Raw genomic sequence first — 288,358 nt, forward strand, 5'->3', positions numbered from 1 at the left:
GGAATTGTTTCTACTACAGTCTAGATATGAACTGAATCTAAAAAGCAAGGAGAAAACTAGAGGACTTCAGGCAACGCCACTTACCTCATCTTGGGAGGTAGAATGTTTTGCCAAGTTTAAAGAAAAGATACTTGAAGTTCAGAGATATAGCCCAAGATTATCTAATGAGCAAGCAGCAGAACTAGAATGGAATTTGTTTTTCTTGCCTATTTTAAAGGAGGTGCTTGAAGTTCAGAGATACTAAATAGTCATCCCCCACCCCCAACCCCAAGGTTATCTAATGAGCAAGGGGCCCATTAGATTCAAGTCAGGATCTTTGTTGACTCCCTAGGAGGCATTAGCCACTCTTCAACATTACCTCCCATGATTATTGGAGGCCTCAAATGAGACTGTAATATAATATATGGAATATATGTAGTAATCACTATTGCCTAATTATCTGTCGTGCCTAGCTGATTCCTCAGGTGTAAAGTGGCCTTTGGTTTGTGGCTTTTGTCCAAGGTCATCTTCAAGTGGAAGAGCTAGTATGGGAGCCCTCCAGAGAAGTCCAACTCCTGCTCAAGCGGGTTGTATTGTACAGAAGTGGCCACTTCCACTATGCTTCCAGAAGAGCAAAGCTGCTCTGCTACAGACAAAATAGATTCCCTCATGTCTTGTTTCTAAATTTTTTTTGGTGGGGGGTCCAGTCATGGGGCCTGAACTCTGGGCCTGGGCGCTGTCCCCCAGCTCTTCAGCTCAAGGCCATCGCTCTACCACTTGAGCCACAGCACCACTTCCGGCTTTTTTCTTTTTGCTTATGTGGTGCTGAGGAATCGAACCCAGGGCCTCAGGCATGCAAGGCAAGCGCTCTACCACTGAGCCACCTTCCCAGCCCTTGTTTCTAATTTTTTAAAAACCATCTTTCTGTTTTGGTTAAAGCATAATAAGTTAGCTCTCTGCCCACTGTGAGCATTGACCTTTGATGCCAATTTCTGAGCTACTCACATATTCTAGTCACTGGCATCTCCTATCAACAGCCATGTAGCTGGCATCTCTCCTTGTACACTGGGGTGACATCAATATTTCATGGGGAGCAATAAGCAAGAACCCTATTTGCTCTGGAAAAGAATAAAACTAGAAAAGCATTCAACAAAATGGTCTAGATACTTGGGGGAAATGTGATAAAGCCCAGAGATTGGGGAGAGAGAGAGAGAGAGAGAGAGAGAGAGAGAGAGAGAGAGAGAGAGAGAGAGAGAGAGAGAGAGAGAGAGAGAGAGAGAGAGAGATCTTCCCCAGAGGTATTTAGAGAAAAAGGATTTATTGCACAACAAGTTTTTATTTATTCTTTTCAGTAAGCTTTTTTATTTGCACTATTATTCATTTGGAATCGAGATGAGTATTCAGAGGTGACAGCTTGCCAATTTTTTCATGAACATTTTGGATTTGAACATCTTAATCTGAAATCACTGCAGTAATTACATGGGGTAATGGATGTAGGCAGGTAGCAGGGTATTGAAGACATTCATATCAAGAGTACCTTTGCTAAATGGGGAGCTCTGACAGTTCAAGGATGCTTGAATATTTGCCTGCTGATAACAGGAACAAAGCTATATGAGTGTCTGTATATTACTCACACTGAGATTTTTGCACCTTTTAGAAAATAATCATATCTGTACGAGCCAAGGTAGTATTGTCTTCATGACATCTCTTGAAAACTTCTTTTGAGAGTCACTGAAGCAATAAAAAAGGAGGCATATCTAATCAGTCAATCAATATTTATTATCTACTCTGCCTTAATATACTTTCTAATCCATTTTCCTGCTTTATTCTGTTTGTATCAGTAGCACTTGCTACTGCTACTACTATAATTTTTGGACTATTTATTTGGTTATAATCTGTTCACACTATTAGGGTTTCCATTTCATAAGCTAGGCATCTTGGTTTCTCAGGGGGATTTATTTATTTATTATCTTGGGTTTTGTTAACTACGGCATCTCTATCAGGAAGAATAACATTGGTAAAATAGTAGGGGCACAATAATTATTAGATGAACGAATGCATGAATGAGGGAACATTAAAGGCTAAGGCAGGTTGAAGACAAGCAAGTCATTTTTCCTGATCTCCATTTTAATCTAGCTGGAAAGCAAACTGCATGAAACAAACCAAAGTCATACGTATGGGTCTTCTTCGAGGTGTATTTTGTACAGGGGCCGACGAGGCAGCTGCTGTACAGAAAGGAAAGAAAGCTGTTGTGCTCTCCCTTGAAATTAACTGGTAATGAGATGCTCATTTTCCTTGCACCATTTTCCAAAAGCTTGCTTTGCACACACTCAGCTTTCTGTATTGCAGGGCCCAGGGGAAGGGGGCAGGGGAGGAGATCGGCAGGGGGGAGGTGTGTTGGTACTGGGGCTTGACCTCGAACTCAGGATGACTTAGCTTTTTTACTCAAGGCTAGTGCTTTAGCACTTAAAACCTCCGCTTTGTGATGGTTAACTAACCAGCTTTTGGCTCATACCAATTGGACCTAAGAGTCTCATGGACTTTTAATAAATATGCAGGCTGTCTTTGAATCATGATGCTCAGATCTTAGCCTCTTGAGGATTATAAGCTTGAACCACCAGCTCTCAGCTCTGCCTTCTGTATTTTTTGACCCTATTCTGGTATCATGGGTGAAGACTGACCTTTTCCAACCTTCCGGTGGTACCAGTTGGTTTGCCTCCTCTCCTTCTCCATTAATTACATCCAGAGACTGGCTTGATACCAGTGCATCCTTAGAATAAATTTCCTCAGTCTTGCAAATTATATTGTCAGACACAAAATAAATCCTATGACTACTAATAGAAATTTACTAGGAAAAAAGTTTCCATTGTCAAATTGATTTGGGAGACAGATTTAAAGATACCCCCATTGGTTGTTTACAAGCCTTCAGTACTACTGGTATATATTTAAATATCTGGAAATGACCATAGTACATAGTGAAATTTCTTCCCACTTTATTTGACTGTGGAACTTTTCTCATCTAAAATATACATTATCTCTTGCTGTCATTGGAGGTATAGTTTAAGAAATACTAGTCTATAACTTTTTCATAAAGACATGTTACAGATTATTAGCCTGAGCAAGGCTTTGGAATTTTTGACTATCTGGTCACTACAAATTGAGTAGGAACCACCATGACTGAATTCAAGTTGCTAGGACTCTAACAATCCACAAGAAGGAAAAGAAAGTTTTCACAGGAAAGTTGGAATGGATGGAGCTATGCTTCAAATTGTAGAAATTTGATGTAGAGTAAATGAAGACATTTCAAATGTGGGCAAAAGTTAAAGATAGAGAGGCACATAATTATGAGTATTTTTATTTTTAAATTTAGATTACTCTGGTTCTAAAAGTTCATTTGGACTTTGATTAATGCGTTCTAATATCCAATCCTATTAATTCAGTACGTAGGCTTTGTGAGAAAGCTTAGAAAGACAGGATTCAATGTAAAAGGATTGTACTATGGAAAATGCCTGTGTGGCAGAAAATATGAACCAGAGAGACTCATTAGACCAGCATGTAAGCCCGACCCCATAAGATGAAGACAAGGAAAGGAAATGGAGTAGAAGCATCCTAAGCTGCTATTAAGCTTAAGGAAGGAAAACACTATATAGGACTTCTTGCTGCCAGAATTGGCCATCAGAGAGTCTTGCAGTACACAGGGCTAGCTTTAGCACAACCATAATGCAAATGTGATCATAGATTTTGATTTATTGGCCTCTTTGCCATTTAAGATTCCTGTAGTTGAGGTTTAGCAAGGCACATTCTCATCACCACAACACTGTAGAAAATGATCTTTAAATTTTTTTTAAAAAGTAGTGGGCATCAGTGGCTCATGCCTGTCATCCTAGCTACTCAGGAGGCTGAGATCTGAAGATCACAGTTCAAAGCCAGCTCAGGCAGGAAGGTCTAGGAGCTCTTATTTCCAATTAACTACCAAAAAGCCAGAAATGACACTGTAGCTCACAGTATTAGAGCACTAGCCTTGAGCACAAAGGCTTAGGGCCTGAGTTCAAGCCCCAGAACCAACACAAACACACACACACACAAAGTTGAACTAAGCTGCATGTAAAAAATAAACTGCATAAAAGCTCAAAGCCAAATTCTCCATCTGAAATCACTGATAAAGGCAGAGAAACACTTGATGCACATGGCAAGAAGCCTAGGTGGATAACAAAAAAGACTTGCTACTTCATATTTGTGTTTCTCAATAGAGAATATCATCATTTTCCTAGAGGTAGGTTCAGTTATTACGGAATGTCAAGTGTATAAAATTGATGTTGGACATGGGGTCTTCTGTCATTAAGAAAGAAAATACAAACTGCAAATAAAAAATTATCCAGGGGCTTTTCTTAGGGCCTTGAATGGACTTCAGAAAACAAGAGATCAGCTTCAGCTTCATTTACTTCATGACAAAACCAGTCCTACTCATCTGCAAAATATGGCTAAGAGACTTGGAGTACATGGCCTGAGCACACTCAAAAATAATTCACTGCTGATGGATTCATGAAAATGTAAAATGCCCCACAAGTGTTTAATTATCTGAACTGTGTGTGCTTTCCATGGTAGAGAAACAGCTGATGAGAGATGGAGAGAGAAAGCCACTGAGGTTAATGCACAGAGAGTGACCCTGGAGTGTTCTCTCCAGGGAAGCCGACTGAGTTGCTGACACGAATCCAGAAAGAAACGCTCTTCAAATTCAACTCCAGTCATAATCCTTGGAGAGGATCAGATGTGGCTTTCTGACTTTCTCTACCTCTTTAAAGACAAAGGACAAGGGAGCTAGGGAAAACCTAGAAAGCAATAAAGGAAGTTAATCTGACAAAAAATGTCTATGAAGAACTGTGATGAAACCCCTTTGTACAATTAATAAACACTAAAAATAGGATAGGAAAGTAAACGAGGCTCTGCTGTGAGCCCAATGCTAATGGGGGCTGGAGGAGAGCCAATGGAAAGAGTGAAGAGGGGTGAATATGGACAATGCATTTTATGTACACATGATTAAAAATAGACAAAGTATCTGTTGAAATTCTTTTAAGAAGAAAAGATTCAGGATGAGGGAGAGTGATGGAAGAGATGAGACTGATCAAGGTACTACATACATGGAAATGTCACAATGAAGTCCCCTCATAAAGCAAATATATACTAACAAAGAACATATATATATGAAAAGGCAACAGAAAAGAGAAAAAGACCCATAAGTGAATCACATGTTGGACCTACTAAACATTGCCTGAACCCTGTTTAGGAAAGTAGGTAGTAAGATGGAGAATTTTTACCAAGAACTGGAATCTATTTAGAAAACGAACAAATAAGAATTCTGTAACTAGTATTCAAAGTAGGCTTCACAGATGGTTAACATAGCCTTAAAGACTAGCTGACTGAAAGTTGCCCATAGTGACCATCCCAGCTAAACCACAGAGTCGCAAAAGAATGTAAAATAAGGAGAACATAGAACAAATTAATCATGGTGAAAAGATCTAACACATTTGTTAACAAGGTACCCAGAAGAAAGTGAGAGAATGGGAAGGAAGTAATACTTGGAGTGGAAACATGGTATCATTCTTGAAAAAAAAAATTGAGATATCAAGCCAGCACTCCAGGATTCTATAAATTATACAAGCCAACTACATATGCAAAAAACCACAGTTAGACACAACATAAGAAAACTATACATACTCAGGGCAAAGGAAGGTAATCATTAATTCTTTGCATGGAAATCCAAGAGATAAAAGGATGACATCTTTATAAAGTACATAGAAGGAACCCATTGCAACAATGAGAAGTACAAGTTGTCATGTCGAAAACGAACTTTACAACTTTGGGGGGGGGGAGGATTAGGTGAGGAGGCAGGGGGCGGGCTGGGAAGGGATGGGAAGGGGAAACAAAGGAGGAGGCTACAATGCTTGATAAGAAATGTATCTTGCCCACGTAATTGTAACCCCTCTGTACGGTATTTTCACAATTAAAAATAAATTAAAAAAATAAAGTACGTAGAAGGAATACATGTCATCCTAGAATCAATAACCCAGAAAGAATAGCCTTTAAAAATAAAAGTAAAATGACTTTTTCAAACAAGATCTGAGACCCTCATCCCTGCAGACTAACCATATAAAGGGGAGAAAGAGGAAAAGCAAGAGAGAAGCAAGGGGAATTTCTTCAGGAAGAAGAAAAGTGAGCCTAAAGGAATTGCAGAAATACAGCCTGGAATAAAATCCAGTGAAAGGAAAGCTGTGATTAATGTCAAATTAGTAAAGTTGGGGGGAAAAATTCACAGTAATAATGATGGTGGAGTTTAACAAGCATCCAGAATCAAATTGCAAGACAAAGATGAAAAAGACAGAACTGATTTCATGCATAAATGTGTTTCGTTGTTTCTTGGCCCTCTGTTCATCACCAGTGTCTGGCCCAATGGCATATATGCAGTTAGTGCTGTACAATTGTTGGTTGAAATCGCTCTTTAACAAAGAGAGAGAAACAAGAAAGCCAAGAAATGAGTGGAGTCACAGAGTCATGAGCAGTCCAGATGTCTTTTGCAGGCCAGTAATCCCAGGATTGATTCAGGAAAGTCTAGTTTTGTACTTGGTATGCTTGAGGATGGGTGACATTTTAAACTACTTTCCATTTAATAAGCGTGCATGAGAAGGAAATGTTCTTTCTCATTTGAAGAGCAAAAGCCCAGGGAAATTGCATGCTCACCCACCTGCACTCCACTCTTAGCCAAACCCTGTGCAAAGCACCTTTCTCCTCTCTTCCCTTAACATCTTTTACTGAGTGGCAAAGCACCAAGGAGCCCAGGTTAACCTGTGAGGCATGCTTGCAAGCCACGGTTATCTATATTGCTTTGAGTCCCTCCTTCTACTGTGAGGCTTTGTTCTGGAAGAAAGCAAGGGAGATGGAGGAGAACAGGGTATAGCAGCTTGATGCAGGAGTGTCTGCAGAACTGTCAGAGTTCATTTTCCAAGCAATTCTTCCAAAGGTTTTAAGATGACAAACTGCCTCTGCCTGGTGGATGATTTTGTTTTCAAAAGGAAAGCACAGGAGCCTGTAGGCAGTTGTTCAAGGGGAAGGGATAAGAGAATAGCTTGCTCTCTCTTCCTCTCTACCTTCTCTTTTCCTCTTCTCACAAAACCCAAAGAGCAGGCATGGAATATGTAATATGGGATTGTCAGATGTACAGTGCATTTGTAATGTGGACTATTTTAACAGCCCTTTTAATTTCGCAGACCTTTAACAATCAAGTTTAATTCAGATAATCAAGTCGGTTACAAACTCTACCTCAAAGTCAAGAAACCAGTGTGATTAGTAGAAGCAATATCTATCTTGTCGGCAAAGAGGCAGCTGTGTGCAGAAGGAAAAACTTGGGAATTACCATTGAATTATTTAATTTTACCCCTTCTGCTTTGAAAGGAAAAAAAACCCACTTTCTCTACCTGTAAAAGAGAAAGACAACAATATCCTACTTACTTTATGTGACTTCAGGAAAAGCTCAGGGAAAGCGCCTTTTCAATGGAAGATTCCTGAGGACAACCTGTTTTCATCATTTGCCTTAAGACGGATGCAAATATTTCGGGCTGTGACAACTGATGAATAATAAATGTAAGAGAAGCTAAGAACCAAGAGGATAAACTGAGGGACATTTCAACCTAACCCATTCGTTTTTCAGATGGGAAAACTGAGTAAAACCCAAAGAAATGAAGTTACTTTCCCAAAGTCATTAACTTAGAAAAAGAAAGAAAAAAGAATATCCCTCAAATCCATCCCAGATTCTTTGTTAGAGAACTGGTGAGGCATGATCAGGATTACCAGGCTCCAGTGGGGACCATTTCTTGTTCTTTGATGTCTTCAGACAGGCTTGAACTGGAGGAGGAGATTAGCAGGAGATCAAAGAAGAATGTTAATAGTTATAGGCAGCATCCATCTGATGTTTTCTTTCTCGCATGATATGAAGAATTTTGAAAGCCCTGGGAGATTTCTGCTAAGAATGAGGACAACTTATCTGTATACTGTTGTCGATACAATTACCTTTTGGTGAAAGCCCAGACATATGATCTCAGAATGAGAAGATCTCCTAGAAGCCACTTCAAGATCGTTTTTGAGGCTTCTGGAGTCTCCTTGCGGCTGCTTAAAAGCCAGAGAGGAAATCATGGCTCATCACTGAAATTGGCATCCTCTCAGGAGCACCAGGAAGATGGAAGAAAGGACATTTGATATGGAGACTCACATCTTTGGTGCAGGTGACAGGTGATTACATACATATTACCTGGGATCTCCACAAACCTGGATGTCCTCATGAGGTTTCTTCACTGAGTCTTAAATCCGTTTCTGATAAAGTAGAGTGGAGTTAGTCCAACCGGACAGACAGTTCAGGGGTCACCCAAGAAAGATAGGTCAACTATCCACTTGACCTAAGCCACTTAGAACCAGTTACTTGAGGCCTTGATCAGAGATTATTATTACAGTAATACTGCCTGTCCTAGACTCTGTCTGTGCTGTGAGGCTTTGGGGGTCTTTGAAGATGAAGTGGCCATTTGATCCTGAAGTTGCTCCTATCACCACCGCATGGCTTAGTGCTTTCCAGCTAGTCTTTCATTTCCCCCGCCCCTTCAAAGGTTAGAAATCAAAGAACCAGGCTCTCAGCAGAGCCTAGAAGACTGCCAGTTAACCCAGTCACATATTGGCATTGGGTCAATGTCATTATTTGGACTTGAATATTTCCCAGCTCACATTAATCCCTAATGTCACAAGGCTAAAACCTGCCCCTACCATCCAGAGACTAGATAGACTATCTCTACTTCACCAGAAGTAACTGTCACGGATTGAGACACAAGAAATAGCCTATGGCCGAGGGGCCAACTCACCAGGCCAGGGAGCTCTCCCTAAAGTATAGTATGATTGCTTTGTTCTGTGCCGGTCACTGCTTTAAACTGTGCTGTCATCTCTGATTCATCCCTCTATTTCACGCAGGGTAACTCAGAGAGGCCACTTGTTGGGAATAGCCTCGCTACACTTAATTGAGAAAATGCAGCCAGTCACTGCCAAGTCCAAGGGAGCTAAGGGATAGTCCACGGATGCACTGAAGTAGAACACTTAGCAACATGTCAAGTAGCTGTGGCTGTGGACAGCTAAGGAAGGACAGCAGTGAACTGGCTTAGCTGGGGCCTTCAGCCATTGGAACCAACTGAAGACAGAAAGGGTCGTTGCTCAGAGGCAGACTGCACACATTTTGGGTGTGAGAAGACTCACAGGAATTACTCATCACTTTTGTTTCCTTTGATATTATTATTATTATTATTATTTAGTTGTTCAAAGGGGTTCCAATTGCATAAGTCCAGTTTACTACCTTTTAAACATATCTTAAGGACTGAAGGACTGTTACTGTGCCAAGATGACAGGTTATTCAGAGAGAAGCAAAACATTTTAAGCTCTCTGCAAGTTGGATTCTTAACTAGGGACAATCAGATCATGTGAAACTTGAGGCTCATTTGGAGCAATAACTAACAAAGCATAGCCAGCATATCTGCGTATGTGTGTGTATATATATATATACATGTATATACATGCACGTATGTATACACATAAATGTGCCTACACACACACACACACACACACACACACACACAGCATATACATATAGAACCCCTGAGTCTGCTCAAAAGAATGCAAATCTTTGGCAGTTGAGTAAAAAAAAAAAAAAAACAATTACAACTGCCAAACACTTTTAGCTAGGTGTGGCTGTACATACCTGTAATCACAAGACTCAGGAGGTGGCAGAGGCAGGAAGATCGACTTCTTGAGGCCGTTCTAGGCTACTTAATAAGATCTTCTTTCAAAACAACGTAATTACAAAATTAAAAAAAAAACACTTCTTTAAAAAAACGACATGCCTTAACTCTGCCTATAGCTCATATGAATACTATTTGCTTGGGTGAGGGGGGAAAAAATCCAAAAGCTAGAGAATTGGCACTATTATCGTTTAATACTGTGAATTAGTGTAGATCACCTTCACTGACATAATTGGAATTTGGACTTCCCTTTTCTGGACTAAGGAAAGTTATCTGCATGGTTACTTCATCATCATCAGAGCAAACCTACCAGCAGCACACACAGATAACGGTGGCATATGTGCTGGCGATTTTTTTCTTTCTTCTTACCTTTATTTTTTTAACCTGCCAGTTCCAGGGCTTGAACTCAGGGCCTGTGCGTTGTCTTTGATGTTCTATGCTCAAGGCTAGCATTCTACCACTTGAACCACAGCTCCAATGCTGACTTCTTTTCTTTTCTTTTTGGTGGTTCAATGCAGACAAGAGTCTCAGGACATTCCTGCCTGGGCTGGCTTCGAACTGTGATCCTCGGCTCTCAGTCTCTTGGATAGCTAGGATTACAAGCGTGAGCCACCTAGAAGCCCAGCTTTTCTCACCTTTTTCGGGGACTTTAATGTCTCAGGTACCCAGGGGCCTACTTTCTGTCATTTTCTCTCTTGTCCTTATCCTCCCTCTCTCTCTTCTCTCAGACATCTTTAACTCAAAATACTCCTTAGACCGCTCTATGGAGATGAGCGACACAAACAGTTGGGGAAAGGGAGACACCTTTGTAGTAGAAATACATTGGGCCTGCCAAGATGACAGGTGAGGAAATGTAACTGTTCCACAGAAAATGCCGACTGATTTCAATTTTGAGAAACTGCGTGGTGAACAAGATGATGTACAAGGCAAAGCAGTTTAAATTCAGTGCCTGACACTTTTTTGAAGGTGTTACGTAGACATCAGAATCCACCAAACCCAAGTTTATTTGTTTGTTTTTACTGCAGGATACCTCTGGTTTTCTTCTATCACTGGGTAAAGCTCATATCATTGTCTAGGTTAGTATTGTAGTAGGAAGATGAAAGTAGCTTGAAAAGAAATAGAAATGCAAATCAAAACAACATTGAGATACCACCTCACCCCAGCTAGAATGGCTAAAATCAAGAACTCTAATAACAACAGATGCTGGAGGGGATGTGGACAGAAAGGAACCTTACTGCATTGTTGGTGGGAGTGTAAACTTGTTCAACCACTTTGGAAAGCAGTATAGAGGTTCCTCAAAAGACTCCACATAGATCTCCCCTATGACCCAGCAATCCCACTTTTGGGCATTTACCCAAATGATAACAATCAAGACCATACTAAAGCTACCAGCACGACTATGTTTATTGCAACATTATTTACTATAGCTAAGATATGGAACCAACCCAGATGCCCCTCAGTAGATGAATGGATCAAGAAAATGAGGTATATATACACAATGGAATTCTATGCCTCCATCAGAAAGAATGACATTGCCTCATTTGTTAGGAAATGGAAAGGCTTGGAAAAAATTATATTAAGTGAAGTAAGCCAGGCCCAAAGAAACATAGGTCCTATCGTTTCCCTTATTTGCAATATCTAGTATATGTCTGAGTCAAGCAGAAAAGGTCAGATAAGGTGATGTTAGGAAAATGAACCCTAAGATATATATTCAAATGTTTTTTTCTTTCATGCGATTGTTTCTAACATATTTATAAGATTATTTCTTTGTTGCTTTGTATGTCCCTCCCCCACAGTATAACCCTTGCTTTCACTGTATTTGATGTCAGTATAATTTGTGGAGGGGAAGGGGAAAAACAAATAGTTTAAATAGGGATACAGGTGGACCCATTGCAATAATGAGATGTACAAGTCGTTATGTTGAAAATGAACTTTACAACTTTGGTGCAGGGGGGGGTGGGGGCGGGGGAGGATGGGAAGGGATGGGAAGGGGAAACAAAGGAGGAGGCTACAATGCTTGATAAGAAATGTACTCATTATCTTGCCCATGCAATTGTAACCCCTCTGTACAGTATTTTCACAATAAAATAAATAAATAAATAATTTTTTTAAAAAGAAAGAAATAGAAATGACCCAACATCTATGTATACTCATTTGCTAAAAGATTGTTAGCTAAAAATGAGAGGTAGAGCCCCTTTTGGCTTAATAAGTCACCAGTGCAAGGTAATTGACTTACATCTCTGCTACTTTCCTTTCTTTTTTTTAAAAAATACATTTTTATTGTAAAAATACTGTACAGAGGGGTTACAGCTACATGAGCAAGTTAATGAGTACATTTCCTATCAAGTATTGTTTTATCCTCCTTTGTTTTTCCCCTACCATCCCTTCCCTCCCACCTCCACAACTACACTCCCCTTCCACCCTCCCCACCTAAATTGTAAAGTTCGTTTTTCAACATAGTGTCTTGTGCATCTCATTGTTACAATGGGTCAACCTGTATCCCTATTTAAGCATTTTGTTTTTTCCCTTCCCCTCCCCAAATTAGAGAAGATTACAAGATGCAGAGCACCGACATCAAATACAGTGAAAACAGGAGTTATACTGTGGGGGGAGGAACATACAAAGAAACAAAAAAAAATCACATGGTACATTATAAATACATTAAAAACAATAGCAAGAAAGAAAAAAAACACTTGTGTCCCTATCTTTTGGTTCATTTCACTTAACATCATCTTATCTGGTTATATGTGCATAGCCTTTGGCCTTTTCTGCTTGTCCCAAACACATATTAGTTACTGAAAATAAGAGAAACCATGGGACCTATGTTTCTTTGGGCCTGGCTTACTTCACTTAATATATTTTTTTCCAAGTCTTTCCACTTCCTAACAAATGGGCAATGACATTCTTTCTGATGGAGGCATAGAATTCCATTGTGTATATATACCATATTTTCTTGATCCATTCATCTACTAAAGGCATCTGGGTTGGTTCTATATCTTAGCTATGGTAAATAATGCTGCAATAAACATAGTTGTGCTGGTAACTTCATATGGTCTTGTTTGTGATCACTTGGGCAAGTGCCCAAAAGTGGGATTGCTGGGTCATAGGGGTGCACTATGTGCAGTCTTTTGAGGAACCTCCATACTGTTTTCCAAAGTGGTTGAACAAGTTTACACTCCCACCAACAATGCAGTAGGTTCCCTTCTGGCAACATGCCCTCCAACAGCTGTTGTTGTTAGAGTTCTTGACTATAGCCATTTGAACTGGGGTGAGGTGGAATTTCAATGTTTTTTTGATTTATACTTCTTTTATTGCTAGAGAGGTTGAGCGTTTCTTCTTGTGTCTATTGGGCATTCTTATTTCCTCTTCAAAGAAGTTTCTCTTTAAGTCTTTAGCCCACATATTTATCGGGCAGTTGTTTCTTTGAGGATTTGTTGTTGGGGGACTTAAATTTTTGAGGTCCAAGTATATTTTATCCTTTCTTGAAATAGTATTTTCAGTGGGCTTGACATGTAACTCAGTGGTTGGATATTTGCCTAGCACATGAGGAGCTCTGGGTTCAATCTCCAGCTCCAAAAAGGGGAATCAGTAAAAGAATACTAGAATTAGGACAAGATTTGTACTTTTACCTGGTCCAAACTGTGTAGACAAGGAAACTGCAACACACTTTTAAGTCAATTCTCAAAAGTTAACAGAGCTGACAGCACCAGGACAATAAAACACCCACTTCTTATCTCCAGCTCCCTCACCTTTTTTCTTTCTGTTTGTGGGAGCTGAATTCTGGGCCTGGGTACAGTCCCTCAGCTCTTCAGCTCAAGGCTAGTGCCCTACCACTTGAACCACAGTGCCATTTATGATTTTTTTCTGCTTAAGGAATCAAACCCAGGGCCTCATCATGCATGTGAGGCAAGCACTCTACCACTGAGCCAACTTCCCAGCCTCCAGCCCATTTTTGATCTGCTCAACAAAGCCTCTCATCCTGCATCTCTCTTCCTACGCTCTCTTCTCTCATTAGTATTCCCATAAGAAAAGAATATGGGCCAAATTGATGGTCTAGGAAGTAGCCACCCACACTGCATCAGAGCTCAGGTAAGAAGAAGGTGTCATCTCATGCTTCTGGATGCCTGTCAGGGAACAGCTGCTCCACAGTGTCAACAACCGAGAGGAAAGAGAGAGTCTTGCTGAGGATGGCAGAACATTTTTCAGTCCAATGCATTCTCAGAGAAAACAACCAGGGTATTGTGTTTCTTTGTCGCTGCTTAGAATGGAGCTTTCAAAGCATTTAAGTGGAACAATTCAAGGAACCAAGTGCCCTTTTACTTAGCAAAACCAAATGCAAAAACAAGCAGGAAGAGGCCAGTGGAAATTAACATGGCAAGATGTTGCTGGGACACACCTTAAAATTCTAACCCACAGCTCTGTGCTGGCCTTACTGAATAATGAAATACTGGGTGTATACCATTAGAGAATGGTCTTTGAATTACTTTTTTTTCCTTCAGTGTGATGATCAAGGTTAAAAGCAGTCTGTAGACATAATTATGACTAGGATCTAGTCACTTAACCTCTCTGACTTTGGTTTTGGCTTGTTTTTCTTCTTCTTCCAATTTATGAAATGGCAGAATTGAATTAAATGCCCTTTGACACCCCCTTCGAGCTTGGAAATTTCATATCTATAAACACAAAGCCACCTGCCTCACACTAGGACTAAGCTCATAATTTTGGCTCATTAGCAATCTGTCTAGTCATCCCAGAAAAAAAAAGAAGAGAATAGTTTTTATCTGAAGAATAAGAACTAGGAAAGCCCAGGTTTTTAGTCCAAACTCCTTTCCTAAGAAAAAATTTTTACTTTGATAAATTTGTAGTTACAAATCCCCTTGCTCCTAACTGAATGATATTTGATTTTTGGCTTAATGATATTTGATTTTTAAGTAAAATTAAAATTACCCTAAAAAAAATTAAGTTACCCTAGAACAAGTTCCCACACTAGAGCTCTTTTGAAAAAAATTGTGGAGACAGTACTAGGATTTGCACTGAGGGCTTTGTGTTTGCTAAGCAGGCATCATACTCCACCAGCCCCCAAAACTATTTTATTATTTGTTTGTAATTTGATTTTCTTGTAAAGATGCTGTACAGAGGGGTTACAGTTACATCAGTAAAGTAATGAGTACATTTCTTGTTGAGCATTGTTACCCCTTCCTTTGTTTTTCTACTACTATTCCTTTGCTCCTCCACCTCAACCCACCCCCTCCACCCCCTGCCAAAGATGTAAAGTTCATTTCCAACATAGTGTCTTGTGAGTACCATTGTTGCAATGGGTCATCCTGTGTCCTAGTTTCAGTATTTTATTTTTTTTAAGTACTTGTACAAAGGAGTTACCATTCAACAAGTCTACTTATAAGTACAGTGCATCTTGGCCAATGCCACCACTTTCATCATTTTTCCCTGCCCCTTCCAAATCTACTGTGCATCTCCATTTTATTAATTTTTTAGGATATGCATTAAATGTTTTCACTGTATTCTCCCTTCCTTTCTTGATTGTACATGAGTTAATACAAATTGAACTCTACATATCCCAGTTTCTAAGATGTCTAGAGGAGATGTGATATGAAATTGTGTCTTGAAATGTTGACATCTGTTCAGGAAGATGGAGGATAGTAATTGACGTTTTTATTGGGGAACTTTCTTTTATAAATACAATAGCCAGAGGTGATGGATGATGTTTATACTTAATCAAATCTGGGACAGTTTTATACAGAAAAGATGTTTGTCAGCTGGTTCATTTGTATTTTATTTTTGATTGGCACAAAATTGTACATAACTTATAGGTTTGCAATATGATCTTTCTATATGTATATTGTGTAAGGACAAATAAGATGATTATCCTTAATTAGAGGCACAAAGGGGTTTCAAGTCAACATGTATATGAGTTTCATGCATCTTGAGCAATGTCAACTCTTCCATCATTCTACCCCTGATCTCCCAACCACATCCATCCCCTCAAGTTACCTGGATCCATATTCACACTGTATTTGCCTACTCTTTTTGAACTATATTACCGACACCTACCGTCACTCTACTTGGCAACAGGACACTAGAAATGATTCCTACTGTCTAACTGTGGCATTGTTCCCATCTTTTCTACCATACCACCCTTCCCAGTCTCTGGAAAACAACAACAACATATCATTCTACAGTCACTTTCTATGAAATCAACATTTTGGGGTTCCACCTAGGACTTAGATTTCATGCTCTTGATTTCTCTGTGCCTGGCTGACTTAACATGCCAGCACAACTCTTCTGGGACACCGTACTCTGCTCAAAATTCATTCTTTTATAAATATTTGAAGTATTTTTTTATGTTTCTGTTAGACCTAGATGGTGATAAAGACCTTAATAAACTAGAGCTTTTTCAAGGGGTTTTTAGGTGGTTTCCAGAGAAGGCTAGTGAGCTCAAAAGCCTGCCTCAATGAACCTGTCTACATTTATCTTAATCTCTGAGGCACTTGATTCCCAACACATAAAATAAAGGTAATAGTACTTCCTTAAAGGAGTGGAAAGCATTAAATGAGCTAATATGTTGTGTAAAATGCTTTCAAAAGTACCTGGTGGGTGCTAAATGTCACATAAATAGTATCTACGATTATTTGTCTGGGGACCCCCAGGCTTAAATGATTCCCGTATTCAAATGATGGATTTGAGCAGCCACATCCATCTAAAGGATTGCATAGCTTGTGAAGTTTCAGAAAGCACGTGCTGATTGACAGGGATGCTGTGAAAAGAAATAATTTTCCAAGGGGGCCAGCAGTGGTTACCATGGTTTCCAACTGACAGAAGCTCCAAGGTCAATTCCGAAAAACATTTCGCCGCCCAATAAAGAACAGCGAGATTCCTTCAGCTTTCTAATCACTTTTCCCCCCACAACAGGGAAGACTGTTGTTATAACACTGAGCTCTGGTTTCCAGCAGAAGAGAACAATAAAACACAAACATCTGAATCGAGTAGAAAGCAGAGAACAGTGGTCATCTAGCTGACCACGGACCACGAAGGCCAACTACAGCTGATTTCCCAGGAGAAGAAGAGAAAGATGTTCTCACTCGAGTGAAGGGATTTTAATCATCACGAGAGGGAGGAAACGCTTTCAACAGAAGATTCCGTTCTGTCTAGCTAAGGATCACGGAGGACAGCTTTGCACTGTCTGAAATGATCGGAGCGATTTCATGTTAACTTCCTGAAATGTATAACTCTCAAGGCACTGGAGGAAATCACAGAGCAAAATGCTTTGGGAGAGCCCACAGTACACGCCACCTCCCGACTTAACTCAGGGCTTCCTGCCTCTGGGCCTGCGTGTGTTTTATTCACCAATCAATGCTCCAGCCTTTGGAATTAAACTCCTCTGACAACCCACCAGCAATATCAATAAAAGATTTTTCTCCTCCCCAGTGGCTCAAGTTGTTTCCGAAAAGCCTTTTCCACCAGGGAGAGGATTATTCTCGGAGAAGCTTGTTCTCAGAGAACCCAGCCTCCCCACAGGTGTGCAGCATGCTGGCGCAGCTGCATTTCATGCAAGGTCCGAAAGTGAGTGTCTTTATTGTAGTCAAGCTGTGCAGGCATTTTCTAGAAGATCTGAAAGAGCCAAGGACAACTGCCTCACTTCTAGGCTGTGAATCTGTCTACTTAAAAGTTCATAGATCAGAAACTTAACCCCCACGTTAATAGGTTAATAGTTCTTGGAGGTGCGGCCAGCGAGAGATAATTAAAAGATCCAATGAAGTCGTGAGGGTGGTGCCCCTAAGAGGGCATTAGCAGCATCAGTAGAAACAAGGAGACCCAAACTGGCACACTTGCTCTATCTTGCCAATGTGATACATACTGCCACATCAAGAGGCCCTCACTGGATGCCAAGCGGTGTGTATGCCATGGATACTTGAGATTTATCAGCCTTCAAACCATGAAGCAGATACATTTCTTCCTCTTCCTCTTTCTCCTCCTCCTCTTCTTCTTCCTCTTCTCCCTCCTCCTCCTCCTCTCCCCCCCCACCCCCGCCTCCTTCTCCTGCTCCTCCTGTTCCTCCTCCTCCTGCTCCTCCTCTTCTTCTTCTTCTTCTCCTCCCCCTCCCCCTCCTCCTCCCCCTCCCCCTCCCCCTCCTCCTCCTCCTCCCCCTCCCCCTCCCCCTCCTCCCCCCCTCCTCCTCCTCCTCCTCCTCCTCCTCCTCCTCCTCCTCCTCCTCCTCCTCCTCCTCCTCCTCCTCCTCCTCCTCCTCCTCCATCTCCATTTTATTTTTTCCAGTCCTGGGGCTTGCACTTAGGGCCTGGGGCCAGTCCCTGAGCCTCTTTGTGCTCAAGACTAGCCTGCTACCACTTGAGCCACAGCACCACTCCCAGCTTTTTCTGAGTAATTTATTGGAGATAAGAGTCTCATGGAGACTTTCCTGCCAGGGCTGGCTTTGAACCTCGATGCTCAGATCTCAGCCTCCTGAGAAGCTAGGATTATAGGCGTGAGCCACTGGCTCCTGGCTCTAAATTTCTACTGGTTAGAAGTTACCCAGTTGTGTCACAGCTACTGAAAGTAGACTAAGACATTAACTGAGTGAAATACCCGCTCCCCCCTCCAGAGAAGGACAATACCTACAAATTAGTAGCAAATCAGAAAATGGAGCTCCAGATTGGCCGGCATTCAAAGGCTATGTTTTCAAATGGCAACCTAGAAAAATCAAACTAATGAGATTTTTCTATATATTCATCAGAAAACTATGTCTTTAGTAAAGCAAGCTCATAATCATCTATTTACAAGGCTATATTCAAAACTAAAGGGCAAATGGGCTGGGAAGGTGGCTCAGTGGTAGAATGTTTGCCTTGAATGCATGAGGCCCTGGGTTTGATTCCTTAGCACCACATAAGCAGAAAAAGCCAGAAGTGGTGCTGTGGCTCCAGTGGTAGAGTGCTAGCCTTGAGCTGAAGAGATGAGGAACAGCATCTAAGCTGAGTTCAGGCCCCATGACCAACAACAAAAAAACTAAAAGGAAAAAGAGGTTGTGGGTTATGATTTGATTTGAATTTGTTGGGTCTGGGGCCAGGGGGCGGGGTATGAGAGCTTGAACTCGGGGCTCGTGTTCACTCAGCTTTCTTGAGCCATGCATCTAGCCTGGCTTTTTGGTGGTTAGTTGGACACAAAGTCAGACTTTTCTACAAGGCTGGCTTTGAATCTTGATGCTTTGAATCTCAGCCTCCTGAGTAGCTAGGATTCCACAGGTATGAGCCAGTGGCATTTGGTTTTGGGAAATTTTTTATGTCAAAAAAATTATTTCCAACTGTTGCTATTAAAATCTGGAATCTGGCTAGGTGCTAGGAGCTCATACTGAACATGCTAGCTACTCAGGAGGTGACTTAGCTATTTAAGAGGCTGAGATCTGAGGATCATGTTCTGAAGCCAGCCTTAGTAGGAAAGTCTCTGAGACTTTTAATCTCCAATTGACCACCAAAATAAGCTAGAAGTGGAGCTGTTGTTTAAATAATAGAACCCTAGCCTTGAGCAACAAATGCTCAGGGAACAGCTGTTTGTTACTATGTCTCTGTGGTTTAATTGAAGCCTGGTAATTATGATTTGTCCAGTATTGCCTTTCTTGCTCAAGATTAGTTTGGTACCACCCTCATGATTTTTAAGGACTTTCACTATTTCTGTGCAGAATACCCTTGAGGTTTTGACAAGGACCACATCAAATCTATAAATTACTTTCAGTAGCAAAGTCATTTTTATGATATAAATTTTATGATATATATGATTTTCTGATACAGATTTTACCAATGGTCCTTCTTTCTTCTCCTGTCTTTTTCAATTCCCTTCTTCAAGATTTTATAGCTTTCACTATAGAGGTATTTTTTTGCCTTCTTGATTATATGTATTACAAGGTAAAAGCCCAAAGAAAATGCTGTACTTCTTCATTGTTTATAGTGTCAATGAACAAACCAAGCGTCTCAACCTGCAAGATACAGGAAGAAATCTCACTACTGAGTCCTCTTTATAGAAGGCAATTGTAAGAGCTGTTCATTTCTATTTTCTGATATCACTCAGTCCCTGTCTTTGCTTTCTTATGATGAGCAAGGAATAGAAAGGCTGCCATATTGAATTATGGGAATTCCTCTACCATCTGGAATTCTAAAATGCTCTGTTTTCTAACACTCTATTCTTTCACATTGTAGCAAAAATAATGAAATGTGTCAAAAACCCTAAAAAATACCTTCTGAATCCTCAAGAGAGTTTTAAAATATGTCAGGGTGGCTGTGGTGTTGAGAATATTAGTGTGTTTTAGTTGATCATCCAAGGATTGTGTGTGAAACACATCTCCACTAACCACAATAATCCTTAAAAAGGATTTACTGGGCCCAGCTAGGCTTCAGAACCAAGAATTGTTCAGATGAGGTTTCATTCAGCATTTCTAGTTCCAGATTTAAAAACAAGATGCTTTTTTTGGGGGGGAGGGTTCAAAAAAGTGGGAGAAGGATTCTGTAAGACCCCATCCATATGTGGTATTCTCAAATTGAAGTCTATATTGTTAAAGTTCCAGAAAACTACCTTACCCAAATATTCTCTTCTCCTCCTCCTCCTCCTTCTCCTCCTTTTCTTTCTTCTTCTTCTCCTCCTTTATTACCCAGCACAATGGCAAAATGCTTCTTGCAAGGTATGACCATGTGGGAAAGGTAGAGAGCAGACAAAATGAATGTGTTTCAGATCAGTTTCTGCAGAGTAAAAGAGAAAGCTTTGCCCATTTCTGTCACTGTCTTCTACAAAATACATTGGAAGGCTGGTGGGGAATGTGCCAGTAGCATCTTTGTAGACAAATGGGAATCTTTGCTGAGACAAGACAGAATGAACATGCTGGTTGCCTATATCTGTATTTGTCAACTGGAAGTCATGCTAAGATGCTCAACATTAGAAATAATTTCAGGGACATCTTAGGAAGTTTAAATGCATTTATTTAGCATGAAATAAACACATTTTGTATGCTTGGCACTAGGCTAAGTGCTATGAAGGAATTGAGGAAGTATAGCACAGAGTCTCTGCCTAACAGCATTTAATTAAATCACATACTTGGTTGAGCGTGATGAAAGACTTGAAGGAAAGATAATGCCTGGATCTTGCTTTCCAACAGCTCATGGCTCTGGGGAAAACAAAAGGTATGCTCTTAAAATGTGATCTGAGGCAGGAAGTGGAAATGCCAGGATGGTTGGCAAAGAGTCTAAGCAATCATTCAATGGAGGAAAAGAACACAAGTAAGCTACAACCCGATCCACTGATGACAGGGAACTTGGCTTGTACCTGTGGTGTCTTCACTCATCAATCATTTTAGTCGATGAAGAAGTGTGTCTCTTATAAATCCACAAGGTTAGAAACTCAGGCAGACAATCATGCTAGGGACAGCAGGGCCCTAAGATAGGCTAAAGCACTTGTAGAAAATAAAACATAACCTAAAACCCAGGAAAGTGTGTGGAACATAGAAATGATACGATAAGCCAACGTTTCCACTCTCAGGCCTTCAATTATTAATTGTATCTTTCAGATATATGGCCATGCCTACACACAACCATATATGCCAGTGTTCATGGAGGTGCTTCTCAATTGCCAAAACATAGAAACAAGCCAAATATCCACAAACTAATGTGTGGATAAACATACTATTATGTCAACAGGATGGAATATTATCTGACATTAAAAAAATTATCTACTGGGGTGTAGTTCATGATACAGCACAAGCCTATGATGCACAGGGTTCTATTTGGGTTATTAACTCGGCCTGCAAGGAAACAAAACATCTGCATGCTATAACACAAATGAGCCCTGAGAACATTATGTTGAGTGATGAAGGCAATACATAAATCATGACAACTGTCTTTATTTGTATAATCATATACATCTGCAGAGGAAAAAAAGCAGATTAGTAGTTTTCAAGAGCTATAGAGAACAAGGAATGGGGGCAACTATTTACTAGACATAGACAAGGTTTTTTATTTAGTGGAGAAGGGAGCAGATGACAAATACATTCTAAAATTAAGTAGTTGGTGCACATCTAGAGAGAAAAAAGTCATCGAATTATATGCTTCTAAGAGGTGATGTTTACCCTATATTAATTGTATCCTAATAAAACTATTAAAGAAAAGAAGAGTCTGGGAAGAATAACTCGCCCAAAGACATTAAGAGTGCTAACTGCTCAGGGTGAGATTATAAAATAGACATCTCTATTTCTTTTCAATTGAAAAGAAATATGGTATGAAAGAAATTATTAAAAATATATAATAGAAATATAAAATATAAAGGGATTAAAAGAACTATAATATAAAAGAAACTATATTTCTTTATTAGGAAGAAATTTCATTTCTTTTTAATAGAAAAGATGAAAACAATGGAGGCTTATAGTTCATAGAAACGAGACTCCATTTAGAGAGTTGCTTCTCTTACGGTGTTAGGAAGAATTTAAAAATCATAGAAAGTGCACCTTAGGTAAGAGGTAAAGGGAAGTCACATATCATTTTATAGCAGTAACTAAAGGCATGGCAGCATTATTCCCACATTTAAATTCAGGGCCATTCCACTTAGTAGGGAGGTCCTTTCCCACTTGAACCATGCTTTAGTGCTTTTTGAGGTAACTTCTCATAATTTTTGCTCAAGGATAGCTATACAATGATCCTCATACTTCTGCCTTTTGTATAACTAGGATATATAGTGTACCACATACCCAGCTTGTTAGTTAAGATGGGTCTCACTACCTTTTAACCTATGCTGGCCAAACTGCAGTTCAAACTGCAATCCTCCTGATATCTATCTCCAAAGTCACTATGATTACAAGCATAAACCACTGAGCCCTGCCCTTGTACATGTCTTTCAAAAGCTCTATCATGGTGATCTAATACTTTGAAAAAGCATATTTAGAAATCATTTCAAACATACAGAAAAGGTATAAAGGGAGTATAAAGAGCACCCACGTATTATTCTTCAACTACAAAATTCCTTTCGCTTTATCATTTGTGCTTCTTGGCTGTCCCTCCCCTTTCTCTCCCCCTCCCCCACCTTTCTTTCTCTCTTTTTACATGTATCTCCAATATATACCTTTTTTTTTTTGTCGGTCCTGGGTCTTGAACTCTGGGCCTGGGCCCTGTCCCTCAGCTCTTCAGCTCAAGGCGAGCACTCTACCACTTGAGCCACAGCGCCACTTCCTATACCAAACTCTATACATTTTAAAAATACAAAATGCAATATACTTGAGAAGAAGTTGCAAGCCTCGTGCCCTTTACCTTCTGTGTTAAAGTGTACATTTCCGAAGAATACAGATATTATCTTACAGCCTACGCTGTTCAAACGAATGATGTTCAATACATTGTATCCTTCCATATATTTTACTGCTCATCTCCCAAGTTTGTCAAGTGGCATGATGTGTTTCTTTTCACTCTATAACGGATTACACTTCTCAGTTGAAAATAAGGCTCATAGTTTTCGTTTCTGTGGACTGGGTGCCTGGTATGGCCTACCCAGGCCATTTGACTCAGGGTGTCCCACTAGGCTGTAGTCAAGGGCTTAGGGGCTGTGTTCTCATCTGAAAGGTCAGCTCGAGAAGACTGCTTTCATTCTCACCTAAAAGGCTATTATCAGGACGTGGTGTATGGCTGGCTGTCGGCCCATGGCCTTCCTTGGTGCTTTACCAAGTGGTCCACCTCCTTTGAGCAGCTTGTACATAGCATCTGGAATACTTTAAATGAAGTAATAAAGCAAACCTCCTAAATGGAGACCTCACTCATCTTCTGTAGCCTAATCTTTGATGTGGCATTCCATTACTTCTCTCCTGTTCTGTGTTTTAAAAGTAAGTCAAGGAAGTGACGTTGTGGCTCAAGTAGTAGAGCACTAGTCTTGAGCATAAAGAGGTTCAGGGACAGTGCCCAGGCCCTGAGCTCAAGACCCATGACTGACAAAATGCATTGTACTCATAAACTGCCTTCTTAAATGGCAAGTCCTTTGGACAACTACTTAAAGATAAGAAAGACAGAAAGGAAAGAAAAAGAAAGGAAGAAAGGAAGAAACAAAGAAAGGAGAGACACAGAGAGAGAGAAAGAGACAGAAAGAGAGGGAGGAAGGAAGGAAGAAAAAGAATCATATGAACAGTGGAAAAAAAGTGAGTCAACAAATCCAGACCACATCTAAAGATCATCACACAGGTGACAAATATCAGGAAGCAGAATTATTAGGGTCCAACTTAGAATTTGTCACACCCAATAATGTTTTCCAGTATAAAATCTAATCCAGAATCATATGCTGCACTTAGTTAACATACTTTTTCTTTTTTCTTTATGATGGATATGATCTAAGGCAATCCCCTTGTTAACATAAAATGTTCCACATTTGGGTTTAGTGTGATGTCTCATTATTAGATTCAGGCTACACATCCTGGGCAGGCATTACATGAGCAGTGTTGTGTCTTTCTCAGATATCATATTTAAAGGCACATGATGCTTACCTGTCCCCTCACTGATAATGTTAGTTTTGACATGTGGCCATGCTGTTGTCTGATTTCTCCACTTAAGTTCATGTGAACAGCCTATGCCTTGTTCCAAATGTCCTCTGGAATTACTCTCCTTCGACATCTGCCAATGGATACTAGATGTTTGTATTGGTGAGCTCAGGCTACCAGGAAAAATATCATAAATCAGGTATCTTCACAAAGCTACCTAGAGATTCCAAGTGCAAGATCTCTGTGCTGACGGGCAGAGTTGGTTCTCTCGAGGCTCCAGTTTGCAGGTGGTTGCTTTCTGGGTGTGTTCTTATAGGGCCTTGTCTCTGTGTCCATTCCTGCTGTCCCTTCCTCTTCTGTGAGCTCCAGTGTTATCGAATTAGATGCTCATCTTGAGATAACATTTAACCTTAATTACCTCCTTACACCACTAATGGACGGTGTGACTGTGGGTCAAAACGCGTTGTGTCCACCTACATGGACAAGTTTAATTAAAAATCTTTCGTACAACTATTTGAAAAATTCTGGAGTTGAAGAATACAGCAACTGAATTAAAAACTTCACAAAAGCAAACAAAAAGAATCATGCACACACACACACACACACACACACACACACACACACACACACACACACACACACACACACACACACACACACACAACCTGTCTCCAAGTATAGTTGCATTGGGGGTTTATAGATTCGAGATGAATCTGGTAGTGAGTAGGGGAGATACAATGCAGTCTGTGATGGCATTCTGCTATAGAAAGAGCCATCCAGTCAGGCACTGGTAACTCACATTTGTAATCCTAACTGCTCAGGAGGCTGAGATCTGAAGCTTGCAGTTCACAGCCAGCCCAGCACAGAAAAGTCCATGAGACTCTTATTTCCAATTAGCCACTCAGAAACTGGAAGTGGTGCTGTGGCTCAAAGCAGTAGAGCAGTAGCCTTGAACAAAAGAAGCTCAGGGACAGTGCCCAGGCCCAAGTTCAAGCCCCAGACTGACAGAAAAATAAATTTAAAAGCCCTCCTTTCCCACAAACCTAGTGTTTCCTGTCAGTATCTGGGATGGGTCCTCATCTTTTCCTACAATGACATTTAGCTTGCTATTCTTATGTTGGCATTCAGGCTGTATGAGACTTGGACAACAGAAGACTCACCAGGATGATTCCTCTGTTCTGAGCATGAGCTTTGTGACTTTTTAAGTACTTCCCAGTATCATGATGCTCCAAGCTCTCTGTCACAGCATTTGGGAGCTACTAAGTGCCACCTGAGCCACACAATTGTGCACTTTCACTTGTATGGTTTTGTTTTGGGGATTTCATCTTAATGTTTAACAAGTCCTGGTTTCATCTTGTACCTTTCCTGCCTTATCTTAAAAATCCCTTCTCTGAGGACCTATGCTTGCATTTAGCTAGAAAACTGTACCAGAAGAAAGACCTGAGTTATATGTCTACTAATATATATATATATATATATATATATGCACATACTCATATGTGTATGTATTTGTGTCTCTATATCCTGTTTCACAAATTCAACCAGCCATGGATCTCAAATATTCAGAAAAGACTGAGTCTCTACTGAGCACTGTAGATTTTTTCCATAAACAATATAGTGTCATAGTTAATTAGTTACCTAGTATTTACATTCTATTAGATATCATAAATGTAGAAGTTCTTTGAAGGATGTACATCAAAACATTGCACTATTGTGCACAGTGATGCATGGATTCTGGCTTGGGGTTGGGATGCTGACAGATGCTTGGGTTTTGTGTACTATGCGGAGAGTAGGGGGCGGGGAGTATACTTGTCATCATCGGAATACTTGAGGTAAGTAGCTGAGGAGGAGAACAGATTTCTTTTGACTCATACTTTCACAAGTTCCAATTTGTGATCACTTGGCCCTTTGCTTTGAGTCTGTTATGGCACAATATATCAGGTAAAAATTAATGATGGCAGAGCTCACTTTAAAAGGTCAGGGAAAGAAGAGAGGGAGGGAGGGAGAGAGGAGGAGTAAGGGCCCCCAAGAGTCCACTTTAAGGGCTAACTTTTTCCACTAGGTCTCACCCACTAAAGACAACCCCAAACTGCAGTAGCTACGCCGGCTGGTGATGAAGCCTTCAATATAGGTGTTTAAGATCAAAATGATAGCAGCATGCTTGTGTGTATTCACAGGTGCATACTGGTGCATACATATAGACATAGTTCTGCTGCAATCCATCCTTTCTCCACCCACCTTTTTCCTTCTCCATATTAATCACTCTCCTTCCCACAATGAGAACTCCAATGTCGTAATTATGTGCTCAGTACTACAAAATACCCCCAAACAGTTTCAGGATCGTTTTTGCCCACATTGTTACAAAAGCAAACATATTTTAAAAGAGTTTAGTATTTGTTTAGTTTTCCCCGATCCCCATGCTACCTAGATTCACAGAATTCAGTCTCATGTTTGGTTATAAATGCCCTAGATTTACTCCTCAATGCACACTTCTTTTCAGTGTGATTATTCATGTGGAATACAATTAGGTTAATATTTTCAGCTTGGTTTTAGGTAGTCTCTCTCTCTTCTCTCGCTCTCTCCCATATTTATTTCTTTATTTTTATTTCACTCTATTTATTTTTGCTGGTAACAGGATATTTGAACTCGGGGCTTTGCACTTGTTCAGCTTTTGAAGCTTTGCTTGCTCAACTTTGCTTGCTAGGCTGGTGCCTATCCCTTGAACCATGGCTCCAGCCCAACTTATTGCTGACCATTTTAGAGATGGAATCTCTTGAACCTTTCCACCCAGGCTGGCCTCCAAACCTTGATCCTCTGGATCTTAACCTCCTGAATAGCTAGGATTACAGACATGAGCCATTGGTGTCTGACTTAATTTTTTTAAATATATTGAACATACATTAAGCTTCCCAAAGCACAAATCATATGCAAAACTACACAAAAGAATTATCACTCCCTCGTATTTCCCTTCTGCCCTGCTTCCTATTGCTTTCAAATTTAATAGTTTATTTTCTATATATCTTTGCTACTGCTATGCAGATATATGTATCTTTCCCATTTTTCCTTTTCTCCATAAATGTTAACGTATCATATATTCCCTTTGTCTAGAAAGAACAATTGCATCTCTGTAATTCTCTCTTCTCAGGAGCATAATATCCGAGGATCTTGGTTCAAAGCTAGCCTAGGTAGGAAAATCCATGAGATTCTTATCTCCAATTAACCACCTAAAAAGCCCAAAGCAGAACTGTGTCTCAAGTTGTGGAGCACCAGCCTTGGGTATAAAAGCTCAGAGACAATTCCTTCCAGTTTTGGAGGCCAGCAGTAACCATGAGTGACTTTCCACAGTAAGCCATGGATCAGTTGGCCCATCCATGAGAAGCTGGGCTCGTAAAGCCCCATCTACAGCCTAACCAAAAGCTGTTTCGGGCATCACTTTCTCCTCTGTGCCTTGTCTACTCCATGGTTTGTGTCTTCAGTCAGACCCTTGTCCACAAAGGCCTCCAGTGCCCTTGCAGACCTTTGCCCAGCACTGACCTATGACCTCATATATATTAGTGGAAGTGTTCAGTCTTCCTCCCCAGGAGCAAGCTGTACTATGTCACGGTACCCTAATGTTTCCCTACCCTCTATCTGCCATACTACCTGAAATTCATTACCCTGGCCCCTTTTACTTCTCTCTCTCTCTCTCTCTCTCTCTCTCTCTCTCTCTCTCTCTCTCTCTCTCTCTCTCTCTCTCTCTCTCTCTTTTTTCCTTCCTCTCACCCTCCCTCCTTGTAAAGCTTAAAGACTGAAATTTTTCCCTAACGCTGAGGGGGAGGGGTTCCAAAGGAAAAGAGTTTTTTAAATAGCTGGCCGCTGGGTAATTCACCATTAAGCGTTAGAGCACCATTCTCACTGGGGATGGCTCTCCAGCGATTGCCACCTGGTCTCCAGCATCCCTGCCAACACCTTTCCTCGGCCCCTGGAGAAGCTGCTCTGTCAGTTGACCCGATAACCATAAAGACACCATGTGAGTGGTTTGGCTAGGAAGTCCAGCAGTAAGGAGAACAACTTCTTGGGTTTTGTCTTCAGCTGACTGCCTTACACTTCAAAACTCCAACATCATCATCGCTGGGCAGCGGTGGCTCATTCCTATCATCCTAGCTTCTCAGGAGGCTGTGATTTGAGGGTTGTGGTTCAAAGCCATTGCACGCAGGGAAGTTAGTGAGACTCTTCAGTTAACCACCAGGAAACTAGAAGTGGAGCTGTGGCTCTAAGTGGTAAAGCCTTGAACAAGAAAGAACTCAGGGACAGGCCCCAGGCCCTGAGTTCAAGCCCCAAGCCCAACAACCAAAAAAAAAACCCCTCCAACGACATCTAACAATTAGCCTTCCCCAAACTACTCGTTTTTTTCCCTAGGAGTTTCTTCCCAAACCAAAACTACTCCCCCCCCCCCCAAGGGACAGCTTTAGTTGGCATTCTGAAGACATCAGGCGACAAATCAGATAACAGCCATAGGAGAGAAAAGGAAAAGAGTCAGGCCATGGGGCAGAGGAGGGGTTTAACACAGCAACGCTTGCACAAAGGGTAGATGAGGGTGAAACAACATGAGTAATGGTTAGCACGGAGTGGGGGAAAAAAAGAAAGACTACAAAAAAGTTCCTTCCATTCTTCCTCTTTGCATCTGGAGGTACATTTCCATTTCAGAGCAAACCTAGCTACCAATGAGGGTAGCTGGGAGCAAGTCCCGACTTAGGCAGCTGATGAAAGACCCTCTCCAGGCCTTTGAGGCAGGATGCATAACTGAGCACTTTTTTTTTGAACCCCTGCATCTGTGGGGTGTATGCAGTTTGGGAGCCCCAGCAGAGATGACTCCACAGCCAGGGACAGAAGGAAATTCTGGCACACTCCCCAAGCTCTGGAATGGACTACTGGAGCAATTATCAGAGAAAACCTGGAGTGGATCACAAGCAACAACAGCAACAAAAACAAAACCATACAGCAGTGCCTTTCTGTAAATCCAGCAGTAGGCTCAGGCTCCAAGAAGTCCATCATCTGAACACAGGACACCCACCCTGCCCGGCCAGCCTCCAGGCTCGTCAGTGCTGGGAACCTGGGAGGGGCCGAACATGCTGTTCAGAATAAGTTAGGAGGCAGAATATTCTTCCTGCTTGGTAGTGTGAAATCACTTATTTACGGCTTCCATTCAGGCCCCTCCGTTCGCAGATAATCCCCCTTTCTAAGCGGTGGAACTCATGAATGTTGATCTTGCAAATCAAGCGGACACTGGCGCCTTTTGTCCACCAGGGCATACATCAAGACCAGCCTGCTCCACAGCACGTTTTCCTACTTCATCCGCATGCCTGTCCCACATTCTAGCAAGGCAAACCCCGCCCCACAGCGACCTGGGGGCTTCTGCAACAATCCAGGGGCTTGTCTGCCAAGTGCTAGGGCCAACTTGGATAGTTGTGCACAGAGCCGCCAAGAGTAACCCTCAAGACAAATGGGCCGACAGGAGGAGGTCACCCGTTGGAGGGCCCCCAGGAGCTCTAAACACTTATGGGTTGGGGCAGGCTTGGGGAGGGGGTGCCTAAGGTTTAAGTCCTTAAACACATATGCCAAGCGAATCCTTGGACAAAACCCCAGCTCTGAGAAAGGAAGCGATGGAACAATTGCATTTACATGACCAGAGAGGACAGAGCCAGCCAGAATGCACGGATCTGAAATAATGAGATCAGATGGGGGACCTGGGATGCCAGCTCCATCCCAGAAGCCATCAATCAATAAAGCAGGCTTTGCTGAAAGCCAAGCAGATCGTTGGTTTAAAGAGTGAGCGCAGTGGTAACTCTGGGCCGTGGTGGGATAAGATGCTTATTTATTAATGCTAATTAGCTAATGTTTATTAACTGATCCAGTCTCCAGAGGGATAGCTACACACTGCAGACCAAATATGGACTTGAGTGTTTGGGGATGTGGCTGCTGGAGGAAATAAAAATATCAATCATAGACATCCTGACTCTAAAGACTCTGTACCTCATACATTAAGATAGGTGTATGCTTAATTTAAAATGTACTATAATCTCTATAGCCAGGGGAAAGCACTGTGAGCCTCACAAATGGACCATTTAATACCTGAATGCTAACTACTTTTAGGTAAAGAGCCATTATAGGTCAAGGTTGGACTATAGGACGGATATTCATACATGTACACACACATACACACACACACACACACACACACACACACACACACACACACACACACTGGCACCATGCTTAGTGCCAGTAGGAGAGCTTGGATTCAGGGCCTTGCCATTGTCCTTAGCTTTTTCACTAAGCCTGTCATTCTGCCACTTGAGCCACAGCTCCATTTCCTGTGTTTCGGTGGTTACTTGGAGATAAGAATCTCACAGACCTTTCTGTCCAGGTTGACTTCAAATGAAGATCCTCATGTCTCAGCCTCCTGGGTAGCTTGGATTTACAGGCACGAAGCACCAGCACCTGGTACACTAGTTTATAATCTTAAAGCTGTCCTGACTGCTGGGTGCAGGATATGTAAAGAAGCAGCCCTGTAAATAACAGATTAGTCTTCTGTTCCATTTCTCAGCAAACAGGAACACTGATTCTTGGCAGGTCTATATCAGTTTTCAGAACCATACAGGATATTGAAGTCTGGTTTTGTGGTTGAAAACAAGAGGCTTTCAGAGTGACCATTTTTGTGGATAGACATTTCTCAGAGAGAAGGGATATTCTAAGTTAGGGTGCCTTAGGAAGAATCTTATCCCTATGCCATTATTGACTCCAATCCTGAAGTCTATAGTTAATATCAGATATAGTCAATATAGAATGCAACAATGAGCTGCTTCCCTTTTGTGGGATAGTCTTCAAGAACAATTCAGTGGTCATCGAAGAGGTGATTCAACCTTGCTTTCACTTAGGATTCTTACGTATAACTTCTTGAATCTTGACATTTTTTATTTATTGGTTTTGTCAGTGTCCAAAGAGTAGATTGCTTCCATCTGGAGAGTCTCCATCCCTTTCCACTCCCTGCTCTAACCTTTGGAAAATTTACTCTCCCTGACATCACCAGGCTCTAGTTGATCAACACGTGTGATCAATGGGACCAGGTCAATTTTATTTCTCTTCCAGGACCTGGGCTCATCCGAAGGGAAATGAAGAATATAAAATATGATCATACCCTGATGAGTGGGTGTGATACTTTGAAGTCAGATTCCATGATTATCGCCAGCATTGCAAATTTTGCCAAGGATTTGAGTGTGTGTGTGTGTGCTTCCATATGGATTTTAGGATTTCTTTTTCTGTGAAGAATGTCATTGGAGCTTTGATAAGATTTTATATATGCATTTGTATATTGCTTTTAGTAGTATGATCACTCTAAAAACACTTATTAATATGGTCCATGAGTATGAGAGGCCTTTCTATCTTCTAGTGTCTTCTATAATTTCTTTCTTCAGTGTTGTATAGTTTTCATCGGACAGGTCTTTAAAATCTTTGATAAAGTTTATGGCTATATATGGCATGGAGGTTAATATGAATGGGATTTCTTTCTTGACTTCTTTCTCTGAGAGGTCTTTAGTATATTAAAAAATCTACTGGTTTGGGGCTGGGAAGGTGGCTCAGTGGTAGAGTGCTTGCCTTGCTTGCATAAGGCCCTGGGTTCCATTCCTTAACACCACATAAGCAGAAAAAGCTGGAAGTGTCACTGTGACTCAAGTGGTAGAGCACTAGCCTTGAGCTGAAGAGCTGAGTGACAGTGCCCAGGCCCAGAGTTCAGGCCCCAGGACAAAAAAAAAAAAAATCAACTGGTTTTGAATGGTGTTTTTACACCTTGTTACTTTCTGTAAAAAAAATCAACTTTTCTCAAATCTAAGGGTCTTCTAGTGGAGTCTTTTGGGTCTTTTAAGTATAGAATAATGTCATCTGAAAAGAAGAATAATTTGATACTCTTTCTTCTTATTTATGTTCTTTTTATTTTGTCTTATTGCTTTGAGCCTTTATTATGAGATGTCATATATGTGTGTATCCATGTATGTATGTATTTATGTATACATATACATGACATTTCTTTTTTTTTCTTCACTTCTTAGTAACTCCTCCATCCCACCTCCTCCTGCTGATCAGAAAAGAACCACTTCGGAGCTGGAAAGGTGGCTCAGTGGTAGAGTGCTTGCCTTGCATGCTTGAGGCCCTGGGTTCGATTCCTCAGCACCACATAAGCAAAAAGAAAAAAGCCAGAAGTGGCGCTGTGGCTCAAGTGGTAGAGCACTAGCCTTGAGCTGAAGAGCTGAGGGACAGCGCCCAGGCCCAGAGTTCAGGCCCCACGACTGGACCCAAAAAAAAAAAAAAAGAAAAGAAAAGAACCACTTCAAGACACATCACAGTTAAAATAAGGAGGGAATAGTTAAAGATGCAAGAAGTATCAAGTCACCTACAAGGGCAATCCCATAAGAAAAACAGCAGACTTATCAACAGAAACATTGAAATCAAAGAGGGCATGGAACAATATATTTTAGGCGCTGAAAACAAACTGCAAACCTAGATTACTCAGTAAAGCTATCATTGGTATTTGGCCGGGCAGAGGGGCAGGGGAGGAAATGGGAAGGGATAAGAAGGGGAAACAAAGGAGGAGGCAACAATGCTTGCTAAGAAATGTACTCATTACCTTGCCCATGTAATTATAACCCCTTTGTACGGTATTTTCACAATAAAAAATTAAAAAATAATAAAAATAAATAAATAAAAACTTTCGATGATGGACAAAACTGAAAAGGAATCCTACACAGAGAAGAGGAAAATAATTATGACCATGAAAATTGGGGGAGAAAAGAAATGTAACCAATCCTACTCTTAACATACAGAGCACAAAGGCAAATGTGATACTCATTTTGCCTTCAAAGAGATCCCACCGACAACTATCCTGCCAGCAAATACTATTGGTTGTTTTCCCTATTTCCAGATGATTGCACCCCAGAAAGGTTATCAAACCATTCAAATGGGAATCAAGTGAGAAATATTTAAGTACCTGGTTATTATTAGAACAGTGTGGGTAGGGATTGGCACTGTCTTTCTGATTTTGAATGACCCTCTCATCTTCATTTCTATTACATAAGCACAGATCTTCTTCATTATCTCAGTATAGTCATAACTGATATGCTTATCTGCTGACCACGTTTGATCACCCTTATTAGACAGTAGACCTTTTGAGGACAGGCACCTGGGAGAACGCAAAAGAAGCTTTCAAGATATGAGATTCTTTTAATCCAAATTACACACACTGAATAGTGAAAAGAGGAATTTAGAGACACTGAACAGTGAGGTGGAAAATTAGCAGAACCGGTGCCTTATTAATGCCATTGTTATTCATTAATAACAGCATCACTTTAAGCTCCCCTTTGGGGGAGGTGTGGGGAATGACCAGTTCCCAATTTCCATTTTACCTCAAATCCTTCCATAATCCAGTGAAGTGAGGCTAATACTTTTCTAGCATCCCAGTATTTCTTTGCTCTCCCACCCTTGCCACTTTGAAGAAAGTCTCAAAAGCACCATGGCAGCAGCTTTTAGAACTCTCACTTAGTTTGTAACACACATAAATGAAATGTGAGTGTTCTGAGCTGAATTTGCTGTCAGACCACATTGGACCTGAGAGAACTGAAGATTTCCCTGGTGCTTGAGACAATCTGCCACACTGATCCAGTTACCAATAGCCCCTACTGCTGAGGAGAGGAAAGTCAATCAATGTCCCAACTGCATTCCACATTCAGAGGCTTTAGAACACCTCTGGGAGCCTGATAAAGGAAAGCCAGATCCAGAGAAGAGTTGGCTTAGAGAGTGAATTACTGAAGAGCCAAATGAGTCACCTCAGCCTGGGGGTGAATGACGTTTTCTGTAGGAAGCTCCCTTGGCAGGAATTTCCTTGTGGCATGCCAATTGTCTTAAGACACTTTCCTCTCCTTGAAGTGAAAAATCAGCTTCTTAGTGAGCTGCCCACCTTTAAAACTGCGAGCAATGCATTTCTACAAACCTACGGGGCAGGTTCCCCAATCTCCATGCCATGTGTGGTGAAGCTTTCAAACCCTTCGCTAATGGGGAGATGACAGAGCTCTGCAAGTTAGAGATGGAATAGGGAGGTGGGAGAGTCTCAGCTTTGATAGCAGTAAAGCCAGTGTGTCTACTTTTTTTTTTTTAACGGTGAGCATTTCAAAACATGAGCAGACTATTTTCTGCTTACAGCCTTCCTAAAAAGCTCAGTTCCTTTTAATTGGATAAAATAGGCAGACCAAACTATTATGCAACAAGAAGCTGGAGTAGCGGGGAGAGTTATCACAGCCCTAAATGTTCTTGGGAGAATTCAATGAGCTACACAGAATCCCAGGGAAATGTGGAGGCGTAGCAGTCTCACTGAGCTCAATGACTTCAAATTAGAGTATCCCGCCCAAGTGTCCTCTACATTTCATCTTTCAGAAATTCCCAATTGCTGTAAGCCCTATTCTGAAAAGGGCAGCCACTTCTTCTCTTGGTTTAATCATCAGAAGCACATTTCTGTAATGTAGATCCATCTGGTATGATCTTTACCACACTTAAGGTGGCTATTCACCTAGAACACTCTAATAACATTTAGGAGCTAATAATATCCTAGGAAGGTTGCAAGTATCTATGGCAGTTATCAGCAATGATAACGTCCCAGGCTTAGAAGGCATAGTTATCCCCTCCCTACTTTTATAGAGTTACCTGCTCTCCTTAACTTCCTTCTGCCTTTTCAAAATTCGTCTTTCACCCTTTCCTTCCATTGAGAATGGAGGCATTCACTCACCATTTTCCCAGCATCTACTCTACCAACAACTCCCTCCATCCCCCACCCCCACCATCTTCAATCAGACAGAGCAGAGACTACAATACCAGCATTTCATCTCATCATATCTATACCTTCTAGTTAAAAATTGGCTTTCTAAATCCTTGCCAAAATATAATCTTTGTCTTCAGTCCTCATATATCGGGACATCATATGACAATTTCCCAGGTAATCATGATGATGGGCAGCAACTTCAGGATTTCACTGTGTCAACCTATGTGTGGGCAGACCAGAGTCTTTGGGGATAGCGCTTAGCTTCAGAGCTATTTCTCCTATTTTGAAATGTGAGGAAATGCTAATAAGAGTTCTTCATAATAAAGATTCCATAGTCTGATATATATGGGGATCACTGAAAAACCAAATGTCCACTTTGGAAATTCTCGTTGAAAATCACCATCTTACAAAGTCCAAGAAATGTCAACAATAAAGAAAACCTACTCTTTTACCTACAACTTTCCAACTTTCAAATTCATTTGATCCCAGAACACCTTTTAACTCATATACCCGAGGAAACACAACTATGTGAGCAGAATAAAAACACTCCTAATGAAGTGGGGATGGATATAAGCATATTTTGCTAAGCAAAGTTCAGCTGTAGAGGGCAAAGAAACATTCTCATATTGAACTCAACATGACATAGCATGTGTTGAGTTTATGTGTATCAAGCACTGTGCTGAATTTTGATTGAAACATCACTGCCTTTATGCTCATCTTTACCACAAGACCATGAAGTAGGTCTTACTCACATCCGATTTTATAAGCAATTTTTAGAGAGACTAAGTAAACCTGAAGAAGTCACACAGTCTTAAAGAAGGAGAAGAATAGATACTGGAGGCAAGGTCAACCAGTCACCACTCCGTGTCCTTAACCTGTGTCCTGATTAGTTGAAAACCTTCATGTCCAAAGGGCTACTTCAGTAGACTTATATAAGGAATGGCATGGAACTAGAAGCAGAAGTGTCTCCAGCCAGCTGTGGAATTCAGAAAACAGAGACTTTTATTGCTCCAACCCTATCCAGCTGAATTATTATGACTTATTTAGGGTGAATAATATTGAAGTGTTGGCTGTAACGACTCCAGTGAAGGCGGATTTGAGAATTCAGAGCTGCGATTCGTATGTTCTGTCGAGAGCTTATGTTGTCCACGCCACAGAAACAGATTCTCTAGCTTGAGCTTCAGAATGAAGACTTTTAATTGCTCCAAACATTCCTGTGTGCCAAGGAAGTGAGCCATCATCCAGCTCAGTGTGGTCCTCAGATCTCAGCTTTAGCATCATCTGGGTACTTGACAGAAAGCCAGATCCTTAGGCCCCATTCCAGAACTACTGAATCGGATCTCTGGGTGTAAGGTCCAAGAAGCTATTATAACAAGGCCTTCAGAAAATACTTGGATACTCTAAAATTTCAGATTTGATGATGTGATGAGCCTTAGCCTCTAATTTTATAAATGAGGAGATTGTGACCTCAAGAGTCAAGTAGATTTACTCATGGTCCTAAAGGGAGTAATGAAAGCACCAGACAGGGTGGACAGTCATCCATCCGACCCATCTAATACTCACTGCTTTTTCTTTGGGTAACAGAAGTCAGCTGTTACAGCAAAACTGTAAAGCTGAAGGGCATCTCCCAGAGGCCAAGCGTTGCACCAGCTATGGGGTTGGTGCTGTTTCCACAGTGATCCTCACATGACAGACTGTCTCCTCACCAGGGAGACAAAGCCATTGACTTTACTCCCTCCACTGCCTGGTCTTCCTGCTTCTTAAACATCTTAGCAGGTCCCTGTTAGATCCTCTCTCTCTCTGCTTACCTCTCATGACCATCTCCTAGCTAGACACAAAAAAGACTTCCTAGCTGAGTGACTGTTTTTTCAAGTCTCCAGAGAATCTTAGTCTCATACAACCTTGCTACAGCACTCTGAGATAAGACAAAATATCTTTCTTTCAAATGCTAACTTCCCACCTAGGAGCAGTCCCTGCCATAACAAATCACTGTACTGGATTTAAGGTTTATCAGGTCTTTGTGTCTAGGATTCTTCTCCTCTTCTCTCCAGGGGTGTCAGGGCTGGATCTGAAAAATGTTTTCTCCCTTTCTCCATCACCTTTCTGTTTCTCTGTATTTTTCCTGCCCCTTCTTTCTCTAACCCCCAGTTCTTTTCCTCTTTTATTTCCTTTGTTAACCTGACTGTTCTCATTCATAAATCCAGAGGATGTTTCTATTTTGCATCTTATCCTATTCTTATTTTTAGTTATAGTACTTATCCTAGAAGGAATGGGTGACGTTTCATTGCTTTTGTTTGTTTTATGCTGGTTCTGGGCCTTCAACTCAGGGGCTGGGCTCTGTCCCTGAACTTTTGTGCTGAAGGCTAATGCTCGATCACTTGAGCCACATCTCCATTTCTAGCTTTTTGGAGATAATTGGAGATAGAAGTCTAATAGACTTTCCTGCCCAGGTTGGATTTGAACCCATAATCTTCAGATCTCAACCTCCTGAGTAGCTAGGATTACAGACAGGAGCCACTGGCACCTGGCCTTCATTGTGTTTTTTTTTTTTTAATTTGCATTCCAATTAGCAATGCTGTGCATTTTTAATATATCTGGCTATTTATATGTCATCTTTGACAAATGTCTTCCCAGTTTCTTTATCCATTTTTTTAAAAAAAATCAGGTTAAGTTCTTTTTTAAAAAATATTGAATTGAGGCCGGGCGCTGGTGGCTCACGCCTGTAATCCTAGCTACTCAGGAGGCTGGGATCTGAGGATCTCCGTTCAAAGCCAGCCCCGGCAGGAAAGACCGTGAGACTCCTATCTCCAATAAACCACCAGAAAACCAGAAGTGGTGCTGTAGCTCAAGTGGTAGAGCACTCACCTTGAGCTGAAGAGCTGAGGGACAGCACTCAGGCCCAGAGTTCAAGCCCCACGACCGACAAAAAAAAAAAAAAATTGAATTGAGTTTAGTATACATTTTGCTTAACTCATTATTGACTGTATGGCTCACATATATTTTATTAACTTCCCTAGGCCGTCTCTGCTTTGTTAATTATTTCCTTTGCTGTATAGAAGATTTTCAGTTTGAAGCAATCCCCTTGGTCTCACTTTTGAAAGCACATGATAATATATATGATAGAGAAGAATTCAGAGGGGAAAATACAGCTAACATTGAGACAGATAACATTCACCCTGCTTAGGGAAGAGAATGTAGGTCTATGAGGGGTCATATACCTGCTGTTGAATTTTTTTTTACTTGTTTCTGGGAAGTGGAAGATTTAATTTAACCTATATGAAAGACATCAGAAGGAATAATTGCAACAATGTAAACTCTCTGAGCTTTTAGTATTTCTTTCATTGTATTATGGAAAAGCTGGGTCATGTTCTATTTATGAGCAATCCATTTGGGTCCAGTTTATATATTTGCAAGTGAGAGAGTCTTCCCAGAAAATTCAAGTTGAAACACTGGGAAAGGAAAAACTGAAATATCATTACAACCTACAAGAGATCAATGTATGGCTAGATCTTCTAAACAATGACTTACTGCAAGGTATTCTCTACCTAAGTAGAGAATTGTATTATGTCATGGTAGCTTAGGAATTTGTGAGTCTTCATGCCAACCTTCTAACATAAATTAACTAAGAATTTCTCTCGTGTTCTTAATATGACTTCTGAATTCTTCTCCTATTTTTATGTCTGTTTGCCTTTCTCAATTCCAATTAGAACTTCCAGTTCTTAATGGTTCTCAGTCTTTACAACATTGGCTTATTTAAAACTTTACCTTATTTGGAATTCTCTAATCTCCTTCTCTTATAGCCTTTCAGCTTTGATTTCTGCTCCTTTCCAAATTTTTCAATTCATTAATGACAGTAATTGTCTATCTGTTTTCTGTATGGGCAGGACTTTTGCAATCCAGGTGACTACACAGGTAATAGACCAACTGCACAGCCAAGCAAATTCCTTCAGGTAGTCCATGGAAGAGGAAGAGGGATGGCTTCGTATAGAACAGAAGACGCTTTCTAGGTCTCTGCAGAGGTATGAATATAGAACAGATTGCAGAGCAAGCTCCTGTCGTGGACCAGGGGGCCATACCTATAAAAATGGAGAGTTTGTCCTTTAGGCAAGGACCTTCCATGATGTCAGATATATACCAAGTGCTGGGAACAAACCAATAATAATTCAGTTTTGTGCTGATTGAGTGGAGTCATAATTTATATGGTTTAACAGGCAGAGAATAATGATGACAATGAGAAACTAGAGGTGGTAAATCTTCTGAACGTTTGATAGTAAAGGGAAAATTAGTAGCACACGGTGATGGTGATGTTGGTGGAAGGCTTAGTGCTTCTCTATGTGTTTGAGAATAAGAATATCTGAGCATATTCATTGATCACAGAGTCATACTGAGGATGAGAGGAAACTGAGTGTCTTTCAAATGCTTTTCCTTATGCGTTGCACTCACGTGTTCACACATGCTCTGTTGGTTTATCCCCAGACTCATTTGGCATGTACTAAGTTCAGTGCTAGGCCTCTGAAAACAAAATATAAACGATTAAAACAAGAACAAGAAACCTCCCATCTGTTCTTTACTTTCCCTACTTCCCTGGCTTTTTCTCCTCTAACTTACTTTTGGATGAGCAGCTCATGCTCACCCTGATCTTGCCAACCTTATTGCTTCTTTTGTTCTAAGAAGGAAGGGTCAGAGGAAGTGCTTTTGCCGTTTGTTTCCTGCCTTGGGCACCGTCTTCAGGAGCCTGGTGATTTGGCGCCCCCCAGGGGTACCCAGCTAACCCCATCCTGCTCAAAGAAAGATCCAGGGAACTGAACAGCAGCACGAGGTTCAGCAGTAAAGGACAGCTAAATCTCACGGTGTGTTCTGGACTTTACTCCTAAGAAGTTATCAGGGTTTGGGAGTGTAAGAGGAGGCACAGAAATGGAGAGACAAAGGGTGAACAAAAGCAGGAGTGGTACTCACTGGACACTACTTTGAGAATGAACTATACAACTTGTGGGTGGGGATGGAAGGGAAAAATGGGGAGACAATGAAGGAAGGGGTGACATTGTCCAAAAGGAAATGTACTCTTTACCTGACTTATATAACTGCAACCCCTCTGTACACCACCCTCATAAAAACAATGTTTTTTAAAAGAAGCTATCAGGGGAAGGCGGGGAAAGGTGTGGTTCTTTTCCAAGTTCTCCATTATGTAGCTGGCTACCTGAGTTTTAGAGTCCAAAGGTATAAGTTGAAGCATAAGTCTGCTCTGCCCTACTTCTGTGGTATTGGGTAAATGACTGAAGTTTCTTCATCTGTGAAATGGGGCTAATCATGTATCATTTGAACACTTCTATGAAAGTGAAATCAGACAATGATTTAGAGATTAGCTTCAAAATGGACCAGAGAAGCTCAGATTGACTCTTTTTCAGGCTCCAGTCGGAGGGGGGGTGGCGGGGGGCAGGGGAGGGGGACAGATCTTTGGCATTTGGGAAAGTAATGAAAGCAAAGACCAAGATATTCCCATTTCTAAAACGTCATTCTTCATGTTGAGAAATGGAATGGTCTCCAAAACACTGGAATGGCTCAGAAGATTTGGGGGTCTTGAGGTGCCAAGTAGCCTAGTTACAAAGTGAGATCTCTTATAGTTAGATGATTCAGAAAGTATGCAGATGGTTTGACAGACAACCAGTTCTTCAGACAGCATAGTGATTACGTCCCATGCATCTTACTTTGCACGATTCAGTCATATATGGATATGAAGCCCTTGATTTCATTTTCTCCTCGTTTGTAATGATCAACCAGGAGTCAGTAGCTCATTGCCTTGGTAAGAAAGCACAGGCACGATAATTGGTTTAGTCCTGAAAATCCAATCACCATTTTCTAAAGAAGAGGTTTTGAAAACTCCCAAACTTGCTGGCATTTTTTTTTTTTTACAGAGATGTATTTGCAGTATGTTTCATTGAAGCACAGGGCTTTAGCAAGACTGACCTGTGTAATGAAGAAACCACATAGAGCTTCCAAAGTGTTAAGCCTTCCCTTGGGAGACGTAATCAGTGTCGGAACTTGGGCCATCTGTAGAAAGACAAGCTGTCTGATCTCAAGCAGTGGTGCCTTCCATCATTAAAGAAAAATCAGAATGTTAAGAGCATAAAGGGACCTAGAGCTTTTGTCAGTTCAGCCCTTCATTGGTAGGTATGCATACCCAAGCATATGTTTACAGGAAAGTAAGTTTCCCTAGGTTCATTGGGAAACATTTATGATTTGAACCCATGTCTTTTGACTCCTAAGGACAGAACCTTTTGACTAAGTAAGTTGATAAAGACATACCCACCTGAATGTATACATCTACGAATATCCACAAAGAGAAAGCAGGAACATTGATCATATCCTATTTTACTAGCCTAAGACAGATATTTTAGGCAGTGGGGAAGAGCTCTCTGAGGTCTGGGAGGAAGGAGAAAGCCAGTGGCTTTAGCATATCTCTTCTGATAAGCTTAAGACAAACTTCTAATTAATCACATTCAACAGCCCAAAAAAAGCATGTGTGTGGTATTCACTCCTGTAGCCCCAGTGCATGGCAGAATCACTCATTTATTCATGACATTAATGGAGTATTCATAGAGCACATGCCAGTCTTGTGCTAAATGCTAAGAGTAAAAACGAGGAGCAGGTATTGTGATTGGCTTGGTCCTTGTGGAGATTATACTTAGTGGAGATTATACTTAGTGGCAGAGATAGAAATTTAAAGCAGACAATCATACAATCAAATGTGAAATTAAAATGATGAGAAAAGAATATACATGAATACACAGATGATGCTTAGATGTGCACATGTATTGAAAAACAGAAATGTTGCCTTAATCCTCCAACAAGGAGCAAATTCATTGACAGCCTGTGACGCATGCTCAGTGTTCTGCATAGCCGAAGGACTGAGATTAGGTTGGTTTGTTTTGTGTATTTGTAATTTGCATTTCCATGCAAATTTTAGAATCCGCTTGTCAATTTCTAAAGGCAAGCAGCCTTCTGTGCTTGCTATTTGGACTTGTTGAAACTATACATCCATTTAGGGATTTGTAGCTTCATTGTTGTTTTATTTTCATAGGGTTTATTTGAGCAGAGAAAATAAATAGTTCACAAATCAGTCAGCTCCCAGGATTAGAGCAGATCGTGAAAACTCACAAGACCTGAAATCTTGACAATATTAAGATTTGCAATTCATAAACACAATACATTACTTCTTTTAGTTAGATATGCTCTGGTCTTTCTCAGCTATATAAAGCATATGAGCCTTGTATATATTTTGTTAGATTTATCTCTGAGTATTTCTCTTTGCTTTTATCATACTGATATTTTGCTTTCCATTTCCAATTATTCATTAATAGGATATAAACATATAATTCATTTTTAATGCCAAAAAATGATTCCTCATGATTCATGATAGGAATGGCCTAGAGCTGACTTTCAGTATGTGTTCACTGTGTATTGCTGAAACCGGTAAACTTCCCTGCATGCGGTGCTGCAGTTCCCATAGGATGCTTTGGGTCTGAAAATGTAGCTCCTGGATGTGTATTTACCAGATAATAACTTCATCCAAAATACTTCCACTGGGACAGGGCTTTCATTCTGGGCTATAGAGCTTCAGTCAGAGAATGAGCCTATAATATATGGGAATGCAAAGCTGCTGAATGAGATCACACTTCAGAGTTTTATTTATCTTCAGTGTGACACCCTTAGCTTACACTTTTATGTCAAAGTATGGGCAAAAGCCTGACGTGATAAAGGTCTTGGCATAAGAAAGGGAAGCTGGTGAGGAATTTTCTGAGATCCCACTGGAAAGGGAGCATCCTAAAGAGCTGATCTGAAGGGAAGAAAGTGAGTGGGGACAGTACTCACAATAGTCTATAGGAATGTGGGAAGGGACCAAGAGGATGGTTAAAGTGAGTGGTCAAGGCTAATGTAGATGCCTTTAAATTACCTAGTATTTGGGGATACTTCTTCCTTTTCAGTGCTCAGAGAGCCTGTGTCTAATACTTCATCTCACTTGACTTCTGAAAGTTCAGGCTTTTCCCTGGTTCCTTATCCAAAGTATTTCTGGAGCTTTCTTATCATGCATACCAGTGCCACACACCATGACTCTTGCCTCTGAGCCAATGGCGCCTTTTAGGACTGATGCTGCAAGTTCACCATTGTAAGTTTACCAGCTTGCCACCCTCATTTTGGTATGTGTGAATTGTTCTTCCTCTCTGAACTTTAGCAAGCCTCAGTTTCTTGAACATATGCAATGACCTTTCCCAAGCCTCAGCACTAGACCATTCATTAATAGTGAATTGTGCTTAATAGCCACCACAGGCTCTGAAATAAGTAGAGGAGTCACATGTGGGAAGGAAAACTTCCAATTATACACAGGACATTATAGATCCAGGGTTTTCACCATAGGATTTTCTAGTAGAAAGAGCCCTGAGCACACCACCATGTTGCAGAGATGAACTCGTGTTCCAACAAGTCTTTCACTATACTTCTTCCAACTAGAGTAAAGGAAGTAGACTTAAATGTAAAGGAAGGATATTTGTAGTCTCCAGTCCAGTGTGAAAAGAACTTTGAAGTTGCAACATGATCCCAAGTACAACTAAAAAAGCTGAACAGACCAAACTAATCAACCACTTTTCTTAGAGCTGTCATCGATGTCCTCAAGTTAGGAAAACTTGAATGTAATTCACCAACTACAAATTTCCTAGGGCAAAGAAAATATCCAATTCTAGTCTACCATAGACATTTTACTTCACCTAAGAGGCGAAGGGAGGCCAGGAGGCCCTGGTGAAGATTGCAGTGAGTAGAGGCACAGGCTCCTTAGAAGAATTAGACCTCTCATAGGACCCTACAATGCTGCAAAAATAGGCCCTTCCCCCCTAGCCTACCACCATGCCACTAATGGCCTTTGACCACAGTTCATTTTATCTAGCACATCACACCCAAGCATCAGGAAAATATTACAAAGCATGATAAAAGGAAAAAAATAAAACACAGCTTTCAGAGACAGCAAAAAGCATCAAAAATAGATTTCAGATATGGCAGGGATATCAAATTGTCAGACTTAAAATTTAAAACAATTCTGACTAATATGTGAAGGGGGGGGTCTCAGGGATCAACAGCATGTATAGACAGAATGGACAATGTAAGCAGAGATATGGAAACTGTAATCATTAACACTATGGTATCAATCAATTTATTCTCTTTATAAAGTAGCCTTGAATATATCATTATACAAAACACGCTAAGACACCAATTAAATTATCCTTCCAAAATAATGCAGAAACTCTTTCTCAAATGAACACAAGTTGAGAGAATTTGTTGCCAGAAAGCCTGCCATACCAAAAAAAATTTTTTTTAGAAGGTCTTCAGAGAGAAGAAAAATCATGAAGGCCAAAAATTCAGATGTACATTTAAAAAATAACAAATATTGGAGAAGGAATAACTGAGAGTAAAATACAAATGTTTATTTTTCTTATTAATCAATTTGATGTACAACACAGTTGAGAATTATAAGACCAATGCATTCTGTTTATGCTGTGTGATATATCTGTATGGCCATTTGTATGTTCATATGCAACTGGAGTGAATGGCAGCAATTAGGATTATTTTATTATCTGAGACATACCACCATGGAACAGCAGAATATTATTTAAATGTGACATTGAACTATATGTAAATGTATATTACATCCCTTAGGACTTCACTTAAAAAAATATTTGAGGGACTGGGAAGGTGGCTCAGTGGTAGAGCACTTGCCTTACATGCATGAGGCCCTGGGTTTGATTCCTCAGTACTACATAAACAGAAAAAGCCAGAAGTGGCGCTGTGGCTCAAGTGGTAGAGCACTAGCCTTGAGCTGGACAGCTGAGGGACAGTGCTCAGGCCCAGAGTTCAAGACCCATGACCGACAAAAAAAAAAAAAAAAAAGTAAAAAGAAGAATTCATGAAATATTCAGCAAAAAAATTACAATAACTCTAAATGTTTGACTAAAATAGAAAGGCAGAAAAAGAATAGAAAAGGAACACAGGGAAAATAAGAAAAGCCATTAATAGAAAACAGTAACAAATATGATAGATATGATAGATAATAATCCAATGAAAATCATTAGTAACAATATTCTACATAAACCAATGGAAAGACAGCAATTGTTGGAACCGAGATTAAAAAACTACAAGAAAATATGAAGAGGTATTTAGATTAAATACATTGGGATTGATATGGTATGCTAAACATAGTTGAAATGTTTATATTAATTTCAGACAAAGCATACTTCAGAGCAGAAAATTTATCAGGAATAAAGATTAATTTTATATAATGATAAAAATGTATTTTCCAGGAAAAGATGATAATGCTCATTGTTCATGCATCTATAGACCAGCAAGGAGAAATAGACAAACCCACTAGTATAGTTGGGCAGTTCAACACCCCTCTGTCAGAAAGGGACAGGTCTGGCAGGCAGAAAATCAGTAAGGACATAGTTGAATTCAACAACATCATCAATCAACTGGATAAAATTGGCACCTATTGACTACTTCATCTGACAACAGAATACACAATCTGTTCAAGCTAACCTGGAACAGTCACCAAGATAGACTATATTCAGGGTTATAAAATGCATGACCCTCGATTTAAAACAAATGTAAAAAATAATAACCCCTCAGACTGCAATGTAATTACACAAGAAATCAGTAGCATAAAGACAGCAGGAAATTTCATAATATTTGAAGATGAAATGACACATTTGTCAAAAAAATAAATCTCAAGATAAATTTTAAGTTATTTGTAACTAAAGGAAAATGAAAATATAATTTAACAAATTAGTGTGATGCAAATAAAGCAAAGTCTGGGAAGAGGGAATTGATAACATTGAATGAGTTTGTTGGGAAAGAAGAGAGAAATGAGATCAGTACTCAAACTCTCCCACTAGGCAATGGGGAAAAGAATAGCATATTACAATTTTAAAATGTAGAAGAACTTGTGGAAATTCTTTTGTGAAAGAAGAGAGATAGAGAACATAATAGAGGGGTGAGACTGACTGGAATATAATAGAAACATATAGAAATGTTACAGCAGGAATCAATGAAATTGACTATAGAAAATTAAGAGAACATACAAAGGCAACAACAACAAAAAATCACATAGTACATTTAACAAAGACAGACCTCTTGTGTCCATATCTTGGGGTTCATTTCACTTGGCATCATCTTATATGGACATATGGACATAGCTTTTGAGCTTTTCAGCTCATCTGATAAGATTATCCTGTATGTATACTAATTATTACAAATAAGGGAGACTATGGGACCTAAGTTTCTTTGTGACTGGCTTACTTCACTTAATATGATAGAGAGTCAACAAAACCAAAAGCTGATTGTTTAAAAAAAATTAATGGAATCAATGAGCCTCTAACCAAGCTAAAAAGTCAATAGAAAAAAAATCTTCAAAGATAACACCTGGTTATCTGAAAAGGTTAACAAAATCAATATGACTCAGCTGTGATGGTTCATCTTAACCTTAATTGTCCTCTTTGTTAAGGATGCCTAGGAAATTAGTAAAGGGGGTGTCTGTTTGGAGGGATTATGAACTAAGGGGCAAAAACTCATGTGGGATTTGGGTAGCACCACCACCTGGGCTGGGGCCTGAATGGAGAGAATGGGCTAGGAGGGGGAGCCGGGTAGTTCAAGCATTCTCTCTTTATGGTTCTGGCTATCACCATGTTATCACTACCCTGGCTCTACCACACACAAAGCTAAGTAACTCTGAGAACATAGCACAGGCAAATATCTACACGACCTCCAGGCATGAAATAACATTTTTTTAGGCACAATTTATGAAAGAAATAAATTGGTTAGGTGGACCTTGTTAAAAGATAAAACATTTTTTTCAAAAAATCAAAAACTTTTGCTCTGCAAAAGACATGGTCAAGAGACATATCATCAAAGAAGATACGTAGATGGAAAATAAAATGCCTTCTGGAAAAAAAAAAAACGAAGTCCATTGCTGGTGAGGGTGTAAAGAAACAGAAAACTCATATTCATTGCTGCTGTCAGTGTAAAATGGCACAATTACCTCTGAAGACTATTTTTTTCAAAAGTAATTATTCTTTTATCATACAATCTAGCCATCTTACTTTTTGGTATTTTCCCTGAGGAACTAGAAACCTATCCACATAAAGACTTTGGCTAAGGGCTGGGAATGTAGCCTAGTGGTAGAGTGCTTGCTTAGCATGCATGAAGCCCTGGGTTCGATTCCTTAGTACCACATAAACAGAAAGCCAGAAGTGGCACTGTGGCTCACAGTAGTAGAGTGCTAGCCTTGAGCAAATGAAGCTCAGGGACAGTGCCCAGGCCCTGAGTTCAAGTCCTAGGACTGGCAGAAGAAAAAGAAAGGAAGAAAGGAAGAAAGGAAGAAAGAAAGGAAGAAAGGAAGAAAGGAAGAAAGAAAGAAAGAAAGAAAAAAAGAAAGAAAGAAAGAAAAGAAAGAAAGAAAAGAAAGAAAGAAAAAGAAGATTTGTGCCTGGATATTTATGGCATATATATACATAATATATTATATATAATATCTTTGCTAACACTTTCAAGGAACTAAATTGTAGTGCCATAGGTAAATAGTTAAATAATCTATGGTACAACAAGACAATGGAATATTATTAGCCAGTAAAATGAAATAAACTGTCCAATGAATATGCATCAGGTTTCTTCCAATGAAAATGCATAGAAGAAATATAATGCATATTACTAAGTGAAAAAGCTCATCTAAAAAGGCAACATACACACGAGTCCAACTACATGACTTTTGGAAAATTCAAAAACATAGAGAGAATAGAAGGATTAATAATTTGTCCGGTGTCAGAGAGAGGGAAGGATAAATAGGCAATGCAAAATTGTATGTTACTACAATGGTACAACAGTGGATACGTGTTAATATGTGTGTATGTGTGTATATGTATTTCAAAATTCCTAGAAGGTACAACATGAATAAGCTAGTGCAAATTAGGGATTCGAAGAGATAATTATATGTTAATGTAGGTTCATAATTTGCAACAAATGCACCTGTCTGATGAGTGCTGATGATGGAGAAGGCTATACATACATAGACTTAGCAGGCTCAGGGGATAGCTCTATGCTTTCTCTCAGTTTTCTAGCCAACCTAAAAGTTCCCTCAAAAATTGCCCATTAAAAAAAAAAAAAAAAAAAGAACATAGCTGGGTGCCCGTGGCTCACACCTGTAATCCGAGCTACTCAGGAGGCTGAGATCTGAGGACTGCAGTTCAAAGCCCGGACAGGGAAGTCCATGAGACTCTTATTTCCAGTTAACCACCAGAAAACTGGAAGTGGTGCTGTGGCTCAAGTGGTAGAGCTCTCTCCTTCAGCTGGAGCTCAGGGACAGCGCCCAGGCCCAGAGTTCAAGCCCCAGGACCGACAAAAACCAAAACCAAAAACCACACACAAAAGGAAGCCTATGTCAGAGCTTAAGCACTCTCCATAGACATGTTTTTCCCATTGTGAAGCATACAGCAAAGTTATTTCTTGCTACTGTCAAACTGTTATGATCATCTTTTTTTTCTATATTAGATTGAAAGAACCAAAACATAATGTGCCTATTTTTCTATTCCTACTTCAAAACTGCCACATGCACCCAGGGGTGAGCCCTGGGAGTTGTTGTCTTCTGGTAAAAGAGACCATCTGCTTAAAAAATTTTAATTTGTCAAAAAATAATAGTGCTGGAACAACTGGAGAACTTTTCACCCACTGGTAGACTTCAAACTGTTCAACAAACAAACACGACAACCAGGTTTTTTTTTTTTTTTATTGGTGTTCTGGTTTAGCTAGAGAATTCTATTCCCCAGTTTTTAACCAATAATCGGAAACTTTGAAGGGAGCAAATGGAACCTAAACTATAGGAAGCCTCTTTAAGAATCTTCACCCAAGAAAGAAAGGCTTTGTTTTAGAATCATGTTACAGAACGAGGCGAGTACAAAAAAAAGGCTCTCTGTCAGCTCAGTAACTTCATAGTCAATGTTAAACTTTTAATTACTAGGTCTTTCCATATCTTGATCATTGCTTAAGATGTCTGACTTCAAGAACAGAGACAAAGGATGAATTAGATAAGCCATCACTTGGCATAATATAACTGGAAGGCGTCAGGTGCTGCAGGTGGCTTATGTTTCTAATCCTACCTACTCAGGTTGCTGAGGTCTGAGGATCGTGGTTTGAAGCCAGCCTGGGAAAGAAAGTCTTTGAGACTCCTAATGCTAATTAATCACCAAAAAGCCAGAAGGGGAGCCATGGCTCAAGTGGTAAGAGTTCTAGACTTGAACAAAAAAGGTAAGGAACAATACCTAGGCCCTGAGTTCACACACACACACACACACACACACACACACACACACACACACACACACACACCAGTGTTAAGTAGCAACATGCATTCCAGTAATACTGCTGCAAGCGTATAAATTATCCATGCTTGAGCTCTGGCCTTTTTAGTCAGTTCCATTTTTCAGTATAGGAAAATAAACCTTTTTCTCATCAACTTTGATCCCCTGTGCTATTTTTTATTGTAAACACTGAGAGACTGACTATCATGTGTCTAGTCATCTCTGACTGGGGTTGCTTTGTCATTAATTCTTCCTTTGGGAGATGGATGATGGCCTGTGTAGCTCTCCTAATTCATGATACACTACTGTCACTAGCCTATAAATAATTAATGAAAAGGGATTTTTTAGTGAAGGAAACTGTCAGGCCCATTAGATTTAAGTCCTAGTTTCTCTCCCTTCCTGTAACTTTTTATTGAGATTTTTACAATGTAGAATCAACTTTTGGTGAGGCAATAAAATGGCACTAATTCAGACAGTGAGGGCTGAAGAGGAGAGAGGAGAGAACAGAAGAATGAACAACAACAACAAAAAACATCTTTTTGAAGTGAATATGTTAAAAATTAAAATTAAATAAAACGATCACTGTGCCAGGTGCCGGTGGTTCATGCCTGTAATCCTATAATACTCAGAAGCCATCCTGGGGAAAGGAAAATCCATGTGACTCTTATCTCTAACTCACCTTTACAAATAGCTGGAAGTGGAGCTGTGGCTCACGTGGTAGAGTGCTAGCCTTAAGCACAAAAGCTCAGAGACAGTGCCCTGAGTTCAAGCCTCAGGACCAGCACACAGGAAAACAAAACACTGTGATTGGAACTCTGTTACCAAGGGCTTTTTCAGTAGAACTGTGCTAGTATAAGACACTGGCTGTTTACAAACAGGGATTCACTGTAGCATAAGTAAAGGGACGTAGTGGGCCTAGCCGGTGTTTCCAATGGCCTGCCCCATCTGCTCAGCATCTATCCATCCTTCTATGCATAGGGCGTTTTAGTGAAAGTCTACTAAGGCCTATCTCTGATATAGGATCTGTGAAGTCACTATGGACAAAGTAGAAGTGTTATGGCTGTCGATCCCTGCAGAGGAGCTTTGGTGCAGCAACTACGGCCATGTTCTCTTCAGTTTCCTTCCCACCCCCAATGAGATTACATGCCAGTGGGCCGGAATCATGAAGCTTCTCAATCACACACATCGCAGTGACTTGCTTTCCTTCCTTGTTTCCATTTCCCACACACCTGCCACTATTTCTTAGTTCCGCCTCTCAAATAAATTATTTCCATTTGATCCTTCTTTCAGGTCTTTTCCATTTACCCTATCATGCTATAAGCAAAGAAAAGATCTGATGACTAGTAATCAGGTATAACCAGGTACATAAAGACATTAACCTATCTATAATAACATGGCACTCTATGTTAGTTGTTAGTGAAAGGTAGATCTTATAAGGTTTTGAATAACAAATATTTCAATCTTTTCTCAATAACCTTTAAAAATGTGCTAGCATATGACTTTAAGTCCTCCCTAACACATCAGAGCAAATAACCTAAGTTCTTCAGTCTTCTACCTGAGCATCTCCAGGATCATTGTCTCTGCTAATCATCTGGTGATCTGAGAATAATTCCCTGAGTTCATGGGCAGTTCAAGTCATATACATGATGTATTATTTTTAGATTATGTGTCTGAGTTCTTTGTATTCTCAAACAAATCCCATAGGAAATTAAACTAGGGAGTCAGAAACTTCTGAATCTTTTCAGTGTCTGTATCATCTCTCTTGGCTTCAACTCTCAGTGAAAATAGAACCAATTTATTTCTTCCTCATACTTTAGATTCTCTGCTCAAACACATACTTTAGATTGTCTGCTCAAACACAAAGGTGGTTACCATTGATCCAATCCAATAACAACTAAGTTTGGCTTTTTCAAGTCTTCAAATCCCCAAGGAAAGGAGAATTTTACTGTTTCAACTGAGTTTGTGTATTGGTCTAACTGCTATGGACAGAGATGTCCTTCAGGCTCATTCCTCCAGTTGGAGGCTTGAGTTAAAGGGCTGGTGAAAATGAAACTGAAGATATTTAAAATAGGAATCTTTTAATATTCATTAACCAGAATACCTGTCATTATGAGTAAAAGATACTTCTAAAGTGCTGGAGGTTATTTGAATATTACTTTCTTAAATAGAACAATCACCTTCCCTTTCAATTTCTTTATTGGTAAATTTGTGCTGAACTGGAACAAAAATAATAATAGTAATAGTTTTACTTCTTTGATCACAGTGGTATTAAGTAATAATTTTCTAATGTTTCTGTTTCTACAAACCACCATATTTGCCATTTGTCTTCATACCTTACATGCTGTTAAAATAAACACTCTAAACCACACATTCAGTGGAGTTGAGTCATGAGTCACAAGTCACAATGAGGTTGGTCTTATCATTAAATAAAAAGTAGATTAAAAAGTTAGATGCAATGGGCTTAATGCCTGTCACCCTGGCTATCTGGGAATCTGAGACTGGGAAGAACATGGTCCAGGCCAGCCTGAGTAGAAACGCCCATCACCGTCCATTTCAGTGGAGAGATGCTGAACGTGGTGGCTCACACCTCTCATTCCAGCAATGACCAGAACTCTAAAATATGTAGATTTCCATTCAAGCATCCACCAATCAGGAAGCAAGACACTGTTTCAAAAATAGCCACTTAAAAATGAGGCCAGAGGTGTGGCTCAGCAGTAGAATGCTTGTCTAACAAGCTGGAATTGCTAAGTTAAACTCTAATACCACTAAGTAAACATGGACCATCTTTTTGCATGTTGTCAAGAAACATATTGTTAAACCTTATAATAAAAACAGAAGCCAAGATCTTCAGAGAGTTCCAACCAGCAGTGTGAGCAGTGAGCACCGAGAGGCCACACATGAGATCAAAGTAAAGAAATCATCTGATTGGCTACTGCTATATGGATGCCTTATCTGGCTATGTGTGGAGGCCTTTGCTTTATTTGGGCCTGGTGTGTTGCGTTGGTTTCCTGTGACTGGCTGCAGCTCTTGTTTGTGATTGGCTGAAATCAGGCTATTCACTGTTGAGTTTTGCTTTGTTTATTTAGTAAGTTAGGTTGCAGTTTGTTCCAGCGAAATTCAAAGTACAGAGACAGCCTCAGGCCAATGGCCAACCTATTTAATAATGTGTTGGCATGCCTCATGCAATGCTCTGTTCTTATGAAAACTAAATAAACTATTGTGGGATAAATTAATGACAATATGTAGGATAACATGGGTTTCATTAAATTGCAGCTTCTCTTGAAGCTCCATCGTAGAAATTAAAAATTAAAAACATATGGGGCAAAACTAGAGATGCTGGCAGCTACAGGCCAATTACTTTATTGTATTGTTAAGGATTTATAATTGCTCTAGAATATTCTTTCCCAGGGATAAGTTTTGTCTCTAAGGTTGATAATAAATTAGCTTAGATGTTTTTGTTTCTGTTGAGGCTAGCCTGATTAATATCTTAGATGTAGAGTCTATGCACTTACCAGGGAATAACATGTGCGTGTTAGAAAGCGGCTTTCCTGAGGGATGGAAAACAAGGCTGAGCCCTGGCACCACACTGTCTGCTTGGATCTTGGCGGCCACTCACTGACTGCGCTTGACTATGTTGTGAATGCTTCCATGCCTAATATCCTCGTGTGTAAAATAAGGATTGCAGTGCTCTGCCCTGGAGAGGTACTTTGAGGATTATTTCAGGAACAGCACTTGGCCTTGTGTTTAGTACAACTCCAATAAAGTAAGTCCCAATAAAGTTAGAAAGAATGATTAGTTTAAAAGTAAGCCAGGATCACACCTAGAATCCTAGCTACTCAAGAGGCTGAGGCCTGAGGATCGGGATTTGAAGCCAGCGATGGCAGGAAAGTCCTGGAGACTCTTATCGCCAAAAAGCTACTCAGAAAAAGCTGGAAGTGGCACTGTGGATCAAGTAGTAGAGCATTGGCTTTGAGCAAAAGAAGCTCAGGGAAGCTTCCAGCCCCACTCAAGATGGTGAGAGAGAGAGAGAGAAAGAGAGAGAGAGAGAGAGAGAGAGAGAGAGAGAGAGAGAGAGAGAGAGAGAGAGAGAGAGAGAGAGAGAGAGAGAAAGGTGAAATGCCTAAAATTGTATCCCTATTTATAAATGTAGACTATCTTTTCTATGTATTTGCATGCTGACAAACATAATTCTAGAACCCTCTAGCAAAAGTGGTATATATGTATCAGTAAGGCTTATCATTAGATAGATTGAAATGGGGATGTAAAAGCAGAAAATTAGCATGCATTGAGTGTCATCACAAAGACAGAACTCCATGTACATTATCCCTTGACTTACATAGCTCATTAGGGGTCCAGATTTGTGCAGGTCCAATCCCACCATGCCACTCTTCGTCCCAAGTAAAATCCTCATCCATCTTTATCCAATGAACTGTGTTAGAAGGGATGACAATGGGTTTGAATCTGCTTTCAGAAAATGTAAAGCTGTGTGATCTCTGTGACCTCTCTCTCCTCTCCTCTCTCTCTCTCTCTCTCTCTCTCTCTCTCTCCCCCCCCCCCTCTCTCTCTCTCTCTCTCTCTCTCTCTCTCTCTCTCTCTCTCTCTCTCTCTCTCTCTCTCTCTCTCTTCTGTTTTCTACTTTAGTCTTTTATTTCTATTTAGGCAACTTCACCCAAGACCAGCCTCAAGCTACATAAATGACTCAGTATTCTGGTCCTGTTTCTTCATATCAGTGGGTCTTGCTTGTTGCTAGGACTCTACATTCTTAGGTAGCACTTGCTAAAGCTGCCAAACCCATTCCTATGCAGCAAAGCTAGCATCAGAGCTTAGGTGAGCAGGATTAGAGCGCTCCCAGTATTCCCTAAGCAGTACACTTCCTCTTGCCTTTGACTTGCTTTCATTCCACAGATCAGAAAAAAAGAGTGACTTTACTTTTTTTTTTGTCAGTTGTGGGACTTGAACTCAGGACCTGGCACTATCCCTAAGCTCTTTTTTTTTTTTTTTTTTGATGGCTGTGGGGCTTGAACTCTGGGCCTGGCACTATCCCTGAGCTCTTTTTTTTTTTGATGGCTGTGGGGCTTGAACTCTGGGCCTGGGCACTGTCCCTCAGCTCTTCAGCTCAAGGTGAATGCTCTACCACTTGAACCACAGCACCACTTCCGGTTTTCTGGTGGTTTTTTGGAGTTAAGAGTCTCATGGACTTTCCTGCCCAGGCAGGACCATGATCAAATCTCAGTCTCCTGAGTATCCCTGAGCTCTTTTGCTCAAAGCTAGTACTCTACCACTTTGAGCCACAGCTCCATGTAAAATAATATTTTATGAAATGAACTTCAAGAAAAGGAAAAGAGACATTTTTAAAGTTGCCATTGTTGCTCTTTTTGCTTTCTTTTCCTTTAGCCTTGTTTATTAGTTTGTCTGTATTTAAGGGGGTAAGGAGGGGCACAGAGAAAGAGGAACAAGGATGAACAAACACAGCAGTGAAACTCAATGTGGAAAATGCACTGTACACCTTGTACACACTGTACTCCTCTGTATATCAACTCTACAAGTACAACAAATTTAAAAATAAGAGTGTGTTTACTATAGCATCCCACTGTTTGGGAAGCTTTCTTTTGTTCTCAAATTTTAGTAAAGCATCTGACTTAAAATAATAACAGATTAATTGGGGTTTTCTCATGTCTGCTGGCTTACTTCTTGGACAGTTGAGTCCAGAGAGTAATTCCATCTTTATCCATGAAAACCACTGAATTTTGCCCACTATAATAGACATGGAAAGCAAAATATCACAGATAAATGACAAGGAAAAGGGAGGGTTCCAATGATTTTTTAAAAAAATTATTTTGTACATAGTTTACAAGCAAATACCATCACTAACAATGTGTAGATATCAAGTAAACAAGGATGTAGGAAAATTTTAGTCATTTTTGATATAAAACATTTTTCTTGAACTGAATAAAATATCATTTCTGAGAATCTAATAAATGAGATACAATTTATCAAAATGTCCTTCTTTCCCTCACCCTTACCTCTTAAGGACTAATAAAATATCACTGATTGAAAGACATGTGCACTGCTCATTTTCAATACATCTAGGAACCTTGTCATGCAATCTTCTTTTTTGAGTTATCCGACTCTTTTCAAGAGTTATTATTTCTGAAGCTATTATTTCACTTTGGAATAGATTTACTATTCTCCTCTAGACACATAATCTCTAATCATTTCCCTCAGAATAAGTTGACAATTCATTTGTCTCCTAAGCAATAAGACACGATTACATAATGAATGCCAATGCCTAAATTTATTGGAAAGCATGGAGCAAAACTAATCGTATTTAACCACAAAAGTCTAGTCAATGCAAAAAATTAGAACATAGACATTCATTTGAATGATGATACTAGAAATGACTTTTAAGACCATTTATTATCAGCTCAGCTTACAGATAAGAAAACTCAGGTCCCAAAAGACGAATAAATTTTGAAGGTAACAAACTAGCTCGTGGCAAAGCTGATTCTAAAATCCTGTTTCCAATGGAATAGAATAGAAGATCTAGAAATAAAACCACATGCTTACAGTCAGCTGATATTTGACAAAGGAGCCAAAGACATACAGTGGAAGAAACACAGCCTCTTTAACTAATGCAGAAAACTGGGCAGCAACCTGCAGAAAACTAAAAGTGGACCCCAGTCTATCACCATGTACCAACATCAACCCAAAATGGATTGAAGACCTTAACATCAAACCTGAATCTTTGAAACTACTGCAGTACAGAGTAGGAGAGATACTTGAACTTATAGGCACAGGCAGGAACTTCCTGAACAGAGTCCCAGGGTCACAACAAATTGGAGAGAGACTCGACAAATGGGACTACCTTAAAATAAAAAGTTTCTGCACAGCTAAAGGTGTAGCAGCCAAGCTAGAAAGACAACCAACTAACTGGGAAAAAATATTTACCAGCAATATATCAGACAAGGGGTTAATATCCAGTCTATACAGGGAACGCAAGAAACTAATCCCTCCCAAACCTAACAAACCAATTACTAAATGGGCAAGGGAACTAAAGAGAGACTTCTCAGAAGGTGATACGACAAAGTTAACAAGGCTGAAGAAACAAAGGACTTCCACTCATCTGGTCAAATCACTACTAAATAACCCCATGCTGCTAATCATATATATGGTATATAAGTGCACACCGAAGGGAAACCAGGAGGACAACACAGAACTAGAGGGAATCAGGGAAAAACATACAACTGTGGGACTCATCAGCTGCACTGGACATTGAGCAAAATGAACTAAGCAACTCAATGGCAGTGATGGGGGGGAGGGAACAAGTGGGAAAGAGGGAACAGCTGACACTATGCAAAACAAAAGAAATGTACATATCACCCAGTGTGGAAGAAATAACTATTGTCAAAGCTCATAGAACTCATAAATGTTATAGACCACAATAGACAATTTGCCCCATGAAAGTTAGAATGTGTTTGTGCCTTTAACTAAGCATCACTGTCCCACAATACTGTGAAATTTGGGAAATTATGTAATCACTTAATCACAATAAAGAATTTGAAAATAAAATAAAATCCTGTTTCTCAGAATCTTCAAACAATTTTCTTTAATTAATTTACTTTCCTGTATAATTCATGTTTTTTTTTAAACTGGAAAGATAATTTTTAACATGCTTTTAATTTTATGTCTTGAAGGGCATGCTTATTTAAAATTTTCCAAGACCAAGTCACATGCTATTTACACTGTACAAGACTTCTTGCTTGGCTCTGATGGCTCATACCTGAAATCCTAGATACTCAGGAGGCGAGATATAAGGGTAAGGGTTCAAAACCAGCCCAGGCAGGAAAGTCCATGAGACTCTTATCTCCCATTAACTACCAGAAAACTGGAAGTAGCGCTGTGGCACAAGTAGTAGAGTGCTCACCTTGAGCTGAAGAGCTCAGAGACATTGTCCAGGCCCAGAGTTCAAACCCCACGACTGACAAAAAGAAAAAAAAAACACACTTCTAGATGCTCTCCAAGCTGGAAGAGCTTTTTTTTAGTTGAATTTCCATATGATGTCTTTCCCTATTACAGAACATTGACTCTTCTCACCTTGTAGTATACTCACTTGCGTCCAATCTCTTATCTTCTTTCCTAGCCAATAATCTTCTAAGTACCCAGCGCACTGGCTGTGTCCATGTTAATTACTATGTACTCTCAATCTTGCTTCTCCCTTTTGTCCTGCTATATACTTTTAAACTTTTAGCACCAATTTCCAACTATCTCTAAAATAGCATGAATTGTTATTCTAAAGGGAAAAAACTCTATTTGTTTTAAACCAGCGAAAGGATAATATAATACATATAACATACAGGACCCTGTAACATGAAAACATAATAGCAATGGTTTCTGGCTTACAATAAATTGCAGCATGGAATCCGGGTGCTGTTGGCTCACATCTGTAATACTAGACTCAGGAGGCTGAGTCTGAGGATCACAGTTTGAAGCCAACCCACGTAGCAAAGTCCATGAGACTCTGATCTTCAGTTAATCACCAGAAAACTGGAAGTGGTGCAGTGGTTCCAAGTGGTAGAGCACTAGCCTTGAGCAAAAGAGCCCAAGGACAGGGCCCAAGCTCTGAGTTCAAATCCCATAACTGACAATCATGTAACAATAAAGTGCATGTTAACCCACAAGCTAGTGAGATATTTTAAATAATTCAGAATAATTAAGAATTTAAAAAAATTATGTGGCAGTTTTAAGGGAAATGTAATTAAAATTTGCAACTTGCTCTGTTATTCTTGCTGCTGCTTATGGAATCAGGAATAAAAGCAAGATTCCATTGCAGACATCTCGGAGAAAGTCAAAGATTGAGCAGTATTGTTTAAAGGCTTCTTCTACTTGTTCATTGACTCCACAAATATTAATTGATGACTTGCCATGTTCCCAGGGAGCAATGCATTGAATTGTCATAGTTTTCAATTAATTTTGGGGGGGGATCCGGTCGTGGGGCCTGAACTCTGGGCCTGGGCGCTGTCCCTCAGCTCTTCAGCTCAAGGCTAGCGCTCTACCACTTGAGCCACAGCACCACTTCCGACCTTTTTCTTTTTTGCTTATGTGGTGCTGAGGAATCGAACCCAGGGCCTCAGGCATGCAAGGCAAGCGCTCTACCACTGAGCCACCTTCCCAGCCCTGAATTGTCATAGTTTTGATTGAGGAAACACACAGAGAAGCATCTAGATCAGTCAGAACAGCAGGCTCTCAGAGACTTCAGCGTCTCAAATGAAAAGCAGAGTTAGCCAGGCTAAGATGGTGGTGGTGATAAGAATGTTACAGATAAGAGAACCACACAATATAGAGACCCAGAGGCCAGAGAGAGTTTAGATGTATTTAGGTACAAAGAGGAACCCAGAAGGTCTAGGGTTTCAGATGCCTCGGTATTGCGAATACATAAATAAAGGGCATTGTCAGGAGCTGGGAAGGTGGCTCAGTGGTAGAGCACTTGCCTTGCATGCATGAGGCCCCAGGTTTGATTCTTCAGCACCACATAAGCAGTATAAGCCAGAAGTGGCGCTGTGGCTCAAGTGGTAGGGCGCTAGCCTTGAGCTGAAGAGCGAGGGGCAGTGCCCAGGTCCAGAGATCAGGCCCCACGACTGACAAAATAAATAAATAAATACATAAATAACTAAAGTGCATTGAGCACCTGTGATTTCAGTTATGCTGTCTATTGCCAGGCAAGAATTCGCTCATATATTTATTATACTTATAGATGTCACCAGAGTGTTTGAATCTGGATTATTTTTTTTTGGGGGGGGGTCTGGTCGTGGGGCCTGAATTCTGGGCCTGGGTGCTATCCCTCAGCTCTTCAGCTCAAGGCTAGTGCTCTACCACTTGAGCCACAGCGCCACTTTCCGGCTTTTTTCTTTTTGCTTCTGTGGTGCTGAGGAATCGAACCCAGGGCCTCAGGCATGCAAGGCAAGCGCTCTACCACTGAGCCACCTTCCCAGCCCTGAATCTGGATTTTTATTGAGAAGTATATGTTTGTTTGTTTGTTTTAAATGATGGTTCTGAGGCTTAAACTCAGGGCCTGGGTGCTGTCTCTGAGCTTTTCTGCTCAAGGTTAGTACTCTACCACTTGGGCCACAGCTCTATTTCTGGCTTTTTTTTGAGGGGGGAGGGAGGTGGGAGGAGAGTTAGTTGGGGTAAGAGTAGAGCTTCATGGACTTTCCTGCCTGGGCTGGCTTTGAGCCGTGATCCTCAGATCTCTCAGCCTCCTGAGTAGCTGGGATTACAGGTGTGAGCCATCAGTGCCTGGCAAGTCCACTTATTTTTAATCATTAATAGCTACTACAAAACAACTTTTAAAAATACTGTAATGTCTATAACAATGGTTTGCCAGCTGGATCAAACCAAGAGCTACCAGTTCATAATCACTGAGAGCAATAGTTTTCATGGTGTGGCCCAGAGACTGACATCGGCATGTTGGCCAAATGTGCAAGAAATACCCAGGCCTCATCCCAGACCTAATGAATCAGAAGCTCAGGAATTGAAGCCCAGATTCTGATTTAACAAGTCCTTCAGGTAATTCCAATAAAGCTGATCCAACTGAAGTTTGCACAATGGCAGACCTTTTCCATGAATCTGATATCTGATCATCTCCTGATCATTCATTCACCATCTGGTGAAGGCTTTCTCGTGAATGAACCAAATTTGACTTGTCTTTTGGCTCCCTTGATTTTCTTATCTTAAATCCTATCTTGTATCCCCAACCAAATTTTCAAGTTGCTCTTCTATAAATCCGGATACTGTGTTCTGACTACAGGGCTCCACAACATTTGTCTAGCACTCTACTGATATCCTTCATTTGATTAGCAGACGCTAAAGAACCAGACTATCCCATCAATATGAAGATAAGTTATGATAATGCAATGGAATGTGGGCAATGATTAGAAAGAGCAAGGTGATTAGGCACTGGTGAGTCACCCCGGTCATTCTAGCTACTCAGGAGGCTGAGATCTGAGAATTGAAGTTCAAAGCCAACCTGGGCAGGAAATACCATGGCATTCTTATCTCCACTAACCAGCAAAAACCAAATGTAGAGGTATGGCTCAAGTGGTAGAGCAAAAATGCTAAGAGCATAAGGCTCTTAGTTCAACTTCTAATATTGGCACAAAAAGAAGAAAGGAAGGAAAGAGGAAGGAAGGAAGGAAAGAAGGAAGAAAAAAGGTCCTCTGTATGTGAAAGCCTTGTAAAGCCTGCAAAAGATTTTCACACCAATTGAATGATGAGCCACCTCTGCAGGAGGCTTCAGCTGGGTTCTGGACATATCAGATGGACCTTTGAGAAACATCTTTGGAGGAGGAAAGATCAAGGTAGTGGGCTGTATAGGAGAGAAGTCCTCATGACTCATGAAATAGGTTGAAAACTGGGAACAGAGTTAGAAGCAGTAGAAACTGGTATTTGTTTCTTTGGGCTGCTTGTCATAAACTTGGATTTCTAACTCATGTTTCTAGCAAATTTTGTAAGGTCATACTGGCTGATTCAAACACCCACTAATGAGATGTGCTGAGCATTCATTGTGCCTTATGGATATAATGTAGTCCCTTCCCAGTACCATTACAGGACAATGATGGTACAGCTTGCATTACCACATTCTTTGGGAAGAGTTTTCTGGGAATGTGCATGCGTGTGTGTGGTGTGTGTGTGTTTTATCTTATATATCTTATAGTTATGTATTATATATCTATATATTTATAACATATAAGTATATATAATATATATCTATAATATAATACATGCATATTATATATATTTATATGATACTTCTGCTTGGTTCTATATAGCTTTATGTAATCTAAGCAATTTTAGAGTTCTAGGTTTCCAAAGCACTACCCTCAAAAATGCTATCTAAGTATGAATTCTCTAGAATTATTTATTTATTTATTTTAACAACGAAGCAACTTTATTGAGAAGGTTCCTTTACTGACAGTCAGGGCTGCAGCACAGGCTCGGAAGCTGATACTGTGACCGAATTCTCTAAAATTTAAATGGGAATCAGGACATACTTGATTTGGGGAATCACTTACTCCAAATATTGCATATACTAAGCCAACTAAGAAGAGAAATAGTGGCTTTTGTTTTATACTTCAGCAAACTTTATCTAGGGAGAGGCTTCCATATCAACATTATGGGCCTGCTTCTCCAAGAGCTAATAGTCTGAGAAAATTTGTTTAGAAGGCCCAGAGTGACAAAAAGAAGCCACGCTGAGGAACTGTGAAAGAATTCCATTTCAAGGCCTTGCTGTTCCCAAACTCTGCCTTTCTCAAACACCCAGAGCAGAATCAACTACAACATAAAATCCCTTGTCAGTGTCAGGCAAATAAAAGTGTTTAAGTTTCTAAAGGAGCTCTTTCTTTGCACAACTGTTTCATGGATCATAAGCAAAGGGGAAGGAATTTATAATCTCTTTTTTAAAAAATTAAAAAAATAGGGCTTAAGCCAAGTGCGGCAGTTCACACCTGTAATCTTATCACTCTGGAGGCTATATTGGTAGGACTGTAAGTTTGAAGCCACCTGGACTGCATAGTAAGAATCTGTTTCAAGCCGGGGGCTGGTGGCTTACACTTGTAATCCTAACTACTCAGGAGGCTGAGATCTGAGGATCACAGTTCAAAGCCAGCCCAGGCAGGAAAGTTCCTGAGACTCTTATCTCTAATCAACCACTAAAAATTCGGAAATGGAGCTGTGGCTCAAAGTGATAGAGTGCTAGCCTTGAGTATAAAAGCACCCAGGTCCTGAATTCAAGTTCCATGACCACCACCAACAACAACCAAAAGTAAAGAATCTGTTTCAAAACCAAAACCAAAACACAGAACATATTAGGGGCTTTAAGGAGTTTAGGTAAGGACATTTTCCAGGGCCTCTTTAAAAAAAGAGAACAACAGAAGTATTATGAAAATAAATATCCAGGAGTTTGAAGTAACCAGAAGTGAATATAACTGATAGAAAAAATAAATAATAAGGGGAAACAAAGGAGGAGGTAGCAATGCTTGATAAGAAATGCACTCATTACCTTGCCCATGCAATTGTAACCCCTCTGTACGGTATTTGCACAATAAATAAAAAAGAAAAAAATAAATAACTTTAGCTGTTTTATCTTAAACCCATTGTAATTGGAATGACTGTGTTTTTAGCAATGACTTAAAGGTAAACTTGACTTATTGTTTTAAGAAATAATTATGAAAGCTGTCAGAGTGGATTTAAATTATTTGTAAAAAACACAGTGGAGAGAAAAAAATTCCATGATATCAGCCCCAATGTTTTAGAAGTAAATGTTGTACTACATCATGACACATATGCTACTGTGTGATAATACAGCCATTTCAACCAAGAAGTTAATGGGCCATTAGGCCATTTTGCATGCCTACCAGCAATACCTTGTGTACTGTTGCCATTCTAGTGGGAATGTACTAGAACCCCTGGTAGCTTTACTTGGCTTTTCTCTAATGATGGGGAGGTTCTGAGCATCTCTGTATGTGCTTATTGGCTATTCAAATACCTTCTTTTGTGAAGTCTCTATTCCAATCTTTTGCTTGTCAGCTGGTTTGTCTTTTGTTGAATTCTAAGACACTTGTTTTGGGTTATTTCGTACATGTCCATCTTCAAATGTTTTTCATAGTCTAAGTTTTCTTCATCAGTTTTATTCCTGTGCCTTACAAAGAGCAAAGATTTTGCATTTTAAAGTCAATTTTATTAGTATGTTTCTTGATTTTTGTGTCTTAAGAAATGTTTTTCTAATCCAGTACCACAAAGATACTGTATTTCCTCCTACAATGTTATAGTTTACCCATTAAATTTATGATAAATTTTGATTTATAGTAACTTCATTTTATGTATAGTGTGAGGAAATGATTGAAGTTTATTTTTTCCATACAAAGATCCACTTGCTTATATTGTGGGAGTGTTTATGTGTTGAATGTGATAATACCAAACAGAGCTCTACTTTTCAAATGGACAAACTTTATTGTGTGTAAACTATATTTAAACAAATCCTGGAAAAAGCCACATAAACAAGAATAATGGAAATCAAAATTTAAAGAATGGGTTTTTTTTCTAGGAAAAACTTTTTTTGTAAATTTGTAATGCTACTCTTTATCTCCAATACTCCACCCCCCCCCCTGAAATCTGTTCAGTCTGATCTTAATGCTAGGATATTAAATGATTATCTTTTAAATATGAATCTGTGTCTTCATATTGAAAATGTGTTTCTCATAGACAGCTGAGTTGGGTCTTGTTTTGGTCACTTTGGAAGTCATTTTAATTTGGTATATTTAGAATCTTGCCATTTAAAGTGATTATTGAAAGAGTTGGATCAATACTTTTTTTGGTTCATTGGCCCTGTTTCTTCTAATCTTTTTCTGCCTCCTTCAGTTTTAACTGAGTATTTTTTGTGTGATTCTACATTTTTATAATTTTAGTGTATCAGATCACTTTTCTTTTCTATTATTTTTTTTTAATGTTGATGGAGATCAAACCCTAGGAACTCGTGTTGGCGCTGTGTGTTGGCACTGCTGTTAATGAGTTGTTTGGATTCCTTTATGTGGCCTAAAATCCTTTTTTTCAGATGCAGAGTTTGCAAATAGAACTCCCTCCTTCTGAAGTAAGCTCCTCGATGTTGATTTTTTCTCTTTGTTTTGCAAATGCTTTAAATTGGTAACATAAAATCATATGTATCTAGTTTTGCTTCTGCTTTTGAAATCTGCTCTGAAAAATATTTTTGGGGGGGGGGGTCTAAATCTAGATCTTGAAGCTTTTTAACCTATGTTTTCTTCTGGTAGTTTCCTAGCTTCAGGTCTTACATTTAAGATTTAGTCCACCTTGATGATTGTGTATTTGAGAGGGAGGCAGTTTCGCCTATGTATTCATCAGCTTTCCCAACACAGTTTCTGGAAGAGGTCTCTATTGTGTCCTGGTTAGGTCCCTGTCTATTAATGAGCCTGTGCCCTTGGCTGGGAGTTTGATAAGTACTTCTCACTTTTGTGTGTGCACACCCCTTTCTCCACTCCAGAAAAGCCAAGACGGCTAAGAAGGCATGCATTTGGGCATTTCTCTTAGAAGCTGGATAAGCTCTGAGAGAAAAAGACAAGTTTCTCTTGAGGCCATGTCAAGAATGGAATACTTTTGGAGAATGTTAAATGGTGACTTTTTCCTACAATAGATGAATGGATCAAAAAAAAAAAGTGGTACCTGTACAAAATGGAATTTTACACAGGCATTAGAAAGACTACTATGTCATTTGCAGGAAAATTGATGGACGGAGAACAAATCATGTTAAGTGAGGTAAGCCAACCTCTCCTATGAAGAAGTTAGATCTAAAATACACTGGGACACGATACATTATACAAGTCTCGAGGCTTTTATACCCAATGAGCACAGGAGGACACTCTTAGGAGAGAAACAAAGAAAGGCGCAATGCCTCAGTGGTTCTGATCATATATTTATCAAAAATAAACTTCAGGAGGGCTGGGAAGGTGGCTCAGTGGTAGAGTGCTTGCCTTGCATGCGTGAGGCCCTGGGTTCAATTCCTCAGCACCACATAAGCAAAAAGAAAAAAGCCAGAAGTGGCGCTGTGGCTCAAGTGGTAGAGTGCTAGCCTTGAGCTGAAGAGCTGAGGGACAGCGCCCAGGCCCAGAGTTCAGGCCCCACGACCGGACCCCCCCAAAAAAAAATAAATAAAAAATAAACTTCAGGAAATGGCAACAAGAGGTATTTTTCTTTGATGCGGTTTTTGTTTTCTTTTTGCCTGTTTGCTTCTCTGTCTTTGGTAAAGGTAAGGGGAGGCACAGAAATGGAGGGACAAAAGGTAAACAAATGCAGCCATGGTCCTCAAGTCACTCTTGAAAATAAACTGTACAATGTGTGGGTGGGGAAGGAGGGAAAAACTGGGCGGGAGGGAAGGGGAGATACCTTCCAAAAAGAAATGTACTCTTTATCTGACTTACATAACTGTAACTAACCGCTCTGTCTCTTTATATCACCTTTAAATAACAATAAGAAAACCAAACCAAAACAAAAATCAAAGACACCTGAAAAAAATGCTGACTTTTCATCTTGACCTTTTGGAAGCTCAAAATGACATGTTTCAGATGTTGGCTGTGAGAGGCAGATAGAGCTTCTGCAGGTAAAGATCCGTGAGCTCTTCAGCTCAAGGCGAGCACTCTACCACTTGAGCCACAGCGCCACTTCTGGCTTTTTCTGCTTATGTGGTGCTGAGGAATGGAACCCAGGGCCTCATGCCGCCTTCCCAGCCCTTGTGCTGAAAATTTTAAATTAAAAACATGTCCACACTGAACTTGGCACAATTCCTAAATTTCAGGTTAGAATTTTTGTGTTTTTTTAAAAATCTGAGTTCTGCTTATGGAGACCTTTTAGTTCCTGGGCTGTCCCCTCCATTCATATAGGCCGTGGGTTTGTCCCACGAACCAAGTTCTGTGATGAATCTAAGAAAAGCTGTTGACTTTCCATTTGCTCTGGGACTTGTCATGTGAGCAGAAAAGAGTCCTTCCACGTTCCTTCTGATGCATTGAAACCTAGATGTTTCAGTGGTAATATGAGTAATTTCCTGTCCCTCCCTGTCTTTACTGTGTTAGTTGGCTTTGCATTGCTGTAGTGAAGTACGCGACAGGCTACTTGGGAGGAAAGAAAGGTGTACTCATAGTTCTAGAGGTTCAAAGCTTAAGGTCTGTGAGTCACATAGGTTTGCTCTCTGAAGAAGACAGCAGATAACAGGAGCTAATATTCTTGCCTCTTGGAAGCAAGTGATCGAGAGAGATAGACAGAGACAGAGAGAAAGAGAGAACGGGCCAGAGTCCCACAATCCTTTGTGGGCACAGCCCCAGTGACCTGAGGACTTCTCATAAGACCCCAACTACAGTCTTCCTCCCAATAGCACTAGCATGGGGCCCAGCCCCTTCCAGTGAGACCCTTAGTAGGGACTGACATTACACAGTCCACAGCACTTCCATTTCTTCCTGTAATGTACATCAATTTAGGTTATATGGAAAAGCAAAAAGCATTCTTTACAACAGAGGAAAGTAAGAGCAAGTTCAGTCTATCCCTTGTTTTAGAAAAGAAAAAGGAAACCCAATGTATTATTAAGTGAAAAAAGGCAAGTTGCAGACAACAGTATAGTAAAGGAATAAAAGATCTAACATCCTTAAGGTAGAACTAAAAATTAAAATATTGTACCACTCACAACTGTCTACATTAAAATGACCCAAGTTTCCATTGTCTTCATGAGCACAAGTTTAATATTCCAGGAAGCTCCTGGATACAAACAAAAACTATTGTTCATTACAAGGACTTCCTGAGAGAAACATCAGCTTTTTGCCCTAAGAATTCTTTGAAACCTCCTTCCCAAATTGCTAGGTGATGACCTAGCAATTTCCACCAGTCCTTAAGTACATGGTGACAAAGAATGAATCCTAATCAAGTCCAAATATTGAAACACTTTATTAATCTATTTTTTTGTATGTGTCAGTGCTAGGGCTTGAACTCAGGGCTTTAGCTTTCTCACTCAAGGCTGGTGCTCTACTACTTGAGCCGCACTTCTGTTTCTATCATCTCTGTGTATTAGTTGGAGATAAGAGTCTTGGGTTTGTCTGCCTAAACTGGCTGTGAACTGAGATCCTCCTCAGATCTCAGCCTTTTGAGTAGCCAAGATTACAGGCATAAGCAGCCAGCTCCAGGCAAAATAAACATTTTAGAAGAAACTTTAATCTGACCTTGAACTTGTCCCTTGGAGAAACTTCATCGAAGCGGTTATGTCCTTTAGCAGAGAAAATAATCAAGTCAGCTGTTTCTTAACATTTCTAAATTTTTAAACATTTATAAATACTTTTTCCCCTAACATAATGGAAACTTCTTAACAACATAAAATATCAACTACAAAGAGTAGAGTGACAAGACAACTCACTCTTCACATTTTGTGGAGGAAATTAAAACTCAAGTCTATAGCAAAGTCCAGAAAACTCCACATATTTGATTTTTAGGTCAGGGCCATGAGTTTCTATCTGTAAAAAAAAACAACAAAAAAGTTACCTTAAAAGTTAAATAAGCAGCTTTAGAAAAGAAAGGAGGTCTTCAGAAAGTTTCACATCCCTGCTACAATGTACCATCAAATGTTTTGGATCACATAGATAACGGTGGCCCCATAAGATTATACTGTCAAATTGTAGCCCTCTGTCCATGTGAAGTCACCTGACTTGTTTCTCAGTGTCCTTACTGAGACACAGGGACACAGTACCTTATCTGCTTCAGTCTTCTGGCTCTGCAATAATACCTTTAAAATTCAACAGGATCATCTTTACAACATCCCATTGCAAGGGCTGGCTCTGTGAGAGTCTCTCTACTTCAGACCGCACAGCTCAGGCTTGGAGCCCAGGCTTTAACTCCGACAGAACCAGCCATGTGTGCCAAGCCAGGTGCAGAGAGGAGACTGAAATTGCCCATGGGGCTGACTTAAGCTAAGGCTGGACGGGCAGGAGAGCCAGCTGAGAGCTACGCTCTCATAAGGGTATGTTTGCTGTTGGCTCCAGAATCTCCTCATGGGAAATGCTTCGGAATGCATCTCACCTGAGTGTGGGACTTGGCTTGAAGCTATATGGAAATTCCCTCTCATCCAAAGAGGAGATCTAAGACATCCCTCTCCCTGCCCCCCGATGCTAATGACAATACTGAATTCCAATTAAATTATGTTTTCTCCATCTACATGAATACCTATGGCAAAACATAATATGCAGGAATAATAAGAGATTAAGAGTAAGTAGTAGGGGTTGGGAAAGTGGTTCTGTGGTAGAGTGCTTGCCTTGCATTCATGAGGCCCTGGGTTCGATCCCTTCATACCACATAAGCAGAAAATGCTGGAAGTGGTGCTGTGGTTCAAGTGGTAGAGCGCTAGCCTTGAGCTGTAGAGCTGAGGGACAGCACACAGGCCCAGAGTTCAGGCGCCACGACCGCCCCCCACCCCAAAAAAATAGTAATGAAATAGAACAATCATAACAATATACTTGCTATAATTTGGATATTGAATGTCCCTTTAATCATGTTAAAGGGACTACTCAGTTACTAAACTGAGCCTAGTGGAAATAGGTAGAATCTCAGCTACTCAAGAGGAGACAGAATGATTGAGAATTTGAGGATATCTTGGCAAAGTTAATGAGATTAGATAGGTAGGTAGGTAGCTAGACAGAGGACAGACAGACAGACAGGGAGGGCCAGTGGATGGTGGTATGAGCCACTAGAGTGTGCAATAAAATATAAGAATCATGATTGACATTGGCCTGGCAAAAAGCAAGACTTCATCTCAAAAATAGCCCGGATAAAAATGGCTATATTTGTGGTTCAAGTTGTAGAGCACTTGCCTAGCAAGAATGAAGCCCTGCATTCAGAACTCAGAACTGAGGACGCAGCTCAAGCTCTGGAGTGATAACTACGAGGCCTGTGGTTTAATACTCAGTACTGCAATCAATGAATCCATTAAACGATCATTCACATAAAGGCTTGTTCCACCAGGCAGTTCTCTTGGGAAGTGACATTACTAAGAGGTAGTTGAACTTTTAGGATGCAGAGCCTATTACTGGGAGATGGAGATGATTGTGGGTACGCCTCTGAAGAGACCTGTGAGAACTCACTTCCTTATTCTTCCTTTGTGGTCATGAACTGGGCAGTTTTGTTGTGCACTAATTTCCACTATATGTTGCCTCTCCCAAAGCAATTCAGCGAACCAACAACAGAGCTCAAGTAGACCTATTCTCATGGCTATTCATTGTCTTACTTAAAGCTAAGTAAGCACCACAATGCTATGAAAGCAATCTGGTAACAAAGGTAGATACTGAGTGGGTAGCACATACCCCATGGATACCTTAGACAAACAGGTAATTCATGTGCTGGGTAGGAGAGTGTGGGATGAGTCATTTCCTCTAGCCAGGGAGGACATTAGTAAAGACAGCAGCAAGCAGACTAGAAGACATCTTCACAGTGCAGAAATCTTGAACCAAGAAAGCAACAGTTTTGATGGCTTTAGAATAGCAATGCTGCTGAAGCCAAGAGACAGCAAAGAACATATAAAATATAGGAAATATAGAAATGGAGACAGGGAATGAAACTGCTTTCTTTGAAGTTAACAATAAGTCATCTCAGTAAGATAACATGATTTATTCCTTATGAAAGTCTCTTAACAGCAATAGCTGTTAGCAATATTAAATATAAACAATATAGCAATATAAACAAAACCTAGGAGGGAAACCCAATACTTAGTAATGCTCAGACTAATCAGAAGTTCAGATATGAGAGTCTCAGTGTTTAGGAAGACAAAGAAGTTGCTTCAGAGGATTGTGTGTGCTATATTTGAATACAACATTGGCAATTACAATTCTTATATTCTCAAAGAGCTCTGACTTAGACAACTGAAAAAAGTTTTTACTTATCTATTATCCATAAATGTTTCTTGCACCATCATTTCCTTAGAAAAAGGTAGTCCAATCTTGGAGCTGGGCACCAGTGGCTCATGGCTGTAATGCTACCTGATACTCAATAGACTAAGATTTGAGTATGTGATTTGAAGCCAGTCCAGGCAAAAAAGACTGAGATTCTTGTCTCTAATTCATCACCAAAAAACAGGAAATGGAGCTATGGCTCAAGTGGTAGAGTGAACACAAAAACTCAGGGACAATACCCTGAGCCTTAAGTTTGAACCCCAAGACTAGTACACACACACACGCAGATGATAATACTGGAAACTTGACAATCAAATATGAAGTATTGTTTCTAATAAGATCATCCTTAGATACCTGACAAATTTAAGCGATTGGGAAAATGATGGTGGCTTGAATATTAGAGAGCAGGAAGCAACTGTTCATTCCTTTGGGCATGATAATATGACTGTGATTACTGCAACTTATTTTTATGATGTTTTATTAAAAAGTAGGCAGGGAGGGTAAGTATTAATGATTGTCAATTCTGAGTCAAAGGGTATATGGATACTCATTGAACCAGTCTTTCAATGGGATACTTTTGAAATGCCTTCATAAATTTTCTGAATGTAAGTCACAAGATGAGACTGAGGAGGGACTTTGTATGGTTTGGTCCATAGAAGCATCTCCTCAACGATTTCATAGGCAGGAGCCAGGGAAGTAATGTGCTTTCCTATTCCTTAAAAACATATCTATATCACTTCAGCAGATTCTCTCTCTCCCTCTTCTTCTCCCGATCTCTCTCTCTCCCTTCCCCCCTCCTCTCTCTCTCCCTTATTATGTGTTCTATAGCCAGAACCTGTCCAGCCCAATGTAGCACACTGCCACCTCTGTCCCAAGCATTTCAGTGCCCTAAGACTTAAAAACAAGAGGCAACATTTGTTGAGCTAAATTATGTGTTTATTAGGAAAGCACCAACACCACATTCTTCAAAATTACTGGAATTTTATTTGCCTCAGGCTTATGACTCACAACCAAAGACATTGTGCAAAGAAAGCAAAGATTAAGTACACTTTAGGGAGGAGACAATACACCTTGGGAACTCGGGAGGTCAAGTGGACAAAGGGAGCCGTTCAATACACTCTAAAGATTGCAATCGTCAATCGCGTTTTTAACAAAAACTTTAAAACCAAGAGCAAAAGGAAAAAAAAAATTAAGCAATGTTTACAGTAGACATAAATCCTATACAATTCAAAAAGCATTTGTTCTTCAGATCATAGAGCATAAAGTGGAAAAATGTATATATGCAGGTGAAATCTAACTACTGTACATTTATCACCTATTAAAGTTGCTTATATGTATCACAGTGTAAAAAAAAAAAGTACTGAACAAATAAAAAATCTTGAAAAAATCTTGCCTGATGAAAAATAAAATAACCAGTGGCTTTTAATGGCTTCTCCTGGTTATTGGTACTACAAAAGACACACACAAAAAAAATCTTCTCATCAGAACAGGTGATAAAATCAGGCACAGTCAAACAGTTACCAAATTAGACCCACCCATAGAAATATACTTTCCACCCACATATTTTTTTTTTCCATCAAAAGCTTTTGTTGGCTTGAATCTTTGAATCTTTGAGTCCCATTTGGTCACAATATGTTACAAGTATTTGTGTGTGTATTTTTTTTTTTACACCATGATATCATATGTTTGTCTGGCACTATCCTAAAGCTAGTTTATAGATGAGGATGAGGACGTAGAAACAACCCAGTCCACCAAGGACAAGTGAACTCACTGGGAAGAAATGAGGGAAGAGGAAAGGATTCAGTTCTATGGTGGAAAAAAAGGTCCGGGTGATCACTCATCGTCAGTCCCACTTGCTTCTGACTGTTCCTAAAAGAAAAAAAAAAAAAAAAAAAAGGTAAGAGGCAATGATATTTCACAAAGAGCTCATGGTCCAAATCTCATTCTGGACAAAGACAGGAAGATGCTTCAAAGTCCTGGGCAAGCTAGAAGCTAAGTTGGACAGGTCCATATTGAAAAGCCCAAAGCCATACCCACTCTATCAGCTGTGCCGATTGTTCGCTGCTTCTGAAATTTATGGCTACAAATGTCTCCTTTTAGATCTCTTTTAGAAAATTCATGGGAGAAGCACAATGAGCATGCATTTGATGCCTAGCTTATTAGTAACATCATCTAAGGAAACATACAGGAGTTGAAGAAGATGTGAAAATATCCTAATTCTAGAAATTCACAATCAGGGCAGAGTGGCAGTGTGTTGAAGAAAAATCCAACTACTAGCTTATACACTAAAATGGAAAATCACCTTTCCAGGAAGAAAAAAATATGGAAGGGTCATCATATGCAAGCCTTTCTGCAAAGTGAATGGAAGGGAGGGTCTTCTAAATAGGCAGACGCAGCCACTAGGACTGAGGTATAACACCAAGGTCTGAATTTGGCCCCATTGTTTACCTGCTTCTGGACATGGAGTGAAGCATTCACAACCTAAGTACTGACTTGGGTAATATCTTTAGTGACATCTGTCTCTCATGATGCTAGGCACTGGATGTGCACTGTGTAGGAAGAAACCTAAGCTTCACACATCACTAGGTTCTGCCTGAATTTTCCAAATATTAACAAGAACGCCTCTAGATACTTAATTTGTATGGTACCTTAAGTAGCAACTTGATCCCTGACCTCTGACATCACAATAGATTTTTCTCATGGTTCTGTCTAATCTGTTATATGGTAAGCACTGTGCTGGGATGAATATAAAATATTAACAGGCCATGAAGAAAAATAACATTTGCAGGTAAGTGAAAAGAAAGATTTGAAAAGATCTGAAAAGGGATAAGTGGGAAGGGAAATCGATTTCACAATTTTTCATTTAAAAATACTATTTTAAAAAGTAATATACAAGGCCAAGTAGCAGTGGCTCACACTTGTAATTCAAGCCATTCAGATTAGAGGACCAAAGTTTGAAGCTAGCTTAGGCAAAGTCTATAGGACTCTATCTTCATGAGAGGGCTGACACTCATCAAGATGTATTGTATTCACATTGACACTGACACTCCTTTGTACAACTACTTAAGAATAACTTTTTAAGAAAGGAAAAAAAAGGACAACCCCCCATTTGCAAAATGTCGGACTGGAGGCATGGCTCAAGTGGTAGAGCTTCAACCAGGGGAAAGAGTGGGAAGTCTTTAGTTCAAACCATACTGCTGGCACAAAAGGGGGAAAAAGCAATATAAAAAACCCAGATGTTGGGGCTGGGAAGGCGGCTCAGTGGTAGAGCGCTTGCCTTGCATGCCTGAGGCCCTGGGTTCGATTCCTCAGCACCACATAAGCCAAAAGAAAAAAGCCGGAAGTGGCGCTGTGGCTCAAGTGGTAGAGCGCTAGCCTTGAGCTGAAGAGCTGAGGGACAGTGCCCAGGCCCAGAGTTCAGGCCCCACGATTGACAAAAACAAAAAACAAAACACCCAGACGACGCTTTGTTCTACCTCATGTAGCTGTTTATGTTGAAATCTCCCCAGACTGTCTCATTTTCAGTGTTGGGAGAAGGGGCACAGAGCGGGGGGGGGGGGGGGGGGGACAGGACCCCTCTGCCTCTGGGACATCGGAGGGGGCAGGGGTGTACTTACGTTTTCATCCTGCTCTTCGTCACTGTCGAAGTCGCTCACCACAGGTTTGGCTTTCCCTCGGTTTGGCCTTTTCTTGCCTTTTCCTTTGTCCCGACCTTTCTCGTCTTTTTTATTAAGCTTGATCTTCACCTTAACGGATTTTGCTACAAAAGGAAATCAGAAACACCCACGAGTGAGGATTCACAGAGAAGTCTTTTTACAGATAATGATCCCGCCCGGAGTGCCCGGAACACCCCAGCCTGCACTTTGCCCTGGTCCTGTGTCCGTCTGGAAGATCACTCGAGTCCTATGAAGCAGACCTGATGCGGGGGTAGGGTAGGAGCTGGAGACGGATTCTTTTTCTGGCTAAACAGGGACTATGAGGTACATAGGCATTTATTCAAGATATTTTACATTACATGTAAATCAGTGTGCATAGTGAAAAAGCCAATAATTTTACTGCGTCAGTAACTGACTTAAAAAGAAAACTGAAATACTAATTTTTCAAAAGTCGGGGAAGGCACACAGTTGAAAGGCGTATCTTGTTTTTAACTTTCATTTTGTGCTTTTGAAAACAACTTCTCCTTCATTTCTCTCCCTGATTCTCTTTCTGGTGATTCTTTGCAGGAAATTAAAATAATAATGAAAAAAAACATAGTCCATGTATACAAATACCTCCAGTTTTGTATGTGTATAGTATAAAAAGTTCAAGACCATGTTACAGACACATATTTGAATTTTGTAAATACACATACACCACCATACACATACATTTCACACCTCTCTCTTTTTTTTTCTTTTATGCATCAGCTCATATCAGATTTGCCTACTTTTACTTCTTATCAACACTTGTAACTCCTCCATCTATGGTTACCATGCACATTATTTTGCCAGGCCACCAGTGAAAGGTGCTGAAGTGTTTTTTGTGGGGACAAGCAAAGTTCCCATAATGCCCTGTGTTAACCTATCCTGGCAGTGTTTGGGGTTGGGGAGGGGCAGGTAGAAGCACCCATGGGGTAAGCTTCTGACAGTTTTCTGCCAACTTAGCCTTTAGGAGGACTACATTCCTTTGGACCCTCATAGGGCAATCTAGAGATAGAAATGAAGACACTCAAAGAGTTCAAAGGTCTATAGCACAAATACAGGTGTGTGTCGCATGGAACAAAGAAGATCTATGGCCTTGTTCTGGGACAGGCAGCCTTAGTACTTTGCGTTTGAGATGACTGAGAATGTGGATCACTCACTTACACCAGTTTTCCTAAGCATATTATGTTCAGTGGCTCTCAAGACACCTGCAGAGAGATACTATAATGGAGAGGGTCGTAACTCCAGAAGATTATCTCTAAGATAAGAAATTTTCAGACTTCCCACAGGGAAATATAAGCTCACACAGTGATGACAACCAGATTACTTTGAACTGAAGGTTTATCTGCCCTTCCCCCATCCTAAACGGGGCAATGGTTGGCTGATTCAAGGAAACAAAGCAGAATTCCTAGTCAAAGTTTCTATCCATCCTCCCAGATGTCTGCTGCTTTATGTGCGCTCAGATGCAGGCCTTCAGAGCTGAGAAATTCAGAATGAAAGACAGCAACTGCAGACAAAAAGGACTGCCTATTAATGAATGTATAAATGCTCTAAAATAACGGATCCTGTGAGCTTTTCCTATCAGCAGATTCTAGATGATTTCCAAAGTGAAATCCCTACAAAGGTGAGTGAGGGTAGAAAGCACAGGAAAATAAAGTCAGAAAGGAAATAGATTCTCTGGGCCACCATTTCAATGCACCTGCAGTGTGGGATAAGCAAGCAAAATCTATCACGCTTGTGTGCTAATAGAGCTGTATCTCTAAAAAGAAGACATCCCATAGGCTGTGGTGGACAGGCAAGCACCTAAGTCAACTATAAGGTAAGCCCCACAGTCAGCATCCACGATGCCACCATATGTAACTCTGAGATGTTCAAATTACCAAGCCTGCTAGGCAGAGTATTAGACTTCTCCTTCCTTGTGATGTCTACAATCTAGAACCTGTTACCATCTGACACAGACAAAGTGATCAAGATGCTAAAATCATCAGACCTTGAGGTGAGAGGTTTCTAGGTGAGTCTTTGTAATCGCTGACACATGAAGTGGGAGGCAACCCAGAGACTCCACCTGTCACTGCTGGGTTTAAAGATGGAGCTAAGGTCATTAGCCAAACAGTGCTGCTACAGCTGGCCCTCTGCTGACCACCAACAATCAAACGGGAGCCTAGTTCTTATCATAAGAAACTGAGGCTGCCACCAACCATGATGAACAAGGAAAGGGGATGAACAGGAAGCTCAGGTCTCGGTCACCTTGCTTTTAGTCCTGGGAGACCCAAGCTGAACTTGTGCCCTGCAGAACTGTGACAGATTTTTGTTGTATCAAGCTATTAAGTGTGGGTCATTTGTTGTAGCAGCAAGAGAAAATTAACTCATTGACTCAAGAGAGAATTGGGGAAAATTGTAACTTGATAAATGGGATAGGAAGAAGACAGCTATTTAAAAACAGATTTGGGATGCAGCTCTGAAATAATGAAACATATTCCTAGATAGATGGTGTAGACTTATTTGTCAAATGCTAAGATATCAGATCTCATGAATAATCATATGAAATTGAGAGAGGTTAAACTGAAAACAAACAAAAGGCAGTCAGTAAAAATAGTGTTGAAGGATAAGGAGAAAGGCGTGTAGGTTCTCTGCAGGTGAGCACGGAGCTCAGTTACGTGTGGCAATATGTACAGAACGTGCATTTAAAATGTTTTAAATCATCCATAGGTTGGAAACCTAAGACAGGATTTCTTTTTTATTAGTATACACTGGTTGTACAAGGGGGTTTTCATTGTTATATTTCCACACCTATACACAGATCAACCCCTTATCTCTATCCCTTATCCCCTTCTTCCCTTCTTCAAATGATTTCACTAAGTTTCTTTGTTCTGTTTTCATACATATGGCAGCATTGTTCAAAATGGAAACAAATGGTCTGAGTCAAAGAGGTCCATTAATACATTTGGTCCATTCATCAGTATCCGTTCATATATCTGATGTAGAAAAATTATGCTATATCATAGAAGGCAACTTTTCAAAACCATAAAGTATTGTATAATTTTATTACAATTTAATATCTTCCCAGTCATCTATGCTAAACAGGTCATTGATACTTTACGTGCGTGCGTGTGTGTGTGTGTGCACGCTCGCGCGCGCGCCAGTCCTGGGGATTAAACTCAGAACCTGGACGCTGTCCCTTAGCTTCTTTTGTTCAAAGCTAGTGCTCTACGACTTGAGTCACAGATCTATTTCATTTTTTTTTTCTTTTTGTAGTTTATTGGATATAAAAGTCTAATAGGTATCTGGCACCAGTGGCTCATGACTGGAATCCTAGCTACTCAAGAGACTGAGATCTGAGTATCATGGTTCAAAGCCAGACTGGGCAGGAAAGTCTGTGAGACCCTTACCTCCAATAAACTACTCAAAAAAGCTGGATGTGGTGCTGTGGTTCAAGTGGTAGAGCACTCACCTTGAAGAAAAGAAGCTCAGAGATAGCATCTAAGCTCAGAGTTCCAACCCCAAGGACTTGCAAAAAAAAAAAAAAAAAAAGTCTCACAGGCTTTCCTCTGGGGCTGGCTTCAAATCATGATTCTCAGATCTTGGCCTCCACAGTAGCTAAGATTACAGGTATGCATCACCAGCGCTAGGCTTGTAACATCCACTTTTACAAATAGATAAGGACTAATGGCATGTATTAAGTAGAAATTTGGGATGGTAATACAATTAGGTAAAAAGAAACTTTAGGCTTCCGACTTTCAAAGGGAGCCATCACCTTTGAAACATTAAGGTTCTTTCCTTGGGTGTAAAATTCAAGAGGATACCAAGTACTCTACAATGCACAATTTCAGAACCTCAGCTCATGCAAACAAACAGACAAGCAAATCAACATCCAATCCGTGATGAGGAAAATATCAGTATTTTAAACAGCAATAGCTCCATCCCTCCAGACATACACCACAGCACTATGGACCACTGAGTGGACCACACAGTTCCAGCTCAGACTGACAGTTATTTCCAAATGCACTGATTCTTAAGTTGTGACCTCAGTTGCGTCAATATCCTGCAGGAAGTTATTAGAAATTCGGATGTGCAGGCTCCGGCACAGGCTGCTGATTCAGAATCACTGGGTGGGGCCTACGATTTACACTCTGCAAGCTTTGTCTGTGGGAAACACTGTGCTAAGGGGTAGATGGATGTATTCACAGCATTACTGTACTAACACCCAAATGTAACATGCTCAGAGTCTGCAATATGCCTAGCCTAACGTTATGCACTGGTACATGTTATAAACCTGCTCAAGTGCAACTTTTAGGTCTCTGAATTTGAAGTTAAATATATGGCCTGAGGTTGCCCACAAGGTCAAAGCAGATTTAGGACTTGCATCTCGATCTGCCCAACTCCCAAGTCTTGTGGAAATGGAGCATCTGCAGGTGGGGGCAGGCCAGGAAGAACAGAGGCCTGATGCTGGACTCACCCTCTGACTCGGACTCCTCCTCCTCCTCTTCTTCCTCTTCCTCATTGCTTTCATCCTCACTCTCTTCCTCTTTGGCAATTTTCTGCCGAGCACTCTTAAATACCGACTGTAAGACGATGGAATCTTCATAGATCTAAACAATTAAAATGGCATCTATTAAAAACTGCCATCTGAGGTCATCACTGGCAGTAGGCTCTTCCCTATCATAACTTTCTTTTACGTTTTACGAGACTGTTAGCAGAAATGTCACTGTTAGCTCTTAATGTCCTCAGGAAAGTCAACAGCATGGCATTGAACCCAAAGACACTCTCAAGAGAGGCACATATTCTAAAGAGAGCATGTTGGAAAGCAGTTAAAATCATATCCAAGTGTGTGTGCTTGGAGGGTGAATGAGGATATCCTCATCTTGAACAACAACACAGCATTACAATATCTGTTGTTTGAATTATTCTGTTACATATTACAATAATACTATGGCAAAGAAATCTTTATAATGTTATTTCCTATTATTAAGTTGATCAGCCTGGAGCTGGCTGGTGGCACATGTCTGGTAATCCTAGCTATTCAAGAGGCTGAGATCTGAGGATCACAGTTCAAAGCCAAGCCAGGTAGAAAATTTCCTGTGAGCCTCTTATCTCCAATTATAACTACCAGAAAACTGGAAGTGGTGCTGTGGCTTAAAGTGGTAGAGCACTAGCCTAAGTAAAAAGCACTCCACCCCCGAGTTCAAGGCCCATGACCAACAACAACAAAAAATGCTTATCAGTGCCAGTCAGCATTCATCTACTCAATGTTGGTTTTTAATATATATATGCACAGAGGCTTGGCAGGTATTGAGAGGGACAGGACATAAAATTAAAAAGTAGTCTTCCCTAACCAAAAAAAACCACACACACACAAAATCCCAGGATGACTAGGTGATCCAGGAATCACAGTTCTAGGTATGTCTCCTAAATGATTAAAAGCTGGGTCTTGATGAGATATTTGTATATCCATATTCATAAGATTCATGACAAGCAAGTGCTAGAAGTAACCAAAATAACCTTTTAGAAAGATATGTGACTAGAAATAATGTAGTATATTCATATGATGAAGTATTATTTAATCCTCAAAAGGAAGATGATCTTCTCACATGTTATGACCAGGTAAACCCAAACACTGGATGATTCGATTTAAATGGAGCATCTAAACTAGTCAAATTTATAAAAACAGAGAGTGGTCAGCAGGGCTCAGGTAAGAAAGGAGAGTTGTTATGCACACAAAGTGTCAGTTCTGGGCAACAAGAAAGTGCTGGAGACTTGTGGCACACTATATGAATAAAACCAACACTACTAAATGGTAGCCTTAAAAGATGGTCAATTTTAACCACGGTGGTTAAAAAAAATTACAAAGGAAAAAATAGCCTCTATTCTTTAGGAACCTGTTCTTTTAATGTAAAGACCCTCATATTCAAAATGATGGGGCAACTCATGGTAAACTCTGAGTGAAAGGGGAAAATGATGGACCAGGGTGAGAGTACTATGGAATGGGACCACTGGGACAAAATGTGATAGAGACATGCTAATAGATTTATTTATCTTATTTGTTTGTTTGTTTATTTACTTAGTTAGTTGGTCATGGGGCTTAAACTCTGGGCCTAGGAGCTGGCCCTCAGCTCTCCAGCTCAAGGGAAGAACTCTACCACTTGACCCACAGCCCACTTCCGGTTTTCTGAGTGGTTTATTGGAGATAAGAGTCTCATGGACTTTCCTCCCTGGCTGGCTTGCGAGATGATCTGAGAGGTCAGCTTCCTGGCTATGGCGCTGTATTCTGCCACTCAGCTGTTACTGTCTCATGAAGGAATTAAGGATTCTCTAGGTCTGTCTGTACCAGTGACAGCTGCAGGGGGATCTATGGTGGTCCCAAAAGAAGAAACTAGAAACAGTGATGTGGGGAAGTAGCTGTTGATGGAATCGTCTAACTGCACCAGCAACTGTTTAGGCTGAGGATCGGCAGGAGATGATGCTCCAGACTATAGGAAGGTGTCAACTGGAGAAACACTGTATAGAGATGAAGTGACTCTGGAGAGCACATATGGAGCCTCAAAGCTTTAGAAGGTGACAAATGGCAAGATACAAAAGTAGGTGAGTTGGGCACCTGTGGCTTGGGCTTGTAATCGTAGCTACTCAGGAAGCTGAGATCTGAAAACCACAGTTCAAAGCCAGTCCAGACAGGAAAGTCTGTGAGACTCTTATCTCCAATTAATTACTAAAAAGCCCCAAATGGAGTTGTGGCTCAACTAGAAGAGTGCTATCCTTACGCAAAAAGCTTAGGGACAGAGCCCAGGTCCTGAGTTCAAGCCCCAGGACTGGTACAAAAAAAAAAAAAAGGTGGTTGATCAGGACAACCATGGACTAACCAGAGAGTAATCAATGCAGAGCCATTTTCCCTGCATTTCAGTTGTGTGACAGAAATGTGGAGAGGAAAATGGATGCATATAATAATAAGGTTGACATTAAAGAATTAGAAAATGTAAACGCTGAAACGAAGACACAGGATGACCCATCGAAACAATGATACCTACAAGACAGTATATTGGAAATGATCTTTACAACTTTGGGTGGGAGCAGGGGTGGGGGGATGGCATGGAGGGGAGGGGGGAAGGGAGGGAGTTGGGGGAGGGAAGGGAGTGGGAAAGGGAAGGGCTTACAATGCGGGATAAGAAATGTACTCATTGCCTTACTCATGTAACTGTAACCCCTCTGCATAAAATAAATTAGGAAGTGTATCTAGAAACTATATGAAACAATCAATCACTACAAGCTTCTCAGTAGACTCTTTGACTTCCTTTTTGTATTGGCTTTCATCCGACCTTTCTTTCAAGTTTCCAATACAGAAAACTTGCTTTTAAGGCCTTTTGTTTGGGGTTAAGATAAAACAAACATTAATTATTATAAACCTGGAAATGCAATGATTCTTTGGGGGGGCGGTTCATGTTGTTTGGGTTTGATGTGTTGGGTTTGATGAATGGAATGTAGGTTAAGTGTCTGCTCAGCAGAGGCCCTGGGGTAGTTTAACACTGTGCTGACTGGCAGGCCTGGGGCCTATCATTGCATTCTATTTTCTTCATTGGGTGTGAGAACGCATTAGGCCAGGAATGCAAATAGAAAAAAAAAAAGGTGAGAGTAATTGAGCTGTAATTAAAGTGGAAGTGTCCTTCCCCTTGTGGTTTTAATCAATTCAGTGTTACTTTTATACACTCCCACTTGCTAGCTAACTATGGAGAGCAGAATGTAACAAGAATTACAAAAGGTGGGTTTTGTTGTTGTTGTTGTTTTTTTAAAGCAATTAAAGGCAGTTTTTCCCCATCTTAGGCCATAGTACTTTCAATTCCTGATGGAAGGTTACAAATAGAAAAGTGAAGGTAAGTGTACGTAATTAAATAACAGTGTGCAAAGGCAGAAGTCGTTGGTGCTACAGCCTTTCAGCAGTACCTGGAAGGCCTTGATCCAACCTGCCCGGGGTTGGGAGTCTGTACATCTATAGCCCAAACATAATTCGAAAATGCCAAAGCCTCCACCCATAGCAAAGACTTGGCCAGCGGTTTCACCTTCCTTTGGCTTGGGTATGAGCAATGAGTCATAAAGTTTAAAAAAAAAATAAGATGTTTCACTTAAGAAGAACATGCTCAAGGTGAGGAACCTCCCCATCATCGTGACACCCACCTGAGAGCCCTCTAAGTTGAAAGTCTGTGCGTTGTGACAGAGAAGCATGACATCCTTCTCCAGGTCGCCCAGGCTCCGGTACTTATGATTACGAATTCTCTCCTGGTGGAAATGGTGGGCAAAATAGAAGACAGGAGAGGAAGAGGGAAATACAACAACTGTTACTTCTTAAGGAAGTCCACTTTCCCTTGTGTTGCCATATCATTGCTCGCCTGCCCTCCCGAGCCAGGGAGTGACATTATACAACCCCAGAGATGCCATTACCGTCCACCTTCTTGTTTATGCCTTGGGGATGGGGGGGGGGGTGCAAGCCCAGAGTGGGAAATAACTCTAATGGGAGGGGGAGGGTTGGGAAGGTCTCCAATAAAGTGCAATATGATATGTGCTCTCAGTGATCGAGTAACGTCCCCCCTACATTCCAAGTGACATATCCTGGCTAGGTCTGGTGAACAGACAGGACATTGTCACTGGCCGGCCCCAAACAACAGCTATCAATGTGTTCCCATGTCTCCTTTATATTACTTGAAGAAGGAAGTTAGTAAGTGAAATATCTACCTTGATTTTTTTGAAGTCCACTGGCTTCCTAATTAATTCATAGTACTCTGGTAACTCTTTCCTGGAAGGTAACTGAATGAAGACTTCACTGAGCTGTCGCCCCGAACTGCAGGATGGGTGAAAGAAACAGAAACAAACCGCATCAAGCATTTCCTCCGGGAAGGTTTTATGGCAGAAAAATTCAACAAAGCAAACTACCTGACATGCAAATAGACATGGGAGGGGAGGGGGCTTCTTAAATCCAGCAAGATAACCCCCACCCCCATGCACAACCACGCTGGAGATAAGTGCCCCTTTTGCTAACTTCAAATCCCATGGCAACACAGCCAAACCCCCCCCCCTTTCTGTTACCCCCATGGGAAGGGAGATGTGGCTTTCTCTTTCTGAGCCAGGCTCTCCCTTCCTTCTGCTAGAAATACTTAAAGTAACTCAACCACATACTCCACATTTAAATAAACAAGGTACTCAGACATTGATTTCCATGCTCCTTTGTCTTTAAATTCATTTTATATTTAGAAAGAAACTCAAAATAATGTTAGAAGATAGTCTGGCAACCCAAATGGAAAGCTTCTGCATGTACCTTAAGGGGTGACCATCTTTTCAGCTTTCTTTTTTTTCAAAGATTGCCCACACTTCGAGCCACATGTGTCTGCATTATCACTTGCCCCCAAAGACTCCCCCTTAATCGCATCTAACTGCACAGCTCTGTGTGCGGACCAGTTTGGGCAAAAAAGAACCACTGCCTTTGGAGCCCGTGGGTGGCTCATGTTTCTAGGATTAGAGCTGCTGCTCTCCTCCTGCAAGGATGGGTTTATTGAAAAGCAGGTTTTAATGGTTACAAATGCTTAGCATTTTGTAATTCAGAAAAAAAAAAAAAGCTGCAGAGCTATTCGAGCCTTTCACGTCACTTAATATTAGAAACAGACATGGCTAAAGGAACAAAGATAGATCATTTTTGGTTCCAGATCCTAATATCTGATTTGGCCCACCCAGATTGAGAACAGCTTGTGATATACGGGCTAGTCATTTTTCACAAAGATCTCCCTCCCCTTATGATGCCATGTCTACTTCCTTTGTGAAGCCAAACATCAAAAGATAACCATCCATCATGGGCATGTAAATTTCAGAAGGTGACTGCAGGAGTGTTCGATAATGTGCCAAGGCCATGGCGGAGCACAAATGACAATATGCTGTTTTAATCCACAAGTCCCAGTTGTATAATTAAAAAATAATCATAATGACAGTTATCATAAAAAAGGCATGCGCAGTAACTCAAACGGTTGCCTAGCAACCAGTGGGAGAAAAGCTGAAGTGCAAAGGGACCTGCATAAATTAACCGAAAATCCTCTGTCAAAGGATGGGCGAGTTTTTCTGCTATACTGACTGGGTCACTGTTTTTTTCTTTTTTTTTTTAATGCATATATGGGCTCATGAATACTAAAATCAGGAATAAACACAAGAGGTTCAAGACTGCAGAACACTAAGGAATTGCATTTTTCTATTATTGTGGCACGAACTAAGGTGTTCTCTTCCCCTCACCCTCCCTCAGCCCCACCCTATGCAGTTTAGAAGATATGTTTATGCCACTTAGTATGTGGCAAAATTTCTTTTATTTATTAGCACCTTCAACACAAAGCCACAATTACTAGTGCATATTTCTAGCTCACATCTATGCTGAGATTTATTCATTCGAACCTTTTGTTTTTTTCAAAAGGAGCATATGAAAGGTAACAAGAGGAATTTATAGACAGCAATATTTCTATTTCTATCAGAAAGGTAGATGGAATTAGCTTTAAAACACACACACACACACACACACACACACACACACACACACACACACACAAACCAAGCATCAATGCCAACATGAGACCTCGCTGTAATGGTGGACTTACCCCTGACCCTCAGTACCTTCACAGTGTCATTTTCTACATTGCCAACAGATGGTGTCATTTTTCTATTGACAGCTTAACAAACCCATCTTTGCACACCTGTGATGGACACTGGTGAAATAAGAAATAAGCAGCATGGATCAAGGGTATAATGAAACTCTGAAGGGCAAAGTTGGAAAGGCAATCTTGTTCTGCCCTTTCTGCCCTTATTTAGGCCCTAAAAATCCTAGGCCCTTTATAAGGAAACACATCTTAAGACTTATCTGCTCATAAAGAGGAGAGCTGAATGTTCTCAGACTGTGAGCCAATACTGTAAAAGGAGAAATAAACACATTATATTCTGCTTCAAAAATGAAGCCTTACTGGACTTAAGACTCCTATCCCATTTTCTATTTTCACTCTCCTAAGAACAGAAGGTTGATTTGGAAGCTAAGGAAGTTGTCTTCCGACCCTGTAGCTTCTATTATGCTTCAAACACCTGTCTGGCTCCCTTCAGTTTGTCTACCATCCACCTTCCCTATTGGACACGTGAGCCTCACATCTGTGTACACCTACGTACCTCAACCAACCCCTCTCCGCCCCCCAACCCCCCCCACTTTATCAGCCATCTTATGTAACCAGCTTTCACTGACCTTCTACTCACTCCATGGCTGTGAATTTCAAACACCTCATGACCCATCCACATATAAGGACCCATTCACCACAACAATGGGAGAAATTCTCCTAAACATTCATTACGCTTAACACCTCCTGTGGATGTTATCCTTTTCTTTCTCACAGGGTCAGATATTTTACAGGTAGTCAAACCCTCCCCAGCCCTGCAGGGCAATGGCTTTTCTGAGGATAGTTCAGTAGGGAACATCTGGATCCTTAATATTCCCTGCTTTCAGCTGAATTATGGAATACACGGTGGTACCTGGAACATACTGGATTATAGCCATAGCTTTTTTTTTTCTTTCCGCTCCAAAAAAAAAAAATTACAGGTTAAAACCAAACAAGACAAAAGTGAGGCAGCTTGAGAAAGCTTTGAATTCTTGGAATTTCTTTTCCAAACTTGAGCTGAGCAAAGCCTTTTTTAATATACCATTTCAACCTTTTTTTCTCCAATACCAGAAAAGGTTTTTTCTTTTTTTTTTTTCTAGTATAAAACAATGGGCTAATTGTAAAAGGGCTTATAGAAGGCGATTTGATTTTGTTGAACTCTTTAAACCACCCTAAGGTACTTTCCATTATGTAACTGAGTGCAATTCAAGGCCTAAATGTAAATTATTACCGGAAGTAGTTTCCTGGGACGAAAGTGAGACACCCCTCCCCCCACCTCCCAGGTCCCAAGATAGTCTGGATTTCAGAACTATTTGGCACAGTGATTCATCTGAGACTAAGAAGTACAAAAGCTATACCTAGGGGGCAGAGTATGTAACCTGCAAATTTAAAGGGTTGCACTGGGCCTAAGGTTTACTTGTGGCTGGTTAAGCACCTTTCCTGTCTACCAATGTGTTAACTGCAAAAGGGAATGAGGGTGATGTCATATATTTGGGAGAAGAGAAAGCCCAATATTCCATCTGTAAAATGGTGGTCTGTAAACCCTGCATGTGAAGCTACATACAGACCGAGGTTCATTTTGTTACTCTTCATCTGGAAACCATCTTTTCTCCATTACCTCTGCAAACCACAAGGCAATGTTTACATATCGACCCCATTCTGACTCTAAAATGGAGACCATATACAGTCCACATTTTATGTAACTATTAGCTTCACCACTGGTTATGTTTAAGGTCTAATTGCAAGCAAGAGAGAAAACTACCTCACTAAGAAACTTCTCCTTTAAAACCCTGGCTGTGAGTCTTTCCATGGTTTTTTTTTTCAAGCAGGACTAAACAAGAAGATCGACATTGGCTGAGGCTCTTTGTTCCTTGTTTTTGTTTTTTGTTTCTTTTCTTTCTTTTTTTGTGTGCAAGTACTGGGCCTTGAATTCTATCACTAAGCCCCAACTCCACTTCTGGATTTTTGGTATTTAAAGAGTCTCATGGATTTGCCTGCCTGGGCCTGATCCATAGATCTCAACCTCCCGAGCAGCTAGGATTACAGATGTGAGCCATCAGTGTCCATCTTTCCTCACTGTTGTGTTTCTCATCTGCCCAAGGTGATTGGTTGACAATTTCAAATAAATACTTCTGAGAAAGAGATCTTGAATGAAGCCGAAGGAAGTTTTGTTTACATTAACAAGCATAATGTCTATTACATTACATTAAATGAAGGTAAAAATGTGACTGCCTTAATTCCATAAGTAAATGACATCATGGTTTAGAATACCCATGTGGGGCAGGAAGGTTTTACAGGAAAAATAACTAGAGTCCTAAAGGAATCACGCCCAGGAAATCATTTGGGGAGACAATTTTGAAAACCCAGTCAACACTGCAGGGCAGTAGGTGAGAACATACTATTGCTTTTTAGGGTCAAGTTCCTATGAAGTCTTGTGCAAACTATAGAGAAAATCCATCCATACCCCAAATGCACCTTCATTATCCAGTCAGGTAAGGTGTCATGAACTGGGTGCTGGTGGCTGACAACTATAACCTTAGCTACCCAGGAGGCAGAGATCTGAGGATTATGGTTTGAAGGGACAGGAAAGTCTGAGATTCTCAAATCCAATTAACCATGACAACCCCCTAAAATAAAGGAGTAGCTCAAGTGGTAGAGTGCCAGCCCTGATGGGACTATACCTAGGTCCTGAGTTGAAGCCCCAGTACTGGGGGAGAGGAAGGAAAGGAGGGTGGGAGAAAGAGGGAAGAAAAAAGAAAGAAAAGAAAAAAAAGAAAGAAAAGAAAATAGAAGGAAGGAAGAAAGGAAGGAATCATGGGCTCTCTGTATTCACCATTGACATTTCTCATCTGGGACTCCTTAAATACTGATAATTCCTACAAAACTAGGATCTGGCCACCCAGGCTCTTGAGAAGAATATAACAGAAGTAACAGCAAGCCGGGGGCTGGGGGCTCACATCTGTAATCCTAGTGACTCAGGAGGCTGAGATCTGAGGATCATAATTTGAAGCCTAGGCAGAAAGGTCCATGAGACTTATCTCCAATTAATTACCAAAAAAAGAAAAAAAGAAAAAAAGTCAGAAGTGGAGCCATGGCTCAAGTGGTAGACTGATTGCCTTGAGCAAAAAACGCTCATGGCGGCACAAAAGTCCTGTGTTCAAGCCCCAGGACCTGCACCAAAAATTAATTAATTAAATAAAATTAAAGAAGTAGCGGCAAAACAGAGTAGGATGGGGTAGATGGTGAGAGAATTTGTAGCTGTTAAAATGGAAGATAAAGGCAGCTGCTTCAGTGTTAGGATATCAGGAGTTTGCTGAATTCAGAAAAAGAAAAAAAGAACACTAAGACTTTACAAACATCTTAAGTACAATCACTCTTTGATGCCCAACTTTAATTTCCATAATCTATCTGGGCTGAAACCCAGAGAAAGATGTATACATAAAGACGTTCATCACAGGGTTATTTAAATAAATAAGTCAAAGCAGTCAAAATGTTTACTGATTAGGGAAAGGTCACATAATGAAATGCTAGCATCACGAGCTGTGTGCTTTAAAAGAATGGAAAAAATGCTTGTTATGACATTAAAAAAAACAACAAAAATAACCACCCTCAGGATAAAAAACTGTTAGTGAAACTTCAAGGCTTTCTAAACAGGCTTTAAAAAGGATCAGAGGAGATATGCCAAAACACATGCATGAATAACAATGCACTCTCATTTAACAAAATGAAGATTTACAGTCAAATGTAATTTAGAACCACATATCCATAAAGTCAGTTTCAACACTTTTATTAGGTTACCTTTCTTTGAAGCAGACTATAAGTCAAAAATCGAATATTATTTTCCCTAAACAAATCTAGGCGTCATACAACTGACTTATTTATTGATATCTCCATGAACAAAATGTTTCACTAATTGGCACCTTTAACTGTTACAAATAAAGGCCAAAAAAAAAAACAAAACCAGAATAGGATAATTAAATTGTCAGTTAAGAAATGAGAATCCAGCCAGGCACCTGTGGTTCATGCCTGTAATCCTAGCTACTCAGGAGGGTGAGATCTGAAGATCATGGTTCAAAGCCAGCCCAGGTAAGAAAGTCCATGAAACTCTTATCTCCAACTAACCACCAGAAAACTGGAAGTGGCGCTGTGGCTCAAGTGGTAGAGTGCTAGCCTTGAGCTGAAGAGATAAGGGACAGTGCCCAGGCCCAGAGTTCAAGCCCCACGACTGACTCCCCCCACCTCCCCCACACAAGAGAATCCTATCTTAAGAAGTCATGGCCCAAAGTTACTAAGGGTTTCTTCAGAATGTCTTCATTGCATCTATTGCTGTCGGTGGTGGCTAGCTAAAGGATGTGAGATTCAGAAAGTTCTATGCGTTCATTTTTGACAAGCATTTTGAAGAGACATTTTTGAAGAAGATTTGCCACCTATCACTTGACTTTTAGAAAATATTGGCTTGGGGACATCTGCTTTCTTACCTCTTTTTTTTTTCCTCCTCATTTGACATTTCACAATAGCAGGTAGATGATGGAATTCTCGCCATCCCTGTCAAGCAGGATAGCTAAGCAAGGCAGCCAGCCACTTCCCTAGCCAGCCAATTGCCAGCTTTCAACACCCTGTCCTAAAGACCTGCTCATCACTCAGAGGTGCCTTCCTTTCCAAATATAAGAATTGACCTTCCCTTCCACAGAGTACTCTGATCTTTGATCTTGTGCCTCTGTCCCCACTTGATAATAAGCGAATGCTTCAAAGCTTTTGACTGAATTATGACTAGACTCAAATGCACAGGGCTTTCACAGGCAAACAAAGTCAAATGCCTCTCCATCTGTACCAGAGACCTAAATACTTGGTTCAACCAGTGGGCACCCGAGTGGTACTTTTCTTTTCCCTGCAATGGCCATTTTACCAAATTCCTATGAAGCATGACTCTAAAGGAACAAGACAGATTCTTTCCAGGGACATACACAGGGAGATAGACATATATATATATATATATATATATATATATATATATATATATATTAATATATATAAAATATAGCCAATACCTGCCATTTCTAAATCAATCATCAATCTGTTTCTGATCAAGATGTTGATGGTCTAGTCTTGAAAACAATTCATCAGCCCTGTAAGAAGATTCATTCTATCCAGTCTATCTCAGTTATTCCCAGTTGGGATTCCTACTGTCTCCCGAACTAGTGCTAGCCTGGAGTTTGAGAGACAGAAGCCCCTGGGAGCGAGGCTGCTGGGCCAGGCTAATGTTGGAAGCTAGAAGAGGCCTTCTGTGTCTCAGAAAACAGGCGGACCAAGTGTATTTGTGGGCTACCCACCTGCTGTATGTGGGTATAATTGGCTGAGCACCATAAGGAAATGTCAAGTCTGCCAGGAGTCACAGCAGCCTGCTCCAGGAAACAGTTTAAGTACTAGGACTTGTAATGAGGGCAAAATAAAGCACTGGAACTCACATTTCCAGGAGCACATCCTCTTGTCAATTGCATGCAGTTCCTGAGCTCTTAATTCAGCATTTCCCAGTATGTTCCATAGCCCACCAGCTTAGTGGATCATTAACAGTATTCCCTGAAAAGGGATCTTGCCACTTAAATGCTTTTGGGAAACCCAGGGAGACATTATCCCGGACAGGGGACTAAGCCCTGTTCTTCTGAGGCTGCTATTCCATCAGACAAACATTCAGCCCATGCTGGGTCCCGCTATCTGCCACGGAGAATGGATGAACGACAGCTCTTCACCTAGAGCCTCCAAGTGTATCTTCTGGTCACATTCCTGATTCGTGGCAGCTTCTCCATGATCTAATTAGAGCTCCTCAATGCAGGGCCACTTGGGCCTGACAGCCCATCATAGCAGACTCCTTCGTCCACTTAGGGAAATACAGAATGTCTGCTGCCAAGGATACTAAAAATACATTTTGTCTGAAAGACTTTGTTGGCTGATCTTGAAGGGGCGGTCAATAGTAACAACATAATCACAGCATCAGAGGGCTGTGATAGCCACATGGAGAACTTTGATTTCCTGTCATGGGACAGGTGCAGCTGGCTTACACTCACATGTGAGCACACGTGTATGTCTATACCATGCCCTCCACACATGCTTTGCTTTCACTTGCATTCCTGTAAATGAGACTGTCATTCAATCGCCACCCAGCATAGAGAACCAGGAGTTACCTTCTTCACATTCAGTGTACCCCAGGTCTTGTCATTCGCATTGTCTTGCTACTGTCACCTCCTTATTGGAAGATGCATCCTTCTCAACCTATCGGCATTGTCTAACCAATGCCTCCTTCGCTCCGTATCTCACAAGGCTGTCACCATGATGTTTCTCAGCACGGATGCAACCATGTGTCCCTGTAACCCTGTCTCCAGTCTCTCCTTCCCACATGAGAGCCAGTCTCGGCTTCATGGCTGTCTTTCCTCTTTCCTCAGTGGACACCACACACTGCTCCCTGCACCCCTTCCTCTGACTTCTTAACTGGAGACCAAGTCCTCGAGGACAGCCCTGGAACTCAAGTCTTCCCTGGAATGCTGCTGCCCCTCATTGTACCTGGACACTACTCACACTGAGAAAGCCTGCTCTTGCCCACTTCCAGGGCTGCTCTCCACTCACGGACAAAGCACCTTTGCTTCCCTCACCTCCATGGCCTACGTGGCAATTCCTACTTTACTGGTGTGCAGGGCTGAACCTTTCCTATTCCTCTTCCAGCCTGGTCACACATTGATTCACCCCAGGTCCTTGGGTTCCTCATCTATACAGCTGCTTCCAAATGTACTTTAAGGCGCTCCCATTTTATTCACAGAGAAAAATGTTCCGTGCTTCTGAAACCATAAAGGAAGGATTAAAAACAAAAAAATAAAACTGTTCTGAAGGAGGGGTTCATTTATCATGATACCATCTCTCATGACCATATGGTTGACTTGGGCTTGTGGAAAAAGGAAATGCGTGTGACAATAAAAGACCACACGGGCCTCCAAGAGTCCTGAGGAATCAAGCACGGAGCCCCTCGCTATGCCTCTGGAAGTGATAGTTTAAAAGTATGTTTAGTGAAATTGGATTTATCTAGGTCCTAACATAAGGTTCTATCTTCTACCCTCAGAAAGCCTAGGCATGACATTAGGGGCTTGCAATTGCCTTTCAAGTTATTAATCCGCTTTTCATGGTCACATGACTATTTGATAGAAGAGAGGAAAAGGGAAAGGAGGTGTGAGAGAAGGAAGCTCAGATCTGTCCTTGCTTGTAGGATGGGAGCTCAGCCTGCACTGTGCTATTTAGACCATCAGGCTCCCTTCTAGGTAATGGAGGCAATAAAAATGTCTACCCAAGTGGGCTGTCTCTTCCAACTGGTCAACCTTACAAAGTGTTCATTGTCTGAACCCCCAAATTCAAAGCCAGATGGAATTCTCTGCTATAATAGCAAAAACAGAGCACAGTTCATGTTTCTCATGATTTATGTGGCTAGTTTGTAGGATAAATCATTGTTTACTGAACAACACTAAGAAGTATCAAAAAAAACAAAAACCCCATGTGTTTAACTCTATACATAAAGAAGAGTGCTACAACCAGGAATTGATATTCATTCTGAAATACAGGCCATAGTCTGTTTTCTCTAGATTCTATCTTGATTTGAAGAAGAAAAAAAGGTCTAAAGGATATTATTGGCTCAGTTGACAAAACTAGAATGAGGACAATTAAGCGTGTGTCAATATTTTTAAGTCAGCTTGGTCAAAAGCAGAAACAAAATACTACTTTTGATATAATAATAGCAACTCCTAACTCTGGTGTATCATGCCCATCCTTCTCTCACCCAACCAACATGTACTGGTCGCCAAAAACCTCTGGGAGAAAAACAACCTGCCTTCCACCCAGCGGAAGCATAGGCACATACAGGTTAGGCAGATTGGTCTAGGGCATAAGGCCCGACATGACAGGTAGACTCAGACACCACACCCTGCAACCAACAGGAGTAGCCACAGCTTTTGCCCCTGTGCACCAGCAGCAATTCAGTTCCCGAGGGCAGAGCAGTGTGAACATGCATGCAGCTTCCAAACCCTGGTACTCTACATCAGGACCGTGGAGAGTTAAGAGGCCCCAGGAAAACACAACAGAAGCTGGGCTGAAAGAGATGGGAGTTAGCGCAAACCCATCTCTGAGGTGCTGCAGGTCAGGCAGGCTCCTGCTTCCTTTGTAAGACATGGATTTATCGTAAGGATCCTCCCCGCCCCTCCATTAAGACAGGGCTTCAAAAGCATGACAGGTGTTTATGAACAAGTGTTCCTATATCCCCCATACCTCAAGTAGAGGTAACTGGAGAAGGGACAGGAGAAATGTGCTTCTGAAAATCAAGTCTACAACTAACTTTCTTTCCTTTCTTTCTTTCTTTCTTTCTTTCTTTCTTTCTTTCTTTCTTTCTTTCTTTCTTTCTTTCTTTCTTTCTTTCTTTCGCCTCTCTTTCTGTCTGTTTGTCTGTTGTGGGGCTTAAACTCAGGGCCTGGGCGCTGTCCCTGAGCTTTCTTTCTCAAGGCTAGCACTCTATGGGCCACTATGGGCCACAGAACCACTTCTGCTTTTCTGGTGGTTAACTGGAGATAAGAGTCTCATGGACTTTCCTGCCTGGGCTGGCTTCAAACCGTGATCCTCAGATCTCGGCCTCCTGAGTAGCTGGGATTACAGGTGTGAGCCACCAACACCCAGCTTTTCTTTTCTCCTTTGTTGTTTTTTGTTTGTTTGTTTGTTTGTTGGGGGGGTACCAAGGGATACCTGTATTTAGAGTCACAGGAATACAAGACAGATCCTGACCTGTTTCCTTCTATTTCCAACTGAGAATTACTGGGCACCTTCTCCACGTTACACCTGTGGTAAAGTAGAAAGAACACTAGAGTCAGAAGACCTGGGTCTTTTTCCCGGCCCAGTTCTTCCTCCCGGGCTGGGTGACCTAGAGGAATTGTTTGCATTTCTCCAAGTTTCAGGCTCCTTATAGACCTGTCCTGGTGGGAAGATTACAAGAGAGAAATGTTTGGAACCTCATTCTGAAAGAAAAAAAAAAATACACACTTTTCTAGAACTGGGAGAAAACTGGATTTCCTAATGGTCCCAGAGCTTTCCCTTCTGGTTCCCCTGGTCCTATTTCCCTCCACACATGTCTAGTTCATGCTCCCCAAAGGAGTGGAGGATGGGCAGCACTGGCTGGGTTAGGTGTGATCTTCCAGAGTGTGAGTCTAGGCCCTCTAGCTACAAGAGGATGATACTTACCTCATATGGTTGCTGGGACCATGAACTAGGATAAAAGTGGCTTTGTTACAAGACCCAGCACATGGAAGGACCGAGCACATGGAAGGGCTCCATGCATCCTTCTCTGCTTCCTACAACTCTAATTAAAAAAAAAAAAAAGACCTCTGAATGAGATCTATTCAAATGCAAACTCAGAAAGAAGCTTATTTCCATGAATTGGAAATAAAAATGATGCCAGACACTGGGTGGTTTATGCCTAGAATCCTAGCTACTCAGTAGTTGAAGATCTGAGGATTGTAGTTCAAAGCCAGCCTGGGCAGGAAAGTCTGTGAAACTCTTATCTCCGATTAACCACAAAGAAAAGAAAAGAAAAGAAAAGAAAAGGAGAGAAGAGAAAAGAAAAGAAAAGAAAAGAAGAGAAAAGAAGAGAAAAAAAAAGAAAAGAAGCCAAATCTCTGACATTGAGCAAAAACACTCAGGGGCAGTGTGCCCAGGCCCTGAGTTCAAGCTCAAGCTCCAGGATCACAGGATCTCCAGGCTCTGGGGAAGACTCCTCAGGTGAACACATAAACTCTGTGACATAGGTATCCCTTTTAGGGGATACAGAACATAGCTGTTAGGTTGGACACATCTGAGAAGACCCTTTATCCAGGTCTTACTCTAGGCCAACATAGCAGCCCAGGGGACTCATGGCTCACCCTGGAGGTCTACAGAAGAGCTGCCCCCTCCCCCACTCTGCCTCAGAGCTGAAGGCATTTGGGGAGGGACCAGCATATAAACCAGGCAGTGGAAGTGTGAAAGTGCATGTGATACTCCACACATACAGAATGCGTTGGAATGTCCTGAAGTATGAGAAAGAGCAGGGAAGGATGTGTAGGAAAATAAAGCTGGGAAGTTTGCTGGGGTTCGAATGTGAAACACTATTTTGTTCTATGCCAAGAAGTCTGATGATCACTGGGCAGGCCCAGGAAGCTATTGAAAGTAACAAGATGGCAGGTTCAGATCCACACCTCAGAAGGAAGGCAGGATGGGGAACAGACTGGAATCAGGACACACGGATAGGCAGGAGGGTCCTTGGCCAGGCCAGGGGTGGCAAGGAGGGAGAAAGAGGGGTACCTTGGAAAGAAACTTGTGTGTGGAGGGAACTTTGTATCTCAGTGCATATCAGAAAGAAGGCAGAGGCTGGGAAGATGTATGCTGCTAAGATCTCAGGCTGGCCACAGCGCTGACCAAGAGGAAACAGAAGCCAAAGGGGACCAGGTCATCTCGGAACGTGTAACAGTGAAGGAAGACGACCCTGAGAAAGATAGATGTTCTCCTGTTACACTGAAAGTGATTCAGAGAAAGGCAGGTCTGTTTCTAGGATCTAAGATTAATAGGCTAAAAGTCAATGGCAATGCAAGGTTTTGAAGTAAAGGAGAGTCTAACACAATAATTTCGTATCCATCATCCTCTTAAACAATCGGTAAGTCAGGAATCTGGATGGCTGGTGGAGCCGGGGGGGGGGGGGGGGTGGGGGGGAATGAAAGTACAAACAACAACAAAAATATTAACCAGTGGATTTGCTTCTACCAATGTATATTACTATAAATCTGCTTTAAAAAGACAATATAATGGGCTGGGAAGGTGGCTCAGTGGTAGAGCGCTTGCCTTGCATGCTCGAGGCCTCAGCACCACATAAGCAAAACAAAAGAAAATTTAAGCCGGAAGTGGTGCTGTTGCTCAAGTGGTAGAGCGCTAGCCTTGAGCTGAAGAGCTGAGGGACAGCGCCCAGGCCCAGAGTTCAGGCCCCACAACCGGACCCAAAAAAAAAAAAAACAAACAAACAAACAAAAAAAAGACAATATAAACACTCATATAAATAATCCATTGGGTTGCAACTTCAAGAAGATTATCAAGATGGAAAAGTCACACAACAGGATATATCTCTATGTGTTTTAAGTAGAGCACTTTGGAGAGAAAATCTGGGAATAAGGCAATATATTTTTTTTTAACCTCAGCCTTATTTGGAATAAGGGAAATGCAGCCCTGCATAGTGGCTCATGCCTGTAATCCCAACTATCCTGGAGGCAGAGGTTAAGGAGGATTGAGGTCTGAGACCCTATCTAAAAACCAAAGTAAATGAAAAAGGACTGGGGGCATAGTTTCAAGGATACTGACCTAGAAAACCCAAGGCCCTGAATGTAATCCCCAATACTGGGAAAAGATAAAAATAATAAAAAAGAAGAAGAAATGTTACAGTGTGTACAGCAATGAATGAAACAACTATAATTAGAAGGATCAGGTGTATAGAATATCAACTCCTTTTAAAAATGCTACAATGAGCGGGGCACCAGTGGCTCAGGCCTGTAATCTCAGCTACTCAGGAGGCTGACATCTGAGGATAACAATCAGAAGCCAGCCCTGGCAGGAGAGTCCATGAAACTCTTACCTCCAACTAACCACCAAAATAAAAAGCCAGAAGTGAAGCTGGGGCTCATGTGATCGAGTGCTGGCCTTGAGCAAAATAGCTCAGGGACATTGTGCAAGTCCTGAGCTTAAGCCCCAGGACTGGCATCATTTTTTTTAAAAAAAGTGCTATAATGTAATAAAATGGTGCTCTCTTTGCTCAGAAAAATGTCATTAAGTGAACAATGCAAGTTTTTTTTCTTCCCTAAAAGTGACCATAAACACTGAATAATGCCACGGTATCACTATATAATGAGAACGCACAGGACCCACTTGCTCGGAATTCTTGGTTTAGTAACCTCAGTAAGAGGTTATCGTGACCTCATGATCAGATACAACCGAACAGTGCTATGGTTCTGGAACTAAGGAAACAAGAGTAAGAAACACGTCCAGGATGAATGATTTCCCACAAAGCAAGGAATGTTAAACCAAAAACTTAGAATAAGCTGAGATCTACCCCAGTCCTATCAACACTGCCAGAGTCTACTGAAATTACAGACAGAAAGGCAAATGCCTAACTTAGTTAAGTCTACAGGAGCCTGAAGAGTGACAAGGATTCAGGCGCCAAGAGGCTGCTGCCCCACTGTGTGCCGACACTGTGTCCACCAATCTGATGGGCATGATCTCCTTCATTGCTTCTATCTCCAATGTTGGACCCAATATCTACATCCTGTGCAGACTGCAGGGTTCTCACAGATGCAGCTTCAAATCCTGCATCTTTCACTAATCGACTGAGTAAGGGAGTGAGGATTTGACTGAGCCTCTGCTTGCTCCCAGATTCTTCGGGAATGAGAAGATGATTGGATTCGAAAAGCAAAGCATGATAAATATAGCTGATAAAATCAAGGGGCTCCAAATAAGTTCATGTGTCCAATGGAACTAATTATATCCCAGAAAGGTGTGTAGATCATTACGTCTAATAATATGTAGGAAATCATAGAAAATAGAAGTAGAAACAGAAGACTGGAGATAAGCAAATGTCCCAATTTCACAATGAGAAAGGAAACCTGAGATTGTTATATCCGATGCTGACCCTTGTAAAAACCTGAAAGGAATTACTCAGATGCCACGGGGCTATTTAGCAAAGATAAATAACATCATTAAGCACCAGCAGGAGGTCTCTTAGAAAAAGCCATGGTAGTCTAACCTCATTTCACTTTTTTTGGCAGGGTTTCTAGGTTGATAGATGGGAGAGGCTACAAACATAGCCTTTCTTGATAACCTTGAGAAAGGATGGATAGATGTGGGCGATGAGCTAGCCTGGCAATGTAGGTTCATTGTTACTTGATCAACTTTCAGGATTACTGGTTAATATATTTTTGATTTCCAGAAGCAAGCCAACAAGCCCTGTTCTTTAGAAGGTTCTCAGCCATAGCCTCTTTCAAATCTTATGATGACAAAACATTAGGATAACAAGTAGACATAACTTTTTAGAAATCCAATAGAAATTCAGTTACTTCAAAGGGACAATATTGAGGCCCAAAAGCAAAAGACACATCTACACAGGGATTAACTATAAAGTCAGTAGGTAAAGGTTAAACAAAAGGTAATACTAGTTTAATGCTAACCTTGGCAGCTCTCATTTGAGGAAAGACCTGGGGGCAAGGGGAATTCAACATGTCACGTCCCATTTAAGTTAGGTCTGTGTTAGGGGTGCTGGGAAAAATGAACTCACTCCCTGAGTGGTGTTAATCGAATTCTGGTGTGTCCAATAAGTGAGGTAAACACCTCCTTGTCTTCAGAGGCCCTCTGGAGTGCTGGGATGCATGTTCCAAAGGGATGCTAAGGGCATAAAGCATATCGTAACAGGTGGTAGCCCCAAGGTCTGAGTCTCAGACAGTAAAGTCAGGGGTTTCAAACTGAAATAAGGCTCTGAACTGGATATCCTTGCTAATAAATATTTCAAAAGATACAGCTTGTAATGAGACTGTATTCATTCTCTGTGGGTTCAAGATGAACAGACAAAAGTCAGAGGGCCAGATCCATTTACACCATCAAATGCAGCCTTTGAAAAGGTGCTAAGGCTAGTGTCCACATGGAGGCTAGATGGGTGTAGGGGGACAAATCTGTGCTGTGGGAAGTTGGACCAGGCAGAATCAAAAGTCATTTCCAACTTTAATACCTCTGTAAGGCACACTCTAGATTTGGGAGAGCTCCACTCAACATTACATGTTACCATCTTCTTCTACTCTTCCATTCAGGACCCATTTCAAAGAGTATAAATGTAAATTGAAATGAATCTTTTTTTCAAAGAGAATCTTAGGTTAAATATTATATGAATAGAGAATGTGATTTCATAAAAGCCTCTTAACAATCACTAGTCAGAACAAGGGCTTCCAATATAACTTGATAGAAAGTTTTTGGTTTTTTAATTTGGAGAAATAAAGCAATGGGAGCCAGTAGCAGAAGATCAGCATTATATCTGAGTGCAATCCATTTATGAATCACACAAAATGACTGGCTCATGGGAGTCACATATTTTAAAGTATCAAGGAGGTAACAATGCTCGATAGGAAATGTACTCATTACCTTACTCATGTAACTGTAACCCCTCTGTTCAGTATCTTTACAATAAAAAAAATATACTAAAAACAACAACAACAAATCAAACAACAACCAACACACACACACACACACACACACACACACACACACAGAGTCAGGTCCTAACAACTCACACCTATAATCCTAGTTACTCAGGAGGCTAAAATCTGGAGGATATCGTTTGAGGTCAGCCTAGATAGAAAAGTTTGCTAGACATGCAAATTTACCACATGCAAAAATACCACCAAAAAGCAGAGATGGAAGTGTGGCTCAAGTGGTAGAATGCCAGCCTAGTCAGTAAGTTCAGCCAGCTCATGGGCATGAATTCAAGCCCTGGTACCACAAAAAGGTGAGGGAGCCTGTCACTGAATACAAAGTATTGAGCAGACACTTAAATAATCTTGTCTTTAAAAAAAATTTCAAGACACATCTGTCTCAGAATCACATAAGAATCTTTAAAACAACTGTCTCATGAGAGCCAATTACTTCTTCTTTTATACCTGTTAAATATAGATGGCAATGCTTATTTAATACCCTGCTAGAGCTCAGAGCTCTATCACTGGACATAGTGAGATAGAAGAGGGAGGTTAGTACATTTGTTTGCCAGGTAGAGTGACTTAGTATATTAGTAACTGCCTAATGGTGCAACAATCTCAACATAGTGAGATGTACATTTCCCAGTAACATTTTTAAAAATGAACCAAAAATATGACACTGTATCTAATTAAAGGCTTTCCTAATTTGAATGCCTCCTACTTGAGAACCAAGTTTGGTAAGAAAAATACACAATATAAATAGAGTAAGTGCTTTCTTTTTTCTGGAGATCGCTAACATGAAATATACATGAAACATGCAAAGCTGGGATGTTTAGCACATGCTCTCTCCAAAGTACAGAGGTAACAGAATTAGTCTTAGGAGGGCACTTTTTAAGGAAAAGGTAAATAAACAAGGAAAAGGGAGAAAAAAACCCTACTCAATAACGCATGTTAGAATATTTTAATGTTCTTTACCTACAGTAAAACTAAAGATATCTGCAATATTCAGACCCAGGGAAAGTACTTTTCCTGCTTCTGGAAATAAAACCATGGAAACGGATATCAGCAAGGATGCTGACTTCATAGAGCTCAGCCGTCCCTTCACCCACCTGACTAACTCCAAGTAGTCTGAATGGCTGATAGTCCATTGTCAAAGAACCTAGGTTTCATGAACTCGCTCATGACTACAATTCTGGAAAGCGGGTGCAGTAATTATTCTCCATCTGTTGTGTGGATTGGGGAAACAGGTTCAGAGAAATTAAGTCGATTACCTCGCTTCCTTCCTGGTAGCTAAGGAACACCAGAGCTGGGCTTTGGATGTAGGCAGTTACATCGACACAAGAGCCTGTGCTACCATCCACTGACGCTAACCAGGAAGTCACAAACTGAAGGCTCTAGAGACAACAGGTAATGAGTGAGGGGTGAGAAGCACAATGACAAATGGCCACTCACACTACATCTTGAAGAATGATTAGGAATGACAGGGGTCCAACTGTCCATGACCTATCTGTGCGCCAAAGAAAGAGAGTGGTCCTTTTCATTCGCTGTGACCTTAAGAAAAGTTCAGCTGAGTGTAACCTAAATTTAGGTTTTCAAAAGGAGAAAAAGCGGTCGGGAGAGGTAGGAAATTCAACAAAATTAATGCATTTGCTTTTAAAAGTTTAGAAGTTTTCACAAACGCCCCCATTTCTTCCCCCACCAAATAACAATCTAAAATAAGTCAATCTTTTGGCAACCTGTTCTCCATCAGTTGTTGGCCTCTGCTATGTTACTAGAAAGGCCCAGCTTTGAGATCTCCATAGACTTTCTCCACCTTTCTCCATGTTATAATAGCCCCAGACTTCCTCAGCAAGCCATAAACAAAAGGCCTGTCAAAGACCAAGGCACATCTGGTCAGAAAAACAGATGTTGCACTCTCCTGAGACAGAGGCAAGAAAAAAAAAAAAAAAAAAGAAGTTATGTGCGGAGTGACAGGTTCTTTCCACGAGAGGCTGATAAAACAAGGTCCCATAATCCAAGCCTCCTACAGGAAATCTAACAGTGGAGTTTGGGACAAAGACATTTGAGAGAGGGAATTGGTGATTCTTGGTTTACACAAGGATGTTTCCTCTTGGTGGACTTGTGGTTAAGTTCTCCTTCCTGGATTGCCATCATCTTCTTTGTCACTCCACAGCTGATCCACACTCACAATAATGGGTTTTCCCTTGAAAATCCTTCAAGGGGATGTATTTTGTTTTAAAGGAAACTATTAAAAATAGTGAACATGGAACCCATGACATCTGTGTAGAGGGATTAGAAATTCTGACCTTTCCACAAACATCTCCCATCCCTTCACCATTTCTGAAGACTCCCTACAGAAGACAAAAAGGTTTTCTGATATTTTTTTTCTGCTACGATACCTTTCTATTGATTTCTTCCTTTATAGCATAAGACTTGTCCCAAAGACACAATGAAAAACTTGTGTTTAAACACATCTAGGTTCAGAAAGGAACACTAGTGAATATCAAAAATTGCTGGATATCATAACCTGGTAAGACACCCCCATTGCAACTTAGAGAATTGTCATATCTGGTTTTTCTATCTATTTCAGTGGATATAGATCCAATCTTCACGTGAAAACATTGTTATATGATGATCAAGTAAAAAACCAAATCAGTTAACTAAATTCCACTAGCCAAAATGTATCCTAACTAGTTTATCTATTGGATAAGGCTGACTGAAACTCAAGTGTCTTGGTTTTCAAATAATTATACATTATTTCAAATAGTTTGGACAGTGTCTAGCTGACTTTGCACAGCTTACCCAAATCATTCCATGAAAAAGAGGCGAATTTGCTTAGATACCATGCTGATTACATGTAGCAGTATTAGGGAGACAGCTTGAGGAAGAGCTCAGAAGTCCAAGTATTAGAAAAAAGAAAAGGACACTATTTTCAAAGAAGCATCTGTTTGGTTTTAAAACAGAACTCTTAATGTGAAATATTTACTTTAAATATATTAGGATTCTTCCTTCTCTAACAATTCAACTTCAAAATACAATTTCATTCTACCAACCCAACGTCTTTCATATCAATGATGGTATTTTAAAGGTTCTTAAGAATCTTTTTCAGATACATAGATAGATAGATAGATAGATAGATAGATAGATAGATAGATAGATAGATAGATAGATAGATAGTTAGATAGATTCTAAACCCCACTTTCAACTATATTAATAAATGGTGAACCATCAGACAAAACAAGCAGTACTGGCCATCAGATGTAGTACAAGGTAACTTGCCCTTGGAGGGAATGCAAATTAGAAAGAACCTTAGAACCCTAGTGTACAACTTGTAACTCTGGGTCTTTAGCTGATAGGCTCATGGACTTGGTGGAGGATGATGGATGTGAAGGACTGAAACACTCACCTGTCTTTGTAGTTTATCACAGTATCGATGATAGCATTCATCTGTTTTGTCAGTTTGGGCGGATTTGGTGAGAGTTTCTCAGCTGGAGGGCGGCCTCTTCTCTTCTTAGCTTTTTCCACATCTTCCTTCACAGGATCTTTGTCAACATTTCTTCGCCTTTTTCTTTTCTTAAGCCGTACTTCCTCTTCCATTTCTTCCAAATTGCCGTCTTCGATGGCCTATTAATTGGAGACAAAGAAGAACAATTCAAGACAGGGAAATAACCAAGACGAATTATACATATATAACAATAATCAGAATAAAATGAGACTAACAAAAAAGTAAAAATAAAAGTTAACAGTAATCAATGAAGAGGGAAGAAAAAACACAAAAGAAAACATCACCTTATCAAATAATGCATCTATAACCCAAGTCTACTCCATAAGCAAAACATGTTGAAGGCCCCAAACACTCATGGTACAGAAGAATGACAAATGTTAAAATATCTATACATTCAAGTACTTTAAGGCAACTGAATCTATATACAATTTTAGCTTATTTTAAGAAGAAGTCCTTTGATGTCTCATTACTATGAGAAAGAAACAGGTAAACAAAAACCTAAGGGTGGGTGGAGAAAAAAAAAACAAAAATCCTATAAACACATCCATACAATCAGACAAGCTTTGACCTTTCCTTCTTTAAGGTTTTAAATCAATTTTCCCATGATTCACAACATAAATCAAAATGTCCATCCAGATTGTTCTAACGTAGCAATTAGTAAACAAGCAAAGAGGAAGCACAAAGCCACACTCCTTGGTAAACACTTAAATCATCCGATAGAGAACACACACACTCACAAACAACAAACACTTTTTTCCAATTACCTGCAAACGCTTGCTTTAAACCAGAGCCAGCAGCACTAATGCAGAGAGATAATAAAATAGCTATAAAAAACAACCAGGTATAAAAGAAACCTGTTCACAAAAGGCTAAAAGATCCATGTGACAGACCCAGAAGTTTAAACTTTTTTTTTTTTGGTAAGTCTCTAAACTTATGAAGAAAAAAATAAAGGGAAAAGAAAAATGCAAAAAAATTTAATTAAAAAAGGATAAAAGAAAATTTGATCGTAGGCAAGAAATTTGCTGAAAAAAAAGTCTTTAAATTACATTTTAAGATTTCATCCTCACACAAAATAACTGATGTTGCTATTTGTTCCCCCTTCCTCTCAATACTGCCTCCAGTATGCAAATGCTAATCAATCCTTTCTCGTAGCTGAAAGAACTCTAATCATAAGGCAATTACCTTCATTTCTCCACAGCACCAAACATGGCTAATATTTATGATCATGTGAGTATAACAATCAATATAAAGAGTGATTACAGCTCAGACATAATTTCTTTCACTTATGTACAATGCTTCCTGAAAAAGAAAGGTTTTGTGAAGAAAACCTGCTCCAGCACACAAAACAACCTGGCATGATAAAAATGCCAGTGGGATTAAAAAGATGTTTCCTATCCATCCTCCAATGTGTAAATCCATAGAAGCAACATGCACACAGACAGAATCCTGAGGGACAGCCTGAGCCCAGGCCTTAATAATCAAAAGACAATTTCCATCACGATCCCACAGTGTTTAGATAACCACTATGAAAGAGGCGAGATCTGATGAGTTATGAGGAAAAAAAGGAAAGAAGGAGAAGGAAAAAAAAGCCCCGCATTATTTCATTAATATTCATTTGCCTAAAAGCAGGACACCCACTATACAGCTAAACACACTGAAGCTAAAAGCAAAGATTAAGAAAAGGAAATTGTCCCGTATCTCTTGGAGACTGAACATGCTAATAATAAATACAGCATGCAAGGCTGTCAACAGTTAATAGTACTGCTCTCCTCAAGCACCCAGTTGCACACAGAAATACGGAGAACACCGGCTTTTGATGTGTTACACACCTACACATGCCTGGGATGTCGTTCTACGGAATCTTCAAGACGGCAACGAAAAAGGATATTTACCTTACCACTATCAGCAGGCCGGCTATCGGAAATCACAGTTAGTGGGGATAAAATTAACAAGCCAGCAAAGCAGCGTGCTGCTAGTCTCTTCATCAGCTGATCAGGAAAAAAAAGAGAGCTGGGAAAGGCTATGTTTTCATATACAAGTAATTTTATTTTACTGAAAATTTAATACTGAAAGGATTGTGGATACTCAAATCTGCTGTTTCATTCTACCTACTACAAGGCCTGAAGCCTTCCTCCTTCAGTCTGTTTTAATATTGACAACTACTTATCATATTTTTCACCCTTTATTATTCTAGGCAGCAGAATTAAGAGATTTTTTTTTTTGCTCAGGTAGTTACTGATTCTCGCTTGCATTTTTAACAATTAAGCCAATAAGAAAACAAATTAATATTCAATTTTAATAATTTTTTAAAAATTAAGACAAGGTATGTTTTTCTATTTTAATGCCTCATTTTAGTTCTTTTTCTTTAAAAAAAAATTGCAGCATGGTTTTGGAGCACTCTCAAATGATTTTTAACAGAGAAGATCATTTTTTTAATTCGATGCATGAAACTAAAAGTAATATACATGGTATCATGTTTAAATATTTTAATAAAATTATGTTAATCGTCTCTTTAAAGAAAATCTCGACCAACTGTGATACTCCACTTTCAGTTTCATGCTGTAAAATTTTTCATTGTTCTTCTTTTCAGTGGGATACAGGAAGAGGGGCAAGTTGTAAAAAGAATTTCTACTGTCACCCCGCTTTATTCTGAAAAGAGGGGGGGGGAACAAAGCATAAGCTTGGGATGTTTGGACTTCTTAAGTCTCTAAATCTGTGAGTAGCTAAGAAGCAAAAGCAAATTAAATTGCAAACAGAACTAGGAAAACAATCTTTATTACAATTGCTCATACGTGCAGTTTCTTATTAAATTCAGGTTCTGGAATTACAAGGAAACACACAAAGTACTGACCATTCTTTCCCCTAAGTTAAGGTTTTTATGCAGGAATTCAGAGCTACAAAACCTCTTCCCTCCTCCCCAGGATCCCCAATAACACACCGTTCTGTAGGGCTTTAAGGAGCTGAGATTTCTAAGGGTCTTTCTCTAGTTGCAATCAATTACATATTTCCCAATGTTTTTCACTCCCCCCGCCCCCACTTAAAGGGTACAGTAAGATATCTCCTCCATGTAAGGAAAATTATTCATGGAGATCTTTTAAAAACTGGTTTTTATTTTTTTAATTATTTATTAAAACTATCTCAACTGACTCAACCTAGGGGTGGGGGTGGGGATCCAAAACAAAACCAAACCAAAACAATAACCAAAAAAAAAAAAAAAACTTGCTACACAATGCTAAAAGTACTCCCCTCCCCCCCCCAATATTCCCCTCCCAAACCTTTTTACCAACAACAATAATGAAATAAATCACAGAAGCAAACCCCCAGTTTCCGACTGGTGACGTGTTGCGCAAGAGTGCCAGCCCTAATTCAACATACAGACGGCTCCCATGCTCAACTGCCTCTAGATTTAATGAAGTGAATAGGAAGGAAGTCAGGGGAAAAAAAGTGTACAAATAAGAAATTAACGCTTTCCTTCCCTACCTAGTGAGATACAACTCTACAGCGAAGTTTGGTAAGGCACCTCTTTCCTTAAAGGCACACAGCACCCATTTGCCTCCGGACGGTAGGAAGAAAGCCCCATATGGTGATAAATCTCCAGCCAAGTTAAAAGAGTTAAGCATATTTCCGCCTGCGGGTTTTTTTTTTTCTTTTTCTTTTTCTTTCTTTCTTTTTTTTTTTTTTTTTCCTGAATGAAGCTAGAAATTACTCCTTTCTCCACTGGATGGCAACCTTTTCCCCTCCCTCTTTCTTCCTCTTTCTCTTTTCTTTCAATTTTGCTTAAAAGAAAACACACACACACACACACACACACACACACACACACACTCACACAAAACGTTTTCATGACACTGGGTGTGCAAGGAAAAAGGAACTGGGTTTTTCTTCATCTTAAGAGAGATAAGAGAGCCGTGTGCAGCTGCTGACGAGGAATGCAGAACGGCAGCCGTGCACCATGCGTGTCCAGCTGCTTTACAGGAAAACACTTTGTAGCTTGCAAAAGCACATGGCAGCCCCGGGAATCAGCCCACACGTGGCTCTGGCCGTGGCTCTCTGTCATCATGACACACGCCAGCAACATCTTTCACTGAATGACAGCAGGTCCAGAAAGCAGGCATTATGCTTGTTCCCAGCCCAGAGGAGGTAATGAGGCGCTGTTACACACGTGACTTTCCCCGGCTTCACACAGCAGAACGGGATCCATGATTAGGAATAAACAGGGACGGGCAAACAAAAAGCTACACACGACCCCCAGGCATTGTTTCCACCTCTGCATCTCCACACGTCTACCAGGCAGGGTGGCACAGCCCTTGCAGAGGAACAAACCATCTTACGGAAGATGGAAAGCAGCAATTCTAAAGACTTCTAGACAATGGCGATTTTCTTGCATGTGAAATAGGAAAAAAAAAAAAAAAGATCAGTATTCTGGTTTTTAGATACCATGCTGTTTGTCCTTACAGACGCGGGTTTCTTTCTCCCTCTAGGACACAGGGATGGGTTTTCCTTGTTTAAGAACTCTGTTTAGATTCCGTAAGAGGCCCCCTGGATGTCTCTCAGGGTGAAAGCCAGGTCACAAAGCCAAAAGCTAAGCGGTAAAGACAATTAAGACACGGTACATTATCCTAGCGTTTTCTGAGGACAATTGACATACTGCCACGCTAGATTGCAATATTCAGGAGAGGTTAATCTTCCCTTGGGTCTTGGGGAGATCCGAAAAACCAGTAACATGGTATTCCCACATTGGGAATACCAAGGCTAAAAATCAGAAAGTCAAAATTTAAAGAAAAGTCAGAGTCGAGCATGGGGGCACATTCCTGCAATCCCATCATTTGGTAGGCTCGGGGCCAGGAGGACTGAAAGTTCAAGTTCAAGGCCAACCTAGGCTACACTGCAAGCTCCAGGAAGCCTGGGCAATACAGGGAGGGATACCCTGTCAATAAATAAATAAATAAGTCATATATGAGGGAAAATCTTAGGGATACTAAACAATAACAAAATTGATCATGGAGCTCTTTTTTTTTTTTTTTTTTTACTCAACAGTGATCGTTTTGGTCATTTAGGGCAAGAAGAACTAGTTAGAACTCTTGGATGCAGAATTTCAGAATGAAGGCTTTGGACAGTACTACCTTTGGGGTTATTATTGGTTCTGAAAGCAACTTGTTAGAAAAGAGTTCATAAAGTCAAGTTCCTGTAAGTGAAATAAAGCCAGAAACGAAAGATTCGACTCACACCTAAAGATTCTACTCACAAGAGAAAAGGACAGTGGTTCCTGGGATAGGGGAGGAGTAAGAGGTAGGGTTTAACTAATTTGAGAGGGTAGAAAAGTCCTGGGGAGGGATGGTGGGGATGCACGCAGAATAATCTGCATGGATTTGTTATAGAAATGTACACATGAAACGATTAAACCAAAAACGATTGAAACAGTGATAGTTCGTGTAAATATTCTGTTACAATCAAATTCTCTCACTCATACAGGCCCATACATGCTCCTACCACTCAGTGCACAGCACGCAATACTGGGACATTTCAGAAGCTTTTAGCATTTCAACAGGTGGCACGCTCAGTCTTGCCCACTGAGAGAAACCTTTTCAAGAATCCCTTTTATTTATTTAGTGATATAAGAAACCACCAATGCACAGGGCTTAGCTACTCACAAATTTTTTAAGTTTGCTAAATGCCTCAAATGTTCAAGAGATGAATTCATCTCAAGACTGAGGGTTTTCGATCATACACCCTACACTGTAAGGCAAAACTCTGATCTCTAGTGTCAGATTCATTCACTAAACAGTCACTTACTTCTAAGAGTTTTGGGGTTTTTAGAAACAGGTTTTTTTTTTTAAATTAATTTACTTATTATAGAGGTGATGGAGAGAGGGATTACAGTTATATGAGTCGGGTATGGAGTTCATTTCCTTTCGTACAGTGTCTTCTGGTTGCCTTATTCTCTTCCAGTCCCTTTCTCCTTTTTCTACCCATGAGTTGTATGATTCGCTTTCATCCAGCGAGCTCTACTGCTGCACTTTTTCAACCTTTCCCCTCGAGTCTGAACCTTCTCTCCCAAAGATATACACGTGAATACACCATATGTAAGGTAAAGACAGAATCATCCAGAACTAAAAACTAAAAGAAAAAAAAATGTCTCTTTTCCCATATCATGGAGTTCACTTTAGTATGTATATTATTTTATATAAATATGAAGAGGCACTTAGGCATTGCACGATTGTTTTTCCCTCCTGAAAAGAGTACCCTTTTTTTGGTCTCACTGTGTGTAAGTATCTAGAATCCTGTATGATTGGTCATATGCCAGTGCATTTTAGATCTAGCTTCTGCACAGGAGAAAGACCATGTGCCATTTGTCTTTCTAAGCTTGGCTTACCTCACTTGATATGATTTGTTATAGTTCCATCCATTTCCCTGCAAATGGCATCATTTTATTCTTTCTAATGGCTATGTAAAATTTCATTGTGTGTAGGTATCACAGTTTTGGGTCTACTCATCTATTGTGGGACATTAGAGTTGTTTCCATACCTTGGTTACTGTGAGGAGTGCAGCAATGAACATGGATGTGCAGGTGTCTTTATCATATCCTGGCTCATGATGTCCAGGGTAGATGCCCAGGAGTGGTACGGCTGGGCCGTAGGGAAGGTCTATGTTTAGTTTTTTATTGAGCAACCTCCAGACTGCTGTCCAGAGTGGCTGTAGTAGTTTACATTCCCACCAACTGTACAGTAGGGTTCCTTTTTTTTCCCCTACATCCCCACCAACATTTGTTGCTGTGAAACAGGGTTTTGTTATGTAGTCTAGATAGCCTCAAACTCAAGATCCTCCTGCCTCAGCTTCCCATGTGTGTGTGCCCATTTACTTTTTATCTTCTGCATTGTCAGGCAACTTGGATGCCAACCACATCTCTAACTCTTTCCAAATTAAACTGAAACAAATTATGCTGGCTATAGAGGATAGATGGAAAATGAACTGAGTCTTAGATTAATGAATTTCTACATATGAATGTTGAGGTTTGGGGTTCAATAATCTCAGGTAACTTTTGCAACAACAAGAAATTAAGGCTCCCTTTCTACCCCTATGACATAAGAAAGGTACATAAAAACACTGCGGGGGAGGGGGGAGGTGGCTAAGAAGGGCAAATTGAACTACAGCTTCTCATTGTAATCAGGAGCTGCTCATGATTTGCTCTTCTCTTAAGCAGGGATCCTAAGAGAGGTGTGGGTCCCTGTTTATTTTTTAATTCTCAGTATATTGAAAAAAATGAAGAAATTCCAAGGGAAGGGGACAAACAGTACTCTAGTTTTAACATGCACAAAGAGTAATGTAATGCTTTTTAGATAGGTAGACGACAATGACTAAGATCATAACTTCAGCCTAGAGTAGTGGCATACACCCAATACCCAGAAGGTAGAACCAGGAGGATTTCAAGTTCAAGGCCAGCCTGGGCTATACCTAGGGAAGACCCTGTCTCCAAAACCAAACAAATAACAACGATAACAAATCAACAACAATAACAAATCATAACTTCATTTGTAGATCATGAAAGGTCTACCCGAGGCAAGTTCATAAATGTGAGACTTTGCTCAAATAAAGGATTCTCTTCAGTTAGTGGGCTGTCCCTGATTCCTCATCCTAGACCCAGGATTTCAGGATCCTAAGACAAATCCTCTAATCTTATGCAGCCAGTCGTTGTGGCTCAGAGCATCAAATCACTAGCAGGACAGTGAAAATAGGGCAAATGCAAGGAACAACCAGGAACAAGGGAGGACAATAGGTAGGTAAGGCCACAGAAGAAATGAAAAACACAATAAATAGTTTGATGCTATCTGGTACAGGAAAACACCAGCTTCATCTGAAGAATGACACACAGCATCACTGGTATCTCTGTCTACAGCATCATTAGAACCTCTACAACATTCCTGGTATCTCTATCTGCTCCTATAACTACCAGGTCATACCAGCAATAGCTAATCCAGTTTGCTCTGTGTTGCTAGGCACCCAGGGCTTCCTGCACACTGATTCATTTAATCCTCACAATAGCCTTAGGAGGTAGGTATTATTATTCTCTTTATTTCATAGATGAGGAAACTGAAGCCCAGAGTACTGAAGTAGCCTTTTGTTCTAGATCATACGGAAGTAGCAGACTAAATATTTGAATTCTGAAAAACTGGCTGCATAAGCCATACCCCAATCAAGCAGGCTATTCTATTTTATAGTATTCAACAGTAGCTGTGGTCTAATCATGGCTAAACCATCAGAAAAAAGACTGAGAGATACTTGCTGGTTTTCGGAGAATAATTCAATATAATACATCCCAAGAACACTTCCAGCAGAAATCACCTATGCAAACATTTGCAGTCTCTACTTCTCATAGAATTCTATGACCATAAAAAGGTTCATGCCGAGTACCAGTGGCTCATGCCTATAATCCTACCTACTCAAGAGGCTGAGATCTGAGGATCACAGTTTAAAGACTGCCCTTGTAGGAAAGTCTGTGATCCTTTTTTTTTTTTTTTTTTTTTGGTAGGTTGTGGGGCTTGAACTCTGGGCTTGGGAGTTGTCCCTGCGCTCTTCAGCTCAAGGCGAGAGCTCTACCACTTGAGCCACGGCGCCACTTCCAGTTTTCTAGTGGTTTATTGGAGATAAGAGTCTCACAGACTTTCCTGCCCGGGATGGCTTTGAACCGTGATTCTCAGATCTCAGCCTCCTGAGTAGCTAGGATTACAGGTGTGAGCCACCTGCACCCGGGTACTTTTTTTTTTTTTTTAAGTTAAAGAAATTTATTCTTTTAAAATACTCTCATGTACACTTTCAAGGCTCTTTTGAGGGGAACAAGATTTTCCTACAATCAATGTTATCTTAGAACAAAAATGACATATGTATGACAGTACATTTTGGAAGTAACTGGCAAAATAAAAATGTAAATGTCTATAGTGAGTTAAGACTGCAACATATTTGCAGATTAAATGGACCACATCAAGACTATGTAGTGCAAACCCAAAATTTCAGTTTTTGGCTTCTCCATTACTGTATTTCTTAATACTATGCATAAATCAATTGTGTCCATTTGCAAATCACAACTGGCCAAGGGGAAATTCCAACAGAAAAACCGATAAATTTGAATGCATAGTACAGTATGCATCCTGTGATACTATTATCTCCAATTAACTACTAAAAGAGCTGGAAGTAGAGCTGTGGCTAAAGTGCTAGCCTTGAGCTAGAAAGCTCAGGGACAGTGCCCAGGCTCCGAGTTCAAGCCTCACCATTGCCACTAAAAAGAAAAAAAGATCATAAAAGTTGATTCCATAACAAAGCCGCTTTATGTGGGAAAATTATGCCTGGTTCAGGACCTTGGATTTATGGGGTTTTTTTTGTCAAAAACCTTTAAAAAGTAATTTAATGTTATCAAGGTATACAGAAATTAAAAACATAACAAAACGACCATTAACTTACTATTAAACATTGAACACTAACTAGTTTTATTGCTTTGAAAAAATTTGATCAAGAATACTTTAAATTTGGGTGCTGGTGTATGCCTGTAAGTCTAGCCAGTCTGGGCAGAAAAGTTTCTTATCTCTAACCAGCCAAAAACCAATAGAGGTCTGGCTCAAGTGGTAGCCTTGAGCACAAAAGTAAGTAAGAACACTTGATTTGAGCTCATCCCTTGAACAATATCTACATATCTCATAGATAATTTGGTGATTCCCTTCTTACCAGATAACTTATAATAATGAGACTAATATCTTTTCTACGGTTTGACACAGTGTCATATTCAGAAGTTGCAATCAGCTTACATTTTTTATCCTTTGCTCTTTCAATGGTAGAAAATATCTCAGAGTTCCTTTTTATAGTGTGAAGAGGTTTGGAATTTTTTCGCTTTGCCAGTATCGCTTCCTCTGGGTCATCTTAACCTTTTCTTACCAGAGTCCCTGGCTCTAGATATTCAGTTTCTTTTTTATAGGTACTTTGCAACTCTATCTTTTTTCATATAAAAAGTTGCCAGGACTATCTTCCAAAAGGTCTGTCTCATCAGCATTAAATATTCAATGAGGGCCATAAACCTGACCACACTAATCCTTGGACTCTGGTGCTAATCTCACAGACATACCCTTCTTTGAGCTGGTGGCATCATCTGACATTTTAACATCAGTCAATTCATATCGACTTCTGAAATCAGCCCTGACTGGTAGAGCAAAGGTTTTCCCATGGTCTCTGTGTCATTATCATTTTTCTTAAACTTCAACACTGTGGCCTGCGTACCAGCTAAACTGGCTAGAATTTATGATCATTATGGTCGACAATCTACTAGAGTAAAAGTAAGATGCAATTTCAACCATAAGTGGCTTTCTGTTCCTAGTGCAATTTAAACTAAAATATGTTGAGATGATTTTTAGAGTCATTCGACTATTTCAATATGGCTTGTACTACAGCTCCACCATAGGCCCAGATCTTATGTTATCTGCACTAGCCTGTTGCCATTTTCAAATCTCCCAACTCATTTTACAACCTGCATTATCATTGCATGTTTCTTTACTCTGCTTTAAGCCCTTGGTGGTCAATTCTTTCCTTCCCTCTTTCCTTTTCTCTTTCCTTTCTTCTTTTCTTTCCCCTCTCTTCCCTTCCCTTCCCTTTCTTGGAGGGAGGAGGGTACCATTTGGGGGCTTGAACTTAGAGCCTGAGCTTGTTTGCTCATAGCTAGTGCTCTACTGCTTGAGCCACAGCTCAACTTCTGGCTTTTTGGTAGTCAATGAAAGATAAAGAGTCTCACAGACTTTCCTGCCCAGACTGGCTTCAACCTATGATCCTCAGATCTCAGCCTCCTGAGCAGCTAGGATTACAGGTGTGAGCCACCAGTGCCCAGAATTTCCCTCTTCAAATGGGCTATTTGTGTAAAATACCCAGTGGGATACAGGGCAGAGGAGAGGGGGCTAGCAAGTACATGCTGTCTGTGGCTGGATTAACAATTGCTCAAAGATAAAGTAAGTAACAGACTTAGCGGTCACTTGCCACAGTGTGCAGATGTTCTTTACAGGGATTTGTGGCCTGAAGAGCTAGCAGCAAAGCATGTATTTTTTTATGCAAGAGTTCACAGTCGCTACACCACAGTGTTACTGTCCAAAATTCCTATGCTGAGGTCCGAATTCCTGATAGTCCAACATCTGGCTATTCTCAGATACGGCCATTATTAAGCCTATGTGACTTAAGTCCTTCCAAGAAAAGAGGATTGACTGAGACACTGGGACATGCTCTGAGCATGGCCTACTCTGTGGCAGGAAGGCCTTGCCATTCTTAGAGAGAAGGGACAAAAATCCGCAAACTTCAATACAGCAAATGCCTTCTGAGCATGGCCGATGGGAAGAGCCTAACCCCTCATTCTGAGTATATAAATAAAATCTTCCACAGAGAGATCCAATTCATGGTGTGCGTATACATGTCAGTCCTGGGGCTTGAACCCAGGGAACTCAGGGCCTGGGCACCATATCCCTGAGCTTTTTTTTTTTTTTTTTCCCTCTCAAGGTTAGTCCTCTTACCACTTGAGCCATACCTCCACTTCTGGCTTTTGGGTGGTTAATTGGAGATAAAGAGCACCTCATGGACTTTCTTGCCCAGGCGAGCTTTGAACTGTGATCCTCAGATCTCAGCCTCCTGAGAAGCTTGGGTTACAGGTGTGAGCCATCACCACCTGGCCTCAATTCACTTTTACGACCTCAAAAAGCTCTCTGTGGTCTTCTTTCTCTTTGAATTTCTATTTCTACAAATGAAATTTCGACCAGTCTACCAATCATCCCAGGAAAATAACTTTATGCTTTTTCTTCCAACTAAGCAAAGATTCCCCACCCCCCACCCCTGCTGTCTTTCTGATTCCTCTAAGGACAGCCTCATTTCCCATAATTATCTAAGCTGGAAACCTTCAAAATCATCTGTTTTCCTTTTTATATCCCCAAGTATTATAGATCTCCCATAGTTTACTTCTAAAATCATTCACAAACAACGTTTTCCTTCTGGGCTCTGGATGCTGGCCTCCTTATGAGTTTGTTTTTGAGATTCTGCTTTTTCTCTCTTCCTCCTTTGCTTTTTCACAATTCATCCTAACAGTTCAAAGGATGGGCACATCATTCATTCTCCCATTTTAAAACATGTTCAAGGCTCTGAATAATTTCTGTAGAACAGAATGAAGCCCGGATTATCCAAGGTCTACTGCCACCAGAATTTTCCCTCCCCAGTTCAAAGGCTGTAAAAACTATGTGTCCAATATACAAGGTCACACTGTAAGGAGGAGACACACATTTCCCAGCCTCCCTGGGCTTCTCTCCGTCTGGATTCTCTTCCTGATCCTCACTTCCTGCCCAAACCATACTTATCATTTTAGTAAAGGCTAAAATATTTAATTTAATATCCTAACTGATTCCTCCTTCCTTTGTACTTTCATAATATAAAGACTTTTATTCAGTTGGTTTAATTCTGCTTTGTATAAGTCAGTTTGCTGGCTTGAAAATATATCCAAATCTCCTATTAGCTTGAAATCTCTTTTTTGGAAAAAAAAATTTAAAAGAATTATTTTAATCAAATTAGGTTCCAAAGGCACCAGTGGGACCCCAAAAGTCTTGCTGGAATAAAATCAAGTCTTCATTGTTTACTCCTCTGCTTTCTCGAAATGACAAGGCTTTAACCAAGGAAGCACATTCTAAATACCTGGCTTAAGTGATTACTATTTGAAGGAAGGCTACACAATCATACAGTGAATTAAGGTAAGTCAGGTAAGATGAAGACCTCTGTTTTTAGTTTATCTTGCTGAAGCTTACCCCTTTAAAACCACCTTTTCTTTAACTGGTGACCACACCATTTTCTGTCTTTCTTTAGCTTTGAGAGTTAAATGGCTTAAAAAGACATTCAGCCTTGGAAGCAAAAAGCCACCTGGGAGCTGAGAAGCAATGAAGATCTAACCTCAGTTCAAAGGCAGAGAAGTATTTGCAACTCCATTGAGCCAGTTAAGGAGGAGGGCAGGCAAGGGTCCAGCTTTCCGCGACAAAAAGCCAAACCAGGGTGGAGAAACGGACCTGCAGTGGGAAAAGGCTCACAGAGTCCTGCTGCTCACAAGACGGAAACCCACAAAGGAGCCCCTCTCTAGGAAGGGCGGGTGACCAGCTATCCAGCCTCCCTCTCAGGGTTGTCTTGAAGCTCTGTAGTATAAGACTGCAGGTCATCAAAACTCTGTTTCTGATTTGACTCAAGCTCCTGCACCTTTTCAAGAAGCAAACAAACTTCACAAGCCAGGAGGACCCAGACTCAGTGGGCAAAAGGGTCCATCAGCCCACGGGGATGGCGATTACTGTCTCCTGCCCAACTTCAAAGCACCGCAGCTGTGCACAGGTGTGCATTATCAGAATATGAAAGGCAGCTGACTGGGCATTCAATGTAAGGACAAATCCCTAGCTATATTCCATGACTCTGAGGTTCTGTGAAAGGGGGATAGAACCTGTATTTCAAGACTAGTGGGATTAAAAGGTAGTATATGTATAATATTTAGCCTTGTTCTGTCTGATATAGGGAAGGGAGGAAGACTGACAGGAATTGAGAGATGGAGCTTGAATTGGCTCAAGGAGAGCCCGTTGGGCTGGGGGTATAGATTGCCTGGCATGTGTAAGGCTCTGCATTTAGATCTCCAGCCTTAGACAGTCAACATTTCCATGAATATGAATTTTGCTTAAGAATTCAGTCCTGAAGGCTTGGAGGCTTGGTTCAGGTCATGTGCAGAACGCCAGTCAATGAGTAAAACAAGTATTAAACACCAAGTTCGAGTCTTGGTCTTGGACAACAAACAAATAAACAGGTAAATAAATAAATAATTTAAAAAAATTCAGTCTTGAGAAGGAAAAAAAAGTGGTTGATATTTAATAACTTTCTGGCAGTAAAGATATACCAGTCATAGAATACAAAAGAGGTTAGAAGTCATTTTTTTTGTTTTTTGTTTTTTTTTTAAAGAGGACAAACAGCCTGTGAAATACCAAAGCCCTGCTTAGAGAGAAAAAGAAAAGTTGCTTTTCCAGTGTGGAAGGCATGCCCCCACATATCCTTCGTGTGCTGAAAACAAGGAAAGAGGCAGTCTCCTGGCAACAAGCATCTGGTAAAACAGGGGTTCAGACAGAACGGGACGGAATACAATCCAATACCACCAGCAACAGGCTGGGGCTTGATGAGATTTATTGCCACTGCCACAAAGTAACTCATCACAGGATAAAAATAATTCTGAATGTAATGGCTCCAAAATATTCCCTGTCTGGATTTTAACTTGGCTCCCCTTCCAGTCTGGATACAGGAAGATCAAGGAGATTGTAGGTAATACTAGTTTCTTTCCTTCCTTCTTATGTATTTTTGCACTATGCTTTTATGATGGGGAAATGCCTTCAGATAAACTTTAAACATAAGCAATGAGGAAAAAAAAAACAACAAAAAGAATCACAATCCCGCAGAGCTTCAAATATACTGGATCAAGATTCTAAAAGTTCAAAAGACAACTAAATAGGAGCTATCAGATTCATGTAACCAGATAAAATGGTGGCAAATAAGGAACTCCTAAACTGGGCTCACATTTATTAATTCACATTCAACAAATGTTCATGCTCAGTGCCCCCCACCCTGACATGACAGTCTGTGGATTTCCCAAAATCCTTCCCTTACCTCCTGTAGCATATTGTCATCCCTTGGTCTCGTGCGATATTGGCTCCTGGAACCCTTAATCCACACCCAAACACACAGATACTCAACTACCTTACTTAAAGCAACCTAAATACCTCTTTCCATATACTTTAAAGCATCTTTAGCCAGGTGCTGGTGGCTCATGCCTATTATCCTGGCTACTCAGGTGGCTTCGATCTAAGGCTTGTAGTTCAAAGCTAGCCCAGGCAGGAAAGTCTCTTATCGCCAATTATCCAATTAAAAGACTTTATCTCCCATTAACCACCAGAAAACTGGAAGTGGCACTGTGGCTCAAGTCGTAGACCACTAGCCTTGAGCTGAAGAGCTGAGGGACAGCTCCCAGGCCCAGAGTTCAAACCCTGTGACCAACACACCAACACACTAACACACACACACACACACACACACACACATTACTGGTAATACCTCATTTAACACAAATGTTATGTAAGTGGTTGTCACACCATACTGCTTAGAGAATGATTGCTTCTTTTTAAAAAGTCTGTATCTCTTCAGTAGACAGTCTTTCTAAAAGTTTTTAGCTATCATTGGATCTGAGGATATGGAACCTATTAATGTATTGACTTTTTTTTTTTTTTTTTTTTTTTTTTGTAGGTCTGGGGCTTGAACTCTAGGCCTGGGTGCTATCCCTGAGCTTCTTATATTCAAGGTAAGCATTTTACCACTTGAGCCACAGCACCACTTCTGGCTTTTTTGAGTACTTCATTGGAAATAAGAGTGTTACAGGGACTTTTCTGCCTATAGGCTGGCTTCAAACTGGGATCCTCAGGTATCAGCCTTCTGAGTAGCTAGGGTTACAGGTGTGAGCCACCAGCACCTGGCCTGATTTTTTTTAAGTAAACGCAAGTGGTCTTTGGCGCTGATAATTTGGGAGACTATGTGATTTATTTTTTCCAGTGAATACAATGGATCCATTTAGCAGCTGTTACATACTCTGAAAGGTAGTGTGCAAGGGATTAACAATAGGACTGGTGGGTTGCTTCTTGGTCTATCCAGACGCAGGCCTGAAGCCCCTGTGAGGAGACTGTACTCCTTCACCAGCTTTGCCTCCTTGGCATCCTTTTGCCTCCTTCACGTCCCATTAGCATTCAGGTGCTACCACAATGCTGAGTTCCCGAAATCCTGGCGGGCAGGTACTGAGCCCCACCCCACACAAGCATGGTCCCTTCCCCAAGCCTTCCAGTGCTGAAGAGGAAGTCTAAGAATATAGAAGAAATTTAAGGTTTGCTTCCTGAGAACGGAATCTCCTAAGACTGGCCCTGGTCCTGGACAAATGCACACTGTGCTAAGCACACCAAAGGCGCTGTTGAAGGACGACAGGCAGAGAGATGAACTCTAGACCTGACCCACCTTGACCAAGCTCCATTGTACAAGTCTCTTCATGAGACTGATCCAAGATGTCTTATGGCCCCAGAGTGGCAACCAGAACACTATATCCCGATGCCTGACCCACTTTCCTTCCACTAAGTCACCAAAGGCAACAACAGTAAGAGGAGAGGAACGAAACTACTAGCAGTCTCCTGAAGCTCTTCTTCTAAAGAACATAGCCCCTAACACATTATTTGAAAAAGGATTCTCCATGGTCTAAGGGGAAAGATATTCTTTTTTGAAAAAATACTAACAAAACAAAAAACCAAAACAGCATCGTGTCTGGATGCTGGTGGCTGACACTTGTAATCCTAGCTACTCAGAGGCTGGGCTTTAAACTGTGATCTGAAGATCACAGATGAGACTCTCATCTTCAATTAGCCACCAAAACGTTGGAATTGGAGGTATGGTTCAAGTGGTAAAGTACCAACCTCGAGCACAAAAGCTGAAGGACAATAACCCTGCCCTGAGTTCAAGCCCTAGTACCCCCTAAACACTGTGTGTGTGTGTGTGTGTATGTGTGTGTGTGTGTGTGTGTGTGTGTGTGTGTGTGTTTTGGGAATGTGTATTCTATGGTGGACTCTGAGCACACTGACCTTCGTGTTGAATTTTGGTAGGAATGGCAGCATAAGGATCAACTTCTGCCTAAAGCAAAATGCCATGCCTCATCTACAATTCTTTTTGATGCTGACAATTCTGACTTTAACAGGAAATAAAAAATAAGCAATCTAACAGGCATGAATGGCTTTATTCATATATATATATATTATATATATATATCAGAATATTTATATGGGAACTTTTACAAAACTGAAAAAGGAAAACTCAACTAATTTAGTACTTTATGTCTTCTTTAAAATGTTGGGTTAGATGAGCTTTACTGATCCAGTTTTTGATGAAAAACAAATTAAAGGTTTCAAGCTAGCAGACAGCTGTTTTAAGATCGATGAGGATTTTTGAGGAATAGCTGAGTGGAAGCAATGGCTGTACTTTGTATGCATGTTTCAGTAATCTCCATCAATGTGTTCTGAAATTAGAAATGGAGCCTTCACATTCTTGAAAAGCTCATAAGCACTTTTATGTGAAATGGCATTGCTTTAGGATTCTTTTAAGTAAGAAATCTTTACATGAGGGCACGGATCACTGGAATCAAATTGGAGAGAATGCCAGCCATTTCTACCTTGACCCATAAAAAGAAAACATGTAAAATTACCGACAGTGCCAAAAAGATATAAATGACAACCCCCCTCCCAACCTGCATCTGCCTGTAATCCCTGCACGTATTCACCCACTTACTGAGTGCCCACTCTGAGCGCACTGCTGGGACGTAGCCCTGGAGAAGACAGGCAGTGGTGTGGCCATCCTGGAGCTCAAAAACTCTTCACACACGGCAATGGAAGGTGACAGTTACTGGCAGGGGCTGGCTCTCTCAACAAGAGTAGCCAGGAAGCGTCATACTGGACAAGAAGGAGAGGTGAAGATCAGGAAAACACACTTCCAGTGCGGGATGGGCCAGAAGGACAGTCCTGTGTAACAAGGGTCAACGTTCTAGACCATATTAAAGTGCTCAGATTTTGGTATACTTCCAATGGGAGACCATTGGGGCAGTTATTCAGAAGTGGTGATCGGAACAGATAGTCAGCTTGGAAAATTCCCTTTGACGCCTCTGGGCAGCCACCTGGACTACTGAGGGTAAAAAGAAGAACTCTGCTCTACATTGCCAGGAATCTGAAAGTGTCACCTAGCCAAGATCCAGACCCTCATTATCTTAGCACTTGAGCCCCTCTATCTCTCTCCTCTTTTATTTTCTCGGTGAATATCCTGTGCTATAATTCTTTTTCTCCTGAGGGAAGAAGAATGAGTGGAAAACTACATACGCACAGCGGATGTTGTTAGAAAGGTTTGTGTCTCCTTGCTGAGACAGAAAGATCAACTTAGTTGCCTTCTGTGTCTAGAGGCCATAATGTCCTAAGAAGCAATTACCCTTTTCTCCCCTTGGATTTTGAAGATGGGAAAGGCATACCTGTAAATATAATCATCAGAAGGGTGACACTAAAAGTCTAGCCATAAGTTGACTATATCTGGTTCAAACTCTACTGATTTCCAAGTTAGAAGCCCTACAAGTTAAAGCATCTCACAATCTGTTTTTACTTATTAATTTCCACCTGTGTACACTTGCAGATCTGCTTTTGACAAGGTCTTGAAGGTGGCTAACCACACACTGGTAACTGACAAGTATGGCTCTTAACTGTACAAAAGCCAATCAGCTGTGAATGAAAGAAGTACCTTGACACTACTTCCCTGTCCAAGCATAGTGTACAGCTCGACCTAATTAATGTTCAGTACCTGGATACTGAAGGAAGTTAACTTTTATACAACTTCTACACATGTACTCATGATTGAAAGAGCAGAACATGACCCTTGCAAAAAGTACAATCCACAGCAGCTTTGGACAATTTTAGAAATTTCTTTTGGGTAGCTGGAAAGTATTCATGTGAATTTGGATGTTATAACAAAGTTCCAGTGACTGGGCTAAGGGTTGCCCAGATAGCTGGTGACACTGACTTTTTCTGGTATCCTTATAATCAAAAAGAAGCCTAGGGTACTTACTTGAGGATTCTTTCAATACAAGCACTAATGTTCATGAGGGCTCCACTCCCATGACCTAATAACCTTCCAAAGGCTCCTTTGCCCTTACACCATCACACTGGGGATTCAGTTTCAACACACAAACTGGGTTTGGGGAGTCAGGGGGGAAGATACAGACATTCAGTCCCCAATAATCCATAAGGGGCAAGAGATCTTTCCAAGACCCTACCCCACAGCAGATACTTAGAAACTGCTTTTTGCTAAAAAGCACTGGCTCCTCACTTGGGCCCATAAGATGACTAAAAGCAGGATAAAAGCCTAGGCTCCATTTTTCATCTGTCTCCTTTGTCTGCAAAGTTTGGGTCAGACTCCTGATTAACACTGCATATAGCATGTTAATCATTTGAGGGCTGCTTGTCTACAACCTAGTGATAGCTAACCGCTCTTCATCTCCCTTCAAGGCTGAAGGCTCAAAGAGTAATTGGAGCATTTTACTCTCAGCATTTACAATGTCCTGTTCCAGGACCCCCATGAGAGATCTGAAAGTCTTCAATCTATGTCTTAAACCTGCAGTCCAGGAATAGCAGAGCTTTGCAGATAAATCACCCCATGATGAGCTCACCTTCAAGCTGGAGCAATCACTCCCCCCAGGAACTGGAGTGCCAGCTCAAGGAATGAAGGACTTCCTCAAACCTCCTCCAGAGCCTGAGGATGATCAACCAGACCACACTAGATCAAGCCAGTCTAATCATGCCGCCTCTTGGCCCCTGTCTCAATTCTTGGCTGTTTAGATCTAAATCTCACATCAGTACCCTGAAGATGGGCTCAAGTTGCTTTGTCTCCCCTCTTCCTGAAGCCACCAGATTAAATTCGTCTCCTTTCTTTCTACCCTGTGTCACCACCGGTCTCTAATTGTCCTTTTTCTTGGGGTGAGAAGTGACATCTGGCACGTTGGAACCCCTGGAGTGGGGCCTCTGGCCCAGGACTGAGGTAACATACATACTAGGATCCACATTGCAGATTCCTGACAGCTCTAGTGTTTTTCCTTTAGGCATGAAGGATAAAGGGGAAAACTGGAGCAAAGATAATTAATGGCTGAATATGGGCTGGCAGGCAGTTAGGTAGAAACAGACTAAAGTCAATTAACAGCAGGCTTGCTGAAATGGATAGGTCTGTGGCTAGGCCCAAGACATCTTCAACAAGGACATGTGGCATCCTGTTTTAATTCCACAGAGAATAAGGAATTTCTTTATTATTCTCCTGACTGTTTCTCCAGTCACCTCAAACTTTGTCTTTAAGACACATAACAGGAGAATGAATGTATGTGGGGGGGGGGGGGGAAGGGAGGAAGAGGAGGGAGAAGGGGTGTGTGTGTGTGTGTGTGTGTGTCTCATGCTGCTGAGGACTGAACCCAAGGATTCAAGTTTGCAAATGTTCTAGAGTGGCTCTAACCCTGGCCTCTTCACCCCCCACCCAGTTCTTTTTTGTTTCTGAAGTAAGTATGATTCTCCATCTTCAATCTTCTTGCCTCAGTCTCCTTAGAAGTTGGGATTATGTGAATGTATAACCACACCTGGCTTTATTTTCCCTTTTTACTCCTAGCCATTAGAATTTGTTCTATCCATAATTTAATAGTTTTTTTTAAAAAATAGGTACTATATGTATTATTGGAGCCTTCTTATATGCAAGGTTCTGTTACATATATGCAAATTTCAGAATATCTTCTCATGCAGGGGCTAGAATTTCCCCCATTTTACAGAAGAGGACAATGAAGGTAAGGGACTTTGCAACAGGATACTCAGGTTACCAAGCTAGTGCAGTGGAGCTGGAACCTGAACCTTTTAGCTCATGATCACTCATGCCTTCCGTCACTCTCTTGAACTCTCAGGCAGGGAGCCATCAACAGCTACGATCCTTAGCCCTATTCCCACCCAGACGCCCTAATGAAGGCACACCACCCTGCCCACCTCTTCCTACACTGTGCTCTCTGCTCCCCATCCCACAGGCAAAGACTTTGTGTTCTTTTAAAACTTAACTTTTTTAAAAGTAAAAAGTACTAGTCCAACCAAATATTGATTTAAAAAAAATAGACATATGCCTAAAATGATTATTTCTCTGAAGAAAGAAAGAACATCTGCTCTATCTAAAAGTGATATGATTACGGAGCCTCCTTTGCACCTATAAGACAGATTGAGTTTTCCACGGTTCCTTTTGAAAGACAAAGGTTGGATTTCAGAGTTGAATCCTGATTTCTAAGGATAAAACTCAAGACTAGAAATTCCAGACATTGAACTGCGTAAAATAATCAATCAAAACATCTCTCTTGCGTCTCAACTTTTAGTGATTACTTAAGATGGCCCTCAGAGGACAAATACATCTGCTGAATTGACCCTACTGAATTCTGACACAAGGGAACACGCGGAGGTTCAACTGCTACAAAATCCATCTAGTCAATGGAGCTAAAATGAAGTAATAGGTATGGAAAGTTATAAAAAATCTTAAACTACTGTCAAGTATTTTCCCAAATAAGTCACGACTTTTACCACCATTAATTAGTTCAATATTTCCATCCTAAAGCAGGGAAAAATCATGAATTTGGCAAAACCCAAGTCTATTTTCTAGGCCCTTAGCTCTCCCTTGTGTATAAAAAAGGAAATGCAGCTTGCTAGGAAATTTTGCCCCAGTAAAGTGAATGACCTGATTTTAAAAGCCAAATAGCCTTAAAGAAGTCAATTCTTGCAAGTCTTATCTCTTATGACAAAAGCAAAGGAAACATATTTAAGCTGACAAATAAAGGCAGGAAAAACCTGCATGAATTACCTATGATAGGCTTTAGATAAAAGAAGCCAAAACAACCTTGCCAATAGAAAACAAAGTATCTCTGGAGAAAAGAACATCTCCAGGAATAATTAATGCTCTCAGATGAAACACAGCTCATCTCTGATTTCAGGCTGGGTCATGCTTCATCCAGGCCATACAGAGGAGATGTTAACCTACTACAACTATTTTAAGTAAGAGAGAAGTCCACAACCTACCTGTTCATCCATGGTAGGATATATTTCTCACAGTGTATTTCAACACAATTTCAAATATTAGATATTTGAATATTATATCCTATATTATATATTTGAAATATATAATATAGGTAGAGATTTCTAGTTCTTTATGACTAGAATCTTCAGGGATTTGTCTGCCTTCTGTGTAAAGTGTAGCTGTTTGGCTGACCTGTGTTGGGACACCTTAACAAAAGGAATTTGCATCCTGGCATTACGTAGTTTCTGAAGATACTAAAGGAAATTCCAAGACCTGCCACATTGCATGGTACTGGTTACGCCCTACTATATTTTCAGTCTTTAATTTCTTTATACTACCATCAAGCTTTGGGAAGAGAAAACTTCCAAAAATCCCTTTAGTAGGCAGTACATATGATACGATTCAGAAATTGAAATCATGAGAAACTCGTGCTTTCATCAGGGAGAATGAAGGCATTTTTGCCTTTCCTCAAGATCCCTTGTGTAACCTGATGTTTTATAACACTAGATGTATCTTTGTCAGGTTTGATCTAAGGGGTGGAGCTCACCATCTTCATTTACCAAACTCTTATTAGAGCCCAATTGCATAGGTTGTTACAAAAGAAAGTGCAGCATATCAAAGGAAGCATCCTATAGAAGTCACATGAGACCCTCAGAAAGATGGTAAATACACTAGCAAATAAGAGGAACTTTTAACAATTATGATTGCAAGACATCAGATCCACCGGAAGACAACGGCATACTCCAAAATTTGTTCTCTCCATCCGGTTGGCAGTTATGTATTACACAGAGCACATAATCTAGGCTGCATTCCAATTACCTTTAAGTGCTGTGGGCAGAAATCACTCATTCAGCAGTTAAAGAAAGTCAGGGTTAGTACTATGTGTTTTAAGGAAGGGAAGGATTGTGAAGTTGGCAGAACCACTAAAGGAACAAGAAGAACAAGAACATGGGTTGTTCAGAAATTGCTTTCTAGTCCTTTTCTTTTCTTTTTTTGTTTTGCTTTCTCTTTAGCTTTGAAGTCACTCCAGTTTTACAAAGTCCCTGCCTCAAGAATGAAGGCTACATTACAATGCTAGTAACATCTTAACCACCACCCACATGGATGAAATTAAATGAAAAAAAAAAAAATGTCCTGGACCACCAGGCTCAGTCAAAGTCTTTGCCAGGTGCCGTGGATCATACTCATCCTCAGCTACTAGGGAGTTGGAAAAAGGAGCATAACAATCAGAGGCTGGCCCAAGCAAAAATATGGGCCCTATCTGAATAATAACTAACACAAAAAGAGAATGAAATGTCTGCCAATTTGGTAGATGGAATGCCTGTTCTCATACAGAAAGACAGAATGATATTTTGTAAGGACATTACCGAAACAAACCAATTATACTGCATATACAAATATACAATACATAGTTACTAGTTACTAGTTAACATAGCACAAGTAGTACCTCGGGCACAGCAGGGTAACGTCAAAGTTATAAAACAGCAATGGATAGAATATTTTAAAACCACATTTATAGTCTCTTATACACTTTCTAGACAGGCTATGTCCTGTTCAGGAGAGAAAGCCAGCGCTTTGATAAGGACTTTATAAAAAAGATTGTGAGCCCACTATCCAACAGCAATCTCAATCCAGCTTTCCTGACAGAGACACGTCAGCCTCGAGGTGCGGCAGACCATTTTAAAAGGCAGGCTTCTATATTTGGTGGAGGGAGCTGCTGTCTCTTTAAAAGACTGATGACATGCCTTCATCATTTGTCTTTGTTTTTATTTCAGTGAAGGCTCTTTGGAGAAACTTACAGGGAAGCAGCCAAAAATCATCAGGTCATTCTGGTTCATTCTTTTTAGGTGACCTGCAGAAAACGTTGCTCGTTATGGTACTGCATTCTCTGCAAGAGTTGTTTCGCTGCCATCTTTTTCTTTTAAACCGGTGACTATGGCCCCATTCTTTTCTTTCTTTCTTTTTTTTAAATTGGTCATGGGGCGCTGTCTCTCAGCTCTTCAGCTCAAGGCGAGCGCTCTACCACTTGAACTACAGCACCCACTGCGGGGCTTTCTCTTTTTATGTGGTGCTGAGGAATTGAACCCAGGGCCTCATGCATGGGAGGCAAGCACACTCTACTACCTTCCCAGCCCCAGACTAAGCATATTCTACAAGTAACAAATCTCCCTAAAAGAACATGTGTAAGATTTCCCAGTGAAAGACGGGCCCTGCTTTTTAGAACTGCGGAAACACCCCAGTACGCTCCTTACATACGACAATGATAAAGCTCTCTGCTTGTCTATCATGTGGCTAACTTATCAACTTTGCACCTTTTGTACCTGGCTCAGTCTCAAAGCTGTCCCTCAAATCCAGAGTCCAGCAGGGCAGACAGTGAATCCTCATGAGGGCAGTGCAAAGCACTGGGAAGTTACTGTATGACAAGAAGGCAACGTACGGAACCATCTTCCATGGGGTAAGGGGGCGAGCAAAGAGGAAGAGAAATATCAGGTCAGGCCTGAAAAGCACTATTACCTGCTGTGCAATAAAGGATTTGTCTGGACATCTCCTGGGATGTTTCTTAAAACGTTTCAAGACTTTGCCCTGTGTATTAGTTAGCTTTTGGTTGCTCTGACAAATACAAGCTAGAAACGATTTAAAGGTCAAAAAAGATCTGTCTTCACTTTCAGTCCACAATCACTTGGTTCTGTGTTTCTGGGCCTGCAGTGAGTCAGAGCATTCTGGAGGAGAGTACGACGGAGGAGGGGTACAACATAGTGAAGCTGCGCACAGCAGTGCAGCCAAAAAGCAGAAAGTATGACAGGAAGGGACTGGAGACACGATACCCTTCAAAGGCACACTCCCAGAGATCTAATCATCCAATCAAGCTCCACCTTCTAGCCACTTCCCAATGCCATTAAAATAGGGACCCATCGATGGATATATCCATTGACTAGTGAATTTTAACAGTGGTCAGACATATATAGAACGTACTTCGATCATATTCCCACACCCTCCCATCTGGGGACACTCTCCAAACCATAATACTCAGTCTGATCTCCAGGGAGGGCAGAGAACCTGGAAACTGAGTTTATCACGTGGCTAGAGATTTCACTGATTGTGCCTACCTAATGCAGGCTCAATTAAAACTCTGAACAACGGAGCTCAGTGGGCAGCTATTTGGAGAACCCACTGATGTGCTAGGAGAATCACGCTCCTTGAGAGAGGCCAAGGAGTTCTGAGTTCCTCCTAGACCTCGCCTCTGCTTCTCCTCATTTGGCTGGTTCACATGATTTGTGTAAATGTAACTATAGTCACAAGAGATATTTTCCTAGGCTCTGTGAGTCATTTTTAGCAAATTATGGAATGCAAAAGGTTTGTGAGAACCCTGTCAGTCTTGACTGAGCCCCTAGACCTCATGGGGTCTTTGCTGACTGAGTAGTTAGTGGCAAGCATTGCTGATGGAGTATAAATAGAATATTGTCCCATTAGGATCCAAACCCAGGGTGCTGAGGAGGGTGGAGCTGGGAGGGAACATGGGAACAGAGCACCAGAAATGTTCACAGAGGCATTTACTAGAAAGCTAACAGCGTTTGAGCTTCAGATCTCTCAAAAACACCTTGCAAAGCTCTGAGACAGTCCCTTGCCATATGTTCAGATGGTCATCAACTCTGACAAAATAATGTGAGGCATTCTGTATTGCTCATTTAAAGAAGTTCTTGGACCTGCCCAGCCATCAGATTTTAGTATTTTTAGGCCTGACAGGCCTGGTGGTAACTGAACACCTGTTGAGGACAGGCTAGTTGTACTTCATCCTAATACACTTTGCCTGAAGTAGCTGAGAGATTGTCTTAAACAGGGCACATGAGAACTGAGAGGCCAAAGAGGCCGGGCTTCTAAATGGTATGTCACAATGCAGTACTCTTTTCATCAAAGTCTCCAGGAGCATGAGGTTGGGACAGATGCATATCAAGACCTCCCAAGACTACAGCAGACCACAGCCCTTCACTGTGTCCCAAAGGGAGGGAGAGAATTAAGGTGCTTGCCCCAACGCCATGCGAAAACACTAGCTTCCACCTTTGCCCAGGCTATTTGGGGAAGGAAGATGTGTCTAGAGATGCTAGGAAACAGCCCCTTGGGTATGAGAATGTTGACCACCTCAGAAAGATGATGTAAACCTGAGAATGGCTACCATCAAAAGCACTTAAGTTTCAGTGGAAACAGGGAGTTCAAAGCCACTTAAAGTATTTCTTTAAAAAAAACAACAACTGTATTTGAAACTGTGATCTTCCTTATTACAACAGTATGAATACAGAAAAAAAAAAATACTGTAAGAATTCTTCAACTAATTAGATTCTCTCCGGGGCACTGTGGGAATTGTTAGCGTACTTTGATTACAAAATAAAACCTGGTTATGATAAAACTATATAGTAGCTTTCAAGAGAAGCAGCACTATCTTTTACATTTATCCTAAGTATGCTGAGGCAGGGACTGCTGGGTAGGTTGCTCATTAAAATCTTTCTCTCCTGAGCTCGCAGACAGAAACGATTTCTTCCTCTCCTCTGAGTGGCTACTCAGTGGCCAGTTCTAGCCAGTGGGATGTCAGTGGAAGCAATGTGTAACCACTCAGGAGCAGCCCATTAGAACTCCACACTCATGGGGCCATGTTGTTCCATCTAGCTATGAGGATGGAGCTGACCGCACTGGCAGAGGCTGGATTTCTGAACGGCTTTGTGGAAAATGAGTGCCCTCATTCATCAGGAACTCTCACCAAGGGTTTTTCTGTGAGTTGAGAACTAAGCTCTGATTCTGTTTTTTGGGCAAGTCCATGGTTAGGGCTGTGTAGGGAATATCTGTTGCACATTATCCTCATCTATTCTCTTACACCTCAGGATACCATATACCTCATGCTGGGGCTATTTCAACATGGCGATCAGGGTGTATTTTACTTGCATATGGAAGTGCTGAATTCTAACAAGGCATAGATAGATTCCGCTTAGTACCCAGTCAGGGAACCAGGCGTGCTGGCAATGACCATGTACATGGGAAAGTTAGAGTAGGGCTGTGACAGAAGGACCAACAAAGTAATTGAGAGCACTGTGGGAAGTGTGATTAGGAATCATCTGCCAAGGCACGAGGGGGGAAGACACAACTGAACTGGACCTTAAGGGAGGAGAAAAGTTCACAAGAAGGAGGAGTGTAGAGAAGTTCATTCCATACTGATCATGAGTCCTCCAATATTTTATCTGTGAGGCTGTGATGATGCCAAAGACAGAAAGCATATTGTTCTGTTCTCTCGGAGGGCTAGAATCGAGGCCAGTAAACAGCAGCTACAGGGAAAGAGGATCTTGTGCAAAGGGAGGAGAAGACCGACAATCTGAACTGACCTTGAACTGGAGGGGCCATGCAGACAAAAAAGGTAGTATGCTTCCTTTGAAGGCTGTCCAGCCTCTCGGCACGAGGCCTGCAGAGTGTGATTTAAGCACGAGATGGGGTGTTAGCAGCTCCACTCAGCTGCCTTCCAACTCTGGGATGCTATGTGTCTTCCACGCCTCAGCCAAGCAGGCTTTGTACAACATTGCCAGGAAAAAGCAGAATTATTTCAGCCCTCTTAGAGCATTTCTTACAGGACTAGTCCTTGCCAATCTCCCTTTCAGGGCTATGTTGGCTCCGTTTGCTCAATGTGTTCAATCATCAGCACTGAAGAACATCTCTTCACTTTCAGCCCCATGAGAAACTCCCTGGACTTCCTTTTTATTAAAACAAAACTGAATAGGTTGCTATCAGACAGGATTGCTGCTGGGTGAACAGGAAAAAGGAAGGGCAGTAAGCATCACTGTGAGTGCCAAAGGGTGTTCTTATTAATCTTGTGTCCTGCCTACTTAACAACACGGTTGTGGACTCATATGGGCATAGGGTTTTCAAAAGATTCATTACAAGGAGATACGTTCACACCAAAGCTCAACTGAGAATACTTTCCATCTTCTTGGAGAACTGGGCATGCTGCAAGGCACCGTAGGGTTAACTTATAAACCTTGATATCTACAGGGCACTTTCTTAAGACAAACTAGTTTTCCATTTATGGATGTATCTGCTGTGGAGAGAAAGGGAGTCTCCTAGACACACTAAAAAGAGAACTGCAATCCTAATGTTACTGCTAAGTTAGTGACTTCCACTTTCCTAGCACTGCACTTTCATTTTTACAAACATTCATCTTGTGTCTAGAATATACTAGGCATTGTGCTAATCTTCACGGATACAAGCTGAGGAAAAGAGAGAGAAAAAATAAGGTGTCTTAAACTTCAAATACTTTCCAAGATTCATGTCACTTTTCTTAAACGTATTTCTCAATGATTATAGCTCAAGAGGTAAGTTCAGTGACATTCTAGCCCAATAAACAGGGTTATTTCGCTTATAAAGTCAGAAGACGATTTACATCCAAAAATTGATTTTTTAAAATGTTGGTCCTGATTATGGTCATTTCATTTTCTAAAATAATACTCCAGGTACTTAATTTATTGCTTAAATTAAAAAAAAAAGAATAGCATTTTCCTGAGCTCAGAAATGAATATTAAACAAAAACTCTTCCCATTATAGAATAAATCCTTAATGATTATAGATACAGCCTTAATGCTAAGACAAAAGAACAAAGGAAATTCACAGTCCCACACGGTGAAGTCTCTGGAATCACTGGATAGGACAGGCAAACAATGACACACAAGTTACATTCTCGATGCAATTGTTCAACCATGAATATGAGCGATGCTTTGTTAGCCTGTCTTCAGAATGGCGCAGACTTCAGTCTTTTCGAAATTCAGGTCACACTCCTCTTATCATACGACACCCTGAGTGAATCACATCTCAAGTGGCACTAAGCCCCATCTGCCTTTGATATCCAATCTTAGAATCCTCCCATTGCCTTTTTACCCACCTACCTACTTATGGCTGGGCCCTAAAAATCTTCATCTTGAAAAGCTGGGGAACTGCATTCTCTTGGGAGAAAATGAAAAGAAAGGCTCCCAACCACAGCTCCTGTTTGGTTTGGTTTTTACCCAAAGGCGCTTACTATTTCCAGCTCTCATTTACTGGGCCTGGGTCGGGAATGAATGTATGCCCCAAGAGCTTTTCAAGGCACTAGCTCTGCTCTGCCCAGCAGAGTCAACCCTTCCAAGAAAGCACCCTACTGGCCTCCACACTCACACACGCACCTCACACGAGCATTCTGGCGTTTCTGGGATCTCCAAGGAACAGCAGGAGATTTCACTCCCCACTCAAAACGAGAAATCATTATTTTCCAAAGAGAAAACCCCCAAATAACAACAACAACAACAACAAACCCTAAAACACAAACTGGAGAATAACATTCCCAACCATCAGTGACCCACAGTCCAGGCTCTAATCTGTGTTTGCAATGGATGGATCAAATCCAAACAAAATTGAGCACACAGACGCATCAACACCCACTGATTCTGCTATTTCTTTCCAGCTGTGTGTCCTGACTCACAGCACAACCCTTCTGGACTTCAAATCACTTCACTAGACCAAGAGAGACCTAAATGGGCTATGCCTCTACGAATTAAACACAGCTAGAACACCATGAACTATCTGTCCTCTCTGAACTCTCTCTGCAGGCCTTCCAGAAGTAAAAGCCCGATTAAAGACCAAGAAATGAGACGGAACAATTAAAAAGATCTCGAAGGCCCCTTTCTCCATTTTAATTCTTAGTTTGAGAGAGTGAGGCATGACCAGACAATTGGTCATAAAAACATCAGTGGGTCTCATAGCTCTAATAACTTTGGGCTTCCAATGGCCACCTCTGCTCTAGGAAAAAAAAAAGGGGGGGGGGGGTTTATTCATTGGATCTTTTCTAAGTACCACCTGGAAATGTAAAAGGACTCCAGTGCACCACCAGCAGAATGACTCTTATCGTCAAGAGTCCTTTCCCTGGTACCAACAACTTGACCTACAGCAGAGGATCCCAGTTCCTCTTGATTTCTCCAAGCCACCGAAACCACTGCAACCATCCAGGGTTGATTTTTCCAAAGCCACACCTACCCTGAGCCACTGCTTCTCCGTGAGGGCATCGCTGTAGTCCACATCCCGGCGCTGGCGAGAGCCCCTGCCGAATATCTTCTCCTCCTCCTCTTCACACGTGAGCCTTTCTACCTCTGCGTCATCCTTGATAATCCAAGAGGGCAGTTCATCTTCCTCCATCAGGCGTGGCTTACGCTTGGGGTTACGAGCATCTTCTCTCCGCCGGTCCATGTCCATGCGCTGGAGACAGGAGACAAGCGTCACCAGGGTGTAGAGCACGTGGCTACACAACTGGAATTTGCACACAGCTTTTTGTTTTGTTTGTTTGTTTGTTTTTACAATGCAGAAGGGTCCTTTTGGGCCTCTCTGATCTCCACAAAGGAAAATCCCTTCCTGTCCTCTGTACCAGCTTTTGCATCTTAGTTTTGCATTTAAAGATACTCTTCAGGAATTCTTCTTCTTGGTCTATGTACATAAAGCTTTCTCATAAGTACTAGAAAAAAATCCAAGGTGAGGATGCATTAAAAAACAAACAAACACACAAAAAACAACAAGGGATCTGACTATATTCATCCTTGGGCTGGGAAGGTGGCTCAGTGGTAGAGTGCTTGCCCCATAAGCATGAAGCCCTGGGTTCGATTCCTCAGCACCACATAAACAGAAAAAAGCTGGAAGTGGCGCTGTGGCTCAAGTGGTAGAGCACTAGCCTTGAGCTGAAGAGCTGAGGGACAGTACCCAGGCCCAGAGTTCAGGCTCCATGACAATGAAATAAAATAAAAATGAACTAATCCTTGCTTCCTGGGAAGAAATGAATTCTCTGGGCATATAAAACAGAAGATTCATTAAGAACCTTTCTCTTTATTCAAGAGGATTTGGGGGTAAGGACTGATTCACACTATTACTATAGGAGAGCTACTCACAGATGGACATAGAAAAGGGGGCAGATTTGGTTAGTCAGTTATTATAAATGCACTGAATTTTCAATCCACCGCGGGCACTATGGGAAATATGTTCCCCATTATTTACCTTTAAAAATTTTAGCTCTTATGAGAATATTATACCACACAGACAGACCTCAGAGGTAATCGCTTATCAACTGGCCAAGTTATAAGAGAAATCTCATTACTACTACTACTACTACTACTACCTTTAGTACATAATTGTAAACAGGGATTGTGATTCCATAAGTCAGGCTATAAGTACAGCTTTTTGGTCAACGTCATCTCTTCTTTTGCTCTCCTCCATTATTCCCTCCCATCACTACCCTCAAATTATGTAGTTCATTGTTTATATGATGTCATTAAATATAATGACTACATTTAGTCACCTTCCTCCCTCCGTTTCTGTGCTCCCTAAGAGAAATCTCTCGATTGTCTTCAAAATGCCTGTGTCATTGAATGCCATTGAACTTCAAGTTATATATCATTAGTGAGATATATCATTTCCCACTCAAATAGATCAATCATTAAATTATTTGCCTTTTCCCTCTTCCTTCAGTTCAAATGTACTAAAACAGTGACTTGATTTGTATATTTTTTCCTAAAAAAACTAAAACTGGTAAAATACAAATGAAGTTACTACTTCTGAAATCCAATTATGACTTCTAGGTATTACTTAAAAATTAAAGCACAAAGTTCCTTAAACACATGCTTTGCCATTTTGGGAAACCACTATACTTCTAGGCTGCGGTAGGCTTGGGGTGTGGTAAAGTCCCATTGGTAGATAAATGTAGCTATCCTGATCTGTCATGTGCTATACTTAGCTTGCAATTCTCTGCTTAATCCTGCTATTTAATGCTTTGCTATCAGAAATGAAATTCTCCAAACTGTCATAATTAGCACATAGAGGATGTCTTATTTACAGCTGGATCTGAAAGAGAGGTTGCACGAGGCTATTTTCTGACAGTTATTAGATAATAAGAAAAAAGAAACTTCTTTTTGTTGTTAATGTTGTTAATGTTACAGGTTCTTTACCAGAGCCTGTAAATTAATGTAGGCTATGGATAGGCCTAGAGCTGGTAGAGTAAATCTACTTGATTAAAATAAATTATTAACATTTTTTTTAATTTCAGGAAAGGTAGGTATAGTAAGCTTAAAGTGACTAGTGACTAGTAATTACATGAGATTCAAATACCAGTAAGAAAAAAGCCTAGGGTGGAGCTGAGAAGGTGGTTTAGTGGTAGATTGTTTGCCTTGCATGCATGAGGTCCTAGGTTCGATTCCTCAGCACCACATAAGCAGAAAAAGCCAGAAGTGGATCTGTGGCTCAAGTGGTAGAGCACTAGCCTTGAGCTGAAGAGCTGAGGGATGTGCCCAGGCCCAGAGTTCAGGCCCCATGACTGGCAAAAAAGAAAAAAGAAAAAAGAAAAAAAAAAAGCCTTAAGTCATATTCAAAAAGGAGGATAACTTTTTCTTTAGTAACACTTAACATGCTTTGAGATCCAAGTATTAAGTCTTGCAATTATTTTTAAAAGTATTTCTCGCCTTTGTAGAGAACATAGCATCTAAAAGCCTAATATTTATATGGCAGAAAAATGTTTTAGTTAAGTATCTTGGGCTGTGGAGAAAAATCCTTTTTCAGTTAAAAGCCACAGGTAAGGCAACATGGAAAAGTTACTTTTTGAAGCTAAATGTTTAAAAGAAACAACAGAAATATTTAAAAGAAACATTTCAAAGATACTACTCACTTTTATGGTGCCTACAGTATCCATGACATAACACTAGATGTTAAAGTTGCATTCATTTTACACACAGACCTCAGTCTTTTATAACCATGGATAAGGAGTTCACATAGTTGAACCTCAGAGGCTTTCCTGGCTCACATGCCAGTCCTGCCTCTCACTAAACTTTTTAATCAGAGTCGCTGGAAGGATTCTAACTTTATTTCCTGCCCCCTGGTGGAGGTGTTAATGAAGAGTGAATTGGCTAAAGACAGAGCTAGTGGATTAGAAGGTTTAAATAAATAAATAAATAAAAATCCCCAAATAGAAGCCATCCTTAAAAAAAAAAAAAAAGCATGAAAATTTACAAAAATCAAAGTGCCTACAAAAAAAAAAAATTGTGTTCACTAACAAGCCTCACAGGTTACAAGCCTGTTTCTTTGCTTGGTAATACATTCTGAAGTTAAAAGAGGCCAGTGCCTGGGGCAGATGTTCATTATTTTTTTTTTCTTTGCCCAGCCCAAAAGCAAGAAAGGAGGAGTATTCCTTTTCCCTGATTTTAAGGCTACTCTGAGTGTTCTCATCCAATTTGTGCCATGTCAGGCAGTTTATTCTCTCCAGTGTCTTCAGAGTATCTGAGCTCATAGCAGTGCAGAATGATTGCCAATCGGTGACAGCCAGGGAAGCTTGGGGCCTCTTGCCTTAGAGTTTCCCAGTCATCTATATTTTAATAAGTTCCTCAGGGAGAGAACAAGTACTTCCAGTGTACACCTCTAATCTCCCTAAACATGATATGAGCTATAACTGTGGTGACAACCACAGGTGACAACCTGTCTTGGCTGTTAATTCTTCTTGCGGGCCTTTCCAAAATGGTTTCACCTGGGTAAAGCGGCTCATTTGGGCCAAAGGTAGAAAAGGGCAGGGGAAGTCCATACCTACTGTTAGGAGTTTAGGAATTATTGCTATGGTTGCCTGCATTTTCTCCAGAATTAATCTCCATTTACCATGAATCGCTAAATGTGGACACAATCAATGTTCCCAAGACAAAAATCACATAAAACCCCACAAAAATAAGATAAGCATCCACACAGACTGTCTTAGGCTAAGAAGGCAGAGAGTACAAACCCTCTGGGTCCCATTTGGCCTGACGTTATATTTTATTTGGCCAGCGGTGTTGTATAATAGTCAAGTCCTGAATTTAGTTGCCAACTTTCTGAAATTTGGAGACTGCACACAGAAATGTACATGTCCACCTTTCCTTGAAAAAAATCTGTCATTGCTGCCTCACATTTCTACCTTATAGTTCCGTCTCAGACACTGCATCTCCAGCACATTGTCCTGTGCAAGTTCCTTTGCTCATACAGGTGCACCTATCTGAGATCTAAGGACTTTTCAGTTTGGGATGTCAGCGTTCTGCTGCATTCAAAAAATGCATACGAAGTCATGCTTTGACTTCGCATGCATTTGTTGAATTTCTGTATGCATTCACTCCTTCCACAAATCAGACTAAATGTCTGTGATGAAGATCAAAATGATTGAAGATACTGTAGGGAGCCTCTTAACTTTCATATCCTGAGCCATTCTGATATCTTGACAAAGTCTGCAACTTGGGAAATATCACCAATCATGCAATAAATATCTATTCATTGACTAGGAAATGCCCAGGGCTGTTCTGGTCACTGAAGATATAGAGAACAACCAAAACCTTATGAAGACAGTAAACACCATTAAACAGCCTTCCTGGCCTCTCACATCAGCCAAGAGTCTTGATCCCCACAAACACTGGCTTGAAGCAGGCCTCCTAGGTAAATCAAATTCATCTTTCAGCAACATTACAGATGCTGTATATTATGGAACTTCAGGGTTGAAACCACAGATAGTAAATTCTCAAACGCCAAGGTTCTTTGCCACCTACTTTGAAATGCAGCAGGTTTTGCTTTCTGAATGGAGGCTCTATCTTCCTTTATACACATCTCAAAGGTTCCTATTTGCTTAAGCAGACTCTCTGCTACAATTATGGGGTGGGGGGGTGGAGGGGGGAAGGGCACATCTGGCCCTATTTAGTTGTTGTTCACCTGGGCCTATAGAGAGCAGATTTGCTTTGATCCAGGAAGGAGCCAGCTAGAGCACAGTTGTAAACTCAAATGCTACAGGAGCCTGGCAGGTTTCCTGAATATCAAGGGCTGGGGATTAGAAGTAATCTAGGTATGGGGGTTCTATGGAAAGCTGTAAGCCACATGGCCTGTCCAGAGGGTGTAGCTGCTATTCAGCTCTGGCCAACTATTTCCCTACAAAGCTGTGAGTCTGATACTGCCCTATCTCCTTTTCCAAGAGCAGCCAGAAATCAGGATTCTTTTCATGTTGGCAACAATTGTGAAATTTTTAAAAAAATGCTGCGTGGGCCAAACAAAATATGTCTGCAAGCTAAATCTAGCCAGTTTGCAGACTCTGAACTGAAGGCAAGGCCCAGGCTCCACGAGGAAGCTGTGCCAGCGTACAGCAGGCTGCGGGCATCTTGGTTAACAGAGAAAGGGGCCGAGGAGGACAGCACTGGTTTCCATGACTGTCTGCAACATTACCATAAAAAGGTCAAATTCTTCCTCGCGTCTCGCAATCATTTGGTTCAGAGTCTCATCGTCTGGTACTTCATCTTCTTCCTGGGATTAAAAAACACAATGATGGAACAGGCTTTAGGAGAAAGGCTAGACAGCTGGAAGGAACTACAGATACGTAAGGAGAATCTGTCCTCCAAACCACTGGGGTCAGTTTTCTTAAGCGGAAAAGCAAAAGAAGGGTGCATGAGTTTATACTTGCCATTTGTGTTTTGCAAGCTATTCACACCATCATCCACAGCAAAATCTGTCTAGGGAGGAAATGTGATGCACTCGAAGAAATACTGGTTCTCTTGGGTGTGTGTCTTGATTCGGTTACATTTAAAACAAATTACTTAATGTCTCTCCCTCAATGACCTCCTGTGTATTATGGGCGTGACATCTACTTCCCAGCAGGATATAGGAAAGCCACATGAAAAAGTCTTTAATGTTAATTCTTCTAATTCCCCTGACCTCTGGAATATGAATGCTTATTTTCAAACGTTTGCAAAAAACATATGAGTAGGTGAAACTTTCTAAACACAGAGAAAGACCAAAAAAATTCATCTATGCCAAATATATAATCTTTAAGGTATGTTTAATCAATGTAGAGAAAGTAAGGGCACAGGGCTGAAAGCTTCGTTTTGTTATTTTTTGGGGTGTGTGTGTGTGAGCAGTACTGACGCACAAACTCAAGGACTGGATACTATTCTTTAGTTTTTTAGCTCCAAAATAGGGTTCTACTACTTGAGCCACAGCTTTATCTCCAGCCTTTTGGTGGTTAATTAGAGATAAAAAAGTTTCACACATATTCCTGCCCAGGATCCTGGCTTTAAATTGTTTGTTATTCTCAGATCTCAGCCTCCTGAGTCACTAGCTAGGATTACAGGCATGACCCACTGGAGCCCAGCTTAAAACTTCGTTTTATATTCTGTTAAACAAAGGCATATTACTTCTCTACTTATTCCTCAGAAACCAACAATGCACAAGGTTTTTAAGTCAGATGTTATGACTTCCAACGTTTCAAAAAAAAAAAGATTCTAAAAATTGGCCATATAAATCGGGTGCTGGTGGCTCATGCCTGTCATCCTAGCTACTCAGGAGGCTGAGATCTGAGGATCACAGTTCAAAGCCAACCAGGCAGGAAAGTCCGTGAGTCTCTTATCTCCAATAAAGCATTCAGAAAACCAGAAGTGGTGCTGTGGCTCACTTGTTTCACCTTGAGGTGAAGAGCTGAGGGACAGTGCCCAGGCCCAGAGTTCAAGACCCACGACCTTCCAAAAAAAAAAAAAAATTGGCCATATAGTATAGTACTCATTTTCCAAAATTAATTGTAACATATGCTGAATAGGCTTGCTAAAGATCAAATGGAGAACTCCTGGGCATCAAGAGGGAAGCAAGTGGAAAATATAGAACTTGAAACATCCAATTGCATGAATCGTATGCTCAAAACTGGGTAGTGATGTTGGTATAATTTGGGGAGGGGAAGGGAAAAAACAAATTGTTTAAATAGCGATACAGGTGGACCCATTGCAATGAGATATACAAGTTGTCATGTGGAAAAATGAACTGCACAACTTTGGTGTGGCGGGGGTGGAGAGAAGGGGAGGGTAAACAAAGGAGGAGGCAACAATGCTTGATAAGAAATGTACTCATTACCTTGCTCATGTAATTGTAACCCTGCTGTACGGTATTTTCACAATTAAAAAAAAAAAAACTAGGTAGAAATGGTGCTGTGGCTCAAAGTAGAGAGCACTAGTCCTGAGCAAAAAAGGCTCAGGGACAGCCCCCAGGTCCCCAAGCTCTGAGTTCAAACCCCAGGAACAACAACAAAAAAAAAAAAAAGAAAAAGAAAAAGGAAAGCTGACTTGAAAGCGAGGCAACTTTACAAAAAAGAATTATGAGTTAACTAGAAGCCTAAATAAGGTGATATCTGACTCCCAGGTTAAAGTCTCTGTAATGTTAGAAATGCATACAGTTCATAAAGTGGAAAACCTAAGATTTGAAATAATAATTACTGCTGTAAACCCTTCCATTTTCGCTCACCTCCAGATAGGTTGATGAATGTCCATTCATCCAGACATCACATTTCACAGGACAATGACAAGGACTAGGACAAGGGCAGGCTGGCTAATGTAACCTTGTTTGAACATGGCCTTCTCATCATCAGAGGGGTTCTCATGTACACTGGTGGGGAAAATGCATGGCCAGGAAGTTGGCCTGGGTTCTCTGTGTCCTCCCATTGCATGGTGTACTATGGTGACAATGGCAGCCTGTTGCCTTTGGTCATTAAGATTAAGTCCATCAGTCTATCCATGTGCCTGGGGACTTCACATCAGGGTACCAGCCACCCATGTATGGTAACACTTTTCTGATCCACTCATTGCCTAGAAGGGATGTGGAGACCCAGCAGGACTGCTCAGAGCTAGACACCTTGGCATACAATTCCACTGCCCCACCTGGTGGTCTTCAGGCCTGGCAGAGATCAGCATCTCCCCTGTGGCTTGGAAAGGCAGGAAAAATCCAAGCCTTCTCACACACCATCCAGCTCAGGCTAACAAAAAAACAAATAAGCCAAAGTGCAGTGGAACTTCCTGGCTGAGCCTCAGCTCAGCTCACATCAGGTTCGTGACAGTATATCACTCAACATAGTGTTTTGCGTGTGTGTGTGTGTGTGTGTGTGTGTGTGTCATGGCCAAATAGCTTGTGTGTGTGTGTGTGTGTGTGTGTGTGTCATGGCCAAATAGCTTGTGTGTGTGTGTGTGTGTGTGTGTGTGTGTGTGTGTGTGTCATGGCCAAACATGTAAATAATAACAAGAATCACCTGACAATCTGACTCCCTCCAAGTCTAAACTGAATATTCAATTTCAAGAATCAGAAATGGTGAATTATTCCAGATAAACACCTTTAAACAAATGCGTGGGTGAGTGCACGTGCATATGTTATTCTTCATCATTCACGAAGCTCAACTTGTAATTAATCAAATATAGAAGACTGACAAATTAGGAGGCATGGAGCCAAACTACTCTTCAATATTCAGAAGGATTCATCTCAGGATTCCTGAATATCAAGCTCTGTTCACATTTAGATTCATTCCAGACACAGAAAGTATGGAAGACTTTTAAAAGAATCTGGCTTTTAATTTATAAAAAGACTTTCAACATACATATCCTACTTAAAGCAAAACTCAAACTATATCTAATCTATGCAAGAAAAAGAGTATTCCATGTGAACATAAGACAAACTTATGGTTCAACTTATAGGAACGGGCATGAGAACCAAACCTGTCTATGCCTAGCCAGTTTCATGTGAAAGATTGGCGCTGCTCTTATAGATATGCTTTTTAATCTACTTCAAATTCATTTCTGGATTGAAACAAGGGTGTTGCACCACTAAGCTACATTACCCTGCCCTAAAATGAATTTTCAGTATAAAATTACTAAAACTAGTGATCAAAAACAAAATACAAATGATAACCCAAATATGCTCTACAAGAAACATCAAACTATTGCATTATTCACCCAACCATAGCAAGTAAAAAGAAAAACATTAGCTGTATTTTTCTTTGCTTTTATCAGGTCTTAGAAAAAAAGAACTCTAAGTGAAGGTTAAAGGCATGTTTTCCAAGTGCAAGCATTGATAAAGGAGCCAAACACAGCTGCAAAGGCTCGCTCAACAAACAGGCTTGCAGGGCTGTTATCCCTGACCAACAAGCAACAAAGACCCAGGGCTTTAAGAGTATGGAAGGAAGAAAAGGTGAAGAGGGACCCCTTCAGGTTTTCTACTCTGTGGCTGCTGTAGTTCCTGCCAGGTGTCCTGCCTGCAGTTCTGCATCTGCCCTACAGGAAGCAGCATTTGCAATACAATTAAAGCATGCTTAGTGGTACTTCCTTGAAGTAAGAAAAATATCCACAGGCCGAGGCTTGAGGGCTCTGGCACCAGCTTTTCAGATACTCATTTGGAAAAATTTCAGAGGTTTTTCTGTGCTTGTGGATCTAAGATAGCAGCTATTCATTTTAATTAACACCAGCCCAGGAAGTTCCTTAAAGAACAAAGGAGTTATTCTTAATCCTTCAGAAACAAAAGGTCACTGATTTCATAAACTTTACTTGTTTGAATACCTCATTTTCCTCTTCATGCTCCAATATGGCCTGCAGGAACGCCCTCCGCTCATGGCTTGAAGACTTCTGATCAAACATGCCCGCCTGGATAACTTTCTGATCCACGTTCAGTTTGTATTTTGCAGCTGCGAGAATCTTCTCCTCCACACTGTTGACGGTGCAGAGTCTCAGCACCCGGACCTCGTTCTGTTGACCAATGCGGTGAGCTCGGTCTTGTGCTTGCAGATCCTGTTTGTGAGAAGAACTCGCTGTGAGGTTCAAGGTGGCCGGATTAGTCCAGGAAAACAATCACTGCCCAAAAGGGAAGCATGGAAGGGCTCCTTCATTAGCCTTTTCTAAGGTAATATTTTGTTTATAGTTTTAAAATATACACGATACTTTCTTTGGAAAAACCTCAAGCTCGTTCTTTATTGAGGAAGTTTGGGTTAAATTAAGAAAGCCAAATGGAATCACATCTGAAGGTTTGCAATCCAGTTCTCAAAATATTTTCACCAGCCAATAGGCTTACCACCAGAATTAGTCCCAAACTAAAAAACCAGTACTTTTGATCTCAAAAGTATGACTTAGATATTACCTACAATCACTTTTAACTTGTAAGAGACACCTTCCCTTCAGTATGCTGTGTTAATGATTTTATAAGTTCACTAAATAGTATATTCCTATATTATACTGATATATACATATATATGCATACCAGATATAAATGCTGTATGACATATAGATTACTCATGATCTATAGTAATATAGATGGTAAAAAAAATATATAGGAAGGAAGGAAGGTAGGCAGGCAGGTAGATAGATAGATAGATAGATAGATAAATTATTCAGCCAATTTCTTGGACCTAACTCTATTTTTAATATGGAAAATGGAACGGTTATTAGAGTAGTAGTAAACTGGAGAATTGGGGGGAACAGAAAGTTAACACAATGCACCAAAATGTTAAAAATGGGAATGGCTCAGCCTCAGAAATTTCACTTCTGGGACTTTATTCTAAAGAAATAATCATGACAAACAGAGAAGGATGAAGGAAGTGAGGAAAGGTGAATGTTTAAAAATGTATATGTATATGTATGGAAATGGATCAGTGAAGCTTGTTGGGGTTAGTTTGGAAATGGCGGAGGAGGAATAAAGGAGAATGTTGGAGGGGGTGAATTTGATCAGGGTTCATTGTATGCCTATATGGATATTTCAGAATGAACCCCTCCTGTACAACTAATTTGAGACTGATTAAAATGTGGAAAAAAATCATGGAATTGCCTAAAGACTTACAGTAAGAATGTACTTTCCTAGCACTACTCATCATTTCTATTTTTTTAGAAAGCAGAGGTAACCATTTGACAATAGATTAAGTAAATTAGAAGATTCGACTTCATGTAGATAGTAGATAGTCACACAGTAGAACAAAATTCTATTGTAGATTTTCTGATTCAAAACTCTGTGTGAAAAATCTCACATTATAAAAGAGTATGATATACAATATGATCTTGTGTGTGCGTATATAGCTAGACTAAAGTGAAGGTTAGAGGGATAAACATCAATGAGCAAAACAATGCCTATATCTCCAGGTAAAAAGTTTAAAATCATATTTTGTTTCAATTTTGCTTACACATATTTTAACAGCTTTTCTACTTTACATATATGTTACTCTTATAATAAAAAAGAACTTAATCAAATATTCAAACAGAAACTTCCATCAACTTAATGAAGCAGAGTTACCTGATTATATACTCAATACAAATGTCTCTTTATCATCATTCACTATGGCCCAGGTGATGCTATCTGAACCGATGTTAATTACTTGTTTACTCATGTCCCCCATCAGACTCTAAGTGATTTTAGGGCAAAGGTTTGTTTTCTCTTTCTCTCATTCCTGGCACCGTAATTTGTGCAGCGCCAATGCTCAGCAGCTATAAGCTTGTTCTCCTGATCAACTGGGTTTCCTAGTCCCCTGCGCAGCACAAAGATGTGCTGGATAAATGTGTGCCCAGGACATTGGATGTTGCTGCAGCGACTTTTGCAATTAAGTAACTGATTAGCCAGATGATTTCCCACCCACCCCCAAGACATTTGAATAAGTTTAATGTAAACTTTATAATGCCAGAACATGGGCATAGTTGCCTCCATCAAAAAACAATCATTTTTTAAAGGGAGAATTAAAAAGGAGGAAATGAGGTAATTAAAACCCAGAAGGGAAACCCTAAACTTTCTTGTTGAGTCCTGACATCTAATCATCAATCCCAAGACAAATTAATCAGGACATGCAAGCAGTAGTCAAATGACAGATCAGTGACTTCAACTTTTCTATTGTGGCTAGAACAAGGTTCAGGAAACTGTTTCTGTCATGATCCCAAGAGTAAAGATTCCAGGTTCTCTGGACCAGAGCAAATGCTGAACAGCTGTTCTCTCCCAAGGCTGGTATCTTCCCGCTCTCCTTCCATATTTATATCTAAAACTGTGAAAAACCATTCTCCACTTTCAGGTTGCACAAAAGCAGATGGTGAGCAGACTTGGCCCGTGAGCGATAGTTTGCAAACTGCTGTCCTAAAAGATGCCCACAGAACCACAGCGATGGGAAGATGCAGGTGGCAGCGGGTGACAGGTGAGAACACAGGACAATACACAAACAGGAGAAAGTTCTTGAGCCATTGGAAATCTGTAACTAGTTTTAGTGGTGATTGACAAAGGGTACGAGTTAGTGTGTTAATGGCCACACATCTATTGAAACAGTAGCAAAAAAATTAACATCGCTGGGCTGGAGAAATTTAGGGAATGCAATCCTGTGAGACCCAAAGCCAAAGAGAAGGAGAGGGAGAATATGGTGAGCAAGAAATAAGTGCTGTGATTATTGAATGGCTTACTTGATATGTATCAGGCCTTAATCAGTGGTCTCAGACCTCTTCACCCTGATTTAGATGTGAAAATACTGAAACTGGCTTTATCCTTATAACAAGTTGTGGCTTTATGTAACAGCACAGTTTTAACTCCATGGGTGAGAAAAGCAAGTACCAATCTTACCGTTCCCAGCAACAATTGGAAAAGGTAACACTGAGGGATTTTACTGTTCCTTCTATCTTTGCTTTTAGGTAAGTCTCCAATAAGCAAATTGAAGGCTTTTGTCTCTAATCTATCAAATAACTTCCCTATTTCCTCTGTCTTAATTTTGATTTAACATGATAGAGAATACTAAGAGATATTTTTTTTCTCCAGGTATACTGAAACTAATATGGGAAAAAAAGAGCCTCACAACTTTTATTTTGGGGCTAGACATCATATATAAATATAGATGTAGAGGTGCATGCCGGGAAGTAGTCAAACTTGGACCCACATAATTCTATACATCGAAAGCACAGCCATGTCTTGAGTCCTGAGAAAGTTAATGCTAGTTGCTTTTCATAAGTGTTTTGTGGGATGGGGGGCCCCCCCACACACAGAAACACACACACACACACACACACACGTGTGCACGTCAGTACTGGAGCTTGAACTTGTACTTTTGGTTGGCTTTTTTTTCCTTAAGGCTGGTATTGTGCCATTTGAAATTGGGCATTTTTCTGGTTAATTGGAGATAGGTCTCTAGGATTTGCCTTTACTAGCTGGCTTCAAACCCCTCACATTTCAGCCTCCTTAATAGCAAGCATTATAAGCAGGAGCCACTGGTACCCAGTTTGGGCAAATAATATTTTGAGGATTACTTGAAAGGAGTAATGAAGAACTGAAAACTAACTTTTAGTTCCCTTCCTGAAAACTTAATACTGGTTATCAATATCATTCTAGGATCACTGAGTTTTGAAAATGAGTAAAGAAGTCTGCCCCACCTAAATGATCATGTGTGAATGACAGGAAAATGTGGTCATCTCAGTTCATCAAATCAGATAGAAGTGATTCCAGCTTGGGCGGATGTGACAACTTTTGGGGTGCATAACCCAGTGTAAGGATTTCCTTGTGGATTATGAAAGAGGTAATTTGGGGTCTTTTGGTCTGTCGCCATGTTAGCTCACATGTAGTGAAGGTGAAATGGTTGTGATTCCCGGGTAATTTCATTGTGATTTTGGAGATTGTCCTTTAGCTACTGGTAACATAGTTATGTTTATTATACAGATGGAGCTGTGGGGGAGGGAGTTAGAATGATAAGGAAGTTGAACAGGAAGAGAATTACAGGTGGCCCAGGATCCCTTTCCATGGTAAGTTAGCATTTCCATTTGGAGGACTCTTAGAACATACACTGAGCCAGTCAGGTTGAGTATCTGAGACTCCGTAGAAATGGTTAGCTCAGATGATAAAATTGTGAACATGGGAATTCTACATTCACCTACGTTACTCATAAAGGCTTAAGCGCCTGCAAATGAAATGACCTAAGCGTCCAACTTCGCTGAGTCCCCAGAAGCAGAGAGAACTCACCCTCCTTCTCCCTCCACACTCAGCGGAACTCAGTGTGTGCTGCACAGAACCCACACTTCCTCATAGGTCTGCAGGATACTGAATATCAGATGGTAAAAAGAAAATCACATTTCTCCCACATGAATACAAATTCTGACTGCGCTTTGGAATGCAACATGGACTATCAAAATACATAAGATCTATTAACAATGTTTTTCTAGGACTTGGATTTCTCATGCTGGGCAGGCCACTCCCTACTCTTGTCAATCAGGACATTTCAATACTAGTTCTGCTTTAATCCTTCCACTTCTCAACTTTCAACACAGAGGTATGTGAGAACTTCTATAGATGGATGCTCCTGTGAGCTTCCAAAGGAAAAACGGAACCCCTAAATAAGAGACCTGGCAGACAGAAACAGGAGGTAGGCCATGCGTGTCATTGAAAAGTTTTCATATAATTTTAATGTACTCCTAAACTCTACTTCCTGCCATTAAGTCCTTCTATAAGCCTTTACCATGCAACCTTCCTAATAATGCAGTGAGGAAACTCAATGACGCTCACTGATAAGCAAAGCCCAGTTCTGTGAGGAGCTCTGGTGAAGTGGACAAGACCTCACATTCATGTGTAAGGGTTTGATTTTCCCTTCCACTAGTTTGAATCCAACATTTGCCACAGTATGAATCAAATCCTGGTAAGTGCCATCCTACCAGCATCTTATAGGCAGGTTCAGTTAAGAAACCTATGCCATAGAGCCACCCATTCAACACGTTTTTTCAAGGCAACACAGTACTCATTTAACTTTACCTATAAAAAGAACTTGAACAGATGCTCCATAAGTTTTCTTTTTCTAATGATTTTACACAAAATGTACAAAATACAAGATTAACTCTCATATACTGTTTGTCCTGTAGGAAGTTACTAGCTTGGTTTCCTTCAGTTTCCTTGACTATAGAAATGTGATCCATAGATAGACACATGATAGACAGATACATAGATGGATGGATGGATGGATATAGATAATTAGGGATTTGAACTCAGGGACTAGGTGTTGTGCCTTTTTCTGTTCAAGGCTGATGTTCTACTACTTGAGCCACAGTTCTATTTATGCTTTGGGGGGTTAACTGGAGATAAGACTTTCCTGTCCAGGATGGCTTTGAACTGTGACCCTCAGATCTCAGCCTCCTTAGAGGATGAAAATTACAGATGTGTACCACTAGCACCTGGAAGAAATGTAAATGTTTATAACCACTAATTCTCAGGGCACCTATGGAAACTGAGTGAAGAGGTTGCCACAGAGTAAGAATCCAAGGAGTGTCAGTTACTATTGTTGATGCTATTATTTTGGAAATACTCTTAGTGCTAGAGATTGACCCCAGGCCCTAATGCATGGTAAAAGCATGCTCCACTGCTGAGCTGCACCACAGCTGCTGGAAAATTGTTAATTTAAACTTTACCAAGTGTAGTTCAATGGCAATACCAGGGGAAGACATTAAAACTTAGCAGAAACTGCGTTTCTCAGCTCCAATCTCAAGCTCTTCAAAGATGTACATATGGTAACAAAATAAGAAAACAGCCCTAGCCTAGCACCAGTGGTTCATACCTATAATCCTAGCTACCCAGGAGACTGAGATGTGACAATCATGGTTCAAAGGCAGCCTGGGCAGTAAAGTCTTTAAGACTCTTATTTCCAATTATTCACAGAAAAGGCTGAAAGTAGAGCTGTGGCTCAAGTGGTAGAGCACTAACCCTTGAGCAAAAGGAGCTCAGGAACAGCACCCAGGCCCAGAGTTCAAGCTTTAGGCTTAGCAAAAAAGAAAAGGAAAGGAAACAGCCCTGATCATGGTCTGGGCTTCTCTTCCTCTTTAGAGAAATGACCTAGTTTAGAAATGTGCTTGGTGCGATAAATGTGAATGATGAAGCGGATAATCTTTTTGTTCCTCTTCAGGTTGTGTAGCTAAGTTAGATGTGCTTACCTGATGAGGATTCCAGTCGCTGTCAAAGATGACCACCGTGTCAGCTGCTTGAAGATTTAAGCCCAGGCCTCCAGCTCGGGTGCTCAGCAAGAAAATGAAATACTGGGACCCGGGTTCATTGAATTTCTTCAGCAAAGCAGCACGATCTTCAGACTTGGTGGTGCCTGAGGGGAGAAGAAAAATAAATCTGCCAATTAAATCCTGTCTGAAAAATGGCAGCAAACTGGACAGAAAGTTCTGTTGCCCTAAGATGCACCTAGAGGACCCCTAGGAGTGCATCGTCAGGGGTTTTGGACTTCTGAAAGGAACTTGGAACATTTTGCAATTGAAAAAGAAGAAGAAGACATGGAAAAGAAAAAGGAAGAGAGAAATTCTTTACACGTGGCTGGCTGGGTATTTTTGCAACTTTACAAATGCTCTAACATCCTTGCTCTAATTTAAGACCTAATGGAAGCATTTTCTGGATTTATTTCTGCTCTTTAAAAATAACTATTTAAAAAGCCACCCATGTAACAAACACGAAAGTGTAAAATGTGAATGGAATACACATCCTTTTGGAACAAGATCTGAAGCCACAGTAACATATATTAAAGCGAATGAGCCTTTCAGGGTGATTCCACTCTGTGAGGTTCAAAGGACTCTAAACTACAATCAAGCACCCAGAGCAGCATGTGAAGACACCTGAGTTGGTTTGTACCATGGAGTCTGAGGAGGCTCCAACAGTGAGTTGCTTCTTGAATCAGCAGACAGCACAATCCCAGAGTGGGACACTCATGTCTGACGCACATGTGGGCTCCAAACCAGCCACTCAATCTCATGTTCCCCATCTGTAATGTATTTAACCCAGCGTTTGCATGAAATACTTTCTGGAGGGGAAGAAACCCAACCTCCAAACCAAGTGGTGTTCCTTCTAAGTGTGTTCCACTAAAGAAGTGGAGTTCTGCATTCTCAAAAAGCCTTTAGGCGGATGGGAAATATATATGCCTGTTATGTGATACTCCGCCTGGCTGCTGTACAAATATTATTTCTACATGTTGTTCTTTTTTTTTTTTTTTTTTAAGGATGAAAATATACCAGCAATTTATTTCCCAGGATTAGAATGTTTAAGTGACTCTAGCTAAAGGAATCAAGTTACTCATGAGGGTCAAATTCCCAAACATAGGGAATCTGTTTTTCACATTTAGTAAAAATAACAAGTATGCTCCTCAGAAGGGGAGAAAACCAGTCTCCTACACACAACAAATGGGGGGTTGGGAATGAGGGGTCTGGGGAAACTCAACTTGTTTAGTGTAGCAATATTCTTGAGACTCAGTGTACTTTCTAAATTAGATTTGTTTCTTTTAATTAAATGGTCAAATCTTGCCGGGATGAATTGTAGGAATTAAAATCTGAGGGAGAAACATTAAGGTGCTTCATGGAATGAGATTTCAAACATGTGGAAATCTTTTTTTTGATTTTGAGAATTGGCTTTCTGCGATGACAGCTTATCATTTGTACATTATGCTAATGGAAGACATTTTGTGCGTGCATGCATGCATGTGTGTATGTGTGTGTGTCTGTTTCCTGGTACTGGGCCTTGAACTCAGGGCCTATGTGCTGTCTAGTTTTTTCATTCAAGGCTGGAATTCTACCACTTGAGCCACAGATCCACTTACGGTTTTTGGTGGTTAAGAGTTTCATGGCCTTTCCTGCCCTGACTGGCTTTGAACTAGGATCCTCAGATCTCAGCCTCCTGAGTTAGCTAGAACTACAGGCATGAGCCACCAGAACCCAGCTGCCATGTTCTCTCCCTTTTTCTCTCTCCCCTTCCCTCTCTCTTTGCCATAAAACCTTCTGTCTCTATTGCCTTACTAATTGCAATACTGTTCCTAAAAAAGTACATGGATTACTGATTCACATATTTTTCCTATGCCCTGAGGAAAAGGCAAAAGAAGCCAAAATATGGAGCTTCTGGAGATAATGACATCTATTTTCTTACATCAGAGTATAAAAACTACCAGCTAAGTACCTAGAAGACATAACTTCAACAGTATTTTATTTTATGTTCATGGTACTGGGGATTAAGCCCAGGGCCTTGTGCTTATGAGGAAATCTACCATGGGCCACAGCCCCAGCCCAGTTTAACAGTTTTAATAAACTGAACAAGTATTTGTTGAGATATGTGTTTACAGGTAAATAAAAAAATTGGAGAATAACCCTATTTTGGATGAAATAACCCTAAGTGCAAATTACAGTACCAAAAAACCAAAAGGATTATTATAATCAAATGAGTTCTCAGGTCCTAAACCAAATATTACTCAGGCAAACAGATTGGCCATATATTTGGTATGTATTTAGACTGTAAATAGCCAGGAGCTTAACAAATAATAAAACAATTTTAAAAACCAAAGCATCCGATCACTTTTTATGTAAGCACTGTAACACTTCTTATGACAAGGTTCAGAATTTACCAGCTTAGTATTTCCATTAGTCAAAGATCTTTGCTGATGGCTGGCAATCTTTTCAGTATTCTTCAGGGATAATCAAGCTACCATGTAAGAGTTTATCCAAAGAAAAATGCTCCTTGCAGGTATGTAGTATTGAATGTGTTCAGCACTAGCATCCATTTCATTGTCTTTCTGACTTTGATGTAGAACATAACCAATTGTAAAAATACAATTAATAGCAAGGGCAATTGTGTTGAAAATTACAGAATTTGCCAGAAGGAATGCACTGCCAGACTTTCATGATTACTAATTTCCACTGAGTTTCAGCTGCTCTTAAAAAAAATATCATCTTCTGGAATGAAATTTTACCACTTGATCTAAAAAATCATTTCCAGTAAAAAGAAAAGCAATAATAGGATAGTAGCTAGATCTATTCACACAACTCTTATCTTGCAGAAAAAAAAATATTTGCTTAGCTTTCAACAAGTGATTTTCTTTCCCTTTAAAATATGAGACTTCAAATTATTGGAAACTGGAATGTATTTTACCAACTGGGTGTTGAGGTTGGAAGGTGCCAGTGTGGGGTATGTACTATGTATACATCTATTAGTTATCAAGTGTCTCTACTTCCAAAATGAATGGCTGCTATTTCTGATGGGAAGAGGCCTTGCCCATCTTCTCCATGCATCCACAGACCTTATAGAACTTATCTGACTCTCTCCCTAATAGCTGAGGTTATTCTGAAGGCAGGGGCTGTGAGTGGCCCATTCATTTTCTATCACTAGTTAGTTCCCAGTCATCTTCAATTAATCCATGCAATCATTTTAAACAGGCTCAAAATCATAGTTCAAATGCCCATCATTTAGACAAGTAGTTTAGAGATGGGCTGTATCTCAAAGGATGTGCAAAATTTGAGCTAATTTGGAAGCAGATAAATGAAAGTTAAAAGCTGGTTTCATCATCTCTGTTCAATGCCGAGCAAAACAGCAAGGATAAACAGAGGCAATGGTGCCTTAGTCATTGAGAGATTTAATAATATATGTAAAGTGCTTTGATTAGTGCGCCACAAGTACTAGGTGCTGCATAAATCACCTGCTGGGACTATTATTAATTATTAATAACGGTGATAACAGCAACCAACAGCTTCTTGAAGAGAATCTTTCAGGCTGTCAGGAAAACAGAACAGTGCGTTTCAAGGCCTTCACCTTTTGCCAGGCTCCAGTCCTCAAAGACATGAGATTCAGAGGGAAGTGTCAGCAATGGCAAACAAAGTTAGGTTGAACACATAGATGGAAGGAGCTATAAATTCGGGGTGGGGGGGGCAAATGAGCTCCTTCCCCACGGGGAGGGACAGACCCAATAGAGAAGAAGCCATCAGGAGTCTGCCAAAGGAGACAGAATACGAAGAATAAATCTACCTAAGCATGCAAATTACTGTTTATTCAACCGTTCACCAGTGTATAGTGACTTTGGAAAAGAGAAGTAAAAGGGATTTTAAAGAATCAAGTCTGTTGGGTGAAATAGTTAACATCAAAACTAATAATACTCCAACAGGTGAGACAAACAAGGCATTCATCTAAAATTTCAAGTAAGATAAGGTATGTATGCCAAATCTAATATTGGTGTATTTCCAAATATGTTTAATGGCCAAGAGGGACTGGGATGTTAGATTTGAAACAAACTCTACTAATGGAATATAAACTTTGGATTTCCTGCTCGCTTAACCGTAATGTCAATACTACATTAAATAAAGACAGATATTAGCAGGACTGTGGTCTTTGTATCCAGGGACTGACTGCATCCTGGCTGTATGTTAACTCTGATTCTTCCTTACTGCTCCCCAAATGCATTAATCTGTCACAGTATGAAAACTGTGATCTCTGAAATATACTGATCAGTATCCAAACCAAAAGTGTCCTCTAGGAAGCATCTCTAACTTCGTACCTTCTTCCATTCATATTTGCTTAGTAATGTTTAAGACATAGTAGTTATGTACATTTAAAAAGAAAGGCATATACTTAAAATATATTTTCATTATCTTTAAGTATTTGTATAAAGGGGTTACCATTCAACAAAACAATGTGTCTTGATTGATGTTACCTCTGTCATCACTTTCATCTCTCCCAACCCAAGCAGATACTTTACATAGCTGCAAATTAATTCAAGAGATATGAGAGAGAGAGAGATTAATGAAAAATATAGCTGGAAGTGAACTAATACATTCTATTGAAGGAAACATGTCTTTACAAAAAAAAGTTAAAGGCTTGTCAATATATTCTATATAGTAAGTACCAGCCAATCCCAAGAACAAGGGAAGATCTGTGTGTGTGTGTGTGTGTGTGTGTGTGTGTGTGCGCGCGCGCACACATGCACACGCACGCCCCAGTCCTGGGGCTTGAACTCAGGGCCTAGAACTCAAGACTAGTGCTCTACCAAATAGAGCCAAAGCCCCATTCTAGCCTTTTGGTGGTTAACTGGAGTTAAGAGTCTCAGACTTTCTTGGCTTGAATGACTATCCTCAGATCTCAGCTTCTTGAGTAGTTAGGATTACAGAAAATGAGCCACAGTTTTTATTGTGTTTAATACTCATATTTGCTTCTGAATTCTTATTGGTGTCTATATGAGACAAAGAGCCATACAAATGATGTCAGTCTATGGAAAGCTAGAGGATGGAAAAAGTGCCAAGCAGGAAAATCCTCACCTACCTTGCTAGTCCGTCATTGTTATTCTTCTTTTTTTGGCTCTAAGGCCTACCATCCCTTTAATTTTAGTAGCCTGGCTTCTGAGACGAATTCCTTCTGCACTTACCATCTAGGCGCAGGTAAAGGAAGTTCCGAAAAGCAAAGTAGTCCTCCATGATGGTCATGAGAGACGTCATCTGGCAGAAAAGCAGCACGCGGTGGTTAGTCGCTCTCAACTTTGGTAGAATGCGGTCAAGTAGCTCAAACTTTCCAGAGGCCCGATACAGCTCAGCCCTGAGCCCAAAAATGCAAAAGAAGAAGAGGGTATTACTGCTGTCCATCCTCTTGAAGGATACAGTAATGCTTTGCTTTTCATATAGAGCCTCACATAGAATAAACATTCAATTAAGTAAGTGTGGAATGAATGAATGAATACTTCAAGGTATGAGAGTGTTTTAGTGGAGAAAGAAAATGTTTTCATATGAAACCCATAAAGGATGCTACTACGTAAGAGATAAGAGACTTCTATGTATAAAACTAAATTTAGGATCTAATGATTGAGGAATACCTACTGTGTACAATTTCAAGTAAATTGGACAATTATGAATAATGGATGGTAAGTACTACAAAGGAAAACAGTGGGCTGAAGTGTTTCTCAAGTGGTAGAACAACTTGCCTAGTGTGCTTGAGACCCTGGGTTTGATCCGCAGTTCTCGGGGGTGGGTGTGGGGGGGGGGAGGAAGTTAAAATGAGAGGAATCAAAGAACAGTGGCCTTTTCTTTTGATTAGATCCTGAGTTTGATCAACTTTGTTTCTGGCCTGTGATCTCTTTTAATAAGTTAAGTCTGACTGGAATACAGTCACGGTCATACATTTATGGTCTGTCTGGTTGACTTCATTCTATACTGGTTGAGCTGAACAGGGGTGACAGAAACTTCATGGCCCACAAAGCTGAAAATATTCTTGAAATGGCCCTTTACAGATAAAGCTTGCCAATGACTGGTTTAGAGTGTCAGAGGCCAGTGAGCTCCCTGAAGAGAGAAGATTGGAGGCACAGGGGAGAAGATTCTGGAGAAAGAAAAGAGCATGTGCCAAGATCCTGGAGATTACAAGGGGCTTGGGAGCCTGAAAAAATGGGGGAGGTGGGGGCAATGATGTGTGTGTTGTAAGCATAAGAGGGGTAAACGCTGGGGTCTGAGGAGAGAGGAGAGCCAGGATCGGGAGCAGGCACCACAGGGCTCTATTAGCTACACGGAGTGTTCTGGTTTTCATGGCAATCGACAACCACTGCTTTCATTTAAACCGACAGTGGAGTGATGGCAGCTGGCGTTCATTTTTTTACAAGGCCATCCCCAACAGAGTATGACACGGTGCTGCCTTACTGTAGCTGTGCAAGTCAAAAATGATGAAGATGCGCTGGTGTCTCCCACCTGCAATCGTAGCTACTCAGGAGCCTGAGATTCGAAAATTGTGCTTCAAAGCCAACCTGGGAAAATCTATGAGACTCTCATCTCCTATTAACCAACAAAACGCTGGAAATGGGGCTGTGGCTCAAGGGGTAGAGTATACCAACCTTGAGTGACAAAGCTCAGGGACAGAGAGCACAGGCCTTGAGTTCAAGTGCTATTACCAGCACACAAAAATACAAATATGTGTGATAGAAATGATGCCATGATGCAGAGAAAGGCAGAAAGGAAAGTAGGAGCCTTTTTCCTCCACAGTAAACCTGCCTCCCCGCTCTCTCCCTTTCCCTGTTCTCTTCCTTCCTCAGCCAACAGGGCTGTTGTATATGCCGCAACTAAATTTTAGGGTTGATATTGTTTGCAAAACTCTTACCAGTGAACATACAGACAATAACACTGAAATGCATCACTGGTACGTGGGTGGCCAACACAATACATTTTAAAGTATGTATTTCCAGGAGAGAAAATACTACAAATGGGGTATATGCAAAATGAAGCTATATTTTGAAAGAGAAAAAAAAATAGGATTTACCCATTGATGACCCCATTTGAATAGCCTAGGTGCTCAGCAAAGGACTCCTTTAAAAGAGAAGAAAATGGTCTTATAAATGCAATTATTAACTTAGGTACAGTGAAAAACAAATAACGTAACAAATGAGCAAATATTTATGGTAGAGTGAACCAAGACCTCATGTGTGTGAGGTCAGTTGTTCGTCTACCAGGAATAGATCCTGTGCATTTCTCTGTCTCTAAACTCCCAGACAAGTAAGTTACTCTAGCCCCTGAGCATCCACAGTCACGGGGCTGAGCCAGAAGTTTCTGGGGATCTGCCTACCAATTCAAAGTCTAAGCCTGATAAAGATCATAACACGAGCAAGTTGGAGTTAACATGAAAACAAATGTACTATGGGAATAGCAATAAAAATAATGGCAGTTACATAATGCAGCTCTTAGTTTAGACAAATGGTGACGCCCATCCCAGACGGTCATTTTTTTCCCTATGAATAAGGCCCCAAATGTACTCTCCTGTCAATGTTCTACCATCTGCTCTCAGAATACTGAATGTATTGAATGTCCTCGCTGGTTCCGAAGAAGAAACAGTTGACTAATTTCTGTTTTCTCCATTCCTACTTTGTGGAAGCAGAGACCCTCTGAGAGGTCTTTATTTTGGCCACCAGCTGTCCCTTTTCTGATCCTTGTCCTTTGATCACTGGAGCTTTTTCACCAAGAGAGCCAGTTCTTTTTCCCTGCTAAATCATGGTAGGCTCCAGTTCCTCAAGCACTGCCAATGGACAATGACCAAAATCCAACTACACCTGTTAGAACTAACTCCATGCCACACTGGTGACCAATCCTTACTAGATTTTTAGACTCCATCCCTGACCCCTGAGCCGCAGCCATGAATCATAAGAAGATTAGGTATGAATATCATTTAAACATCTTCATTTCTCTTGCTTGAAGGTCAACAGGGAGGCAGTGAGACCACTTGAGGCTGGGCTTCTGAATGATTTGATGCCAACAAAAGGGCTGTGTGCAAACAAAACAGAACAGAGGCAAATGCACACAGCATCTCAGGCCTATGCCAATAGACTGACCAATAACTGTGGGTTTGGGGTTTATAAAAATAGGCTCCTCAAAGCATTTTACAACAAACTGTAAATCAAAGCCTTCTTTTCTATGGAATGCTCCTTGATATCTAGGAGGGTTTATTCCTTAAGCTTAGCTTCCTTTCTGACCCCTCTGCCCTTCACAGAGTACTAGACAGATGTTTGGGGAAAGGAAACATCAATCCCTTCCTTCTCAACATGCCCAGTTTATCTCAAAGGTTAATGGTTTTAGGATAATCAAATTGAAGTAAGAATCCCACTTTACTTTCACAATTCTAAGTCTCCACTGCTCTGTACAGTTCAGAGAAATGTCCCAAAATTGTTTTCAGAAAATAAAATGGGATGATCCCAATCATTTGAATCTTTAGATTTTTTTTTTTACCCCCCAGTCCTACGAACCCAACATGGATTAAATCATGGACCACTTAACATCTATTTAACATGTAAGTTTACAGGGCACTTTGTGTGTTATTATTTAAAAGTTGATTATTTCCCTCACTACACGTCTGGCAGGCTATAGGAGCTTGGAGATGAAGTGGCTTACTCCAGTTCACAGTGATAAAGTGGCCAGTGACATGAGCTCATTATTGCTCATGGGATTCTCCTTTATTAGTTTATGTAAATAGGTATCGTTGGTCAGTAGGATGTTTTTTCCTCAAAATGTTGTTGCTATCGTTATTTCAATTAGATCTATAAAGAGACCTTCAATAGAGTATTTTCTTAACTGCGCAAGGAAACCCTCTATAATCATGGGTGTACGCCCTCCCCCATACCTCTGGCTACTCTCTCCCATGATTAAGTTGTCCACGTTCCTGTCTATACATCTTCTCTGCTGCCCTATACATCCTCTCTCCTATGGACTTACATGCCACAGCAGTGTCAGAAGTCTTTCTACTTTCCAAGCACAGCTGAGACAAGACTCTCATATAGGAAGCAGGTGGGGAATAGATTCTCAGATCTGGCAGATAGGATGGCCAAAAAGAATGAAGAGAAAACGAATGCTAAAGGCTAAGAATATTTCAACTCCATAACTCAATTTTTACCATGTGAATAAAGTTTCTAGGAGTGTTTATTTATTATTTAAAACTAAACTGGTGCCAACATTTTTTTCTTTCTGCTCTGTCTTGTGCTATCTGCAGAAAGAAGCAGGTTCTGAACTAGCCAATCGTGGGCCTCCAGGCCTATGTGCTTAAAACCATGAAAATGACTATGATGATAGTCATTCCTTCTGCTCATTCCTTCTCCTTCTCCTCTCAACTTCCTCTACTGGAGTTAAAAAAAAACAACCCTGTTGATGCAGGAAATGGGGCAGGAAATGTCTTCTAAAAGCAGCATTCTAGACACCTGAGCATCAGAACAGAAGCACTGATTTGCACTGTCATCCATAACAGAAACAAGTCAAGAGAACAGAAATCTAAGTAGAATACGAAAGCCAGTGTCTCTGGCAAAGAAAATATTAGAGGACCATTTTCCTTTTCAATATGTATAAATACATTAATATTTTTCACAACATCTGTCTGTTTGTCATTACCTCTGACTTCAGAACTCCCCTGAAACAAGGTAATTCACAGTACTTACCCAATTCCAGATAATGAGCCATTGCTTGCCACATTTTCTCACTGCTTGAAATGCTTGGCTATAAAATTCCAAATGCTCAAACACTGGTGCCAATGAGAATCTATACCCAGGAAATTCGGGTTTGATAGTTCTACGTGAAAAGCTAGCAGAACATACAATTTTGCCTTCCACACATATGCTTCAGACCTTTTTTTTTTTGGCAGTCATGGGTCTTGAACTCTGGGCCTGGACGATGTCCCTGAGCTCTTCAGCTCAAAGCTAGTGATCTACCACCTGAACCACAGCGCCACCTCCAGTTTTCTGGTGGTTAATTGGAGATAAGAGTCTCACGGATGTTCCTACCCCAGCTGGCTCTGAACCACAATCCTCAGATCTCAGTCTCCTACGTAGCTAGGATTACAGGCATGAGCCACTAGCTCCTGGCCACAGACCTATTTTTTTAAGTTGTTTTTGTTTTGTTGTTTGTTTTTATAAGTTAGCATTAGTAAGATCAGCACAACCAGGATAAAAAATTAGGATCAAAACACAAGATACAGACTTACCTCAATGTGCTGGAACATGTAAGGGTGATTACAGATTTTTCTCAACTGCATGATAGTATTCATAAGTGTCTTTGCGCCTCCTTTCCCCTGAGAATAAATGGAAAGAGAAGAACAATTAGCTAATTGTTCAAGTATATCTAATTATTAAAAACTAAGCGTCAAAGCAGGACATGCAGCTCAGTGGTACAGTGTCTAGTATGTACAAGGCTGTGGGTTCAATTCTCAGTACTGCAAAAGAAGAAGAAGGAAGAAGCAAAAGCAGAGGAGGAGGATGAAGAGGAGGAGGGAAGAAAGGAAGGAAGGAAAGAAGGAAGGAAGGAAGGAAGGAAGGAAGGAAGGAAGGAAGGAAGGAAGGGAGGGAGGGAGGGAGGAAGGGAGGAAGGGAGGGAGGGAGGGAGGGAGGGAGGGAGGGAGGGAGGGAGGAACGAAGGAACGAAGGGAGAGAAGGAAAAGAGAAAGGGGGGAAAATGGAAAGGAGAGAAAGAAAATTTAGGCTTCTTAAAAACAAACAAAGGGCCATAGATCTTCTCAGTAATCTACACACTTTGTGGGCCCAAGCTTCTGTTATTATTTGGCTGTTTTTGAGTTAGACATAACATGTTCATGAGTCATTTATCTTACAGATAGAATTCCTTCTGGAATTCTATCAATCTGATGCCTTTGTGTCATGACTGTCTACTGTCTAGGATCCTGGCAGACCAGAGCATAGAACAGACGCTCAGGGAGTGAAACTAGATTTTAAAACTTTCTAAAATGTCACCCAACACTTAGGCAGAATGTGTTTTCTGCAGATTTGACACAAGCGCAGCTCACTGTTGGTAATAGGAACATGAAGAAGTGCGTTTGTGGTCTCTTGTCCTTCCCTATTGAAGGCTCAATGTTGTACTTTAACAAAACAACATTACTAGGGCTGGATGCGCTCTGGAAATATTCATGCCACAGCCTGAGAAGACGTATCGTAGCACCTTGAGTTGCACTGGCTTCTGCAACATACCTTCTTGTCTTTCTCAGAACCATCTGTGAGGAGGATTCCCTTGGCTTGCATATGACGATACAAAATCTTCTGCAGAGCTGACATGTCACACTTGATCACATATTCAACCTAGGGAAGGGACCGAGAAGAGCGTGAGGGGGACAGGCTATTATTCTCCGTCGCTCCTGGAGGTGAAGAGGAAGGCTGCTTGTTTCCATTCTTGAGTTCCCAGGCTTGAGGTGGGATAGTGGAGCACACCAAAATCTTCATGATAATGGTGAGAACCTTACAAAGTTATGTGTGGCCAGACCCGCTTCATTTGGTTTCACAATAGAGACAGTGAGTGACTCACCAACTGTTCAGTACAGGGAATTTTTAGCATTTCTCTGCTTCCCAATTACACCTCCTTTACATTATTAACAGAATAGTTCTAGGATTTAAAAAAAAAGTCATTGGCCATAGGATTTTTCTTGGTAGATATCTGTATAATCAGATGTGGCTACCCTGAATTCTAGTCTTTAGGGCAGACCGAGGTGGACATTATTCTCTCTGCTCTTGAGAAATGAGAGGATACAATGCTGTGGGAACAACAGGTAGTGGAAAGAATTAATCCATGGTTGTGCACAACTTTCAGGACAGCTGTAAGGGATCCCACGAGCCTCCTGTACTCACAGTTTATCACACACCTGCAAGCTTTATCATACTCTTTGTGCATAAAATCTGCCTTATTTCCTATTATTGTTTCTTCCTTATTAAAAAAAAATTCCAAGAATATAAATGTGCAATTTTCATAATAAACTTCAGATTAATGCCTAGATATCTGTAGAATGTGATTAAAAGTAAATCAGCAGGCTGCCTAATGTTTAATAAACTGATTAAAAATTATCCAGTTTTTCTCCTAGGATAGGAAAGAGGAGGTCATAGATGAAAGAAAGTTGAATATTCATTCAATTCTAACTTTGGAAGGAATGTGAAGGCTGGGAAGAACCACAGTAGTCTTAGTACTACTCATTTCAAAACAAGTTAGAGAAAGGCTTTCTCCTGTGTAGAAAACTAAAAAGAACAAGTAATCAAACCCATGAAAAACTTGTTTTAGTTCTTTAATAACCATCTTGCTCAGGGAGGACAAACAAATCAAGCTTAATAAATAAGCTGGGAGTTAGTAGCTTCCACCTATAATCCTAGCTAGACAGGAGGCTGAGATTTAGAGGATCAAAGCCAGCCAGCAAGCAAAAATTAGGACTATAGGTGTGGATCAAGTGGTTGAGCATCAGCCAAGCAAGGAAACTGATGGAATGGAAGGCCTTAATTCCAAAATCTAGTACTTCCAGAAAAATATGTAATAAATGAGTACACATTTAGTATAGACTTTGCATTTTGCATACATGATCATGCTACATGTTAAGAGTAACTCCATTTCCCTTGTCTTTCTTAAAGGAATTATTATTTTTGCAGCTTTATTGAGATATAATTGACAAATAAAAAATTATATATCTCTAAGGTGCACAATGTGATTTCTTTATGGATATGTACTCTGTGAAATGATTAGCACTGGCCCACTTTCTCAAGAGCTCTTAACTCAAAATGAAATTTGATCATAGTGAAGAAAAATGTTAAATATATTCAGATTTTAGCAAGTACAATGATAAAATGACATCAAGGACTAATATTATTGAGCTTTTTTGTGTATACTAGGCTTTGTGCAAAATGCTTATGTTCACTTTCTCATTGAGTATGCTAGTTCCGTGGAATGATCTCCTTTGTAGACAATGAATCTGAGCATCACTGAAGCTATGCCACTGGCCCAAGGTGACCTAGCTAGTGAAGAAAGCAATCAGGATGTGAAGCTGTTTTATCAAACCACACATCTACAAAAAATGTGTATATGTTCATTTATGAATTATATGCACACACTAATAATGCACTGATAACCTCTCAAAATGTAAGTTGCCTTTAGAGCATGGGACAACGTTAAGGACTGCTAATTTATATACCTATTTCAAGATTCCAATATGAAGATGCCCAACATGTTTATTCAATTCCAGTGTAATCACTCTATTATATGGCTAATGAAAACCCACAATAAGAATGTGAGAAGCTGGGTGCTGGTGGCTCATGCTTGTAATCCTAGCTAGTCAGCAGGTTGAGATCTGAAGATCATGGTTCAAAGCCAGCATCGGCAGAAAAGTCCATGAGACTTTTATCTCCAATTAGCCACCAGAAAACTGGAAGTGGAGCTCAAAGTGGTAGAGCACTAGCCTTGAGCAAAAGAGCTCAGGAATAACACCCTAGGCCCTGAGTTGAAGCTCTATGACTGACAAAAAAAAAGGAGGGAGGGAGAGGTAGGAGAAGAGGAAAGATGATCTTTCTTTGCTCACCTGTGCCTACATTTAGTTGATTTTAAATCTGTACTGCTTAGCAGAAATTGTTAAAGCCTTTATGGGACCCAAGGCTGTTAGTTTAGTTAAAAATCAGACCAGATTTTTACGTTGGGGATGTAGCTCAGTGACAGAGCACTTGTCAAGCATATGTGAAGCCCTGGGTTTGTGCTGGAGAGTACCTCAGACACACACATACACACAATTAGATCATTCTAAATCCATTCATCTGAGAATAAGGAAACCCATGAGATTACACAATATTCAGAAAATAAGCGAGTCAGGTAGTAAGGATGAATAGAGAGTCAGATACTGGGGGGCTAGTGGTAGAAATTCGTGCCTAGGCTTTCCTTAGGGTAATTTAAGTATGTGGATTATCAAGCATCTATTACATTCCAAGAAAGAACCAGCATTAAGATATGCGTCAATGTGGCTTAGTGTACTTTTCAAATGTTCTTTTTGGTAGGAGCCGTCCTAGAGTTTGAACTCAGAGCCTCGGGCTTCCTAAACAAGCTCTTTCTCACTTGAGCCATGCTCCCAGTCCTTTTGATTTTAGGTTCTTTTTAGAGTTTCATGCTTTGACCTAGGAGGGCCTCTGACTGTGATTCTCCTAGCTCTGCTTCCGGGTAGCTGAAATTACAGACATGCATTACTATATCCAACTTAGTTTATTTTATTTTGAACAAAATAGAATATACATGCACCAAGGCTATTACTAGTGAGTGTCCCCCATCCACATCCACGTACACCTCTATGTGTATACTGGAGACCTGGGCCCGAAAATAGCTAAATGCCTGGACCCTTCATTCTACTTCGACAGATGATTTGCCTTCCACTGCATACCAATATTAGTGCGAGTTGACCTCATCTCTAAGGCCAAGTTTATCAACCTTTCACAACATATCCCATTTCTGCAGTAATCCCTTTCACCTGGCCTCAATGCAGAACAATGCACACAGAAAGAAACTGATAGATATGAAGAAAAGGGGCAGACTAAATGATCCTAACATAGACACATAGATCAATACAGATGAGGTGACAGAAACTGACATACAGTGGTACCAACTTTAATACCAGCTCCCAAAATTTCATGGCACCCGAGCAGGATGCCGGTCCTATAGAAGGGGAAACTGGCGACTTCTTAATAAGAATGATTTTCCACTAATATAACAGGCTGTGGAAACAAGTGGGAATATTTTAATTCAGATTACATGTATAATAGAGGTGCCAACCTCACGTGCATGGTAATTATTTATTCTTCTCTCTGCCAAATTTTGTCCCTACAAGTAAGCAAATTGGTGACTACATTGGACAAGAGTCTCCTCTCATTTAACCCTGTATATGAATTTGAGCTTTATTCATAGTGTCTGACCACACACACTTTTGTTCTCTTTAAATTCCCATACCAAAAGGATGAAATGTTGTTATGACGAACCTGGACTACTGTGCCCTATTAGCACATTGTAACCTGAGAGTCTAAGACAAGATAATGCAATTTATGAAAGCCTCAGCTCCTCTCCCATAGCCTGAGAGGAAAGAGTGATGATTAATTATATTAGGGATTCCAAACTTTTATGTAATAAACAAAATCAAACATTTTTAAAAATGCAAATTGTATCAAAAAGCAGGATTGATATTAGGGAGGCCAGCCTCTCATTAACCTTAGACATTATATCCATATTTAAGGTACTTAGGTATCAATCTGTAAATAGTTAATTGCCTGGTCTGTTCTTGGTAAAGGAATGAACACAGAAGTATCAGTACAGCTAAATCGAAAGATCCATGTTCCTTTAGGATAAGTTGGCTTCTATAATCCCTTTTCTATAAAGGGGTGTTCTTTCCTGAGTATAAGGAATGGATTTTCTGCCAGCAGGCATGGGGTGAACACAGTATAATTTCTTTGGTCATTAGGTGTTCCATTAGCTTAGTATTACAACTGATTTTCCTCTGTAGTAGAGTTGCATTAGCCAAACTGTGCCCTTTTTATATACCTGTTTTAGTTTTATCTGAGAAAGTACATGTCACAAAGTGAAACTAAAGTTTAAAGTCAACACATCTATTAACACAACTAAAAAATATATTTAAAAACTTGGTGATCTCAAGTACTGACGAGAATATGGAGGGACTGGAATGCTTAGAGTCTGACATTAGTATTAAAAAGCAGCCTGTAGAGTATAAAACAATGAAGAAGTTTCTTAGAAAGTCATGGGTACACGGACCATATTAAGTAGCCTTACTTCCACGTGTGGACTTACACGAAACAAAAATCGATGTCTACACAAAAGCTATGCACAAATGTGTATAGTAGCTCTATCTAAATCATCAAAAACTAGACACCCAGGTGTTTCTCAATTCCAAATAAATAAACTATGATATCTTCATATAACAGAATACAATACAATAATAAAAATGAACCAGAGACTGGTATGTGCAACCACTTGGGTGACTCTCAAACTCCTTCTGGGAATGAAAGGCAAGGCACTGTCTGATTCCATTCATTCATCTGGCGTTCTGGAAAAGGCAAAGCTTTGGGGATGGAGAGTAGATTAGGAGGTCATATGGGGCTAAGAGCAGAAGTAGAGTTTGATTTAAAATGTAGCACCAGAAAAAAAAGAAGAAAAAAATTTAGGGAGGTTGTGCAATGGAACTGTTCTGTAGTTTGTGAACACTGGTTAAAATTCATAAAACTAGACGCTGAAGGGAGTGAATTTTACTACATATAAGTTAAAAATAGTATTGGAAAAGAATCAATGATTGCCAAGTATGTATGTAGTCTTTCCCAACCATCAGCCATGATTCAGTCCTTTGTGGATTCTGTATACAAACCAAGTATGACATACTCATTATTTGTGACTCGAAGGAAGGGAATTACAAAAGAAACCTCCTTATTCTCAAGGATAAGACAAAAATGCCAACTTTTCCCAGGTTAAAAAAATTCTAACAAGGCAGGAAAGGTTGAGAAGGGACACTGGCCAGGCTAGACTAAGAACAGCCACATACATGCACAAACTGACTGGCCTCTTCCCATCTCACACGGTTTACGGGATCAGAGGTGTGGAAAGGCCACCGAAAATCACAGTAATGGCAAGAAAACAGTGAGAAGGAGCTTCAGGTGGAACTCCAAACAGTAATAGTGGCAATATGAGTAGAAACTGTGAGGATTATAGTGGTAGCAGCTGGCACTAGATAAGTACTTACTATATGCCTTCCATGTAAACATTATATTGTGTTGTGAGCACTCTATCTATTTCTCACAACAATTCTGCAAGGTTATATTAAATAGTTTCCAGTTCACTGATGAGAAGAAGAGGCCCCTTTGGGTTGAATGACTTGCCTAAGTTCATGCAGTAAGATAGAGAGAAAGCATCTGAGGACCTGTACTCACTGATGGCAAAGCCCATGATTTTCACACCATCAAGTTGCTTCCAGAAATAAGATATCATGGATACCTTTAAAGGTACGAGCACCTATAAAAAGTATCCATAGACATTACATAGACATTACAACACATGGAGTACTATACACACCTCCAATACAATACTGTAATTACTTGTGAATACAAGTAGAGTTGTATAGGAGCCTTACTCTTGAGAATGTGTGTGTGTGTGTGTGTGTGTGTGTGTGTGTGTGTGTGTGTGTGTGTGTGTGTGTGTGTACGCGCGTGTGTGTGTTTACTATCCTTCTGGGGTACACGGGAAACGGGAATCTCTCTTGTGGAAATCACCACAGAATAAATTTTGTTGTTGGGTCTTGAGCTCAGGGCCTGGGAGCTGTTCTTGAGCTCTTTTGCTCAAGGTTAGTGCTCTACCACTTTGAGCCACAGCTCCACTTCAGATTTTTTTTTTTTGTAGGTCCTGGGGCTTGAACTCTGGGCTTGGGCGCTGTCCCTGTGCTCTTCAGCTCAAGGCAAGCACTCTACCATTGAGCCACAGCGCACTTCCGGTTTTCTAGTGGTTGACTGGAGATAAGAGTCTCTCGGAGTTTCTTGCCCAGGCTGGCTTTGAGCCTCGATCCTCAGATCTCAGCCTCCTGAGTAGCTAGGATTATAGGTGTGAGCCACCAGTCCCCAGCCATGAGTAAATATTTTTTCAATTTTTGGAATATTTATTTTGTACTCTTTCTTGGGTTTTTATTCTCAAGTTGTTGTTTTTTTTTTTTTTGGGGGGGGGGGTCTGGTCATGGGGCCTGAACTCTGGGCCTGGGCGCTGTCCCTCAGCTCTTCAGCTCAAGGCTAGCGCTCTACCACTTGAGCCACAGTACAACTTCCAGCTTTTTATCTTTTTGCTTATGTGGTGCTGAGGAATCGAACCCAGGGCCTCATGCATGCAAGGCAAGCGCTCTACCACTGAGCCACCTTCCCAGCTTATTTTTTTTTTAATATTATATATACTATCTTTAAGTAGTGTACAAAGGAGTTGCCATTTAAAAAAGCAGTTTATAAATACAGTATATCTTAATCAATATCATCCCTTTCGATATGTAATATAACACCCAAAAATCCTTACACTGAAAAATCCTTAACTTGCAAGATGTTTTTGAAAGACCTCTCTATATTATCAGTCTTGGAAATGAATAAAGAAGATTGAACGAAAATGTAACTTCTAGGACCTCAGTAATTAGTAAGCCAGGAGGTAATGTGAGGTGTCACAAGGCCCTGGCCAGTTTACCTATCAGTAACTTCACACCCTGTGAACAGAAATAGTGTTACCCAAAGAGAACACAGCCCATAGGAAGTCAAAAGCAGTGTCAACGGTATATAAGCTCAAGGATATAGTCCGCAGCAAAGTAACGTACATAAACATCTAGACTTTTATTAGGATAAAAACTAGGTATAAAACCTTATTTGGATTTCTTTTCAGACTATTAATGAATACGGAATTAATGAATAAGATTCTCTCATAGCAAACTGATCAACTGTGTATGCCATCTTGCTAATTTACTCTTTAAAATGAACAAGATGAAAAACTCTGCCCCCAAAATAGTTGTTACCAAGAACAACCACATGCAAAAATAAGACGCCTCAGAAGTGGCTCATCTAAAGAAAATCAAATAAAAATATCTCATGCAACAAATTATATACAACATATTCAAATGTGTATGGTTCCAACATATGATCATAGATATTAAAAAAAACTAATATTCAAATATAACCTAGAATTGTAGAGCTGAGGGCTCAAAGACATGGGAAAGCACTGAGACCTCTTTCCAAAGAGTTATCTGAAACAATATTACTTAAATGATCACAGAAAGTTAATTCTTGTGGTATAAGACAAAAGAAATGTAATCTGCCAAAACTATCTCACTAGAAGAATAATGATATCATAAATATTACATATTGAATAAACTTTCAGGAAACCTAATGGATGTTTTCTTTGCCTTCAAAATCCTAACTACCTACAACAGTGAACTCAATAAGGCCAGTAACAACAACAACAACAACAACCCCCAAAATTAAAATAGATTGAGGTGTTGGGAGGCATGGCTCAGGTGGTAGAGCACTAGACAAAAAGTGAAAGCATCAGGTACCAAGTTTAAGTGCCAGTCTCATACAGGAAAAAAAAAAAAAGAAAAGAAAGAAAGAAAGAAAAGAAATAAAACATATTGAGACTCAGAGAATTGAATAATTTTATAAAAATCTTCTGAAAAAGCTTTTAGAAACCAGGCTGAAAAAGTCTGTGATTTTTCTTTTCTCTCCAGCTCTATCAAACACAGAAGCACTTTAGGTTATTTTCAAAATAGCTGTAACTAAACTATAAGCCAGCTATTTTAGAAACACAATTTCAGGGGCGGATACTTCAAATATGCTCTCAGGGAGCAATCTCCCCCACGCCCCCCGACACACACACACACACACACACACACACACACACACACACACACACACACACACAAACTTTTGAATTCACAACATACTTTTTCTGGAAGCTGCGATTCAACTTCTTTCTTCAGTCTCCTCAATAAAAATGGTCTCAGGACCTTATGCAGACGTCTGATGATCAGGATAGTTTCTTCTTCATTTAAGTCCACCTATGAAAGAACCTTACATCAATTTTATTTTTTAAAGTAATCAATGATTTATACAATCAAGCTCTATGCTATACTTACTATGTATGTATTATACTAAATGAATCTTGCATACATTAAAACTACGCTTTATGCCATTCACATATAGGCCTCCAAATTCTCTTCACACTTGCCTAACAAAGGGGAATAAAATGGCCTCTAAATGGGTGTCTTTGTCTTAATGGCTAGTTGAGTAGAAAGTATCTATCCAGAAACCCAGGTTTTGTTTAGTAATGTTCGTAGTCCGAAGTTTTTATGGAATCTGACTGGCAATGAAGACTGACTAGAGATTAAGACAGAATGGGAGAAGAGGGATAATTAATGTGTTCCTACTTAAGCTGAAGCCTTAAATTAGGCTTTGGCTTGAGTTGACTCTTACAGAGAGAGAATGAGGGGACAGAAACTTGAACATGAAAAGCTCTATTTAACGCTGGTGGGTCTTCAAGTCCTTTTACTTCATCAGCTCCTCTCCTTTTCTCTGAACCGTGTCTCTTTTTTTATTGTGAAAATACTGTACAGAGGGGTTACAATTACATGGGCAAGATAATGAGTACATTTCTTATCAAGCATTGTAGCCTCCTCCTTTGTTTACCCTTCCCCGAGTCTCTTTTTAAATGTATAAAATCCCCTTTTCTTTCACCTTCCTCTTTTAACCTCTAGGGGGCAGAGTTGATTGACATTACTTTCTATAAATGAGCAAGCCCAGTTACCTGTTGACAAATGCAAATGTGCCCATAGGGGTACCTCAAGACTAAAAGGCCATAGAGTTCAAACATGTATGTTCCTATGACATTCTTAGTGGCTTTTCATTCTTACAGCTAAAGGATCACAAGTCAACATGGCATGTGCCCATTTCATTTTTTTCTTTTTCTTTTCTTTCTTTCTCCTTCCTTCCTTCCTTCCTTCCTTCCTTCCTTCCTTCCTTCCTTCCTTCCTTTCTTTCTTCCTTTTCTTTTCTTTCTTTCTTTTTTGGCCAGTCCTGGGCACTGTCCCTGAGCTTCTTTTGTTCAAGGCTAGCACTCTACCACTTGCGCCACAGTGCCACTTCTGACTTTTTCTGTTTATGTGGTACTGAGGAATCCAGCCCAGGGCTTCATGTATGCTAGGCAAGCACTCTACCACTAAGCCACATTCCCAGCCCCCATTTCATTTCTTGCAATGAACCATATCTTCCTTGCCTTGGAAAAAGAAGGTAGTTGAAGAAGTAATAATAACAAATTTGAAAAGAGCTATGCCAGGTATTTATACACACATGAATCAGAGGTTCTCAGTAGAACTTGAAAAGTAGTTGTGCAGACAATTATCATAAACTAGGTCAGATTTACAAACAAACCCTGTGCAGAAATATTTCAAAGGAAAGTTTAAGATTATAATGAGGAAAGATTTTTGTGTTCGGGTTTGTATTCATTTGATTCAGTTGCTCTGCTTAAATTCAACAAACATCTCTATGTTCATCTTCCTTATGTACTGGTGTAGTTAAGGATTTACTGGTTAGGAATATTCTCTAGGGGCCTGGGAAATAAGTTGGCAAAAAGGCAAAGGAGTTAAGATGCGACCCCGTAGGAGGTTCACAGGGGAAAATAATCCCTGGGTGAAACTGTTTCCATCCATAGATCAGTTTCAGAAAGAAAGCAGAACTGTAAACCACCCAGGGCGGCTGTAGGGTTCTTGTGGTTCTAATGATTTTGAGCTTCAGGCCCTTTGGTTTCATTTCATTGACTTGCAATAAAGAAAAACAAAAGTTAGACCAGTACCCTTTCACCAGTCATGGCAAATGGAGCATTAAACCACTGTTCAAATGTGCTGCAGCTCTTAAAAATTGTAGGGAGGAGGAAGTTGAGGAGGGCCCAGAGTTCAGGGAGCTTGTTCTGCAATGGCGTCCCAGTCAAGAGGATCCTTCTAGGGGCCACGTAGTGGGTGTTCAACACCTGAGTCAGCTTGCAGTGATGGTTCTTCATTCGGTGGCCTTCATCCACTATCATATATTTCCACCGAATCTGTAACATGAAAGACCATGGCGTGATGAGCAATAAAACAAATACAATGCCTCAGGAGAGACAAAGGGGATATGTGTGAAAGACTTAGAACTCAACTTCATACACAAGGTGTCATGATATTCCCACACACAAATCAATTTCAAAAACCAATACATTCCATGCATGGCAGTATGTGAAACCTCATGTTAAAGCAGCAATGTTTCTCAAAGACCAGCAGTGATCTTCATTTACTTATTTATTTATTTTGCATTCCAAATCACAGTTTTACAAAGGAAGGCAATTGGGCCCAGCAAAACAAAATGGCGGGCCCTCTGTCTGGATGTCCCATCTCTCCATCCAATGCTCTTTCTATTGACAGTGTGTTGTGACAAGGGCTCTAGACTTCAGTGCTAGGTTCCCTCTGCTCACAGGAAGAACAGGATGCAGAGAGCCAATCACAGAAGAAGTGAGCACCTGGCTTGTGCTTGCACAGCAAGCAACTACAGCTGAGATCCTCTTGGCTTCTTGCCTTCCTTTCTATCACCCTGGCTTGCCTATTGCTTTTATGGCTCGGTTCAGTGTTGGTTTTTCCTTTTGTTTTATTTCATTTTGTTTGATCTGGTCGCTGACATTAAAAAGTTGCAGTATTTATATAAAAATCTGAACACTCAGCTTCTTTCTTTAAAAAAGAAAAAAGAGAGAGCAAGCAACTAGCCTCCCTCAGTTCATGCATATTCTAGGACCCCTGTATCTAGGATCTAGAACCCCTGTTCTATTTTAAATAAAACTATGCTCACTGGCAGGTGATGCAATATTATGATTCTTCCATGTATGCCAAAAAGTTAAACACAACAACGCCCATCCTGAATTAATAGCATTTAAAATGTTGAGAATGCTCATGGCGGTCCTCTTTCCTAAGACTATAGTCCCTTTCTTCCCTCAAACCTTACCATTCTTCTTTCAGTTACTTCTAGTGAGAACAATGGGGAATGCTCCACTAAGGCTGCCCATCCCCTACACCCGGGTAGCTGTGGCCACAAAAAGCATCTGCTGCTCAGATGTCCCCAGCCCCTGTTGCGAAGCTCTTAAGAGAGAGAAGGTAGATGAGCCCGGCATTATACAGCGCTTGCCTTCCTCATTAAGTGCCCTGGTAGCACCAGGGGGAAAGGAATACACAATCATCAGTCAGGCTGGGATGTACAGGTAAAAGAAACGGCCAGGTTGTTTTCCTTCCTCTACCAACCTCTAAGAAAAAATGTTTAAGAATATTTAAAGTTGTACTTTCAATGGCTCCAAACTTTCCAACAGCAGCAAACGAGGCCTGCAGACCAGAATGTACTTAACTATATATTCGAAATCGACTTTCCTACCTAATTTAGCTTATGAAATAGTAAACAAGGAACCAGAGACCTTTGATTTTGCTATCGGGTGTACCACTAATTAGGTCTTCCACTTGGAAAAAATTATTACTCCTATCTGTAGCTCCATTTCTCCAGTAACAAATAATAGCAATGCATCTCGTTACCAGGAGTCTCCAATGAGTTTTGAAATACATATGCAGAAGACACAATATGAATTTTTTTTTAAAAAAAGGATCTCATATGTACACACAGATTCCCATAGTAATATTGGAAACACATCATTTCTGACATTGCCAAATTCATCTCTGAGTGTGAGGGATAGAACACAGCATTGTTGTCAGTGCCATCTCAATTATTAAACCTCCCCTGGGCACACATTTCTTTTATGTTATTTCCTATGATACCATGAAAGGAACTCTCAGTTCCCAGAGCAAAGGTTTAATGCAGAGATACAACAAACCCCAGAAATAGGGATTCTGTTCAATTCTGGCCATAACTTAGTTTCAGATTATAATGGTTTCAAAACACCACAGGGTAAAAGAAATTACCAAGGGGGGAAAAATCAAGTTTTCATGATTTGTTTCATGAAAGACAGTACTTACTTCCATCTTTCTATATGAACAATATTAGGAGACACCATGACATAAATGGAAGGAAAAAAAGCCTTTTATTTTGTGGCTAAAGGACAGTGTAGGACATACAAATGGGGGGACATGTAGGTCACTGAAAAAAACTCTTCAACTTTAAATAAATAGTCACAGGAACGGCCCTGACTAATTTGAACAATGTTTGTCCATTATTTTGCCAGGAAAACCAAAATCAGATATAGCACAAATGTCTCGGCTTGGATAAATGCTCAGATGGAGAGCCCATATGGAGAGATTCCTACTCGCCTTTGAAGACACACACACACACACACACACACACACACACACACATGCACACGCACACACACACACACGCGCACACACACACACACACACACACACACACACACACACACACACACAGAGATGAGGCATACAGTTACATGGAGAATAACCCAGGGCAACAAAACCAATTATTTCTTTCCAAGCATATAGGGCTGTTGGAGGGAAAAGTACTAGAAGGAACCCAGGTGAATTTTCCTAAACAATCTAAATTCACTGCCTATGACGGGATAGAGAAGAGTCTAGGATCAATCACATACCCCAAGCAAAAAGTAACAGCATGAAAAAAAGTAAAGCCTATGACCAAGACTGACGGAGGAGGGAGCAGGGGGAGGTGGGGGGGAAGGGAGAGAAAGACAGAAAGAGAGTAGCCACGCAATGATCACATTATACTACTGAGTATAATTGGGGGTGGGGTACTTTACACTCCATTGAGAGAATCCATAATTAGAGACAAAAGAATCTTTTCAAAATAACATACCTTTGCAAGAATGTGCTTGTCTTTTATAATGTACTCATAAGTAGTGAGAAGGACATTGAATTTGCCACTTCGTAGTTGGGGGACCAGGGAACGGCGCATGGCAGGGGTACCCTGAATGGAAAGAAAAATATACCGATTACCCAATGGGAGTATGTGGGTGCTATTTCTCATTATTTATAGCTAATGGACCCAAGATGGAAGACTCTTGAAGTTATCATAATGCTGATGTGCTATCCATGAAGAAACTCCAAGCATACTGTACACATCTTGACCCTGTCCAGACCATATAGAAGGGTGTTCCCACTTAAGACCAAGGCCGGGAAAGAAAGATGGAAATTGCAGCGTGTAGGAGCTGAGTGGCTCTGTTTCTGTGGGAGCTTGCAGCAGGCAGGCCTGGCGCCTGGGTAATTGCCTGACTTTGCAGGCACAGTAGCAGCCCACCGTGAGCCAGTCAGCAGCTCGCGGGATGTGCGATATTTGTCATTTGTATTACTCTCATCAGAAACCTCGCAATATGATAATTAACAATTTTCTTCTGCATTTCACTATCTGAAAGTAATTATGGTTTATTACAGTAATCTTCTTGGGATGATTAACTCTCACTGTTTAGTACATGATGTACATGACAAAACTTTACAACCAAATACAGTTCACAGATGTGCATATGGAAATGAAGGAAATAAGGGCCTACTTTTTTGCTTTTCTACATTTACATACAAATACAGCGTTTCAAACCTTGTAAGAAATTTTCACCACAGAAGGAGCCCACTTGTCAAATTCATATGTCCAGTTAGATAGAGTCCTAGAGAACAACATAAATAACACAGTAAAGAACAACATTTGCATAAAAGTCAGTGGTTAAAAAGATGTTATTTTCAGACCTTGCTTTCTTAAGAGAGGCTAGAGAATATAAAGGATCACCAACTGCATATTTATTTTAAAGGTGTGGAAATAAAAGATAAGTTAGAAATGAGCCACATGGTATGACAACTTTGCTTGTGCTTCATTAAAAAAAGAAAGTAACTCCTAGGAAAAAAATTAAAAATATAGAAAAGCTGGAAGCAAAAAAGAAATCCTAAATTTTAATAGAGTACAGCAAACAGTAATTGCTAAGGTGATTTGGGGACTTTTAAACTAACCATGTAAATTTAGAGAAAACTTAAGTCAGGAAAAAAAACCACATGGAGATATTAAATAGATCTGTCCTGAACAAATAGGGAAAAACACTGAAGGCTTTAAAAAAAAATCCTTGAAAGTATCACCATGATCTAGGAGAACATGCAAGACAGATAAAATGCCTAGGATTGTATAAGTACTGTGGAGACAGGTAATTCACATACAAAGGTCTGTAGGTCATCTCCATTGAGACACATTTGGAAGAAAATACAAAACGAATCCTTATTTGTCCTCAAGATCCAAGTTCACATCAGCACTGTAACAGATCCCAGAGAATCAAGCTGCAATCTGACACTCACAGCCACATTAGTGGCAGCCCTACGGAGCATCCTTCATTCAGGAGTGTCCCCTAAAGACCCGTGAGCGGTCAAGGTATACTGGAAACATGGTGGCCTTGGCAAAGACTGTTCTTGCGAAGCAACCAAGCTGCCTGTACACACAATGTACACACTAAGGTTAGGTTAATGTAAAACTCACATTCAGGATGTAGATCTCCTCTCTCATTTAAAAGATACAATAAAGATGTTCAGATATATAATCTTGTGATCACGCACATATATAAAATGTGTATCTTTTGTGCAGGTGTATATGTACACATACATTTGAAATGGAACAAGGAATATATTTTTTAATCTTACCAAAAAAAACTACCCACACCTCCTGCTTTTTCTGAGTCACTTTGGAGGAGATGACAAGCGAGCCTCATTATTCAGTGTACAGTCATTATTCAGTCTGTACAGTCGTACAGATAGCAATGTTAGCAACTGGTAAAAAAATCACTTGATCCAGTGCTTAACTAGCCATTAATAAGACTGAGGTGGGATGGGGTGAGAAATTAAAACCTTAATTCAGATTACATGCTCCTGGTAATCGTACTACATGCTAGGATTTTTGCCTCACACAAGACAGGAGGCTGGCCAAGCTAGGCAATCTACAACACACAGGAGGGTGACTGTGGAATGAATGACTTCACTTACGAGAGGGGGACGATGATGAGATAGGGGCCATTGAGTCTTTTGTGCTCCATCAGGTAAGTGATGAGTGCGATGGTCTGTATGGTCTTGCCTAGCCCCATTTCATCAGCTAAGATTCCGTTCAAATTGTTATTATACAGGGAAACCATCCATTCCAGGCCCTGGAGCTGAAATGAAGAGTAATTGCTTCAATTATCCAAGACCTGCACAGGTAATTAATACTAATACAACTCAAGTAAGGCTGTGACTTCTTCACTTCTCCAAGCTGGAGCCTGGGTTCCCCACCGCAGGCAAGTGCAGGGGTGGGGGGGTGGGCCAGGGAGAGGGACAGGGTGGCAGGGGAGAAGAAGGGAAGGGGGGGGGGGGGGAAAGCACCAGTGCAAGAAAGAATTTAAAATATGAGCCTGCAAGCATCCGGACTGCTTGGCAGGTGCTGAGTGTTAATCAGATTTAGAAATGATGGGCTGTAGCATACTGGTGGGATTTTAAGCAGCTTTGCTGCTCATCCCTACTTAGCATTTCACAGTATATGACATTCTAGAATTATAACAAATGAAGAAGACCCAAACCTACATCGATTCCAACCAATCCAAGGACAAAAAGCCAATGGGAGGATTAGGGGATGAACAAACCAGAAGGCAGGTTTGGCACACGGGCCACTGATCAATAGGGATGGCTTTCTTGGTAATGAAAAGCCTTTCCCCCCACCCTCTCAGCAAGGCAGTCCCGTGACCGGGGAGCCAGGGCCACTTTGCTGGGCTCTTGGGAGGACATTCTTGTCCTGGCAGAGAGAGAGTTTCCCGGCAGCACATGGAAACTCTGCCATGTGTGCTCCCAAAGGCAGCACACTGGGAGCCAAATGCCTGGAAATGTGTGTGACATCTATTTAAAGCATGAAAGTAGTGCACAAGGGACTCAGCTCTGGATCTCTCGTGTTAAGCGAGGAAGAAAGGTGAGGTATGAATGCAAAATTGCTACACTTCCTTCCTCCTATATTCCGTTTCCTTGCTCCATCATACCATCGATAGGATGAAGAATATATCTGGGTGTGTATGTACGTGCACACCACAAGTATCTCCATATGCACATGGTAAAGTCAATTTAGCTTGCTTGCCAATGAAGTTATGATTAGAGAAATGTGAATATCAATTAATTATTTTGGGAGTGTGTGTGTGTGTGTGTGCAGGTACTGCGGCTTAAACCAGGACACCGTTCCCTAGCTCTTTTTTTTTCTTTTTCTTTGCTAAAGGCTGGCACTCTACGTGAGCACAGTTCTACTTGTGGATTTTTGGTGGTTAATTGGAGATAATCTCATGGACTTTCCTCCCTAGTCTGGCTTCAAGTTGTGATTCTCAGATCTCAGCCTCCTAAGTATCTAGAATTTCAGGCAGCCACTGGCAACCGTCTACAATGGACAGAAAGTGAGTGACGGTGAGGCACAGCTCCTCACTGGGAAGCAGAAAGCGCCAAGTGTCACTCAAGGGGGTGACGCAGAGTGACGGATGACAGGAGGAAATCAGTACAACTCTAAAAGTGATTTACCAATGATCCCCAAATAAACCTCTCATATACAAATATAGAAACACTGATTAACAACCAGCTCAGGTAGGGTAAATGAGAAGAAAGCCACTCTGGAGGGCTGGAGATATGGTTCAAATGGTAAAGTGCCTGCTGAGCAAGTAGTGAAGCCCTGAGTTCAAATCCCAGGACAACAATGACTGCAATAACTGATACTCAGAGTTTCCTATCATGATGTTGTATCAAGAATGTCTTCAACTTTTCTCTGACAATTAAATATTCAAATAAAAATGTTTCAAAAAAAAATCCAATACTCTGAACCTATTGAAGATATCGTGATCTTTGGGAAAATGATAACTTTAACAAAGCCAGGGAATAGTCCTCCCAATGTGTGCAGGGATTCCTGGGGACCTCAAGATTCGTTCCAAACACTGACAAGACCGAGTAGATTTTCATAATAACACCAAGGTGTTTCTTGTCATTTTTACCATGTTGATATTGGCACTGTTGGTGCTACAACACTATGGGGAAAATCTGCTGGCACTTAGCAGCACTAGTGTGACTAGCAGACACACTCCCTCCATCCCTCCATCCCCACACGATAGGAGAAGGACAGGACCACATTGTTAGAGCGGAAGGGACCAGATGTCATAAAGTTTGAGATCTACTGGTTTAAAGTAAGTGCTTCCCAAGCACATTCTAGAAGATACCAGTTTTTACATCCTAAGTGAGATATAAAATTGTGGATCTGGGGACCAGGGTAGTTTCAGAATTATAAAATTAATCAATATTACACAAATTATTTAATTATAGGATGCTGATGCAGGTGCTGATGTTGTTGCCAAGTCTGTAGTGTGCTAATGTGCACGAGAGGTCACTGTCAGGTGACTCCATGCCTGGTTAGTTGGGACAATCCAGGGTTATGTTCGTTATCCATAGTAAGAGCTCCTCTATGCTCTTATAAGTGTCCAGATTTGGGATAGTAAATTGTGTAATAGTCCTGCTTACAGCTGATAGTATGTCCTATGTTAACCTGAACCAAGCATCTTAAATTTTAAATATTTTCTCAACTTTTGAGAATAATTCATGGAACCAATGAAGCAATGATCTGGAAAATATTACAAAGCAGTCAGAGGTAGAAGATGGGAGTCAACCTCAGTCCCCATCAAGTAAATGGACCACTTTTTATGTTTAGATCTGAGTTTGGCTTTAGAGATTTGTTTGTTTGTTTTATGTTTTTGTTGGTACTGTGGTTTGAGCTCAGGGTTTTGTGCTTGCCAAGAAGGCACTTCACCTCCTGAACCAGCTTAGCTATAGCTTACTTTTTAATCAAAGCAAAGATGCTCATAATTTTTATCCTAGCTTTTGAAAAGGCATACATGCCTTAGATGAAGGCAAATGGTTGAATTCATAGCATAACGTTACAGCTAAAACTAAAATACTTAGAGAAAGATTCTATTTTCTTAAGGATAAGGTGAGATGTTTCTTACACAGACAGAATGGGGCTGGCTATTCCATTTTGAAGAAATCCACACTGAAGCTGTTCCAAACATTAAGCTAGTGTGTCAAATAAGAGAACTCATCCCAACTCTACAAAGGAGTAAACAGGTATGACATTTCCTAGAAAACATGAAGAACTTGCAAGTGCCAGGAGTGCAAAATGATAGACACAATGGGCAGATTCTCAAAATTACCAGTGGCATGATCTAGAATGTGCCCCTATTTCCAAACCTCTCAAGTACCTCCAGGGGCATGACAGCCTCCAATCAAATTCAGATAGAAGACTAGGACTTGCCAAGAAGACACAAACATGTCAACTACCTGATAATGCTTTAGGGTCCCATTAATGAGGAGGGCAGACTGCTTCTCCACCCGCTCTGAGATGGCATGGGCCACGGTGTAGTAGGACTGGGATCCTCTGGCGCTGTACTGCATGCTGTATTCATCATCCACATCTTGCTTCGCTGTTCTGAGAAGGACAAAGTGGAAAATCACACGGGGACATTTTAGTACAGGTGTCACTTCATTCAAAACAAATGGAGAGCTTCAGATAGCCATGATCAGTCTAGTTTAGCAACTACCACATGTCCTTCTTGTGAAAATAACATGATTGGGGATCTTCACAATCGTTGGGCATCATTACTATCTCCATTTTGTGCCTGTGAAGAACTGGAGGCTCAGAGAAGCTCCTTCCTTCAACGGGTCATAAAAGGTACCCTTGACCTCCAACCATCAGATGCAGGTTTGCACTTTGCCAGTAGGGCTGCCCAGGGCTGTTAAAAAAAAATCCTATTCCTAAAACACTGGCCCAAGCTTGGAGGACAAGTGGGAAGGAATGGAAGAAGACATCAAAAAGGCAGAGAAAGAAGGAAAATAGTCTTCTGTCTTCCATCCCTTGTTAATGAGGTGGCATTTTATTCTATATGCAATAAGGAGCCACTGAGCATTCTTAAAAGTTTGTGTGAAAGAGCAGGAGCAAAGGTCTACAGCTATAGAGAAAGGAGGAATGTCTTAGGCAGTCTATTTCTGTTTCTTGAAAACAGGCTGTTTCACCACAAGGGATGTACAATCCACTGATAAGACAGAACAAACTGAGATAATGAGATAGAGGGTAAATGTGTAGGGGAAGTTTGCGACTGGACAGAATAGATGGCCAGGACAAGACAGAACCAGTGATGTGTCACATTTTGGCTTCTGAGTATGTTGATGCCATTAAGAGATGTGGGAAAGGCAGTAAAGCCATCAGTTAAGAGATAGTTTCATCAAACTTTGGACAGAAATGCAAGCAACAGGTGTAGAAATCCAAGAGTGAGCCTGAGCTAGAGGTTGGGAAGTGGGGAGGGAAAGAGAGGGGCAGGGAAGAGAATGTAGAAGGAAAGGATGGAAGGAAGGAAGGAAGGGAGGAATATAAAAGAGGGAGGAGAGAAATGAGAAAAGATGGAAGTGGGAAGAGGGAGATGAGCAGCATAAAGCCCTTAGACCTGGGGGTTCAGAGCTCAGAAGTGATCTCTGAGGGGCTGAGGAGAATTTCAGGTGGAATGTGAACCTAAGTTGATTTCCCTGCCTTAAATAAGATTTTCTAAAAGTCCCCTGGCCCTCTCCAAGGGCTACATACTCAATGATCTGCTTAGCATCCTTCTCAGAAACTTCTTCACTGTTTGGATCCAGAACTATTTTTTCTTCGGTTTCCTGTCTACTGGACTCTTCTTCCTCATCCTGGAGAAAGAAGAGAGATAAGGAGAGATGTTGTAACGAGTGAATTTATGATTGACATTTTCTAGAAAGGGAACAAACAGTATGCAACTTCACAAATGAAGGAAATAAATACAATTAAAGGGGAGGGAGTAAATTCATTCAACATCTACTTAAATGAGGAAATTCACCATTTCATGGTTCCTCAAGTCAGAGAATGAGAAAACAAATAGGACCTTTGGGGATCCTGTATGTACTTGGCTCCCAAGAATAATATGTTAAAATCATGCCAGTAAGATGTGCACTTGTCATCATTTTGTTATTCAGAGTCCTGTAGAACAAATCTGCTCTTTCTCACTAGTATTCTATAGCCTTCTCTTCAATGGTAGATATTAGAGTTCTCAACATCCTCCTATAGCCCCTAAAAACAACACCAAAAAACCCTCTCCCTGATCATGCTGCAAATTCTTGGGGCTTCCTATTCTTACTTTAGCAGTACTGGACCTTCTGCCCACCCTGTTGTGCATCTGCTTCCTACCACACATTCACACATTCCTATACATCCAGAGTAAAAAGCTCATTAATTTGCAAAGGATCTATTATATCCCTACCCTATGGAGTAGATTATACTATATTCCACAAAGTAGTTGCAAGTGTCACTAAATATTTATTAGGCCCATTACTAAACTAAAATTAAAACGTTTAAAGGTAACAGTGCATCTCCATAACTCTTCAATGAAGAGTACCAATGCTAACCTCAAATCCAGGATGACAGATCTTTAAGACCCGGCAGGGCCAGCGGTGGGGAGGGGTGGGGGGAGGGGAGGGTATGGTGCTGGATGAGATAAGGACTCAGTGTCTTAGCCCAATGCCTTTAGCTCTTAGACAAGAAAACTGGGAGTGACACACCACACGTGTGTTTGATCGTCAGTCTCTGGTTAACCAGCCTACTTTATCTTAACTTTGTCTCCTCTGGCTTTCTTCCTAAAAGAGAAAACTCTCCTAGTAGCCCATTTTGTGGATTCATTCACCAAAGTTAGCAAGACATAGAAAGAATAGCTGAGAAATAAATGATCATGGTCCAAATGGTTATGCCTTATTAAATGTAATGTTTATTATATTTCAAAAGCAGTGAATGCTCATGGTAGCTTAACTTAGAAAATAAAGATTAAAAGAAAAAGAGGGAAAATAGACATTGCCCTAAAATCCTGGTAAGTGATTATCAGTTAGGCTGCTTCTACCTGGTCCTTGGTGTTTGGGCTATAGCCCACTTTGTGCCACAATTCTTCTATGCTGGTAACCACCAGATTGAATGACTACATAGTAATGATGCTATAGCAAAGGAGGTAGAAATCACTTAATCCTTCAGTGTGTATTTATTATACTAAACATTCCATAAAGGACCTGACCAATATTTTTTATTATTTCTAAGTTCCTATTAAAAGTATCCAAGATTGTCATTTTAGATACATTAAGTACTCCCTCCAAAAGACTGAGAAATGTACTTCTCTTTGAGTAACAAGTAACTCAAATGATTCAAACAAGAACTACATTTAAAGAGAAATCCAGAGGATCGATAAACTCATTCAATCAAGTCCATGTTGCTCTTTCACCCATGTTCTCAGGCTCACAACTTCAAATAGACTCTACAGCCTAAAGAACTTCATAATTTTTTAGGCAGTTAACTCTCAGGGTGAACCACTTGGAGGCACAGGATTGCCTTTCCCAACGTAATCCAACTTCAATTCTCCCAGAAAGCCATTTTCATCATCTCCAATTTAATGCTAGCTTCTCTTTACTTGGTACCAAATGAGTTTAGAATTTGCCAGGTTTCCCCGTCAGCCAGCAGCCCCCAAGAGATCATGGCAGCACTGGACATGTACCACCAGAGCTTCTGCAGATGCTTAGCCAAAGCTAATCATGGAGGAAAAAAAACAATGGACCATCTCAAGGATTCAGCTTATGTTCAGGAAGAACTTCTATCCCTCCCACCAACTTCCAATGAAGTGAGTGCCAAAAGAGATAAATTCATACCTCCTCTTCATAATCAGAGTCGCTTTCTTCACTGTCGGATCTAGGGGCAACTTCATAACTAAGGAAAAGGAGTGGAGAATGGGCTTAATTTTGTAAAGATTATAAAACACAGTAGACACACATGGCACTGATCAATTTTACAGATGACAAATCAAAAAAATTAAACATAAGACTACCTTGTGATCCAGCAATTCTACTCCTGGGCATTTACCCAAGATATTATAAACCAGGATACAACAAAGCCATGTTCGTTGTTGTACTATTCACCATAGCCAAGGTAAGAAATCAGCCCAGCTGCCCCTTAATGAACAAATGGATCAAGAAAATGTGGTGTATATATATGTGTATACATATACATATATATACAACAGAATTTTACTCATCCATTTGAAAAAAAATGATAGTGTACCATTTGTAAACAAATGGCAAGACCTGGAAAAAATCATTTTAAGCAAAGTAAGTCATGTCTGAGGGACAAAGGATGATGTTTTCCCTTATATGTAGATGTTAGACTTAACTTATAAGCTTATAATAAATACGTTGGGTGGTAGGCAACACAGCAAAAGCTATGGTGTTTTCGTTTCAAAGATTTTACAAAGCCCACCCAAACCTACAACCCTCAAAGGACACCAGTAATTCTGTTCTCACTCCTTACCCAGGATTCATTTCCAGCCAGGCGTCCAGCTGACTGGCTTTGGGTGCTTCTGGTCCAAATAGGACCTTGCCAGTTTCTGTGTGGGTCACTTTGACGGGCAGGTCGCTCATCTGACTGCTCTCATCTATCGGCTAGAAAAGGGGGAAAGAAATCACGTCACCACTGGATATGAGGATGATGCTATCCCAGTTCTATGCTGAATATTTCTCAGCCTCTGAAATGTGTTCCTGGGTTTCAAATTTTCATCACCTAATGAGTCTTGGTGAGAAGAGAGGCCACCACCCACTAAAGAAACTGAGAACATGGCCTCTTGAAACTAAGGTATAGGCCCATGGTAGGAGACAGAAGTTCCACTGGGGTAAATGAAAACCTTATCATCAGCAGTGAAATAACATTGGCCATGTTAGGTCCCACCCATGTATTCCTTGAATCAGTTGTAAGGTAAGGTAGAATATTGGGTCTAACTGAGTCAGATTCTCCAGTATCCCTGGAGGTCTGCTGAATTATCCTTTGTCTTATAATAAGTTGAGCATCCCTGACCCCAAAATCCAAAATGTTGAGTGTCACCATGACAACACAAGTGGAAAATTCCACACCTGACCTCATGGATCACAGTCACAGTCAAAACACAGGCACACTACAATAGTATATAAAACCATCTGCAGATAATATGTAGAAGCTGTTGATGAAATATAAATGAAGTATATAGTTAAACTCAGATCCCATCCCCAAGATATCTCATTATATCTATGTAAATATGCCAAAATCCTCCAAAAAAAAAAAAACCCTGCCAAATCTGAAACACTTCTAGTTTCAAACATTTAGGATGAAGGGTATTCAACCTATAACATACTCTCTTCTTGTACATGGTAGAAAGAGATGATTTTGGTCATTTGGAACTAACGTCTTCTTAATTCCCATGAAACAACCACAGGAAAGCCATGATTTTAGTGAGAAGGAAAAAGACACTGTAGCTCACACCATCTAGTTAGTAGCTGACTTGACATCCACTGAATTAGGGTGCTTGATCTAAAACCAAAGTACCAGGTATCTAACTTATTCATTATAAATATAAGTATGACAAAGAAAAAGAAAAAGGCCTGGTTTATTTGAAGCCTAGACAATCAACCAAGGCTGAGGTGAAGCTTCATTTCTAAACTACATGAAAAGTAGCTTGCTTCAAACATTAAGACAATAAATGAACTGCAGAGGTGAGGTGTATTTAACCTACTCTAGAGAACAAACTGTCTTTAAAAGATCTGCAAATGAAGCAATCCTATGCAAAAGAATGCTGTTGATTATAAGGCAACCGATTTCTAGAGGCAGATCCCTGGGTATGATACTTAGAAATGCTTCATTTGTGAATTCTTCAAGTTATATATTTCCTGGAGAGTAATAAAACAGAATGTTTAGGCAATTTATTATTTCAAAGAAATTTTCCTAAATGACTCTTAATTAGTTTTGTGGTGAAATAAATATAGGAAACACTATCAGCTGTAATTATGATTACCATATAATTTACTGTTCCAATTAAGAAAAAAAAGTGATAGCAAAAGCAGTATGAAGGCTTCATTCTATAACTTACAGGAAATGGCCAAAAAAGAAAGGGAAAAGAACTGGGTGCTGGTAACTCACACCTATAATCCTAGCTACTCAGCAAACTGAGATCTGAGGATCATGGTTCAAAGCCAGCCTTGGTAGAAAAGTTCAATAAACTCTTTTTTTTTTTTTTTTTTTGTGGGGCTTTTTTTTGTGGGGCTTGAACTCTGGGCCTGGGCGTTGTCCCTTAGCTCTTCAGCTCAAGGCGAGCGCTCTACCACTTGAGCTACAGTGCCACTTCCGGTTTTCTGGTGGTTTTATTGGAGATAGGAGTCTCACGGTCTCTCCTGCCCGGGCTGGCTTTGAACCGTGATCCTCAGATCTCAGCCTCCTGAGTAGCTAGGATTACAGGCGTGAGCCACCAGCGCCCGGCTCAATAAACTCTTATCTCCAATAAACTACTAAGAAACAGCTGGAAGTGGTGCTCTTGCTCAAGTGGTAGAGCTCTAGCTTTAAGCAAAAGAAGTTCGGGGATAGAGCCTAAGCCCTGAAAGGAAAAGAAAGAAAGAAAGAAAGAAAAAAGAAGAGGGAAGGGGAAAGGGAAGGAAAAAAAAATGCCAAAAGCCTGAACCCCCTGTACTTTTCCCCCCTTTCTTTCAACCAAGTCCTGTGAAGAGAAGAAGTCATGTATTAGCAATTATTCACACAAAGAACCTTAAGAGAAGAAAAGGCTTCCTCTATACTACCATTTCTTTCCCCTTTTATGTGGGCCACAGCAACGGTTCCAAGTCCCACCACTTAGCATGGCCATAAGACACTTCCTCCTCATTCATGTAAAAGGTCATTTATACACTCACAAGTTGAAGAAGGAAATCTACTATTTGCTATCATTTTCCTTAGGAAAAAGAATCATATCTTGTTATCTTGAACTACTATAATAGAGCTTGTTTTATTGCTGATGCTGTGACTCAAAGAAAATTGGAAATCATTGTGGCTGGAATTAGAATTTTGGCAAAGCACTAAATGAGCATAGAAGAGTAATAAGAACATTATTTCTAAACAAACTGAACAAGATGTCCACTTTACAAACGTGCACCAACAGAAACAGCATGTGTGATAAGCCCAAATCAGTAATTCATCTTCCCAAGAGATAAGAGCACAATTACAGGAATATGTTCCATCTCTCCCCATGTGTTTGCTAATTGCAGACTAAGGGGCAGCATGCTTAGGTAAGGCTGAGCTTTTGCAAATGGGGAGTCAGTTCTACATGCTCTCATGTACAGTATTCATAACAGCCCACTCAGAGTTTCCTACATATTAGACATTATCCCAGTCTTTCTTCCCTTGTGATAGATTAAGTTGGTTAGCCAACATTTATTTTCAAGAGGTTTCTGCATTTAAGAGTGGTTCAACTTTTCTTCCTGCATCCAATCAGGTTGTGAGCTCAGAACAGGAATCATGAACCCAGTGATACTCGAATGGGAAAGCTCCTTGGGGCATGCTCCTTCCCATGTTTCAAGGTTTATCAGAAAGGTGTTGGTGGCTCACACCTGTAATCCTAGCTACTCAGGAGAAGGAGATCTGAGGATCTCAGTTTGAAGCCAGCCTGGGCAGGAAAATCTATGAGACTCTGATCTTTAATAAACTACTCAAAAAAAAATCTGGAAGTAGAACTGTGGCTCGAGTGGTAGAGTGCTAGCCTTGAATAAAAGCTTATGGATAATACTCAGGCCCTGAGTTCAAGCCCTAGTACAGGTGCAAAAAAAAAAAAAGGCTTATCAGGGTCTCTGAGAGAAAAAGGTGGTTTGAACCCAATTCCTTTCTGTTCTATTTTGTTACTGTGCTTCCTTATTGTGAACCACTGGACAGATCTTTGAAGGTGCTTTTTGTTGTTTTCTTTTTTTCCTAAATGCACTTAATAAATAGTTGCATCTTTGGGACTCAGTAGACTATCAGAAATACTGGGAGAATTTTAGGCCTATGCCCATGTAGTTATGTATAGAATCTACATTATAAGCCTATAAAAATGTCAAACGATACATAAACATGTAGGTTTGTGTATTTTTACAATTTCAAGTTAGTAATAAACAAGGGAAGCTGGGTTACAGTTCATGTGTCTGTATTATCTACAGGCCAAATGTAATTATGGAATCACTCTATAGTCCAAATAGTCACAAATATATGGTTATCTGTACACTGAAATTTTTGGAATGGTATACAACAAAACTGCCTATTAGGTGATTGGCAGGAAGTAGATGACTCGCCATTTTATCTTTTTCATATTAATTTTAATTTTCTACTATGCTAATATAGTATAGTTTTCATTTAAAATGATTGTCTGGGTAAAAATAAAATTAGGGTACACAGGGGATGGGCTACAGGTGCAGCAGGGACTTTCATTTAGTATATACTCGATGAACGCAGTAGCCATGGGTGTTCCTTTCTTACCTCTCCATCTGGTCCCAGGGCAGACTCCCCTCCCTCTGCATTCTCCTCAGCCTTCTGCAAAATAGCAATGCAAGGTCAAATGTTACATGTAAATCAAGAAGATAGGACAGGGTGCCATGGCAACTCTTTGGTATGTATTTCACTACCACTCATCCTCATCTAACAAAGCTTAACTCTGAGTGCTATATACATATATATATATATATACTTATATATATATATATATACTTATATATATGCATATATATAATTTCTTTAAATGGTTGTATAAAGGAATTGCTAATCAACAGAGCAGTTTCCTTATTTTTTCTTTGTTATCTGAAACAAAGCCTGTATTGTGTTAGCAACTTGCAGTGAGTCATTTAAAGACAGATGTGATTCAAGTCCAGTACACTAGAGATTTGTGGATTTTATCTTTAGGGACCCAAAGAGCTTAAGACATGGCAGAATCAAGAGAGCAGTCAAAATTGGAATCGTTCTTCTCATGTTTGGCATGGTGAAGACAAATCCTAACATAATTAGCTCGACTATCCTATTCCCTGAGCAAGTTTTCATCAGCAATGAAGAACAGCATTCTAAAACTGTCCATCAAAAATAAGCTCTGAGCTGCTCCTGGGTCATAAAAAATGTGAAATAATACAAAACTCTGTGAGTTCCCTGGGTGTTTTCCACTCTACCTAATTGGCTTTCATAATACACAATATTTCCACAGTGTGTACATGGAGAAAGTAATGCAGATACTGCAATCTCAGGAAAAGTTCTGTCATCTACCATTTCTCAATATTCAATATCTCCAGTCCACTAACCTCCATGTGCTTCAAAGAAAGCGAAATGAGAAGCAAAGATTATGTAACATTTTTATATAGATTCAAGAGAGTCTCAACAGCAATCTATACAAAACCATCTAAAATTTCTTCCATTTATAACAACCTTTCTGACAAGTATTCTATATAACCTGTACAGAACTTTTATTTTGTTTTAAGGCAATCAAAAAGCTATACTGTTTCTGTGTAATTCAATGTGGAGAACAAAACTGTAGTAGTTTCCTTTATCAAGATATTTAAGAAAAATGAATTTTCCTCCTTTAGGGTCTGGTTAATTAAGAATATAGATAATGAAATGACATCAACTCAACTTTGTTCACTCCAATTATTGGTGTGTTTTGTCTTCTATAAAATAACAAATTAGTTATCTTCCCAAAGCAACTTTTCTGAAACTGTTTAATGTTTAAGATCTGTCTTCTGCCCCTACAATAACAGAGAGGAACCATAAATATCTGACATTTCTGAATTCTCTGTTAAAGTGAATTCTTACCAACTACTTCTATCTCTGTATGTCAAGGAACAAGGCATAATGTACCTCCTGCCCAAGAGAAATAATGCCTTTGGTTATGCTCACCGATTTAAGATTTCTCTTTGTGTTACTCAGAAGTGAAAATATTTACAAGCTCAAAGGAATGACGGGCCAAGCTCTCTACAAAGTTGGAGCACAGAAAACAATGGCAGAACTCCTCTGCTCAGAAAAGAAACCATGCCTGAAGCTTCTATTCTTGGGATTCAAGAACTATACTCAGAGGACAGTTTTAATTAATAGGAGAAAGTCAATTAATCCTACCATTCTTTCCACACAAACCAGATATAAGCTACAAATTTGGCCAACAAAGAAAATAAAATGAGACAATAAAAAAGCCAATTTCAAATATCTAGCAAGTGGAACTGGATCACCATCTCAATGAATAGCACATTAAAAATCTTGAAGTGCCAGAAATGAATAGAATCAAAACTATTCTGCAGGCTACTCTCCTATGAATATACTATGAGCTAGCCTGAGTGTTATCGGAAAACTGCCTCATAATCAGACTCTTTCATCACTTAAAGTCCCCAAAACATTTCTGTAAAAAGTCCTATTAAGTACCAAGAGGCAATGTACTATTAGATTCAAGCCACTTGGTTCTGGAGTTAGACAAACTGCATGTGAATCTCAGTGCGGTGACTGAGTGCAAAAAGACCTTAGCTGTAGGATTTTGAGCTATTTGCTTCTGTTTGTAACTAGGTTCCCTCTTAGCAGTTAGTTACACACCAAGGGCTGTTTCAGAACTGGACCACAGGTCCAGATGTGAAATCCAAAGTTTTATATGATACTCACCCCAAAGTGTTAATCTCCACAATGTAATGTCTGTAACAGACTGGGTATGGCATTGTCTGAAAACTAACTCAGAAAGCTATAAGAGCAAGGATTAACATTCATTTTGTTTACCGAGGTTTTCTCATAGCCACAGGGGTGCCTAGAACTGAAAAGTCACTCAATGACTATTTGAGATGAAGGAATGGCTGAAAGCGTTAAAAGCAAGGACTTTCATTTAGTATATACTCGATGATGATGATAATGATGATGATGATGATGATGAAGAAGAAGACGATGATGATGATGATTGTAATTAGGTGCCAATATATATATATATATATATATATATATATATATGCAAGTTTAAAATGGTGGTGTGTGACCTCACTAATGCATGTCATGTCCTTAAACTCAGTTCTGCTATGTTATTACAAGAGGTGAAACCCAAGTAGTGTCTAGTCTATGGCATGAGATGTGAATATCTCCCATCATACTTTAAATTCTTTCAGCTATGTGGTGGTCTCTAGTTAGAGTTCTTTGATAGATCAATATTCTGGCATCAAAATGATGCTTTATTTCAGAAGAGAAACCAAAGCAAAGCAAGATGAGTCCCCCTCCTCTATTCAAATGGGTACTAAAGATTGGGCTCGGTGCTTCTGTTTGATCTAACTTTGGACAGTCTTTGGACAGAGACTGTGCCTCTGGTGAAATGTGCTGGTAGGATGTGGCAGGTGCTATTGTGTTTCCTTCCACCTGAGAAATCTTCATACATAATTATCTGTATCATGGAATTGCTAACACACAATCTCAATATGACTGGCTGGTAACTGTGCTTAGATCCATTAAATAAAGTAAATAAATAAGCATTGCAGTTCATTCATTAATCAAGAAGGAAGGAACTTTGCATTGGCTTCTTTCTACCAAACTAAACATTTTAAACTAATTATACTTATGAAGGCAGGAAAGAGTATAATTAACCTAGTCAGCTAAGGAGATATGTATGATACAAATTACTAGCAAGTAAAGGTTACTTGCTACTAAAAATTACTCAGATCTAAAGACAATTTGGCTCCCCAGTCTCCAACGTCACTGTCAATATCCGCAAGAAAAGCGATGTGCAGGCTACTTATTGTTTTTTTCTTCAGAAGGCATATGAAAAGAATGGACCAAAGAGCGATGGAGGGAGGGACAGGAATCCCTAACTATGAAAACTAAACTCAGGAAAACAGATTTCAATGGGGACACTCTGTTTAGATGATCAAAACACAAGAGGCTTCAAAGAGATATTGTAAACAATTGTAAACTGACACTTCTACATCGAAGTATTTTTCAATCAATATTATAAAGTGAATGCATTTTTATCCACTGGCAGGTATAACTATAATATGCTCAAGCAACATTGAAATCTGCGGGTGTTTTAAGGACTCACTTCGCTTCACAGGTGAAGCAATGTGTAGGAACCACTTGGGCATAGGGATAGGTGGTCAGCAACAAAACTGTCCAGGACTACCAAATTAACAAGCACTTGCACATTACTTACGGATAAGTCATTCTGAACATTTCTGACTCCAGAACTAGTTGATGCAGTTAAGCAGGATTGAGATCCCAACCTTCTGCTATTACCCATTTTGACACTGAGCTCATCAACTAAACTGCATCATCGATGCCTTGTTTTCCCCTGACCTTACTAGAAAAATTCTTTTTTTTTTTTTTTTTTTTTTTGTCGGTCGTGGGGCTTGAACTCTGGGCCTGGGTGCTGTCCCTCAGCTCTTCAGCTCAAGGCGAGCGCTCTACCACTTGAGCTACAGCGCCACTTCCGGTTTTCTAGTGGTTTATTGGAGATAGGAGTCTCACAGTCTTTCCTGCCCGGGCTGGCTTTGAACCGCGATTCTCAGATCTCAGCCTCCTGAGTAGCTAGGATTACAGGCGTGAGCCACCGGCGCCTGGCTAGAAAAATTCTTGAGTGGAGAGGCTGAAATATATTATATCATCTCGGGGGGTGGGGGGGGGTGGGAAGAAAGAGATAAAAGCACCCCGAAGAATCAGAGTACCTTGAATTTAAAACAGATGTTTCAACATTACTATTCTGTTTTCCTAATTTTCATCACTGAAAATTAGGTGAGCAGGCTTTTTTTCTCTTCGTTATCTAAGGTTAGATTTGCTAGCACCATGTTGAACACTACACAGCAAGCCAAGAAGGTTCCCTTCCAATGTTCAACAGTCCTGGGATTTACCTACAACAGTGGTTGGTAGGGCAGGAGAAGCGGCAGGAGAGATGGGCAGGAAGGGAGCTATGGGAAAAGGGAGGCAGGGGAAAAGAGGGAAGGAAAAAGAAGGGAAGGAAAGAGGGGTAAAGAGAGGACGAAATTAAAATAAGTAATTTTTAAGAAAAAACAAACTCCATTAATGGCAGCTATCTCTCCGAGTGGTGTGCCTCATACATTCTCAGAGCCCATGCCCAGGTATTATGGGTTGTCAAGAGATGCCAGTAATAGATAACAAGAGCATAGTTGTATTGGTGTCCATCCCATCAGAGGATGTGGAGGGGAGAATTACATAATTACTTTTTGGCTTGATGTCAAATGGTTCTGGACGTTGACTCCTGCAATGGCTAGACTTCTAAAGTGGTAGGTGGAAGGCTCTTAACCATAGCTTCTGAAGCAAAAAATGCACCCTAAAGCACTGCGAGAAATACCTTATTATCACCAGGAGGTGATCGGAGGCCATGTAATTAGAACATTTTCTCTGTAGGTGTTGGGGAACATTATGGTAAGCAGTCCACAAAAAATAAAGGATCTATCGCTGTCCTAAAAGATGTCTACCTACTAATATCTGACAGTGCTTCATTTTTTTTATAAGTAAGCATTTACTTACTCAAAATCATAAAAATATGCTGTCAAGGAAAAATAAATTCATCCAAAAAAGCATAAGCACATTTCAAAAATCATGATTTGACTTTTATTGCAGAATTGCTGAAAAAAAAAATGACTGTTTACTGAGCACTTACTATATTCCAGGGAGTATTCTAAGTGTTTTAGATAAATTTTTCTAAGTAATTATCTACCACAATAAATCTGCGGGATAGATCATCTGTGGGTTCCTGTCATCATCTTAATAGATCAAGAGACTACAGTACTGTGTAACAGACCTTTTAATAACACATCCTACAGACACTAATAGCAAATTAGCATGTCTATGCTTTCTTATGCAGTTATGAATATAAAAAAGTGCAAGCTTCCAAGACTTGGACAGCAATCCAATTTACTAATGGGGCCATGTTCAATCTTACTTCTATAAAATTGGTCAGTTCCATTCTCACTCTATCTTGTGGCCACACTGTGGGTGTTTAAGAACTGCCTGAACAGAGAGAGCAGAGTCCCTCCCTTCCCCCCTCCCTCCCCACCCCCATCATGGTAAATGACAACACAGGACATGCATCTTCAAACCCTGCAGAGGTTAGTTTTCATAAAATTTGGTATACCCATACGTTAAAAATAATTCCTACTCAGGTCCTGAAGTATATGTATCCTGTTTACTTCTTTTTTAAAAAAAATTTTTTTTCTCCCATTTTTAAGGGTAATAATGAAAGGTCAGACTGAGAATGAAATGTTTCAAAATGATTTATAAACATACTGCATAGAAATGCTTCTCTCTGGGAGAAGGAAAAGTTAAACAAGGTCAGAGCAGGCTACAAGAAATCTACCCTATTATTTACAAGCAACAGTTAAACATAACCAATTCCCCCAGAAAGACAAAGGCCTTCTCTGTTAGGCTGCATAACTTTTTTAAAAAGCAACTGTACATTATTTTCAAAGTAAAAGAAAGAAGAAATCCTTTTCCAATTAAATTACAATTCTCCTTAGAGGTGTCACTATCTTAGTTTTCCTTCAAGTGATGCAACCAGCTCAGGCCTATCACTTCGTCAAGTAGAACAGGTTTTCTCAAAACAAAGGTGTACGGTATCTCCTCCTATTTCAAAAAATGTAGAGAGGTGCGGCGTGTTATTTCACATGAGGAGGTGCTAAAAGGAACAGGAAAGAATCCTGCAGTTGATGGAAGCATTTCCTCCATCACAGAGAAGCTGTAACAAGGCATCTCCATCATTCAATCTGATAAAAAAAAAAATAAAAGAAAACCGGGCACTGATGGCTCACGCCTGTAATCCTAGCTACTCAGGAGGCTGAGATCTGAGGATCGTGGTTCAAAGCCAGCCTGGGCAGGAAAGCCCATGAGACTCTTATCTCCAATAAGCCACTCGATAACCGGAAGTAGCGCTGTGGCTCAAGCAGTAGAGCGCTAGCCTTGAGCTGAAGAGCTGAGGGACAGTGCCCAAGCCCAGAGTTCAAGCCCCACAACTGACCAAAAAAATAAAAATAAATGGAGAAAAAAGAATTACAGATAAACTAAAGTGTCTAATAACCAGGGAGAGCAAGGAAAGGTCTTGGTCTCCTCTTCATCTTTTTACTCTCTTCCCCCCTCCCTCTTTCCTTCTCCTTACTTTTTCTTTCTTTCCCTTCCCTCTCTCTTTTTCTTTTCCTCCTTCCCTCTGCCTCTCCTTGCCTTACTTTACCTTTTCCTCCCCTTCCTTCTTTCTTTTCCTCTCCTCCCTCCCTGTCCCTCCTTTCCTCTTTCTCTTCCTCCCACTCTTCTTTCCCTCTTTCCCTCCCTTCTTCCTTCCTTCTTTCCTTCCCTCCCTCCCTCCCTCCCTCCTTGCCTCCTTCCCTCCTCCATCCTTCCTTCCTTCCTTCCTTCTTTCCTTCCTATCTTCCTTCCTTCCTTCCTTCCTTCCTTCTGCTCAGATAAGGGCATGGAGTGCTCAGAAGCCAAGCATCTTGAAATTAATGGAAGAACCAGGTAGGTAGAGGGAATGAAAATAATTCTTCACGTTGATCATGTGAGGTGATAAGATACTTAGTGATCTCCATAGGTAAATTGTCATTAGTTGTGCTTTGACTCAGTTGCCAGGACACCAGACCCCATCTCCAACTTGGCTCAACAGCGTTCCTTCACAGCATTCATCACCGATTATATGTTTGGGTGCATGCTTAACTAATGTCTATAGCTTCCTTGTTTCTCTCTAGAACACTACCTAAGTTCATAACAAGCGTTGAGCCAAATAGAAGTGTCATTAACAGACCTGAAGGCAAGAATTTGGAAAGAACAACCAATTTATAGACTGTGTAGAACAGGTAGAATTATGAGACATAGCATGACAGATCCTTGCTCTCCACAGGTTAATGCAGAGATCAAGATATAGTCACCATTATTCAACTACCTGCCTTATAATCTATTGATTATAAGCTAGGAGCTCAAATCTGGACCATTAGCTTTTAATCACAAAGAACTATGAAATAGGAACATTCATGCTTTAAAAAAACACACAAAATGGGGCTGGGAAGATGGTTCAGTGGTAGAGTGCATGCCTCGCATGCATGAGGCCCTGGGTTTGAGTCTTCAGCACCACGTAAGCAGAAAAAGCCAGCAGTAGTGCTGTGGCTCAAGTGGTAAAGCAATAGCCTTGAGCTGAAGAGCAGCGCCTAAGCCTAGAGTCCAGGCCCCCTGACCTACAAAACACACACACACACACACACACACACACACACACACACACACACACACACACACACACACACACACACACACACACACACACACACACACACACACACACACACACACACACACACACACACACACACACACACACACACACACACACACACACACGACAGTCTCTGCAGAGGTTTTTTTCCCCTCGGATTGGGAAAAACTAAAGCTTCCATTTAATTGAGTCCTCTTATGGAATATTAAAGAGTTGGATCTATTTGCCTGTGTACTCTTTACTAACCCTGAAAATGTCTTTTTAAGTCAGAAATTGGGAGCTGAAATCTTTGCAACATCTAAAATGCTACAGTGACAAGAAAATGAGGTATCTCTTCCCAACAAAATGTCTAAATCCAACCTGAGTCATTCCTCATTCGTCTTCACAATAAGGTAAGCTATCTTACACTAAAGAAATCAAGTGCAAAAAGGCACCTTCGCAATCATTTGTTCCTCCTCCTTAATTATGAACAGGTAGGAGAATTCAGAAGCCATGAAATTAATTATTTTTTTGAAAAAAAAAAAGAATCCTTTCTGTTCCATTATTTCATGTAGAGAATGAATGATTAAATGCCACCAACTTTCAAGTTTCACAATTCAGATGAAACTTTCTGCTGGTATTTGTACCTGGCCCAATCAGAATTTACCATACAAGCAGAATATTCATCCCTCAGTATCCATATGGCATTAGTTCCAGAGTCCCTGTGGATACCAGAATGTGAGATGCTCAAGGGGCTAGTACAAAATGATGTCATGGTTGCTATGCACATCTTCTACTTTACTTCATATCGCTCCTCGTTTATAATACCTGTACAATGGCAATGCTATTGAACTAAACTGTTTAGAAAATGATGGCAAAAAAATGTCTGCATATTTTAATGCCCACGGAATATTTTTCCAAGTACTTTTCACCCTTGGTTAGTTGAATTCATGGATGCAGAAACCACCAGTGTGGAAAGCTGACTGTCAACCAAGAATGAAATTACTAGACCACTAGCCATCCAAGGGGATCTGCATTCACAGGTACATATTCAGCAAGTTGCTCTGGGATTGAAATGTCATATCTGCAGAGCAGAGATACCAAATTACACCCTTCATGCCTCATGATAATTAGGATATGTTTTACATAGGACTATTTTTTTCTATAACTACCTAACACCCATATGTGCACACTTACCTTACTGTGACACCAGGGCAGCAGAACCGAATTGAACAATTTTGTCATCTGTCCAAATAGGCTGAAATTTGTTACAAAAGTATTCCAGAGCTATCTCATACATCTTCCTTTGGCTTATTGCAATCTGTACACTGCATTTTCCTTCTCTCTTCTTTTTGTCTTTTTTTTTTGTCTGTGTGAGGCCTGAACTCTGGGCCTGGGTACTGCCCTTCAGCTCTTCAGCTCAAAGCTAGCACTCAACCACTTGAGCCACAGTGCCACTTCCGGCTTTTTCTGCTTATGTGGTACTGAGGAATTGAACCCAGAGCCTCAGGCATGTAAGGCAAGCATTCTACCACTGAGCCATCTTCTTCTTAATGTTCATTCCAGTTTCTTAACTCAGCAGTGGCCTGTCATAATAGTGGGATTAAACTTGAATAAACACTTATTTGCATCTATATGTTCCCTTCTCCTGTCGACCATGTACACTTAAAGTATTACCCTGTATTAAACAATAGAAATATAGATTGCACTGCCTTAGTTCAGAAATCCTATGTGTTATACCTTAATCTCCAAAGCATTGTCTACTTTCATGAGATACCAAGTTGGGCAATGAGTATTCAAGAGCAATACTCATCTGAGATTAGCTTTTGCCCTTTATGCCACAGACTCAACCATTAGCCTAGAATACTCACCTTCTTCCTCCTCCTTCTCTTCTTCTTCTCTTTGGCTGCTTGGGCCTGCTTGTGCTCCCAAACCAGGTTGGTTAGATTGGCCACATACTCATCAGTCTGCTGCAAAAGGTAAGCTAAACGCCTGTCTTTCTTTTGGTCAATGAGTTTCCTATAGCCCTCTTCATCTTCAGCCTGTTGAGAAAGAGATCAGTGAGAGCATAATGCATGCTTGCCCACAGGTCCAGACTATGCTCCTGCTTGACAATCTCTACTTGAGGGGTGAGGGAAACAAACAGGATGTGCCAGGTTAGAAGGATCATTATGTGAAATCTAGGATAGGAAAAACATGCAGATATGAAACACTCCAGTCCCAGGACCCTGGGGTTGCCGACAGTGCAGAAAGCCCTACTGTATGTACACCTGGTATGGTTAGGCGGCGCCTTTGATCTTCGGTGTTGCTTTAATTGCACAAAAACTCATTTTAAGATTTGACAATCTCCTCTCTGAAATGTATCTTTGGCTTTATATTTCAGAAAAGTTAAACTTTAATTTAAAAACTCACGTTTGTAATCCTAGCTTCTTAGGAGGCTGAGATCTGAGAATTAGAGTTCAAAGCCAGCCCAAACAGTCCCCCATGAGACTCTTATCTCCAATTAGCCACTTAAAAACTGGAAGTGGTACTGTGGCTCAAGTGGTAGAGTGCTAGCCTTGAGCACAAAGAGGCTCGGGGACAGCACCCCCTTCATGCCCCCAACTGACAAAAATAAAAGTAAATTAAAAATATATGTATATAATTAAGAGGAACACCAAGCAATAGAAATTCATCATTGCTTTCGTGAATATGTAAACTCCACTAGAATGTGACTCTCACAAGGGCAGAGCCTTGTTTTGTTTACTCTACTCCCTCAGTACCTACGAAAAAGCTTTGAACACAGTTAAGTGCTCAAAAAACTTATTGATACAAAAAAAGAAGAATCATCCTGTACCTCATTGCTTTCAGGAGAAGCTTTTCCTAAGTGACAGTGTTGTTTATAGAGATTCTACCACACAGTTCGTCAACAAATGTTTTCTCATGACTGGGGATGATCAAAGTTTTACCAAATAAACAACAAATTCAAAATTAAAAAAAATTAATTGATCCTGTTTCTCTGATACCTTTCCAATTACATTCTTTCCCAGTTTAGACTAAGGAATAAGGACAAGAAATCAAGTGAACTTTTAGTAAGTCATTCATATACTTAATAACTTTTTTTTTTTTTTTTTTTTTTTTTTTTTGGGTCCAGTCGTGGGGCCTGAACTCTGGGCTTGGGCGCTGTCCCTCAGTTCTTCAGCTCAAGGCTAGCGCTCTAGCAATTGAGCCACAGCGCCACTTCCGGCTTTTTTTTCTTATGTGGTGCTGAGGAATCGAACCCAGGGCCTCATGCATGCAAGGCAAGCGCTCTACCACTGAGCCAACTTCCCAGCCCCACTTAATAACTTTTTTTGGCACTGAAAACACTGTAAATGATAGGCAAGGTCAAATGCAGAGGATACCATCCTTAGTTGCTGGAGACAAGTATGTAGCACTGAAGTCTGCTACCGCAAAGGATAAAACAGACATAATAATTTCCACTTCCACCTCTCATTACGCAACATTATGAGATTAAATGAGATAGAACTCTGATGTTCTCTGCATCATTTCAAGAGAAGTTGTTTTTATACATCGCCCAAAAAGGACACCCCAAAATACTCTTGTCATGCGCTGCCTAGATGAAAAAAGCATGCTTGCAACATTAAGAGGCAACTTCATCACAGAAAAGCTTAGGGCTGCAGCTGTGGGGTGTCACTCCCGCATTTACTCGGGTGACAGTAGCTTTTTCCCCCAGCCTATCTGCTGTCTGCCCCGTGAATGAGCGTGAACCTCAAAAATGTTATTATAACTCTAATTGCTTTTGGTTATGGTTGATCTCACTTGAAGAAAGAGTGATTTAAAAAAAAACTTTCAGTTTTTCTATTATCTGTATATTCCATCATTTAATTGCAAAAATTAATGATTTGCAAATGCCTAATCATTAGTGTCAAACCAATCTGTTACTGAAGTTCTAATACAGTTTCACTTCAGTTGAATCAGACAAATTTGACTGCTGACTGCTCCAATTACTCTAAAATGGTCTTCCTCACTGGTAAGAAATCTCTTAAGACAGTTCCTTCCCTTCCCCAAATGGAGAGGGTAGCAGATTTAGGAATACCGAAAAACACAGCCTTTGAAAACACGATGCTCACTCTATGGAATCCAGGAAAAGAAAAGCTAGAAAGATAGTGTTACTAGAATTCTCCAGAGACATAATTATGGTTGAGGCTTTATCTTCACTCATTCAGAAATGATGTTCCAGACAGATCGGTGGGTCTCCTGTCATCTGTGCACATCATTCACACTTCTCCAAAATCCAGTATCTTCTGTCTAATGCCCCAAATACATGGTCAATAAAACAAAATCCTGTGGCCAGTAATATAAACCTCTCTCTTCTGGATTTATTTATCCTTTAAAAACTAAGAGTGCAAATGGAAGGATCCTTGAACAGCTTTTGAGACGAATGTTGCTACCACAGAAAGGGAACCTCTCCAAATGAACTTAAGAATCACTTTTTGCCCTGTTAGAGAATAATTCTTGCCACTGAAAAATAAATTAAAATAAAAAAGAAAAAAGTCAACACCAAAGAGGCTTCCAAAAAAAGAGACTTTCTTGGATTCAAAGGTACCACCTAATGGGTTACTCATTGCCCAAATTTGATCATTCATCTCAAAGAAGTCATATTTTAAAAAAAAAAGAACTGCATTTTCCATTCTTCCTGATCTGATTAGCAAACCTCCGATAAAAACTAACAGCAAAGCTATATGTGTACAGCAATAGCACCTCAGGACATGGAAATACAACACTCATTAGATGTGGCTCTGGATATGGATATTAATGTATTTGATAAGCAGTTTTCAGTTTCACATTCTAAATGCAGCAGAATATGAGCTGAGCATCTTCCTGATCTCCTGTGAGGGCTCCTTACCATCAATCTCCGCATTCTCTCCTTTTCAATCCGCTCTGTCTCCTTCTTCTGCTCCCTCTCGGTGTTGGCATGCCAAGTTGCCACTGCTTTGGAAAGCTTCTGGATCTTGCCGGCCACAGAGCGATGGTATTCCTTAAAATCTTTTGCATGTTGCAAGATACTGTTCAGATATTCCTAAAGGATACACAAGAGGGAGAAAAGGACACTTAACTCCCATTGCCCAAGGGTCTGGGAGACATCACCACAGTCCAGGAAAGCTCGCAGTGTGTATGTAATAGAATCTATGTGGGGAGAGGGGCCTGGTATGTCTCTGCAGTTGAAGTATGTATGAGCGATGGGGCTGATGGGAAAGAGGATTTCCCTCATCTGTGCTTGTCACAAGCCTATGGAAGAAAGAAGCTGCTTCCACCTGAAGGGTGTGGTCACTTGAAACTAGAAAGATGCAAGACAGAGATCTATGAAAGGGATGTGAGGGCACAGAGATCATTCACCTTAAAATAAACCCGAGACACCTGGGCATTTCCCTTGAAAAACCATGTTACAAAAGTATCATTTCTAAGCCTGGTGTGGTGGCTCATGCCTGTAATCCTCGATTCTCAGGAGGCTGAGATCTGAGGATCTCAGTTCAAAGCCAGCCCAGGCAGCAAAGCTGATCAGACTCTTATCTCCAATTAGCCACCCAAAAGACATTAAGTAAAGCTATGGCTCAAGGAGTTAGAGTGTCAGCCGGCCTTGAGCAAAAAAGCTCAGGGACAGCACCCAGGCCCTGAGTTTAAGCCCCAAGAATAGCACACATGCACAAAAAAGGAACACTTCTGTACTAACTTCAATACTTTAGAACTGATGCAAACCAAGTTTTATAGAACGTTTGCCATACATGATTCATATCCACTTTTTAAATAATGGAGGAGAAATGCGTACCTTACTTACACTAAAAACCCTTTTTTATTTTTTCAAAATTCAATTAAGGCATGAGACTAAAAACTTATATAGGGTTATGACAAAACAACCTAATCCTTCCTCAAAATGTTTCTCAACTCCTGGAAAGGAATGTTCTAAAATATTTACTGCTGTGAAACCTCCAGCTACGCACTTTAAAGAGCCTGGGGTGCTATATTTATAGCTGATATAAAAATAACTTTCTTTCTTTACATTGCCTCTCCCCAAGATTTCGCTCTAAGAAACCTGCCACTACCTAACCATTCAGCAGCTTTCTACGCGAATAGGAATATGACACCTGTTACTGCGCATTGAAAGTGACCTCCCCAAATCCAGTATGTTGGTATTAGGAAGTGGGGTACTCATCAATGGGTTATGTTCCTTTATAAAAAGACGCCAGACAGTTACCTTATCTGCTTCCTGCGATGAGGATCCGTGATGGAAGACTAGCCTGGAACACAGCCTCATAAAGGCCTGACCATACTACTCTGCTGGTCATGGGCCTTTCAGCCTCCAGAATGGTGAGCTATAAATTTCCCTGGTTTATAAGCCACTGAGTCTCTGGTATTCTACCACAGTAGCCTCAAGAGACCATACTTGACTGAAATTTAAGAAATCCAAGTTCTAAACTCATCTTGGACCAATTAATAGCCTGGATACTGGGCAGGTGCCCCATTCAACTATCTTAGCCTAAATTCCAACCACAAACTGATGTGACTGAGACTATGTAATACTTCAACCAACTTTTTTGTTTTTCCTGTGCTATCACCACCACCTGCAAGGAGACAGGTTTACAAGCATTCCGACCCTCTCCAATGACTCATCCTAACGGGTAAGCAGGGGCAGAAGAGTATAAGGACCTGGTGTTTTTGCCGGCGCTTTCTCTCCTGCTCAATCTTCTGCTGCTTTTCCAGCTTCTCGGTCATGCGCGCTTCTCTCAGAGTCTGGCGCTTGCTCCGTTTGTAAGCTTTAGAGTTGAGAGCTGTCTCCAGGGTAGTATCCCTACGCATGCAGGCTACCACCTCCTGTCTCAGCTGTCAAGAGAAAGTGGTTAGACAGCCTCCCAAACAGAAGCCAGGTCCTGAGCCCTGACCTTCTCTCTCTTTTCCATTTGATGGGATGGAATGAGGAGACTACAGCAAAAAGTTAACTCAGCCACTCATTTATGAATAAATGAAAGGATGAAAATCATGGCAAATTTACATAGCATTTTCAAGAATGGTAGAATTTTTTTTCCCCAAAAAATTCAGATTAAAAAAAAATTCGAGTATTCTAACAGTAAGAAGGGGGAGAAAGAAGATAGATGTTGTCCTGCCTTTAAAATAAAGTAATTCATTCTATTTTATTATTCAAATGACACTCATTAGTTCATAAGCTTTTCAAATTTTTTATTTCCTTCTAAATGTCATACTAACATTCTCTTGTGTTTAAAGATTACCTTTAATGATCAGCTGCAAGAAAAGAATAAAAGAGTTACTTTTTCTATTCATGTTGGAGGCAGGTAGCGGCAGATAACTTGAACAATGTGAATTCACAGTCTCTAATAAATGATGGGAAATACTGATTGTGGCTACCTTCCATTCCAATGATGATATTTTTGCAGGATATTTACATTTCACATTATAGTAAGGACTTAATTGTAAGTCACTGCAATATAGTATTTTGTTCACATTTTGTGTCATGTACTAGTAGGGGTGGAGACCGGGGAGAACACATTACAATAGTAATTCAATTGAATCTGAAAGCAACCTTAATTATAGTAAATGTAATTGGGCAACTTTATAAGACAACAGACTTCCCAACAAGAGCAAAAATCAGGAGCCAGTACAAGTCCAGCATATTGAGGCAATTTCAATGAAGCTTATTTCAGAAAATACACTGCTACTATACATTGAACAAAATTGTTATCAATAACTACTGATTCATGTTAAAAGGTCACCTATAACAAAGAAGTAAATGAAACTTGGAGAATTTTTCTTAAAAAAAAATTTTGACCTGAAAGAAATTTCCTTTCACCAACTTAATTGCCAAATAGCACCCAGCTACTACTGATGCACCTCTGTGACATAACCAGTAGGTCAAAGATATGTCCTTGTCCATATAACAATAGCAAGAGTAATGGCCTTGTGATTTTAGTCACATCCTCCCCAGACCAAATCATACAATTCAATACTTTCTAAACTATGTTTATTTGCTAATAATTCATCCTTCATACCCCAGAATTTAACAAAACAAACCCCCCTGAGTGACAATGAAACTTCCCTTATCCTCTTTGGCTGTGAGGAAACAACAAAATGAGCAAGAGTACATAGCCCTCAAAACAAAACAGGTAACTCACTGGTTAGTTGATATGCGGGTTTGATGTGACTGAACAAAGTTAAATTTCAGTGAATGATTGAGTTACAAGACATTATTTTTCATGTGTTTCTATAATATGATGAGCTATTAACTTGGCAGAATGGCTATTTGTTAAAACTCTTTTCACATTCCTGGCTAGTATTTTATATTTGTACTTAGTTTACCAAGAAGTTTTGATCAACTAATTTCTTGTCTGTTTTTGAGCCATAAAGGCAAACTTAAGTTTTCCCAACATGTTCTCAAGGTTTTTCAACCATAATAACAAAACATCGTAATTCTGCCTTAGGATAGGAGAGAACAAAAATATTTTTGACATATCAAAAAATAAAGAACACTAAGAAATTCATTCTCATTACTTTTTGCTATGTGTTGTTTGCCTGAAAGATATGTTATTTTGTAAATGTCTAGCTTTATAACAATATCCAATTGACTTCAGGAAACCTGTAGATTACACTTTAGGAACAGTTACATCTACTTCCTAGCCCAGATGCACCAGAATAAGATATTACCTGACGCTGGAAATTGAGTAACCGAAGGGCTTTCAGTTCCACGGTTGCTTTGGTTCGTAAATCTGGTGGCAAAGAGCCAGGTAGATTTTCCAGTTCTTGTATCCTATGAGCTATGCGAGCCTGCAGTCTAAAAGGAAATAATGAAGTAGGGGAAGGGAGAGATATAAATATGCATTACCATTTTAATCATCAATGACTGGCAATTGGTTCAGTCCATTTATGACACCCAACAACATTTTTTTCTGGCACTCGAGAAAAGCTGCCTTTGAATACATGTGGCCAGTTACTATGTATTATTTAATGTTCTGTATGACTTCTCTCTAACACCCAGAAAGAAGGCCCAAGCTGCATCTCAGGGCAAAGTCAAATGTCCTCACTCACTTTTAACAAACAGAGGAAATGAGAGACAGAAAAGTCCCTAACCCACAGTCAGCTAGAATGTAGAGTTGCATTACCTAACTTCTAGTTCTGTTCTAAGACAACCAGGCCATTTGCCTTCCTTGCCAAGGTACTGATGAGGAGAGCAGCTAAAGCAGAGTGGGCAAAAGCAATTTTAGCAACTGAAGCCACTGAAGCCAGCTAACCCAAGGCATTTGGAGAAGAACCTGCCAGCCACAACCACTTCCTCTGAGCAAAATGCTTGCTTGAGAAAAGAGAGCAAATTAGGCACATTCAAACATCAGGGGAGGTTGTAAATAGCAGTGAAAACCTAAGAGTTTCTTGAAAAGGATACTTCCCATAATGAAAGAATCTATCTTCATTCATTTTGGACACTCTTATTGTTACACAGGTAGGCCAGTGTTAAGTCCTGTACTTATAAAGAATTATATGCTATTCAAATCTATTTTTAAATAGGCCTCCCTTAAATTTGAGTTAAAATGGGTGGGGTTGGGAGAGATGGGAGAGAATTATATAAAGGGTGACACCGATTAAGTTGCAGTGTGTTCATAAACTGATATGTCAAGTTGAGACCTCTTTGTACAACAACTTAAGGGTATAATGAAAAAGAAGAAAAAAATCTGGAAATTGATTTCAACAAATGAATACTATTAGAGGAGGTAATGAGTCAATATTAACTTCACTAAATACATTTAACGCACAATTTTATTTCTTTCTCCCTCACATATGTGCATGCACACACACACACACACATAAACACATACTATAAGGTAAATGCTATCATGGTGTCATTGTTGTGAGCTAATAAAAGAAGCCAAAATTGAAAAGTCATGGCTTGATACCAAAACCACTGCAATAAGAAGGCAGATCATTGAAATATACTTTCAGAGAACTTACTGCACCTAAGTAAAAAAAAAAAGTTAGGAGTTAAGAATAGTGTTACTGATAAATATTATCTTAAAATTTCATGCAGCCCAAATATCAAAGTAAGTGCTTGTTTAAAGTAAGTGCTTGTTTAAGCTATTTGACTTAAAGAGAAATGAAATACCTTTTTCAAAAACTTAAAAATGATTGTAGGGCAATGATTCCCTTTTTAGTGACTTCACTGAAAATAATATACCTGGTAGGTTTCTGCTTTATTTGGTACATGTCTAATTGAGTAATCTACTGAATCACATTAACTTATGACCATGTGTTACTCTATGTTGTTATTTTTACATAAGCATATCAATTCAAATAACAGTGTTCTCAAATGGCCTTGCCATCCTACAAACATAATATGCTTTCACCATTTTGTTCTTTTGCAAAAACTCTTCCAAACTCTCTTAACTATTTTCATATCCGTTTTACTAGTGGTAAACCATGGGATTATTATTATTGTAGATTGTAATTTTCATTATATGAAACAAAACATCTATACTTCATTTTTCTAGTTCATTTTCTTAACCAGCTATCTAGAAAGACAGTGATGGATAACTTCTTAACACTGAGAACATTAACAGAAAAATCCACAAAATTAAACTGAAAGAACTTTATTTTATGGCCTTATGATTAAAACTACACTGCTGGGTGCCCAGTACCACCCCCTTAATCCTAGCTATTCAGGAGGTCAAGATCTTAGGATTTGAGTTTAAAACCAGCACCAGCAGGAAAATCCATGGGACCAAATGCCCGAAGTGAAGCTGTGGTTCTACTGTTAAACCACTAGCTATTAGTACAAAAACTCAGGGACAGTGTCCAGACCTAGAGGTCAAGCTTCAAGACTGGCAAACACTCACACACACACACACACACACACACACACACACACACACACACACTCACACACACACTCACACTCACACACACGACCATACAAAAGAACATTACATATTACAGTACAGTGAGATGATGTGGCCAAAAATTTGGTTGTTCTATTTTCCTTTCTTATTTGAGCATAAACTACCCCTGTGAATTCTGTGAACTCTGGTTTACTCTCTGACAAAGTGAGCCAGTTGCTAAATTAGAGGAATAGTTGCTTTTGTGTTAATCTTCCAAAAGACGATGAAAGTAGGGCTGCATAAATAACTTTGGGACACCTGGGCTGATGGAGCTTAGATTAAACCACACTGAACTTCAAGGGTGGGAAAGTAGGGAGTCCAAGAGGGAAGCCAGGAGGGAGGGGGAGGGGGCTGGTTCCTGGAGCACTGGAGCCAGTGGGAGCTGGGAAAGCACTTTTCCCTGTAATGACTGCTTCTCCAAAGGGCCAGTCATTTGTTACTCTCAGAGTTTCCAACACAAAAGGAGCTCTCTTGTATGAAAGGGAGGAAAAAAGTACAAAGTGCAAACTCTTGGAGGAGAGAAAAGGTAGATTTCACAGTAAAATGATACGCATTCAATACACCCCATGGGTGGTGGTAGTAAAGGTGCAGGAAGGGACTTCTTTAACATAGAAAATTATATCTTTGTTGTTGTTCTTAATAGAAATCTTCATTTTAAATAATGCTCCTCTCCAGACAATTTCATCTTCCCATCAATGGGATTCAGCGGGTAGTCTGATAAAGAGATTCAGGATTCTAAACTTCCTGAAACAACAGCAAGATGTAATACTGCTTGCCTGCAGGAGACTCATTTAGTGTCCTCACGAGTACAGAAAATTGAGGCAGAATTAGGTCACTCAGGTTTTTCATACAGATTGAACAGTAAATCAAGAGGGGTTACTGTTCTGGGAAGAAAAAGAGTTCCATTAAAGGCAACAGATATTTGTTCAGGTCCAGAGGAGAAGTTTATGATTCCTGTAGGAGAGTTATTTGAACAGAAAATGACACTGGTACATTTTGTTCCTTCAAGGAGCTGAGTGACACTTTAAAGAGAGAGGGAGAGGAAGTGTATGCGTGTGTGTGCTAGAGAGAGAGAAAGAGAGAGAATAGAGAATAGAAAGAGCTAACCTGTGTGACTTTTGGTAACTCTGGGGTACATAGTAGCTATTGGTAATTTTTTGAGAAAGAATTTTCGGGGTTGAAATGGAGATAAGGCCAAAAAATATCTTTTAAGCTACAGGGAAAAAAGCCATGCTTGCTTCCCCAGACCTGCTTTCACACTAAATTCTGACTTGATTCCCAAGAGGGCTGATGTAATTCAAAGATGTCCTTCCCCACATAAACCCCTTCAAATGTCAAATACATCCTCTATGCAAGCATTTGTGGAATTGGCTTACATGCCAATTTGAGAACTCTGGTACTTTTGATCAGACCTCTAATTCTAAATGAAAGGAAGTGACGTTGGGTATATTAGCTGGGAAGCAAACAAGCAAACAAACAAACAAACAAAACGAACATCCCAGCATGGAACAGGGGAGTGGAAAGCATCAATAAGTTCCATCAACAAAGAAAGAGGCTGTTTGTTATTTGCGACTTCTGCCTGAAACCCTAGCTACTCAGGAGGCTGAGATCTGAGAATCAAAGTTTAGAAGTCAACTGATTCAACTAAAGCTGAAAGATGCTAATATCCATTTAACCAGCCAAAAGACAAAAGGAGAGGTGTAGCTCAAGTGGTAGAACACTAGTCTTGACTAAAAAAGTGTGTGGGGGGGGGGGGGAGAAGAGAATGCAAAGCCCTGGTACTGGAATTTTAAAAAAAAGATCCAACTTAAGTGGGAAAAGGTTTTAACTAAAGTGCTTGTACAGAGCTAAGGTGAATTGTTCACATACAAAACTTACTTGTAAACCAGGCGCTGGTGGCTCACGCAAAAAATCCTAGCTACTCAGGAGACTGAGATCTGAGGATCACAGTTCAAAGCCAGCCTGGACAGGAAACTCCGTGAGACTCTTATCTCCAATAAACCATTACAAAACCAGAAGTGGCACTGTGGCTCAAGCGGTAGAGTGCTCACCTTGAGCTGAAGAGCACAAGGACAGTGCCCAAGCCCAGAGTTCAAGCCCATGACTGACCAAAAAAACCCCAAAATACTTACTTGTGCTACAACTTTCTAAGAAAGCCAATTTGTCAAAATTCCGATTTTATGATGAACAAGGAAAGCCGCTGACTGATTTAAAATTCAAAGAGATGCAAGATTCTAATAATTTCCTTTCAATTTTCATAGACAAGGTAAGTAATATCACAAGGGCCAAACAAAATTTAACATCTGCTAAGGAATTTCTGACAGCTGTTCAATCTGTATCAAATTGGGGGGAAAAAAGTTTTTTCTTCAGAACATGTTCAAATCTTTAGCCAGATGTTACAAATGCACTGGACCCTTCCAGTTACCAGAGAGAAGGCTAGTTAGTCATTCTATTATACAGGTCAGAGGGAAGAAGTTTCACAGTGTCTTTCACAGGTATCTAAAGAACGTAATCTAACACTTTTAATGGATAAATTGACCTAATCTCTGCAGTTCAACAAGTTACCTTCACAGAACAAACACCGCTTTTTGCACTGTGACCAAAGATGATTAACACATGTCTCTGTCATTCAGTTGGAATCAACCCATTCTTTGCCACAAACCCAGGAAAAATTTAGGCCAAAGGTCATGACAGATTTTTGGACCCAGAGTTGTCCAGATCAACGATTTCAAAAGCCATATAGCTTTGCAAAAGAGAAGATAATTGTTAACTAATGATAATATGAAGAACGGTCATTATATCACATTCTGTAATACATATAAAAATATTGATAAAGACAATTCTTAATACAGGACTAAAGACCAAAGCGTTTTATACATTAAAACAGGCTTAATGCAAAGGAAATCATCCTCCATCCCCCCATCCCCCCAAAAAAATACTAAGAGAAAAAGAACCCTACAACTGAAGTTGTGGCAAAAAGTACAGAAAACTTAGCAGTCAGCAAAACGAACAGTTAACAACACACACACACACACACACACACACACACACACACACACACACACACACACACACACACACACACACACACACACACACTCACTCACTCAGAAGAGGCCAAGTAAGGAAAACAGGGCCAGACATTACATACAATTTCTAGGTATGGAGAATGTCTTATGAAGGTAGCTCTATGTAATTTACCAAAACAACTGGTAGCATTGTATCTTTAGGGTAGGGAAAAAAAAATGTCAGTTCTTCAGAAGTCAGAAGTTTAGAGTATCTACACAATACTTCTCTACCTTGTTACTTTCTTTCAATATTTCTGACTTATCTTAGTTAACAATACAAAAAATATTCCTGTCTTGGAAAATGTGCTAATATTGGACTTCATAATATACAACTACTATTTACCCAACAAAATATACCTGTCAATATGATGAGTGTCTAGCCTTCCAGATATATATGAAATGTTGGAAACCACAAAATAAATGCTCCTAATTGGTGATTACTAATAGTAATAACACAACAAAGTTACACTCATCTCAAAAGATATATCTAGATGTCTACATATACCTATATATTGTCCAGTTATTGGAATTCTTTCAGAGTAGCTCTTTTTTCTTTTCTATTATGGGGCTTGAACTCAGAGCCTGGGAGCTCTCTCTAAGCATTTTTCTGCTTTTTGAGTGGTTAATTGGAGATAAGAGTGTCACAGGACTTTTCTGCCCAGGCTGGCTTCAAACCTTAATCCTCAGATCTCAGCCTCCAAAGTAGCTAGGATTACAGGTATGAGCCACTGTCGCCTGGCCAGAGTAACTCTTGAAATCAATTATATTTTAGCCAAGTAACAAATAAGTCATTGCTTTTCCATAAGACTAAGGTAATGCTCTAAAAGCAAACCCACACATCACTTATGAACACTGCAATATTTCAACTCAATGGCTAATATTTACAAAATAATAATGATAATAATAATAATAGCTAATATTTACTGAGTATTTCCATACCACTTTATCTTCCCAACTATGCAATTAGGAGAAATGCCATATTATTTTCTTGATCAGACACAGAGTTCTTGCAGAAAGAGAAATGCAACTTGACCAGAGTTACAGAGCTAGTTAATGACAGAGCCTGCCTTCTGGCAGACTCCATAATCCACAACCTTAGCTTTGTTTTATCTTGACTCAAGTCTTACTATAAATCCCTTTGTGTTTGACAATAACCATTTGCATAAGAGGTCTGCTAACTATCAGCCAGTGGTCTAAATTGTGACCACAGTCTGTTTTTATAAATAGAGTTTTATCAGAACAGAGCCAACCTATTATTGTCTTTTGGTGGGTTTATTTTTTTTGTTCTCCCACAAAAAGGGCAGAGGTATTTGTGTCTGAGACATATGGACCTGCCAGGCATAAAATATACTCCATCTGGTCTTTTACAGAAAAGCTTGCCAATCTCTAATTTAGGAAGATATGCCAAATCAGGTGAAAATTAAGTTTCTGGATTAAGAATATAAAATAAGAACCTTATCTGAAGACATTTACCTATAAAGCTGGACCAAGCAACAGACATGCATTAATTCAAACTAAGACTATTAAATATTATCCCAAGCTACCAAAGTTTTGCTCTAGCATCCTGAGAGGTGACTCTAATCTGTAGGCTAACCCTGCACATTCAGCCTCTGATCCTCTTCTAGTCACTCCAGCACCAACTGAGAAACAAGAACAAAGCATGGCATCATCGTCCACTTCCCTAGATGCACAGGAAGTTGGGCTGGGCTTTTGACTCCAAGTCCCCAGCACCTGGTATGCTGGTATGTCACAGAAGTGGATAAAAGTTCTCTGGCTAAATTTTAAAAAAAAAAAATCACAGTGTAGTCAACCCAGGACTACCATAGGGACGTCTACCAATGGGCACCCCAACTATTTTCTGCAACTTTGACCTGAAATCATCAGCCCAGTAGTGAGTTTCCACCTCCTAAGTTTACTTTTGGCCCTTTCTCTGGGACACACACACACACACACACACACACACACACACACACACACACACACACACACACACACACACACACACACACACACACACACACACACACACACACACACACACACACACACACACACACACACACACACACACACACACACACACATCAAAGAACTTGCGTCCACCTCTACCCACGGTGGTGGGCATTTTCTGATCTCTTGCGTTAACCCCTCCCCGGCGGGCAGTACCTGTACTCCCGTTCCTGTAGGATCTCCACGGGGTCCAGGCCTTGTGGTTTCTGGATGGGGCTGATGCGGCTCTGCTTCTGTTGCAGCTGCAGGACGGGCGAGGGCTGCCCCGGGCCGGGCTGCTGCACAGAGGGCCCAGGCACGGCAGCCGCAGGTGGCTGTGCAGTGGCTGGAGGTACAGGTGAAGGGCGGCCACTGGGCGCTGGCACCGGCAGTTTCTGGGGGGTGCTGAGGCCACTCAACAGCTCAGGCCCGGAGCCTGCAGGACAAGAGACATGGGCAGGGCAGGACAGGTGGAAGGATGCTCCAAGGGTCACACCCTGGCCTCCCCTGGCCCTCAGGGCCCAGATTGAGAACCACTAAGTATCTTAAACACCAGAGGGGGACAGAAAGCAAAGGAGGATAGGAAGGAGAGAGAGGAGAGGAAGGACCTGGAAGTCGGAAAGGAAAAACGAGGGGGAAATCTGTATTCCCCTGGCCCTTCACGGATGAACATTTGCCAAATGTGACCCCCAAACTGATTCTTGGGTAATAAACAGACCCAGGAAATGCGGGCTTGTTTTCAATGTAATGCTCCACCGTAGGTTTTTTTTTTTTTTTTTTTTTAATAAAGAGTAACAGGTGCCTTTGAACTTCAGAGTTTTACAATTAGGTGCAAGTTGGCTTGCAGGCAGAGAGCTCTATGAACCCCCTTTTGCTAGGCCTACCCCAGTCCTGTCTTCCCATGAGAACTAAAGCCTGACAACAGGCAGCTTGCAGGTCTTCTGATGAGAAGGAGAAAAAGCTCATACTGTCCCTTAGCGACTTTAAAATACATACCAGGCTCAATCAGTGAGTCTCAGGAACTTAATTGTTTCTACCATGTATTCATAGATATTTCTACATTTAGTATCATGGGAGAAAATTGATAGAATTAATAGACATTAACAATAATAAAGATTAACGAACAGTGAGATTCAAAAGAGCATTTTCTTAGAAGAAAATGACTTGTAATCTTTAGGTTTCCCAAACCTTTAAGTATTACTAAATTTAGCTATGGTCATTTTTCATATTAAAACTTAAGGAATTTAAATTAATTGCTAGGCATAGACCTAAAATGAGAAATGTTCCTTCTCTCCTTTTACATTAACTTTTTAGCTAACTGAAAATTATAAATAAGATCAGTGGTCCTAATCTAATAAATTAATATATTAAAAAAAATCTCAGTACTTAGATGTTAATACCACTGATAGGCATTCTTCCAAATATTTTCTATACCCTTTTTAAAAAATTAAAGCTGAAGTTATTAAGTTCAAAAATAATAGTCTATGCACTCAACTTAATAATTAACCATACAAAGGCATACATTATAACAAATAGGACACATTTATTCAATTTCCAGCAAACACCATTTAGCAATGGGCTTAAATGACAATTCAAGGAAAGCTATAAGCAAACATTTTGACAGAAGGAATTCAAAGAATTAGTGCAAACTGCTGAGAAATACCGTGTATGTCGGCCTGCAACAGTGTATGTGTGTGAGTATGTGTGGTATGAATTGTTCTTTCTTTCCTCTCCTGTGAAAGTAGGCAAAACTTCCCCCCAAATGTGCAACCAGATAAAATTTCTTTTTAAAATAATTCTAGGGGGTGATGAAGAAATCTGGGGGGGAAATGCAAGTCATTTTATATTTTATTTTAGGCATGTACCATTGTAGTGAAGGGGTTAGTTTTTCAGCTTTGGTATTTATGTGTGTGTGTGACTCATCTATATAAAAGAAAATCATTTCTAAACATTACATTGTGGTTACTAAGCCTTAGAATGAGCTAGGGAGGAAATTTTGGAATATCCTTCCTTTGTGATTGCTAGGCAGGCATTCTACTGCTAAGCCATGTCTCCAGCCCTTTTCTGCTTTATTTTTCTGATGAGGTTTTGAGGTTTTTTGCACAGGGCTGGCCTTTGATCTCAAATCTCTTTGTTGATGAGATAACAGGCACAGGCTCAGTCTGGATCTTATTTTATTAAAATAAAATACATTTTTCTTTTTCTTTGTTTAGATCTGAGACCAGGACTTGAACTCAGTACCTAATGGTTTTGCTCACTGGCTAGTGCTCTACCAACTGAGCCATGCCTCCAACCCCTAAAGTATGATTTTCATCTTAATTGCTTTAACTGTGACCAAGACAAATGAGAGGAGATAGTTTCTAACTGGTTTTTAATTCTCTCTGATTCTATGGATATCTTTAATAAGCCCAGGACTGGTAGAATCAAATATATTGGACGTCTTGCTATAAGCACACTAAATAGCACTTACTACCTTTTGGTCCTCTAAAAAACCCCACCACATTTGATTTTAAAAGAAGAAACTTAGGGATTTACCAATAGGATGACATCACACTCATCACTTTAAGTCTGTTTTCAAAGCATTTGAAGTTCAAGTAATTCAAAACCACCTAAAAGCGGAATGCCCATATATTCTTCACATGTTCTGGGCCTCTCTCTTCCTCAGCGTTTCTGCTGTAAATACCAAAGCAGGAGGCAGAAGCCTGGGAGGATTCCCTGAACTATTCAAGTCACTATTTTTAAAACCGTATTTAATCAAAGCGCAATATCCAAAGCACATCTGTCATTTAGTCATTATTAGTCTGTGCCTACAAACTACATCAGATGGATACATACACATACACACACACACACACACACACACACACACACACACACACATACACATACACACACACACACACACACACACACACACACAAGGTTAACCTCATTTGATCACTTAAATATAAAGACACTTGAATGTGACTGATTCACTTGTTGTTGTTGCTGTCTTAATTTGATTTTCAATTTTTGTTATTCATGCCTTTATTAAGGGGCTTGAACTAAGGGCCTGGGCAGAGTCCCTCCACTTTTTTGCTCAAGGCTGGCACTCTACCACTTGAGCCACACCTCCATTTCAGCTTCTTGCTGGTTAACTGGAAACAGAGTCTCATAGACGTTCCTGTCTGGGCTGGCTTCTAACTGTGACCCTCAGATCTCGACCTCCTTGACTAGCTAAGATAATAGCTGTGAGCCATCAGAACACAGCTGGTACATTTTTTTAAATCATACATTCTTCCAGAAGAAATGGTTCACTTCAGCTCTATCACCCACTGGCTGTATCATCCTGACCACATTACCTAACACTCTATGCCTCCGTTTCACCACCTGTAGAATAGGTTTCGAACAGTGCTAGGGATTAGAACCCTGGGCTATCTCACAGGGTGTAGATGAGGACATGGAGCAACGCATCCACGTGTTCAGATCTTTATTGCCACCAACAATGAGGAGGTAAAGAAGTCTAATTAAAAACGATCCTAAGCTACACAGCGATCCTAAGCTTCACAGCGACACTTAACCACCGAAGAAAAATGTCCTAGGAAATTAGATTCTACATTAGTTGGCAACTTCAAGAGGATTCTTTTCTAGAACAAGTTTCAAAATATTGCTATAGTTCAACACAACTCAGCACAAATAGTTAGATAAGTCAGCTTGCCACGGCCTTCCTCAGAGCTGCTTTGAGAGCCACTTGTAAGCTGAACAGCACAAGTTCATTTACTGCGTGGGTTTATTGTCTCCTCCCTCTGAGAGATTATATAAATACTTCTACTTAGAGGCTGGAGAACCAAATGCAGCTTGCTACAATTAGACATGCCCAGAATCTAACGACCTATTTATTAGGTACTGTGTTGGTCCCACAGGTGGTTTATAGGATGCATTTGCCTGGCTGGGTCTGCACTCCAGCTACAGAAACCTTCTTGACCCCTAAACACTGGAGGTCCAAGACCTTATGACTTTTCCCTGATATCCTCAAACAGAAGGCAAACTGCATTCTTTAGTTTGTCTCTCACACACCATTCTCCATCAAACCCAATTGAGGCTTAATTGTCAGAGGTACAAAATGCCACATGCTTCCTCTTCAAGCCCTTGGCTCGGGAGTCTTATTGGAGCCACGCCTTACCATCTAGAGGGGGTCCTAACCCTGCTCAGAGAGGTCTTTACTAGGTACATCACATCTTATCAAGGCTGATCTGAAGAAACAGGGTAAGAAATCATTAGGTACATTATCAGTTTACGTAAGTGCCAAATGCACAAAATAGCCATAGGAGCACAGTTTCTGGGCATTCAGAACTCCCAATGGGCACACGGGACATGTATGCACATAAGAGTATTAAGCTGGAATTTAAGTGGAGAATAAATGCTATCAGGAGTATTTAAAGTAAGTACACTAAGAAGTTTCAGGTACTAAGAAAGAAAGGGGAAGAGAAGGCCACGGGACCCCACACACACACACACACACACACAACTTTTATTTTCTATCGTAATGTCCTCTGCCTTTCCTTCCCCTAACCGCAGGCTTTTTTTTTTAACCCCTAAAAAGAAAAGTGAATCAAACGAAAAGAAAACCATGCCTTGGACTTGAAGGCTGCCCACAAGAGCAAGGATACATTCCTCAGTACCAGGGACCAGCACTTCCCAAGAGAAACCATGACAGAGCTCACTGTGTAGGCCTCCAGCCAGCCCAGAGTTCTCTGGTGGTGGCTTGGACAACGCCACTTTTGGTGAATTCTAACTTTGGAGTCTGTTTCGGTTAGACCAGCCCAGCCCAAAGCATTTCCTTTATCCCTGAAGAATACAGGAAATGAGACAAAAAGAAAAATGGAAATGCAGCTACCGTCAGGTAAGCAGACACCCTAAAATTTATGTTCCCTTGAAAGTTTAGTGGGGGATTTATAAACAAGTTTAGTGGGAGTACTTATACTATTTTTAAATAAAAGATTTTAAAAACAAAGTTTAATATTAACTTTAAGGAACCCTTGCTTTATTTTGACTTGTCCTAAATGACAATCTAACCCCCATACCCCCCCAAAACCCAACAACTTGCATTTGTCAAGTAAAGTTATTTATCTCCCTAGGAAATTAGATTTGCTGACAAGTTCTGCAACCTGTGACTACTTCTCACAGTAGAAGGAATGGATCTTGTATTTGAAAGAGATCCTTCCCTCTTTCATTCACAACCTTCTCATCCATTCTGCCATGAAACTATACCTGCTCAAATATTTTCATTTCTAAAAGAGTGCTGGGAAATGCAAAAACAAAACAAAACAAAAAACACCTGAGCAGTGGGTCATAAAAGAAAGTCTCTCTGAAGACAGGGATCAGATAAAGGGAAGATGTAAATTTTAGAGATGGGTAATCAAAGAGAACCTTCTTTCTCTGATATGAAAGATACAAACTGGGTCCTTTAGGACACAAAAACTGTGATTATGCATGTGTCCAAATAACTGACATCCTTCCAATTTTACTACTGCATTCAGACCCATTATGTTAGGATAAAAAGGTGCCTCAAATCACTAACTCAGTGTACTACCTATTAAAAAACATGGCAGAATCTTGTGCTGAAAAAGTCATTTTTAATAATAATGCCTATGGAGGCCTAAAATGAACAATCTGCATGTACAAGGGATTATGTCCAGCTGTCCAGGCCCCAGATCACTATCATTTGAAAGGTTCAGACTTTGCTCCCTCGTCTGCATCTAGCCATCAGCTATCTGGCTGTGACCAGCTGACCTCTACATCAACATCCTTTTAGTTAGCACTGCTCTTATACCGAGAAACAAGAGACAAAGATGACCAACTGTGTTGACATTGTCTGGGTAAGAGCAAAAAGGCATTACTTAAGAAGTTGAGGTATTCTACTCTGCTCTTCACACACAGGAGAATAAAGCTTGAATTCTGGTACCCATATTTTGAAACCAATCCTTTCCCCTGACTTAAGAATTTGAGCCTAGATATGTGAGCCTTGATATGTGACGTGGGCAAAGTCTTACTGAGGAGGGGCAGGGTGAGCCTTTTTTTCCTTCTATTTAGCTGTATTTTTTAAAATTTTTGGTTGTGGGGCTTGAGCACACTGTTCCTTGAGCTCTTTTGCTCAAGGCTGGCATTCTACCACGTTAAGCTCCACTTCTGGTTTTCTGGTGGTTAACTGGGAGATAAGAGTCTCATAGACTCCTGCTCAGGCTGGCTTCGAACCACGATCCTCAGATCTCAGTCTCCTGAGTAGCTAGGACTACAGGTGTGAGCCACTGGCACCCAGCTTAGCTGTATTCTTTATTGTTTTAAGACTTATTGACGGTTCTAACTGTCCTTTAGATCTCAGTCCCACTGTTTGGTCCTATATGATCTTCTATTTACCAAATGGCCACACAGAATTCAGAGTACAAAATTATGCTTTTATATTCTATAAAAGGCTGTTACCATAGTCTGAATGCTTGTGGACCTTGCTCACCTGCACAATTCCTATGTTGAAATCCTAACTTCCCAAGTGGCTAGTATCAGGGAGTAATTAGTCCACGAGGGAAGCTCTCTCATTAATAGGATCAGTGTCCCTGTCAGAGTCCCTGAAAACTTCCTCATCCCCTCTGTCATGTGAGGATATAGCAAGGAGGTGTCATCTATGAATCAGGAAGCTCACACTCACAAGACACCAAATATGCCAACCTTTTGGGCTTGGACTTCTCAATCTACCCAGTCGTTGTTGTTTTTTTAATCCATCCAGTTTGCCGTATATTTTTATAGCATCCCAAATAGACTCCCGCACTAATTGTTTTTCTTGTTTCTTTTTCTCTTCCCTTCCTTTCCCTTCTGTTCCCTTTCCTTCTCTCCTTTTCATTTCCTGGAGCTAGGAATTAACCCCAAAGCCTTGAGCACAAAATACTCTATTATCGAACTACAGCCCCCGCCAACTCCCTAAGACACACATTCTTTTATTGTTGTTTTGTTTGAAACAGATCAGGTTGACCTCCAAGAGCTGCCAAATACAAGTGTGCACCACCACACCTGGTTTAAGATACTCATTCATAATGCTACAGTTGACAATGAGAAGAGTTCATATTTCAGATAGCAGATCAACTCTTGGAGCTGTATCAAAAAGAAATACCAAGCAAAAAATATTTTAAAATTTAAACAAATACCAGTCTGATTATGTCCCATTGCCCAAGTCTCCAAAACTAAGAAGAACACCAATCTTCCTACTGTTCTCAGTAGCGTGTGGAAACTTGATCAATGAGTGGATGGCATTCATAGGTACCAATATTTAGGGAGCATCCCAGTTCCCACAATCCAAAGCTTCCATCAGAACTTTCATCAGATTTTATTAGGAACCAAAACCTGTCCAAGCGGAAATGACCTACAAGGAAGACCCATCACTCTATAACCCCTTGTAGAATTCCATTCTCAGGGATCAGGCAGAACTATCTAGATTACATCATCTCTGCCTGATGTATAATATCATTATGTAAGTGACTTTATCCTAGGAGCTTCTGATTTTGTCCCAACTAGTCTAAGAAATGGGTCATGTAGAATCTATTACTCCATGAAGAGCAAATGTTATTGTTCTAGTATATAAAGCCTATTACAATAAGAAGAAGAATGGAGATGATCATACTAGTACAACCAGATGTCTACATCTATGACATCAGTCAATCCCAGACAGAAAATATTCAGGGGAGCAAAATGGCATTTGTCCTGAACATATATAGATTTCCCTATCTAGTCATTCTTCCTGAAACTATACAGTGTAACAGCCATTCATAGAGCATCCACATTGTATGTGGTATTATTATGTAATCTAGACAGGATTTAAGGTACACTGGAGTATGTGCATAGGTTTTATGCAAATATTGCATCACATTTTATATAAAGGACTTGAGCCTCATGGTTTTTGCTATACACTAGGGGTCTTAGATCCAATCCTCCTCAGATACAGAGGAATGACTGTAATTTAAAGAATACGTCCTCCTGGGAAATCTACTTTATATTCTCATACCAGAAATGGCTTTGTATTCTCTGAGAAATTGGTAAGCAACTTCTTTGCGAATTGTGAGAGTTAAGGTACCTGGCTCTGTCTCTTTGTTGGTTCTATCAAGAAACTCAAGCCAACTTTAAAACTATGAAGCTATGAGGGCTTTAACAGCATCTGCACTCCTGACCTTGATTTTTTTTCTCCCATCTTTTTATATTTCCCTTTGTTTCTGCTTATTCTTTACTAGATAATTACAACATATATGCTTCTTGTATGTGTATTACATACAACATATATGTGTCTCTTCAAATGCTTCTCCAATGGAAAGGGGAAGAAACAAACAAATCAATGTATGTAAGATGTCTAGGTGGGAGCCAATTTAAGCAGGAGATTTTTATGGATGGAATATGCTAGATCCAGGGCTCCTCAATTTGAAAGAGAATGCAAAATATGGGTGAGTGGGCTTTTTAGTTGTTGTTTCCCATAAGGCCACAAGCTTGTCTGAGACTCCAAAAGTTAAAAAACACTGCTGTAGGATTCCACCAAGGGAAAAGGCTACAAATCATGATCAATCAAAGTGGAACAAGAAAAGAGAGGTTTAAACAAAGGGCTATGTGGGTCCTGGGCTTAGACCAGCCCAGCACTGCTGTGTAGGAGCAGGCTTTCACATCCCAACTGGACAGTACTGCGGTGTTACTCGTTTGGTTGCATATTAACCTACCAGATGGTCTATTGTAGCTAACAAGGGCCGGTGGCTGCTGCGATGGCTGTGCCTGGGGCGCCTGTTGTGGCTGTTGCTGTTGTTGCTGTTGCTGTTGCTGCTGCTGCTGCTGCTGCTGCTGCTGTGGTTGCTGCTGCTGTTGCTGCTGCATGCCAGGCAACGTCCTTTTCCCCTGGACTGCAAGCTGCAGTGTTTCAGGGAGGGGCTGGCCACGGGCTAACATTTTGTAAGCTAAAATCTGAGCTCGGAGCTGATGCAGCTGGACAGGGCTGAAAGGCGAGGGGCCTCTGTTGGTCTGGTTCATCGCCTGCAGATCACCAGGGATGAGAGGCCCTGGCTGGCTCGGTGGCATCTGGGGTGGAGTTGGGCCTCCTCCAGAGAGAGGGCTGGAGACATGCTCTGGGGCTCCCAGTGGAGACGGATGTGGTGACATATAACCTAAAATAAAACACCAGGACATGAGAAGCTGCGCTGAATGACCCTGAAAGAGAGCTATTCCTAATCGCTCAGATAATTCTCTACAACGTTACGTGATAAAAATTTAAATTTTGTATACCTTGACACACAGCTCAAAATGTATTATATATGCACTGTACCCATAATTTGAAATTTTCTAGTAGCCACATTATCACAGTAAAAAGAAACAGGTGAAATTAAGTTTTAATAACAACTTATTGAAGCTAGCCTATCTGAAACACTCACATTTCAAAATGTAAAAATGATGAATGAACGATTTTGTCTTCTTGTTTTTTCCCCTCCACGATGTCTTTGAAATTCAATATTTTAACCTCACAATAATTGTCTCTTCAGTAGCCATATTTCAAGCAATCAATAGCCACTGGTACACCAGAAAGCAAATTCGTAGTGGTTGTACACCTAAAGGAAGGCATCAAAGGATAGGACTATACATTCAGAGTAGCTCCAATCTAGACAACAAGGCCTGAAGACATCCAGTTTCTCAGTAGAAAATAGATAATGTCTCATGGGGACATTATTTTGTGTACTTCTATGCAAGTTGTGAATACATTTTCAAATGTGGAGAGCCTACAGTGTTTTAGGCACTATGCAACAGTCAGGATACACTATCTCAGCTCAATTTTCTCTAGAAGTAGTCCGACACAAGGTTTGAGAGCAGCTGACTTATCTGGGAGGTGCAGGGACTCTGGTAAGGTGTGGAAAGGTGATATATGGAAAGGAAGTTGCCAATAAAAAAAAAAGTACATTTTTCAAATCAGCTGCTACCATGGATCCTATGTAAAAACTCTAAGGTGTAAGATACATAAATAATTTTTTATTATCCCAGGGAAGTAGTGACAAAGTTACGGTACTTAGGCTCTTACAATCACCAGTCACTGGTGCTTAAATCACTAGTTATCACTAATGATGCTCAGGGGGTAATTGGCCTCCTGAGAATTGGGCAGGATTTAACAGGTGGAAATACACCAAGATGGCAACGATGGTCAATGGAAATCAGGCAAGTGGAGTTATAGAAATATTAAAAGGGAGAACATGTATGTACTGCTACATCAATTCTCACACAGCCCTAGAGAGTATGTACTGCTATCCATACTGTGTAAAGTGAGGAAACTGAGGTACAGAGGGAGTTACATAAAATCCATCAAGTAACTATTAGTGGCTCCAAGATTTAAGATCTGTTTGCAGTGTATGACATATTTCCAAAAACTAATACATGTTTTGGAACGTAAAATTGAGTTAAGGATTTCAGCTGCCACTAATGGCTCAAGCCTGTAAATCCTAACTACTAAGAGGCTGAGCTCTGATGATTGAGGTTCAAAGCCAGCCTAGTCAGGAAAGTATGTGAGATTCTAACCTACAATTTTTTTAAAAAGTTCTTGGTTGGGGGGGGGGGGGGAAGTTGGGGAAGTGGGGAGAGAAAGGGTGTTAGGGGAAAAACAAAGGAGGAGGCAACAATGCTCGATAGGAAATGTACTCATTACCTTACTCATTACTTTACTGTAATCCCTCTGTACAGTGTCTTGACAATAAAAAATATATAGTAAAAAAAAAAAAAAAAGCTCAGGAACAGCACCCAGGCAGAGTTCAAGCCCCAGCAGCAACACACACACACACACACACACACACACACACACACACACACACACACACACACACACAGAGAATTTTAAAACATCCATGCACACCATTTAGGAGTTAATATAAAAAGGAAGGTAATCTGTTTGGGTTAAAATAAATCTTAGGTGGGAGGAACTTAAGAAACTTAAGAAAAGTCAAAATGCATAAAGATGCCAAGGAAATTATTTCAGAATATTATGTGCATAGCCTGGCCATACAATTCTCAGAGAAAACACATGGTTGAATATTGCAGGAAGGACATTCCAGAGGGAACAAAGTGACTACAGCAATTCAAAACACTGCCTTAAGTTCAAAGTGCCAGTTTTAATGGTCTGACCCCAAACAGAATTTAACATATATAGATGAAAGGTCTTTGCCATTTAATGAACATACATGCATATCATGGTTATCGTAAAAGTTACTATAAGCACTGTTTATTAAATAATGCTGCATGTTTGAACTCATGTCAAGTTTGCCCTGTAAAGGCTCTATACATCAATGCACAGTCACAGAGGCCTGAGACGAACGGCTCCACTGGCTGGAGACTCACCATCACTGATACTAGAAAGCATAAAGAGTACAAGGATTACTTTCTCTAATCAGGACAATTGTTCATTTAACATGGCAAATGTTAAATCAACTCCAATTTAACACAATCCCCTGAGACAAAAATCAGTCCTGTGCTATCAACTGGTAAGAAGCAGAACTCCAGTCAAGGGGCTCTCACCCTGGAGAGAAATGGAAGAACTATTACGTCTCAGTCCTCAAATCCCTGACTCCATGAAAGAGCCCCAAACAAGCCCCCCGAAATCAATCTGAGGACTGGCAGAAAATAAAAATTCCAACTCGTTATAATTTATAAACAATAAATATTTAGAGGAAAAAATAAGTCTTAACTTCTGTCATTTTTTCCCCCTTGTTCATGAAGCTTCCATTCAATTCCTCAGTTGTAATGATACGTTGTTTGTCATATATCTTTCTGGATAACCCTAAAATCTACAACAAAGGGGAATAAAACTTTCCACCACAGAAATTCACAGATTTATGGTAGAAGGAAACTATGGAGAGTCATGAGTATGTCCTGTGTCTCTTGTTTCCTGGTCTTTACCTACTTTTCTAAGACTGTCAATTATCAGCTCATTCGTGAGGAATGCTCGATACAACGGATGAAAATATTAGGCAAACAAGTCTAAACTCAGCTGTAGAATACTCTTTACTATTAAATCACCCTTTTAAACTACCAACTACGGTAGTTTAAAGGGGAGACGATTACAGTAACTTACACTCTGAACGAAGAATCCAATGCCATACTTTATCTGGTATTCCAAGGAGGCCCATGTGGTAAGTGAAGGGTTGAACCCCAACTTGGTGTTAATTGGGATTGGGCAGAACTTCTAAGAGTTGGGGCTAGTGGAAGAAGGATGTGCACACCAGGGTGTGCCCTTAGTGGGGAATAGTTCAATCCCTGGCCCCTTCCTGTCTTTTTCCCTGCTTTTCAGATGCCTTAAGCTAAATAGGTCTCCCTTACCACCTGCTCCTGTTATGAAGTGCCATGCTGCTACAGGCCCAAAGCTGTACAGCCAGGCACATGACTTGAAATGCCTGAAATCCAGACAACATAAACATGTCCCCTGTCTTATCTAACACAGTCTGTAATGATACAAAGCCGACAGTGACTATCCTGGCCACTGGAAAATCAGTGCAAAAAAACAAAAAAAGAAAACAAAGAACCTTGCCTCAAATTTAACAAGATGGAAATTGAGAATAAAATAACCATCAGAGTTCTGAAATTAATCAATACAGCAATTTCTTTGCCTTGAATTTGGTAAGAAGGAACTAGGAGTAGGAAGAAACTATTTCCCAGCATTCACAGAGAACATGATAGAATCCTCCAGTTACTGTGGGAAATCAGATGTGACAGTGTCTCTCAGCTGCAGGGAGGTTTTTTTTTTTTCTTTTTACATGATTAGCATTCCATAAAAACTCAAGGAAAAACAGAACATAAATGATGCAACAACATAACAACATACTTTGTTAATTATCCTTAGTGGCGAAAACAGAGTGAAGAAATTGCCTGAGATTGAATATACATTTGTCTGAGGATGACAATGCTGATGTGGATTCTAGTCTTTCTGAAATTTTGTTTGATTTGCTCATCTAAAAGTATTCAAGAAGAAGTAGTTTTCTTTCCCTTATTTTCAAGGGTCATTATCTTGCATTTCACCTTGTCTTGGAGAGAAGTAGGAAATTCCCTTCTAATAATGATGATCTCAAACTTTTAAGTGTAGTTTTATGTGAGCTTTTGCTGCACACACAAATATACACACACACACTCGCACATTCACACATCTCATATAAAGACATCTTCTATCCAATATACTAAAAATCAACAGTGTTATCATTGGCGCCATAAGGTACAAAATTCAACATTTATTGAAGGAAATGGTTTTGCTTCCCAACAATACCCTTAAGTAACCTAATATGTTACTAGGTAGTTAAACCTGGTGGCCTTCTAATCAATAAAACACTTCTCTGTAGCTATCTACTTATATATGGCTTTCTATAACTGGTATTTAAAGACACATTCTATTACCAAGTCTAAGTTCTTTTCGGAGCATTATATAGAAGGGGACTGTATTATATCAACACTATTTTATTCAAAAATATACTTTTAAATAACTTACTCCCCTCTCTACAACACACTATTTTAGAGAACCATATTACACATTTTCATTCTGATCCCACTAAATGCAGACCCCTTGCATTTCAAAGTAATTAAAACTTATCAAATTCTATAAAAATTAAAATTGTTGACTTGTGAATTCACAGGTGTATTTCTATACATAACTGAACAAAACTTACTAAGTATCTATGCAGTCATGCATTAGACTTCATGCCAAGTGATTAAGATTTCAACATTCTTAAATTAAAGAGCAGAGTCAAGTGACCAGAAAAGTCTTAAAAGACACAACAGTAAAAGTGCTCTCCCTGATTATTTGTGCTTGCTTGGGGAATTTTCTACAGTGTCACTTCTAGACACTTTCTATTCCCATACCAGGAATAGAAACAGCAAACATCTGGCCTTAACAATCACTGTAAATACTTCATCCATACCTGATATGTATTGAAAACAAGATCTACATGAGCACACCTGGCCCCTTAGAATTTAAATGATAAACTTAGAAGCATCACTTTTATTCATTCTCAACCCTGAATGATTCAATCTTTTCTTCTCATACTGTGAAAAACCACAGTCCTTCAGACTACTTTCCTGATGTGGTCAAGATTTTATGAGTCATCTGTGACAATTCAGATCAGCATCTGGGATGTTCAAAAGCCTGTGCAAGTATTAGTGGATTGATTTCTATTTCAAAAAAGAAAATGACTGTGAGTACATTTCTTTAAATTCTCAGAGCCTAAAATCTCCTCTAGTATACCTGATTTTGAATGGAGGAAAAGCTCACACATGATGACACAGAGCAATATATAAACCATATACCTTACACAGGAATATCTACATGTCATGGTCAATTAGTGCTAAATTAATACATGTCCCTTGCATGTTAAGATGACCATACAACAATACTGAAATCAGGCTACAATATGTTTTAAAGGCTCTGAAGCATCTCAGTATGCCTTCAACAATGATGGCAGAAAAGATGACCTGAAGAAGAAAAGAAATATATATGAAATATGGGTCTTGTCCAATGTTGTGAACTGAAATGTGCCCCCACCAAAAAATCTCTGTGTGTACCTGTGAATGAGACCTTATTTGGGAAAAGGATCTATGTAGATGTAATGAAATTAAGATGAAATCACACTGGATTAGGAATTAACCTAATCCAAAGAATAGTAACCTTATAAAAGAGAAGACTCTGGACACAGAAACAGATACACAGTTAAAAAAAAAATGGCATGTGACAATGGGGGCAGAAATGACTGGAGTGATTCATTTGTGAGCCCAGAAATGCCAAGGATCACTGACAACCAAGCACCAGAGGCCAAGAAAAAGCAAGGAAGGCTTCTCCTCTGAAGTCTTTGGAGACAGCATGACTCTGATGACACCTTGATGTTGAACTTCTAGCCCCCGACAACGATGAGAAAATAAATTTGTTTCATGCCAGTCAGTGTGTGGTCATTTGCTTTGGCAGCCCTAGGTGACAAACCAAGCCATCCATAGCAATGACAGATAATTTCACTGCCAGAAAAAGGCTATTTAGACACACTGTGTAAGTGCACAGCTCGAGTGACACTGGTGGTTCATTTAATCTTCACGTCTACTCTGTTGTTGGCAGGGAGCTCTGAATTTGTCCCAATCACTCACTGGCTATGGAAACTTAGAGAAACAGTAGATTCTCTAAGCTTCCCCGTCTATAAATATGGGATACTTACAAGAATGCATCCATGGGATCTGGAATAAAGTACCTGAAGCAGTGTATTTGAACATACAATGGTGAGTAAATTTAGTAGGATATTGGAAATAAAAATCGCTTATACAACAAATAATACGGTTATGTGGACAAGGATATGTTTCTATAGGGAAGAGAAACTGGATTCAATCTTCTTTGAGCACATTCTCTGAAAGTCATAATTAATATGCCCATAGGAAAGAGGAGAACAGCATTGTCCTATATCAGACACAAACCTTGGCTGTGTTGATCCATTGGACTCTGTGGAGGACCCATTGCGGGGTGAGGTGGTCGCATGCCAGCGCCCTTCATGGTTCCACAGTGGATATCTTCCACCATCCCTTTGTCGTGCATCCCATCGATGGGCTGAAACATTTCAAAGGCATCAGCTACACACCTTGGAGATTTAAGATCCCTTCCCCCAAAGTCTTCAAAGGGGTGATACAATCATTCAATGCCCATCTCATCATCATTTAATTTTACACCTCATCTGTGTGAGCAAAATATTAAAATAAGATGATATCAACAGGGTCAGTAAAAACATCGATAAGTCAAAAGTGAAAGCTTTAAAAAGATTCCACCCTCCCATCCCTCACCCATACCCCCTTTGGTCATGTTAGAACCTGTCAAATCATATGAAGACCTGTTCAGATGGTAGCTACGTATAAGTTGGTAGCTTTATATAAGTTTTCCCTCCATATCCTTCCAGGTAGTCTTGAAACTTGTTATATGTTGGAGTTAGTCTGAAGTCTGAAGGAAGACTAGTTGAAATGACTATGATTGATGGTCTTGTGTGTGTGTGTGTGTGTGTGTGTGTGTGTGTGTGTGTGTGTGTGTGTGTAATTTTTCTTCATTAGAGAGGAAGGAACTATGCAAAGTCAAAAGAGTTGAAACCAGAAAGTTTCCTGGCAATTGGGAAGAGAGGAACACACAGGGAAAAAAAAAAAAAAAAACAAATGGGGGTGAGAAATGAAAATGAAGGAGAAGGAAATAGAGCAATGCTCCCAAGAGAGGAAAGACTCAAAGAGGTGAAAGGCACAGTTTGGAAATATATAACAAACATGGGGACTGAACCCAGAATTGGAGTCCCAGTACTTGACAGACACACAATAAATAGCTATTGAACTGCCGTTAATCTAATCCAGAAATGGGCAATGTAGCATGTGTTTGAGAAAGGAAAAGTCTATTCCTCCTCAAACTGTAATAGCGATTTTCAAAAACAGCCTGAAAGAAATATTTCCAGGAGTTTATAGAAACCAAATGACTTCAAGCAAGAAAGTATGAGTGTTTGCAGTTTTGGAGAAAAGAAAGTTAATTTCTGCAGAGTCAAAAGCACGCACTTGAAAAGAGGAAAAATTTGCCATAAAGAGGATACTTAGAAGAAAAATGGGAAGAATCTGGTATAAAGAGTGACACTGAGTCTGTTAAATAGTAATAATAGAGAGGAAATCAAAGCAACACAGCAGATGTATTTAGGCCACTTGTTTATTTCTTTCCAGTGATGTTGAAAAGCAAGATGCTGAATCTCAGAGGGAAGAAAGAGGAGCGAGGAAAGAAGCATAGCTGCCTAGAAAAAAAATGTTCAAGAGTGAGGGCATCTGGCCAGCAGGTGTGAGTTCTTCTGGCTCTACTCGGGTCCTCCAAAAAGGCACTAGCTGAGGGGCCGTGGGGGAGGGAAAGCAGTAGGGCAAACACTGAAAAAATTCACAGAAGAACAATGCCAAACAAAAGGGCGTGTCCTGGAAAGCAGAGACTATGAGAAAGTACAATAAAGATGACAGATAACAAAAAAGAAAGGGTTCCAAGAAATACTCATCAATAAAACTGCCCGATTATTAAACAGAACACAACTCCAATCCTCACTCACATACTTGATTTCTGAGTGCTCAAGCAGTCAAGGGAGAGAAGCTAAATATTTCCTTCGCATTTTCTTTTATTTGGAAGATAGGGCACCCTCAAGCCATCCTGAAATTCTGTTAGACATCTAGACAAAGGTTTACAAGCGACAGAACAGATCTAGAATACAGCTTCTAAATGAACATACCACTTAATGACTTTACTACATCAATACAGCCTCAAAATATGATACAGGAAATAAGCAATTTTTTCTAGCTAGCTGTCAAGCTAAAGACAGGCTTAAACAAGGGGGGGACAGAACTAATGCTAAATGAAAGAAGGAAGTTTCAGAGTAGTGTGTAGGGGCATTAGGATCCTATTATTTAAATAAATTTCACCTTTTTAGGGAAGAATAATTTTCAATATGTTCTTTTGTAGATGTCGGATGCTTAACACAGAAAAACAAAAAAGACCCATTCACGAATATACCCATTCACCAAGCCAAAATACCTTCAGTCCACAAATTGCAGAACCTGTCAGAAGTGCAGTCTTAGTATTTGTGTGTGTGTGTATGTGTGTGTGTGTGTGTGTGTTTGTCAGTCGTGGGGCTTGAACTCTGGGCCTAGGCACTGTCCCTCAGCTCTTCAGCTCAAGGCCAGCGCTCTTGAGCCACAGCGCCACTTCCAGTTTCCTGCTGGTTAACTGGAGATAAGAGTCTCACAGACTTTCTTTTGCCCAGGCTCGCTTTGAACTGCAATCCTCAGATCTCAGCCTCCTGAGTAGCTAGGATTATAGGCGTGAGCCACGGGCGCCCAGCTAGTCTTAGTATTTTTTTTTAAAGCCAACATCTACTCTGCAGTAATGAAAGTACCTCAGAATGTGTGTTTTTAATAATGTAAGACAAAAGTGTAGCTTGCTTTTCCTTTTAACTATAGTAAAAAGATGAGGATCATAAGGAATGCTAGCCATCCATGACTCCGAACCTGAGATCATGCAAGACAATAAGCTCCTACCTTATGCAGCTGATGCATGCCTTCTTGTGGGAAGTCTGCGGAGCCCATTGCCGGCATGGGATGTGAGACACTGGGAGGCCCAGGACTTGGGCCCATCATGCTGTGGACAGAACCTGGGGATGGTCCTGGTCCTGGGCTAGGTCCTAGAATTGGTCCAGGGGAAGGGCCGGGTCCTGGTGAGGGGCCAGGGTGGGGCATGGCAGCTGGGTCTGTAGGCGTGGACATCTACTTCTCTTGTCTCTGCCAGTCAGCAGAGCCACACTATGTTGGAAAACTGAAAGACAAAAATGTTTTAAATATGATGTTAAGATCAGAATGAAACAGTTGTTAGCATTTGATGGTGCCATTTCTGTAACAAACATCAAACAGAACCGCCCTGTCTAGTCCAGATGTTTGAGTAAGTTTGATATATATCTTCATACTTCAGTCTTTATAAAGACCATTTGTTTGGGGGAAAAAATGCATACTCTAAATGATTCCCCCAGAAAGATATAAATAATCTAACAATACAAAAAGACTCACTTGAAGAAACTGAAATTTAACACATTGGCAGAATCTAAACAAGTTTTAAATTTACTACTGAAGACAACAGATGCTCTCCATAATGGACTGGCTTGGGCACCTTGTAAGTCATTAATCCCCTACTGTACCCCCCAAGCCACTAGAATAAAAAGCCTTTTAAAAAGTATCCAACCAAGACCCATTTTCATAAGCCAATAGGCATTCAAATAGCCACAGACAATTCCAGATCATGAAATGGGAAACATTACAATTTCATAAATTGAGGAAGAAAGAAAAGTCCCAATTACAGAAAAAGCAGAAGCTGTGGGAATCAAGGATGGGTTCAGACATCACCATCTGCAATCACTAGTCTAGTTGTTTGGCATTTCCTTTCCTGAGATTTAAGTCCAATAGGATATCTAAAGGATCCAGCTGTGCGCCTGGTACACCAAGTAGTCACTTGTATTTTCGCCTTATCTCTCTACCACCTCCACTGAACCTGAAGTGATCAGAAGAGACAGTGAAAGATGGAGTCCTTCTGCCAAATCAATAATTGAGTCAGAGAGCACATGCACAGTTAAGCCTAATCTTTCTTTTTCCCCTCATGCTTCACTCTGGTCAAGAATCCCTGGGGAAAGTTGTCTATGGTGAAAGGATTGGGGGCAAGGTGTGGACATTCTGGTCTCTGGACAATATCCCATCACCCACACTGCTTGGCAACCTCACTAGAGTAGTACCCTCATGGAGTGGGTACAGTTGCGCCTTAAAATGAGGTAAAATGTTTTCTTAAATCCTAAGACCAATGATTCCAAAAAGATCGCTGAATATCACTGGCAATAGCAATTGCTCTATATTCTGGTGTTACCTTGGAGGCCTATGTCTATACTTCTCTGTCGACCTCAGAATAAAACAGTTGTTAGCATTTGACGGTGTCACTTCTGTAAAAAAATAAAATAAAAAAAAATAAAACCCAGCAAAACCGCCAAACAGAACTTCTCTAATGCAAAAACTTTTTCCTGTCAACCTCACACCATACATACAGAATGAGATACCCTGAGTGATCTGCTGACCTGCCACTTACTGGCAGAGGGGGAATTCACTTAATAGCAGCCTGGTTGTTGCACAATGAAATAAGAAATGAGAGGGAAAGTACAAAATGTCCATATTAGTTCCATCCCTTGCACCTGTTCTCATTTCTCCCTGAATCTCCAGGATACAAGAGCTATAGAGGAAGAGATTTGATCTTCTTCATGCCTGTATGCCCAGTACCTCCAACCAGCAGTCAGTAAAGTGCTCAAAAAACACACAAGTCAACTGCACGCAGAATGTCCAGGGTCAAACTATTAAAGGGAGTCAAATGATTTTGTAAATAAAAACTAGAGAGTATCAGTGCTTGAGGTGTGCTTGCATAAAGAATCGCTAAAGAAGCAAAGTGTTAGGCCATTCTGATCAACAACATAAGGTTAACATAGGAAGCAACAAAAGGTTACTTCATGATGATGAAAAGCAGAGTTTATAAGATGGGCTCTAAGAGAACCCTGTACAAGTAGTCTCTAAAACAAGAGGGGAGTGTTGAGGGGGAATTACAGCGTTGAAATTCACTGGAGAGCCAAATGTTATTATTTATTCTTTGTGATTAACAAAGCAAGCGGAAACGACTTTTTTTTTTTTTTTTGGCCTTCCACCCCCTCTCACATAAACACACACATGTTCAGTCAGCATCTTAAATTTAGGAAGCTGACGTCAACTCAGGGGTTCTACGAGTTATAACATTCTTTCATGTATGTAGCAAAGTAATACACCCTTTTATATTTCAGTGAATAAAAGGAAATCACTTAGTTCCTGTTATGGTTTACCTTGAAATCAGCTTCAATAGGTATTTGGCTTTATACCTCAAGTTTAAACAATGAAGATACAAATATTCAAGTGAACTTCATATTTCCAGTTCTCAAGTTTTGCACGTTGATATTCATTAGCCTATAATACTATTTTCTACCTATATGATCATTTTCATCTGGAAACCTCAGAGAATGTTAGAATTACTCACATACGGTTCTGTAAAATGCTCCCTGATTGGAGAGGAGAGGAGGAGGATAAAGGAAACTATTAAAAGTTCTTAGAGGGAAAGCATAAAAGGAAAATGGAAAATGATGGCACATTAGTGAAATGTTAATATAAGAATATGTCATATAGGAAACTTGAATAAGAAGAGAACTCTTAGGCTCACTGTTGGAATGTCAATGACATAACGAAGGTGTGTGGCTCAGAGACATGGCAGTTTAAGCCTGTGCCACACAGCTGATGAATGGTAGGGATCCAGACTCTCAGAGACTTGAACATGATAATTTGCTGGCTTTCAATCCAACTTACTGATGTCCAGGGACCTGAGCTCTGGTCTTAGGCATCCCACCCTGCAGCCCAGAGAAAAAGGATCATCCTCTGGGGTCCCTGGCTCCCTTGGGGCTCAGGATGAGAGTGACTCGAGTTCATCTGCCTCTACCCATTCCCCAAATCATGACTTCTGCCGCCTCAAAAATGTATTCCAACCCCACACGTGGTATTGTTCATTCACAGGCCTTGATGCCCAAACCAAGGTGGTCCCAGGAAGACCGCCTCACAATCAAGCAGTCCTGATCTCTTATTCTTCCTTCACAGTTCTGGTGGCAATGTCGTTTCACAGTTCAAATACATGAGCTTTCCCAACGGTATAAAGAAACTTGAGGGCACAAATCACAAAGAGGTACACGTTTCAACCAGATGTGTATGTTATAAAACTTGTCTACTTTTGACCAGCTCTGCGTTCTCCTTGTTACCCTTAGGATTCCCTGTCCTCCTCTTCCTTCTCCAAAGCACAGAGCCTACAGAACTGATGGGGATGGGATGGTGGTGGGGGTGGATATAGGTACAGACTTGAGTAGGGCAAGAGTTCAGATAAGCTGAACTGGATAGTGATAAGTCTGACCATGTGATGCCATTCACAATCTTTCTTCATCTGTTCTAAGGGTATGGAGTTTTACATTTGTCACAGAAAAGAATGACTTATCCTGTAAGTATGTGACTAATCCAATGAAGAAAATGTGCCTGGGGTGTGAGGGAGCAGCCTCCCAGTGGCTTCCCAGGAACACACACTGCTATGGCCTCATCTCTTCTCCAGAACACTTCCCGCTAGCCTCAGGACAGGCCTGGGCCTCTGTGTTCTTGGGCAAGGAGCTGTCGGTAGTACACCCTGTCTTCCTTTTGTCCAGACATTCTTGCCTTTACAATGGAGAGGGTGTTTGTGTTTTTGTTTTGAAATACGTAAATAAAAGGCCCTGGCATTTCTCCCCACAAAACTCCAAATGCCCTGGCATTTCTCCCCACAAAACTCCAAATGCCACAGTCATCCTCCCTAGGTCCCCATCTCCCTCCTTCCTGCTTTGCTAAAAGGCCCTGCACAGCCATCTGCATAATAAATGCAGTTCAACTTCATGGAATTCTAAGGCTCACAATGTCACAGTACCAACTGTACCAACCCTGACAAAAGTTAGGCTTTACTGTCTAACTACAAACAAGAAACTCTGAAGAGCGCCTCCTCCCCCTACCCCCCCCCATTCCAGCCATACATATCAACACACCTACATGTCCTTCATAGTAATTTCTGTGACCTGAATAGAGGGGACACTTTGTCACTCTTCTCCCAGAATGCTTTCCTCAAAGTCACGTGGTTAAGAAGAGCAAAATCTCTGATAGAGATTGACTCTCAGCCCTCTCACCCCCTCACTGAATTGTTGTTCCACCAGGCCAAGAATCTACCAAGATGGAAAGCTTTCACTTGGAACAGAGAAAAGTGTGACATGGACAGTGCAGACTAAAGAAACACAGATGTGTCCCATGAGGCAGGTATTTTGCAAAGATTAGGATTTGGCTGTGATTATCAAGGGACGCAGAAGCAAAGAAAGCCTTAGAACAGGAGATGAAGACCATGTCCTAACCTGAAGAGATCAGTGATGTTGAATCAAATATTCAAAGGACCCATCTTACGTACTGACATCGGATCTCTGCTCAGTGTCCACCCATCACAAGGTATGTAAGCCAAGTCCTCCCAAAAAACGATTAGGGTGCTTGTCTGAAAATCTGACAGAGAAAGAAACAAAAAATGCATAAATGTCAACAAGAGAAAAAGATGGAAGATTTCCTAAGACTAGTAGGAGCAGAGTGAAAATGTCCCCATGGAGACAGAGTGGGAAGGTTCAGTTTACAGGGTAGAGGAAGGAAGGGGAGTGAAGGAAAACTTAATGAAGATAGTGGAATGTCACTTGGGCCTTGAGGTTAACAACAGCAATAACCAAAAAGCAAATGAAGTTTGCACAGAGAGTTGGGGAAATTCATCAACCTTGACAATCTTGTTTAAAATAACTTCTCCAACATTCAAACTTGGGCAAACTTGAGGGAAAAGCTTGGGTATCCAGTCTACAGCAAGACTCTAAGGATCAGCTTAAAGAAAGAATGTCAGAAAAAAGAACTAGGCTCAGTCCACTTCCTGAAGAATAACTCAGTCTTTTAAACAAAGTTTTCTGGCTGTACTAGGAGATAAGGCTCCAGAGATCATTAAGATAAGAACTGGTTTTGTTGTTTTATTTTTCATTTCTGTTCACTGATTCAGAACATCTTCTCTGACCTGAAAGGCTGCTTCTTGTTTTCTATCTATCTTCCTCTACAAACGAATTGATAATTCACCCACAAGAAGTCACAACAATCTCTAGAACTCACAATACTGTTGTTCTGAATGGAGGAGTGTTGTGGATTAGTAGTAGTGAAGATAAACCTACCAGGATTTTCTTGTTTGGAGGCCAAGTTGTCTACATAGGTGGTAAAACACTGTCAAGGCCCACACCACTTCTTGGGCTGAGATGTATAACTTTAAACACTTCATAATATGATTTGTGTCACAGATTTTTTAAAAAATATACTGGGTTAAAAGCTCATGTTGTAAGTTACTCCATCAAAAGCTTAGAAAAGCAGTGGAAACACTTTCTGGTGGTTATTCACGTCATTTTGCCAATCATTTCAAAGATAAATGTGTTTTAAAAAGCAGCTGGAGGGAATGCAGTCCTAATATTCAATTGATATCTTATGAAACTAGAAAAATGGAGGGGAAGAGTGGGGATGGGAAGGAAGGATGGGAGAGGATGATGAAAGGGGGAACATGGATCAAGTTGCATTGTACATCTACTTAAAGATGATCAAATATTCTTAAGTATTTTCTGAAAAACAACAACAACAAACAAACAAAAACTTTACTCTGTTCATTAGGCTTCTATGAACTCTCCATCTTTCAATCAAGAAAACAAATTAGGACTGTGTGAGCTGTTGCCCACACTAAATAAACTGCCTTGGGACTGTCTTTGCCTGGAGTCAGACCTGGCAAAGGCTGGGAGAAAGCTCTGTGTACAACAACCTGCTGTACTAATTAGTCTCCCATGAGCCCCAGGCACGGCTTGTACAGGACCCCAAGTCTTCACATTATCACCCCCGCAGATTCCAGGAGTTACCAACTTACAAGAGTCTACCCATGATGCAATCGATGGCCTCCTGGGTGAGGACCAGCCATCTTCCCACAAAGGGAATTTGCTCTAAAAAGAAGGCTTTCCAATAAAACCCAAAGTACAACAGGCTCCCTCAACAAAGAAAACACTTCAAGAAAGCCCCCCTTTCATCTGTTCATTGGCGGTTACAAAGATCATCACAGGTAATTATCACTTCTGAAATTCAGGTGGACCCAAACTGCTTGGAGGTCATAGAAAAGCAGCCCACGGGGGGGGGGGGGGGGGGATATGCCATCAAAAGCTACTTTTAATACTTCAATTCTTTACAAATATAAATATTATAGAAAGCCTTGTCTCAGAACTTAGTAGACACATAATGGAATTATTAGGGGTGAGAAATCTTTTATGTATTTAGGCTATGGCAAAGCCTAAAGGGGAAAAATAGGGAGTTCGTTTCAAAGCATGATACCCTGAAAGGTAACCACATGTATATTAGGTGCATATATGAAAGGTCTTCATGGATATTTAGATGTATGCCTGTCTACAGGTCATGTGGGGCCCTTTGCAAAGCAATCTCCTTTGGGATACTGATAATAACCAATGATAGCCACTTCCTTTTCTTTCCGCTAAGGTAATTTCATTTGTACATCAAATCTACAAAAGCGTGAGATGCATACTTCAAAAACTTTACTTAGCAGAAAAACTCAACTACTGTATGTCCAATGCACTAAGGTATGTATACGATATGATAGATTTAACTTGCCTGACATCCATAGTAGCAACAAAATTTCAACAACCAAGGCTTCAGATCCACTCCAACTGGAATGGATAATAGCCATGTATGAACCTGCCATCAGGAGACTCGGTTAACCTCTTCACTTTCCAAGTCTCCTATCTACAAAATAGATATTAATAGAATCCAAATATATCCAAATATCATCTCAATTTTGAGATGACTCAAACAAAGCATTAGACATGAAAACACCTTGTTGAACTATCATATCTAAATGTTCATTCATGCCAGGATCCTTCTAAGAATATCAATTATCACCCTGAACTTGAATACACAAGTTACCAGATTAATCTGATATACTGCTTTATTCATGAACCCCCCCTTGGCACAAAACTTCAGAGAGACAAACCGCCAACCCACACTGGATAAAAGATTCATGTTTTAGCCCAGAAGTCAAGTCTTTCTACAATCTCTGACTTTACCTACTGAACACTCTGCCTCACTGGGATCTCTTGCCCCAGGAAACCAGGTCAAAACAGATGTAGAGTCTTCCTAAAACTTGTTCTAGCTTGGTCCCTGTGATCTCAAGGTTTCTTCTCATCTAGGAGGATCAGGAGCATCCCTTCCCTGACCTCTGCACTCCTCTTCTTCAACTCTACCTCACTTCTAGAAACTTTATCTGCCCCATGGATTCAAGAGAGCTTGCCCTGATATCTCTTGCATCACATGGCCCTTAACAATTTACATGTGCTATTTCTATGTTTAAATGTTCAGGTATATCCTATAACATACAAATTCTCACAGACCACTGATCTTTCTTTCTTTCTTTCACAGAACTTGGACTTTGCTTAATGGCCCTTCAACACAGCACAACAACCAAACCACAAAAATAAGTGCAAATATTTGCACAACTATTATACACCTAGTTCCACAACGCAAAGGGGGAATACGGGAGTGGGCTCTCCTCACAGACATTGTTTCCACAGGGATGAGTCATCTCTCAGCAGGATAGTAAAAACTGGAACACACTGCATCAGCTAGGTAAAGACACATACAATCATCGTGAACAAGGAAAACACAAAGGAAGTGCCATTTCCAAGGAGAATTCCCCTACCCAACTTGACACCATCTTTGTTTTGTTTTGTTTTTATTGTCTTCATTTCTAAATAATTTTAACTCCCCAAATCTGAATTCCGTTTTTTAAAAGGGCAGGAAATCAGAATTATATTTAACAGTTTTAAAAGTTTGCTTTCAACATCCGTGTGGATTCACTCATCAGTTTACAAAAGGGTTAGCCCATGTTTAAAGTAAGTCCCTAAGCCCTTCATGCTTGCAGAAAGGGAGATCAGACATTGGCATGAGACTGATGCTTATGCTGATGTCTGTCCACTTAAAAATACAATGGGATATTTTGTTAATTTTAAGTGCTTTAAATCTTATAGGCATACAACCTGATTATATATGTGCACATGTCCAGCTAATCTTTCCTATCTATAAAATACATTTCCATGAGAAAAGGTGCATTGTGAACCCAGAAGTCCAAATGGGTACCAGTCACAGCAGAAATCACAATCTGGGCCGGGCACCCGTGGCTCATGCCTGTAATCCTAGCTACTCAGGAAGCTAAGATCTGAGAATGGCAGTTCAAAGCCAGCCCGGGCAGGAAAGGTTGTGAGACTCTTATCTCCAATAAACCACTAGAAAACCAGAAGTGGCGCTGACTCAAGCAGTAGAGCGCTCGCCTTGAGCTGAAGAGCGCAAGCACAGCGCCCAAGCCCAGAGTTCAAGCCCCACGACCGACAAAAAAAAAAAAAAAAATCACAATCTATGTATTCATAAAGCATCAGTCCAGTGAATAAATTAATGAGATGTGCATATTCAACATTCAATAGTCATTTAGCTAATAATGAATTTCATCTGATTCATTATATATTTTACTATGGTTGAATAATTTAAGTATCTTTGTGTGTGTGTGTGTGTGTGTGTGTGTATACTCAAGCTGGAGCTCAGGGCCTGGGTGCTGTCCGTTAGCACTTTGTTCAAGACTAGTATTCTACCACTTGAGCCACAGTTCCACTTCCAGGCATTTTGGTGGTTAATTAAGAGATAAGTGTTTCAAAAACTTTCCTGTCTGGGATAACCTTGCTCCCCAATGCTCAGCTCTCAGTCAGCCTCTCTGAGTAGCTAGGCTTACAGTCATCAGATACCCCAGCAGAACCTAGTAACACTTTTATGTTTTAAAAACAACCAAAATATCTTACATAGCTCTGCTGTATCCTGAACATGTTCAAGGAAAAGTGTTATATCAACATATGGAACAATGCAATCATAATAAACAGTTAATAAAGCTGCAAAGTTTTCCAAATTCAGGCTACAAGATCCCATTTAAGTTAGTGATAAATATCTCAGGCAAATAAATGTGCTCTTTCAAAAGACTGAAAGAACAGAGTTCTAGATGCCTGTATTCTCTGCTAAGTATAAAGTCACAACTTTTAGTATAGAAAAAATAAACACTCTAGGCCTTGTATACTCTGTCAAATAAATTATCACCATCTGCACTTTCTATTCCTAGCTACTTATGGAATGACCCATGAATGTATTAACTGCCTAGAGATTAACGTTCCACAATAAGAACTCTTCCAAAGAAGAGAAAATGCAGGGTCTTCGAGTAGCCAGACCCAATCTCAGAAATGCCACATTTAAGAAAAAGGAACAAGTTAGAAGATTTAAAAAACAAACAGACAAACAAAAATCTCCAACAACATAACATTAAGAAGAAAAGTCAGAAGTAATCCCAAAATTACTCTTCATAATGGCTTTTCACATTATGGAAATTTTCTCACCAGAAATCCTGCAGAAAGGCAATGTGACTCCTGTATAGAGTTTTCTAAGGCCATTCATCCTAAGCAACTAATTGTCCATGTCTTCCCTTAAGATCACCTTGACAAGAAGGAGGAGCAAAACATCCTGGTGGAATCAGGTCTCAATAAAGCTCCTGCAGATTGTAAAAGCTGGGATGTGGTCAGAGCATCTTATTTGAGATAATTGAGTTGTCCTCGTGGGAGCATGTCAAGATGTCATAAACCTGATTAATTATATTTATGTGAGTATCAAAGAGCTGCTGACCTAAAAGAACCTGACAAAGGCCTTGTATACAGAAAGGCCTTGTTCATAGAGGAAGACTTTTCAAGAAGGGTGGATGGGAGGGGGGGTGGGGAAGCACTGGGGGACAGCAGAGCCACTCTTAGAATTTCTGGAAAGTTTCTGTTGATGGTGATACTCCAATATATAATAAGCCTTTAAATGAAATGTCAAAACATTAGTCTTATAACAAGCATCACACTTGCCTTTTAGAAAAAGAATGACATTTTTTTTCACCAGCCTGAAGAATGACTTATCTTAAACCTCATCAAAGAAAACCAGTTTTAAATAATTATCTGCAGAAGGGTTACCTTCTAGGTATAGTGTCTGCTATATTTGAAACAGAATTCAAGCATTAACAATACAGTAAAAGAGCCACACCTTTTTTTTTTTTGGTCAATTCTAAGCCTTAGGTGTTGGTCAAAGCACTGTTCAAGAGACTTGATGAGAAATGCACAAAAAAACCACTTTTAAAAACGAACAAAAGAAAAGATCTAAGGCTGCTTTGAACACGCTCTTGTGGTGAATATTTTTTTGTGAAACACCACAGTGCAGCCAGTGCCAACGTTGGGCTGTAACTGATACAAGAGAAAAGCTGCATTGAAAGAAGCCCCCCCCCCTTTGCCCTCAAGGGTTCTGATACTCTAAATCCCTCATTTATTTTAAAATGCTCTCTACCAATATGCCATTAAAAAAAAAACAGAACAAGGTATAGTCCTCTGAACTACAGGGCTCCCCCTATCACAATCCACTTTAATAAACATCTTATATCCCTAACAGGTGTCTCTAAATTCCCCTCTTCCAATAGTAAACATCTGTGTTGAAAAGGAGGCACTGTATTTTGCTGTTGTTGCTGGAATTTGTATTGCTTATGTTTCCTTCCTTCTAGAAAAAAATTACTAGTGTAGTCTATTAATTGGACAAAATAATGGGTTTCATTATGACACTTTTATGCAAGTATATACTTTAATCATATTTGGTCCTCCATTATCCTCTTTTGTTCCCCTCTCTTCCTTCCCACTGGACCTCCTCCCCTTCAAAAGGGAGCATTTTAAAAGAAAGCATGCAAGCCCAGGAGAATAAAAGGGCAATTAGATTCCTAAAAGAGAAAGTGTGTCTCTATTTGCATAACAATGCACCAGCTAGGATTCAACCCTGCCACACCTCCTAACCCTTCACCCTGGAGCTTGAAGTAGCCTGGAAGCTAGACCAGCCTGGCCAAGCCAGCTCTCTACCCCGGGTAACTGTTGACAAATATTACTGAAAACATTTGAATGTGCATATGTAAGTGGATACACCCACAAAACACTGAGCATGGTTTTTCTTTTAGTGCGGTTCTCAGTGGTCTCTGGGTCTTCACTTGCTGCACTGGACAGGAATGTTCTGCTACTGCAGCCCACAAGCCACGCCACAATCTTGAGTGTTCCCCCAAAGCCTTCTGTTTGCAGAAGAAGCAAGGCATCCATAACGAGGTGCAAATTCAAGAGAAGTCCTTTGCGAGGGAAGTTGGGAAGAATCAACTCTGCTGTCGGTAATGCACAGACTTTAAAAATAACCACTCGGTGCAGTAAACAACGTGTATTCTGTAATGCTTTCCTTATGCTCCATCTTTGAACATACAAAGAAAGACAGGCCAGCCTCATACCCAGAAAGGAGACGCAGATAGCACCTCTCAAAAAAAAAAAAATCAGTAACCTGGTGGTTCTGCTTTTTCCATCAGAGAGAGAGAGAGAGAGAGAGAGAGAGAGAGAGAGAGAGAGGGAAAACTCTCCCAAAAGTTATATAAACAAAGGGATGAGGAAGCCCAGTGTGGGCTTTGCACCCATGTGCCACTAAAATTACATAACCCTCCGTGCAGACGCTGAAGAAGGAATGGAGGATTCGGTGCAGCACCCCTGGCTCGCCGGACTCCCCAGCCTTCCTGCTTCCCAGCAAAGCATCCACCGCGCCGGCCGAGGGCCGGGGACTCTTCCCGATGCCTTGTATTTTCCCCGTGCTGGAGGATTGAATGTGTCTTTAAACCCTGCGAGAGTCGGAGGCACGTTTAGGCCCCGAAGTTTGCGTGTGCAACAAGCCACTAGGACAACCCGCCACCCCCCCCCCTCCCCGGAGTGAGGAAATAACAGAACTGACAAGCCGCGGCCGGCGGCGGCTCGCCGGGCCTTCCTCCCGCTCCTCTTCCTCCCGCTCCTCCTCCTCCTCGCTTTCCCCGATCCTTCCCGCGGCAAAGTTTGCCAAGCAAATGGATCGATCGATCCGGAGGGACCCGGCACCCGCTTTCCCCCAGCCCAGCCCAGCACGGCCTGACCAGGCAGGAAAAGCGCGCTGGACACTGGAGAGGGTGGCGGGCAGGGTGTCGGTGAGCCCGGGAAGACCTCGGCGAGCCGCCCGGGGCGCTCTGCGGGCGGCGGCGGCGGCGCGGGCTTCTTACCTGGGGCGCGGGGCGGGGAGGAGGAGACGCGGGCGGGCGGGCGGGCGGGAGAGCGGCTCCGGGGCTCGTCTCTCTCCTCTCCCCCCCTCCTCCCCGAGGGGAATGGGATCTGCAAAGCCGCAGCCTAGGCCGGCGCCCGCGGCCCGGCCCCCGCCGCCGCCGCCGCCGCCGCTTCCTCCCGCTCGCGCGTCATGTCACGGCGATCAAACATGTCTGTGTGCGCTTCGCCGCGGTGACTTCCTGATTCTCCGCCGCTCGCGCGCGCCACGCACTCACACTGACTGCCACACGCACGGCCACCCCCCCTCTCCCCTGACACACACACGCGCTCGCGCGCGCGCGCGCACCAGCCCTCCTCCCCTCCAGTCCCCCCCCCCCTCCCCAGCCCGCGCTCGCCTCGGCCTCCCCGGGGCTCCCGCGGAACCGCGGGCCGAGCGCGCCGGGCTGGCGACGCACTGGCCTGGCGCGCACTCCACGCACTCGCACTCACGCGCAGACACACACGCTCGCTCGGGTCCCCGGGAGCGCGGAGCCGCGGGAGCTCGCCGTCCCCCACCCTCCGCTGCCTCCCTCCCCACCCCTCCACCCGACTTAGCTGCCCGGCCAAACTTTTTTTTTTTTTCCTTTTCCTTACCCTGGCTTGATCCTCGTCCAACTTCCCTCCTCTCCCCCCCCCCCCGCCTCCCAGCCCCCGGGTCCCCAAGCGATCTGAACCCACCCCAGCCGCTCACCACCAACCATCTGCATGCAAACGCCAACCCGGATTCCCATAAAATAAAAGAAAAAAATAATAATAATGCGATCCAGGCGGCGCGGGCCGGGAACGAGCGCACAGACCAGACAGACACTTGGCCGAAAAGCGATTTTCTTCCCCGCGTGTGCCGGAAACTGGTGTGAGTTGTCCCAGCTCAGGGCACCCGGTGTCAGCTCCCCCCCTCCTCCGCCCCCCCTCCACGCCTCAACCTCCCTTGGAACCCGCACCGCTGCACCCCTCCACCGGAGCGGTTCAACTGCATCCGGGCTGCAAGGCCTGGAACGGGGCACCCGGGGCCACTAGGCTCGATGTTTTTCCCAGCGGCTGGAGGGGGGCTGGCGGGCTGGACTGGTTATTTGGGGAAGTGCATCGCGACACCTTTGCAGATGGCAACGCCGTGTTGTGCAACACAAACAGGAGGAGGGGAGACGGAGGGATGGAGGGGGGTAAGCCATAAAAAAAGAAAGAGGAGGGGTGTAAATCAGGTTGGGATGGGAATAAAGCAAACTCGAAAGCGCGGAGAAGGAAGGGGGTGCGTGTCATCCCTAGGAGGAGGCTCCCTCACGGTCTGCCCGCCTCCCACCCGCTCTACCTCCGCCCCCCCCCACCATGCCCTCCCTACCGCAGCCCTTCCCCTTCCCCGGCTACGCTACCGCGGCGGCCGGGGCGCGCGCGGGTCCGGCGGTGACAGTCAGGCAGAGAGGATTATCCGGATCACGGCCTCCCCGGCCCCGAGCACTCGGGCGCTCCGGGGTCCCAATGCGCCCCCGAGCGTCCAGACGCCCCGCGGCCGGAGCTCCAGCCGAGCTTAGTCAAGGAATGACACGAAGCAAAAGAAAAACCAACCTGGAGAGGGAGGGAGGGCAGGGGCAATGGAGCCCGACTGGCACCTTCGACCTCCTTTAGGGGGAACGGAGTGTCCCGAGGACGGGGAGGGCCGGGGGGGGGGAGCTTGGGGAAGGAGCTTGGGGGGGGGGGGACCTCCAGTCTTCTCACACCCGCCAGCAGTGCGGCGCCGACCGGACACCCGGAACTTCCAGCACCCGAGCCCGCGCTGCAAAAACCATGCAGCAGCCGGAGAACGGCTGCAGCCGCCGCCGCCGCGGCCCGGGGCTCAGTCCACGGGGAAGTCCCGCGGCTCTAAAAGGCCTAGCCTCACAGCCCGTGTCCCCAACCCCGCCCGAGGGGACGCGGAAAGTGGAGAGGACACCTCCGATCCCCCAACCCCCGGCTCCGCACGCACCAGCCCGGCCCATCTCGGTTACCACCACCTCCTCCTCCTTCCGTGCAACCCCCGGCCCGCCCGGGGCGTGGGGGGGGCGTGGGGAGGGCGAGGGGGGGCTCCCCCGGGCGAGATCGGCTGGCGTCTTCGCCGCCCCGAGCCCTATAAACAAGTCCCCCGGATAAAAGCGAGTGGCAGCCGTGTTGATGGGCGCCCCGCTCCCCTCGCCCTCCTTTTACCTCCCCCCCCCCCCCCCCCCCGCCACCATCACCGCGGTTCTCCTTCCAACTCTTCCGGGCAGGATCGCTCGGGATGAACTGTCGTGTTCCATTCTCTTCCTCTACAACTCCCTCCCCGCACCCCGACTTCACACACACACACCTCCCGAACCCCCCTCCAGCCTTCCCTCCCCTCCCGGGCCACCTTAGCATTCAAGGGGTTGCGGGGCGGGGCGGGGGGGGGGAGAGGTTGCAACCTGACCGGGCGTGTTGCAACCTTGAGTTGGCAGCTCGTGGCTACCCGGCTGCCCGGGGTCAAGGGCTGTGGTTGAGTTGGGATTTCTATCCCCCCCCCTCCCACCTCCCTCGCAGCGCCTCCGCCCCTGGCCATCCCCCCCCCACCCCGCTTGAAGTAGTAATTATTACTGTTATTATTAGAACCGCGGGGTTCGGTTGAAACTTTCTCGTGTCTTCCACGGCCTCCGGGGAGCTGTCGTTAGAGCATTCCACCTGAGGCCCGCGGGGAGGAGGCGGGCTTTGTGTGTGTTTGGTTGTGAGAGTGTGGTGTGGGTGTGTTACCCCGGCTGGCCCGCCTGTTTGTTTTGGTCCGGGTGCATGCACGATCCATGATAATTAGGATAATAATGAAGAATCCGAAGCGGCGCAGGCGGTGCGGGTGCCCCCGGGGGGGGGGGTGTTGCGCGGCGGGTTGCGTTCGGGGTGGGGGGGTGTTGGGGGGGGAAGAGGCCAGAGCGGAGGGGGGGGGAACCCAGAGGAGAGAGGAGTTGTAAGTTATATTTACCTTGCTCGCGAGGAGTGTGCTGGCTGGATCTCCTCTCTCTGAGTCACCCAGAGTACAGAAACAGAGGGAGCGAGGGACTAGATTATGAATATGACTTCATTGATGACAGCCGTCCCCTCCTCTTCCTAAACTCGGGCTCCGCCCCGCGTCCCACCCTCGCCGCCTCCACCGGCGCCGGAAGACGCGCTGCAGTTGGCCCCGCGCGCCGCTCCTCCCTGCCCTCCTGGGCGCGGGTTGGCGGGGCGCGCCTGTCACTCGTCCCGCTCAGCGACTCCGGGCGCGCAGGGGGTGGGGGTGAGTGGGTGGATGGGGGGGCGTGGGGGGGAGGAGGGAGAGGAGAGGGGGCGGTGTGCAAGAATGTGGATCGAGACGGCTGTACTGTCTGCGTGGATCCCGGGGTGTCTTGTGTCTGCAGGGCGCCGGCTCTCGCCTCGTGTTTGTGCCCAGAGCTGGGAAGCTGGGGTGGGGGTGGGGGGTCCGGGAAGCGGGTGGGGGGAGGCGGAGGGGGGCAGGGAGGGGAGGGGAGAGGCGATGGGAAACTACGCCGGACGCCTTGAGATCCGAGCTGGCCGGGAGTTGGGTGCCCTTTTCTCTCCTTTCCCTGCCAATCGGCTCCTGCGAGGAAGCCGGGACGCGGAGCGGAAAGGGAGGGCAGCCCGAGTACTGATCCTGAGTACTAGTTTGTGGTGGTTGATGTTGTTTTGTGTTGGAGATCTGTAGGATGGCCGCGGGGTGGGGTGGGGTGGGCGTTAAGTAGAGAAGGTGCTGGAATGGTGAACTAGGCACGGAGCGAAATTAGTAGGGGACGCGGGAAGGGAGGGCTCCGGGTGGCACCCATAGCTGTTGGAGGGGTGTGTGGGGTGGGGTGGGGTACAAGGTTGGCTGTGGAGAGAAACAAAACTGAGCGTGATCATGCCAGCTGAAACTTTTTCTCTCCCCTTTCCCTCCCCCCACCCCACCCCCAGGTTGTCATTTATAAATCTGTTCCCCCCCCCAGCCTCTCCCCCACCCGCCCCGAGTAAGAAAAGGAAGGCTGGCACAAAGAACCTTGAGGCCAACTCTGCCTTTCTCCCTAGGGCTGCAGGCTTCCAAATGCCCGGGTAAGAGAGACAGCTGAGAGGCTGCACGCCTTATCAATAAATAAGCAAATCTGCCCTAAACCCCTCTATTTACTTCTTTGACCAGACGACAGCACTTTAACTTTCCCTTACCTAACATCTCCGAGTAAAATAGATACTAACAACCCCGTGGGGGGGGGGCGGGGGGCAGGTTTAGGGGGAAAAGCTGAAGCTTGGAATCTGCTTTTGATTTAAGAAGGAAAATAAATCTCACATTCTCCTCAGACTGCAGTCTCTTCTCTCCCACTCTACATTTAAAACCAATTAAGGCTACAAACTATAATCTGCCGGCACAGCGAAGTCTGGTGGAGGTGTAGGGGTGGGGGGTGGGGTGTAGGGGTGGGGGTTGGGGATGGAGGGGGGGGGGAAACGCCTGCTTCACTTTTCCTTGAAATACCTTATGTTAGCTGGACCCATAGGTCACTGTTTGGTGAGACGATTTTATTTTTAGTTTTTATGAAGTGTGAAAGAATGTTAGGAGATTTTTAAGTCGGGGACCTATTATTTTAGACTCAGATTAATGTAGGTGCTTGGCTTTTAAAATTAAAACTGGTCTTATGCAGTAGTGTTATGAAAAGTATGATTTATCCCTTATTTTGTAATGTAATGGCTTAAATTAGTCATTCAAAGTGCACGGTGACTGGTTGAGGATTTCTGGGCCTCCCCTCCCAGTAAAATCCTATTTTAAGACCATTTATACTTTTGCAAAATTGACTCTGTGTGCGTAACAGGGATTGAAATGCAGATCTAGAGTGTTTAAACTGTGCTGCAGAATAAGTTGGAGGCAGAAGTAAAGATAAGACAATGTCAGATACTTCTTGTTTTTATCCTGGTCTGAAGTCCAGCCCACAAGGGCTAGGTGGTTTTCACCTTGAATTACTAGTAGACTTAGTAATCACCCACCCTGTAGTTTTCTAAGGTCTTGTTACTTGCTGTTTAACTCTAGCACCAACATATTTCTGTCTATCCCAACCAAAGTGAACCTCCAGACAGCGAAAGACAATATACCAAAGTAAAATAAATATGGTATGCCCTGAAGAATCTGTTGTTAAGAACTTGTTTTGCTTGCTTGAGGGTATATATCAGTATAACATTAACTGGGAAATACACAGTGAAGACTCTCAAGCAAAATTAATAGTGTAGTAAATGTATAATGTAAGCACTAACTTCTAATTACCCAATAAGTTACAGCTAATCATAGCCAGAAACTGACTTGTCTGTAATGAAGGACTTTAACACAATGAAAATGTTTATTTCATTATGAAGTATTCAGTTTTAGTCTTTTAAGGCTTAATTTGTTTCTCAATTTCACATGTCTAGTTTTCCAAATGGATCAGTGTCCCTTTTGTGTGATGGGGTCTAACTCTACAGCCCAGGCTGGCCTATGACTTTGAACCTCCTACTTCAGCCTCCAGGGTGCTGGGATTACAGGTGTGTAACACCATGCCCAATGACTTTACCTTTATTCCCTGTTCCCTTGTGAATTTGCACTCTTTATCCTTCCAAAATTCCACCATCACCTATCATGCCAGATTCTAGAAAGGCAAGTTATCCTAGTGACATGCTAGAAAAAGAGACTAGTCTTTGTGGGTCTTCCTCTGCCCTGGGGAATCAACCCCTTCTAGCATTTTGTTAGGAAGGAAATAAAAAAAAACAATCATTTTGTTATACGTGTATATTTCTCAGCTCACATAGTATTTTTTGGTGCAGAATTTATAACTATGGAAATGGAAAAGAAAAAACTCTACCATTGGGAGCAGAGGTTAAATATAGATAGTTAATGACTCCCTTTCACCCCATATTGGTCCAAGAACTCCTCCCCTTTTCCCCTTAGGCCAGTCCTCTGAAGGGTCATTTTGTTTGTAGCTTGTATTACAGCAAATAGGATTCTCTTTTTAAAGACCCAAACTCAGGAGAGTTTGGTTGTGGAAAAAAAGAGTGTTGCACTTATAGCATGGGCTTCAGCTCTGAGGTAAAACAAAATTGAACAATTGAGGCTAAGGAAGAAAACGATGGGTTCTTTTGTTTGGTAGAAAAATCACAGGGAAGCAAACATGGTTGGAGGCTAAAAGGACTGCAGGAGGCTGACTAGGATGCTTCAGCTTTTCTTTTTGGACTTTGATGAGTCATAATGTATTCTCTAAACTTGCTCTTCCCTTTCTAGTTTGGTATCAAGGGCTATAAGTTGCTGTTTTCATATCTGTATGCTTACATTTGCTTGGTTATGTAAGTCTGCTTTGGTTAGCACTTGGTCTAGAGTAGATATTGGGTTTGAAAACTGGTTTCTGGTTACAAAAACCTCATGGAAAGTAACATACCATATCGAAAACTAAAATGCTTCTAGCTCCAACTGACAAATGGGTAATATGGACTGAAATGCTGCCTATTTCCAGAGCAGGTAAGACCATTTAGGGAATGAGTACTTCATCTTCAGTAATGGAAACTAAACTTTGACAAATTGAGTCCACTGACATTTAATTTAGTCAAGAGTTTAGAATTAGCAGGTAAATTTATTACAGAAATAAACACTGACTTCTCTCCCTCCCCAACTCCCACAATGAACTTTTTTTAAAAAAATTTTTCTCTCTTCAAGATTTTCTCTCTCCGCCCCAATTCTCCTTGGGATCCTATTACTCTCTAGCTTAAAATCCTTCCTCCATTCCCAATTCAGCTGGTGATAAATTTTAAACGTCTTAGCACATCATCCTAGGCAAGCACATCATCCAAGGCCAAAAACCAACAGAGCTCTTGATTCCGTAAGATGCCTTATACTTTGGGAAATCTGTTCTACCTGCTAAGTCTTAAGGTGATACAGTAGTCAGATTTCCCTCTAAGCATAGGTAGGACATGCAGGTTTCTAACGCACACTATCCGAGACTTACCTATGACCCAGTGCTTCAGTCTACCCTCCACAAGAACAGGAAGCTGCATGTCCTATTCTGCTCCATAGCAACTGATACACCATTAGGACACTTATGGCTTAGATGCAATTATTTGTTTGGTATCCTCCATGACAAGGTTAGTGCCTACTGGGTGGAGAACAAATTCAATTCATCTTTGAAAACACAGCAATTAGCAGGATGCTTAGCATGTCTAAGAAAAGAAAACAGAAAAAAACACCCTAGTGAATGAAAGGAAGAGAGATACTAAATAAAATTATCTGATATGGAGAAATTAAGGAGTCTTCATATTAGTAATTATTATGTGAATGACCATGTTTCCTCAGTGTTCAGGATCTTTATGATATTGTTCAAGCAGAAAGAGCTTAGAAAATGTTTTTGTGCTGGGCGCTGGTAGCTCACGCCTGTAATCCTAGCTACTCAAGAGGCTGAGATCTGAGGATCCTGGTTCAAAGCTAGCCCAGATAGGAAAATCCGTGGGACTCTAATCTCCAATAAACCACTCAGAAAACTGGAAGTTGTGCTGTGGCTCAAGTGGTAGCCTTGAGCTGAAGAGCTGAGGGACAATGCACAGGCCCAGAGCTCAAGCCCCACAACCAACCAGGAAAAAGCAAAGAAAATGTTTTTGTTTTTTATGCCTCTTGTGTTTTGGTTCTGGTTTTGTTTATTTGTTTATTTTTTTACAGAGTGGTGGGAAGTAGAGAAGTTGCCTCTCTTTGTAGACATGTACCAAGCATTGGCACGATTATTTTTTATTTTTTCTTGTTTTTAAATGAGGCTGGAAGTCATGAGTACATACACAACAACTGTGTAATAGGAGAGTGATGATTCTAATAGCAGTTCCTCTTTTTTGACAGCACATGCCAGAAAGTTGTGCAAAGGCCTTGACATACAGCTTTCCATCCCTTTAACCTGATGAGATATATGACATCATGCTCATTTTAAAGTTGGAGAAACTGGGAGGCAGTAAATAATTCACCTAACGGAGAAGTCTCTAAAGGGGACTGAGCAAGGCAGTCCTTTGGGCAGGGAGAAGAACATGAGAGATTCTGCTTCTGTTTATCTTAAATGATTTTTTTAAAAATGTAAGGTTGCAATGAACAAAAAAAAGTTGTATAATGTTTATATTTATTATATATTGCATATGTATGTAATGCATATTATATATTCATTAACTTTGGAGTCTTTACATGACTCTTAAGTAAATTGGACATGTGCTGTGATTTGTACTTGCAGAACACTGAAATCTGAAAGTCCATAGTTTGAGGTGACCCAGAAGACATCCCGCTGTTCTTTCTTGGCATTGATATTTTTTCAGGCATCGACAGACATCACCTCAAATTTACAGGTTCTAACATAGGTGGTCTCACAAATGATATTACTGAATCTAATTTTAACCAATCAACCCTCTTATTTACGACCCAAGTGGCTTAAAAAGATTTCTGAAAAGAAATCAAAGGTTGAGGTACTGATAATGTAAACACAGGTGAAAATCACCCAAAAGTGCCACTTTAACTCCTAAAAATTCATTGCCAGCCATGTCGAGAGGTAACACAATGGAGGTAAGTAAGATCTAACAAGAGGTCGCTACAAAATACCTACAATTATTTCAGATTACTTCGAATCTGGATTTGTCGTAACTATCACAAATGATGACTTCTTGCCTAAGCAAATGTTTTGTTTGGAGAAATTCACTATTGATAGTTTGATACCATCACAATTAGCAAGATAATTAAAATTTTCTATCATCTTCATCTCATTCTTTCATCATTTCTATTTTATCTATATTTTCTAATGAGCTTGATATATTAATACTGAACACATGCAGTATGAATAAATATACATAAATCATGTGTTTTTTTTCTTTTTAAGTACAAGGAGAATATGATCACATAATTTAGTGATGACTAAATGATGAAGTCAGAATTTTTAACTCAGTTTGGTAGAACTCTGGACTCAGCGTGATACGTGTTGTTCATGTAAAAACTGTCCAATAATTGGTCATCAATATGAGGTTCTTAATCCTTGTTGGAGTGTTGGTGGGGTGTAATATAAACAATCCTTGGAGCTTCTGAATATTCTCTGAAACTCTTCACAATTCTGGGATTAGATGCAGCAAGTTTATATATTTCACCAGAATCTCAAGTAGGGGTAAAAAGGAGTATAATGACTGCCCAGTCACCATCAGTGGCATCAATGAATGGCCCCAGGATAATTTTCTGATGAGATAAATCTTCTCTACGACATTTATAAAATGAGCTGTGCATATTTTGTTTGCATCTAAGTAGAAAATAAGACAGGAATATATAAAAACAGAAATAACTATTGAAATGATCATAGATGGGCTGTTGGAAGAAATTGAGATACATAATCTGCTTTGGGGGGGGGGGAAACGTTTAAATCTCTCCACAGGTACGGCTAATATTCACTCCACAACAATATGACTTTATTTTAGTTTTCAATAGTGCTACGGACCAGAAAGTGATGAATATATAAAACATGCATGAGAAGTTTAGGAAAGGGTTGAAAGCATCTGGCTTCTGCATGGGGCAAGGTTTAATGCTGAGTAGAAAGCTTTCATCCCTTTTTCAGATAAACTCAATTGAACAGTTACTGACTTCAATGAGTGTCAGGCATAGAGAAAATACTCACATTTAGTATGGAATTGTACATGTTCAATTGCTTATCTTGTCAGAGACATTGTGGTATCTGTTGGAATTTTATTATAATGAAGATGACTTGGGGACTTCTGGCAATAGACTTTCCATAAATATGGAAAAAAAACCCAGACTGATCATTAAAGATCTGCATAATGTAGCAACTTTTGTTGTTCTTTCATACTTAAGGAGGTTAACACATCACACTGTCTATAATTTGTTAAAATTCCTTAAACAATATCCACCTAATAAATGCATATTTTATTTAGAACCTCAGCTTTCTGATTATTTTTTCAATTTGTGGCCTTAACTAACATAACCACATTTCCTATACTACCTGTAAAACTCCTGACCTATATTATCATTTTTCACAAAACTTAAGACCAAAATGATGAGCTATTATTTCTTTTTTCTTTTCTTTTCTTACGTTTTTATTTTTCGTCGGCCATGGGGCTTGAACTCTGGGCCTGGGTACTGTCCCTCAGCTCTTCAGCTCAAGGCTAACACTCTACCACTTGAACCACAGCACCACTTCCAATTTTCTGGTGGTTAATTGGACATAAGTAGCTAGGTTACAGCCATGAGCCATCAGCACTCGGCTTATGAGCTATTATTCTACTGCTCATATATCTTTAAAAACTACTGGTCAATTGAGGAAAATACTTAAATACAGCAAGTGTAATTTAATGATGTAGATAAATGATTATTTTTGCTTTCAGCCTTCAAAAGCTAATATGTGAGTGATCACAGACCATATGTCAATGTCTTACTTAAATAGTAACTGTAACTTCTTATAATAATCCATTTTTAAAAATACATACCAGCCGGGTGCTGGTGGCTCAAGCCGGTAACCCTAGCTACTTAGGAGGCTGAGATCTGAGAATTGCAGTTGAAAGCCAGCCTGGGCAGGAAAATCCCTGAGACTCTTATCTCCAGCCAGAAAACTGGAAGTGGCACTGTGGCTCAAGTGGTAGAGCGCTAGCCTTGAGTCAAAGAGTTTAGGGACAGTGTCCAGGTCCAGACTTCAAGACCCACGACTAAATAAATAAATAAATAAAAATGCATACCAGTCTCAAAAAACATTAGTTTCTATGAAAATAAAAAAACTCTACCATATCCTTCACCAAACAACTAGACAGTGAGTTAAATCCATTGCCTCAATTAAACAACAACAAAATATTTAACTGGGCACCAGTGACTCACACCTATCATCCTAGCTACTCAGGAGTCTGAGATCTGAGAATTGCAGTTCAAAGCCAGTCTGGGAAGAAGAGTTTGTGAGACTCCTATCTCCAATAAACCACTAAAAAGCAGAAAGTGGAGCTGTGGCCCAAATGGTCAAGCTCTAGCCTTGATCAAAAAATGCTCAGGGCTTGGGTTCAAGCCTCTGGGACTGGTTGGTACAACAAAAGACAAAAGAAAAAAAATGTCTCCAGAGTCATATCTGAAAGCTCAGTAATAATCATCAATGCTCACCTGATGAAATGGGCCCAGTACTCTCCAGCATGTGTCACCTAATGTATTTTTATAGACTGTGGCTTTCAAATTATTTAAAAAACTACTCACAATAAGAAATATACATATATATGTATACATATGATCTAGTATACATATACTTACTTATGTAGTGAATTGTGTCAGTCAGGGTGTCAGGGTCCAACCAGGCAAACAAAAGGGATTTAATTCAGGGAATTAAATGATGATGAAATGGTTAAGAAATCCAGGGAGAAATAGTAACAACAATCAGAAGCCACTGCCTCCCCATGATTGGGAAAGAACGGAATAGGGAAGAGTTGGAAAGTCTAGAAGCCAGGGCCTTCTAATAAGAAATCTGAACCATAATGGTGGAGATACAACTATTATTAAAACGGTACAAAGAGTGGTTCTATATAATGTGGTGACATATCTATACACATGGTAATATTAAAACAATGACAAACGTATCTCTTCCCGCAGACATTTATCATTTCTTTGTGGCAATAATACTCAAATCCTTTGCCAAAATACATAGTGTATTACCTATAGTCACACTATTGTGCAACAGAGCAGCAGAACTTCTTCTGTGTAAGTGAACCTTAATACCCAAACTTTTCATCTTGGATAAGAGTTTTTAGATTCCACGTGTGAATGATCACTCAGGGGGAATACCTTGTCTTCTCTTTTCTTCCTGTCCTCCTGCAGGTTTTCTCTTGCCTGTAGCATCCCTTACCTGTCAGCCCCTGTCATGGGCTACCTGCAGCTGATACAGGAACCTTGGAAGCATAACCCACAAGGGTCAATCTCCATTTGCCTTAAAGAGCTGAGCAGAAGAATGAGGCATGCATCTGAGAGCCAACAGATACAGTAACTAAAAGGAAGTTTCCTAAAACAGTACTTACCCTAATGAAGTGACATGCTTTCTGAAGTTTGTATTTCCTGTTGTATTTGTTTTTAAACTTAGGCACACCTCAACACATTCCATACTTCACAGTGTGTGAAAAAATTATTTTTTGGTTTTCCAAGAACTTACCCCTCACCTTGTCTAAATATACAACAAGCCTCAGTAAAATAGAAATTGTCACCAGATTCCTAGTCCTATTCCAGGCTTATCTTTTTTGTTTTTTGTTTTTTTTTTAATTGTAGGCTTATCTTTTTTGATATATGGATATCAAGTAAATGATAATATTGGATGAAAAAAATATACAAACCAATTTCAGTTCCTTTTCACAAGTAATCAACAAATGTCTGGATAGTATAGATATCAATTGTTCTATCTTTTTGTTCATGATAATCATAATTAAGCAAGAGTATTTATATGACATAATGAAGTCATTGTTTTTAAATCATTGTTTTTAAGTTTGGACAGTTATGAATAAGGCTACTAGGAGCATTGGTACCCAAGGCTTTTGTGTGGACATAAGTTTGAGTAGTACTAAGAACAGTTAAATAATGTGGGAAGGGAACATTTAGTTTTGCCAGGTCCTCCTGGTCTCAGCCTCCTGAGTGGCTGGTATTATAAGTGTGAAATCCCCCATACCCCTGCATCTCACTGAATCAAGTTATTGAATTTTTCTATGATCCAGTTTCTCTACCTATAGAAAAGGGGTGGTAGTATTAGTATTCTAGACCACGTTTCACAATCAGCTCTCCGCAAGATTCTGATTTGCAGCATATGTTGACTTCCATGATATAAGTGCTCTCAATAACTGATTTCAAACTCACAAGGTTCCTGGAAACTTATCAGTCACCTTCTACAGGTAACTTGCTAAGTGGGGTTGTCATGAAGCTTAAATGAGTTAATACATGTAAAATATTTGGAACTGGCCTTGGCACATTATATGCATGGATAACTAGTAGCTATTGTTATGATACTATGCTAGTCAGCTTTCTTCTATAGTAGAGGATAGAGACAGTGTATTGAAAAAGGCAATTGCCTTATCTTTCACTTATTACAGCCTTTTCTGAATCACATGACTTAGGATCACTACTGCTAAGTGGCCCCACTGACTTATTTTCTTTCCTTTCCTTTCCTCGATTTATCTTTATTGGAGCATTCTAAGAATTAGAGCAATGGCTTCCAGCCACATACCACTAAAAAAAGGGTTATAAAAATTAAGGATAAGCCCAACTGAATAATGTCCATGAACTATCATTTTAAGAAAGACTTATGTACTAACTCAACTAGATACTAGATGTTTGTTTGGATAAGATTACTTTTGGCTCATTTCAGTGGAGAATATGAATTGTACTTCACCTAGCCTTATTTCAAAATTATTTTTTATTTTATTTTATTCCCTGGTAGTCTTGACACAAAATAAATAAGAATTTTTATTAAAAAGAATCCCCAAATATATTACTGTGAACAGTGTGACTTCCTGCTCTTTTTAAATTTCAATGGTTATTTTCATGGCTTCTACTTATAAAATGTCTATGGTGTTGAACCAGAATTAAAACTTATCCAATAGGTATAGAAGACCTGAAACTTTTCATCTTTAACCCAAAAGTCGGCCAGCTGATAGCTCTTCTTGTCGGCTGAAATCCCCAGACCTATTCGTATTTTTGATTGAATGCATCACACTTTCTTTATTAAGCTGTTTTATCACTCCTCATTTGCTTTTCCCATTCAGATTTGTATGTGGTGTGTGTGTGTGTGTGTGTGTGTGTGTGTGTGTGTGTGTGTGTGTGTGTGTGTGTGTGTGTGTGTGTGTGTGTGTGTGTGTGTGTGTGTGTGTGTGTGTGAATACTGGGGCTTGAACTCAAGGACCTATTTGGCTTTTTCACTCAAGTCTGGTGCTCTACCCCTTGAGGTTTAGCTCCATTTCCAGGTTTTAGGTGGTTAATTGGAAATAAGAGTCTCAGAGACATTTCTGGCCTGGCTGGCTTGGAACCTGGATCTTCAGAGCTCAGCCTCCTGAGTAGTTAGAATTACAGTGTGAGCCACCAGTGCCCAGTTTCATAGATGGTTTCTAACTTTGGTTTTGCAAATTATATTCTCTTCTCAAGTCACTTTCTCCATTGTTCTTCTCCTGCTGTTATTTCTTCTCTCCAGGCCTAACAGTCATCATCAAATGCTAGAGAATCTTCAGATTATAAAGATTATTGTTGAAGGAACCAAAGAGACAGTGAAAGGTTGAGGCTATGATCTCATGAAAGTACATGCTTGAATTTTTCCCAGTGCAGAGCAAGGAGAAATCATTCCCAGCCTTCTGCTCCTGGCAACTACCCTTATAATTTTTGTCTCTGTGAATTTGACTACTCTAAATCTGTCCTATAAATGAAATCATGATGCCTTTGTCTTTTTGTAATTTATTTCATTTAGCAGAATGCCTTCAACTTTCTTGCACGTTGTAGCAGGTGACAGATTTTTTCTATTGTATGTTTATCATCACATTTTGTTTACTCACTCATTCATCAGTGTCACTTGGATGGCTTCTATTTTTTTAGTTATTAAAAGCAATGCTTCTATGGACATGAGTGTGCAGATCACTGTTCTAGTCTCTTCTTTCAATTCTTTTGTGTCTACATCCAGAAGCAGAATTGCTGGAGGGTAAAGTAGACCTTTATTTTCAATAGTATTCCTTTTTTTGTGGCACTCAGATTTGAACTTAGGGTCTTAAGTTTCTTGACTGATGCTCTACTCTACAAGGACTTGAGCCAAACCTCCAGTCCCCGTTTTTCTGTTTTGTTTTTCTGGTTATTTTGGCAGCAGAATATTACAGACTTATTTACCTCTTCCTCCTTCAAACACTAGTCCTCCAGATCCCAGCTGCCTGAGTAGCTAGGACTGAAGGTATGAACCACTGATGCCTGGCTATTTTTAATTTTAAAAATTATACTACTTCCTAATCTAATGCATAATAATATAATACATTCCTATGGACATGCCGTAAGCTTTTTTTATTTGTTCACACGCTGCCAGCACTTCTTTTCTACTTTTGATGGTGATAGCACTAATGGGAATCGAGTAATAGCATCTAAGATTTATTATATTCATGATCTTTGTTAAAATGTGTTTTTATAGAAAAAAACTAAAAAGATTGAATTTCTTTATTTTCCTCCCTCCCTCATCCCCTCCCTCTATCCCTCCCTTCCTTCCTTCCTTTCTTTTGCCAGTCCTGGGATTTGAACTCAGGGCCTAGGCACTGTCCCTGAGCTTCTTTTGCTCAAGGCTAGCACTCTACCACTTGAACCACAGCACCACTTCTAGCTTTTTCTGTGTATGTGGTACTAAGGAATCAAACCCAGGGGCTCGATTCTAGGCAAGCACTCTACTACTAACCCACATTCCCAGCCAGAAAACTGAATTTCTAACACTTGCCAACTTGGTCTTATGCTTGTAATTTGTTCAGAACGTCTTGATATCTGCCCTTTTATTCTGCTCCCATAACAAAACCAGAGATTGAAGAATGTATTTAAATTGTATGTCATGCTTACTAATAAGGACTCTCTCTACCTACTTTCCCATGGTAAGCCATCCTGAAGGACTGGATGAAGTTGGTAAACACTTCTTTCTAGTTAGAGGGCAGTGGCCTTCTCTTTTATGACTGATCTTTCTATTTCCTCTTGTTAGAGTATAATTTATACTTGAGTGTAAAATCTGACAAACTTTTACCTGCCTCCCTTTTTTTTTGACAGGACTGGGATTTGAACTCAAGACTTGCACTTACTAACAAACACTCTTAAACTTTACTCACAGCCTAGCCCCTTTTGCTTTAGGTGGTTTTTGTTTTTGGACAGGGTCTATCATTTTTGCCCAGGGCTGATCTGCCTGATGTCATGATTTTTTCTACTTACTGCCTCTTGTGTAGCTATGATTACAGATTCATGCCCAGTTGTTGGTTAAGATAGGAGTCTGGCTAACTTTTTGCCTTGGCTGGCCTTGGACTGTGATCTACTTAAAATAAAGTAGCTAAGATTACAGATGCAAATCTGTACAGTATTGGAACCACCACCAATATGATACAGAATATTTTAAAGGTTCCTATTGGACTTATGTCTTACAAAACTGTCATTTACACATACTAATGTTAACAGTAATGTAAGCTGTTGTTCACAGATTGTAAACAACACCAATTCTACATGTGTGTTCTTGCTTACAATCTCTGTCTCCTTGGTCTTTCTCATTACTATGAAGAGATTCCTTAGATAACAAAAGGAAATAGAGAGGTGTTGAGACAGGGAAACTTCTATTTCATTCCCAGTTCTCTGCAAAAAGCCATTATTATTCACAGACAACACAACACTGTCCTAGTAGAGAACTAATTTGCCTGAAGCCACAGAGCTGGCTAGTGATAAAGAAGAAAATGGAATCCAGTTCCTGTGTTTTTCGGCTATGCAAGCTCAATTCAGGTTTGGAACACAGAGTAATAACAGCATCAGAGAGAATGGAATCCAGCTACTCTGCCATCCACTATCTATGGATGCTGTTTCTTTCTAAGAAGCAGACATGTAAGTACCTATGTACAAAGCATAAATAAATCAAATTTCTCCAGAATGTTCTTGTCCCTTTCCTGGGTGTGAACCTGCCTTATAGTGAAACAACTTATAACATGGTTAATTTGTGACTTGAGTGATCAGATCCTCTTGGATAGGTATAAAAAGGCATATGCATACCAGTTTGGCTCTTACTGTGACTAGTTCCATCACAGACAGTTCTGGCAGGACAGAAATGGAAACAGAGATTAAAGAACTAAAGGAAAGCCAGCCATCGCTGTTGAACTAGCCTGTGATGAGCTGTGTACACACTCCTCAGCTATTTTGAGTCACCAGGGACTTATCATCCTCAGCTTCAGTTTAGAATGCATTCTTCTGGTCACATGCTCTCCTGTCAGCAGGAGCCCAGTAGCCTTATAACCATTTACCATGACGTTCTTGGCTAATAGCACAATGCATTAAGGCTGAATGAATTTGGTCAATCGAGATGTAAGTAAGAGTGAAACTTTAAACATCATTGAGTTTAATGTGTTCCCTCCACCTTTCCCCTGCCCAGAGCTCTTCTGTTAGAAATATTTGTTTTCTTTGTCTTTTATAAAGTTATTTCACACTGTTCAAAAAGAAATGTACTCATGTGACTTTTGTAACTGTAACTGCTCTGTATATCACCTTTAGAATAAAAAAAAATTAAGTTAAAGTTATTTCACATAGACTTTAGTCAATTCCAATGAGCACAAGTTAACCCAAAACTTTAGCTGGGATTTTGTGGCTCTGTCTTTTGTGACTCTGACTTTTCAAGGATTTTCGTGGGCTTAGAAAGTGCTTTTTTGGTTAATGAGGACTGCCTAGGTTTTTTTTTTTTCCTAATTATGGTAATCCCTTTTCTAATGTCATGTTTTTGGAAGATATTGGGAAGTTTGGAATCTTGCATACCGAGCCAGCAAAAACACTCAGCATATATTAAACTTGGAGTAAATATATTATCCTATTTAATTCTTTAAGACTAGAAAAGAGACTTCTACATGAACCATCAACTGATTCCCAGAGAATCACAGAGAAGCACACTCCAGCCAGAGTTTATGAAGTAGCACAGAGTAGAGTAAGCTATAGATGTAAGGATTTGTAATTCAACACAAATCATGAAGAGAACCTGTGGTACCTTTCCCAGTGCTCCAACTCAAGAAATCTATTCATTCATTCCTCTCCATTTCTCCATTCTTTTTTTCTTTTTTTGGTGGTTGTGGGGCTTATACTCAGGGCCTGGGCACTGTCCCTGAGTTTTGTCTGCTCAAGGCTAGTGCTCTACCACTTGGAGCCATAGGGCCATTTCTGGTTTTGTGGTGATTTATTGGAAATAAGAGTCTTCTGGACTTTTCTACTGAGGCTAGCTTCTTCTCCATCCTTAAAGAAAAAGGTGACTGTTGCCTGTTACTCTGATAAACATAAAGAATGTAAAATCCATAGTCAGAATTTTCCCCACTTCACATAGTCTTCATTGATTTTTGAACCCTCTCTGAATTCTGCGTATATTTAACTTGTATCTCTCTAGTTGGACCCTCTCTGTTTCAATTTCACTCCAGTTACTTAACTTATATTTTTTGATATGTTATTTTTATCTGATTTTATTTTATTATATGTTATTTTATCTGATATATTATTGATATATGTGACACATTATTTTTATATTTTGATACAGTTTTATATTCTTTTCAGACATTTTCTCCAGTTAGTAACACAACTGATTTTCATTTCTTTTCTATCTATATTGTTCTTTTGAGTACTTTCAACTGTAGTTATAACAATAATTAACTTTTCAGTGTGGTAAAGATAGGATCTATGTCATATACCATCTTAGTGGAAGAAAAGGAGGGACAAAGGAAAGGAGGAAGAAAAGAAGAAAAGACAGAAAGACATTGTGTTTGATGGGGAGAAATGGCTGTCTCCTCTTAAGAGATAAGGAAATGTGATAGAAAAAATGCGTGCCACATGTAACACATCCCTGGCATATAGCACTCAGTGTTTGTGGGCATTGGTGAGCCAGGACAGATTAGTTTGCATTCATGATGTGATGTGAGAGGTGCTACTGGGAATAGTGATGCCCTGATTAATTTTCAGAAACCATTTGTAATGTTTCATCTTTCTAGATGACTCTATCTACTCACAGGCCCTCGGAAGCAAAACCAAAACATAGAAAAATTATTTTTGTCCAAACATTTTTTTAAAATATCCAACCAACCAAGACCACAGATCTTATCTATAAATGGAAGGTATTTACTGAGAACGCGGTGTGCACAATGTGATACCCAGTGGAGTTCCTTTGTCCAAAGCTAGTACAAGGATCTTGAGAGCCAGCTTGGTTTGCCTTCTTGTCACTATTGGGAGACTGGCCTTTTGTTTGGCATTTGGGGTTGTGTTCTACTATACTATATATATATATGTAGTATATACTATATATACTATAGTATATATAGTATAGAATATATATATACTATATATAGTATATATATATATATATATATACTATACTATATATAATTACACTATACTATACTATATACTAAAAACAACAACAAAAGAACAGGCACTTGAAGTTTGTAAAGCTCCCTCAGGATTCCTATTCAAATTCTACCTCCATATATCGTGCAATCTCAGGTTATGTATAAGCTTCCTTTCCCACCTGTCATTTCCTGGTCCTCACCTGCCCATTTTCTGCATGTGTTTTCCACTCTCTCATTTTCTTGCTCATTTTTCCTTTTTCTTTTTTTTAAATCATCTATCTGACCCATTCAGACACAATCTCAAGAGGCAGGGTTGTTTGTTTGTTTGTTTGTTGTTATTGTTGCCTTGTCTCCTGCTGTATCTCAGCAACCATATCATATCCGCACATAACATGTGCTCAGGAAGTATTTGTTGAAGGAGTAAATAAAGAGCGAAGATTTCTAGCAGAAAAGTGGCAATATCTTGTTAAGTAGGAAAGGAATTCTGAAAAGGGCCTATGCGGTTTCATACATGTAGAGACTACTGTATTGATGCAAACCACATCTACTCTCTCATTTATTTTTTCCCCCTCAACTATAAAGTTTCCTGTTCTTTCCTTTTTTAAAATTGAAAGACGGTACTGAATCATATACTACCCAAGATCTAATGGTTTATTGAGAACCACCCTTCCAAAAGCAAGGTGCTCATAGAGCCATGAAGAAAGTTCCCTGGGAATTTATCTGACTAAGATTTCCTGCAGAATAGAAAGCAACTGATCAGAATGTTTGGTTCTCTTTCTCCTCAACCCAATGACCAGGAAACCACAGGAGCAGAGTTGAAGAAGATGATTAACCTCTCTTCAAGCAACCAATCAGAAAACTTCAAAGGGTATACCTTCAAAGTATACCTTCCCCTAGTATCCTGGATCAAGGGGACTCCATAGCATCTCCTGACGTAGACCCCAGAAATCTGAAATGTTAATTCCTGACTCAGGCTTTCCCAGCATTGTGTCAATTGGTTTCCAGTCAAGCCCCAGTTAAGACCTCACTTCTCTCCTTAACCAATTACCTATCTCTAGGTTCTTTGGTTCTACAGGTCTTCATTTTTAAGCCCAAGGTCACTTAGAAGTCAACGAGCTACAGTGACATTGGTGCTATCTAGCAGAGCAACATCATAATAAGTGACCTGACCTTGGGAATAGTTTGGTGAGAGCTGAGCTCTAGCTTGTGAATCCTATTTTCAGTCTTCATGCAGTTTTAAGATTTAGCCCAATTTCCAGACCATCCCCTACCCAGGCTTGAAAATGGCTTTATTTCACACTTTGCGGCAGGAGGTAAGTGGGTTTCTATGTGAAACTGATGGTGCCAAAGACATTTATGAACATTAAAAAATGTCTGAACGTGGCTTAAAGCCACTCAGCCTATTTCTCATCCTGCGCCGTGCCTTGTGGAGCGTATGCAAGTTCAGAGCTCTCTTTGAAATCAGTGGCAGTTATGAGCTTGGAGCAACTCTGTGGGGCACTGAGCAATATAATAAATGAGCCCCTTTGAAGACCAACCATTGTAGCTGGGTTCTTTTTTGTGCGGTGTGACACTGATTTCTCAGGGGTGTTCTGTGGGATGGGAGTGGCCCACCAATACAGCCCTCTCCGGTTTTCAACCCTGGTCTTAAAAATTAGGAAGGGCCTACACAAATATTTCTTCCTATTTCTTTAGAGAACAGAACCTACAACCTCTCTTCTGATCTAAATACCTGAGATAAGTCATTGCAGGCACCAACCTCCAGTTAAAACCTAACCAAACAAAAAAAAGTTGCCTTTGCTCTACTTGTGCTTATTGGCCTATGCAACACCAAAAGCAGCAACAACAATAAGAGAAAAATAAAAAGAACATGAAACAAAAACAAAGCTATTACCTGCCAGGAGATAAAGCGGGCTTATTTATATATAGGGGATTTTCCAGATCATTTACTTAGTTAGAAAAAAGAAAGGGTGGGGGGAAGAATACAATCTGAAATATTTTTCATGTTGATACTCTGAAATTGAGATGAGATTTCTTAAATATGGGGTTCTTGACTTTAAACTTTATTTTTTTATGTTTGGCTATTTTTAAATGGCCATTATCAGTATTTCAAATAAGTAAGTTCAGTAAGATGAAAGGGTAATGACTATTTGAATGACTGTCTCTTACAATCACTGGGTGTGCTTCAACCAACCTTTGTGGGAACAACATCTTCATCTTCCTCCTCCTCCTCCTCCTCCTCCTCCTCCTCCTCCTCCTCCTCCTCCTCCTCCTCCTCCGTCCTCCTCCTCCTTCTCCTCCTCCTCCTCCTCCTCCTCTTCCTCCTCTTCCTCCTCTTCCTCCTCCTCCTTCTTTTCTCTCACAATCTGCAAGATTTCTCACTGTGAGATCTATATTGCTAAACTTACATAGCAGATTTAAGGACTAAGGCTGGCAAGACCCAGTGTGTACAGATGCTGCTGTTTAAATCTTAAACCTATGATCCCTCCACTTCCAATCCAGCTCTCATTCCATTGCTGCTTCTCAGGCTTCCATAAGCCACCCCTCTCTACAATTAAAGCAACATGTTATTTATTTGCAGTAGATGTATGAGAGCAAATCTTGACCTTAGGCTTAGTTCCTGTAAGGGCTCATCAAGAATGGTTGTTGGAAGAGTCAATAGCAGGTGAAACTGACTTAAAGCAAGCTTGCATTTCTAGTTACAGATGGGGAATAAGAAACCGCCCAGTGCTTTTGACCACCTTTGAGACTTTTCTTAAAATGGGCACAAAAATAGAAATGATAGAAGATCTCCTTTACTTTATTCTGGCCTGCTGCTCCATTCCAAAAGGATGCTAGATGAATATCATACTTTAAAATCAGAACTGAAGTTTGGATAAAGATCAAATGGAAAAATAATACTAAGTGAAGACCAGAGGTAATATGTACTGAGGGCTTCTGATCAGCTAAACAAGTTGTTAAACATTTTTTCATTGTTTATCTCACTGGATTTTCACTGAAGACCTACGAAGTAGTTGCTACTCTGGTATAGAAGAAGTTGAAGCACAGAGCTTTCAACAAGGCTCAAGACTATGCATTTTTACCAACCCTAGTTCTGAACCAAGGCGACACATAGACACATTGCCATTATTCATGAGAATCTGGTTGTGTTCTGGCCTTTGAGTCTAAGGGAAATGGTAGAAATTCCAGGAGCCGGTGTGACTTTCTGAACATCCTGCGAGATCCTAACAGAGCTGAGAGGCCTCCAGTTGTTGATTGCTGGGGATCCCTCTGTGCGAACCAAGGCCCAATGCCAAAATGCAATTCAGTAAAAATGAGTAATAGTCAAAAAGGCCAAACAATATGGCTCAAGTATTTAGTTTAGATGGTTTACCTTGATCTTGCGATGTAATCTAAACTATGCCAAGAGATGGATGGGCATCATGTCCTTCAGACAATCCTCTATGGAGCCTCCTTGGCTGTAAACATTCCTTGAGTACTGCTCTGCTGGAAGAAAAAGAAAAATCACAACCATATAGAATGAAGACCATAAATCTGGAGGGAAACTAATCTCAGTCGTGCCTTTAATGTTACGCGGCAGTCCTATTACATGTGCTTCTGCCATTTCCCCCAGCTACTACTCCAAGCCTTTGCCACTCTTCAGAATGTTCAATCATCTTTCTCTGAGTTGACCTTGATTCTAATGTAAGGACTAGCAGTAGTGGGGAGTGGCTGGTATTTTGTCACCCATTGACTCACAAGCCCACCTGTAACCACATTCTGTTTCCTGGTCCTCAGCTCAAGCTAAAGACAATTTTCTTGTCCAAGGTACCTTCATCTGCTGGCTATGATGTTCTGCTCTTTTGCTTCTTTAAGAGATTTGCTTTATCAGTGTCCTTTCCTTAACCTTCTTGTTCCTTTGGTTAGTACCATCAACGTAAGGATGTTCTTTTTTATTTAAAATGTGAGCTGCAAACAAAACCACTTTAAGGAATCTCGGGCTTCTCCCATTGAAAACTATTCCTTTAAAAAGCACAACTTAAATGTATGATGATTTCACATCATCTATTCACTTTTTGGCCTAATCCAAGCTAGTTTTACCCAGAGCACCACACACAAACTTCCTTGCTTCCTCTTTTAACCCAATGAAACAAAAGTAATTATTGTTCTGCTTATTCTTCTGTTCATGGGGCTCTGGCTTTGGCTTGGGTGACATGTTTTTCTTCTTTGTTTCCTGTTTTACCTCCTCGTGTACTGACAGTTCCTCACCCAATGTCATGATTTGTTTCTTTTGGTCTACTTACCCTTCAAAAGTCAACGTCTTCTTTCTCCATTTTATTGCTCTCTCTCCTGTCTCTGTCTCTCTCTCTTTGTGATGTGTTGTGTACGTGTGTGTGTGAGAGAGAAAGCACACGCGCACAAACACACCCGCACGCGTACATGTGCATATGGGGGAGGGGGAACTCATTCCTGCCAGTGCTCTGCATCTAAGTCTGTATTCTGAGCCCTCGCCTCCCATTTCTGACTGTGTTCTAGAGAATTCCACCTGGATATCTTAAAGGCACTGCAAACTCAGTAGCTCTACAATTGAGCCTGGTTGTCTCTGCTTTGGTGTCCATCCGCAGTTATTATAGAAAACCTGTTCTTTATACAACCTCTATCTTAATGAATGCTTAAGCCTTTCACCCATTTTTCCAAGCTACAATCTGGGACACTTTTGACTCCTTTCTTACACTGTAAACATCATGTTTTTTATTCCTCTCATATGTTTCTCATACACTTGATTAGGCCCTCTGACTCGCATAACTGCTGCAGTATAATTCTTGACATTTGCCTCGTTTCCAGAATTCCCCACCTCTCTTCCCTCTTTCATTTTGGCCCTAGAACTCAGACACAAAAATTTGATTATATTCTTGCTTACACTTGACCATAACAAATATCTCAAAATCCCCCTTCCCTTTCTTTCAGTTCTTTCCTTCTTTTCCTTTCCCTTCCTTTCTTCTTTCTTTTCTTTTCTTTTCTTCTTTCTTTTCTTTTCTTTTTTCTTTTTTTTTTTGCTGTTGTTGCTTAGAAAGCACCTATTCGTATTTTTTTTCTTCTGGGAAGATTTCCAGGACAGATTTAGATGTGTGAGTTACATCTGTCACTCAACTTTGTGGATCATTCGATTTGGTAATTCTCATTGTAGTTGCCTATTTGCAAGTCTGATCTTTCACTCATTTAAATGCCTTGCAAATAAGTCTTTGCCTCTTCAATGTTGTAACCATATCATGCAGTGGGCTTGTAGGCACTCAAGAAATGGTTAGTGAACGAAGAAAATGTGTGCATATCTATACACATACACACGCTCAACCACATAGTTAAAAATCTATAATTATAATAAGTGGAAAAAAACATTTACCTGGGGAATCTCAAAGCGTGCCCTGCCAAAATTAAAATCAGGAATGCTCACTTGTTTTTCTATATAACCCTTGAGACATACTTACAGCTGTATCCTGACCACAATTTATGCTGAAATAAGAATGTGTTTTCCAAACCACTACTGGGATATGCATATATTTTAAGAGTTCTATATAATGGTAGTGATTGTGCATAATGTTCTTCACTCCAAGAGTCCAACTATAACAATGAATTAGCTGAAGTTCTGGGAAGGAATTGAGGTAGAACTGTATACATACTACTCTGCTGAGACCTTCTTCTTCTAGAGAGAGGATGGACTCAAGAATTTCTACCAATGGACCTCTCAAGTCCTCTTGGATAATTTTCAGACACACACCTATGCCCACAGATGCCAAGATCACGTATATGAGACTCCTCTAATCCTCACATCCAGCATTCAGGTACATAGCTCAGTGAACAGGGACAGAAAAGCCTCATGGAGTTTTGTTTTCCATATAACTTATATGCTTCTTATTCTACGAAACTTCTCTTTAATTTCTCTCATCAACAAAAGACCAAGTGTCAATTATTTCCTCATAGAAACTCTCTCTCTCTCTCTCTCTCTCTCTCTCTCTCTCTCTCTCTCTCTCTCTCTCTCTCTCTCTCTCTCTCTCTCTCTCTCTCTCGGGAAGTATCATGTATAGATGTGAAACAACAGGAGATAATTTGTAATTTCCCATTGTCTTATCTGCATCTTAGCAGTGGGTGACTTGGCATGGTACCCATTTATAAGATGGGTAACTTGAGGCAAATCGCTTCCTATCTCCATCCTTTGTTTCCTGCTTGACTCTGTATTTTAGGAGGGAAAGAGCCTCTAACTAAGACTGCTATTTGTGGTCTCTTAGTCTCCTCTCCTTGCACATCCAACAGCCATATCATTTAATGTTCAGTCAATATACCACCAGCACACTATTAGAGGTTTACTATCAGAGGTCTTAATCTGTGGTACTTTCTTTGAAATTGATTTACTAGTGGATTAAGTGAAGCATAGAATATGTTTCACTTGTTGGACTTTTTGACCTGGCTATCAGCCTCATTAAAATGTGAATTTTACTAGTCAACTTGTATTTTAACATTAAATGAATTTAACTTTTCCTCCTCTTTTCTGCCCCTTGAGAGAAAAGCAAATCATTCATTTTGGAACAAAAGAAAAATCATTAAAAACAAAATCATTATAGGATAAAAGGATAGAAAAATCAGGAAAAGAGAGAGACAGCAGATTGTCAATGGTAGTTGAAGCAAGTCAAGTAGTACTCGATGGTCAAGATTGGAAAAAAATAGTTTTTTAAATGCTCATCCTTCTAGCTAATTAGCGCTACGAACAGGGAAGGGAAAACTATGGGTTTTAAAAATATCTGCTTCACAAGGTTATTATAAAAATTAAATTGGTGACATGTATGAGTGCAACTTGTCCATTATAAAGCTCTCCATAAATGTGTAATATTGCCAGAGCAGCCATTTCTTAAGAAGATGATTGGATTTTGGTTTTCTAATTTCCATTGTGGCTATCATCCAGTAGGTTGCTGGAAGCATTAGGCTTTGATCAGCATTACAAAATTTGCCCCTATAAGATTAGCAAATATATCCACCTGCATACATTTTATTTGCTTTAAAGGCCAAGGAGCTTTTCCTGATTTTTAAAAAATGCAAAAGACTTTCTGTTTTTGAAATAGTAAGTGGCACTGACATCTCTCAAGACTGAAAGTTCTATTGTCTCATTTTTAAGCACCACCTTATTATTAGGTGAAGATGTTGTTGGCAGGAATGAATAATTAGGTAACTCTTTGTGGGCACATTTTTATTCAGGTCCCCAGGGGAACATACAATTGTAACATCTCCTTGGATTATTTCACAAACATATGGCAAATGAAGCACCTGAGCCAGATGTACAAGCATATTATAGTATGTCTGTTTTAACTTAAAACTGTGAAATACATCAGATGGTGAAGTTATTTTGGTCGTGAACATCCATCATGGAAATAGTACGAAAGCATCATTTCTTTATTGTCCAATTTACTTGGACTGGAAATAATCAAGGGCAAAAATAGCTAGGAAATCATCACTTGTAGTATAAGATTCCAGATAAGTTCAAGACCTAATGAAGTAAATGGTCTGGTTTTATGTGGGCCTCATCCATCTCCACTGAGTTTATTAATGTCTAGTCCCAGTATTCACTGCTAGCAGGTCTGAATCTCAACTTACCTATGGTTATTTTCAATTCTCTTTCCTTATCTCCAGTACTCAACTCCTCTGGAGAAGCAGAGTGGAAATTTAATACGGATTTTTTTTCTTTTTAATAATGAGAATATATTCTCTAGTGATTCAATAGGGAGTTTTTGTTGGGCTTTCTTTTGAGTCTGTTTTATTATCACAGCATTGCTGGTTTATTTTACTGCAGAGTCATCATCAGATAGCGGTTTCTTAGAATCACAGCAATCTAAAAAGAAATGCTCATCTCATTTAGTAGTAGGAACATTGTATTTCAAGATGAATGGCACCATTTTTAATCTGGCTTCTCATGTTTCACAATTAAAAGATATCCATACGATGGAGCTCTCAAGTGTATTGCATTGCTCTTTGTCTAAGAAGAAACTAAAGAATACACAGGCATCAGCCACTATGTTTTTCCTTCAATACGTGTGTGTACATTCCAGTAACATTAATGAGTGCTTCTGCCCTTGTGATGACCAGATGTGAACTAAGTCACAATGGAATCTGCTAAAAAAAAAAAATGGTGGTGGTGGTGGTGGTGTGTATGGGAGGTGGAGGAGGAGAAGAGAGAGAAATTGCATGGCATTTGTTACATTCTTGAGCTCGTCCTGAGGAATAGAAAGACATAGTTCCTTAGTGGTATGGTGCTGATGGAATTGGAGAGAGGCACTTACTTTTATAGGCAGTACGGCATAGAGCAGAGATCTGGGGGTTGAATGACTGATTGGCAAATGTCGAGGCTGACAAGAGAGGTCCAGAGAGCCTTGGATATTCTGGCTTGGTATTGCATCAAAATAAGGGAACGAAATATTTATGAGCTTAATTCTGCCTCTCCATTCTTTCCCCTGTATGAAATGGCATTTCTCTGCATGAGGATATGTATAGACGTGCAGTTTAGATGTATTCCCAGCTGATGAAGTTGCCTATAAATGTGGTGCACCTGTGCTTTCTTGGTCATCGCTCTGTCACAAGGGTGCATTAAAGCTCTCTCTCTCTCTCTCTCTCTCTCTCCTCTCTCTCTCTCTCTCTCTCTCTCTCCCCCTCTCTCTTCTCTCTCCCTCCCTCCCTCCTTCCCTCCCCCCTCTCTCTATCTCTATCTCTGTCTCTATCTCTGTCTCTGTTTTTTCTCTCTTTCTCCAAAATGAGTAGGAGTTGAGTATAAGGGTGTTGGGAGGACAGAGGCAGAATTTCTCTACTTCTCTCCTCTTGTACTCCCCACACATCTTCTTTTAATTTCTTCTCATTTGGAATACCTTGAAACACAGATTTAATTTTAGGTGAAGATGTCAGGTTTATCCAGCCCAGAGATATGCTAAGTTGTGATGGGCCCACAGCAGCCCTGAATGTTCCCATACTCTACCTTCCTCACAGGGACGTAGCTCTATTTATAGGAAACACATCCAATATTGCAGAACTGCTAAGGTCAGGGCTCTCTAAGCCACATGGTATCAACGACAACCACACAAAACTGCATCATGCTGAGGTCCCTTTTGTAAAGCTACTAACCCAACATCTCTCTCCTAGACCCCAAGGGCTGCTAGTGTATGAACAACCCTCGACCTTTGCGTGGCACTCTGATGAGTCTGAGAAATGGACTCACCGTAGCGTTGGGAGAAATCACAGAAAGTGAAACAAAATGACTAGCAATGAAGGCAGACAACAAAACAGCAATCCTCATCCAGTGCCCTTCATTCCCGCCCCCCAAAGATTTAAACTTCTGACAGTAAAAGCAATAATGTGCTGACCTCAGAGACCAGAGGTTCTGTTGCCCGTGGTTGTTTAAAAAGAATCGTTCTTCAGTAGCACTGACTCCGCTGGCCAGTCCCAGCAATGGCAGCAGTGAAGGCAGCAGCCATAAGAACTGGAGTTTAGTCAGATTGGCATCAGAATTTGGAAAGGGGAAAGCAAGGAGGGCGGGAGTCTATTGGCCTCAAAAGCTGAAACATCTGCTGGAGTTATTAACAGCTTTTTTGGCTGAGTTCAGCAGCAGGGCACCTTGTGGTTGATAGATTCTTCTCTCAGCAATTCAAAACAATGCAGTTAAAGCAAATTTCTCATTTTCAGAGCACAGCCTAATGAGGCATACAGTATTTTAAAAATAGTCACACTTAAAATGGTCAATAGCAGTGACTGCAATCAGTGGATCCCTTCAGTACTCTTGTTGTCTTGTTAACTTTGCCAGTATGATTGCATAACATCGTTTTGGTGTTTTGTTTTGTTTTCTTCTTTCTCCAAAGACCAAGTAGCTCACAGTTAACTCACTCTGTAGGATTTTACATTATTTATGAAGTTAGTACAGATCATCCAAGGGTGTAAATATTGGCTCAGTTGATCAAAACCACTTACCGATCTCATGGCTTACCCTTCCCCAAAGTGTTCATTAAGTCACTTTCAGCTCAGAAGTCTGATTCCAGGAAAAGTTCCAGGCAGCTAGATTTTGAAGATGAATTGAAACCAAACATGTGGAGACAGACTGAGCTAGGGGGTGGGGAAATCCCCCAAACACTGGGCTGGCAATCAAGGTCAAGGATACTAGACCTAGTCTTGACACTGACTGGTTGTGGGAATCCTTGGGAGAGAGACACTGCATCTTGCTGCTTCAGTTTCTTCTGGTATATAATTATGGGCCCAATTAAAGGGTACATCTCCAAATATTTTCAGCCAGCTTTGCCATCTTGGGACTATCGGTGTTTGAATTCAATTTTTAAAGCAATTCTCCTTATGAAATCTATGAACTGGAACCATGTTGAGACTGCTCACCAATGCATGACAGTATGTGTGGTTATTTGCGGGGGTGGAAATCAGACAAACACACTGAGAAAGCTCTGTGTGTCCCTTCCACCAAAGACACCATGTGCTGTACTAGACATGCACAAAGTACAATCTGCACCAGCCAGATTCCCTAGCCTGCTGGTTGATCAGCCAGGTGATGGTGCCCAGCCTAAGGAAGGGTCACGTACAGCTCTGTGCCCTACTGATCCCACACATTAACTTTGGCAGGAGGAAGAATGTGGAGAGGGAGAGAGAAGGTCTTCTGATGGTAGGCAAACATCTGTGATGGAGCAGCAATAGGCCTCATTCCTCTTTCATCACTTGCTCTTCTGCCCAGCTCATAAAAGGAGAAGAGAGAGAAGTTTGCCAAGTCATTGTTTCCTCAAGCAAACAGATGATCTGATTCTTCATGGCGCAGGGAATCAAATGAGGACAGCCTCTCCCTTTCCACATTCCGATCCAGGAATCCCCGTGGGTTAGAACAGTCATTCTATTCTGGCTGGTCCTAAGATTCACACCTGATGGGCGAGAGTCTCGTGAATGTACAAATACAAATTCTAGCCTTGCTGAACCGTATGCTTTCTACCGTTAAGATTGAGAGCACGTGGTTAAAGTTCAAATCAATTTATCTGGTCCTCTACTTCAGTAAAAACTCTCAAGCTTTACTCCAAACTTGGTGGATAATTGTGCAAGTAAAGTGAATAAAAATAAGTTGAAGCCTTTTTGTGTTGCCCAGAAGGGTTTAGATGGTATGCTCCTTGATGGCTGAATGAATTTAAAGAGAGTTTGCTGAGTGAGCTTAAATAGAATCCTTCCTAGTGTCCAGAGCACTGGGTCTGATAGATGATGAATATTCTCAGCTTTTTCCCTGATGCAGAACACACTTGGGGAGCATCAAGCCGGATTTGAGATGGAACAGTGTATCTATAAAAGGAAACCTCAGACCTCGCCAAGAAGCTAGGAGATGTTTCTGATGGCAGCTTGGGCCTTTGCTGCCATCGGAAAACAGCTGAAATTGTGCCTTGTCCTCCAGGAAGGCCAGCCAACGTGCTGTTCTGGGAGTTGTTAGTACCACAGAGCTTCAGCCATCGCTGAGAAATTAAATCCTGGGAACTTATATAACTAGACCAAAGCAACTTTCAGACAGCCAGGGCCTCTCTTACAGAGCGTCTTAAGTGGGCCTGTGGCTTTGTGGCACAGGTGCCTCTTCGTATTCCTGTACTATGGGACCCTACATTCTTGTTCATAAATAAATAAAGCGGTCACCAGTGGATCTGAGGTAGGAGGACTGGCTAAGGAAGTCCCGCAGGCGTAGATTGCATTTCCTGTAAATGCTTGTGGAAACCCTATCTGAATTCTTTCACAATGCAGGTGAGATGGGAAAGGAAGACCCACCCCCTGCTGAAGACAACAACAACAGGAATGTTGAAGAAACCAATTTGTCAGCCCCTCAAATTCATTGTCATTAAGCTTGAGGCTACAGACTTGTCTGCAGGCTGGTGTAGTCCATGTTCCTTGTTCAGTAGTTTCTAATTGAAGCCTGGGGACTCAGGGTGCCTACTGGAGAATTGGAACATTTCCTAGCAACTGCTAGCCCACAGGACAGTGGGTTAGACACAGCTACAGAATGATTTTACGATGGCACAGGGTCCTAAAGAGAACACTGAAATAAGTGTGAGGGGAAAGAATGTTAATTTAGTTTCTCCTCGCCCACATACATGCACATATATACACAGACATCAACAAATTCTATTAAAGACAAGAGTAGACTTGTCTTCACATCTGTATCACCTAAAATATGGCCGATGATTTGCTACAAAATATGTATATGTGAGTTTTAAACATCATATCACCTGTCAAGTCAGGGCTTGCATGAGATCCAATAGCAAGTACGTACATACATACATACATACATACATACATATGTACATACATATGTATATAATATATATGAATAAAAAGTGATGGTATTCTCTGTTCTCTAAACTTTGCCGTAGGTAACAATTACTATACCAAACTCATTCTAAGGCCTCAAAGGCTATGTGTAGCCTATTTAGTGAAACAGAAAGAGAAATTAGGAAACTCATGCCCTGTCCTTTTGAACCCCAAGCTAATAGTTCATTTTGAGTAAGTGCTAATAGTTCATTTTGAGTAGGTCACTCAACTTCTATATAGTCTTTTACCTCTTTTGTAAAGTAGGGCTAAGCACTGTTGACATTTATTATTTATACTATAGGACAGCATGCTTATTTCGGAAGTAATGTAGAGTTTGAGTTCTTTTGGATTTAATAACAATTGCATTATAACCAAGTATCTTGCTCTGATTTGTTACTTAGAGAAGGCTATTGCATAGGGATGCTGCTTAGATGAAAAATAAAGATCATAGAATCTTGCTATTCCAAAGCAAGGTAACTGTATTCTTAGAGCACTCCAAAGGACAATAGAGGTCATCTAGTCTCAATGTCAAATGAGGCAATAGATTCAGAAAGGCTAAACCACTTGCCCATAGTTATATCCTCCCTCCCTCCCTCCCTCCCTCCTTCCCTCTCTTCCTTCTTTCCTTCTTTCCTTCCTTCTTTCCTTCTTTCCTTCCTTCCTTCCTTCCTTCCTTCCTCCCTCCCTCCCTCCTTCCCTCCCTCCTTCCCTCCCTCCTTCCCTTCCTTCCTCCCTCCCTTCCTTCCTCCCTTCTCTCCTTCCTTTTTGTTTTTGCCAGTACTAGGATTTGAATTCTACCAGTTGAAACATGCTTCCAGCCAAGTTTTTGGCTGGTTTTAAACTGAGATCCTCTAGCTCTCAGCCTCCTTAGAAGCTAGGATTACAGGTGTGAGACACTGGTGCCCAGCTTAAAGTTAATAATTTATAAAGCCACATCAAAGATCCAAGATCTTTCTGTTTTTTTTTCCCAGCCAGCTATTGTCAATAAAGAACATAACTCCCTATTGCCATAAGTTGGCAATTATTCCAATCACCGCACACAACCATTGTAGCAGGAGGAAACAGACCATACATAACATTTTTTTTTTCATCAGTGAAAAATGTCTTTCTCAAAAATGCATGGGAGACTGTTCTCTTTTGTGCTAAATTCTGGTGATGGGTTTCGGCTTTGAAATTACACTGCCTGGGTTTGTATGCTGGGTCCACCTACTCTCGCGTATCTCTCATTCTCAATTTCCTTGGCTATCAAATTTAGATAGTCGTAGAAGCTTCCTTGTAGAGCTATTGTTAGGATCCACTTGGAAAAGTGCCTGGCATATATAATAAGTGCTCAGCAAGTGTTTCTTATCACTGTGTTTCTTATCACTGTGCATTTAATAGTTCTAGTTGAGTTACATGTCCACCCCTTAATTAGTCATTGGCAGAGAAGGGGATTGCTATGATTAGCTTTGAAGAAATGATATTTATCATTGAAATGGGGTACAAAGAGGAAGATCTGTATATAGATATGTGGATAAAAGTTGGACACTGTTAACTGAGAGGAAAAGCATGGCTGGTTTTGTGGGAGTGGTAGACAATGCCACACAATGCAGAAGTTGTTGTTTGCTTTCATTCAGCTTGTTGTCAGTCTGCAGAGCAGAAAGTTTAGCCAAAGCATGCTATGCTTGCTATATATTATTAATATATTGATAATGGGCATTCAATCAGTCAATTCGTGAATCCCATTAAGTGAGCCATAAAATGCATTTAAAGCACCTAACAATTAGTTACAATATCATCTCAAACACCGCTTTAAAAGATCTTCTATTTAAACATCAATTTGCAAGGTTTTTTTTTCTGAATACATTTTCTCATTTAGCTCTCACAAAACAGGTGATATAAGGAAGGATAGGCATTGTGTCTGTGCTTCAGATGATGAGATAGAGGCTTTTAGCCATCTAGTTAAAACCTCAGTTACAGAAGGGAGCTGCCACAGAAAATTCAAGCTCAAGTTTGATTCACTCATTTTTGAGTAAGAAGTCATTTGTCTATAGCATAGTGCCTTCCCTATGAGATAAAGACATTCCGAAATGCTTTCTGCACCCATCATTAGCTGTGGCTCCTAGGAGCTTGTGAATTAAATATAAAGTCCCAAGTGTGTGTCAGCATATGTGAGCACACCCCGATGATCATGATGCTCACTCTTGGTACCATTCATTCTCAGAGAAGTGAATATGTACATTTGCATCCTAGGAGGAGTTAGCCTGTGAGATCCTGGTGTTATAAACATTCTTTCTTCAGATATCCAGTGTTACATGCTATCTACTTGCAGATATGTTCTCACTATGTAACCAGGCTGCCCTTAACCTGGTGACCCGCTTGATCTTGGGCTCTAGAGTGCTGGGATTATGGGAATGCACCACCACTCCTGGCTCTCATTTCTAATTTTTGTTTTGCAGTCCTGGGGTTTGAACTCAGGGCCTGGGTACTGTCCCTGACCCTCTATGTGCTCAAGGCTAGCGTTCTACCACTTGAAACACAGCGCCATTTCCAGCTTTTTCTGAGTAGATTATTGGGGATAAAAGTCTCACAGACTTTCCTGCCCAGGCTGGCTTTGAACTGTGATTCTCAGATCTCACCCTCCTGAGTGGCTAGGATTACAAGTGAGCCACTGACGCCTAGCTCTCATTTCTAACTTTTAATCAACAATGGCAGTGGACATTTTTGGAAAAATGACTACAGAAAATGATGTATGAAAACTAGTTCACATAAGCAACTGATCACAGACCTATAGCCATCTAATCTTCGATAAGGGAGCTAAAACAATAGAATGGAAGAAAGACAGCTTCTTCAGTAAATGGTGCTGGCAAAATTGGTTAACTACATGTAGAAAACTAAAGCTAGATCCTTATATATCACCCTGCACCAGAATCAACTCCAAATGGATCAAAGACCTTGAACTCAAAGCAGACACTCTGAAAACATTACAGAATGGAATAGGAGAAACCCTAGGTCTCCTTGGCTCAGGCCGAAATTTTCTGAATAGAGACCCGGAAACACAACAAATCAAAGAAAGGTTGGACAAATGGGATTGCATAAGGTTGCAGAGCTTCTGCAGGGCAAATGACATAGCTAGCAAGATCAATAGAAAGCCCACGGATTGGGAGAAGATCTTTACTAACCATACAACGGACAAGGGTCTCATATCTAAAATATACTTGGAACTCAAAAAATTAAACCACCCAACAACAAATCCTCAAAGAAACAACTGCCCAATAAATAAGTGGGTGAAAGACTTAAAGAGAAGCTTCTCTGAAGAAGAAAGAAGGATGGCCAATAGACACATGAAGAAATGTTCAACATCCCTAGCCATAAAAGAAATGCAAATCAAAACAACATTGAGATATCACCTCACTCCAGTTAGAACAGCAAAAATCAAGAACTCTAACAACAACAGATGCTGGAGGGGATGTGGACAGAAAGGAACCTTACTTCATTGTTGGTGGGAATGTAAACTTGTTCAACCACTTTGGAAAGTAGTATGGAGGTTCCTCAAAAGACTTCACATAGAACTCCCCTATGACCCAGCAATCCCATTTTTGGGCATTTACCCTAATGTTTACAAAAAAGACCACACTAAAGCTACCAGCACAACTATGTTTATTGCAGCATTATTTACCATAGCTAAGATATGGAACCAACCCAGATGCCCCTCAGTAGATGAATGGATCAAGAAAATGTGGTATATATACAATGGAATTCTATGCCTCCATCAGAAAGAATGACATTGCCCCATTTGTTAGGAAATGGAAAAACTTGGAAAAAATTATATTAAGTGAAGTAAGTCAGGCCCAAAGAAACATAGGTCCCATGGTTTCCCTTATTTGCAATATCTAGTATAGGTATGAGTCAAGTGGAAAAGGTCAGATAATGTGATGTTAGGAAAACGAACCCTTAAATATGTATTTTAATGTTTTCGTTTCTTTCATGCATGTGTTTCTAACGCATTTATAAGATTATTTCTTTGTTGCTTTGTATGTCCCTCCCCCACAGTGTAACCCCCGCTTTCACTATATTTGATGTCAGTATAACATGTGGAGGAGATGGGGACAAACAAGTCGTTTAAGGATTCAGGTGGACCTGTTGCAACAATGAGAAGTACAAAATGTCATGTCAAAACCAGCTTTACAATGTCGGTGTGGGGGGGGGGAGGGGGGTATGATTGGGTGGGGGGGAGGGGGGAAGCTGGGAAGGGAGGTGAAGGGTAAACAAAGGAGGAGGCTGCAATGCTTGGTAAGAAATGTATGCATTATCCTGCCCATGTAATTGTAACCCCTCTGTACAGTATGTTCTCAAATAAAATAAAATAAAATATAAAAAAAAGAAAAAAAAAAGAAAAATCCTTAAAAAAAAAAAGAAGAAATGAAAAAAAGGAAAATAAAATCCCAAAAGAAAATTTGAATTCCAGGAAAACCATGCAAAACTGCCAGTAACTTATAGTTCTTATTTTATAACAATCTTTATATTTGATAGACTACCTAAAAACTTTAGCATTTTAATAAACAATGTCAGCATGTTTTATACGATGTCTATAATCATTATTATTGACATCACAGTATATTCAGTATTTTGGCTGGAAGTTCCAGCTCTAGACATTAGGTAATTCTGTAACTCTTTACCTGGTTGGTGACCACCCAGAGGCCTCCTGTCTGTCTAGGTGTGTTTAGGGCTTATATGTTTGTGATTTTTTCTATGCCTCTGTTTTCTAAGATTATAATCCATTATAAAATTGCTTGTCTAGATGATTCAGGATTGAACCATCAGTCTCTTTATTAATTTTTTCTTTATTGGTTGGTCATGGGGCTTGAACTCTGGGCCTGGGCACCGCCCCTCAGCTCTTCAGCTCAAGGTGAGCGCTCTACCACTTGAGCCACAGCACCACTTCTGGTTTTCTGATGTTCAATTGGAGATAAGGGTGTCATAGACTTTCCTACCTGGGCAGGCTTTGAACCACGATCCTCAGATCTCAGCCTCTTGAGTAGCTAGAATTACAGCCGTGATCTAGGCTCTTTATTAATTTTATTTACCCAGAATAAAGAAAAACCCAATGCAAAAACCAAAACTCATTCTAAATGTGTTGTAAGTCCCAAGCAGGGTCGTATTGATAATCATGTGGATTCCCACAGTCTTCCCAGTTTCTAGTTGGGATCTGTGGAAACTTACTTGCCCCTTTCAAATATAACCCATCGATCCTCAGCCTGAGGTCTCGTATTCACACTTTCTAGCCAGTCAGGGAAGTTGCCCTTAGCAATCATCTCTTCCTAGAAGGCAGGCTGAAGTCGCCTGTTAGTTATCAAGGACTGCATCCCCACTTCTTTTGGGAGAATTTGTCAGTACTGGGTGGGGTTTGAGCTCAGAGTCTTAGGCTTTCTCAGAGTTAATGCTTTATCACTCAGCTACTCTTCCATGGCTAACTTTTTGCTAGCTAATTAGACACGAGGGTCTCTTGGGTTTGTCTGTCATACAGTTTTTTTAGTAAGTTTTTTTTTATTGTGAAAATACCGTACAGAGGGGTTACAGGTACATGAGCAAGGCAATGAGTCCATTTCTTATCAAGCATTGTTGCCTCCTCCTTTGTTTTTCCCCTCCCATCCCTTCCCTCCCATCTTGGTCCTCAGGTCTCAGCCTCTTCAATAGCTAGCATTACAGGTGTGGAACACTGGCACCCAGCGCTGTCATCCTTCCTTTACATTTGTGATTTACCTTGTTGAATATGTGAACTACAGTTATGCACAATGAAAAGATATTAAAAGATTTCTTGTGGGTGATGAGTATAGGCCCTGGTTTGATCTTCAGCACCACAAAAAAGAAAGGAAGCAAAAAAGAAATGAAATGAGTAGTTGAATTGTCCTAATTTTCCCCCTCTTCTTCCAGGGATTGGCAAAGAGCCGAAGAAGCAAATCCAACCATGGCTTTTGTTTCCAGTCTGTCTGTGGGCTTTCTACTCCCACCCTAACATTAGAATTGAGAGCTGGAAAAGAGATCACATGGCTCATGGAGCTGAAAATATTTACCCTCTGATCCTGTGCAGAAAAAGTTTGCTGACCCTTGGTTTTTAGCAACTTTCTTGAAAATACACATAGGTTTCTGTTCATGTTGCCACACACCTTGTGTACCTTGATCCTCACACTGTACAATGCCAATTCTCTTTTTCACAGAGGTAGTGACAAAATCAGAATTAATTAAAATGAATCTGTGTGTTCTATGCTGACACTAACCTTTCAAGAGGAGGAAGAACTAACCTTTAGTAGAAAGAGGAAGGACTTTATATACGCTTCAGATCAGGTGGTTCAGGAGGGGCTCTTTTAAAAATCTAGTTCTATTTCTTCACTCCTGAATTTTTGAGGTGGATTTGCCAGCTCATTCCTCTCCCCCAAATCTGTCAGGAAGCAGGACATAGAGAAGTAGAGATAAGCTAATTGTAGATTCGCTGTTTACATTGCACTCATCTGCAGTAGGTTTGGAAGGCCCAGGAATGCCTCCCAGAATCAAAAGGCCAAGCACAGATGTGAAGACCTCTCAGAGTTCAGCTGTTGTTTTGGTTTTGTTTGGCCAGTGATTGAGACTGTCCATATGGTCTTCTTTCTCTGAATTCAGGGCTTTCCCTAAGATACTAAACACATTGTTTAATAGTGTGCTGATTAATGATGATGATTTCAGTAGGAAAAGATAGAAGAAGAGGAGGGGAATGGTGTTGGTTTCTAGCTTCCCCCTTTTCTCCCTGTGGGGGTAAAATGCTGGTCCAAATATCAAGTGGATGGGAAAGTTTAATTCCTTTTTCTGTAATCTGGTTGATGTCAGAGATAGGCTTGGGATGTAAATGTCATCTGGGACTTCTGAGGCAAAGTTATCAAGTTGGCAGCTTTGCCTGGGCCTCTTGGAAGACTTAGCCTGAGACATTCCTCCTCATAACTTACCTGCTTTGCTGTGAGGAACAAAAGTTGCAAAGAGAAGCTGCAGGCAGGTGCATAAGCAGGTGCACTAGTCAATAGTCTTGGCTCATCTCCTAGCCAACAGTCAATACTGATGTCCTGCTGTGTGAGAACTCCGTCTAGGTGGCAAGTCCGATGGGGCCTCACCTGACTGAGGGATCTCAAGCACTAGCTGTTGATAAAAGGTGGATACAGGGCTTCAAAGCATCACATTTTGATTTAGAATTCTGCATCTATGGCTGCCCAAACGTTTTGGAATGAAAAGATACTTTAACAAGTTCATGCAAGGTATGTATACAATATCAGAAGATATTTTATGAGACCAGTCCAAGCAATTAAGGAACTCATTGTCCAAAAGAGAAAAAAAAAACTCTAAAGTTAGTGTGATGAAACAAGATTTTAGGCTACTTTTATATCCTGTATTCCTTTCAGAGAACGGTGTGAATTGAAGCAACAATGAGGGAGTGGAATATTGATCATTAAGAAGATTTTTTTAAACATAAAAATACATCAAAAAAATGTTGCTAGCAAGAGAATGTTTCTTCATTTAGTTGCATTGTGCCAAAGAATTCTGACTTGATCTAGGGACAAACTAAAGATGAATAAAAAGGATATGTGTGTGTGTGTGTGTGTGTGTGTGTGTGCGCGCGCACGCGCTAGCACTGGGGTTTTAACTCAGGGTTTGGGTAGTGCTCTCTTAGCTTTTCCCCTCATGGTTAGTGCTCTACCATTTGAGCCACAGAACCACTTCCCCAAATGGACACTTTCAAACACCTCTCACAATGGAACTTGGAATGGAGGTTTTCAAAGCTGTGATCTAGAGATATGGGGCCGAGTAAGGTGGTAGAAAAGAGAAGAGAGGTGTTGGGGGCTTCCAGGGTCATAGATTTCTACCTAAAGCTGTCTTCCTGTGGCCCAACAGCAGTTCAATTAGAAGAAGGCAGAAATGTGTTGATCTATCTACTGTTCCTCAGCTGTACGTCCACTGCCCCAAATAAGACTATCTATACATATCATAGTAAGTTATTTCCTTGATTCAAAGTCTCACTAGTATCTAGGTTTCAGTCAATTAGTTTTCCTTACAGGAATGAGGAAGGTAGCCGTCTTGGGCCATGAAAATTAATCCCCTTCAACTTGAGTTATCAAAAGGCTCATCATTATGGTGCTTGAGATTTATTAAGTGTGTGTGTATGTGTGTGTGTACATGCAAATGCATGCACATGTGTATGTCTATGCATATATATCCAAGAACAACACCATTTCACTGGTATACAGGTAGAGTGGTAGGTGTCTTCCCTTCTTCACGATCTCTTTCTCTCCACCCCAAGATTGTTGCTTTTTCCTGATTTCTCCCTCCTCTAAGTTCACTGCATGCCCTTTACCATCCAGATCTACTGGGCACTCATTTCTACCTGGCTCTGTGAAGGGAAGGTAGCTAACTTATAGAAGCACTATCAATGGGCTCCAATGGAGGTCCTCCATCTCTGGTTGAGTTTAGCCTGTGGGGAGCTCTGAAGAGACTAAAGAGGGATAGGAGTAAGATGGCAAGTCTGAGTTCCCGTGGATGCCTTCCTGCAAGGTGACCTTGGGCTAGTGGTACCCTTTTCCTAACAGACCCAGATCCTGTCATGGAACCTCTAGCTTCGTGATTCTTATTTTAGGTTCCAGTAACTGCTCCCTTCTCTCTAGGTCCTAGGACTAGAACAGCTGTGCTTTTATTAGTCCAGGATGCTGCAGTAACCCTTGTGGCTTTTCCACAACTCTGTACATATTCCCTTTATTAAATTCTTCTGGAAGGATCCTAATTTGAGCATGCCAGCGATTTCCTGCTGGGAACCTGACAAACACAATATTCTACATGACTGGTCATTTCTGTCTTAATATAAATTTAGTTCCAAGTTTTCCTCTTCCTGGGTGATTTGTGATTTCAACTTCAACTATGGCAATAAAAGAAGTTCACAGATAAACAATCAGGTTGGAGTTTGCCTTGATGGAAGAGGAAAGGTCAAGGAAATTAAAAGCTGTCCCTCATAAATTTCATTCAAAGGGAATTGTTCATTTATTCTAACGTCAGTTTTACATATTACTCCACACCTTCCCTTTATGAAAGGGCTAGTTATGCAATTAATGGTTAGGTGAGGCTGAAGAAGCAATTGTTCTCCTCCTGGTGGAATGGAGACAGAAGATGAATACATGGAGATACGGCAGCAGAAGGAGGGACAAGTGTGGGGGGGGAGGGAACACACTAGAAAAGAATCCTTTCCTACACCATGATTATACCAAAAAGAATGTGACTATACACATCACCCACTAGAATGGAAAAGAAATTCCAACATAACGTCTGCCACCAGTTTCTCACAAAATTGGGCTTGGGTTGGTGTTGCTCTTAAAGGGTCGAATGAACAATTCCTAGAGTTTTTAACTGGATATCTCATGATCTCTAAGAAAGAGAAATGGAGGATCACATTGAGTATGGAACCAATTCTAAAAGCAAAGGCTGGGATCAAAGACCCCTAGACTAAATTAAGACTTCTTTTTTTTACCTTTTAAAAAATTTTTTTTAAAGCTCCATTCCTCTTTCCCTGCCTGATATTGCTCCATGCAGCTTAAACTTCAGCTTTTTGATTTCCAAGAATGTGTGTAATTTTGCACCTCAGGGCCTTTGCTCATCCTTTCTGTTGGCTGAAATTCCTTTCTTTACCTCTACCCAGCCCTCCCAGTGGGTAGTAAGCCCCTGGAGGAAAGGCTGCTTATTTCCCCATCTTGTGTATCTCTCCTGCGAAGCTCAGTACCTTGTGTATTCTGAACATTCCCCCAAAGAATTTGTGAAGTAAATTAAAGTAGCTGATCCAAATGGCAACTTTTCAGGAACTGTTTCTCATTTTCTTTGCATGAGAAAAAACAGGCAGAGTTAAGGCACAGAAATGAGAGAGGTAAATTGTCAGCATCCCATAGTCCCAGAATGCTTAACTCTTCCTTCTCAAGGAAGCTTCTCTTTGCCTATCTATCCATCTATGCATCCACGAGCGTCTCCCAAGTCATCTTTGTGCATGCTTAAACAAACATGCAGGCAGTCTAGATTGAAGAGAAACCTTCCACATTGTCATTTCAGGTCAGTAAATGAAACATACATGGGGACTTGATCAAGAATTGATCATGGGTAAGCTTTGAGGCATGCATTGGGAAGAGGGACACTACCTTTCATGGCTTCTCTGTATTTATCTGGACAAACAAGCATAGGACAGGGGGTCCAGAAGGAAACGAGGAACCAGAATGGTAGACATTTTCTTCTTCAAATTGGGGGAAAAATGTACTCCTCTAAGTTTAATGTTCCAAAGAGATTCCTCCAACAAGGAGTTAAGGTTGAATGTGGCCCAGTGCCTAGAAGAGTCCTTTGGGAGGCCAAAACCAGGCGAGGGATAGAGCAGCATGGAAAATGTTACTTCTAAATTTCAGAGCTATTCCCTAAAGATGGGCCCCAGTTCTAACATTTGCCCTGTACCTTGTAATAGCATTTGGGGAGTCATTAAAAGCTTTCGCTATCCTTATTTTAATTAAGAGTGAAAGTCCTACACAGGCCAGGCATGTCAGGAGTGGTCACTGGGGAAAAATGGAATGTCAAATAAATGTGGACTCTTAGCTACTTTCTACGGAACCCCTTCCTTCAACACGTGTTGAAGGAAAAACCTCATCCAGCAAGGAAAGGATAGTTGGCACTCTGAAATGGACTTTAAGCTGCGTTCTCTAACTCTGTAGCCTTTCCTGGATATACATCTCCAATGCTTATGTCCACTAAAGTTCTAGCATACATAAGGCAATGATGGAGTTTACTTTCTTTTAAAATAAATATTGCAAATGCATGCCAAAGTTGAATTCGTAAATTGGGTTGAAATCTTAAAATATGCCTTATGACAGCACTGTCATATTTTGTTACTTTATTGATTGATTTATTTTTGGTCTAAGACTGGGATGGGATTCAGGCTAGGTATCTGATGCATTCGCTTAGTGGCTGATGCTCTACCACCTGAGCCATGCCTCCAGCCCCAGCATTGTCATATTTGGAAACTTCATTTTCTAAACTTCATTCCGGCATACCTTGCTGATATGAGTTATGTGATTTTGCAATCAGTGAGGTAATAAAATGTGCATATGATTACCGCTTCTTTCAAGGTTGCATAGGTATTGCTTTTCAGCAAATGTTGCAAAGACTGAGAAAGTGTATTTTCTTCAGGTTTGCTTTTTACCTCCCCGCTTTTGTGATAAACAAAACAACTGTCTTTCTAAAACTCTAATTTATTATAAGACACAATTGCTGAATGAGCAGATTCTGTAGCCTAACTACATTCTTTCAGCTTTGGAGGGGATCCAGAGATATTTACTTTAAGTACAGTGCAATCTTAGTATAATAAAATACTGTATGCAAAACATTTCCCAATAACTGCTTACATTAGGATATTATGTAGTTAGCCATTACTACTTTACCTAGGGTATACTCTATGAGAGAAAACACTAAACTTTAACTGTTTCTTCCTTTGGGATCTTGGAAATCACTCAGAACAGATTAATGTGTGATGTATTCTATGTTCTGAAAGAATGGCACTTGGATGCAGATTTTAACATTCTGTCTGTTTAAGGGAGCTACATCCACAGAATCATGCATCCATGAGTGCAAGCGATCATTTCACCTCTATGCAGAGAATACTTCGGCATGCTAACACACAAAACAAAACCCGACCCAAGGGGAAAAAAATAACGAAACAAAGTACTTTATGGATGATCTTGCAGTATCACGTGCAGGAAATACCTCCAGAGCTGCAGACACTAGTGTGTTAATGTCTGATTACTTTCATATGGTACACTTGGAATTGTTAAAAACACAGCTGCCACACATCAGAAGGTACCAGAAACAATCTGTTGGGACAATACAACAAAATGGCAGCAAATGAAGTTCAGAAATACCCCATGCTGGTAACTAGGAAAAGATTTACATAAAAAAGGGGGGGAGAAGATCAGAAATTCAAAAAGTGCCAAATACATCAGGAAATATCCCTGAAAGTCACTGGCCTTTTGCCGTCTTAAACATTCTTTCAATATTAAAGTCACCCTGTTGTATTTCTAATGAGAAACCCTTCAATATTGATTAATACACTTTTCTCCCTTCAGATAATTTTGTTTGTTAAGAGCAACACTTGACAGTTTGGGAGGACTAATTATGATCAAAAGAGCAAATTCACCTACCCAGAGAAAAATCTCAAGGGGCGAGTTGGTTTATGCTCCAGCTTTGAAATGCCACGACACTTCATCCAGTACACACAGTACCTGTTCTATTCTTAAATTTTTTTTTCAGTAGAGATGATTCAGCAGTGTCTCTTCAGAGCCCATTTGGTGTCAACCTAGCCTCCTAAAAGGATTTGGTAAACAGCCACAATTTCCTTGGGTATGCAAAGGTACTCATGGGACTTGAAGTCTGTGTGGTGCAGGTCTCTTGTTATGAAGGTTTCATGGTGTGCTTTTTAACCACACTGGTTTAGAAAATGGCATTTTCAGGATGGGCAAGGCATTTTGATTTTTCTAGGAGAATAATCTGTACAAGTGTTAGAGCACAAAGATGCTAGAGACATAGATTGGAAGAAGTCAATGACTCCAGATGATGTGCTAACGTTGACGCAGGAGTTTTCTTGGGTCCCATTCGCAATAATAATGAATAGGACAAAGTGTTTTATGGTGACCTCTGGGCCACTCATTTTCTCAATTGCAGAGAAACCCACTGGATGTATAAAACGAATTCAACAATTCTTGAGGAACCCTTTCTATGTGCCAGCCAGCAATATGCCAAGGAATCTAGCAGGCTGGCAATGACCCCCCGCTTTTCTTTGATGGTTACATGTTGTTGGACATAGATTATAGACAAGTAACAAAGAGAATTCCAAGATAATTTGAGCTAATGATAAGTGTCATGAGAAACGTGAGAACATAATGAAGAGTGACTATGGATGACATGACGGACTGAGACACTGTGGAATCCGCTAAAGGTTCTCCGAGGAAGCGGCATTTAAGTTGCCATCCCAAAGGACAAGAAGGACTCACCTTTGTAGAGCTTTGAGCAAGAGAACAGACAGTGCAAAGACCTCCAAGTAAGAGTGACTTGGCATATTCAGGGAACAAACAAGGACAGTATAGCCTGCTGTGCTTTTATTAAAGCAATCTGCATGTGTTTAGATTCAAGTGTTCGAGCTAAAAAAAAAACAAAGCACTTAAAAAAATATTACAAACCATATCTAGGTATGAATATAATTTCAGGTTTTAACCTATTGTCCCAACAAATGTCAGAGAAAACATCTGTTCCTAAGAAGTAAGCCCATTCCATCACTCATGTATGGCTGGCTCTTGCCACGGCACACAAATGCTGGATCCCAGGCTTCCACAGGGCCTCCCTCCCCCAGCCTTCTTCGGAGGCCCCAGGGGTAGCTCACAAATGCTCACAAATAAAAGCACCCCTTGCCACGTGGCTCTGTGATCACTCTTCAGGTCCAGGCTGTTCTATGGGAAGTACCCCATCTGCAGATCTGACTGAGCCCACAGCACTAAAGCAGGGGAGCCACCTCTGCTGAGTATCTCAGCAGAGATATATACTATACTCACACCTTCAGAGAGCAGAAGAGATTCACACCTTCATGAGTCCCCAAGATTCTCAAACTTCAAGGCACCCTCCCCTTTTTTCAAAGTGAGGGTGAATGTCTTTTTGTGGTACGGACCTACAAAAGGGCTGAAAAAGTATGGTTGCTGATGACCGTTGTTTTAAGTTTAGTAACTGTCCTGGCAGGTCCAACTGGCCAAGTTACTCTATCTCTACCCCACATCCGGCCATTGGGACACAAACATGAATACATGTGGATCTTAGCCAGGAGGAAAAAGGCAATAGGGATCACTGCCCTGCTCTCAGAATATCCCTTTCTGAAAAAAAAAATGTACAACGCTTGGTGGTCAGCTCTTTGTTCTTCTGAACATATCTCTGCCTAGGGAACCACACAGATATAAATTTGATAAGATCATTCTTTCCAATTTTCCCATGTCATCATCTGGCTGATCTCCAGTAGTGGACACAGCTTTCTCTCAATTTGCTACCCCATGTAGCAATGTCCATTAAAGTCTGCACCCACTCAGTCAAAGTCTCCATCTCCTTCTGAGTTCATGGGCTAAGGTCACTGCTACAGACATGCCCAGCGATGAATGAGGGAGGCTGCCTATCACTTATACCCCTGAACAGCTTATAGCAGCCAAATCATCAATGGATCTCACCCTCTCCCACGAACTGACCTTCCCCAATTCTAGGATCTCTTCCAGGCCTGCAATACCTTTTAAAGGCTTAGAGATGACACGTTCTGATTCTACAAAATTCTTTCCTAAGCTCTTTGCTATTTCATAAGAGTTGTTTAGAGTTTCCAAGCAATTCTTTCTGTGCATACTGTCTGGCTAGTTGGAAGACAGAAGGGCTCCGTCTCCAGGCTAATGGTCCAGAGACACATTGTCATTGTTGCAGTTCAAGCTGAGACTCTGGCTCATACTTCCAAGAGTACACCTTCCTGGCACTTCATTCATTTTGTAACGGAGGTATGTTCAATGAACTCCCACTTTTGTAGCACATTAGGACAGGGTGGCGTATCCAATAAAGTTGTTCATTTGGTGCAATGCACAGATACATTGAAGAATAGGGATCTGTTCCTGACTTGCCAGTGTGTAATCTGTGTTCCTAGTTAGAAGCTGGTATTTTTGTTTGTTTTTTGCAATTTGGCCATTAGTGCATTGTTTGTAATTCACACATGATAGTTTATGTTCCCTGGTAAGGGTTAATAGGAGTGATTCATGTCTCCTTTCTAATTATGCTGTGGGAGCTGGTCCCCAATTTCCCTCCTCCTTGTCCTCCCAACAGTTTTGCTAATATGTAGGAAGAAGACAGACCATCTTTATCTCTTCCCCCTGCCCCTACTTGTGTCTTCTAATACTGTTTGTCATGCCAAGATTGAGAGTAGCTCATGCTAAAAAATATACTCTAAAGTGTTACCCTGATTCTCTAATGAAAGGAATTTTCATACTGGCCCCTCAACCCAGAAAGCAAGTTCCGTCACAGCACCACAGCTACAAGGAAAAATGTTAACGTAACCTCTAGAAACTCTATTCAAGTCGTAAAATGGGGAAGAATCCACAAGCATCAGTTGGGAGCTTCCATGCCATCAATTCACAAGGACGCCAGCAGTTGAGAAGGTGTTCGTGGCTTTGTGCTAGTTCTTTGACCAGGAACCTACCAAGCAGATAGGAAAAAGAAAATGCAACCACTTTTTTTTTTTAAATCAGCTCCTTTTCTGTGGTTGTTCTGCTTTCTTAATCATATACTAATGCAAAATTCCAGGCTTCTAGAAGTTGTCTTTCCCCAGGATTCTCAGAATTCTCAGTAGAGTCCATAACTTCAGAAATAAGTTAGTGACTATGCACCCTGTTTTTCTGATGCAGTTCTCTGTGCAACCACATCTGATGTCTACTTCTACCTTTCCTACTAGAGATGGATAAACCGCAATTGCCAAACCAACTGCCTTTCTAGGGAGACTGTAGCCTCTGATGGGCCCAGCTGGTGCTCTGTCTGGCTCCGTCCTCACAGCCTCTGTGCCACCAGTGTCCAAGTACCCATGAGATGTCACAGCTGTTCAAAATCCCCTTGTGAAATGGTGGACTGTCTTTTCTCCTCTCTCGCCATCTAAAGGCTAATGCTAAATCCTGGAAGGCTTCCAAAACAAAGACAGCATAGATTGTAAAAACTAGCAAACAGACCTCTTGAGGAAGGTATGTTCATTTTTACTTATAGAACCCAACTCTCTTCAGGACTCAGTCATTGGGTGAAGAACCAGGCTAGGAGCTCATCCAAGTGACAGATGCTCTGATGTATTAATAATTACTCCTCCCTGGCTCTGTTCCTGATGGAGCTTGTGCTTGCTTCTCTTTTCCATTAAGGTGATATCTTCCCTTAGCTCACCATACAAATTGACCCATGGCAAGTCTACTTTACCATCTTGCCAGGTTTACAAAGCTTTCCCTCCTCTATCCTATGCACATACTTTCCAGGAATGAAGGTAGATAATATGCTATCACTTTGTCCAGTTATTTTATATGAGAATTTGAAGCATTGCAACCACTTTGGCAGTATCTTAAGTGACAAAATACATTAAGGAGAGATTCAATCAGTAATTCTCTTCTACATCCTGTTAAGGCAGCAATGTTTCAAAAGGTTGTAATTAGGATTAATTTGTTTGGTGGTTAATGAGGTCATCATGAGTCAAAAACATGGAGTAAAGAGTTAGTGCACTTCCTCATTTGCATTCAAGAAGATGTGTAGCTGATGAGAGAGTAAAACATCTGAATTTAAATAGAATTCATAATTACTTCAAAAAGCTTGCACTCAATCACTAGGTGAGTGTACTATTATTCTCAGGCATTATAGATGAGTGAATATGTGTTGATTTACATATGTAAGCTCCCCAGGGTTCTTCTTTTTTCTCCCCTCCCATATTCTGAGGATATCTAAAAGGTTATCAGATGTTGGGTACCAGTGACTCATGCCTGTAATCCTCAGGAGGCCAGGAGGCTGAGATCTGAGGATCATGATTTGTAGCCAGCCGGGGCAAGAAAGTCCATGAGACTCTTACCTCCAATTAACTACCAGAAAACTGGAAGTGGTGCTATGGCTCAAAGAGGTAGAGGGCTAGCCTTGAGCAGAAAAAGCTCAGGGACAGCATACAGGGCCTGAGTTCAAGCCCCATGACAACGACCACCACCATCACCACCAGAAAATTATCAGTAAAACTTTAAATGGAGGAGAAGAGATGTAAAAGCTTCAATGTTAGGCTACCGGTGATCAAATTTAAATGACTGCTAAGTAACGTATCATTACAATAATGGGTCCCAACTTATTTTTTTTAAAGGCGTCTTTCATCTAGCTCTTAAACTTATAGGGGATTGATTAAATTGGAAAGTTTCTCTTTTAATTTGTATAACACATGCCAAGAATGCATCGCCTAACATCTGACCCCTGGATTTTCAGCAAGAGAGGAAAGGGAAACCATCCTGATTTGAAGCATTTGCCTCTTTCCATGGTGCATCTATTCTTGAGAGCTGAAATTTCAAGTTATCAACATGATGTACACAGAACTGGGACAACAGGTACAGTATCAAACCATTACCTAAGGTTTCAACCACACAACAGCAGGAGTTGAGTCTCAAAAGCAGAGACAAGAGTGAAATGCAGTAAATGGCTAAGGAAGTGATGGGTTCCTATGTTTATCACCTCGTTGCTAATTACAAACT

General features: G+C 40.7%; 1 protein-coding gene and 1 long non-coding RNA gene across 5 annotated transcripts; one reads left to right on the forward strand and one right to left on the reverse strand.

The window, feature by feature from the left end:
* Nucleotides 1–70,912: 70,912 nt before the first annotated feature.
* On the reverse strand, nt 70,913–242,731 carry Smarca2 (SWI/SNF related BAF chromatin remodeling complex subunit ATPase 2). Of its 4 annotated transcripts, none has more exons than XM_070035677.1 (34): nt 242,614–242,731; nt 227,287–227,560; nt 224,674–224,803; nt 217,935–218,372; nt 209,386–209,644; nt 201,933–202,059; nt 199,926–200,099; nt 198,127–198,300; nt 195,110–195,280; nt 185,534–185,587; nt 181,547–181,677; nt 180,892–180,949; nt 178,781–178,881; nt 177,487–177,634; nt 174,151–174,314; nt 172,733–172,799; nt 171,998–172,108; nt 169,005–169,247; nt 167,101–167,214; nt 158,831–158,938; nt 157,837–157,923; nt 154,642–154,688; nt 152,774–152,940; nt 147,540–147,703; nt 141,189–141,416; nt 137,056–137,133; nt 131,839–132,057; nt 101,998–102,215; nt 93,133–93,186; nt 82,394–82,499; nt 81,839–81,940; nt 78,135–78,267; nt 73,616–73,758; nt 70,913–71,867 (listed from the first exon to the last, which is right to left on the reverse strand). In XM_070035677.1, the coding sequence occupies exons 2-34, from the start codon at nt 227,509–227,511 to the stop codon at nt 71,832–71,834; spliced, it is 4,779 nt and encodes a 1,592-aa protein (XP_069891778.1). In that variant the 5' UTR covers nt 227,512–227,560; nt 242,614–242,731; the 3' UTR covers nt 70,913–71,831. The 4 variants fall into 4 exon arrangements, with proteins under 4 accessions (XP_069891778.1, XP_069891779.1, XP_069891780.1 ...); XM_070035678.1 differs by lacking the exon at nt 242,614–242,731 and adding an exon at nt 239,618–239,882; XM_070035679.1 differs by lacking the exon at nt 93,133–93,186 and having other exon boundaries at nt 242,614–242,730.
* On the forward strand, nt 72,708–75,286 carry LOC138836970 (uncharacterized). Its single transcript, XR_011375133.1, has 3 exons — nt 72,708–72,786; nt 73,818–73,978; nt 75,116–75,286. It is a non-coding gene; the product is annotated as an uncharacterized lncRNA (long non-coding RNA).
* Nucleotides 242,732–288,358: the final 45,627 nt, after the last annotated feature.

This window comes from Dipodomys merriami, unplaced genomic scaffold (genome assembly GCF_024711535.1).
Source record: "Dipodomys merriami isolate MVZ:Mamm:240054 unplaced genomic scaffold, mDipMer1.0.p SCAF_26, whole genome shotgun sequence".
In the NCBI taxonomy this organism is placed as follows: Eukaryota; Metazoa; Chordata; class Mammalia; order Rodentia; family Heteromyidae; genus Dipodomys; species Dipodomys merriami.

Excerpts from the sequence above, each read along its gene's own strand:
- Smarca2 (XM_070035677.1), bottom strand. The coding sequence starts at position 227,511 with ATGTCCACGCCTACAGACCCAGCTGCCATGCCCCACCCTGGCCCCTCA. Across the intron at positions 157,924-158,830 it reads GTTCTGAGAAAGACAAGAAG|GGGAAAGGAGGCGCAAAGAC; the intron begins GTATGTTGCAGA and ends ATTTATTCTCAG. Across the intron at positions 154,689-157,836 it reads ACATGTTCCAGCACATTGAG|GAGTCCTTTGCTGAGCACCT; the intron begins GTAAGTCTGTAT and ends TCTCTTTTAAAG.